Genomic DNA, 288,358 nt, shown 5'->3' with positions numbered 1-288,358 from the left:
ACTGCCCTGTGGTATAGTAAAGTTGTTGCTAGTGGACCTGATGAATGTCTTATCAAGAAGAGGTATGGGAGGGGGGACACGATGTTGGATCGAAGGGATCTGCGCGGCTCATAAAAGGGATGCGATATATCCCAAGTGGCACCAGGCGAGGATGGAGGAGCCACGGTCCGTGATACATTCAAGCGAGATGCTTCAGATAGCTATAACCAGGTCACGCAGATTTCTCTTTGACCATCCCCCTTCCCCCTCCCCGTTTCCAAACTCCGCTATCCGTTCCCATCGCTTCCCTTTCAGACCCCCAGTGAATAGGGCCACCTGCTCGACGCGAAAAAATCTGGCATTTTTTAAATGGCTTTTGTTTGCATGTATCTGATAGCAAGATTAAGTGTTGGCCCGAGCCGGCATCTACATTTAAGGAGAACAAGAAGCATGCTGATGTGGACTCAAGATAGGATACAAAAAAAAAGCAAAGAAATACATTGAGGCTTGTTTACGAATATAAAGCTCCATAATGAGTGAGAATTTGTTTGAAATTAGAGTAAAAGTTGACGCATTTTCTTGCAGACTTTTAAGCATAATTGTATAAGGGCGCTGTCCCGAAGTGATCTGTTACTCTGCTTTCCTTTTTTTGTGAAACATTTAAGATGGGTAACAACTGATTGAAGTTTTGGTGTGCCATAGCTAATTCTGCATACCTAAGGTGTGATAAAAGTAACAGTTGATGAAATGGCTTTTGAAAAGCCCAGAGCATATCTCACGATGATGATTAAGATAAGAATCATGAATGTTTTTTGCCTTTTAGGGAATATAATGCATTTTAAAACGTTTGCCTTCAACTATGAACACTGCAAAGCCATCTGCATAACTCGTTGAAAAGAAAATACTTTATTTAAAACATGAAAAGGTACAAAAGGCATGTGGTAAAAATAATTATATTAACTGTATATTAAATAAAGATGAGTACTGTATATGCTTAGAAACAATTAAATTAAACATTTTAAACTGTGGCACTATACGATTGACACTGCATACTGCAAGTGATATCCGAACCAGTCCTGGCGCCCCACCAAACTCACACTGACACAGAGTGGTTAAGTATTGGTTAAGCATTTGTGAAGTATTGGTTTAACAACCACTATGGTGGACTCTGCTGGAGGGGGTCCTTGATCCAAACGTGGATTGACAAAGGGCTGGAAATTATATTACTGTTACTATAAAATATTAACATCGATATAGTTATGGTACAATTTAACAACAAATCATGAGACAATCCACATGATCACTACTTTTGCACAAATAATAAAATACAGTGTATAATTTATTTCCATTAGCTTTTTAAATAAGCAAAGTGGTACATTTGTTTAATTTAAATCACCTCCATAACGTATAAAAACAAATCTAATTCCAAGTATGCTACGTTTCTTAACGGTCTACAAGTATGCAATATTAATACCACAACGTACATCTTAAGGAATTGTGGTAATTTATCAACCATTAAACAGATAATTGATTGTCAATTTTAAATAATAATCCAGTCGGGCTGCTTTCTTAATAACACAATAACCTCATTCAACATCAAAACATTTGTTCAAATTAACACTAAAATACTAAAGTTTAAAATATTTTGTCTATTTTTTTTTTACAAAGTCTTTGGTATGAAATCTTAAACTTAATTTACAGTTTTTACCCTAAATGGGTTACAGTATTTTGAAATTGTAAACCAATCATGTTTACAGTTTACTGATACGATACTTTGTGCCCGGCTTCATGTCAATGTAACTCAGCGCCACGGGGATCAAGATTGATTATTGTAGCCAACCTTTGCTTGAGCTTCGTTTTTTAAACAGTGCATGAAACATTAAAACCGAAGTGCACATTTGCACGTGGCCCAATATGTTCCAGTGTTCATGCATACATTTAACTACCAAGACCAATGTTCCATCCCAAGAAATACGTCTGTATTTCCAGTGCATGGTGGTGTGAGAGGACATACACAAGACATATATGCGAGGTGTAATACTCATTGTTGCATATATTCAGTCGTTGTGTGGTCATCGCGATCAACAGAATTTCAGTTGCTGTTTTTCAACACGAGCAGAATGTCAAAGTATTACATAGAGTCTAACTCCAACCAATGGCATGTAAATAGTTGGCACAGGGCCCTGGTGCAAGGAATGAAATGGGGCCCCCAGTCCAATATCCTTCTCATTAACTTGGCTCTCTGGCCCCGTGGGCCGCAGTGCAGCAGTCGCACCGCCTGTTCAACTGTAACAGGGGTCTCCCTGCTGTCTTCTCTCAGCATCGAGTAGTTGCAGGGATCGCCTTGCCGAACGTGGAAAAAGTGAGAGGGCCCTGGTGGATGGCGGGCAGGCCCAGCTCTCTCGGCACGGCCACAGCGGCCGGCGAGTGGAGCCCCAGAGGCAGCAGGGTTGGCCTGGTAGTCCCAACAGCCTGGGTGGCCACAAGAAGAGGGGCAGGGCCAGTGTGCGGAAGGCACGAGGAATGTCCCATTGCCGGTAGGTTGCATTCAGTCGTCCAGGGAGGCACTTCTGTAAAGAAGAAGAAAACACAAGAGTGCCATTTGTATAAGGTGTTAATCATTGTCCTGCATTAACCAGTTAAGAGACAACTGCGAGTTATACTGCTGCATATGTTGCGGTATAACTCTCAGTTCAAAGAAGAAACATTCAGTGAAATGTTGGACTTCGTGAGTTAATTCATCTACCATTATGACTTAATTCGAGATTTGAAGTTTTCGTGACTGCAAGGATTCATACTATTTGTTTTTTTTCGGTAAAGTCACGGAGGTAAAAAATAAATAAATGAAAATAAATAAATAAAATCACTGTGAATTCACTGTGAATTTGGCTGTAACGGTTCCACCTGAAGACGGAAGCTTGTGTTGCCTCCGAAACATCGTGATTTAATTTAGTTGTTTTTTTACTTATTTATTTTTTACCTACGTGACTTTACCGAAAAAAAACAGAGAGCATTGTGACTTATTTCACCTTTCACAGTTGCGGCGTGGCATTTTTTGTTACTTATTTAGCTGTGAGTAATTTGGGATTTGCACTATGAAATTGGCGCTGACTGGTTTACACTTACTAATCATTTTATGGGGCCTTTGATGTCCACTTGACAGAGTATGATGCGCTTTTGTAATTCTCCACAGAAATTACCAAGCATCTGTGGGAATCCGACCATGAAAGCTGGCTTAGCGGCATGCATGCTAATAATTAGCCAATTCAGCAGCCAATTCGAAGAGATAAGGATGGCTCCAAACTAGTTTACATGATGCTGAACGATGTGATCAATGCCCACACATATCTGTGTGCTGTGCTTTGAATTTGGAGAGTATGAATATTCTGAGAAGAGGATATTCATTCAGAGAGGTTCACATTTTAACAAAAAATATATAGATAATAATATTAGGGTACTTATTTTGTTCCACAGTAGAAAGTTAAGACTTCAAAGTCAGCCTTTAAGTTAGTGAAACTTTTTAAACATTTCACGAACTCCAAAAGTCTCAAATATTTCCCGTCATGCTTATAAATGCATAGGTTTATACGTGTAGTTATGTGCACTTTTTGAAATGTAGGTCACAACATCTTTGAGAATGAGACCCTAAGAAGGCTTGTTTATCAATCTCACCCAGTGCACTGATCATCGTATATGAATAAGAGGTGTTTTGCTAGAATATACTGTTTTGAAAGAGTGCATATTAAGTTCAGATACGAGCAATCTCAAAAATATTAGCCACGATCATGGCCCATTATTATTGAGATACCCTGGTCCATAGCCCATATACAGTAAACACATATCATGTACTTTAGATGCAAGCATGGATTTGGTTGTGTGGATTGGAGCATGCTTGTGTTTGCCTTTGCATATCATTACATCTCCATCAGGCAACTTATCACCCAGCTCTGTCCCGTGGCCTCCTGCCAGCAAACCTTCGACACTACAACAGATAGCCTCAAAGTGCACCTAGCCTGGCACAAAGCGCCGTGGTGACATCACCGCCACTTAGTGGCATCTGTTTGTTGTTGTTGTTTGTGTCCACACGCAGGCCTCACCTGCATGCTCAGGCCCTGGGAGCGACAGAGTGAGGGAGCCCAGGGGAGAATGGCGACCGGGCTCTGAGTCGCACTCCTCCGTGTCACTGTCGCCTCGTCCGCTGTCTTTCAGGCTCTGTCCGTCCACCTCCGCACACCTGAGTGGTGACACACAAAGCACCGCTCCGCCTGTCAGATCTCTCTCATCCAACGTGCAACGATGATTTTATTTTGCATTTGTACCCGAATCGTTACGTCTCCCCTCGTAAGTGAATGTGCATGCAGTTGATTTACCTAATCCGTCGGGGATACTTGTTTCCTCTGAAGCTTGGTCGTGGACGGTACTTTCCCTGCCTGAGGAGTGTCAAGATTTGCGAGACCTGCAGTACGTCAAAAGACAACCACACAGACAAACATACACACACGCATTAACTTACTGCATCTGTCATGTACCAGCTCACAAACAATATTGTCAAAAATCTTAAAATATTTTTGTTTCAATGAAGTTGCAAATGTAACTCAGTCATTAAGAGCAGCGTGGACATATTTTTGTTTAAAATCGCCTCTTAAAGGGACTGCTCTAGCAGAGACTCGCATGCCACCAGTGGCGTGAGCAAGCAATTGCAGCGCTGCACCTTAACCTTTCAACAGTGTGCATAACGGTGCCTGATTTAATGATTGGCTTTGGGGTTGTACCTCGACGTTGTCTTGTGAAGGGGTCGCTGGCTCAGGTTCAGTGAAGCCCTCTGAAGAGTGCTGAGACGGGGTGAGGCTATCCCTGGGCCGGACCTCTGCGTCGTTCCTCCGGCCCCGAGCAGAGTCCGACACGGTGCCGTGTGACCCAAACACCGTGCTGACGGCCAGGGGCTCTTCGACATCTCCCTCGGCAAGCTGCCCCGCTGCCTCGCTGCTCAGCACCACAATGTCGCGCTTGTTCACGCCCGTCCTCGTCCCCTTCCTCGTGTCCCCATCGCTTGTCCCCTCCTCCACGCGGGCGAGCCGCTGAGAGCCGTGCGACGGTGCCTCCGCCTCCACCGACGTCTCGGACGACGCTGTCGAGTGGCCGCGTCTCCTGTTGTCCTCGTCCTTGCCTTCGTGTGCCGCTGCCCCGCAGGAGCTCGACTTGGTGCTGGCGACAAGCACCACGGCGGCGAGCGTGAGGGCGCAAGCGGCGCCCAGAGCCATCACGGCCAGCATGGATGCGTCCAGCGGTTGCGTCTCGTCGGCCCCGTCGTCGCCGTCCGGAGCGGAGCCGCCAAACGCTTCGTCAAGCCCAGAGAGTTTGTCGTTGTTGTTGTTGTTTTCGCTCGCACCGTGGGCACCCACTCGGATCTCGATGACGGCGGTCGCCGAGAGAGCTGGAGAGCCCCTGTCCCTGACCATCACCATCAGGGTGTGCCGCATCACGTCGGTGACCGAGGCAGCATTGGTGAAGATCTCACCTCCCAGGCGGTTGATGCGGAATAGATTTCGCTCGTTGCCTTGCACGATGCGATAGCTGAGCTCGCCGTTCACTTCAGAGTCCGAATCTCTGGCCCGCACCACCGTGACCAGGTACCCGAGCCCCGCGTCCCTGGGCAGCCGCACAACGCCCGTGCCGTTGAGCAGCGGGGGGTGCGTGACGACCGGCGCGTTGTCGTTCTCGTCCACAATCCTCACTGACACGGTGGCATTGGTGACGAGCGGGGGCACGCCGTCATCCCTGGCCTGCACTTGAAAAGTGAGGCTTGTCATCGCTTCATAGTCGAGGGGCCTCAGCGCGTAGATTGCGCCACTCGACGGGTTGATGGACACGTAGGTGGACACGGACGCTCCCGCCACCTCCGACTCGACCACGTTGTACGCGATCATGCCGTTGTGTTCGGCATCGGCGTCCCACGCCGTCACGGTCGTCACGTAGGCGCCGGGGGTGTTGTTCTCCAGCAGCGACGCCTCGTACGTGGAGCGATGGAAGCGCGGCTCGTTGTCGTTCTCGTCCAGCAGGCGCACGGTGAACTGTCGGGCCGCCACTCGCGGCGGGGTGCCTCCGTCCACCGCCTCCAGCACCAAGAAGTAGTCGGCCATCTCCTCGCGGTCCAGGCTCGTGTTGGTCACCACCACGTAGTCGTCGCGGTAGGGCAGCAGCTTGAAGTGCGGGTGTCCGCGCAGGTGGCATGCCACGAGGCCGTTCTTGGCAGAGTCGATGTCCGAGACAGTCACGAGTCCAACAAAGCTCTCATAAGCCGCAGCCTCGCTCACAAACACAGTGTCCCCCCTGGACTGCATGATGAAGTCCAGCTTGATCTCAGGCTCATTGTCGTTGATGTCCTCCACGTGCACGAGCACTTTGCAGTGAGCTGGAATGGAGCTGGGACCCATGTCGCGCGCCTGGATGGATATTTCGTATTCCGAGTTGAGCTCGTGATCCAGCTGGCCCTTGAGGGACAGCTTTCCCGTCTTGGGGTCCAGTTGGAACAGACGTCGCACCTCGGCCTCCACGGGACTGCTGAAGGAGTACACCACCTCACCGTTCGGTCCTTCGTCCACGTCGGTGGCGTTGAGCGTGAGGAGGACGGTCCCAGGCGTGGCATCTTCCCTCACGGTCACGTTGCACGAAGGCTGTGCGAACACGGGCGAGTTGTCATTGGAGTCGAGCACGGTGATCCGCACGAGGGTCGTCCCTGACCTCGGCGGGTCACCACCGTCCCATGCCGTCAGCTGCAGCGTGTACTCTCCCTCCTGCTCACGGTCCAGCCTGCTCTTCACCATGAGCTCCGCGTACTTGGCGCCGTCGGTGCGTGCCCGCAGCGCCAGTCCGAAGCGCTCGTTCTCGTCAAGGTGATAGGCGCGCAGTGCGTTACCTCCCACGTCCAGGTCTCGGGCGCCTTCCAGGGGAACCCTGGTGCCCACCGAGACGCTCTCGGAGATCTCCACGTGCATCTCCGAGCGGGCGAAGTCAGGCGCGTGGTCGTTGATGTCCAGCACCTCGACCTCCACGTGCACCAGCTGGAAGAGGTCTCGGGGCAGCGTGCAGAGCACGTCGAAGCGGATGACGCAGGAGGGCGCCTGCCCGCACTGCTGCTCCCTGTCGATGACCTCGCGAGCGCTCACCGTCCCCTCGACCTCTTCCACGTGCACCAGGGAGAAGTCGTCTCGCCGCATGAGACGGAAGTGACGGGACGGGTGCTCGGCCACGCGGCCCCGCAGGTCGTCGGAGAGGCGGCCCACGAGGGTGCCCGCGGGCTGCTCCTCGTATAGGGCGTACTTGACGGTGATCGCAGTTGCGCCCAGGCACATGTGGAGCAGCAGCAGCAGCAGCGAGAGGGCCTCTCTGCGCATCGTTGGCTCCATTGTTGTTGGTGGTGGTGGCAGCGGCTGCACACTGATCGCTCCCGGCGTCGCCGCCGCGGCTGCTGAACTTGGGTTATGTTCAACGCCAGCGGGTTCAGCTGCGTCTCCAACTTTGTTGAGGCTAATTATCTACCAGCTCAACTAAAATTATGTTTCATGAAAAACAAAAAAATTGGATGATGATAAAAAAAATGTTTTTAACTTAAAATATTAAAGTCCACTGCAGTCATGTATTTGTTGTATTTTTTGCTTGACTACTGTTATCAAACATTTCCAATAAATGAAGCCGTTTAAAGTACAACTATTACTCGCAGTTCAGAGTGCGGATCTCTTTCTATTGTTGAAAGTTGTTGCGCGATGAATGCATCAAGCGTGCTCCCTCTGCAATGATCATGGTTACGCTATGGGGAGATCCCAGGCAAGGAGCAACTGGAATTCCGCTGCACTATCTCCTCTCCTCCCCTGAGGCTGCCCTGCAAACAGCTCAACCACTTTCACTTTCCCAATCGAGTGAAACAAAAGTGACGCGAGCCAGCGGTGTGGGCTGCAAAGGGGAGCAGCGCCTTGCGTCGGAGTTTGACCACAAATGCCAAAAACACTTCTTTAGCCTTACAACTTTAGACTCTCACTCGGCCAATGCACTGTTGTGTCCCTTAACCAATCACGACGCACCCAACCCCTTCCCCACTTTCTGAGAAGAATTCCTCCCGTCCTGCCACCCCCCCACTCCCCAACTTATTCATCAATGCTTTCCCGCCCACCCGAGCCTGTCTTCTCCCCCCCCCCTCTATACAGACTGGTGAATGGAGGGGTGCCTTTTGTCTGGAACTATTTTCATATTTTAAATGAAATGACACAATGCGGCGACTACCGCTCCTGTGTAACATGTGGAAAGTGTGTCATGTACAGTATTGTTGAAAAAGTTTACAGTGATGTGGAGCCTGAATATGCATACCATGTGCACGGCTCTATGAGTTGTTGTTGTTGTTGTTTTACCTTCAGATGACCCCAAATATTGTGCTGTTGCACCATTGCTGGTTTCGCTTGATGTCAATTCTGAAATGCGTATCTGCATGCACAGGTAAAGACGGAAATATTCCATTACAATTTATAAATGTATTACAATTAAAAAAAAAGTTCACATCTCTTACTTCAATGGAAAGCCGCAACAATCACTAGAAATGTAAGCAAATAAAGTAATGCACGAATTTCTTAAGTAAAATATTTTTTGACTGTTGCCCGTACCTCAATCTGAGTAAGACTCCTGTCCTGGAACTTTCATGTATTCGTAAAAGTGTTTGTGATTTAAAAAAAAAAGCATCCATGTACTCTTGATGTTATTTAGCACTTTTTTTTCTGGGTGTGATATTGCGCTTAGTTTTCGTCGATTTTTGTTTTACACAAAGCGCGGGACAAGCGCGTCGCAAATCAGATGATAAAGTGTCTCATTAATCAACTGCGTCTGGTTGCAGTGCGATGAAGCACAAAGGATAGCTGGCCATGCCATAGTCCTGGACTGCGCCGTTGCTGAGATTCGGGTTTTGGGTGTAGATGGGGTGGAAGGAGGCCAAGAGAAAGGGGGGGGGGGGGGTAAGGCGCACCGTCTGTCTCTAATGGAAGCGTGCCTTTTGCTTAGGCGACACTACTGCACAGGAGCATAGCCATTGAAAGGCAACAGAGCGGGAAAAATTAGTGGCAGGAGGCTGGGCTGGGGGTAGAGGCGTGAATAGAGAAGGGTGTTTGGAGGTAGTGGGGGGTTGGCACACTTCGAACCATCTGCCGCGCGTTGGCTTTTGGTGGAGGGAACGTGCAGAGATTTGCATTAAAATTGGTAGCGTTTGGTGTGTGAATTCACGCATGAACTAAGCCAGTTTACCGAACAATAAACATGCAGGATTTTTTTTTAAACTTTGCGAAAGGGATTAAATCATAAATCTCTAATTTAAAAAAATCTTATTTTCACAAACGTTTTCCTTAAGGCACAACGATAGTGTACTTGATTTGGATCTGGTTCAAAACTCAGCACGAATCTGTGCAACAGATGGCTTTTTTTGTGTACACAAAGCTCATTGGTAAGTGAGGCCAAAACGGCCATATAAAAGCATTGGTTTCAAAAGACCCAGTGTGAAAATAATCATTAAATGGGCATTTTTGGGGGGAAATCCTGCCAGGGCTAATGAAAGCGTGTTTACAGGTAGTTAATGGTTGCTTGAAATTGGTTAGTAAAGTCTTACTAAGTTACACTTAAAACGTGTTCTTGTTTCATTAATTACGCCATTTCAGAATCTTTCAAAGCAAATAAAAAACTTGGAAAGTTTGTTATGCTGCAGGCAACACAAGGGCTTCAGGCCCTAAAGCTGGAAAAAATTACTTTAGGAGCTATTTTTGAAATATATAGCCGTTTTTTCAAATAAATAATTTACATCCCCCTTTGGCAATCTACTGAAAAGTGAAGGCCATGGGGGTTATGTTGGACTATTCCTGACTCCACTGATATGGGTTTAAGGGTTGTTGATCCATGACTAGTTCAGCAGATATCACTCGCCACTGATGGTGGCCCTCAACCGGGAACTGCACTCAGACGGCCGGGTTATTCGCGAACTGCACTAACCACTACGCTACGACTGCCAGCCCTGTTTTTGTGTAACTATTGTTTACATTCACATATTATAGATGCGATTCTCGATTGGGACTTTTTGTATTGACCAGTATATTGAGGCAATAATCCAAAAGAGAAGAACAAAACACGCTATTTTATTTTATTTTATGAGAATTTGGACAATGTTGTAACATGTTTATTGCTTGGTGCTTTTATTACCCCTGTTCCCTGACGTGATCGATGGATATTATGTGCAAGCGTGTTTTCTTGCATTTGACATAACTTTCCTTCATTGCTCGACAGTTACAACCTTCAATACCTCCTTCAACAGATCCAGCGTCTGGAGATGCGGTTCAATTTAGACGCTGTATAAATCCCAATTGTGTTGTATTGTATTTAAAGCATGAACCATAACAAAAATGGATTTGTATTTACCAACTCTGAAAATTGTTTTTGTCACCAAGAGTTCCTCAATTGTACGAATGGGCAGCAACAACTCACGCTGACATGAAGGGACAATACATTTTTTTTTAATGGCCGTAAATATTCCCGCCACCCCATCCTAGATCTCCGTCTCGCTTAGAATGCGCGTTTGTATAGCATGCCATAATCAGTGGCATGTGCACTCTGAAGTCGTGGGCACAGACAAGGAATTGTTAGACACGTGTGACTCCCCAGTCCAGATCAACTCTAACCTAGCCCTATATTCTGCATAGAAATGCACAGCGTGCCTTCTTTGTGTCGGTGACACCAATGCCTGGCGCATCCCCCATCCTTTCTCCTCTGGCATCCCGCACTGACTAGCACATTTTATATATATATTTTAATTCTTTAGAAAAAAAGCTCTTTGTCCTGGGGAGCACCATGTCTACCCGTGTCGTTATCGGAAAGCGGAATGCCAGGAGAATATTAGATCGTGTCAAGAGGCATCTTTGGCAATTGCACGAGTATTTTTTTCGAGACATGCTGCCTCCTGGCTTGGGTAAGATGTTATTTTCCCATTTTTACGTCGCAAAAACAATAGAGAATATGTAATGGCTTTATTTACATTGTTTACTGTTTGTAATAAGTTGGGTTAAGAAACTACAATTATTGTTCAATGGAGACCATAGAGAAAATATAACAGAACATGTATACCCAGGGAAGTGTTTAAGGGTGTACTGGGATGAAAATTATGAAATCATGAAACAAACAGCAGGATGGAGTGTATTTAGAATTCAAATGTGATTATAAAGAAAGTTCCCAATGAGTGCATATTACAAACTGATCAGAAACATTCAGGCTGACATCCTGAAATACGTGTGGAGAGACACATGCCTTGAATGAAATCGAGTTAAAAATAAAGAGAAACCAGACATGTTCAATCTTGATTTGAAGCTTTCGTGACTTTACCGAAAGAACCAAAAACCAGACGAGTTAATAACGTCATATTGGCTGCTGCGAAAAGTTTAACTTAACGAGACACATCGCTGGAAATGTTTCGAGCCAATGAAATTCAACGTAACGATGGAATGGCAGCCACAAGACCGAACACAAAATAGAACAACCACCAAGGGAGATGGAGCGATGGTGGCATCAATAAGCAATGGGGGAAGGGAAATGTGTTGAGGCCTGAATCCAGCAGTGGATAATATAGAAATCTATTGATGACGATTCTGTTAAAAGTATTAAGAACAAAAATTGCACTGAAGATGGTTATTTTACTTTGAAAAGGAAAAGAGATGATTATGTTCATAATGGAAAACGTTAATGAGGATGTAGACGAGTCATTTGTATTGCCAACGAATGGAGAAAATGCTCCCGAATCGCAGAGTTCTTAATAATTTAACGTGGGAATGAATGTTGGAGTGAATAAACAGGTAAATTGATGAACAGAAGTTAATATTGTTCTTGGATTTTTTGTCTTATTCTCTATATTTCATTTACACCCCCAGCACAAGAATGTCTTGATCCATATTTAATGGTCTAATATTTTTTTTTAGGATTTCTCTAATCCATGCCATATGATATTCCACGCTTTAAATTTTTTTTTAATTTATCATTATTTCTTTCATTTTCTGTGCAAACACGGAAAGCAAAGGTTATCAGCAGAGCAAACATTGCACGTTGTAATTCAAAGGCTTGTTCAATAATTTAATACACTCAAAAATGTTGATCCAACCATCTTTCCGAGAATGTTCCCCCCCCCCCCCACTTTCCTTACAGACGTTACAAGCGTTTATGTATGCCAGGTAAGGGACAGCTGGATTAAATTAAAAAAAAAGAGCAATGGTAAAAGAATTAGGATGGCTTAAGGAGATAAAGCTTTTGTTGGCACGCGTGCATCAGGGAACTGTGAAACGCCAACCAATGCCGTGGAAAACCCCGTGACCCTGGCGCACATTTCAACACATGGCAGCGCATAGAGAGAAACTTAGGTCCTTTGTGTGAGAATGCATAGGGAGCCAGACGGGGGTGTGGACAGATGGTGTTGGTGTCGCAATGCCAAGACAGCACCAATGAGATTGCATTGGGGCTTGATTTGGGGGTGGGTTCCCTGTTTTTTTCTCTCTCTCTCAAGAGGCGAGTTGCAGCTGTCGTTTGTAGATTGATCAGCTTACAGCCTAAGAAGAATACAAAAAAAAGCTGTAGACTTACTGATGCTCAATTTCAATTTGAAGCTATACAGCCTAGTTGGGAGCAGTTTGGAAATGGGCAGCTGTGGATTTCATACTGCACAGAGTCCACAACGCTACTTGTTGAGTGATATTGTTGCTGATAATATAGGTAATCTAGTCTTTGGCCAATGTTAAACTTTACCAGAATATTTGTCAGAAACATTTTGTTTAATTTTTTGTGGTCACAATTGTGCTTAAAGGTGCATATTCATAGCTTATTTCATGTTCAAATAATTAAACCACAAACTATAGTATACAGAAACGTTGCTATTGTATTCTGCACGTGTATTTTCCTACCGCATAAAACGACGACTAAATGTAAAACGGTGCAGTCGTTAAAGAAGTTTGAAGTGATTGTAAGGCCAATCGAGAAGGTGATGTTACAATGAGCACTTGCACTCCATTTGGTAACGACCCGTTAGGAGGGGGCTGACGAACGCGTTGTTTTTGTTGTTGTTTTCTCCTGCACATTGTTGGGTAGCTGATCACATTTCTGCGGTGGTTAGCTGTTTGTTGGCCAGGCAAATTAGGTCTCACTCATATGGCGCAGGCGGGTTTCATTCTCTGGAGCAGTTGACCTTTCACAGCCAGTAGGTTTACTCAGTGTTCTGAGGTTGAAATGTCACGTCGGCGTTTGAACAATATTCTACCCTGCTGCCGGAGACTTGAAGTTTCTGTAATTAACATTGTTTAATTACGTGATGAACTTTACAATGTTTTGCAGTAATATACAATGTATCATCTTAAATCAAACAGAAATTGAGGCACAACACAGCTCAATGGGAGAAGGGCAACCTTTAATTTGTAATCAATTTATTCTATACAAAGAAAGATGCATAGTCATAGGCAGAGGAAAAAGAGGATGGTCTGGAGCTGGACTTTAACAGGGGTAAGGAGACAACTGCACGGGTGACTGGTGGTAGGAAGCTCCAGACAATTCGGGCAGCCAAGGAGAGTGACCTCCCGTACCTCCAATTAGCATGGTTGGCTACGTACGGTGCGAAAGAAGTTCAACATACTTCAACAGAGTGAAGGTTGATGGGGGGGCTTTGGTAGAAGGCTTTGGTTTCTGGAGTGGAGAGTGCCTTGATAGGATCAGAATGAGATGAGAGGGGAGAGGTAGGTGGTGGGGAATCAATCGGGGATGTTGAAGCGAGTGTGACCTTGAAATTAATCTGGAACTGGAATAGGGGCCAGTGGAGGGATTTGAGTATTGGAGTGATTTGGTCACATTTACGCGGGTGATTGTGAAACGTCTGCCAGTGGAATTTTAGATATGTGGGATTCAGTAACTGAATCAGGATTTAATTAAGGTATGGATGAGGGCATTAGCAGCAACTGGAGCCAAGAAAACATGGATGCTGAAGATGTTGCACAGATGGAGGTTGGAGGTCACGCAGGGTTGAGATATGGGGAAGATAGCGACGCTGGGTATCAGATTTTACAGTGCAACTCTTTTCCAGTGTAATGTCTGAATCTCGGAAGTGGGCACTCAAATCAAAGATTTGCAGAGAATGGATTTTCTTCAACATTTATCTGGAACAATCCAAAACAAATCCATATTGAGATCTCGTCTAATCAACGTGTAAGCGTGGACAGTGTTGTGGCTGGGTTCATTGACTCAATGGCGGTGCACTTTTCACCTTTTGTTCCATTTTTTTGTGAATGTTAAAATGCCTGCTCCATATGTGTGAGCAGGTATTGTACACACTTTGTAAACTTCATATATAGGCACATTGGTCACGTGCTTTCCATTATTAGGATCATTTTCCAAAATCACTCCAAGCTGTTCTTGCCATTCTTTTATATTTGTTTTCTGTTGGGAGTTTGCGAGTAGCTGCCCCACCCCGTCTTTCTGCCTCCTGCTGCCTTGTTGCTGCTGGTTTCCAGGGCTGCTTGTTAATTGGACAGGAGGGTGAAAGTTCATACCCGCCATAGTACAGCGATGGTGAAGCAACAGTTAAATCAACCTGTTGTTAGATTCTTGATGTTGTAATTTTTACTTCGATACTGAATAATCAGATCATTGTACTCGTATTTAAATGACTGCCGTAATATTGTTGTGCGTGACATTTCCTGATATAATTAATTATTGTTTGAAAAGGACAGTAAATCGTTGTTTTTTTACTCGAATAGCTATCTATACTTGTAATTTTATGCATTCTATCAGCAAAATCAGATATTACCCAGTGTTTACTTGCCTTTAGAGGGGATAAGCAACGTGTATTCTTTGGCACGAGACTTCACATTTTTGCTTGGTGCACGGTATATTTTGCATCGCTCTCACCATCGCTCCGGTATTTTTTGTTACCTGGGAATGTCGCTTATGGTTTTTTTTATTCCTCATAAACGCTGGAGATACTCATTCTGTGGGATGTGGTGTGGCCATTGCCGGCAATCGCCACAAACTTTATATACGCACGGGAAGATCGCATACCGTATGATGGATTGGAAATCCTGTCTTATGTTGTATAGGCCTTTTAAATGAAAGTTATATATATAATAGTGGAAAGGTAAAGATGCAGCCCTGCAATTGCTTGTTCATGCCACTGTTGGCAGAAGGTCTCAACTAAAGGAGCTCTAGAGAGTCCTTCTGGGAAGAGATTTAGCCTACCCTTCCACATTGGCCAAATGTCTTGAAAGAAATGTGGAAGTATCCACACACGACCCCATCATTTTTAAATCTGCTTATTTACGAACTGCATTTGTAATACTTTTTTATTGTCATTCATGACATTGATTTTGTTGGATTTTAGTATCTATATAGACAACTGTGCACCTGGCCTCTGTTAATATAATTTCTTTTATTAATTTAATTTGATTCAACATAACTCAAAACCAACTTAGCTAAAGTCGCATACTTTAGATGTCATTACATTTAGACTTATCTCTCAGTAACCTTTCTCTCATTCCATATATATTTTATTTCAGGTGACATTCTAGTTTTATGACATGGCTACATTCAAATATGCTGCTGTATCAAAAACTGTCGTATTTAGGCCACGTCACATTTCAGGTCCAGTAGAAAACGGTGGGCTCTCATTGTAGTTTGATGAGGCAAGCCACTTAGGGCTGCCAAATTTCCTGGAGACTGAAACAGAACATATGGTGAGCTCGCAGCCCCTCCCTCTATAAGCCCCTCCCTCTATAAGCCCCTCCCTCTATAAGCCCCTCCCTCTATAAGCCCCTCCCTCTATAAGCCCCTCCCTCTATCAGCCCCTCCCTCTATCAGCCCCGCCCACTTATACACAGCCACGCCCAGTCAGTAACAAGCACCGCCCACGGTGTGAGCGGCCTCAATACAGTATTTCTGATGTCGACCCTTGCCTCTTGCTAATAGGCCCCAACGGTCATCTGCCATTACCACTCACTACTCAGGTAGCCCCACTCTTTGCCCATAGATTGAGTCGAGTATAAGGCCAATCACATTTTAACCAAGACAAAATCATGATGTTCACCGAATCTTCAATGGACCAGGAAAGCTATCTTAATGAGAGACGGGCCCAGCCAAGCCAACACCTTTTATAGCTTGAGAGTTACGATTGATAAAACTACCCTATCAAATAGCACCGCTGGTCTACGTTGTCAGCATAGGATAGTCCAGCAGAATCCATTGTTGTACTGCACTACATTTCAACATCTATGCTCCCTACATTAACTAACCCGTACTAACATGGTGAAGGATGGTAATGTCACTCGCATGGATAACAGTGTTTAAAGACCTTCATCTGTCAGTGGATTGGCACAAGGCTGTAAATAATCATTATGTATTTATTTTTAAGTGACTATGGTGCAGGAAAACATGATTTCAGATTGCCATGCTGTTCGTAAAAATAGTAATTGTGCCTCAGAAATGGAATTTAAGTACTGTACATGTGTTAATGTCGTACAGTGGTCCTGCCCAAAATGGAATGCTCTTCCATACTGAAAAAAAGTGAATGGCTATAAAGTGGTTTTTGTGTTTAACTTAATGTTACAAATGGGCAGGGAAAAATATAACCCCATTGTGTGAACTTGCCTAGATTGTTTTTAAATTATCCAAATAAGTTAATGTATGTTGAATTTCTTTCGCACCATTTGTAGCCATCGGTGCTAATCGGAGGTGCGGTGGAAGGACAACAAACTAAACACAACAATCAGTTCTAAAGAATTTAGTTTTCAATCGAGATCATGACCTCATTAACACCAGCAGATGGAGCCAGCATTCAAATTAACACTTTTAATAATGTAGACGGAGCATATGACAAATAATTCACCTAGTGGTCGTATGAATTGTCGTGAATTAGAGTTGCGATTCAACTCAAAAACGTATTATTGTTTTTCGTCTCTTTTTAATCACCTCATTTTCTATTCTCATTCTTTGTCTCGTCTGTGTATGCATTCTCCATCATCGTCAATAAGAATTAAAGTAAGAATGTTTTACTGATCTTTTGAGGCAGCTGGCCAGGATTGGGGCAAGGACATGTCCCACTTCGGTATTTCTTGACTTATCGCGAAAACAACAAACATTTACATATATTTAAGAATGCACAATAACAAATCGACGAATCAATGAATCAATAATTGCATAGTTTATGCGAAGGACTGGCAGAAGTGCAATTATAACCTACAGATCTCAACAAGGTTTGCTAAATATGCATTTTCAAAAGCGATTTGTGGCAATATATCAAAAACATTATTTCCAGGTTAAAGATCAGCTATGATATATGCCATCATTCTTCTCAGCACAAATTTAAGGCATTGAATTTACAAGCGAATAAACGATTGTATGCTAGTTGTATCGATCGATATGTAGTACAACGTCGCATATCCGACTAGGTTCAAATATGTGAACATCGCTATAGAATTGCAGTTACACCATATACAAAAAGGTTATTGGGGAGGAAAATAATCACCAACTGCTTGGGGAAATGCGATACTCCACTTGAGAATTATGCATATGTCCACGAAATACGAACACACTATTGTTTGTGAACAGGTAAGATTTTTGAACATATAGAGAAAATTACTATTCTACCATGCACACATACTGAGTTGGATATGTGTGGTTAATTTGTCAGGGTAAAGATCAGATATGAGATGTGATTCATATACAAATGCTGTAAAGTCGTTTGAAAGACCACTCGAACTACGTGTGTGCCCAGGTCTCCTAGTGTACCACATAATGAGTGTGTTCTTGGAATTGGCAATGTCTGGGATGCTAAATTTTAATAGAGCAATTCAAATGGAAACAAGCAGAAAGACACAAATTGGTTCGGAATCTGTACAACTTAAAGTGAAAAAAAACCCACAAACAAATGAATCCCTCAGTCTTCCCACTTGTAGAGAGACATTTCTTTAAGTGAGCTTGTTAAAGTTTATTTTGTAACAAAATGTTCAAGGACGAATAGATGGAAGTAATATTGTGCTTTACGAGCAAGCTTTTTTCAACAAGTGACGAATCCAGGGGGAGGAGAGCCAGCATTAGACCACATAAATCGGTACGTTATTATTTTTTTTCTTCCAGAGAATGTAACATTGACTGTTCTTTTATATTCCTGTAGGGTCCTTTTTAAAACGTATAAAATTTTGGAACTGCTCACAGTCCCTCATTTTTATGCCTTTGCTCTGATGCTTGTGGAAGTATGGGCAGGCAGTTGGCTACCGTTGTCACTTCTGACTGGGGTATAAAACAAACAAAAAAACCCACGACTTATCATGGGAAGCAGAGTATCTCACAAGAGAGAAGGGGAGAAATACGTGCAAATGCATTGAATTGAGTGCTGTGTTATTGCGTAACCAACTAAAACCGGGAATTTACACGTCTCGGGAAAACTTACAGATTTCCCGGCACACAGCTACCCCTAAAAGCGGTTAAACCTGGGTAATCCAGGACAGGTGGCAACCCTAAAAGTCAAACTCTTAGTTCTTTTGGTAAAGTCGCGTAGGTAAAAAATGAAATTAAAATTAATAAAAAATAATTTTAATTTCATTTTTTACCTACGTGACTTTACCGAAAGAACTAAGAGTATGAATCCTTGCAGTCACGAAAGCTTCAAACCTAAAAGTCAAGCTTGTGTTCTACTCTATTCCTGCGTATGGCAACGTGGTTCAGAAGCTAAACGCCAATGTCGAGGTCTGCTGCTAGCCACGAGAGGGCTTCAGGAGAGAGAGTTGGTGTAGTTTTGCTATTCCTCCTCCAATGAAGAAGGCAGACGACACTTGGATTACTACATGGTGCACGGTTGCATGACCTCAATCGCTTGTCTTGTAACTGGTTTCTGTGTGTGTAGCGGGACAAATGTGCAAAGGGTGATGAGGGCGATAGCGAGGATGGTATGAGGAATGGTGTGAAAGGAAGCGTGTAAATGATAGGGGATGTGACACTGCGTGGAGGTGAATGATGTGCGTCTGTCAGAATGTGGTGTTTGTGGTGTTGTGTAGATGAGGGGTCAGGGAGTCCCCCACAACCAATCAGAACAAGGCATAAAGGTCACGGGCGGGAGCGTGATTGAAGCTCACGAATTGTTTGAGTGAAGTATGCTTGTTAATCCGGGCCCATCGGATATGCAAAATCGCATCAGGTTGCCGTCCCATCGAGATAGAGTAGGTTCCCAAATAATAATTACTGACATACTGGAAAGTTCCAAGAAGCCCCACATTTGAGTTACATTTTTTAGGATCCAACCAGACATCTAAATATAATCGGGAGTAGGTAGGATCCGAAGAGTACCAATGGGTGAAGATCGGACACATGATGAGAGCTAGGATCGCGGGATATTAGGTGTATATTTAACAGAATGCAAGAATTTGCCGATTGTTATCGGACTGAAGATTTCAACAATTCGGGAAGTGGATTGAACGTACGGCTACGACGATACACACTTGCACTTTTGCACACCCCCATGGGTGTGATGGAAGCTGGACATCGCAGGGTGGCATCAGAGGCAGGGGATGTAGGAACCTGCTGTGATGTGAGGGTCGAGAAAGTTGGTGCAAAAGCCTCATTTTTACCCATACATTATCCTGATTTATAATAAGCAAACTATAAAATGGTCGTGTATTACTCCTTGCCAATTTCGATAAGCCTCCTGTACTATTGACAATACTGGCACAACCAGCCTTATAATGTATCTGAGATGGTGTCCCTTTATCGGTGTATGTCCTGTTTTTGTGGGAATATCAAGGTGTGCTTTTCACTTCCACAGGTTTGACGTTAAATGACGAGGTCACATTTAAACAAACTAGACGGATTCCAAACGTGGTTGACTACAAGCCAGAACATCAGAACCCTAATGAGTAGAAGAATGATTGATGTTGAGACAGATTGCTTTTGAACAAGATTAACTGAACTGGGAGAACGTCAAAGCAAACCGAGTCATCATTGGCAGTGAGAAATGGTGTCCAGATGAGGCTGGGGACCCATGCTTAAATCCAGCAGGGTACCCTTTTGTATGTTAATGTAGTGAGCACCTTTCAGATGCTTCCAAAACCTGGCTTCTCCAATTATCTTGATTTGAAGCTTTCGTGACTGCAGGAATCCATACTCTTTGGTTCTTTCGGTAAAGTCACGTAGGTAGAAAAATTAAACTAAAAATAATATATCACGAAGTTTCGATCGCAACACAAGCGGTCGTCCTCAGGCAGAAAAAATAATCCAGCAGTAGAACTGCTGAACCAGCGAGAGAGCTGTTACAACAAGAGGTTATTTATGTAGTGATGGGCAAGCAAGCGGGGTCTGAGCTGGAAAGGAATTCCATCCTCAGACACAAGCACGTCAGTTGTGTTAATGGGGGAGATTAGGGAAAGAGAGATTAGGGAGAGAGATTAGCATGAAATGAGCTTCCGTCCCTGCGTAAGAGTATCATCCCCGCATATGCGCACAACAGCAGTGTTAATGGGAGATTAGCATTATGTTGATGTGAGAGATTAGGGGGATTAGTAAGTTAATGTCATGTCTATGTGTAACACAAGCTGCGGCGCTGCCAACTGCACTATGAGGTAAGCGCGTCCACGCAAGAGAACCACCGCAACGGTGGTCGCGCCTGTGAGACATAAAACCCATTACACAGCCAGAACCATCGGTACCTAACAGGGAAATGTAACTCAGAGAGTTGGAGATAACAGCCAAACGGCAGGGAAGAATGGAAGCACCACAGCAAGTTACGACTTTGCTTGGTTAATAACGTCCTTCCAATGATTGCTCAGCTTATACCCATCTTCTCGGTTGAAATTGTCTCTCTGTTTATATATCTGGATGGCTTCATGGACAAATCTTTGATAGTAGCCCGAAGGTTTGCAGAGTACCTTGGTCTTGGAAAAAACAATATCGTGCGAGCCCACTGTGTTATAACAATGATCAGCCACTGCATACAGTGAGGGAAACAAATATTTGATCCCCTGCTGATTTTGTACGTTTGCCCACTGACAAATAAATGATCAGTCTATAATTTTAATGGTAGGTTTATTTGAACAGTGAGAGACAGAATAACAACCTAAAAATCCAGAAAAACGCATGTCAAAAATGTTATAAATTGATTTGCATTTTAATGAGGGAAATAAGTATTTGACCCCTCTGCAAAACATGACTTAGTACTTGGTGGCAAACCCCTTGTTGGCAATCACAGAGGTCAGACGTTTCTTGTAGTTGGCCACCAGGTTTGCACACATCTCAGGAGGGATTTTGTCCCACTCCTCTTTGCAGATCTTTTCCAAGTCATTAAGGTTTCGAGGCTGACGTTTGGCAACTCGAACCTTCAGCTCCCTACACAGATTTTCTATGGAATTAAGGTCTGGAGACTGGCTAGGCCACTCCAGGACCTTAATGTGCTTCTTCTTGAGCCACTCCTTGGTTGGCTTGGACGTGTGTTTTGGGTCATTGTGTGTCGGATTATGAAATTTTGATAAAAATAATAAAAATTAATAATTTTCCGAAAAATGTGCAAATCGCATTAATTATGTTAATGTGTGTATTAACATGCATAAATTATGATAATGTGTGTAATTATATACATAAATTATGATAATCGCGGAGATAATCGTAGTAATTTATGCGGATGCTTGCGATTATGTTACTGTGAGCAGTTATGATAATTAGGCTTAGCTTCGTTTTTCCATTGTTATATCAATCAGGATAATACGATTATCATCGATTAAACGTTTACCGATTATCTTAGTGTGTGTTATGATATTTTAGGTCTCCATTTTCACATCTCATCGCAGGATACAGTTATCAAGAATAAGATAGTTTTGCATGGACTTGGAAAGAAGCACTCGAACAGTTGGTGTTAAGCAATTTTATTTGAAACAAGCACATGACACTCTCTTATCCGAAAGCAAGTATACGTCAATACATTCATGGACAAGATTATGCAGTAACGAAAATGAATGACTCAAAATACTTCTTCATTGGCGTGATTATGCAGTTAACGAAAATGAATGACTAAAACATTTCTTATTCATGTAACTCGACGACAGCAACTGCTTTGCACGATCAGTTGATATTGAACGCACCACCTCAAAATGGCAACCCTTTTTGAAACGCAAAGACAATTTTTTTTTGTCTTATTCGTGTGCGTGCTGTGTGTGCGTTGTCCCCTTGTAATATTAATTAATTCTTAGAGCCGGGAGTTGTGTCGTTAGCTTGTGTGGGTGTGGGAGGATACAAACAGCGGCCAGAAGTTTTCTCTGGGTTGGGCGTGGCTGCCGCGAGCCCCTGCTGTTCCCTCGCTCGGCGTGTCTCGGCTTGTGCGCTCTCTCTCTCTCCACTGCTGGACGACGAGTTGGCACGACGCTCGGTGACGCCCGGTGACGTCCGAGTCGTGCTGCTCTTGCGCTCTCTCTCCCTCTACTGCTAGATGACGAGTTGGCACGATGCTGTCCTTGAAGATGCTCGGTCGCTCGTGTCGCTCGGTGGCGCTCGGTGGCGCTCGGTGGCGCTCGGTGGCGCTCGGTGGCGCTCGGTGGCGCTCGGTGGCGCAGCTCTGCTGACGCTCGGCGGCGCTCGGCGGCGCTCGGCGGCGCTCGGCGGCGCTCGGTGGCGCTCGGTGGGGCTCGGTGGCGCTCGGTGGCGCTCGGTGGCGCTCGGTGGCGCTCGGTGGCGCGGCTCTGCTGGCGCTCGGTGGCGCTCGGTGGCGCTCGGTGGCGCAGCTCTGCTGGCGCTCGGTGGCGCTCGGTGGCGCTCGGTGGCGCTCGGTGGCGCTCGGTGGCGCTCGTTCGGAAGACTTTGACTCTCTTTCTCCACTGCGGGATGACGAGTCGGTTTTGGTTGATGCTGGTTGATCTGGGTGTGTATTAGACACACGGCGCATTCGATGGCGCTGTCCTCTTCCTCACAGCCGTTTGACCAGGCTTTCTCCACTGCTTCGCGCTCTCTGCTTTGCTCGCTTGGTCGACGCTTGGCGATCTCCGCCCTTTTACAGGTTGATTGCTTGTCGTCGCTCGTCACTCTCTCTGCTCCGTGCTTCCCTTGTTCGTGCAGCTGCCAGCTTCACTCGCACTTAACTTCGTTCTGCGAGAAGCGACACCTGCTATCGGCATCGGTGTTTCGTTTCCTCACGACGCTCCGCCAGCCGGAGCACGGCTGAAACCCAGCCCCGACCCAGGTTGAACTCAGACTTCTGCGACTCGAACGACCCCTCCTCGTTCCATCACTTCTCGAGGCACGATCTGCCCCCGCTCTCTTGCGAGCCCTGTCGCAACGCTGCGTCGCAAGCCGAGTTGCGAGACCGAGCACGACTCGACCCAGACTGACTGTTCGCTGTCTGCGCCCGTGCCTAACTCAAAACGTGACTCCCCTCTACGCATTCCTTGCGAGCGGGCAACAAAAAACACAAACAGAGCGAGAAGAAGCAGACACCCCCGCGACCCCTCCTCGCGACCTTTCCTAACCCTCCAAGCATTCATGGGCCATCTGTTTGTGCAGTTTAATGGCCGTCTCACAGATTCCTGGTGTGCTTGTAGTGGGTTGTTTTCATTATTTAATTTTAAAATATATATATAGATATAAAAAAAAAATTCTTAATTATTCTTAATATTAATAACGGAAAACAGGGCATAGATACAACAATCCACCCTACGTCCTTCCCTGTGGAAGAGATACGTATATGACACTTTAGTCATCTGGCCACATGGTGAGCCAGCACTGAGCCATTTTTCAACCACATCAATTCCATACACCCATTCCGTCTACAGGAAAACCACCCACACGGATTCCTATCTTAAGCCTGACTCCCACCACCATCCGGCCCAGAAGAACTCCCTCATCAAAACACTACACCATAGGGCCCACTGCATCTCTGACCAGCGTCACTTAGCCAGTGAACTATAGCACGTACACCAAGCCCTCAAGATGAATAGATACTCAGACCGCACAATCCGCAAAGCCGTAGCCCCATGGGGAGACAACCATCTGAGGACCCAATCAAAACCATCACCTTGCCATACATAGCAGGTGTTTCCAAAATCTTAAACAAACACAAGATCCAGGTCCGACGATGGAAGCTCATTTCATGCTAATCTCTCTCCCTAATCTCTCTTTTCCTAATCTCCCCCATTAACACAACTGACGTGCTTGCGTCCGGGGATGGAATTCCTTTCCAGCTCAGACCCCGCTTGCTTGCCCATCGCCACATAAATAGCCTCTTGTTGTAACAGCTCTCTCGCTGTGGTTCTTCCTGGTTCAGCAGCTCCACTGCTGGATTATTTTTCCGCCTGAGGACGACTGCTTGTGTTGCGATCGAAACGTCGTGATCTATTATTTTCTCTTTTATTCTCCAATTATGTCACTTTTTCGTTACATAACATGCCCACTCTCTTACATGTGCAGTCAGTCACATTCCTTATGTGCTTGCAGTTTTGTTTCTTTCCAACTCTATTATTGTTTGCTGTATGTGTTTGTTGACTTCTTTGTGAACGTTTTGGGAAAATGTGTGCTGGCATCCGAGTTGCTTGCAGATTGCGACGAGCATCCTTACCAACAATAAACACAATTCCGCCTGTCACATGTGCACGACGAACATCACGTCTGCCAAGTATAATATGTGTTTGGGCTGCTGATGGCAAATGCATAAAATCATAATAAGCCAGGCAATGCCCTTGTACACAATAGTTTTCTCTGTCACAGCTCATTGAAAATGTTATTCTTTCATTTCGATATCTCGAAAACTTCTTTTTTATTTCTAACTACGCTGTTGTCATTAAAGTTGCTTCACGTTTTAACGAGCACTGACTTGCTTGGTGAAGTACGATTATTTCAACCACCCCATGACCAACTCGGCATGGTCGAGAGGTCTCGATCCAACAGTGGATTATTCTTACTACTACATTTTACTGTTTAACAATAAATAATGACGTGATGTAGATTGATAGATTACAGAGAGCGACAAACATTCCATTGTTTTCTGTACCTTTTTTATGAGTGTGGTGAACATTCGATTTAAATTGTGGCATCTTGAATTGCACTTGATGATACGGCTTATGATGTTTCCTAGTCATTTAAAACTTTAATTCTAAATTGTATGTCCTCCATACGCAGCATTGCAGTAACAGCAAGACGGGTGGCCAAGTAGACCACGACAGTAACATTATAATGTAGTTCGTGTCAATTGTGCAGTCTTGTGTGTGTGTGTGTGAGAGGTGATACTGTGTTGTACAGTAATGTGCAGGCTGCGGTGTTAAGCTATTTGACAATTTGTTCCCGAGGGCCAATGAAACTGGCTCCCTTGACGTATTGATTTTGTTGTACACCCAACACTTTTAAGTGGTGTAATGGAAAAAAAATATTGCATCAGCGGTGCACACAAGTTGCGTCATGGCTTCAGTTGACAATTAAGCCTCAGTACTCTTAAATGTCTTCATTTAAAAGCACAACAACTGCATAGTGTACAGATATTCTATAGCCCATTGCAAAGTACTTAACACTATGCTGCGTCTCGTTTATTTAGAATATAATGAATCGTAATAGCCGTTTAGAAGCCACTAGATGTTCAACAGAAAATTACCCCCCCCTACCCATCAAAAGGGATATAATTTAACGTATAAATCCACGCAACGTTGATGGGTTGTCATGTTATACGTTTCCTCATTAACGATAGTACACGATTTCCTGTCTGGACTACGCGTGTTGACTAATGGTTACTCAGCATAAATCTGTGCAAAAAGATGACTCACGGCTATTTTGTCGGCGGCGTTTTTTTTCGTCACAACCAATAAGAAAGTGCTCACTCAACAGCCCGAAGACCGAGAGAGACGCCCAGCGTGTCGAGTCACGGTGCCAACGTTTCATAACAGGGCTGTCGCTTCTTTCGCCGTCAGTCGGAAAAAAGTCACACTCCACCGGCGCTTCGCGTCTTCACTTGCTTATAACTTTAAAAAGTAGCAGAGAGGGCGCGTGTTTAATTTCACGCACACACACGCACGCGCGCGAGTGTTCAATTTCACACACACACACACGCGTCTATCTCTCTACTACTACTTCTTCTTCTTGACACGGTGGCACCCAGCATAGCCTCGGGTGACTTTCAAACGATGAAAAGTAGACCGCTTACGCGGCGCGACGCACGTGAAAATCCGGAGTTGACGAACGCTTTGGAGCGGTTACCCCCCGAGTTGAACGGGGAAGATGCAAACCCTCTGGGGAAAGATGACTCGGACCGAGTGCACCTCAAGAAGAAGATCACCCTCGTGCGTGGCATTTCCATCATCGTGGGCACCATCATCGGCGGTGGGATTTTCATCTCGCCCAAGGGTATCCTGACGAACACCGGCAGTGTGGGCATGTCGCTGGTTGTCTGGGCAGCGTGCGGTGTTCTGTCACTTTTTGGTAAGTGTTACGATTTATCCATTCGTGTGTTTTAGTGTTGCTGTTTTTTGTTTGATTTATCATCTCGTTTAAAGCAAAAGTACAGTTGTTATTTTTTTCGTTGCATTTCACGTTCCTCGTGCATGATTATAATCAAATGCGACTTTCTTAAGATGTGTCTTTATTGGGTAGGTGCATTGTCGTACGCTGAGCTGGGGACTTGCATCAAGAAGTCTGGCGGCCACTACACCTACATCCTTGAAGCATTCGGACCTCTGCCAGCTTTTGTCCGATTGTGGGTCGAACTCATCATCATAAGGTATTGTTGTTTTTCGAAAGGTGCACTTCATCAACCAACCCAGTGGTAAAACGTGGACACATCGACCTTCACTTGTGTTTAATTGCCTCTTCTGTCTCCACAGGCCGGCTGCAACGGCTGTAATAGCGCTCACGTTTGGGCAATATATTCTGCAACCGATGTTTCCTCAGTGCCACGTCCCTCAGTTAGCAGTGAAAATTGTCACTGCCCTCGCTATCTGTAAGTACCAATTCATTGCATTAAATTGTAAATACAGTATTTGCATATAAGCAACATTTGTAGGATATCAATGTTAGTGTACACTTCGCTTGTCACGGAGTATAGTATAAAGCTAAAAACATGTTTTGAAATATAAGGTAATAAGCTAAAATGTGTTAAGCACAACTTTAGTACAACTTAACACAGCACTCTAATCCTGATTGATGTCATAACGTTCCTTAAATATGTATAATATTAAAGTCGCATTGTTAACATTAAATCAAGCATTCGAATCCTTTATGAGATAATAGTGATGATTTGCAACCACAGGACAACTCATTACTCACGACTCCTGTTATCCGCATCAGCGGAAGGGCCCGTAAAAACTATTACCTGTGGCCCTATTCTTCCTATTATCCGCAGGTATCTGGAATTTCCAATTCTGCTTTTTGGATTGGCTTTGTATTCGTTATATCTGCGATTATCCGCAACTCTTTCCCCCACAGATAAGTGGCGTTAACCCGCGGATAACCTGGTGGATGATTGAATCCGTGCCATTGGTGACATTCAATGAAATTAGTTCTCCTATACCAGCATGTAAGGATTGTGATGTTCTATACAGTATCTCTATCTCCCTCCAGCACTGGTGATGTTCATAAACAGCGCAAGCGTCTCGTGGACAGCGAGACTTCAGACTTTTCTCACATTCTCCAAGCTCGCTGCCGTTGGAATCATAATCATACCGGGCATCATACACTTAGCCAAAGGTATGCCGACAAATATACCAAATCGAGCACCGATTTTACTGAGAAGCACCGCGCATTCGTAGCCCGGCATGGTTGTCCACATGATCTTTCTGGCTGACTTTCCATCACGGCCTGTTATGCCCCTGGTGCAATAAACGGACTGACTCAGGAGGCTGCGCAGAGAGAGCTGAGGAGTGCATACAACATGGCTTTTGATGTAATGTAGGCTGCTGAAGTTTGAACAGCTCTGCCCAGTGGTGATCAGTCCGTGGAAATCTACAGGACTGCTCGGGTTCCTAAAGCTCAATATTTACCATTTGTGGATTATCAAAGCACATTTTTAAAGAAAGAAAATAAATAAGCATTCGTGTGTTTTTGTTGCAGTTGTTATCCTAAATAATGTATTAATAGCTCAACAAAAATATTTAAAATGTGTGGCCTTTGCGGGTTTGTGCTGATGCGCTTTTTTTTTGTTATCGAGGTCACTGAGTACAGACCCGAATGCCCCAAATGTCAAGTGGCTACCAACAAACCATCATTATGCATTGTTTCATAGATGAGAGGTTAATACGTTTATTGAATTGAGCAAGGTTATAAGAGCTTTGTAAAAGTGAGGATGAAATGGAATTTCCGAAACGGAGCAAGTATGAGGAAATAAGTGGGAAAGACAAAAAGGTTTTTGTCTCTGTAAATATGGTGGTTAGACATAACATGGAGGAGGCATAAGAGGTCTGTTCAACTGAGTCCTCAACATGGGCAGACCGATCAATGAGTGACGTTCATGGGAACCGGAGTCATGGTCGTGTAGAGTGGCAAAGGAGAGTTGATAAAAGGGTGACTAAACGATGGACCGTTGGGCGAGCAAGTGACTGCATTGATGAGTGTTGAATTCTATCGAGTATAGAGTACTCTGTTACTGGGTGATGAACTCCAGACATAACAATATTCCAATATTTTGTCACATCTGGCCAACGTTGTGCTTTGTATAGTAATAGAATTGTTCAGTTAAAGAAATCTTTGGTGTAGAAAAAAAACCCGCCAAGCTTCTTCCATTCCTCCTTAGCCAGATAACACCTTTAAATTTATGCACACGAGATAAAAATCTGGCATCAGGCGAAATGGAAAAAATGTTAATTGCATTGCTTTTAGCGATTAAGAACACAAGTGGTGTAACTTAATGCGTGTTTCTCAAGCTCGGAAGCATAACCAACGGGAAAAACCTGGCGATGCTGTTCGAAGGCACCTCACGTGAAGCCAGCACCTGCTGTGTTTGCTGAACAATAAATAAAATATCCCCTCTCATTGGGGGGTCAGTGACATGCTGCGTTGTGTGCCCACATGGGGAGCGGTCGTGTAGCTGTTAGGCCAATACCAGTGACGGCTATATGAACCAGTCCTGAGCCTACACTAGGTTGACTCAGCCTTAAATGATTACCTGCTGCGGTGCGTAAACATTGTCACTCGGGAGACAAAGACGTTCGGGCGTGGTGTTGGCCACCCACCCCCTCGTGTGCTACTGGCTAACAGCACTTGCCCCAACTGCCTGTTAAAGGCGATACATGTGATCTTTGCCTCGTGTGTCCACGTGACCACAAACATAATGGCAAATAAACCGATTACTTTAAGAAGGAATACAATCACAAGGCGGCGCGTCTTCACTATCGTGCAAAAAGTAGGTAAATAATTACATTTGAGACAAGTTTACATGCGTTTTGTATTTTCCACGTTTTTAGTTTTATACAGGCCACCCCCTCGACGCGCCCCGCTCCCCACCCATCCCGAGTTATCGAGATTTGTAAAAATAAAAAATCGCACACGCGAAATAATACATCCCCCATACGCAAATGCACGGTGATCGTTGGTGACTGCACAGTCCTTGTGTTGGCGACGCCTACTGAGGACAACACGAGCCCACCATTGCATTTGTCCAGGAACTACTGATGGGATCTTTTCTCTTGTATCGTACACAAAGGCTCAGTGGCGTGGGGTTTTTTCTTCTTCTTTTATTTGTACACGTTTCTGTGTTTGCTTGAACTTGTGGTCTTCCGGCACAACGGCCTTTGTCTCTCCAACACACCGGTGTGCTGTACTAGTAACGAAATGTCGCGTTCTTTTTACGTGACAAACCTTACTAAATGGCTGTGTCGGGTAGTGGCGTGTTTAAGGACACATTTATATATTTATGCAATCTAACCCCCCCCAAAAAACTGTTATTATGGACCTTTGTCTCCATACTGCTGATACTGACCACACAAATTGGACCATTGACTCATTTACCTCAAGGGATGGGGGGGGGGGTAATAAGCGTGGATAAATGTGACCATAGTGAAAGTTTCTGTGTGCCACACACACAGAATTAAAATTCCCCAGCAATGTGTCGCCAATATGTAACAGTCATGTAAGATATAAAATAAAATAAATTATAAATTTTTAAAATAAAAGCAAAAAACCACGACGTTTCGATTGCAACGCAAGCGCTTGTTTTTATTTAAAAAATATATATATCTACGTGACTTTACCGAAAGAATTGAGAATATTAATTTCTGCAGTCACGAAATTTTTAGGTCAAAATATGTAACAGGTGTGGTCATTGCGGTGAGAAGTGGCGCTTATATTGGCGCCAGCTAGTGCCGTGCTCGTCGAAATAACAACAAGATCGTGGGCCCGAGTTACACACATACATACAGGTACTGCAAGAGCAAGTTCCGGTACTTAGCACTCATACCAGTACCTTCATGTTAATTGAATTAACCAGTGGTGTGGTGTTAACCAACTTACTGGTTACCTTAGTCTCTGCAGGACTGATGTTTACACGTTTACACTAGGCAGTCAACTAAAATAGTCCGATAATGGATTATTTAGACACCGCTTGCTTACCACTGACTTTGTCCGTGGCAAGGAATCAAATTCAGATTTGTTGGGAGCGTCAACCACTGCACCCCACCCGCAACAATACACAGCACAACCATTTGTACCATCGGGCAGATCTGAGCAGAATGTGTGATTTTCCTCTGCAGGCAACACAGAACATTTCCAAGATTCCTTTGTCGGAAAGGAGGTGGGGTTGATGGGGCTTCCACTGGCGTTTTACTCTGGCATGTACGCCTACTCTGGCTGGTGAGGCTCACGCATGAACATCGCCAGAGGTCCATATGACCCCACACAATTCGAGTCCAATAACTGCTAAAAGTCTATAGAAGGGAAATAATAAAATTAAAATCAAACATATTATTTTATTATTTCTTTTCTACGTGACTTTACCGAAAGAACCAAAAAAATGAATCCCTGCAGTCACGAAAGCTTTAAATCGAAAGTTTCTTACCTGTTTACCCAGGAAAGCCTCAAGACTTTATTTCACGAGTGTCCTGCCAAAAATATTTGTTTTGCATCAGGGGTGATGTCGCTGTCATGCCATTTGTGTGATTTGCAGATTATGTTTCAGTATTGGGATGTTTGGCCAATACAGGTTGCATTGTTTCTTTTAAGCTACGGGCGCAAACTGGAGAACTCAGATGAATCCCATGCAAAAGAGGGGGGTCGAACATACACAGAAAGGCACCCAATTCTGTAATCTAACCCAGGCCATGTTTTTTTGTGGTGAGGCGCGAGGATTTACCACTGTGCCACACTGCCACCATTGTCCAGACATTGATGTGTGTGTGTGTGTTTTTTAGGTTTTATATGAACTTTGTAACAGAGGAAGTGGACAATCCAGAGAGGTGAGATTGTGTAATGGTCACAACACTCTGCAGTGTGCCATAAGACAGGGAAAAAACTACAGTACACAGCAGTTACTTTGTATATAATGTGTGACCAAATAGAGGAGCGGGCATTTTATTTATTTATTTCATATATCTGTCTTTCTACATAACATATAAGAGTATGTATTTACACTTCAACCTCATCGCCTCGAGAGAGTGCATACTTTCAGCCACATTGGCTCAATACTAGAAAACTCTGGACTAGATTTGATATACCATGCAGAATGCAAGCATGACTGCTGAGTTTGCTTGTGTTGAACCAATGCTGTTGAAATTAAGCACTCCCAGAAGGCCTTGTGGTTGACAGGAAGTGTTGAAAAAAACCTGTTTTCTATCTCGAGCGACAAATATTTTTTTATATATAACCTGCACAACAATGCAAACGGTAATTATATGCTATGCATAATGGAAAGCGTGCAATTTAATAATGTGATCATCAGTTAATTTACTATATAATTGTATTTGTCAGTATACATAAAACAATACTGTTCCCATAGTACATCTTGCTTTGTGTTTCCCTGTTTTTTTGTGTCTGCTATCCTAGTTACATCGTGAATAACAACCAACAACGATGAACTTGCATTGAGTGTATCTGCCAATGTTTTATTAATTGTTGTTGTTTTTCTGGTTCAGGAACATTCCTCTGGCAATTTGCATTTCTATGGGCATTGTGACCGTAGCATACACGTTCATGAACATGGCTTACTTCGCTGTGATGAGTGGTGCCGAGCTTCTGGCGTCAAAAGCTGTGGCTGTGGTAAGATGACGAGCCCTCCTACAGGATACATAAATGCCAGTCATGGTGATCACTCACGTATGCAATGGTGACTCAAATAAAAAAAAACACATTTACGGTATGGACCTTTGCTTTGAATCACACATGGAACGCCCTCCCTGGTTATTTACATCAAGAGCAACGGAGGAATTACCGCAGTCCTGCACCAATGCAGATAACTTTAATCATTAAAGCCGTGGCACATACACAGGTAAAAAAAACATGCGTTTATAAATAAGTATTTTCACTAGAATGCGTGATACAAATGTACCTATTAATTTATCATTAGAAGTGTACACTAGATTTAAAGCCCTTAATTAAATACATATCCAACATAGTTAAGCTTAGTAAGTAGACTGATTTTGCAAATATCACAGATATTTTGTTGAATAAAATTTTTGGATCGTGAATACCCGAAAATCAAGAATTTCCAAACGTATTTCCATTCACCTTGTCTCAAGGAAGGATAACTTAAAATATAAGCGCTGCTCTTAAAACATTTCCTTGAGGACTGCAGCTTAAACTGATTGGCTTTTTAAAATGTAGGGGTTTATTTCCCTCTCAATAACTTTGCGTGCTGTACGTTGTGTCCTCCGTGTAATTGCATGTCATTAGGCAGCACTGTTTGTGTCGGTGTTCTCATCGGGGCCTTTGGAACACAACTCAAAAAAAGTCATTGTTGCCACGTTGCACAATGGCATTTTGCCTTTGTGCAATCCACGTAATAGTCACACACCCTTTGGCCACACAAACGTCCAAGTGATTTCAATTGAATGTAGGTGCGCAAAGTATGCGGTGTTACTTGTTTGAATGCATGGACAGAGTCGTAATATTAGGTCCTGGGCAAATGCACAGTGTCTTTTGACCAACATTACTTGTTCCAACTCGGTTTTAGTCAATGATGCGCAGCAAGTCTTATTGGTTTTATAAGGCGGCCAAGACTTTTTTTTGTTGTGTGGGGAAACAGAAGAGTTACTCTTTTGTAATGTAGTTTAATGGCTGTATTGATTGTGTTTTCACACGGTTCGAGTCTAGAGGAAATGTTCTCAGAATGTTAACTGCTACTGTGTTCGGATTGTCATCGTCATCAGTCATGGCCAATCCACTGCTGGATGATGTCCTCTCAAAGCTGCCTATATACACAGCGATATGGTGCATACATTAAAGCATCACATTAAGTGAAACGAAAGCATCTGAAATCACAGAATCCTACATTGCTGTTAAACAAAGCAAATATTTAATAAAGATGCAATGCTGCACGAATGTCAGCAATGGTGATAAGAGATGTATTTTTCTCTGTATTGCAGACATTTGCGGAACGTCTTCTGGGGAATTTTTCCATCACCGTTCCAGTGTTCGTAGCTTTGTCCTGCCTGGGATCCTTAAATGGAGGAGTCTTTGCAATAGCAAGGTAACATATTTAATAAAATGTGTTCCCCAGTGTACAATAACACTTAAATTATGACTCATGTCACAATGTTGCCGTTGTGTAATAGTTAACAGAATGGACTTACAATACGGAGGTTGCCGGTTCAAGCACGTAAACCACGGTCAGACGATTGTTAAGCCATGTGTAGTGTGGTGGGGTAAAATGTAGGAACTTCCACAAGATCGTCTGGCGAGCTTGGAAGATGAGGCCAAATACCCTTGGTCGTGCTACTTCTGGCAAAAGTAGCACAATCAATCAAATCCAGGACTACGTCTTTAGCTCGATGCCTCGTGTCCTTTTGTACGCCAGCAAAAGCGTATTATTGCCATGTGTTTTTGGCCAACGTTTATACAAACCCCGTCGAATATGAATATGCGGTGCCACAATTTTGCAATACTTTAGCCCAAGTTATTAATCACTACTATGCAATTTGGAAACTTTCAGGATGTTTTTCGTGGCATCACGAGAGGGCCACCTTCCACACATCTTGTCCATGATCCATGTTCGGAAACACACTCCGCTGCCTGCCGTGATCATTCTGGTAAATTCACATTCTCAGGCAAACAGCCACGCCACACAAATTATGTAAGCGCACTTGGCCAGTACATGACATGTTTCCTTAATCTGCACCTGCCAAGGCTTATGTTCATTATGGTTTAAGGGAAATGACCTACTTTATTCTGACCGACATTTTATGTTTTTGCAGTACCCGTTGACGATGCTGATGCTGTTCGTTGGAGACATCTACAGCCTGCTAAATTTCTTCAGCTTTGCACGCTGGCTTTTCATTGCAATGACTGTGAGCGGGCTGGTGTACATGCGCTTCACACGTCCACACATGCATCGTCCATTCAAGGCAAGTGCCGCCCGCTACAGCACGATGATTAGCCGGACAGTGGTGGCGCATTTCTGTAAGCCAGCAATATGGTAGCAGCCAGGGTTGGTGGATCAGACAAATGACAAATATTGCGAATTTCACCTTCCCTTGGGCATCAAGGTGCCATATGCTAGATTGCCAGCAGAATGCAGTCCACCAAAGAGTGGACTAATATCATCTGTCTCTTTTGTATGGGATAGAGTGTTGTCCCTTAGTATGTGTGGGGTTTTTTTTTCCATGTGCTCCGGTCTTCTTCCCACATATGTAACATCTTAATATACTGTATAGAGGACTGCATAGCTTGTCTGTTGTTCCTCTGCAATTGTGAGCTGCAATTTGCATGATGACGTTATATAAAACTAATCATTAAATTGTTTTCTACTAATATTATTATAAGAAGCCTAGGCCTAGTAGGAGTGTTCAGTACACTGGCCACTGGTGATTTAATCTACACAAGCATAGCTTTCTGCAGCTGTGAAGTGAAAATACATTGACATTATTTTCCGCATCAGACCACAACTTGCCAGTGGTATACATGACATTCCACATTTGGAAATCACCGACAACTACATAAAAAAACCCAACTAACTTCTCCGAGCTTCCTCAATAATTATGGCCATCCCAGTCTAACCAAATATGTACATTTAGCTAGAGTGCTTATGTCAGTTAAATTTTATGATTTCTGCACTGATAATTAAGGTGTATATATATATATATATGGCCAGTATGGAAGAGTAGGCCATTGTGCCCTGTACAGTGAGTCTTTCTAGAACCCTCCATTCAAGGCCCTTCCACGTGGAGTGACATGCAGAAGAATGTACGCTGGCACCTTTTCCTTCGTACTTGGAATTCCAAATATGTTCTAAATTTTTTCAGTTTTGCTTTAGTTCTGATTTTTTGTCGTTGATGCAGCAATTCAAATTATTACGTGACATATGAGATGGTGTTAATGACGACTGCTGCGACGTTAATATGAACATGTGATAAATGAAAAATTATGCATTACAGGATGTGATTAATGTGGAATTTCTCATTTGTAGGTGCCCCTGTTCATCCCAGTCTTCTTCTCCCTGTCATGCCTTTTGGTAGTGACTCTGTCTCTATACTCGGACCCGGTTAACAGTGGCATTGGCTGTGCCATTACGCTGAGTGGCGTTCCTGCCTACTACCTCACTGTGGTTTGGGACGGCAAGCCCACTGCAGTCAAGCGTGCCACAGGTCAGCAATTGTTTAGCTCGGGTAACCTCGCTCACTCATTGCGTGCCTCATAAGGTCGTGCTCATTACAACACAAAGTGCTTGCCCCAAGTGAACCACAATACCTTGCTAACCTCGTCAAGGAGCATAAACCATCATGAAAACTCCGGTCACCCTGGCAGTGGCTTTTGGCTAACCGTCGAACAAAAGACGGTCACTGCATCGCGCGCTTTCAGATGCGCTTCTGCGGCGATTTGGAACACTCTTCCTTCCGATTAGGAAGCCTTATTCAGAACTGCTTTTTGTGTTAATGTTGTTTTTCTTTCCCCCATCACCTCCGATTAGCACAGTTCGCTACGAACTTTGCGAAATAAGTTTAACATAGATACATAGTCCCAAATACGATGACGCCACTACCCCCACGATCTCTTTGTTATCCGTGCTAGTGGCTTCTTATGATTACAGGTTTATGTTAAAATAAATTACTACATAAATTGGGGCACTGCGGTGGCAAGACGTTATCTCCCTCGCCTGGTATGTAGGAGATTGTGGGTTCGACCCCGACCCCGACTCTGACGCCTATATATTTGGAGTTTGTATGTTCTCCCGATGGTCGTGTGGATTTTTCTCTGGGTCCACTGGCTTTGCCCTCCACATTTAGAAACATGCGTTTAGATAATTTGGCGACTTTCTATCCCCACATTTAATAAGCCACTTCAGTGAGCTATCAAGTGTGGCCAGATCACCTCTAAAAGAGAGCTAATGGCCCATTTGGCTCATTGGGTTTTGCCATGTTTCCAGTTTAGGTTTACAGATATAACTAGGATGCCCTTTCAGCTTCTTTGAATACCATTATGTAAAATGTTTTCACGCAAAATGTTACGTGTGTCCTGTGCCTTGCAGACAGGGTGACTCGTGTCCTGCAGCTGATCCTGCAGGTGGCACCACAAGAGGTGGCCACTTACTGACCCATTAAGACTCGATAAAAGGGCTACTTCATTGAAACCGTTTAAGGCACATTATCCTCAGCAGCCGTGATATATCCATTGCTGGATGAAGGTCTTCCCAAGCTGTCACATCTCTCACGGTCTCACAATGCACCAGTTCTGCACACAAGCTGATATCATTCCTCCATCTCTACGATGTACATCTTCTTTTGCGTGATTCCTCTGGCTGCCACTGTTATTAGTCCTTCTAATGATGGATCCGCTCCAAGCCCACTTGTCTTTCTTAACAGTCAATATGACGGCTCTAACATGCATTTGTTCTTAATTCATGTCTTCATTTTCTGTCTCTCAGTGTAATTCCAAACTTGTACCTCTCCCCAAGACTTTTGAACACTTTTCAGCTTTTGTTCTCAATGTATTCACCAATGTCCATGTTTCCAGGTCATATGGACTAGAAACATATACGTTAATGTAAGCTAAGTGCCATGAGGGTATAATAAAAAAAAAAGTGAGTTTTACCAAATTGCACAATTAGAAAAATATATATTTATAAACATATATAAGTGTTGACACGTTTGAAACCTTTAGTTTTGTAATAACATATTTAAGATACTTTACATTTAAATAATTGTGTTCACACTCCATGCCACAAAGAAAGCTCATGCAAGTGCATCTTTGAAGAATGCCAGATTTTCAGAAAAAAAACATTCAAGTGACCCACTCGATGTAGAAAAGCTAGACTTTTGGTCGCAGGTTTCTTTGGAAATTACAACATTTTCTACATTTTTTCAATTTAGATCTATCATGATATAATAGCTACATTCTTAATGGATTTCTGAAATGACTAGGTCAAAACTAATGCCATATTTTGAGACTCACGTGGAGTTTTAAAAACCAATTCGTTCGTTTTAGTTGCATTTTGGATGTCATGGGTTAAACATAATTATTAAATGGGTATATAGCTCATGCATTTCTAACTCCAATTTATTTATCTCAAGAAAACCAATGGTCAGGTGTGGTGGGACTTCTGGAATGCAAACCGTCGCTCACAGACGAGCCTGAGGAAAAGAATGAGAAGTGATTGAAGATGTCCCAGCAAATGGGAGTTTGAAAGCAGAAAGGAATTGGCCGATGATTGACAATTCAGATGTGGTACTTCTTCGGGAGAAAGATGGAGCCATAACAAATGATGGGATGTTTAAATTAGTGGATTAATTTTATGCGCATCTTCATATCTAAAGAATCCTGTAACCTAGGACTCGGAGGAAAAGGAAGATCCAGTTTTCACACTTGAAGAAGTACACACTCCCCTTACACAAATGTATTGTGCCAATATTAAAGTCAATTTACCTACAATAATTATGCATGACAGTGTATAAAATATACACATATATGCTTATGTATTGAATAAATCAAGGATGCTTTGCTACCTGAAGTCACAGCAGCTATTGCACTTACTGTTGTTATTTTCCATCGGATTTTTTAAACCATATTTTAGTTCATATATTTAAGCCACTTTGTTTTTAAGTTAAATGTTGCATGATGGTCCCAGTTAAGTACTGTATTCTGTAAAAAAATTGTTCGCATGTAAATGTGTATCTCAAAATTCCCAGTTGAATTTTGGACACAGATGGAAATGAGGATTGCAGAATGATACATGTGGCTACTGGACAAATCACAGTAATATCAGGCCAGTCACATACACATAAATCCGTGCTCATGCTGCACTAAAGATAATTTATTGCAATATTTACATGAGAGTATCTTCCAAAGGATGGATTTATTTGCCCTGAATAAGCATTTGTATGCATAATCACTCCACATTGCCAGTAATTACCAATAAACTGCAATAACATAACATGCAAAACATTACTTTTCATCAACTTTTGTAGTAACGATGTAAAATGTGAGTAAAATTTGGTATAATTCTGTTGTTTTTAAGACTTGTATGTATTAGCTACAATTGCTACTTTAAATAAACTAAAGACTTTTCAAATATGTGCGCGAGTCAAATAAAATATACACATTTCAGATTGTACGCAAAATACATTAGCTTACTATGAACTCAGTGCTCACCCACGTAGCACACATTTGGCACAGTTCTTCGTTGCTCATTACAGAGAGGGGCTACATCTTTTAAAAAAATTGCTTTTTTAAGCCACCATTATGTTGGCATGTGCAAAGCCTTCATAACATCAATTTGCACTTTAATCTGAAATGCACAAATTAAGTTGATGCTAAATACTGCAAGATTTTTTTTTTCCCTAACGGTACTTTTAGGGTTTGCATGCATATATAACTAACTGTAATCCCTCATAATGAGTGATCTTGTGATTTGTTTCTTGCTGCTTCGGTGTTCCAACTGGCCTGCCATTATAACGGAATGTACAGAAATGTGGCAGGCAGAAGGCGTTCCCATGCCTGCATACAGTACACTATTATTAAATGGGTGTGATGGTTTATGAGATTCCTCCACAGATTTGCACAGCATTAGTTTACGGTGCGCTACACTTGAATCGAGCTGTCAGTTCTTGTCTGCCTGTGATAGCTTTACCACAAAAACAGCATGCGGCTCAGATAGACAGTTCGCTCCATAGCTCTGCCTCTGGCGTAAAAGAAGCGAATCCAGGTCTGGGACAGAATCCAAAGATAGGTCCCCAAGGTTCCAATGTTAGCTATCTAACAACTGGGCACCCCAATTCTAGATATGGTTACATTGAAAAAGCACTGTCGGTTTTTGCAGAAATTGGATTAAAATGTCATTCGCTGATTTAAATTTATACCGAAAAATGATGAACGATGCAACACTAATGATGCCATGGTCTAAACATTTGCCCACTGGACATGCAATCCAGAGGTCACCGATTCGATATTCCAGCGCCACAACTGAATGAGCAAGTTTTCAAAATCCCTCCACCTCTGTCCACTCGGCAGCGTGAATGCTGCATGAGGTGGGGTAAAGTGTTTACATTTCCACCTCTTCAAGATGTCTGGCCTGGGTGGACGAGCAGGCCAAAATGTCTTTCAGAGCTCTCTCTCTCTCTCTATCTGATGGATGCCCTTCTAGTAACAGTGATCATGAGCAAACAACTGCACCTTTACATTTAACAGTATTAATGAGGAAGAAAAATGTGAAAAAAATGGTGAAAAAACGTCGTTACATTGGAATAAAATTTAAAAGTAATGTGTCTATGCCAAGTAATGCAATTTAAAATGCGGAGTTGAAGCACTTTTATTTTCGTGAAAATTCAAAACATACCATTGGTGTTTTGCTAAAATTGGTAAAGAAAAATATGGTTTTGGGATAAATCGTACATGCCTTATAAATGATGCAAAATCTATGAAAAAGGTGGAATCATAAAACTTTAACAAGAATAATAATAATAAAACCTATATGCATTGTCATTTTAGCAGAATTCTTTATGCAGTTTATACATTTAAAATAATATATACAGCCACATTATATATAGAGATCAGTAAAGAAAATATAATTTTCAGTCTGGTCAGCAATTTACTTAAATCGCTTTTGATTTATCTTCAAAAGTATACAGCACATCAATACCATGAATCTCATTTTATCTGCACCAATGGTATCCACTTATCTGCACCTTTAACAATCCGTGGAAAGGGTCACCCAGAAGTCGCGACACATTCTTATTATTCGCGCAATCATATGAACTGTGGCAATTACAGGTTCCATGTGGCACTAAAAAAACTTTAAAACATCAGATGCGTTTTAATATTTACGGTATTGTTGATGATCACACTGTGTAACAAAAACATGTTTTGTTCCTGGGTAGTAAGTGTTATTTCGAATTGCTTATGCCTCAAAAGTACAGCAAATGGCTATTATTCCCCACAAACTTTGCTTTTGTGACCAGGACAGTGATATTTTGAAATGTACCTATTTCCAATCAGAAAACGTGGTGTGCATTTGTGTCATTCCTTCACGTAAAGTCCTGGTCACAAAAGCAAAGTTTGTGGGGAATAATAGCCATTTTCTGTACTTTTGAGGCATATGCAAATTAAAAATAACACTTAGTACCCAGGAACAAAAATCGTGTACATGCTGTTGCTGGGGTTTGCTACTCCAGCTGATAAATAAGACATCATACTGTTGGTGCTAATGAGGGGCCGTCCATAAATTACGTCACGCGATTTTGGCCGATTTTTGACCTTTCCCTCCCCCCCTCGTCACACGGGGTCACAAAAAGTCAGACCCCCCTCAAATATGACGTCACAAAGCTCTGCACCCCCCCCCCAACCATATTTCCATTATGAAAATAAAACATGCTTCAAATTACTTTCAACTATTGTCATTGTAGTGCGTATTTAATGTGGCGCTGCACTCTGATGTTGTAGGAGAAAACATGCATTAAAAAGGAGGCGTTGGAAAGCTGAAATTTAACTTGAAAATATTCAACGTCTAACTAAAACTGCAGATGTTCAGAATATTATATTTCAATTCTATTATAATTGTAAAATATAAAAAGTCATTATTACTTAATTATAACTATTAAAAAATACTTGAAACTTCGTAGTAGAACGAAGCAAAATGGAGAGTACAATTATAACAATCACATATTCATTCCACAGAATGAAAAGCCCTGGTAGAATCATTAGAATCAAAATGTTTAATAACAATCATTCAAAACATTTACAAAATGTATGCTTCTCCATTCTCCCATGGAGAAGCAAAATGCTCCTTCATGGAATAAATAAAAGGTGACCTTAGTAAATTTAAATCATAATCAGATCGTTAATAATACAAATTAATCAAATTAGTGTTTTTATAACAATTCTATTCCATTAATATTTATTTAAAGTTGCGCATTTTGATGTGACGTCACATTTCTCAACCCCCCCTCGTCACACATCGTCACAAATGGCTGACCCCCCCCCCCACCTTATAGGTGCGTGACGTCATTTATGGACGGCCCCCTATTGCAACCGTGTTGTTTGTACGTTCGCGTGTGCCAACAAGCACATCTTGTGGTTGTTGTTGTTGTTGTTTGACTTGCATCCCACTGGGATTTTTGCACACAGCGTTGGTGTACGGTGTTTTTTCTGCAATATTTTCCTGTCTTTTCTTGGATTTTCTGTTTGCACTTAGTCACATATTCACTTTAAGATGTTTTCTTGCTCATGTTTTTGTTTTTTGTTTGTTACGGTTCAACCCGATTCAAGAGCCGAATGGCTCACAGGGCTATACCTAATAAATGAACTTGAACTTCCATTCCTAAGATTCGTCGCACTAAGGCACACCCCACGTGCGCTATTTTTGCGAGTATATACAATTTTTCGCGTGATAATGGAACGCACTCAACATGCACAACGGCACATCGGTGATGTCCACGCTCAAGTCTCGCCGCGTGCATCTATCTCGTCGTCCACGCGTGCGAGGAGGTCAGTCGGACGGACGCCTCGGTGGTGAATCATTACTGTGCAAGGTGACGGTGTCACAAGGGGCAAGCGTTGGAGTGATGGAGACGCGGGCGCTTCATGTTGACGTGAAATTGAAAAATAAAGAGTGGACACACACACACACACGCACGCGCGCGACAAATGGATGATCGACTCGGCATTCTTTCGAACAATGACAAGGGCGGAAATGATGTCGAATGAGTTATTTGTCGAACGAGATTTTGCCCGACACGGCAATTTCGTAATCCCTGCGTTCGACGAGGTCTGCCTGTACATATGTCGTGAGTTCTTATGGAGACGTTGTCGTCGAGGTACCACGGTTTATTGTAACTAACAGACAACTTCCTTAACAATCGCTCTCTAGGGAGGTACGGCCTCCAGGTTATCACGGACTTATACTCTGCCAACTTAACTCTTAGCCCTCCGGCTAGCAGTGCCCTAGGGGAGGCTATCTGACCCGTCCCAGCCAAGGTACGGGTCCGACCACTGGTCCAAACTCGACCCGGTCACTATGAGACCTCCTTTACCAGTGGCAAAATATAGTAGTAGGTTTGTACCCTTTAAACTGGTACAAAACTAACACCAATGGAGACTAGGCTCTAAGGAAAGCTGTCTCGGGTGTGGACCAATCAACTTCAAGAACAGTGCATATTATTATCATTATCAGAGTTGTTTCTTTTTCTTGGCATTTTGATTACCTGTGTTGTGGTTATTGCAAACATGATGCCTTGTATAAAGGTGTCTGTATTGCACCAGTTTAAAGGGTAAAACCCTACCACTACTCGACCCGGCCCTTACAAGGGCAGCGGGCTCAAGGTCTAAGGGTCGTAGTCTAGCTGCTCTTCAGTCTTCGTAGCACTGCCCCGAACTGCGCTTGGGGTGCCCATTTTATACACCTCCAGCGGACCCTCCGACCCTGGTACCGCCCCCTTTCTGGAACTTTCCAGAAGATCCTGGAAGGGCCCCCTCCCAGCCCCCCACCTGGGGTAGTGGTGGGGAACCCCGCCTCTCTTTGGTCCGGCTCCATGACTCCATCTCTATCCCCTTTGTACTCGCTGGCACACCCTACCGAGCTCTGGTTGCAACTGCAGGTGAGTGGATACGGCGAACGGCAGGTAAGTGGATACCGGCGGTGTGTGCGTACGCGATCCGACGCTACACATATACAAATCTTGCATTGTCTTTGTCTATGTGACACTTTTAACAAATCTTACACAAACCCACCTGTTTAGTCTCGTTCAAAAGTCCACCTTGCCGAGTTATAGGCACAAAACACGCGCACATACACACACATGTGTATGTAGACTAGAGCGTTACACACCCCTGCATTCAATAGTGCGTACGTGCATTAGAACATCAAATGATTCCCTGATAGCCTCGAGGATCAACAGTGAACCAAGCAAACGGTGCCACGAGCAATATTTGGCCTTGCAGGAAAGTCATAGGTGAGCATCAGGGTACCATGTGATTGAATGAGGTGAGAACGAGTGATTGAATGAAGGAGGGAAATGCGATCTCAAAAACTTTTGAAACATATTTCACAATCAAGCTCATACTTACTGTATTGTGAAGTTAAAAACTCTGTAATGTAAAGCACTTCTGTAAATTGCAAAATCAAATGGTTTGCTGCTGTCCGCCAGACAGCGGTGTGTGCAAATGAGAAAGTGATGAATTAAGTGAGGAAGGAATGAGACTGACAGGGTTGAGTGAAATGAACTAAATTACTAACTGAACGAGGGAGTAATCACATGAATGACGCATGAGTGAGAATGAGAGAATAATGCATAAATGTAAGAGTAAATGAGGGATTAATGAGTGAATGAGATGCATGATCAACTTTGCATTGACCATAATCACCTTACACCCATATTCACCTTTATACTCATCACCAACCTTACACCCCACCATCACCACCATCATCTATTCACCTACCATCACCTCCATCACCTATTCACCCACCATCACCACCATCACCTATACACCCACCATCAACTTACACACATCACCTATTCACCCACCATCACCACCATCACCTATACACCCACCATCACCACCATCACCGACACACCCATCACCATCACCACCATTCACCTATACACACATCACCTATTCACCCACCATCACCTATTCACCCACCATCACCACCATCACCTATACACACATCACCTATTCACCCACCATCACCACCATCACCTATACACACATCACCTATTCACCCATCACCAGCACCATCACCTATTCACCCACCATCACCATCATCACCTATTCACCCACCATCACCACCATCACCTATTCACCCACCATAACGTATACACACATCACCTATTCACCCACCATCACCACCATCACCTATTCACCCACCATCACCACCATCACCTATTCACCCACCATCACCTATTCACCCACCATCACCATCATCACCTATTCACCCACCATAACCTATACACACATCACCTATTCACCCACCATCACCTATACACCCATCACCATCACCACCATCACCGACACACCCATCACCAGCACCACCCCCATCATCACGGCAGCCCCGCCCCGCTCACCGCACTGAGTCACGCTGCGGTCACGTGCCTCGTGCTGCCACCCCCGCTGCTGCTGCTGCCACGGAAGTGACAACTCAGTCGATGTTGTGCGGTTTGTTTCGACTTACTTTACCTGTTTTATTTAAACAAAAATGCCACACGTCACCCGTGTTACACTATACGTCTCGGCACTACAACTTGTGTGTGTGTGTCACGTATGGCAATGCACGAAGCTACGTAACTTAAAACTTCTGCAGTCAAATCGCAAACGCTGGCAATTCGTTGTTGACCGGCACATTCTCAATAGAATAGCGGGGTGATGATGGTGGTGATAATCACAACATCAAAACTCGCCCACAAAGCAATCGTGACCGCGATGGTCACGGACGGAATCCTTTCCATAGGGAGACGGAATGATGAAATCCGCAGCTGGTATTGCCGCTGCTATGTGGTTTATTCATTTACATCGTAGGATCGGAAAAAAAAGTGGCGGGCGAGCGGCTCAAGGAAGATGATCATCCTTCAGTTGATTGACCCTGGCTGGTGACGATGCTTTTTCTCCATGGAAATCGCAATTGCGATGATGATGTTGCTGATTACGACGATCGTGAGAGATGACGAATGCTTGGGAGCGCCTTTCATCCAGCATTGGATTGACCGCAGCAGATGATCATCATTGTGATGATGATGATACCGTTGTGGGCTTAAGAGGGGTCGTGTACGATGTTGTGAGTGGGATGTCAGGATGGCCGAGCGGTCTAAGGCGCCAGACTCAAGGCGAATTGAAGCCTTCCGTGCTCAACGCGGGATATCTGGTCTCCGACTGGAGGCGTGGGTTCAAATCCCACTTCTGACATAATATTTTGATGCTATTTGTTAACATTTAATGGTTGCTCGAAAGGAAAGTTGTTGTTGTTTACGCCGGGGACCGGCTTTTTTTTCCAAACGCTTTCGGCAATGTATATAGTCTGTCATAATTTAGGCAGGTTCACAGAGGCGTTTGTGAAAAAATCACCGCTGCGTAGCAAAGACTTGGGGCGCAAGAATTATTGTCGCGTGTTTGTGGCAGTGCTGCCCTCTGCAGGAGACGGCTTGCGTTGGCGTGCGATGCAATGTAACGAAGCATGGTGGCGAGTTTGAGTATTTACCTAGGGATGTGATTGGCTGGCACATCTAATATTTGATTGTATGGCTACTTAAACATTTCCACAGACGCTGTGTTGGCCCTGAAAATAATAGCTGCACTTTTAAACAATATGCAGCAATAATAATACGCGTGTGGGAGAAGCAGTGGAAAGTGCATGCCGGCATGAAACCCAGGAGTTTAATTGCCATCCATGAAAACAATCAGTGGCGAGTGACATCTGAACTGGAGTTACGGTCAAACGACCCAGGGTGACCAATACTGATGGCTGAAGAACTTCATCCAGCATTGGGTTAACAAAGAAGAGTGTGTAACACTACTGTATTATTAAATAATAGTAACAAAGCTCATTTTATAGAAACAATCTAAAGTGTAAGACAAGGATAATGGAAGATGGTAAATCTGAATGGTTGACATCACTCGAATGTGGATAATTCATCATGTCAGGATTATGTGGATTTACGGAGGTGGTCATAATATGATTCTGCACTGCTTCCTGGATAGCAATTGCTCAAATGCTGGTGCATTGAAATTAAAAAATTAAAAATCCAAAATGATTGGCTTGTGGAGGGAGTGGAAGCTTGGCACGTGAAAGTAGCAGAATGGAAGAGACCTCCAAAAACAATCCTTGTGCCACATGTTTTCTTTTCTATAGAATTGGAAGGTGTAATTCGCTACCCTTCCAAGGACATTTGGAAAAATACCAACAATGGGCCGTATGTCACACATTCCGACAATAACAGACTTTATATTGAATTTAAATTCAGGATATAAAAAAAGCCCAATTGAAGGGATGTTTGCACATTTTTTACTACAACAAGGATAACAAAATGATGATTATCTCTACTGGTACTAAGCAATATCTCGGCTCCATTTCTCTCATTTTCACCTCCCGAATATAGATATACATTGTTATGCAAACCATCTTGAGATACAGTATATTGCATTTGCTTGAAGTACCCAAATGAATACACTAAATTATGTGTGCTTTCCTATGACTCTATGTTCTGTTTATACAGCGAGTGATTAATGAAAAAATAATTACATGTTGGTGTGAAGCACGGTGACAAGTTTGAATATTTACCTTGGGATGTGATTGGCACATCTAATATTTGATTGTATGGTTACTTAAACATTTCCACAGACGCTGTGTTGGCCCTGAAAATAATAGCTGCACTTTTAAACAATATGCAGCAATAATAATATGCGTGTGGGAGAAGCAGTGGAAAGTGCATGACGGCATGAACCCAGGAGTTTACCGTAATTGCCATCCATGAAAACAATCAGTGGCGAGTGATATCTGAACCGGAGTTACGGTCAAACGACCCAGGGTGACCAATACCGATGGCTGAAGAAATGCATCTGGTATTGGATTGACAAGAGTGTGTAACACTACTGTAGTATTGAATAATAGGAACAACGCTCATTTTCTATATACAATCTAAAGTGTAAGACAAAGATAATGGACGATGGTAGTAAATCTGAATGGTTGACATCGCTCGAATGTGGGTAATTAGATCAGAATGATGTGGGTTTACAGAGGTGGTCATAACATGATTCTGCACTGCTTCCTGTATAGCAGTTGCTGAAATGCTGGTGCATTGAAATAAAAATTTTAAAATCCAAAATGATTGACTTGTGGAGGGAGTGGGAGCTTGGCACGTGAAAGTAGCAGAATGGAAGAGACCTCCAAAAACAATCCCTGTGCCACGTGTTTTTTTTCTATAGAATTGGAAGGTGTAATTCGCTACCCTTCCAAGGACATTTGGAAAAATACCAACAATGGGCCGCATGTCACACATTCCAACAATAACAGACTTTATAATGAATTTAAATTCAGAATATAAAATAGCCCAATTGAAGGGATTTTTGCACATTTTTTACTACAATAAGGACAACAAAATGATGATTATCTCTACTGGTACTAAGCAATATCTCGGCTCAATTTCTCTCATTTTCACCTCCCGAATAAAGATATACATTGTTATGCAAACCATCTTGAGATACAGTATATTGCATTTGCTTCAAGTACCCAAATGAATACACTAAATTACGTGTGCTTCCCTATGACTCTATGTTCTGTGTATACAGCGAGTGATTAATGAAAAACTAATTACATGTTGGTGTGAACAGACAAATGGAGATCCAGATTGTCAACACGTGGGACGGTGAGCCAGTAGACCACGATCCCATGGTGATGAGCTTGCGACCTCACCCTGAGGGTCTTGGGTTGCAATTGGGGGTGACAGCACCTTTCTTCAATGACCCTCCTGCACCACACAGCGACCCAGGCCAGCCATGTCATCAACTGTGGGATTATGAAGGTGACCTTACATCTGTGCAGCAGTCCTCCAACCTCCCTGTACCTAATATTGTGATATTGCTATCCTTTTCCAAGCCAGAAATTCCCGTTCATATAAACCTGCTTATATATGGCTTGATATGTCTTGCCATATTTGATTTTCATACGTGGTAAATGAAACCAACATGTTATTCATAATTATCTAACACATTTAAATTTCGATTTAAAGCTTTCGTGACTGCAGGGATTCATCTTCTTGGTTCTTTCGGTAAAGTCACGTAGAAGGGAAGTAATAAAATAATAAAAATTAAACATAATAAAATGAAATAATTCTCACTACGTTTCGGCTACAACGCAAGCAGCCGTCTTCAGGTGAAGAATGAGACACTACCAAGCTAGGAGCTTATATCTAAACTGGGTTGGAGGTGGAAGAGCGCCTTAACAAAAGAATGTGCATATGAAGAGGAATTTTGCATATTCATGGCAAATGCGTAGGAGGTGGGCGGGGGAGGTTTCAAAGTCATATTATGCCCATGCATTATGCAGGATCAACACATATACGAAAATCAGACAGAGCAACAATATGCCTTTCTTATCTGCACGTAATAATTCAATTGCAACAAGGTTAAGGACATGGGTGGTTTATTTTACCTGGGAAATTTAGTGGGAGGGAATGGTGTCGTAAGTGTATTCGATGAAAGGAGGAAAGTTAAATATCTGAAAAGTACAAGTTCTAAAGGTATCAAATATTTATTATATTTTCTTTGCAGTCGTGGAAATGTTTTTCTTAAACGACCAAATGGAGAAGTACCTGGAGGTTGAACTTTGCCCGTGAGTTTCACTTGTTGCCTTTGCTCACTCATGGGTATGATTACAGGGCTGTGTGGGTGTGCAGTTGCATCCCTAGACACAATACCGATTACCTACCCAAGCAGCTGCTTTCATCCAGAAAGTCTTACATTACACCGTGCCTGAATGAACCGCTAATATTTCTGCCTCGCGTATTCAATTTTGCTCTCTAGTAAAATCAAATAATAAAACAACCAGCCATATTTTCGTGAAATGTAATGCTCACTTTTCCTCTTAATGTTGCTCTTGGCACATTTCTCAGCTCATGCTGCTGCATACATCAGTTTGCTTCACAGCAAATTTGGCAAATACGACTCTGCTGTGTTTCAGGCATGGGCAACACCTGGTGCTTCTTCTGGACGGACGACGGAAAATATGGAAGGTGAATATTTAACTCAGAACTGTGGTTCATTGTCTTGGGTATTATTAACAAACAAGTGAGTAATGTCCTTCTCAAATGAGCATTGGGCATCTCTTGTTTGCAGCCCTGTACCAGTACTGGAATTTCTGCACTCCTATGATGAGGGATAGTCTCCATAAGACAGCCACTGCTGAATTCACAAACAGCACTCCAAAGTACTTTTATTCACACCTCTTGTTATTTGCAGGACGACCTTCTGCTGGATTTTGAAGTGATGCCTCTCGAAGATGAGAGCAACGGTGTACTGAGATGGCAGGGCCATGCCCTCGTGCCTTGGAGATATCTGCCTCCCGGGGTGTGCAAATTTAATGCCTACGCCATTCACGGATCAGGGGAGGCCCGTGTGTACGAGGCCTTGTTTCCGGTCCCCAAGCACAAAGTGCAACCCGGCATGCAGCCCGACTTGTGAGTCGTGCACTTTGCCAAAGGCACACTGTTTTTTCGGGAAATGTGACAAATAAATACTGCCCAATTGACAAAAATTTAATTGCAGCTTGTTTTGCCTTTCTGTTGACTTACAGCCACAGGCTGGAGTATTTTGGGGATTTGGATTTGCCAGCTCTTATGGGGAATGACTGGATCCAGCCTGATTCTGAAATTTGGAGCGCTCGACTTGTCGGCAAGCCTTAACGCGAAGAACAACACAGGTGGCAGCTTGCGATGGTTTTTTTTCGCTCAGAAATTTGCATACCATAACAGTGATCCAAAATGTTTAATTACCATATTGTATGTTGGACACTTTCTGCCCTTGTTCCAAGCCGTATTACTGGAGGCGATAATTTGCCCCTCCCACAGCTTGTGGCCAACTCCTTATGGGACCTGACCCAGCTTCCCTTCCACGAGAGTGCCAGTCGCCGGGCGGGGGGTGCCGGCCGAAAGTTGATCCGCCCAGGGACGGAGACCATGCCTCGCTGCGCCAAACAAATGCCATTTTCAACCGTGAAAGATTTGAAATGTATAAAACAGAACAAATATATTTTTTATTACACTTACCAGTAACACTTCTCTTCGTAATTTGTTTTCATATACTGTATATGTAGGTGCATTACCGAGTTAAAAGGCTGTGTTGCAGGTGGGAAGCAAATGTTTGCCATTAATCAAAGGTGTTCTTGAGAAAAACTGAATGGTATTATTCAGGTAGGTGAAGGTGACTGTGGTCAAATAAGCCATGGTGCGGATCATGTTGGCTTTGTTTATATGATGTACCTTTAATTAATGACATATTGAACACGTATGCACATTTTCAAGGTTAATATTTTGTTTTTGTTTTTTACAACTGGAAACTTAAAGCAAAAAACTATTCGGAGTTATAAAAAGTGCAAAGCTCCTTGATAAACCAGTGCCATGTAACATTATCACATGACAATATAAGTCTTAACAAACTTTACACGTACATGATTTGGAGAGTGTGTGCATTTTAAAACAGATCTGATATGCTTGCATTTCAAAATGAATGCTCTCATTGGGCAGTTAAGTGCCTTCCAATAATACGATACAATATGTTTGCAAACATAGAAAACGCTGTGAAATTGTAGCAGCACCACATTGTCATTATTATTCAAATACTGTACAGGAATAACAAATGCCTGCACGTTTATACACACATATAAATGATTTACTCTTTACGTTTGAATGTACACCTTTCTGTAAATGTTTGAAATAAAATGCACTTGACAGAATTCTAACACTGAGTTGAATGCACAACAATTTGCGATGACGATATGTAGAGGAATGTCGTTTGTGCTCACACACTTTAATAGAGATGGAGTAGGTACGTATCTCAAATAAAACAAGTCTATTCGAGGTGATGGCAAATATGGTGACTGATGTGTATAAATACTCCACGAAGCAACTGCTGACTCTTTCTAAATGTGGACAAATGCACTTTTACTGTGAAAGACGTGTATTTTTTTTTAAATAACATGGAGATTTAAAAAAATGGTCCGGTATTGTTTTTTCGTGATGCAGCTTTTGTCCCCGTTACCGCTTCTTTTTTGCTCACCTAGCGGCGAGCTTGAGGGTGCGTTGTTACTTGTCTGCTATTCTTGCACATTTTTTCCCTCCGTTTACTTTGGCACCGCAGCTTGCCCGGCAGAGCTCACGACGGGGCCTCCGTTTTCATCGCCTTTTAATCCAAAACACGACAAACATAACCCCAGCCGCCTGCCATTTTCAATGTACATCATCTGGAAATAGGGCACAAAAAAAACATGACCGCAGAAGCTGACGAAAACAAATTAAACGTGTTTATTTTGGTATGTTTGTGAAACGCCTCGCAAATAAATTAGGTTTTAACAATGTTAGGTTGAACTGTATTGTGTGTTATATATTGGACGGGAAAGTATGTGGTAATGCCTTTTCATATACAGAACATTTACTAAATTTGCACATAACAGTATTCCAGTTTTGACTGTCAATTTGTTGAATTTGCCTCTGTTGCCACAGTTCACTCAAATCAAACCCACCTGATTTTAATTTGAAATTAAAATTTTATAGCATTGACCATCATATTGTGTCATGGCTTAGGTGTGTCGGTCATTGGGGCTATTTGACCATACTTCACCATGTTGGTTAGTTTAGGATGATGAACCAAAGTCCCCCAGTCCCCAGCGGCTCTGCTTCTAAGAGCCACGGCACCAGCTGGGAAGGTGAATGAGCAAATTGTACAATGAATCGCTGGATACGAACAGAACGCCTTTATGGATTTGAACCATTACAATGACATCACAAGACCATGTGGAAATGGCGATGGTGGATAGAGCAGTGTTGATGTTGATGAAGTTTGCAATTTTATTCGATGAAAGGATGCCTCCCGTTGGATAATGCAAAATAATTGTAATAAAAAGCGCTAATCTCAAACAGTTATTACCAGAGGTGTGGACTCGAGTCATGTGACTTGGACTCGAGTCAGACTCGAGTCATGAATTTGATGACTTGCGACTCGACTTGGACTTGCATAACAATGACTTTGTCCCACTTCTGAGATGTGGACTCGAGTCATGTGACTTGGACTCGAGTCAGACTCGAATCATGAATTTGATGACTTGCGACTCGACTTGGACTTGCATAACAATGACTTTGTCCCACCTCTGGTTATTACCTTTAAAATGAAGCTGTGAGAAGCCGAGCACACTGCAAGTCCTCCGAGTGCACATTACAGAAAGATTGTTGAAATGAATGCGTGTTTAGTAATTAATTTCAGCACACATTTTCAAATAAAAAAAATAACTCTATTGGTCTTGGATTCAAGCCAGAAATGCAGCGCCAAACATTCCCATAATGCCCTGATAACAAATGACTGGCACTTAGTTTAACAGTAGGTGGAGCAAGTGATGCGGTTGCACCACATGATCTGGAACCTGCAGGGCCTGTGTGAAATGCTTGGTTGCATTAAAAAGGTCAACTCATGATCGTCGTGAGGGTGGGGGCCCTCATCATAGCATTCCTTATTTCAAGAGTCCATTGGTCAAACCATTAATGGGGCTTCAGTGCTTGCCAAGGACCAATTTCAAAGGGGCCTTGCCTCTTGATCTTGCTCCCGGTCCCACTAAAGGTTCTCTTGAGAGTCCAGTTTTCTTACAAAAAATTGCCACCAATTCCCAATTAACACAGGCAAGTGCTAGGCTGCTAAACGCGGAATATTTCATGGTAATGTTTCTATTGAGCCTACTATATAAATACTATATCACTTACCGACATATCAATTACATGTTTGTATGCTCATGTTCTGAGGGGGAAAAATGTCAGTGGTAGGCATTTGTTAAATCATGCATGGGGGGGGGGGGGATACATGGAAATGTTGACAAACAGCTTTCTTTATTCCTCAATAATCAATATAAAACTGTTTAGCTGCAAGTGGACAAATAAGCATATGAAAAAGAAATAGGTGAATATGATGAATGCAATGTCAATTTCCTTTATTCGGTGCCTGATGTTTTTCAGTAAATGACAATGTGTTCACATTTGGCAAGGTGCATCGCCTAGATTAAATATAATAGTCAGTTATACGATTTAAGGGGTTTGTTTGTGCTGGCAAACATGAACAGCCTAAATCATACGCACGATTGAACTAACGGTTTTATATAATTCCCAACATATAAATGCCCATGAAAATACAAAAGTGAATCCCGTTTTACGAATCATTGAATGCGGTTATGGCCTTCAATCATATCTGTAAATTATAAAACCCATCGCAACATTTAAAAACGATCATTCAGATGTGACCAGCTACTCCTTTGCCTCAGCGGTGGTAGGAAATATACTTTCAAAAGCCGTGCCCTTTTTTTGCTTGAGCTGCATACCAACACAAAGTGACTAAATTTGTCCGTACATTCTTTTTTTGGTTGCCATTCGGGGGTGGCATGACGGAGCGTGCTTGTGACACACTCCAGGCGAACCCAAAAAAAATGAATGAGTCTGACAGCTGCCCATCAAAGCCGCTTGCAACAGCCGCCGCCTTTCCGAGGATTATCGATGGCGAGCTCGGGCGCCGGTTAATGGTGACCGGGTACTTAGACTCCTTTTTGAGACAGAGTTTAATGCCGTCTGGGGCCGTACCTTCTTTGCAACATCGCTGACATTCCCAGAGGCGATAACCAGCGACGTCTGTGTTGCAACCATTGGCATTCACGTTGGCTGCCAACTTTTTATGCTGAGGAGTGGGACCACTGCTTTTGAAACCTTACGCTACCTCTAAAGCGCTTACAATATATGTCATTTGAGATGCCACAGAAGTATACTGGTTAAGGTCAGCTTTGAATTTTACCAGTGGTTAGCTTTATCGGAATCAGCTGCGCCAAAGAGTACCTCATAATGCTACTGATTGCAAAACCGCACTTGTAGCTTTAAGTACACCTTATGTTTATCCATAATAACGCTCTATTATGCTGTGCGAGTAATTACATTGTAGAGTGCCCGTATCCCAACACTATCATTATACATTATTATGACCATTTACAGCCGTGCCAATCAAAATTTGTTGTAATCATTGTCCAGAAACACAGTTGTATTTACGTGTTAAGAATTCGACGTGCTCGCAAAAAGATTTGTTTTGAATGCAGAACAGTCGATGAAACCTCAACTTATTGTAAAAACACGAGTTCTCATTTTGGATCGTGTTTGGGACGAAAGAAATGTGCCTTCGAAAACTGTCTAAATGTGCCCAGTGGGCATCTACTGTGATTCTAAATTGCTTCCATAAAATATCTTGAAATATCTAAAACACTCTCTTAATGTGCCAGACATACGTGCATCATTGTAACATGCAGTAAATTTAAATTGAACACGTTACAATTTTACGACTCTGGTGCTACCACACAAAGCATACATTCCAAGAGAGTCTACTTTCTGTTTCCAACTTTCTAAATCATCTCGCACGTAACGGAGCTGCAGTAATCTGTTGATTTTCTGCCTCACATTGGTACACTTTTCAATGATTGTTCTTAATCCTGTTTCAATACCCCTAACAGCTCATCATTGAATTTCAAAATCCTACCACCCCACTTATTTCTAATCAGACATATAGTGCTCCTGCCAGTAGAGCCTTCTGTGATCTCAGCATGAATGAAGCTGCTTTCATATTGATGGAGTGTCTGTTGCAACGTATAAGCGTGCTGCAGTAACTCCTGCCCTGCATATCTTTAGGTAGTTATTCGCTTTAGAATTTACCAAAAAAAACAACTGCAAATAATTCACCACCATCAGAATTAACCCAACTGTATAATAGAAAACAGTTTGTGTAGTAGCTTCACGCTTTAGGCAATTGTTCTATGTATTGTTCTTTTCTTGAGAAAATTCCACAAACTTTTCAGATTCTATTTTTTTCTCGTACAAATAGTTTGATTTAGAAAATTCACAGATATCCAGTTCTCAGAATCCCTGCAAAACAATTCACATTGGTAATGGCGGGTTTTTTTTAGCCAAAGAATGCATTTGATAAGGGCCCTGATGACTCAGTAATTACCAAAGCTAATGTGGGTGTTTCTGGGTCATGGCCAAATTGCTTTTCATCCGATTGAAGTTATCAAACCCAGAGTGTTCTTGTTAATGGCAATTTGACCGGGCTGCCCTGTAAGCTCTCGAGTTCCCAAAGGTCCCTCATGCCATTCTACGTTAAATGACTAACCAGTCTCAAACAGATAACTTTAAGCGTATACTCTTTACTTGAGACACTCAGAGGAGTGTGTACAAGTAACTTCGTAGTATATTTACAAAATCATACATTGATGTATATTTACTGGTGTTTTATATTTACGAGAGTCGTGAAAACACTTGATAGCCCACGGTCGCCTCATTGCAGCATTTTAAAACTCACTTTTGATATTGCTGATGTTAACATCTGCCCACAACATCTAAATGTCAATGATTAACCACTTTCATCCATTTCGATTTAAAGCTTTCGTGACTGCAGGGATTCATCTTCTTGGTTCTTTCGGTAAAGTCACGTAGAAGGGAAGTAATAAAATAATAAAAATATTATTGTGAGAATTGTTTTATAATGTTTTATTTTTATTATTTTATGTGAGAATTGTTTTATTATGTTTTATTTTTATTATTTTATTACTTCCCTTCTACGTGACTTTACCGAAAGAACCAAGAAGACACTTTCATCCACTTAAGCCACCTTCTCTCAACAAAAGCCTACGACTTTCTGGGCAATGAGATGGTATGCGTCATCGCATTGTTTCCATGGCACCCCTGTCATTCAAGCCTGATATTTTACATGTTACTCCGTAGGCAAAGAGAAGCCTCACTCGGTAGATGAATTCCCATCGTTTTATGTAACACGGTGTACCATTATGTGCCCGCTATTATGTATTTCAATCAGCCGGGTAGTCGGACAGTGGGCGAGCACGCGGCTGGTAAGAAGAGCTTGTGAGTTCATCTCGGTCGGTGGTCGATTCGACTCTTTGGTTGCTGGTGGATAAAAATGGGCACCACTTCATGCGGGGAAGATAATATTGGCCGTGTTCATAAAGACCTCCCCCCCCCCACCCTCCGCCCATCATAGGGGAGTAGAATTCTCAACACTGGTTCGAGGCTTCAATCAGGATTCCTTGCTCGTTTGATTAGGATGGCAACCTTTTCTTTATTCATAACACATTGTTTTGGGGTATATTGCACGACAAATGTTGATCTCGAGCTATCGTGTAAAATCTCAGGTTTTTTACGATGAGCTCAGCTTGTTTTTTGTTTATTCCTGTGGTAATTAACTGATAATTGCTGAATAAAGTAAGTTGTTACAACAGCAATGTCAAGTGAGACGCGATGTATGGCTTCATTCTATTTACTGACGCTGAAATTCCAGCACAGCAGAGTATTGAAGAATTGCTTTGAGCCTTTTTGACGTCAGCCTTTTTGACTGTAATGCCACCTTGCTGTGTGCCCGTCAGGACCATTTCAGATGGGTCTCTAACTTCTGACAAAGATGTTCATTGTGAATTTTCTGCGAAATGCCAAAAAAACACCTGATGGTGTTTGGCACGCCAGTCTAACGGCGAGAGACCACCTGATTTGTGAAAAGCCAGAAACATTATGGTGCGAGTTTTGACTTCATAAAATAACATATCACGTTTCTTTGAAAACAAAATTTTTCTTGTTATTTAGGAATTTAATTGGGGCTCTTTTCGCATTGGCCACAATTCAGATCAATGTAGGCACGTGCCAGGCATGTGCTTTAATGAATAAAATTTTCACACAATTTCAGTGTCTTGGAAATCGGTCATCGAAGTCAAACACGTTTTTGAATGCAATCTTGCAATTCTGTAAAAGGTAAATGGGGGGGGGGGGGGGGGTAGCACAGTGGTTTGTCTACTGAGACCCACGTTTGATTCCTGGTCACAGCTAACATCAGCGACGAGTGATACCCGAACCAGTTTTGGCCTTCCCTGTCACCAACCCGCATTCACCGACGTGGCACGGCCCTGGGGATGCCTTCATTCGCTGTCCTTCCCCCGCACCTGAGATTAGCGTGGTTGGCTGCATACGGTGCGAAGGAAGTTCAACATACATTCATCCAGCGATGGATTTACAAAAGGCTGTGAAATAAAATAAAGATGGAAAATGTTTCCAGTCGTTTTCACGTAAATCCTTCGAAATGTACAATCCATGTTGATGTTTGTAGTCTCATTTCTATTGTGCCTACCGTGGAGATACCGGATAAATTTTCACAAGGAGCTATTTTTACATTTTATGATCCACTCATTTCGGGGCTCCCGACCACATTTCTCTGTCAAGCTAAAAATGTGTTCGGGCCGCATTAACAATTCAGTGGCCTCCTCATGCTCGATGCAGGGCAACCTTTAATGGGACCGTTTTGTTTATATGCAAGCAATTTTCTGACAACACGTGGCATCGAATGTAAACCGCATTTTTCCCGCAGCAGCGCGAACCTGGCGAGCGTTCACAGTTGAAGCTTTTCTGGTAATTGTGGAAAATAGTTTAAAAAAAGGAAGTCTGAATGCTCTTTCCCCTGCCCCGCCCCCTAACAACACGTATAGTGGTACCAGCTGAGGTCTGGTATTAGACAATATACCTTTAATTAAAGTTTTCCCTACAGAAAGCCGTAAGTCATGTCCTTATAAAGGCTGAGCTATTAAAACTCCGTGTGCTTGACAATAAAGTATGGAGTCCCCACCCCCCCCCCCCCCATGTTAGCCCACTTGCTGAGAGACTTATTTAGCCTCTGCTGTATACTCCATCATTGGCTTATAAATGCAGAGAGGGCCCTTTTAAAGTTTGCGTGTGACCTTTACAAGGCTGTCGTTAGTCTTCCCCCTCTCTCGAGCTTGTCCCGTGTTACCCTCCTCCACTCCTGTTCAGATCAACAGTTTACCGCACGACCAAAGAAATGTCCGTGCAGCTCTCTCGCAAGGTTTGTTTTCAATATAAACATCACTGATGCGAGGTTTCTGTTTCTGTTTCTCTCTCTTTTTTTCTTGTTTAACCTGCTGATAGTCTGATTGCACGCACATAGCAAGCGTACTTAGAGCAGTCACCCCTTTCCTGGTTTTGGTGAATTTTTGGTGTGAACTTTCTGGAATTCACTCCTGTATTTTGACATGGTTAAAAGTAGTAACAGTACAGCCTTGCAATTACTGTGCTTGCTTATGCCACTGCTGGTGGAAGTGGCCTCTAATCTGAGGGTATCTCTGGAGGGTATTTGGCCTACTCTTCCATGCTGGTCAGACGTCTCGGAAGAGGTGGAATTAACCACACTTCACCCCACCTCACCCTACCTGCCGATCGACTAAATGTGACTTATCTATATATGTTGCTGGGTGGGCAGAGGTAGGGGGATTTAATAAACTTGCCCATTGTTTCACAACTGCCGTGGCAGGAGATCAAATCGAACTGGCGACCTCTGGGATGTGCACTCACCATTGCAACTGTGACAGCATTTTGCCATGAAATGCACTGAAAAGTAGAAACGGTGCCTGCTTTATTGTAGCCAGGCAGCTCATTCAGCAAAGGTCTGTTTAAAACCCCAGTTCCTGTAAGATGCACAATAATGCTGACAGCAAGCATTAGAAGACATTGCTGAAAGATATCAAGGTTATATGGTGTCTCGGTTTAAATTGAGCTTGTGCATTTACCTCTTTCATAGCCCTAGACAACAAGAACTCTATACAATTACGTTGCTCGCCATAATGTGAGCTTTGTTCTGCATTTCATATACACCTCGATCGCCTAGATGAAATATGACGTGAAGGAATGACCGATGAATGAGTAAACATTTCTCATTACCAATTTTAAGAGAGAAGTCCATTCAAGCTGGCTTTCGATGAGAGAAATTTGACGTGTTTATTTTAGGGTGAAAAAAATATATATCGAGCACAAATGAATAACATGCAGGTGAGAATTGCGTATTCGTAATGTCAGTTTATTAAAAACTAACTTTTTTTCAAAGATGTGGTTTTGGAGTGACTGCCAAGAAAATGTAGCAAACGTGACTACGGATGTCCCCGGCTCTCGCATGAGCACGGAAACAAACGCACGCAGAAAAGACGACACGTTTGAAAAGTGTGCTCGGGCCCCCTTGCGTTTGATGCGCAACTTTGGCGAGGGATCTTGCGCCCCACTAACGAATGGCATTTGGTCGAGAAAAGAGCCCCGCAGGAAAACACAACTTGTGGATTGGCCGGAGTGGTGCGCTAACTCGGAAACAAAAATAAACACGGCAAGCCCAGCAGTGGCGTCTAATGCAATAAGGCTCATTACTCGCAATTTATTCTGTGTGTTTTCACCTACACGAATGTTGGGTTGCTATGTTGTTTTAAATATAATTTTTTTCCCTATGCTACATTTAGATGTATGAGCCGCCCTTTTTTTTGCCTTGCTGACATTTAGAACTTAAATTCTGGGCATGCACATGTTTCTTTATTCTTATAAATGTGCCTGTTTCTCGTTTGGAATTTGGTTTGGAGTTTCATGTTGGTCCAAGTGGAACAAGAGCCTCAATCTCTGGTGTATTACACATCTCCATATAAAACTAGCTCAGAGTTCATTAAAGTATAACATATAGCTGGAATGTGACTAGTCTTTTTTTTGCATGCACCGTTTTTTATAACGTTCATAAATGACACCACAGGCGGTCCATATTCACAATGGTTATTTTTCAAATTTGCGTTATAACGAGAAAATAAACAAGTTGTACTCAATGCGTTCTCAGCCAAATATACTCCTGCTTTATTGTGAGGCCAAACATGTGCATGGACCTTCGAGAATCTGTTTAATGTAAAAAGAGAAGCACAAATTTCTATGAAATGCACATCCTGTAGCATTGAATGCCATGTTGAATACTACATATATCTCTTCCTAAATCATTACTTCCAGTGACTCTGTTATTCCATTGTAGTAAGGTATTCTTAATTATTCATTTGCTATGTAACTTTTGGGATGTTTAAGGATAACATTAATATGGAAATTAAAACATCTTTCTGCCGGTATACTCAACAAGTTGCATTAATAATTAAAATTTAAATGTCCTAAAAAGTGGGAGAACTAATTCATGCGAAGCACTAAAGGTTAATTAATTTCCTCTCGTGGAGTGGCCTTCTCAAGAACCAGAAAACAGAAAGTCATTAATCTCATTTGTTTTTTTAAATAAATCTATTTGAAATTACATAATATCTAAAACAACTGTTTCCATAGAATACCGTAACATTAAGGTAAATTAATGTTTCTGCTATAACACAATACATTATATTTTCATGCTTTTGGACCACGATTCTCCAGTTGAAAAAATAGACACTTTGGTATTGCACAAAAGACGCACACTCTCGTATATCTTCCTTCATGACAGTGACCACCAAGTCTCACGCTCAACATTATTTTTTTTTACCTTTATTTGAATTTTCCACAGGTGCTAAGGATTTTTTTTTCCTTATTCACGTATGCAGACAATTCAAGAGCCTTGGAGCGAATTGACGGTTTTGCTTGGACTGCATTGAACAATGCTCCGGAACACGCAAAACACATATACGTTCCCATATAGACCATTGGAGTAAGTACTTTTACCGAGCGCATATTTATGGCCGACACAGCACAGAATGAAACGGCGTGGCCGGCCCCACACCCATCGAGCTGGCAATGTCTTCTCGGCGGTGATGTGTCCATGACAAACCAGGTACAGTCCTCATTTAAGGCCGGGTGGACCTAAAAGGAGATTTCATCTTCTTGGTTCTTTCGGTAAAGTCACGTAGAAGGGAAATAATTATTATATTAATTTATTTTGATTAATTTTATATTATTTAATGTTTATTAATTTTAATTTCATTTTTTACCTACGTGACTTTACCGAAAGAACTAAGAGTATGAATCCTTGCAGTCACGAAAGCTTCAAATCTAGAATAAAAATAAAACATAATAAAATAATTCTCACGACGTTTCGGCCACAACGCAAGCAGCCGTCCTCAGGTGAAGAACAGGTCTGTCGGAATTTCAGTTTAAAGTTTAAGGCAAGTGCTGAAAAACAACATGTGGCACTGGTGTTAGTTGTGGCCGTGGAACAAAAGTCAAGTTTGCCAGGTTCGTAGCGCTGTGCCAGTGCGCGAACCCCAAACTCAAACGTGGACGTGCACATGAGGGACACACACTCTCTCGGGAGAATTTCAGACGAAAGCCAGAGGAAGGGTCATAGCACGCATTAACAGCACATGCAGCCACGCGTCTAACCCAGCACACGTGGACAGCACACCTCCGCTGCCTTACTTGTGTAAACAGCTGACCGATGATGTTTCGCACTATGTTGCTCGCTCAAGTAAAAAATTTGATCTTCCTGCACAAAAAGGGGGAAAAAGCAGCAATGCTTGGCATATGTGGTGAATTGTTCTCCACTGCGTTTGCCGATTATAAATATTGCTTGCAGATGACAGCAGTTGAGCGGGATAATATTAATGTCGCCCGTCAGTCATGTGGTGCGAGCTTGCCTGGGATTACAAATGTTGCTGCTTTTTTTCATAATCTCAACGGATGGTCGTGCTATGAATAAAATTTGCTATTTAATTTCCCAGTCAATCAAATTGTCAAATTCAGGAATTCTTTTTTTTATTGTCTTCTCACTTTTTTGTTCCAACTGTGATAAGAAAGAAAAAAAATAAGCAGATGAAAAATTAAGATTGGCTGTTTTGTGAGTATATATATTTGGTACAGTAAAACATTCCAAGCAATACAATTTGGCCCATTATGCACAACTTCATGCTTTTTTCACGCGAAACTTCACTAAATCCTGACTTCCCGTTTCATCGTTATCAATCAGTTTTTGCTGGGACATAAACGTGGCTCGTGGGGGCACTGGTGCTGTTCTAGAAATAAGAAAGAAAAAAAAACTTCCCCCTACCCCACTCCTTCCCTTCAAAACACTGTCACTTTTATCACTGGCTCCTTGTCCGTAAGTACCAAAAATAAGCATTTACCGTGGTTCTTGACTCCCCACCCACCCACCCACCCCCACAACAAGGCAGGAGACAACACCGTTACAACGGACGGAGGAGGAGGAATGAGGCGGCTGAGTGGCGGGCCGAGCTTGCCCAGCGAACGTTGCCGTGCGAGGGGAGTGTTTCCCCAACAGGAGGCTAAGCCAATGTGTCGGTCGGCCCTTGCCGGTGCGAGTGGAAAATTTACGATGCATGCCCCATTTGCCACTGAGGCAATTCATATTAATTCAAATTTTTTTTTAGTAAGGTTAGTTCCATGTGCTATCCAGGTTTCTTGGAAATAGAAGTTACAACGGAGTGGTCTTTCCGTGGGGCAGCAGAAGTGATGAGAAACAGAACACTTGGCTAAACCTAAGAGCACACTGATGGTTCAGTGAATTTAGCTTGAAATTAGGTTTAGAACTTTAGATTTTTTTTCATTGCAGTAATTGTGTCTACTTCTTTGCGTCTTTCGGTAAAGTCACGTAGATAGATTCCAACCTATCTCCGTGACTTTACCGAAAGATTTCGATTTAAAGCTTTCGTTACTGCAGGGATTCATCTTCTTGGTTCTTTCGGTAAAGTCACGTAGAAGGCAAATAATAAAATGATACAAATATAACTTTTTGGCCATAACGCAAGCAGCCGTCCTTGGACAGCCCTGTTCTTCACCTGAGGACGGCTGCTTGCGTTGTGGCCGAAACGTCGTGAGAATTGTATTTTATTATGTTTTATTTTTATTATTTTAATATTTTCCTTCTACGTGACTTTACCGAAAAAGCCAAGAAGATTTACCGAAAGACTTAAAGACTATAAATTTCTGCAGTCACGAAAGCTTTAAGTTAATATTTAATTGTGTCTGCTAGGAAGACAAATCTGTCTGATTTTTTTAGATATACGAAGCAGGATTCCGTTAAACTTTTCAGTATTTGTCAAAAATAATAATTTGTCTACCACGTGGACATTTGCAAAGCCGAATCATGCATTTATTTTTCCAATAAATTCTCACTCTGCTAAAGAACTTGTTAAAAATATTGGCCTAATGTTTTGAATAGATTGTTTTGCCTCAACACCAATGTAAACCAAGATGGTCATGTACGATCGGCGTAAATATGGTTTATTTTATCATAATCATCAGCCATGATAAATCTACGGCTGAACGAGGTCCTCCCCAAGGCATCGCCATCGTTCACGGCCGTGTGACGTAACAATCCATCTCGCTCCTCCACGTTGGCCGAGCTCATCGCTCTATCTCCACGGTGGTCATCCTCTTGGGTGTACCTTCCTCAAGCTTCTACTCCATCGTTAGTCTTTCTGAACGATGCTTTGTGTACAGTACGGCATAGGCATCGTATGTATGAGCACACATTTTGAACTGGTTCTGTCTCCCGAACCGCCCTTCAACCCAATCGTGGTGAAATATAGTAAAACATCCCCCTTAATCCTCCAGCTGATTGATAAAAGGCTCTAAATTATTATTATTATTATTATTTTCGCATTCAGGTGCGCTTCTGCGGCCGCCTGGAACACTCTTCCTTCCGATATTAGGAAGCCACTGGGGCTATGCACTTTTAAATATTGATTGATTGAAAACGCATTTCTTTAGATCTGCTTTTTGTGTTTAGTTTGTTGTCCTTCTCCCACACCTCTGATTACTACGGTTGGCTACGTACGGTGAAAAATATAGTTCAACATACAACACATTCCTGCGGAGGGAGCTGGTAGGAACGTTGGGTTGCTCGGTCAATGGCCAGGGTCAACGGCGGCGTGGTGTATTCCGCAAATATGCCCGACTGTGAGGGCGGGCACAAGCCGGCGTGAGTAGGTTAAACGTTGAATTTTATAAGCGCACCACGGGGTGACCAGCCCTCCCCCCACCCAGCCCCACCCTCCCCACCCAGCCCCTCCCCACCCTTCCCACTCAGCCCCTCCCCACCCTTCCCACCCAGCCCCACCCTCCCCACCCAGCCCCTCCCCACCCTCCCCTCCCCATCCAGCCCCTCCCTCTCCACCCAGCCCCTCGCTGCACGACGGACACAATAATCCCCTGTGGGCTGGTGTAACCAGGAGGTTCCTACCAGTATTATTGTTATAATATGCAACTACAAGCCCTGACTATTTGTGTACGTACTGTACTATTGTTTATCATACAAACTGTGTTTATTTACATACATACAAACAGACAGACAGATAATGAACTACATTTAAAACAAATGTATGTCTTTGTAAGCGCATCCTTGCTGGCCAGAACATCGGTTTCTAAGGGATTGCATCGATGTATCCTTGAGTCACAAGCAAATCGTAGCACACGCTTGTGTTTTTGGAACATCCCAGAGGACTTATGACACTAAATATGATGGTGATGATGATGATGCATTAGTGTTACAAAATGTCAGTCGGATAATATATATCTACCATATGCAAGAATCTTTACAAAAAAATCCATCAATATACCTATCCAAGGAATGTGTATTAATTGGATTAGAAAGGTGGCTTACATAACTAACGCTATAAAATGATCGTATAAACATTGACTGTAGAGAAACATAATAAAGACTATTTCACCACCACTAAAAACCATGAGACATTCTCTCAAAGGAAATTACGAGGTTTGAAAGCTACCCACTTTAAAAAAAATCACATGAGATGCATATTCAATTATTGCGGTAACAGCTGCCTAGCATTGCAGACATTTGTAGCGGCTGAAAACTATTTGTTGCCAAATTTCACGTAGAAGAAGAATAATAATGAATTCATGCCTCTCTGAAGATTGATCTTTTTCTCTCCAAAATACTGTACATTTGCATTTACTCGAGGTCACCAGACTGTGAGAACATCTTGTAGATACTGAGCAACAGAATAAACCGTCACAAGGCTCTATAAAACAGCACACTGCCAGAACGTTGGCCCAGAGCGTTTATTTTGCTTTATCTGCCTGTCCAATGCCATCACTCCCCACCTCCCGCCAGCCACCTTAGCCCACTGGTAAGCAGCGAGTCCTCTCTGTGCCAGAAACAATACAACTCACAGCCCTTGCTGCAAACCATTGCTCTCTTTTGGCACTGCTGCTCATTCCCTTTCCAGTAATAACACTGTCATAATTCTGCATTCATTTTTCCTTCAGTAATTTTTTTTTCAAATAAGTTCCTCTACAGACACACACTTTACTTTCCCAACCATAAATTTGCACTTAGGCAGCTAATGTGAGTGAGTGGAATCTTACCAGACCCTTGTAGAATAAATTCTGCATCCCCCAAATACGAAAACAATCCAGAATTTTCAACGGATTAAAATCGTTGACGCTTATTAATCTTTTTTTTTGCTTTCATAACACTTAAAACATTTCTTCGTGATTAGTGAAACATCTTATACTTGGCTTTTGACCTAAATAAACCAGACACACAAAAGCGTATGGAATATTTAGCGCATAGTAACTTGTGTAATCTCATTGGATGATCTTATAAGTAATCAGATTCTCATTCCATGTTGAAGCATTTTTTTCCGAGTATATAAAGCAATGCGGAGGCCTAGTTGGAAAAGCTTAGTAAATACGTTTCCATATTGTTGTATATGGCACGTAATGGTATGTGCGGAACATATCCTAACAGAGTCAACTGCTGAAGATGGCATGGAACGTAAGCATCTATCATGGGCCCCATCCTTAAGTTATGAGGATGACATTAGATAGTGTTATACACCACTTCAATTATTTTATTCAGATTGTATATAATTGTTGTAAATGGACATAATGAGCTCTGCCCTCTTGTAACTCTTTCATTCCGTTGTTTTTAAGTGTGCTTTAGCACTTGATTCCGACATTGTCAACCTCTCAATGGCCCTCAAAGCCTTAATCAGAGGTTCATTTTGTTCGCAACTAGCAAATTACCTCTTCCAAAAGGTCACATTTTCACACTTGGAGCTAAACAGCAGTGAATTTAATTTCGATTTAAAGCGTTCGTGACTGCAGGGATTCATCTTCTTGGTTCTTTCGGTAAAGTCACGTAGAAGGGAAATAATAAAAATAAAACATAATAAAATAATTCTCACGACGTTTCGGCCACAACGCAAACAGCCGTCCTCAGGTGAAGAACAGGACGGCTGCTTGCGTTGTGGCCGAAACGTCGTGAGAATTATTTTATGATGTTTTATTTTTATTATTTTATTATTTCCATTCTACGTGACTTTACCGAAAGAACCAAGAAGATGAGCAGTGAATTATTTGCAACCATCCACTTCATTAATTTTTGTGATTTCGTGCAATTACGACTAGTTGGCAAGGTCTTCATCCAAAAGTGGATTCACCATGGCGAACGATGACGACTGGTCAGTAACTAAACTCACTAAGAATTTGGTTACTTGATGAATAATTTTTCAGTTGCCATGACATTTACTGAAAGAAACAATGAAATCATTGGGAAGTAAATATTAAAAACCTTAAGTAAAATATTCTTCCATTGCGTAAATGTAAACACATATGTCAAATGCACAAGGAAATGCATACATACAGTAATGATAACATCAATACCTAAATGCATAGCATTTATCGTGAGGGGAGGTCTAGATCTAATCGTAGGTACGTCATGATGACATTTTGTAATGCAGTTCATGCAGAAAAAAATATATATTTTGCTTGGCCACAATCAATGTGACGAAGGCAGAGTGATACTTCATGCGACTCTGCTTCCCCAGCATGCAGCTTGGTTTATAACTCGACATTATCTGTCCCATACTACACATATGCTCTATATATTGTTTTTTAATATATATATATAAACACTTCCAGTTGAATATAATATATTGCGACCTTGAGTAATGCATAAAAAAATGTTACATTCTGTAACACCTCTTTTTATTAAAATGTTCTCACGTGGTGAAATTCATGGAGTCATTTTCTCAGCCGCCTTCACCTTTATCCAGCAAATAATAACGCCTGCAGGGATGCATGCAGATCCACAACATAAAGACTTATTCCCATGAAAGTCCAAAGGTTAGGGAAAGTGTCAGCCAGTGGATATTTTTCCTTTATACATTATGAGCCCAGCCCGAACACGATTCAAAACTGAAATATTATACTCGGTTCTTTATTGGGTTGAAAAAACAATGTGCGGCCAAAACACCGGTGAAAAACCGCTGAATCCGTTTGCATTACTTACAATAAATCAAAAAGAAACGTTTGGTCTAAGTTGATATGGTTATTGGGATGCTGCTGTGGTGTTCGGGTGAACACACCAGACTTGCAATTCAGAGGTCGCTCGCTCGATCTTCCGGTGCAGCAGTTGAAACAAAGGCCAAGTTTATTCAATCCCTCGCTAATGTTGTCCCAGCAGTATGAATTGGTACACCGCTATTAGTTGCTCGGCTGATTGCATGTGGTGGGGTTCGAGTGTGGTTCCTTGCACCACTTCCAAGACCTCCAGTCAGTGTGGGAGAGTTGATAGCCAAAATGCCCTCTACCCTCTTGAACTTCCACTGACAGTGGCATGAGCAATCAATTTTAAGGCTGCGTCGTTACCTTTTTCACCTTTACCTATATGGCCATTGAGGTCAAGGTTAATAGGTTAACACTGTCACATCTATCAATGCCACCAGATATCACCCATCACTTCCTTCCTGATGCTAGAATTTCTCAGCTCTTGCACGGTTGCCACTTGACCTCCAAGGTCTGTTCTTTATAGCATCGCTCGGCCAGGCTGATCTTTGTCTTGGTCACAAACACCTCGAGGTGTCAGCTCCAATGGATAGCTCAGTAACGTGCCCCTCGCCAGTCCTGATGGATATTATCGAGAGGGGAAAAAACGTTCTTTAAATTGTTGTAGCCTGCAATTAAATTGTTGATGTAAAAAAAATATTTCCATCCAAAAGGTAACATTTCATGAATTTATAAATTAAGAGATGAGCAATAAGGTGACAGTGGGAACAGTCTCAGACAAGCTGGACAATCGCCGATTCATATGGCTCAGACATGTCACTTCGGGACATCCATTTCTCGAGAGGATATGAAGGAATGTGGAGTGGACGTGGAGATAGGATGTAAATGAGTAGAGACAGAGCATCTGGAAAGTATGCAGAGCCCCAAATGAATGGGTAAATACCAGGAAGGAGATACAAGTTCATAAATAAAAATCAACCATCCATAATAGTAGTCCCGATATTCTTGTAAGATGCACACAGACATTATATTGTCAAAGGAGCAGAGTATTTTTCACCTTGAAAATAATGTCCAGTTCAAGTGGCCAAAATTCGTTCTGTCCACATTCTTAATAATGAAGTCATTTTAATCAGTCATCCCTCTTACTATAAACACGAATAATGGTATGAATACATATATATATAATTACAAGCTGTAATCTAGTATTATTTTGTCATGGTATTGCCATGGAGATCATCTGTTTAAACATAAAAAAACACACAAAGGTTAATTAACGAATTAAACATGTCCCGTAAATTATCATACACTATATACACCAATTCGTTCAATAGCCTTATTTGGCGAGCAACTTCTACATGCAATTTCGAAAAAGAATAGGTGGCATTTGTAGCCCTGTAGTTGTTGATATGGCCACATGTTGTTTTAAATTATAAACAGATTTACGGAGGAACAATTCAATTTTACGTGCATTAATTAGATGTGAAAATCCTGCCTTCACGACGTACTTTTTTCCATTTTAATGTTTACACATTTGGATCTAAACCAAAGCCCATCGCTCGAACACCTGGCACAGCGGGAGCATCGCAGCATTGGGATTCCACATGTTGTGAGCGGCAATCCTGCGGAAGTGCGCCTCAGCGTCTTTAAGAGGCCTGCAGAATTATTAGGTACCATCTGTCCCCTCCAACTTGGCTTGGCACTCACCACAAAAAGAAACAGCCTGGCGAGTTGCCGGTGGCTGACCTGACTAAATGGTCGCTAAGGGGGGGGTGGGGGGGGGAACAATGCTGAAGTCTTTAGTAGCTAATGGTATCTCAAAGGTCCAGTGGTCATAAACCACCAACAAGCGTGGTGCTCACAATTTCAACCTCTTTGTGTGCCCATCATAATTTTATGCCCGAGGGAATAGGGTGGGTGAGGCTAGAGAGATTTATGTAATTAAAACAAGTATAAAATTACTGCAGCCCTGGTCACCTGAGAGCCTGGTCCATAGGTCACCCAGTATAAACAAAAACCAATCTGAACCAATCACACTCACACTCCCCAACCACTCAAAATCCACTCTCCCATGGCAGTACCCCATTGATTGTAAACCCATGTCACCCAAGGATCAAACAGTGATTCTGATGATTAGCACTCCTTCTTAGCATAAAAAAATAATAAGTATGCCTTGTCGTACAAAATAACTCCCTACGCAGATGCTACATATTACAAAAAAACATTATTTTATTATGTTAGCTGATTATATTAACTAAACAAGGCGGTCATGTAGGATGGCTTGTGACTTTTCTCCTGCTACTCTTGGAATCTTCAGTGAGTTTTTTTTAGTTTGACTAATTTGATGTAAATTACATCAGCATTATTTTCTTTATTAAGCTGACAAGACATGAAACTGCATGTACGCAATTTAATGATTTTTTTTATTGACAACTGTATCCCCCATTAACCGTCAACACATTTAAAGAACGTTTTAAGGTAAAACTGCATACATTTAAAAGTGAAACGTTATATTATACCAAATAACAACCTTAGCCTTTAATTTGACACCAAAGTTGCGATGGCAGTGTTTGTGGTTGCGGATAAGATAGGGATACAGAGACATACATATATGTGACCAGATCCAAAATGAGATATTTTAAAACATCGTAGAATGAATGTAAAATAGATTTTTTTTAAAGTGACAATTAAAAACATTAACAGAGCCAACCTTACTTTCCAATTCATTAAAACGTTATTTACAATTGCGTCTATTAATTTTAAATCCTAAGTATCAAATACTCTTGGAAAACGGCTCGATGTAATGTACACATTTAAAGCCACAGGTGTACAAAATGTAAATTGACAACCCTCTAATAGTGCCAAAATGCAAGATTTTAATTTGAAGTGCTGTGCTTTGAATTACCTCTATTCGACCAACATGTATGTGTCTGGAATGCTGCAAATTCCACAAAATCCATAACACCAAGGCACCGAGAGACCACATGTGGCCAGAAAATGCCGATCATCAAGAAAATCAAGACACCACAAGTTATTCCATTTTAGTCACCCGCATGACACCATTGACATTGTTCCGTAATGTTGCACCTGATCACAACACCATTACGCCAGACCGCCCCCTTTGTGTTGGGCGATTTGCTGCAACTCATCAGCGGTGCTTGTGCACATCTTCCGAAGATTCTGAAAGATGCACATCGCGAACGTAAGAAGACGAGTGAAAAAAATTGCTTGTATAAAATACTGATGGAGAAGCCATGCGTTCCTCGCGGATCAAGTTTTTAAGCAAACGTTGGGAGCATTCCATTACCCGTGCATCAACTCAACCAGTAGCCATGCTCAGGAACATTGGCATTTTGGAGGCTGATATATAATGCGTACACAATTTACCAATACAAATATATTATGAAGGCGTTTTCGGATGAATGTGAAATTCTGAAACTCGGGTCTAGGTATGAACTTTCTGATGATCCCGAAAATTATTTTACTGGTAGGAACCTCCTGGTTACATCAGCCCACAGGGGATTATTGTGTTCGTCCGTCCGTCGTGAATCCAAAAATGGAAGGGGTGGGGCTGGGTGGATAGGGGAGGGTGGGGAGGGGCTGGGTGGGGAGGGGAGGGTGGGGAGGGGCTGGGTGGGGAGGGTGGGGCTGGGTGGGGGGTGGGAGGGGTGGGGCTGGGTGGGGAGGGGCTGGTCACCTCGTGGTGCCCTTATAAAACTCAACGTTTAACCTACTCACGCCGGCTTGTGCCCGCCCTCACTGTCGGCCATATTTGCGGAATACACCACGCCGCCGTTGACCCTGGCCATTGACCGAGCAACCCAACGTTCCTACCAGCTCCCTCCGCAGGAATGTGTTTGTTTTGGTTTGATACTAAAAACAGGACGTCGCAGAAAGGGACGTCGCTTCCAAGATGTTACGTCTGAGCCTCGTCCGCCAAGTGCCATCACCTTTCCTAAAATTATTATACTTTTTAACATTTAACATTTAAATTATTGGTTTACTTTTGTAACTTTATGTTAATATATAAAATTAGGTGTTGAATAAAAAAAAGTATGACCTTTAGTGCATAAACAATGAAAGTTATTAAAATGTAATACATTTAAATAAGAAAAACATTTGGAATTTTGGCATGAAAATCCAAAAATCTGACATCCAAAAAAATGAAACCTGAACTCTTCCTCAATACATGTACGCATTGTACATTTATATGGATTGCCAACAAAGTTTGAGAAAGTGTGGGCAAAAGAACATTGGACTAATAATAAAGTAGCATGAGAACATTAATGTTAGGGATTAGTTTTTGTTTAAGTAAGTGTGAGTGCGATTTCAATATCTAATCCCCAAAACTTTTTGACCCATTTTTATACACATTTGCCATGCTGTGCATCATGCGTGCTATTGACACATACATATACACATACAATACGGTGTTTTTTCTGGAAGACTTTGCTGTTTTTTCCTGGATTTTTCTGTTGCGTGTATTCACTTTAAGATGTTTCTTGTTCATGTTTTTGTTTGTTGCGGTTGCACCCGAGTCAAGAGCCGCATGGCTCACAGGGTTATACCTAATAAATTAAATTGAAATTTAAAAATGAAACATAATGAAAACAAATTGCCTTAGCTTTTTCAGCCCATCAAGGCAAACAAATGAACCTAGGAGTATAATTGTTAGACGTGTCGACTTTTCACGACGACTGCGTACATTTTCGCGATAGTGCTGTAGAACTCGTCCATGTGTTCACTGGTTGCCGCACGTGTTGCTTGGCACGACGTCCGATGTCTCACTCCGCACGGTGGGCGAACTGAGCTCAATTCAGTTCTTCAAGACGTCCCTACCTCGTGCAGCGGAATGCCCGCACATCGTGCTGCAACAACACGTGGTAAAACCTGAAAAAACACATCTTAGAGCTCAAATATTCATTATTTATTTCCCTGAAAACAAAAGTCACGAGAGGCTATCCTGGCCTGGCACGCGTTATGAATTGTCCCACAGCCTGATGGGAAATTTGCCGCAATAGAAACACCGAGGGCCTCGTTTACACGACTAGTGGGAACCCTGCTGGCATTGTTCTCACACTCGGCTAGATCCGTGAGCCCTCCTCGTTCCCATGGCAATCATACCAAGGGGAACTCAGGGCCCCCCCCCCCAGGTTCGCTTATTGATCCCTCCCCACACGCTGAGCGCTTTAGAGCTGCGCCAACCCTGGAACCAGATGTGACATCACGGGGTCAATGTGGAACGATGTGCTGTGATGTCTTAACTTATCCGCAGTGTTAGTGTCCAAAATTACATGGAATTACATAAATAATTATGGTGCCACGGTGGCGAGATGTTAACTACCTTGCCTGGTATTCAGCAGGCTGTGCGTTCAATCCCGACCCTGACGCCTGTATATTTGGAATTTTCATGTTCTCCCCGTAGTCGTGTGGATTTTTCTCCGGATCCTCCTCTAGAAACATGCGTTTAGAGTATGTGGCTGCTATAAATGTCCACAGGACAAGCCCCTTCGTTGGGCTTTCACTTGTGGCCTGTTCGCTTCTCAAAAAGAGCTACATATATCAGTGGGCCTTACCTAGTAAAATAAAATGTTTGAAAAAATAGTGACAAATAATATATTTTCCTTCCTGAGACTACCCGATAGCCACAAAGGATGAGGGAGACATTGGGGCGGAGTGAGGGAGATAATGGGCAGCAAGCTTTGAGGCTCAAATGGATTGCCACCTCTGAAGCACAAAAGAAACGGACCATATGACGGGAATCATAATATCTCACAAAACCAGAAAAGGGAAGAACTAAATGCTAATGTATTGCATAGAGTGAGTGGTGCACATGTTTTTTTTTTTCCTGGATAGATATATTTTCAGATTTTCCAACACAGCTACTTAAAAAAGAGGATATTTACTGGTAGGAACCACCTGGTTCCACCAGCACACAGGGGATTAGTGTCCGTCCGTCCATCGTGCATCCAAAAATGGGAGGGGTGGGGCTGGGTGGAGAGGGGAGGGTGGGGCTGGGTGGGGGGTGGGAGGGAGGGGTAGGGCTGGGTGGGGAGGGGAGGGGCTGGTCACCTCGTGGTGCCCTTATAAAACTCAACGTTTAACCTACTCACGCCGGCTTGTGCCCGCCCTCACAGTCGGCCACATTTGCGGAATACACCACGCCGCCGTTCACCCTGGCCATTGACCGAGCAACCCAACGTTCCTACCAGCTCCCTCCGCAGGAATGTGTTCGTGAAAACTGGGGACAGGTGGCAACTGTAGGCTCCGAGAGCAATGGGACATTATCTTGAGCGGTGACGCTGTTCCTGCACCAACACGGGGCTATTTATGGGCTGGCAGAGCCAAATTCTCAGTGGTTGTTAAAAAAAGATGCCAGTTCATCCTCGCTTTGAGGATCATTTGTAAATCTTACATACAGTACAGACAATGATGATTTAGAATTCACGTTCCATTTTCATTTATTGCCAAAATAAACTACAAGAAAGTGTGAAGGGACATACTCTTTAGTTCTTTCGGTAAAGTCACGTAGGTAGAAAAAGAATACCTACGTGACTTTACCGAAGGAACCAAAGAGTATGGATTCCTGCAGTCACGAAAGCTTCAAATCAAGATTGTGAAGGGGAACTTCGTTATAAAAACAAAGCTGGCCTAGAAAACCTGCATTGACTCGGTTTGAAGTCATTATTGCACAACATAAGACAAACGTGGCGTTGGTATTATTATCTTGGGCAGATAATGACACCTTGACAAACAGTAGCTGGACTAGAGATAAGTTCATTAACCCACGCGAAAGGAATAGAAAGTATAATAAACTGTGTCAAGGATGAGAAATACCAACGAATGTTTCTACAGGAAACCAATGTGTTTAAGCCTTTTAAGCTCACTGCTTTTGCAAATAGCTATTATTATTTTATTATTTAACTTCTAAAATAAAAAATCTTTACTGATAGGATCATCCGGAAAAACAAAATCAAAACAAGGTTAAATGACATAGACTATATTTCACATTCTGAAAGTGAAAAACAAATCGATATTTTATGAATCTCTATGCCAGAGATGCTATTGTAAAATGCATTTTGAATCATTGTAATGTTATCTTATCATTTTATTGCTTTACTGGTAGTAAAAAAAAAACAATAATACGTAGTCTATAGATCTATGGGTCACAGGTAGCATAATCACGATTAGTTTATTGGTAATAAAAGCTGCTACTGTAGTGACCATGGGATGTAAGCGGTCTTCTGTCATGCCCCGGTATGGCTTGAAGTCCTTTGACCACAGCATTTGAAACACATTTCCAGTGCATAAATAGGGCAATGTGATCATAAATCTGCCCATTTTCTAAGAAAAAAATTGTCAGCGCATCGATTTCATCTCTTTGCCGGTGTTCAAAAAAGAAAATGTGTAAATTTTACACAAGTCACATCATTAATTTGAAAGTGATACTTAAAATTACTTTTAAGACCAGGCTAGAATGTGAGCATACAGCACAATTGTATCATTTATTAATATTTTATCATCCCCTTTACAGTATTGACCTTTCTAGCAGCATCAATAACTCCTTCAACAGCAACAATAAAAAATATAAACAAATACATACACGGGGCAGTATCATCATGGTTAGCACACTGGAATTGAAATCCAAAAGTCACTGGTTCAATCTCCCAGTGTGATAATTGAAAACATGGCCAATATTCTTAAATCACATTGCCTTCTATCACCCCAGCGGTATACATGCGTACACCAAGTTAGTCGAACGGTAGATCATGCGTGATGGAGTAAAGTGTGGGTATTCACAACCTTTTCAAATATCTCTGGCCAGCCGGGACAAATAGGCCCAATACCACCATTAGTGCCTCATTTGCCAGTAAAAAATATGATAATAGTTTTTTTACCCTTTTATCTGGCAACAAAACTGACACCTTTTTTACGAGGAGTCATGTTTGCATAGACCACAATACCTGCAGTCATAATGCAAACAAAAAACATAACTCTGAGAATGTTGACTTCAAGGACAGTGCATACATTATCAGAGTTATGTTTTTTGTTTGCATTATGACTGCAGGTATTGTGGTCTATGCAAGCATGACTCCTCGAAAAAAGGTGTCAGTTTTGTTGCCAGATAAAAGGGTAAAAAAACTATTATATTTTTACTGGCAAATGAGGTACCAATGGTGTAAATGCTTACTCCGAGCTCTCATACTCTGATGGTGCATTGTCTTTGAGTTGTGCGCCTTTTGGCGTCATCTGGTCCAACCCATGTGAGACTAGGCTCTAAGGAAAGCTGTCTCGGGTGTGGACCCATCAACTTCATGGACAGTGCATACATCATCAGAGTTATGTTTTTTTTTGCATTCCGACCGCAGGTATTGTGATCAATGCAAACATGACTCCTCGTAACAAAGGTGTCAGTTTTGTTGCCAGATAAAAGGGTAAAAAAAGCTATTATCAGGCCCAATACCCTCGAGAACTTCTCTCTAGAACTCTCTCTCTAGTGGAGGCCATTCAGCCAGCAATCGTGTGCCCAAACACTTGCAGAGCTGCGCCTTTACTTAGATACACCCATAAATTACATACATACGTACACAAATGCACACAAGTGCGCAGCCCATACTGGTAACACATGTTGTGCTGCCTCTACTGCCATGAACGAGAGTCGGGTTGAGAGAACGGGGGGAGGGATAGGCAGGGGGGAGGGGGAGGCAGGGTGGAGGGCTGCCATCCCCTTCAGGCAAAAAAAATCAGACGCACTGCATCCCAAGTTTCTCATTTCCGAGTTGTGGCTGACTTACGACTTACAAGGAGAGGTTTGATGGCACCCACCTACGCATGCACGCAGCGCCATGAGAGCAGCTCCTGCACATTTTACAGGACGTTATAAAAATGGAATTTACGCCAATAATGTAAAATGTGTTGCAGGCCGCAGCTGTAGTGTGAACAGCGGGGAGGTTTTTCTCTCTTTATTGAATTAAATATTTATTTTCGTTAGGTTTTTTCCAGTTACGTTTTATACGTTAAGAGCTTTTTTTCCCCCTCTTTCACCAATTGATTTTTAAACAGGAATTACTGTGATCACAAGATTAAAATCAGTAGAGCTGGGACCTTGCTTGGTATTGGTAAATGTGCTCATTTCGGCACAGAATCGCTAAGATAAATTTTGCGATTATTGCACTAATGAGAGCCCCCGTATATGTTCACACATTATCATAGAATGCACATTATATCGTTGAAACATTCCCTTTTCCAAGCAGGAGATGTACGATATGGCTTCGTATTGATGATAACGTCCTCACAAGTAAAAAAACACTTTATTACGCAGCACTTCCACGGTTATGGAATTAGTTGATTTTTAAGATATATTGTAGGTATTTAAGATTCATACCTGGAAGCCTATTTTTTTGCTTTGTTTTAAGCGATAAGTATAGCTTTACTATTTCTACTGTCACACTGCTCGTTTGAGCCAAGCAGTGCGCGTTCCCTGTAGGAGGAGCTAGGTTACATGTATACAGTCTACAAATGCAGGCTTTGTTTTTCCAACGGGGTTTTTTTTTGTGTGTGTGTGTGAAACACTGCCAAAGCGTGCCACAGAAATACGTTCTGTTTTAACGTTTAAGGGTGCATGATGCCTGCAGGCGGCGACTTGAAGTTCTGTAAACACAGAGAAGGCCCTGCGAAGACATCTTGATGAAGCTGTGTTTTAGCAAATAAATTTTGCATGCTCCGTTTATTTTAAATTCTGAGAGGCACTTCCTGCCGTTATTAGGCCGTCATGCAAGCTCCTTTTGACAAAAAATGGCCATTTCACCACACACAGCATGCCTTTCCTAAAGTCCTTCGCATCCAGTACATTCAAGAAAAGTGCTCAGGAAAAATTGTTCTAATTGAGCAGATATCTGGGACTTTAACAAACTTTATAAGTCGTGGAAGAGTACTGGGTTTTGCAAACCACATGGGATAGGGCTTTGGGAACACAGGAGCTGAGAGGAAAGTTCCTCTCCCCAACTTTTTATTTTGTGGAGAGACCTCTGCTTTTACAATTAACACCCTTTAAGGGTCCCCTTGGTTACATAACCCGAGTCTCCATGGGTACTTGCTTCTCCAAGTTAAATTTTCGTCCCACGTGCCCACCCACATGCCCTCCCTTTATCTCCTCTCAGTCTCTTCACAATCAACTCCCCATACATTTCCACGAAAACTCACCCAAGCCATCCATTATTTATATATATCCACATGATGAATGTCACTTTTGACAAGATACTTAATGAGTCCTTTATCCTTCTGTGAAGCAGATGTGGTGTTTAAAAGTGTCATTTTTAGCTCATTTAGAATCGGCCATCAGCTTCAGGTAGCTGAATGAAAGATAAGTAATTGACAGTGCTGGATCAATTGTCCAAGATGTTTAATTTCTACCATGACAATGGATGTCTGCCGTGACATTAAATTGTCATGGGATCAACCAGAAATAGAAAATTATCTATCCCTGGCTGCCACCACTGTCTGAATTTGAATTGTGTGGTTTAAAATAAATCTGACAAATGACAAAGAGTGTCATCATCAGCATCAACAGCAGCCATGACCAATCCACTGCTAGATGAAGGCCTCTCCAAGCCACCACCATTGGCCATTTCAACGGAGTGTAGTTTTGTGAAATCTGAATAGTTGAACACATTGCAATTTGGGGAATTGAATTAATTTCACTGAAACCACTGAAACATGAGATTGTATATTCTACAGTCAAGTCACCCTGATTTATTATTATTATTATAATGATTGTTTACCCAGGAAAGCCTCGCTGGGTCTCATGACTCAGTTTTAGGAGGGTCCTATCAAGTGTATGCAGTGGGGTGTCAATTTTAGCTATGCATATTTTAATTGAGTAGTTTGTGGGTACTATTTAAAATGTACAAATTTAGACCATGATGCCGGCACACAATGGTTTACTCTTGCGAATTACGTCCAGGAATCTTTAACGTCCGCTGTGAAGCAGAGCAGCACTTATTACTATGCGTGGCCAGTATGCCCACAGTAATAACCAGGGCAGCCGATGGATTCGAACTGTTAACCTTTGCAACAAGAGGCGGACGTGCTACATTAGATCTCGGAAGCTAAGCAGGTTAAGTCTGGTTAGTACTTCAATGGGAGTTTACTTGGGAATACCAAGTTTTGTAAGCTTGGGCTGCAAGTTGGCCAGGAGATGGCAGTACAGAAATGGATTCTAGACTCGATATGTGTGCAACTCTGAGTATTGGCTTCTCATATTTTTTCGATGGATACTCCAGTATTCTCCCATATGCCAAACACTAATTTATGGAATTGGCAAAACATGCCAATGCCTGGTCCTCCTGAAAAAACATATTCCGAGGCTTTCCTGGGTAAATAAAAGTGATGGCAGCATATTTCTTTATTACAGTACTTGGCAGTACTTGGCAGTCTAGGGCGGAACAGTGATGCAGTGGTTTGTGCACTATACTATAAACCTGGTGACCTGAGTTCAAGTTCCGGCCATGATTAACATCAGTGGCGAGTGATATATGAACTGACTCTTGGCCCCTTTTTCACAAATGTGCACCGAATAGAGTGGAGAAGTATGGTCAAACAAGCAGGTCTTCATCCAGTCATGGATTGACATAGGATTGAAAATTATATTATTATGATTGTTATTGATGAGTCTGCACCATAAATTCAGTGAAGGAACTCACACAGATGCAATGCATGCACCAATACGTTCAGGATGAGCTGGCTGGCAGAATAGTACAATCATCTCTCTCACTCCTACCCACCTCTGACACGTCCCATTGGATTGGGAGGGCGGTGAGGTTAAGCAAAGAGACCAGACTGAGATTACAAACTGCACATCAAACTATTTAAAAATCAACGTGGGGATACATCATATATTTAAAAAAAAGTTTTTCAAATAATAAATATGAAACATCGTACGAGTAGACTGCAAACGTAGAAATGTTCTAAAAACGCACAACTAACCGCCATAGCAGTAGAATGAAGATAATGTCAAAACGGCCGCATACCTCAAAGGCTCTGCGGTTGAACGGCATAGAACAAATCCCCCTTTGGATCATTTTAAGTACAAATTGGTTGCAATTCAAGTAAAGTATAATATATGCTGCATATCAATGAAGAACGACCAAGTACCCGCGCGCGTATATATGGAACGCCTGTGGAATGAATTATTCGGACCAAATTTGGCTGGGTTTTTTTCATGCGGAAGTGCGCGGCGCACAGAACGCAGCTGTCAAAATGTATTTGACGCCCGGTTGGTACGTGGAGCAAGGAGGGCCACGGCGCAGCAGGCCACCACAGATGCCCCAATATGTGGCGCAGTTGCCAAATTAACTGCAAGCATTTGATTCCATTGTGAGAGAGATGGCGAGAGGTGGGGGCTGGAGGAGGAGGAGGGGGGGGATACGCTTCCCAAACAACATCTTCAACAAGTGTGCGATTCATTTCGACCACACAAAGAGGCCATCGTTATATTTAATTACTTACCAGCACATTTGCGTTTTCCAGTTCATCTGAAGGAATGCTTAAATACAATCTTCACTCACCGAATGAACATTGGCTTATAATTAAATAAATGACTCGGCTTATAGCTCGTTCACTGTTTTCATTACATGGCTGAGGAACTAAAGGGATCAGAGCTGCGAGAAGATCCCAGTGATGTAAAAAAAAGTCGATGTATATAAATTACGAGGCGATCGGGCGTACATGTACTCCCCAGTGTAGCCGTTTAAAAAACAATTCTAAATGTATAGTACTGTAAATCACAGTGGCCGTTGGAAATAATAGACTCCGAGTAGGTAAGAACAGCAGGTCTGAAAATGTATATCGTCTCAGTTTCTGTCTAAATACTATTAAAAGACTGAGAATTCTGGGTGGACAAAAGCACGCCAGTGTTTAGCACTTCAATGGGGCTATAAAAATCAAAAGAATTCTGCTCCTGATTTTTTTCTGCCCCCCTTTTATTTGCGTGCAAGCACTGCCCATTAAAGCGCTTACAGAGACGTTAACGCGATTGAATCGGACATTGTGGGTTGGCAATCTTCCCGCATCCATCCAGGATCCCACAGACGACGCCGCCGCATTTAACTAATTAAACTCATGCCCAAAGTCATATTTCATCAAACAACTATCAAAGGAATAATTATCAGTAATTATCGTGATGGCTAGCCCAAGAGCCTAATATACCCCATATGAGAATACACACGTGGACACATGTGGCTGGTATTTCCATGAGGTGACTCGCAATAGGAATGGCTTTAATGATACACAAAAATAAAGTAACACAAACAGGGTTATACAGCAAAGTATACAAACATAGACGAAATTACAATCATAGAACCAAACATACAATCGGGGGCTTCCACGCGCTCAACGAGCCAATATCCGGCTGCCAAATGACATCCATCGTGACGATTAAATAACCCTACCGTGATTGTAGCACTATAAAAACAATAAACGGGTAACCAGGCGCTAAACACACATCGAACCATTGATTCAACCGATGTCCCTCTTGTCGCCAGGAGAACGACTTCCATGAAAGCGGCGGGGGCAGAGTTGGCTGACAGATAAGCGCTGTAAATGCAGCTCTAACGTCCAGTAACGTGCAACATCGGACCTGTCTCCTGGCGAGACACACCTCCTGGTGCCAGTGGCCGGGCAAGGAGCATCTGTCTGACCCCCAACAACGAGCGATCTCCCCGCATTAGCGCAGCCGCAGTGGCAATGTTGCCTCTTGAGAACGGCGGGGGGGTAAAGTAACGTTGAATGGAAATAATAAAAGAATAAAAATAAAACATAATAAAGTAATTCTCAAGACAGTCTTCTCGACAGACCTGTTCTCCACCTGAGGACGGCTGCTTGCGTTGTGGCCGAAACGTCGTGAGAATTATTTTATTATGTTTGATTTTTATTATTTTATTATTTCCATTCTACGTGACTTTACCGAAAGAACCAAGAAGATGAATCCCTGCAGTCACGAAAGCTTTAAATCGAAATTTAACGGCGTGGGCTTAAGCCGTACGTAGCGGACGCAGCTGCAGGTTTACCCGTTACCGGCATTGATTTGGTTCGGGGACGTCCCTGACCCAGGGTCTGCAAGGTTCGTCGGCAGCAAGTAAATTGTGGCCTTATTAGGCGCTCGCGGTTTGCAAGAGGAGCAGCAGCGGTGATTGGTCGAGGCCGCGGTGATTGATGACTGTGATGACGGCACCCAACAACATTTCAGCGATTTACAAAGAGGCAGATGTTTCCGAGCTATTAAAAAATGTCTTTCACTTAGAAACAACTTAACAAAATATGTAATGTTTACGAGCCTTAGGTACTGTTCTTCTGAAACATATGGTCATGTTAGAATACGATGTCTAGTGGATTGTGATTTAACATAGAAATGCTCCTCCCAACAGGTCATTAATACAAATTATTTTGCAATTTTTAGGATTAACACATTTTAATTGGCCCAATTAGCGGATGATTACAAAGTGAGTCGTGCACAATGAACATTTTCAGAATTGAAATTTGTAAAAAAAAAAGAATCAACGTTTTGTGTGAGTGGCTACACTTCCAATTATTCGTGTTGTTGGAGCAGCTTGTGATTTTGCATTGCGGAGTTTGGCAGCAAATGTGGCTAATCACGGTGACGAGGATGGCGATGAGAAATAGGTTGGTAAAACTAATTCCTTGTGATAAAACCTTGGCAATCTATAACTTTCTGAATTGCAAACTCGGAAACTTGGACTCAAGCTAAGAGATACATGTAAAATATAAATTACATCTTGGACATATTACACCACATGTGTGTAAAAACAACTAAAACTCAAGCAACCCACGTTTGATGTTAATCGCAAACGAAATGACAACCTTTTGCTAAAAATGTTAAGGATGGAGCCTGATTGATGGCAGATTATGCCAAACCAATTTGATGTTTGGGTCCAAATGCAGAGCAGCACTGGCCAATGCCGAGAATATTCAAAGCAAGCAGCGAGGTTATTCAAATAACCTTCCTTGTTCTCATTTTCGGCTTACTTAAACAAAGCTGATTTTTACTTGGAATTTGAATAACTCAATTTTTTTCAAGCATTAAATATTTATATAATCCTGAGAAGTGGCATATTATAAAGAGCACAGTTCCTCGCGTGCACGTTAAGCGACCAAACAACAGGAACCTGCTACACTGCGCACATACACGCGTGTGCAAGTGAATCCGGACATGCAATGATCCGCAAATCTTTTGCGCACTAACGCCGCTGTTAACTCACACCGTGCACCTTCATTTCAGTTATGGATTCAACGCCTCGGGACCCACGAGGCCAAAGCTAAGGTCGAAGCCAAAAGCCACGAGGTCAAAGTGTTGCAGGGTTGAGGCCAGAACCTTGAGGCCAAGGTCAAGAGCTGAGACAACGTCCTCAAGCCAACACGATTATGGCCGTGGCCTGGACTTGATAACCCAAGATTGATGTATATTTAAAGGTTAAGGTGCCACCCGGCAATTGCTTGCTTGGTGGCGAGATGTTAACTACCCCGCCTGGTATACAGGGGGGCATGGATTTGATCCAGACCCTAACGCCTGCTGTATGTTTGGGGTTTACGTGTTCTCTCTCCCCGTGGTTGCGTGGATTTTTGTTCAGGTAGCCCGGTTTATCTCTCCACATATAGAATCCACATCACGCGTTTAGATTTTTTGGCTGCTAAAAAATTCCACATGATGATAAGCCACTTCGTTGAGCTCTCATTTGTAGCCAGGTCGCTTCTAAAAAGAAGAGCTATGTAGCTCAGCCGGCCTTACCTGGTAAAATAAAAAAATTAGTTTAGTTTAGTTAATTCTGCCACTGCTGGTGAAAGGGCCTCCACGAGAAAAAGTTCTAGAGAAGCCCCTCTTAAGTGACGCTTGCTCTCCTATACTCTTTGGTTCTTTCGGTAAAGTCACGTAGGTAGAAAAAAGATTAGATCACGACATCAGGTGAGTCAACTGCAGCAATACAACTCGAGTTGTCTCACCAGGGGCAACTACAGCAAGAAAACTGCTGAAGTAGTTGAGAGTTGAAGTAGTGAGACTTGTTTCACCTGATGACGATTGCTTGTGTTGCGATCGAAACGTCGTGATCTATTATTTTTCTACCTACGTGACTTTACCGAAAGAACCAAAGAGTATGGATTCCTGCAGCCACGAAAGCTTCAAATCAAACTTGCAAGGTTGGAGTACCCACACTTTACCCCACGACCCGCGACCAGCCTTTTCGACTGTGTTGTACCCATTTATACGGCTGGGTGAACAGATGTGTGGGGGGTGGGTTTGGGAGGTTTACAAAACTTTCCCAATGTTTAAATGTCCACACCGGAAGATAAAATCAAACCCAGGAACCTCTGGATTGTAAATCCAGCGTGATAACCCTCATACCACAGCAGCATCCACCGATTCGTACCTTTGTACACGAACATGCAGCTGTTGAATGTCTGTATGCAAATAATGTTTAGATTGCAAATAAACCTTTTCAACATTGTCCTGTGAACATTACCTTTTACGGCATCTGTGAATTCTAAAAAAGAACGCACGCACGCGTCTGCGACACAAAGGACACGTTTCCACTCTACTTACCATTTTGATTGCTGGCAGCGATGATGCCTCTTTACGGGACAGACAAAAAATAAAGCCAATCAACGAAATTGCCCTTTGGCTGCGAACTAGGAGTGACTTCAGCTGCTGTCAACCTGTACACGCCACTCCACACCCCGCCCTCCGGCATGTGTGATGTCTTGTCCGCAAATGCGTTCAGGCACCTCTTAAAGAGAAACACAACGACTTTCAGCGAAAGCTGTAGCAAAAAAGAAAACCTTGATTTGGTTATTTGACTATATGTAATCGAGTGGAAATGCCTAAGGCTCAGAAAGCAAAACTAAAGCACCCTAACCAAACATAATGGAAAGACATGGACCAAAATTTTAAAAGCATGCCACAATACCGCAGCACTCAAGAATGAAACTGCGTCTTTTTTTTCTTTACGTGTAAAAAAAAAGGGAGTGCTCTTTCGGATTTTCTTCGGTGGCAGGTGTCTGCCTATGCCTCTGGATACGGGTTTTTCCACGCAGTTCTTAGCGTGCTCTTAGCTTGCACTCGTGTCGAGTGTGTTTGCTGACAGAGTACTCAAAGGGCTACAGGAGTCTGAACTCAGAGAGAGGGATGGGGGGGGGGACAAGGGGGTGAAAATGGCACACGTGAACATCTTCCCTCCTCGGACTGCCGCTCCGTCAGTGTTCTTGACTATCGGCCATCGTCCCTTCTCGTGATGGTGTCCAACCCAAGGCCACTCACTTTTCTCAACAGTCATTGCGACCTCTCCGCTGTTCTCGAGTCCACGCGCTGCCCGTTTTATGTCGGTGCAATTTCCCTTGCCATCGTGCACATTTCTAATATATCTAATGTCTAATGTATCCCGTTTTCTGCTATCCTTCTGGAAATTTCTCATATTTCTATTGCACTCTAATCGATCAGGCAACCCATCGAATCACCTGCTGCTACGAAACCCCACGTGGAGTTCACGACTCTGGCTGGATTGGATCCACCGATGTTTACGTAAGAGTCAACGAAACATGGCCACATTTAAAGGATGTCATAATTAAATCGTGTTTCCTCCCTCATCAACCGTCATACCTTTCCACGAAATCTATTATCTAAGCTGCTACGAAGCATTAAGCAGGAGGGAAGTCGCCTGGCATATCTCAAGGGGTACATTTAAAGAGCTTGGATTAACTCACCGCATGCAAACGCAGTCTTTTGTCGCTTCATCGGTGGGTTAATTGTGCACGAGGTATAAATAGTTGAATCTTGACTTAAAGCTTTCGTGACTGCAGGCATTTATATTCTTGGGTCTTTCGGTAAAGTCACGTAGATAGGTAAAAAAAAAATAACTAAAAAAACTACGACGTTTTGATCGCAATAAAAAGTTGTTTATTCTTTAACTTAGATATCTAGGGTGCTCTATTGGAGCTGATCATGGGGTGTATTGGTATGTGGCAGAGTTGACAGCGCAGTGACCTATCTCTCTCTTTTTCGAGAGAGAGAGAATGCATTCGCAGGGATTGTTTTTTTTGTTTTTACAAGAACGCCCTTTTTTGCGAGCTGGCAATATGGACAAAATAACTATCCCATCGTAGACTACATAATTCCCTTTCACGTGAAGGGCGACGGGCAAAGGCACCGAGGGAGGACATCCCGGGGAACACGTGGGGATTTGCCAGACCAAACGGCGGAGGCCAAGTCAAGGGCACCGCAGTACAAGTGGGGGAGGATCAAGAGCAGATGTAGGATGGTATGCATGGGTTAGCAGAGCCTTTTACACTCCCTACGTTTTAGAAATTATGCGCAGACCCACCGCGCGCACACGCATGCTTTGGCCGAAAATCACGGCGCTTTTCTGCGTGCACCAAAGGGGCCTGTGTCCATGCAGCAAAACAAGGCAGCAAACCTCAGTCAGATCAGTCGGCAGAGGCTTAAATGCAGACGCCTTGCAACCCTGGTGGTCTGAGCTCATATTTGGCAGAGACAAATAAAAAAACTCGGGTGTGTGTGTGTTTTTTAATGTTTGTTTATTTATATTAAGCTTTAATATGGCCAAAAGTTAAATCTATTAAGTGTGTTTATTAAATTATTTTTTCGTTTTCGTGTTCTGTTTTTGTGTTTCGTAGCCAACTGTCTGAGTAGTCGGCTGAAACCCCACGGTAGGTTTGTGCAATGTCTGGACCACAGGAACCGCATTCGGCTGAAAATTTACATTTTTTTTTATATATACAGGAAAAAAAATCCCTCTTCACCCAATTTACTATTCTGCTTTGGCATTCATTGATGGCAAAAATGTAGAGTTTCAGCTGATGGGACTTCATGAAAGCTTTATGACGCCTCGGTGAAAGTCCATCTGCCAAAACGCAGACTTGCCAACGCACTCAAAGTGCTTATCAGCATCATTTTAATTCCCTAAAATTAGTTTTTTTTTTATTCCACAGCCATCTGAGAGGTTGCTATGCAAGTGGCAGACATAAAAGCATAGGCGTAATTACAGCTACAATTACAATCTACTTGGTAGGGTATACCAGGGTATTTTCACAGAGTGCACAACACAAGTTGAACTGACGGCACAAGTGTAGTGAACTATTCTGTGCATTGCCTTCCTGTACATTCTGACGGCAGACTTTCTGATGTAAAAAAAAACTCGTATTTGTCAACGCCAGCATCATGGAAAAGAACTGCAAAATGTTGCACTTTTATAGCATCTTTTGGGACTATTTGGAATCAATAATTTAAACGTTACAAAATAGAGGGGGAATATGAGCATTCGTGTATTCGCTAATAGAGGCAACAGCTGTATGGTTTCATGAGCCACTATAAAACTGTTATGTTTTATGACTTATGCTTATTAAATCGTTAATAAAAAGCACCCTAACTTGTTTAACGACTGTAAACCTCACACTGGCGCATGACAACAAAAACAAAACAAATCGTTATAAATGCGAAAACTTTATCGATTATGTAATATTAACTGTTTGGCTGTGGTGCATCAATCCCGGTTTTATAGTCGTTTCAACTTAGGCGTACTGTTACGTTCCACAGAGGTGCGACGTAACATACTTTAAGGCATACTGGCAGCGTATAAGGCCAACCTCCAGACAATTGACTGCACTAAAAGTCGGGATCACACATTGTAACACTTGCACGATGGACGTCATCAGTAAAGTATCTGACCGTTCTGAGATCACCAGCGGGCCTGAATTTTAAACAGGAGAGCCTAAAAAATGGTTTTATTCCTTTCTTCTTGCGTGCTGCATGCCGGCCACATTTGGTTACCAAAAGGGTCATTGTATTCACAGAATCCACAGTGATGAGACGCAGATGGATACAAGAAGAAAAAGAACACCCGTCCATTGATGTCATTCTCATCACAGATAGTGCAATGCCGTGCTCAAGGCTGTCTGCAATTTATGGATTTAATTAAGATAAAAAGGTAATTACTTTTACTAAATTGACAATTCTCCAATCGGTTCGAATGTGTAAAATCAATTTAAAAAAGATTTGAAATGGAAATGGTCATGGTAACATTAATTTGATTCCTTGCCACAGATTACATCAGGCTTAAGGGATATCAGAACCGGTCCTGGATCCCTCAATTCACTAACTCGCACTGACCATACTCTTTGTTTTTTTCAGTATACTCACGTAGGTAAAAAATAAAATAAAACAAATGAAAACAACTCAATTAAATCACGACGTTTCGGAGGCAACACAAGCTTGTGTTGCCTCCGAAACGTTGCCTCTAAAACGTCGTGATTTAATTTAGTGGTTTTCATTTGTTTTATTTATTAATTTTTTTACCCACGACCTTTCGGAGGCAACACAAACTTGTGTTGCCTCCGAAACGTCATGATTTAATTTAGTTGTTTTCATTTGTTTTATTTTATTTTTTACCTACGTGACTTTACCTAAAAAAACAAAGAGTATGAATCCTTGCAGTCACGAAAGCTTCAAATCGCACTGACCAGCATAGGGAATTATGGTCAAATACATTCCGTGACCAACAAGACATGGGGAGGCCTTCATTCTGCAGTGCATGAGCAAACAGAGGTAAAGAGTTACGCTGGATATAAATTGTTTAAATATAACTTATAATGAATTGGCATTTCGTTGGATAGCTTCAAACCCTGAAGTTATCTTGGGGATAATTTCACTATCAATCTATTCTAATGAAACTGAAAACTGGAGTTACAAACACTTACTGGGCAAGTGATTGCCTTCTCTATACCTCTCTGATGACTTTTTAGGTTGTACTCATTATTTTATTTTACATGATGTCCAACGTTTTTTTTTCTCTCCGTGTGCTGGCGGCTACCATTCAGTTCCCGACACATGCGGCGAAATGCCAGACCAGACATCGGGCTGAACAACACGGGACACAACCCGAAAGCACACAGGCGGCCTGCACAGCACAACCAACAACACGAACCCAGCGGTGTTACCGTCTATCTCTGCCATAGTCTAAGCGCTGCGAGCGGCAAGAGGATGGCTGCTCCGAGGTGGATTCCATTGCATGCATGATTCATTGAGTACATTTAAAAAGCGCACGTTTCCATAAATGTTGCTGCAAAGCCCAATTCCCAGCACTCCAGTGGGGAATTGAGACAACACCGGGAAAATGTTCTTAGCAGCGTGAAGACATGATGGCCTGCCTCACGGAGTAGTGTCATGGGGTGTTTTACATTCAGGACTATGCTCTTATTGTACATTAATTATACATCGGAAACATATATTTTTTTTAAAGGTTCCACACAAAAGGTCGTTGGTCTTAGATGTGTATGTGCCTCAAATTCAAGACAAGTTACTTCCAGTTTAACACGTAGGCTTTCGCGACCAATATTATTCATAATCAACGTTTTTGGGTTAGATCGCGTTATTCGCCAGAATGGACCATCCAGCATCATCGGGCAATTCGCCAGAATGGACCATTCTGGCGAATTGCCCGATGACGCTGGATGCAATTACCAGCGAAACGTCACAGTACTCAAAACAATTTTGTAAATGTTGTGGTTTCACGCTTCAACACACCGGTGGGCTAAAGCAGTGAACTATTTGTCTTTTGTCAACGTGACACTTTTTTTGCTGATTAGCCGTGTCGGGTGGTGGAGGGTTACGACACATTTATAAGTTACTTCCAACCAGCCTTTCTTTAGCCATTAATCAACAAAGTGAATGCAATGCATTTTCATTGGCTGTTACACAATTGTGTCGTTAAATTGTCACATTTCCATTGGCTGTTACACAATTGTGTCGTTACATTGTCACATTTTCATTGGCTGTTACACAATTGTATCATTCAATTGTCACATTTTCATTGGCTGTTGCACAATTGTGTCGTTAAATTGTCACATTTTCATTGGCTGTTGCACAATTGTGCCGTTCATTACAAACTGTCCCATAGAGAAGGATACCAAACATCTCGATTTTTGGTGTAAAATGGTCTTAATTACTCATGATGTGAACAGAGAGTTTTTGGGGCTAGCCTGCCCAGTAAACATGCAACGTCGGACCAACGTTGGCCCAACGTTGGTCCACGTTTGCTCGATGTGCAGTGGGGTGGGGGTTGCCAGAGGAGAGGACAGGGCCTGTGGGCAGGAGGCCAAGTCAACGCCACTCACCACTAAGGTGTTAGTCGCGGCCAAGAATCAAAACTCAGGTAACCGTGTTTCGTAGCACGATTCACAAACCACCGCACCACCATTCTATTCCCAAAGGGTGCATGTAGGTAGTCCTCAAATATAAGAGGTTTTTATTGGGGTTAGATCGCGTAAATATATAAATGTGTCGTTAAAACCCGCCACCACCCGACACAGTCAACTAGTAAGGGTTGTCACATAAACAGAACGTGGCCAATTCGTCACTAGTACAGCACACCGGTGTGTTGGAGAGCCAAGCCACAACATTTACAATCTGAGTACGACGTTTCGCCAGTAATTACAACTAGCTTCATCAGGCGACACCCAGATTTGTGGAGAAGTCCACCTGTTTCGTTCCTTATATCGAGGTATAAATGTGGTGACCACGCTTCTGCGCTCTTACGCCACGAGGGGGGGGGGGGATTACTGTGTCAACGTACATTATGCGAGCCCTTTGAGCTTGTCCTTCCTGTCTATTGTGTCCTCAAATAGTCTGGCCACACCTGACACAAATGTAGTTCTTGTGTGCATTGTTTTGCAGTAAAGAAAATAAGATCTCATCGAAAGGAGAACACTCGAGCTGTGAGCTGGGCTCCTGTGTGAATTTTACATTACAGCAATGTGGGGTAGTTAAATTCCTTTTATTGGAATGGTTATTGTGCCCAGGTCTGCATTTTTTTTTATTATTTGGGTCTTTCGGTAAAGTCATGTAGATAGGTTCAAAGAAAATAACAAAAAAACTACGACGTTTCAATCGCAACACAAGCAGTTGTCATCAGGAAAAGGGGGTTAGCCTCTCAAGGTAAACTGTTTATAAAGGTTTAAAATGGGCGTAGCCTGAGTGTCAGCAGCATGGGCGGGGTAGCTAGTGTTAATGTAAGGGATTAACATTAATGTAAGGGATTAACATTAATGTAAGGGATTAACATTAATGTAAGGGATTAAAACGGTGTCCCCCAGCAGCATGTCGGGCGGTGCTGCCAGGTAATTACACTCACACCGGTGGCGTTGAAGGTTGCTGCTAGTGGTGATGGTAGTAGTGGGTAGTGATGGTGCTGTGCTTCCACCAATAAAGGGCTACTGCTAGTGGTGATGGAAGTAGTGGGCAGTGATGGTCCTGGTGGTGGGCTTCAACCAATTAATCAGGTCTGCATTGCTAAGTGGATTGATCCTTATCCCCCAAGAACAAATCGTGAAATCGTATCCACTCAATCTCTCTGGCCTCTATTTATTTAGCGAATGGGTTTACACGTGACTGTTACTCTTTGGTTCTTTCGGTAAAGTCACGTATAAAAAATAAAATAATAAATCAAATACTAGCATACGACGTTTCGATTGCAACACAAGCAATCATCATCAGGTATAAATGAAATAGAAACACAAATCTAGTATACTCAGAAATGGAATGTAATACAACAGAGAGTCGGATAACATAACAGTCAACACCCTACCTGGTTGATTACGTTCTTCCTGAGAATGCTAAATTTGAGAGAGAGATAAAACACAAAACCAGAGACATATAGACAGACATATAAGCAGACAGATATCACAGAGATACATAGAGAGAGAACAAACATAGGCACACAGAGAAAGCCACGTCTCTGTGTCGAGGCCTTAAATAGAGAGAGGGGGCGGGGGCGGAGAGAGAGGGAGGGGCTAGAGAAAATTAGCATGTCAATGAAAAGCACGACGCGGTGCGAACGCTTGAAAACTATGATACAGGGAGAGAGACACACTAAATTATACGTGACTTTACCGAAAGAACCAAAGAGTAATTCCTGCAGTCACGAAAGCTCCAAATTAAAGCGTGACTGTTACACAGAGAACCAGATACATATATACATATGATTGTCAATGTTATATTGTGAGTGGACGTCAGCTCCACATAGCCACAGAGTCACGTGACAGTCTCCTCCTCCTCCAGCACGTGCAGGGCGACCAGTCCACCCCGGAACACCCTGAAGAAGGGCAATTATCTGAAACCTCACCCATTATTAATACTTTTAAAGGCAGTGTTATTAAAGAATATGTGTGTGGGGGGGGGATTTTGGTTTGTAGAAGTGGGTTGGGCTGACAGTGGGAGGAGCAGCCATCTCACAATATGTCCAAGTTGAGTCTCAAAGAAGATGTGGTACTGTAGCCTTTACTATGGAGCACACAGTTTAAATACACCAAGGTTTGCTAAAGAATAACAATGCACTTTGTACACAAAAGTTGTATTATATATAAATATTTATTAAGAGGACATCTTTTTTTATTAAGGGTATTACATGAATTCCAGACATGGTACAATACAAATACATTGCAAAACCTATTTACAAAATTAAATAATTATAGTGTTGGTACAAAAGAAAAATAATACTGATTAAGTTCATCGAAATGGCTGAAGTGTTTATTTTGTTGTTATTGTTTTTTTCTCCTAAATGTAACATTTTCTTCTCAATTTATGAAACTGGGCAGGCAATAATGTTGTCGTGGTTTTTCTTCTTCTCCATATTCCTGCTAACAATTATCATCATCGCAAACAACCAAGGCACTCCACAGCCTTTTTCCCAGTGAGCATCCAAAAAGCAGCCGGCTCTCTCGGCGGGAATGAAATCATCGGAAGTACCAAATAGACTCCTGGCAAAAAAATACCACATTTTCAAGAAGCTTTGTAAAAAAATCCCAAACAAAGAATTTAGCAGGCTGTTAAAACACACTATCATACCTGTCAACCCATATTACGGGTAACCCCATATTCTTGTACAGGGAAATTTCGTTTTCATGTTCATACGGCGTACAACCGTTTCAATACGGGCAAAAAATTCAATTTTGTCTATTTGTTTGCGTTTCTCCCTTGTGATGGGACTTTGTAGGATGAACGTTGAGATTTAAACGGGGCACGGGGTGACCAATAAGGTCTGACTTGGTCTGTAATAAGGTAGGGCACTGATAAAGGGTTGACAGGTATGCCCTATATTAGTCTCATGCCATCATTTAAAAATATAAAAAAATGTATATGTTTTCAAATCTTGCAATTGATATGTTGCTGTATAAGAACAGGAAGCCAGTTTGATGGACAAGAGAGGGCAGTTTCGGTAACACTACGTGCAGTACGGGGTGTCACCGCACTGCCTTCACCAAACCGCGCTGACGAGACTGGTGATGTTCACATGGCTCCTTGTGAACCTGCAGGGCATCCTGCTGTTGATTGACAATTGGGCCCTACACTAGGGCTGAACGATTAATCGATTTCAAATCGAAATCGCAATTTGAAACAATGCGATTAGCAAATCGCCAAGGCTGCGATTTTTTGCGATTTGAAAAGTCCTATTACTTTCTTATTGGAATTTTTTTTATTTTATTTTTATAAATTTCTTTATTTAACTTAACAATTGTTCTATGTTTGATTGTTCTATTTCAATTAAAGCATTTTAATAAATACATGTTGGAAGCAATTCATATATTTTAAGTTCTCATCCTTGCATTAGAATATTTTTATTTTGATGGTATCATGTGATAATGCTCCATCACATGTTTTAAATATATTACACAGCGAATATTGAACTTTACTTACATTTTTTTATCGTAAATCAAATCGAAATATCTGTCAGAAAAATCGCAACTAGATATTTTCCACAAATCGTTCAGCCCTACTCTACACGCACATTTATTATGGAAATTAAAGAAGGGATACTTCAGGTCCCCCCTCTGCCTACAGACACTTAGGCAGTGATAAACAACTGCCACATTGCCACACTTTACCAAAATGCCGTCTCCAAGGCAGTTACGGGAAGAAGAATAAAAAAGACCATTATATAAATATAGCACAGAACAGCTACTTTAGAAACTAACAGCCATCTTTGAAACCTAGGGGACGATACTTATTCTGAATGAACATACAAAATACCAATTGCATCATATGCTACAGATTGTTCCTCTGACTTGTGCTTGTAAATTACCTCGTTCGCTGTTGCGTGAAAGCGACAGCATTTATGTGAACGGAATGTGTCATGAACGCACGTATATGAACATGTCCAATGCCGTGTCCTTAATTTGTTTACAGGTAAATAGCGTACGGTGCCCTCGGTTGGATATTAAAATGGAGCCCAGTTGTTGTTTGCTACGTTGCCTGCATGCTAACATGTCAGAATGTTGTCATTACCATCCTCCGGTAATGTCAGGCTAATGTGGGCGATGTTCCCTGCCACCGTTGTTCACAGCTTCACATATGTTGTTTTGAGCACCGACACACCAAACCCTATCTCTAGAGCAAGATATGGTTGGAATCCTCTACCTCTCCCACCCCTGTCACAAACCTAACCTGGATCCTCAACAAATAATGCATCGTGAAATTGTAAAACATGAGGTTCTGGGGGAGTGCACGGCGGAGCACACAGGTTGGCCAGGCTGCCCAGTTGGATAGGCGCAAGCAATTTACAAGCCTTCAAAATCTGCAAAGTGAAAAGAAAACCCCATTACAACAGAATAAGTAATGCAGGTTGGAAGGAAATAGGTTTAACAACACACAAATGTGTGCATTGCACGTACACAATCTCCCAGCCTTATTCAAAGAGTTGTGAAATTGTGGCTATCCCAACATTGATGATTGTACCAAACCAACGAGCCCCTAATGAGAATGAAACCGGTCAACAGTTGTGTTTTTGTTTCACCGCTGCCTGTTGGGATGGCCACATTTTCTGAACGCTTTGAGTTGGTGATCTAATTGACAAAATGGCTGAATATTCAGTTCCATTGGGCTGGTGGTTTGGATAAAGCAGAGAGCTTTTGTCCGTGCAATGCACATCTATCCGCATTGTTAACCCTTTCCATGCCTGCAGCACGCTTTGCACAGCAAGGCAAAGCATAGCCGCCACTGAACAATGTACCTCGGGTCCAAAACGACAGCCTGCGATTCAGTAAACACTGTACACACCGTGGTGGTGGAGTTCACATCAACAACAAACAACCAAGCACAGCACAACTTCTACAAAGTCTCTAGTTTATGCGCCTGTCGTAAACAGTAAACGGTACAACTTCAGGGTATAAAGCAGTAAGGATATAACTTCTGGGTTTCATGCTATCCAGGCATCTGGAAGGACAACTGGCGCTGTATTAGCACATTTCGAGTCAGTGGACAATGTGGTCAGGGCTTGAACGTAACAATGTTCCATCACCTCTGCGCTGTCTCCCGGCAGACATTTCGCATGGCTTGTAGCACCCTGCCAGACTGCAAAGCGCCATGTTCATCTTTTGTTTATTAGTTTGGTCCTACCATTGCGTTAAATGGATATGATGTCCCATTACAAATGCTCTTGAGTATGTTTTTTGTAAGTCCCTGCCAAGCGGTAATTAGTTTCGTTTAATGGGCACACTTACAGCTTAATGAACGACGAACGGATTCAGCCCCCAAGACAATGATCTCATGTAACCAACGTATATCAAGCAGATTATTTGCGCACAAAATTGGTGTTTTTTTTCGTGTTTCTTTTAATTCGACATGACGCATTGGTAGTGTGTATTGCGATGGAGGAGTTGTAACCGTTCATCGGCCATTGCATTTATCTCGTCAAGAGCGTACACGTTGAATGTTGCCGGTCGAACAACGCGACGGGGCAATGCCTCATGCGCGACGTGTCCCATAAAGTCTGCACTCCGGAACGAGCACCGTCCTCTCTGTGATGTCGCCAACACGATAGCGGATTGCTTGTCAAATTTGCTAGTTCTCCCTTTATTGAGCAAATAAATAAGAATTCTGACCTTAGACGTCCTGGGATTTAGCACAAACGTTATAAAAGTGTTCCACATACAAGAAGCTGCTTAGTTCAGAGACTGGTCCCTAGGTCGTACTTTGATGGCCGCTGTGCTACATATGTTGGGTCACCAATGCGGAACAATAAATTACGGTAGGAAAACTTGAAAATATGCTTATTGCTTTATTGTTTAACACTGTAAGTGGTATTTGTTAAATACGTGCAATCGTTATTGCTTTTGAATTGTGAACCCTTCAAGCTTTGGAATTTGTTTGAATATGCCTTAAACACTTCTCTTGATCCATTTACACAGCTACCTAGATACACCTGATGCACACCAATTCGTATACAAATATGCAAATAACTTCCCAACGCTTAAAAATTCCCGTTGTCATTGTTTAAAAAAAAAAAGAACGCTCTACACACCTGCATAGAAACACCATTAAAAACCGCTTTTTATACCAGAAATTCACGGACACGTCATGCTTGCCAGGCAGCTGATGGTCTTTCTTGAAAAGCAGAAAACCGTCAGCAGCAGCAGCTTTCAGTTTGGCACAAACTTCATACGAAAACAAAAAATTTAAACACGAGTGACACACGTTAAAACGTCAAATATACTCCTCTTGGTCTACATTTTTATTTTGCGTGTCTTCATTCGACGCATCATTGACAGCGTCTCCATTGCCCTGGTTCTCTACGGCCGAGAGGCTTGCCAGGTCCACAAACACCTCCATGTAGTGGTCAAGATTAGGCCCGAGGTTAAGCACGGCCTCCCAGTTGAAGGCCGGCGGCACGGCCAACGGCTTGGCGCCCTTCCCCTTGCCGGCGCCGTCAGGCTGGCGCTGCCGGCGGGACCTCAGCAAGGTGGCCGCGTTCTTGTTCTCGTCTTCCTCCTCCTCTCCTTCCGCATCCTCGCCGTCATCCCCTTCGCCGACGTCCCCCCCGAAGTTGTACTCGGAGAGCTGCCCCAGGCGCAGCGGGCGCGGGGCGAACGTCATCGGCTTCTCCCGCTCGCCTTCAAATTCGGAGCACGTGAACGAGTCGTGCGACTCGCTCTCCGATGACGAGCTGTCCCCCGCTGAGGGCGGCGGGAAGTCGGACGCTCCCTGGTGGTGACCCCGGAGAGTCCGGGACAGCGGGCGCGCCCGGAAGCGACAGCCCCCGCCCACGAGGCCTCCCCCGCCGTTGTTGTCGTCGGACGACGAGCAGGCCTCGGCCGTGCTGGCCAGGCTGGCCGTGTTCCGCGGCCTCCGCACTTCCGACACGGACGACGCGTTCAGCCGCTCCACCTCCTCCAATGAGAGCCCGACGGGGGGACCCGCCATCTCGCCCACTCCCGGCGATTCCAGCCGCATGCGGCTGGGTGGACGGCCTGCGCAGGCCGAGAGAGGGCTCTTGCTCCGCCTCCCCGTGTAGCCCACGGGGAAGGCCGCCATCCCGCTCGCGTTGGCGCCGTCCCAGCCTGCAAGGGGATAGTCTCGCGGTGCCGGGCTGCCGCGCAGCGAGCTCCCGGCTTTGAGGAACGAGGGGGCGGATATTGGGCTTTGACGCACCGGCGTTTGCCTGCCACCGACCGTGTTGAGAGGGAGAGGCCGCGACGAGCCGTACAGCCCGGATGAGTGCAGGGGCAAGAGCGGCTGCAGTGGGCAGGTAGCTGTTGGGTGCCGGGAGGACAGGGAAAAGCGGGAGGGTGCGGCGGGTGCAGGATTGTTACCGTAGCTGTGAGGCCGGAACTGGCGGTAATGCTGCACCACGTCGGCGTCCGACGGCGCGATGCTGCTGGCGTTTTCGATGTCGTAATGTTCCAGCTCATTGTCGGGTGTGGTGCTGATGGATCGGAGGCGCATCCCTCTCTCCTCATCCTCGCCCTCGCCAATGTCCGTCTCGTCAGCCATCAGGTACGGAGTTTCCCCTTCGATTATGTCCGGCTTCGCCACGTGAGTCTCATGGCCCAGCTTGCGCTCGGGGCTGTCGGCGCCGTACGGTGGCAGATTGTCTCCCGAGTTGAAAGCCTCATTCTCGCTGCCTTTGTTTTTCTTTTTCTTCTGCTGCTGGTGCTGCTGCTGCTGCTGTTGCTGTTGCTTCGCCTGGCCACTGTCCTCCTTCTCCTTCATCCTCCCGGCCTTGCGACGGCGGCACGTGAGCAGCACGACGAGGAGCACCGTCAGCAGCAGGAAGAGCGCGCCGACGGCGGCGATCACCATCGCCGCCCAGAACGGGAAGGCGGCCCTCTCGACGAGCTCGCAGCGGCGCCCGGCGCCATCGGCGCGGCACACGTGCTCCGCGGGGCAGCTGGCCGCGACGCAAACGGCAGGCACCTCGCAGTCCCTCCCGGCGTACTCCGCCGGGCAGTGGCAACCGTAGCCGCGCGCACCCCCCGTGGCGGGAAGCGGCGAGCAGCGCCCGCCGTTCTGGCAGGGCTCCCTGGAGCACTCGCCCGGCGGGACGCAGGCGTGGGCGTGCCAGCGGTCGACGCACAGCAGGCCGGGCGGACACCGCGCCTCTGCGCACACGTCCGGGCCCCGGCAGCCGATGCGCAGGGCCCCTCCGCTGTCACTGGGGACCGCGTCCGCCACGGGGCTGCCGCCCGAGAACGGCATGCTCATCCCGTTGTACTTGAATTCCAGCACGCAGCCGCTCAAGCCTACGCGTATTAAGAATAAATAGAAACGGTGAGAGGTTACGATGCAATCCTGAAGTTGAAACTGAAAACCTAAACTATCTTTTTTATTTGGTAAAATAAAGGCCCACTGAGCTATGTGGCTCTTTTTCAGAAGTGACCTGGCTAACACAAATGGTAGCTCAATGAAGTGGCTTATCATGTGGGGACCTATAGCAGCCAAATACTAAATATGGAGGAAAAAAACGGAGGACCCGGATAAAAATCCATGCAACCCCGGGGAGAGCATGCAAACTCCAAATATACAGCAGGCGTCAGGGTCGGGTTCGAACCCACGACCTCCTGTATACCAGGTGAGGTAGTTGATGTCTCGCCACCGTTACTTGCCATGCCACTAGAGGGAGCTCTATGAAGCCATCTCTACAGAGGGTATTGTGGCCTACTCTACGACAATGGCTCGATGTCGTGGAAGAGGTGGGAAGCATAAAGACTTTACTTCATCACACACTATCTGCACTTCATCTAACTCCGATTACCATGATTGGCTATATACGGTGCGAAAGAAGTTCAGCAAACATAGATAGATATTGTAGCGTGTCCATTTAGACTGCTGGATGGGCAGAGGCTCGGTGGAGTTAAGAAACTCGTGCCATCGTTTCATCTGTCGGGCCAGGAGATCGAATCAGTGACCATTATACTGCGGTGGCATGCCCAGTATACTCTTTTTGAACAGAATGTTTTCTAAATATTATAATAATAAACATGTAAGAACTTAAAAAGTGTCTCAATGTTCAAATGACCCTTTGGCGGTGGCAACTTTGCTGCCAGTTCTTTCTCACGTGCGCCCCATCAGCAAGCCTAAACTTAAACGTCGACCGCTAATTCAGTTGCAACAAACAATTTTCTATCTTCTTGCAAGAAACCTTCACTGACCTGGCTCTTTCCCGCGCGCTAACGGTGACGACGAGGGCTGGTACGGCAGGCCCCCGAGCGAGAAGGAAGCCACGGCCGGGCTACTGAAGTCATGCGTGGGCTGCGTGACGTCCCTGGGCGCCCGGCTGTCGAGCACGAGCTGAACGAGTGACGGCCCGCGCCGCATCGCCCGAACCACGTGCCACTCGCCGTCGTCCACCGTCTCCTCCGAGAAGCGCCGCTCCACGCGGCCCGTGGCCCCCGCGTCCGACACGTAAACCAGCCGCCCCTCCACGAGCTGCAATTGGGGGGGCGGGTCACAGAGCGTAGTGCCGGCCGTCAAAACTTTCAACATCCTCTCGCTCGCCAGCCGAACGCTGAAAATGTTCATTAATCTTCTTGGTTCTTTCGGTAAAGTCACGTAGAAGGGAAGTAATAAAATAATAAAAATAAAACATAATAAAACATAATAAATCGAAATGTTCATTAAGCCAGCCAAATCGCTTGCAATGAACATTAAAGAGTGCACAATTAGAACAATTACATAACGCGGTAATTCCTTATCCTCAGTGTCATGAATACTGAAGAAAACTTTTTTCCCCCACAATTAAGAGTGGAGGGGGGGGGGGGTGAGACTTTCTCACCTTGATCGTGGTGTGATTGCCAGTCTCGCGAACTTGCAGCAGCACACCCTCGGGTCGCCGCGTCCGGAACGTGACCTCCAAGCTGGCCTCCGCCTCGTCGCTCGCCGTCTCCACCTTGCCGGGACGCCCGCCCCTTTTGGCGGCCGCGCCACGCTCGTCGCCGCCGCCGCCTGAGGCGCGCCTGGCCCGCCCGCCATTCGAGGAAGGGGCGAGCAGGCGGTCGCGACGGTAGCTCTCTCGAACCACGTAGTCCAGACGGCCGGTGCCATCCAACCCCAGCGCCGTGTCCTCCGAAATGCCTGCATCAAGCCGATTCACGGAGAGCCGCGATGTCACCAGCGAAGTTTGAGGATTGTCGTCGTCATAATTGGTTTTTTACCCTTCTATCTGGCAGCAAAACTGACACCTTTTTACAAGGAGTCATGTTTGCATAGACCGCAATACCTGCAGTCATAATACAAACAAAAGAACATAACTCTGATAATGTGCACTGTCCTTGAAGTTGATTGGTCCACACCCGAGATAGCTTTCCTTAGAGCCTAGTCTCACATGGGTTGGACCAGATGACGCCAAAAGGCGCACAACTCAAAGATAATGCACCATCAGAGTATGAGAGCTCGGGTTAAGCATCTACACTATGGGAACCTCATTTGCCAGTAAAAATATGATAACTGTTTTTTTACCCTTCTATCTGGCAACTTCAAGGACAGTGCACATTATCAGAGTTATGTTCTTTTTTTGAATTATGACTGCAGGTATTGCGGTCTATGCAAACATGACTCCTTGTAAAAAGGTGTCAGTTTTGTTGCCAGATAGAAGGGTAAAAAACCAATTATCATATTTTTACTGGCAAATGAGGTTCCCATAGTGATTGTCGTCGTCGTCGTCGTTTGTTTGTCGTGGCTTTGCTTTGATTTTCTGTGGGCCGTTGGTATTGATTGGGCATGAGGCGTTGCATTGAATTTCGTGCTCACAAGGACGAATTGCTCATGTGTGGTTTGTGCAAATGATATGCTCATCTTGCGTTTAGGATAATGGTGTGTAAACCATGATATAAATAGAAACATATAGAGACAATTAAAAATAGATGGTAAAAACAAGGAAAAATGTAATAAATCCTAAATTAACACATGCGCCTTAATGAGGACAATAATCAAATAACTGGGGTGTGTGTATTTGGTGCTGATTTGATTGATTGATTTATGTGAATACAATTTTTATGTTTCACTGCTAATCCACCTTTGAAACTTTCCCACTTATCCAAGAAGAAAACAAATGTTAAAAATCTCCCCACAGCAATAGATGGAGGCTGTTTGGTTCGTCTATTATAGGGGAAACTCCTGTTGATTCACTTTCATAGCAAGACGTGCCATGACACGCTGAAAATACGGGTAGAGTCAGTCACGGTTTCCGAGCCGCACCATTTCTGCAAGACACTGCGAGGCGGCAGCTCCCATGGCTTCTCAAGTTCGCAGGAAATAAGCATGACGGGCCAACGTTTGACTGGATGCCAGCGAAAGCCACACCACTCTACGCTGTGGGCTCCAGCTGTGATCTCTTTCACTGGTTGATTACGTAACGGCAACCATTGCAGAGCTGACTAAATGTTTGTGACATTCCCATTTTGTTTTTATCCTCCTCCCTTGGAAAGGGACGCAATGCCTCGCTTCAGAAACGAACAAAATGTTTGGACAGCCAGCATTAATTTTCTCATTACTTGGTACGGTAGCGAGTACAACGTCTGCTCAGCTTGGCTTTGACGCACGTGAAGTTAAGGGCCCGCTGCATCTCTAGGCACCTGCTTGAAAGGCGGCAAAGCAATTAAGCTGCTAAAATGGTTTTCCGTTTGGAGGGCAAATAAGACACCTGTGACAAGTTCAGGACTCCGTGCTCCCCGTGCCAAGCACAAATGAATTGGCTCCTTGTGTAGCTGCGAATGTGCTAGCACACACAGATGGCAAGTGTGGGCGGAAGTCTGCAAGACCTCTAAAATAAACAATTTGTCACCCTGTGGCTCAAAACGTGTATTGGATATGGCCTTCAAATGTGACTGAAATAGTGACCAGGTACAACTCGTGATTTCCTCCCTTGATTGTTACAAACACCGCAGCGTATTGCTGAATTTCCAAAAAATTGTCATAATTAGCCGTTTAATACATAGGCTTTCGTGACCAATATAAACCGTAAAAAAGTTTTTTTTTTTTTGGGTTAGATCGCGTAAATATAGAAATGCGTCGTTAAAACCCGCCACCACCCAACACAGCATACTAGTAAGGGTTGTCATGTAAACAGAACATGCCAATTCGTCACAAGTACACCACACCGGTGTGTTATTACCGCAAAAAGAATGAGAAATATGGAAGGAATTTAGTTCGATCCCATTGTCGCTAATGACATTGCTGAAGCGGACGGGGGATGATGACGGTGGTGAGGTTTTGCCAATATAATTTAACTCACGTTTCTCGCACAGGTCTCCCGTGAAGCCATCGGGGCAGACGCACAACTGGGAGGACCACATGTCGAGGCAGGTGGCCCCACTGAGGCAAGGACGTGCTCGGCAGGCCCCCTCCAGCCGCGGGCACCTGGAGGGAGGCATTCACACAGGATTCATAACGAGCAGATATCACGCGTTAAAGTAAATAAACAAGCAAATGCATTCTCTCACGTGTTACCGGGTTTTACCGCTTGTGGTTAGTACATTTGGGGGGGGGGAAATGTCGGACAATACGTGGCAGGAACACAAAAAAACACATCGCTGAGCTAGACAGCACAACCAAGGTACGCAATAACTTGTCAATCTACTTCTGGATGAAGGCCTCCCAACACTGTGTCTGTCGTGTGGGCGTTGTCTGACCATCACTTCAGCGTGGGTTGGTGGAGGTTCAGGCTACCGACCGGTTCAGATAGCATTTGCCAATGGCAGTAGCCATGGCTGGAAATCTAAATTTAGGTCGCTGGGTTCGTAGTGCAGTGAACTAACCACTTCGCTGACCCACAAATGACCGGGTTGTCGACGTTAATGGCGAAACGGTGTCCCTGACCGACACAGCATAGGGTGGTCTTCAGCCAGCAGTAGATTGAAAAAGGGCTGAAAATCTTTTTTGTGAACGTGACCGTATGTGGCACTTAACCAAATAAATAAATTACCAGCGGTAAAGTGACACTGAGAACACATTAGAAAATGAATACCAAGAAACAGCCTCTTGTTTTCAGAATGGATTCTTCATCTCATAACAAAACGCCAATAGCACGATTGGAATTATATGGGGGGGGGGTAGACTGAAAAAAATTGGGTTTGTTTACTTTACATTACATGGCAGATATTGCATTTGTAAAGACAGTTGGTGGAGGCTCATTTATTGTTTTGGTCTTAATCTCCATCCCATACAGACCAAACTTTCCTAGTCCTGTGCTGTTGTTTGTGTAATGGATCTATCAATTTGGCTTTGTGGGTGTTTGAAGTAAGTAATGGATATATACACAAGTACTACATTAAACTTTTTTTTTCCACTGCAAGTTTAGGATAATTTATAGCAGCTGCTTAGGATTAAAGTACCATGTATTGTTGGATTTGCCATGTCTCAAATGCTCTTAAAACATCTCTGTTGTACACAGTGTGCATTATAGTATTCGTTCATTTGGCCAACACCCAGGGCAAGTATTATTGGGCACCAAAGCTCTGGAAAGCCACAAAGAGCTAATTTACCACAAACGTGATATTCTGTGTTGATTTTCAACATGTGTTCTTTTTACACTGTTCCAGAAAAGCTATGTTATTTTAGAAATAGACTCGGTTTTTTTCACTTGTAAAAGGATTTTGCTGTTTTTATAATGAAGACACACCAATTTTTCCATGAAGACTTTGCCAGTGCGTTTTAAAGTATATTGACTTTACGCAAATTTACTGTTGCTCATCCACCAAAGTAAATTCAGGGGGTATTAGCTTATAGCCAAGCTTTGGGTGAGAGTTTTTTAGAATAGCAATGAATGCATGAATACATTTTACCATCTACAGAAAAAAGAAATATGTAATTAAATTACTGAAATATTAATGGCAGCCTTTCATTTTTCATCAACGGTACAATTCTTTAATGTCATGTAATGCAGCATGTCTGGTTTCTGTTCTTAATATGAATCACCTCCATTAAATATGTTTCATTGAAAAGCCATGCAAAATGATCTCATATGGGCAAGTACAAATCTTGTATGACATCAATCGTCTGGCCCAAAACATACCCCAAATTCGCAGCGTGTGGCTTGTACCACACGGTGTTAAGTTGGCGGTGTACATTCCGTGATCCCACAGGCCGAAGGACCTTTTTGTATATTTTTGCAGCTCGTGCCACGGTGTGCTACTCGGCGCGTGACGTGGAAGCGGTTTGCCACTGGAAGATGAACGTGGCATCAATGGCCCACTCTTCCCGCAGGGACGGCAAAGCTGATGTAAGCCGATTGAACAAGAAAAGGTGCGCTCAAGAAGTTTACAAACTTGGCAATATCGCCCCCTTCAATTTTGTTACAATGTGCACTGAACTTGGGCATTAACTAGGATATACCAATCTTGATTTGAGGCTTTCGTGACTGCAGGAATCCATACTCTTTGGTTCTTTCGGTAAAGTCACGTAGGTATAAAATAAAGTAGTCTGCAGACTATGCTTTCCCACCTGATGACGGACGCTTGTGTTGCGCCCGAAACGTCGTGATTTCTTTTATTTTATACCTACGTGACTTGAGTAGGATATACCATCTCATAGCAAAACTTTCCATTATTGCAATGTTTTCCTTGATGCCCTTTCCAAAATCACACATCTCCAAACTCCAAATGCTGCTGCCAGACTACTCGTAAATGAGACTGCATTACCCCAATGCTCTGATCGCTCCACTGGTTCCCAAATCAATGCCGGATCAGCTTCAAGATCCCACTAATTGTCTTCAATATCCTCCATGGACATGCTCCTGCCTACCTCTTCCCATCTTCTTCTACTTCTTCATATGCCTGGTGTTGATGTAATGCAACAACTATCATTTTACATTGAGGTGCTTGAGCCAGATAATTAATTGAATTTCGGAGTGTACCGCTGTGAACCTCTCCCCTGTCATCTCATCAAACCGTACCACCCTCCAAGCACTCTCTACCCCAGAAACCAAGGACTTCTGTTGAAGCCTCTAATCAACCCTCAGTCGGTGGGAGGTCACTGTTCCTCCTCCGCTGACCGCATGGGCTGGCACACCCTTCCCCCCTGCCACCGAAGCTGCCGACTCATTACCACTGTTTCTGGTCGAGTCTCAAGACCGCCCTCTACTCTCCTCCACGCTGCTGCGCTCTCCTACGACTGCTTCGAACACGACCCCTGGCGAGCGCACGTACGTGTCCAGGACTCCGCTGGCGGCGAGCGCCTGGCTCGGCTGCAGCGGGGCGCCGTTGATGCTGAACTCGCGCACGCAGCCGACAAAGTCGTGCGATATTCCGCTGCGGCGGATCAACGGCAGCAGGGGCAGGAGCGAGGCCACCCCGCCAGCCCACGCGCGGCCACCGTGCACGTCCAGCGTCCTTGGGGGAAGGGCGTCGGGATGTCAAAGTGGCAGCCTTTCAGGGCACATCACGAATGATGCATTGCACTCACCTTTCAAAGACACCCTTTAAGTGCTGCTATTGTATCATCCGGTTTAACAACATGTCACATTTCAGGGCTTCCGATAAGCGCAGTCTACTCACATGCCATGGTTAGGGTCAGTGAGTGGATGGCTTTCGGTGTGTATCCGTCCTCTCATCGGTGTGCTAGGTGACACGTGCCAATTTTATCATGCTTGTACGACGAATATGTTGAAACCTGCTGGGATTCGACGGATTGTCATGTTTTGGAGCAATGATTTAATTCAAGAATGTACTATTTTTCCGTCTTGAAGTTATTGTTTGTGATTTTTGTTTTGCTCGCATTCATCCTGAACCCAACTTTGCAACCTTTGTTATTTGGTCTTTCTAAGATTTCCTGCAGTGCATTGCATTCCCATTGGACACGAGGAGGACTCAATCGTCTGCAAATCTGAGATTAATCAGTTTCACCATTAATATGTATGCGTTTATTTCGATGATAATATACTACACAACTGCATGGTTTTAACAACTACACGAATGGCCATTGTCGAATCTCTGTACACTTATTTACCATTTACCTGATCAGTAATCTCTGCACCGAGTATACAAGAAAACCCTTGAAACGCGGGGAGTCAAACAGAAGACCTTGACTTCACGGCAAACATTCATCATGTCTGGCAGTGCGCAGACTAAAAAGTGCTCGGGCGACAGGTAAATGGACGTCACTCACTGCGCTGACCCAGTGCCAGGGCTGCTGGTCGAGCAGTAACCGGCCACCGAATTCTCCGGGCAGTCGTCCACAGCGAGTGACCCGGCCTGCAAAGTGACGACAACGCAGCCAAAACAAACAAAAGGCAAACGGGTCAAGACGCCGGCACGCGTGGCGGCTCGCAACGCGTTGCTTCTCGCGCTGAATTTTCCCGTTTGCCGCAAGCGATTGCGCTCTCATGAAGGGCGGTTATAGAATTACGTCACGATCCAAAGCATGGAAGAGTAGGCCAAAACCGCTTTCGAGAGGGGGGGGGGGGGTTTGAGCCTACTCTAAGCGAAGGCCCTGCACAGCGTGGCGAGATCCTCATCCAGCAGTGGATTGACAAAAGGATTGTACATGTATACTGTTAAGGAGCTATGTCAACCATATAAATCAGTTAAATTATCTGACAGAGTCCTGATCAATGTGTGGTGTGAACTCGTACATGATACCATGTTTATCAGCAGTGATTGTTATATTTACTCATTTTCACCAGCTAGGCTGTGCCTTCAGTAACAGACAAAAGGCTACACAATGTTATTTCATTCTCATGTCTACACAGCAATTATAGCTTATTCACGGAGATGTCCGGCAAACACGACGGAAGTGTTTTAAAAAAAAAATTAGTTCCCGGTCGGTAATTTACAAGCGAAATAAATTTGGACTGCAACATTGGTGCATGTGTGCATGCCAGTTACAACAACAACTACGTGACAAGACCTTTATGGTCCACTTTACAGCAGGATGGTAAGGCTTCTGGTGATAACTCCACTACTTTAAAGGGCAGGTAAATTATTCGTATCGTTGCCCACTTACGGACGCGGTGAGCGTGCTCTGGGCAATTTTCCGCCATTTACGTAAATCTTTAAAAAATGTTTTGACAACAGAGATTTCGCGTGCAACACAGCAGGCGATTTCGCAGGTTGTATTCGCCAAACGAATCAGCGAGGAAATACGTTTTTCGGAAAAAAACACCGACAGAAACAAATTGTTGGTTGTCCTTCAAGACATATATATGTGTGTGTGTATATATATACTTGCTGAAATATATGACAAATGTGGGGTGCTTTCCATGAGTTGGAATGGTTGGAACAGTGGAATTACGATCTAAAGAAGTTCAGTTCGATTCCATTTCCCAGCATTGTAGTTGAAAGATTTGTGCAAGTTGCTTGATTACACCCTCCATCTTATCCCTCCCCCTGCCTCCCCCCCCACCTCCTTCACCTCTTCACCATGGTTAGTCGATCGGCAACTCAAGCGCGGTGGCGTAACACGTGGGGACACCCCTCTCTTCCAAGATGTATGTAAGCACGTACGTTGAACTTCGTCCGCACCGTACGTAGCCGACCGTGCTAATCGAAGGTGCGGGGGAAAAGGACAAAGATGTCCAGCCGGTGTGGAAGAGTAGGCCAAGGTAACCTCTATAGAGCCAGTCAGTGGCGTAAAAAAGCGATAGCGGCGATGCAGCCTTTGCATTTACTTGTTATACGAGAATTCAAAATGTGGAGACAAGAACGGCGCAATGAGAACCGAGGCATACATGCACAGCATGTGCTAGGATTGGCCAACACTGGCAAAAAAAACCTGCGGGGGGAAAAAATGTCCTTCCGCCAGGTCGCCTTGATGAATTCAATGCTAGAGTTTCCCCCAGATAACACTCAGGCGCAGCAGAGCCTCGCCTGAGCCCGCTGTCGCCAACAAATCATTTGACGAGGCACACGCACACGGATCCTAAGCAAACACAGCCTCGTAATATTGCAACCCGCACACAGCTGGCGGGGGCTACTGGATCAACTTAGGCAACAAGCCACCAGGCAATCCTTACCCGGTTCTCTCAGCCAAGGCCTGTTATGAACTAATATGGACTCATACCTAGTTAGTGTTTCCAGCTTAATGACTCTGAAAACAGTTCGGGGGAATTACAATTTTTTTCAACTTATTCGACTAAAAGTCGTTTCAATTACCCGGGGATGGATGAGGTGTGCGCATTCATGGTTGCGAGCCTCATCAGGCCCACGCCATAAGTAAACCTCTCTGAGCCAATTTGACTATTTCTAGTGGTTTTAAGAAAGTGCCTTCCAACATTTCCCTGGCTCTTGCATACGTCTCCGTCTAAAAGCTTCCATGCGTATGCCGCTGTGAGAGTTTAACAGCCCCTGGTGAGCATTGCAAGTATTAAACAGGCACGCGGCGGTACGGATAACCGAGCTATTAGCCTTCTCTTTACCGTCCCTGCAAACCTGCAACCCGCCAGAAAAACCTTCGCCGTTTTGCGCAGCAACTGTTGTTTCTTTTGGTTAGAATTCCTGCGTCGATTTGTAGGCAGCTGAGAAGCTTGCCTCTCTTGGCCACAACTCTGGCTGGTTAGCCGACGGAACGGTTGGCTTTCTTTTATTTTTGCCCGACGGAAGACGCAGGCAAAAGTTGTGGTGCCGAGTCCCGGTGTAACAGGCTAAAATAACCCCTGCCCCGATTAAACCCGGGTATAGTTTGGCCCAGGCCAGAGTATACCCGGGGGCATAAAGTGTCCTAGGCTAAACTATACCCGGGGGTTTAAACTAGACTGGGCCAGACCATATCCCTCCAGGCCAGAAGATGCCCCATGTGAAAGTTCAAACGAACTTCAATCGATATCTAAAAAGCGTATAAATGGAAGTAAGAATCTCAATTTGATCAATTGAAGCATTTTTAGGGTTAGGGTTAGGTATAGGGTTATTATTATAAACATTTTTCTGGTTGAAGCAATCAAAGCCTATGTGTTGACAGTTTTTAAAAAAATGTTGGAAAAAATTAGCAATTCATGTATATATCGCTCAACACTATTACTATCATGGGGGTATGATTTGGCCAAGAGGGGTATAATTTGGCCTAGGCCATAATATACCCGGGTATAATCTAGCCTAGGCCGTTTTAACCCCGAGTATACTACGGCCTGGGGGTATACTACGGCCTGTTACACCGGGTAGGACTGCTTCGAATATAAAAAGGTCACTCACGCTACACGCGTGCGTACGCGTGTTTGTTTACACTGCTCAAAGCGGGGGGGGGGGGGGTACTGGAGGCAAGGCCACGAAGCCTCTTTGGAAGCCGCACGCCTGCAATTTAAATGGTCACTAATTGGATAACTGAATGATTTAATAACCTCGGCTAATGAAATAAGCTCATTCTGGTATTGCTGTTTTTATTGGACGAACTTAAATGCTTAAGTTTCAATTATGAAATACTTTTGCATGCAGTAATGTTATTAAACAGAATGAGTGTGTCATTCTATGAGGGGTATTGTTATTTCAGAGCTAACTCAATTCTACCACCTCAAACATATTTATATTCTATGTCCTGTAGTGTTGTTGTATTTTAAAAAAACAAGATTCGTTGCAAATTATTTGAGATAAACAAATGTTCGGGGTAGAACAATAGCGCGGTGGCTAGTGAGCAGTTGCGCAAGTGGTTAGTGCACAGCACGAATAATCAATAGGCCTGTGTATATTATCCTCAGCCACGGCTAACAACAATGGCGAGTGTTATCCGAAATGGTCCTGAGCTCCGTCTCTTCACCGACCCTGCTGCAGTGACCAACATGGAGTATCGCTTTGCTTGCGTTTTTACCCAGGATCGCCTCACCGAGTCTCAACACTTTTTTCTCAGGAGGCGCCTGCCAACTTACACATCGGGGTGGTGGGGGGCCGATGTTCACATGCGTAACCCTAATTGAGCAATTTGCAGGTAACTTTTTTCAGAATTGGGAGGCTTTGGCAATACCAGTTACATTGTATTGGGTGGTTTTTTTGTTTTACTATGGGAGGAAACCAGAGATGCTGGAGGAAACCCGTGAAGAACGGGGTGGGGGGGGGGACATTCCAAACGGCACGCAGAGAGGTGCTCGGGTCGAGAATCGAACCCAGACACGTGTTGATGTGAGGCACGAGTGCTGCCACTGTGCCACCCACTAAATGGTAAAACAACCCCAATGACGAGTATAGAGTGGGCAGAACTTCATTCAGTAGAAGATTGACAAGAGGGCTTCTTTTTTCAAGTCCTCTGCTCAAAGGCAGGTCATTGACAAAGGATAGTAAATCATTATTATTAATTTTCAATATTAAAAAAGTGTTGCAGCCTCAAGTGATACATTTCAAGCAATTATGTATGGGGTATCTTATTTAAAACACACACACACAGTGGGAACATTTGTTATTTTTCCAATAAATCATTGAATATATAAACGGTAATATTCAATAACAAGAAATATATAATTTGAGTCGGTCTAAGGTCTAGCGAGGCACAGCGTGGTCTCAAACTGAGTAATATGAACAAGCTTGCTGCTTCTGTAAGGGGTGTTCGGAGGAATGCACAAAGCCAACGTGAGTCAACAAACACCTATTTGAAGGCTGGCCGGAATGCGCACTATTCAATGCTTGGCAAAATGTAATATAAAAAAAACACCACAATTTATTTTATTTCACTCGGTCAATCAAAGACCACCACAAACGCGTGACTGTGTGCCATAATCCTCTGATCTAATGTACATGTTTAATGAAGCGAGCCAACTGCAAAATAAACATTTCATATATTTAGTACATATATTGTGTGTGTGTATATATATGTCATTATGAGTCGTATACATGGGTGGGAGGAGAAGGGGATCGATTTTACAGTAATGTTGCTTGAGGTTCATGGGTTCTCATCAATAGAGGCCACGGGGGATGGCCCCACTATTGAAAAACGAAATCCTAAACAATAATTACCTGCTTATTATGAAGATTACAAACTGTATATACCCCCCTCCCTCGACCTCCCTCCTCCCTCGCTCCCCTATGACTATGAGCTCCCATTGCTCACCATCAATATCTCTCTATTATATATATATACACCCGCAGGCCGCCACTGCTCGAGGTGGACTCACCGCTCCAAAGCGCTTGGCTATAACCGTGTGGAAATGTCCATCGGCCACCGGCTGGGCTGTCTCCATGTGCACCGCGCCCTGGCCCAGGTTGTAGGAGAAGCGCACGCGTCCGTCGCGCACCTCCAGAGCCAGGAACTCGGCATCGGGAGCGACGGCCGTGCCCGGCGAGAGCGCGCCGTGAGTGAGGAGCAGCAGGCCGTGGCGCCGCGTCGTGGCAAACTCCACGGCGAGTACGTTGCTGCGGCCGTCGAGCGCCGGGACCTCGAGGAAGGAGAGCTCCGAGAAACCGTAGCTGGTCAGCTCGCAGCGCGCCCCGCTCATGCCTGGGGACACGCGCGCACAACGCGCGCACGCAGACGCGTGTCGCTTGAGCTGGAGCACTTTCCTCGTAACGAGAGGCACACGCGGCCTGCATTGTGCTCTGACTCGCGAAAAAAGGGGGATTGTAATTGTGCATTCTCGCGCGGTTTGGGTTATTTCCACATCGAGACCATTGCCAAGTTAGCTCGCGACGGTCTACGATTTCACACGAATTAAATTTAACGAAATGTCAGGAGCGCCACAGCCAATTATAGCCGCGGTTGGCTTTTTGTCGCTCTGCCTTGACAGTGCTGATGGAGAGTCACTCACCAAACGGGCATCGGCATGAGTATCCAGTGGCGGTGTTGACGCAAGAGCCGTTGTTATAGCACGGAGACGAAGCGCAGTTGTCCACCGTCACATCACAGATTTTGCCTGCGAGTCGACAGAATCGAAGGTTCGACGCGCAAGGAGTTTATTTAACCGTCAATGCTGTTTCTACACTTTACTAACTAAAAATGTTAGTAAAACTAATTTCGAGCGATGAAAAGTATTGGATTTTGTAAAAAAAAAACATGCGTGTACACGGTGCATTTACAATAATTAACGGCTTGCTCGTTTTAAAACAATTACATGAAAACGCCATACCTGAAAATCCCGCAGAACAGTCGCAGGCGAAGCCTCCCTGTGTATTGTGGCACAGGCCCCCATTCTGGCATGGTCCCTCCAGGCACTCGTCCACGTCCGTCTCACAAGCTGTCCCGGAAAACCCTGGCAGGCAGCGGCACGCAAAACCACCTGGCAGGTTTTGACAGGAGCCACCGTGCCGGCAGGGCGTTGACAGACACTCGTCAATGTCGGCCTCGCACCAGGTCCCAGCGTAGCCTGCGGTGCAGGTGCAAACCGCCGGTTCGAGGACCTCGTGCGACACCAAAATGACCGAGGCGCTCTCTACGACCGTCGCCGTGGGCCCCACGGCCAGGCGCTTGGCGCAGTGGCCGCCGTTGGCGCAGGGAGACGGCGCGGCGCAGGGGTCGACGTTCGCCGCGTCCACGACGACCCCGCTCTGCCGCTGGATGGCGTCCGAGTTGGAGGCGAAGAAAGCAGCGAGGACGTCGGAGCTCAGGTACCTTCCGCCCGTGTGCCGCCCCGACAGCAGCAGGTGAGTGGCGTTCCCGTAAACGAAGGCGGCGTACAGCTGCACGCTCGCCGCCTGACTGCCCAGGCGAGCGTCCGACGCCTGCACGAAATCCCGCAGGTACTGCCCGATGAACTCCCTGGGCGTCTTGGGCCTGGACAGCCGAAGCAGCACGCTGCTCTCCAGCGTGGCGTTGGAGAACGAGCCGAAATTGACACGGGCGGTGGTGGTGGCCGGCGAGTGTTTGCCGTCGCTGCCGCGCACGCTCAGCTCGAAGCGCCCCTCGGCCGAGCGCGGCTGCGAGATGAGACGGCAGGTGTTGGGCTGGAAGCTGAAGACGTTGAATGGGCCGGACGTCAGATCGCAGTTGAATCTGTCGGAGATGTCCGGGTCCCTGGGTCGGACGTCGCCGATAAAGCCGCCCGGGAAGGGGCTGCCGAAGTAATTGACGTGCACGCGAACGTCGCGGGCCTCCGACGGGTTGTCGTTTTGGTCAAGCACGGACAGGTGAAGCGTGACAGTGGAGGTTAGTGACGGCGAACCGGCATCAGCGATCGCAACCGGCAGGTGAAATTCCGGTTTCTGTTCTCGGTCAATTGGACGCGCCGTCTTGAGCAGCCCACTAGAGCTCAGGCTAAAGTAGCCACGCCAGGCTGGGTCGGAACCGAGGAGCTGGAAGGTGTACGGTCCCTTGTTGGGCGGAAGATCCGGGTCACCTGCTTCCAAGTTGAGAACCGTCATCCCCGCCGGCTGGTTCTCCGTCACCTTGGCTGACGAGGTCAACAGGAAGGGCCCGTTGTCATTGACGTCCTCCAGCGCCACAACGACCACCGTGGTGCCAGTCGCCGGGGGTTCGCCCATGTCCACCGCGACCACGGTGAGGTTGTACAGCGGCACGGATTCGCGGTCCAACGGGGAAGCCACGGCGATGAGGCCGGTGTGCGCGTTGATCGAAAACGCCCGTCCCGCATTCCCGCTCTGGATCAGGAAGGAGAAGGTCCTCCAGCCAGGCGGCGAGTCGAAGTCGTGGGCGCTGACGCCGACCACGTGGGTGCCGACGCTCGCCGCCTCGCTCACGCGCCCGTGGTAGAGCGCCGACGAAAACACGGGTGGGTCGTTGGCATCGGTGATGGCCACGTTCACGAGAACCTCGTCCACGTCGAAGCCGCGGATGCTCCCCGCATTTTTGGCGATGACCCGGAGCGTCGCCGAGGCTTCCCTCTCGCGATCCAGCTGGGACGAGACGATGATCTCCCCCGTCCGCTCGTTGACGGAGAAGCCCTTGCTCCGGCTTTCGCCGAACAGCATGTAGAACACCGTGCCGTCGACCCCGGCGTCACGGTCCGTGGCGAACACCGAGCCCACCGGCGCGCCCACCGGGGCCGACTCGGAGACAACAAAGTTGTACTCCCGCTGCACGAACCTTGGAAAATACTCGTTCACACCTGTGATCTGCACGTGCACCTGTGCCGTGCTGTAGTGGAATGTATCCGGATAATTGTAAGCCCGAACTGTCAGTTCGTACGTCTGCTTTGTCTCGTAGTCGAGGAAGCCCTGGGTGGTGAGAACACCTGTTTTCTGATTGAGAACAAATAAATCTGCTTCCCCATCATCCAGGCTGTACATTGTCACAGCGTTGCTCGGCGAGTCGGCATCGACGGCGTCCAGGACGAGAACTGTCGTTCCACTCGGTGCATTTTCTGGAATGACCGGGTAGTAGTCCGACGCGTTCAGCATTGGCGGGTTGTCGTTGACGTCCGTGACCGAGATGCTCACCCCGCTGCACTCGGTCTTCGCTTGCCAACCACCGTCCGCGGCGCAGACGCTGAGGTTGTAGAGCTTCTCCGTCTCGTAATCCAGTTCGCCCACGAGCAGGATGTCCCCGCTCTCCCGGCCGACGTCAAACAGGCCGCTGCCGCCCCCGCTTGCGATCGAGTAGACGATCGCCCCGTTCACTCCGGCGTCCGTGTCCGTCGCGGTGACCCGCGCGAGCGACGACCCCGCCGGGTGGTTCTCCGGGAGGCTGAGTTCCAGCGGCGGGTGGGCAAAGCGCGGCGCGTACTGGTTTTCCTCCGTCACGCGGACAATCGCCGTGGCCCGTGAGGAGAGTGGCGGACGGCCCCTGTCCCTGGCTTCCACGGTGACGCTGAAGGTGGACCCCGAGTCGCCGTTGAGCGAGGCGCGCAGCTGCAGGAATCCGCCGGCGTCCACATCGAAGCGGCGCGACGCGTTCCCTCCCACGATGGAGTAGGCGACTTGACCGTTGACGTCCCTGTCCGGGTCGACCGCGCTCATGTTGAGAATCCTCGTGCCCACGCGGACGGTGGCGGCGACGGGCGCGGAGTAGCGCTCGCGTAGGAACCGGGGCGCGTTGGCGTTCGGCACGACGACGTTGATGGTCACCGTGGCGTCGCTGGAGAGGGGGGGCCTGCCCCGGTCCATCGCGGTCACCACGAAGCTGTACTTGTTGAGGTTCGCTCCGCTGCCGCCGCCCGCCGGGTCTCTGTAGCGGAGCGGGCGCACGCTGTGGATCTCTCCCGAATCGCGGCCCACGCGAAAGTTCTCCGTCTGCGACCTCATGAAGAAAAAGACCTGTCCGTTGGCGCCGTCGTCCGCGTCGGAGGCCGAGACTCGAGCGACGAGGGCCTCGCCATCGGACGGCTCCGGGAACTCGACATAGTAGGCCGTCTGGCCGAAGCGCGGCGCATTGTCGTTGACGTCGTCGACAACGATGGTGACGTCCGTGCTGACCGTCCAGGCCGGGTCGCTCGCGCGGACTTTGACGGCGTAGCCGGAGCGGTCCTCGCGATTCAGCCGCCGGCTGACGGTGATCTCCCCCGTGCTTGGGTGGATGGAGAACGGGAGGCTGGGGTCGAGCAGCGAGAATGTGATGGCGGCGTTGGGTCCCTCGTCCGCGTCCAACGTGCTCACGCGCAGCACGGGGAAGCCGACCGCCGCGTCTTCTCGCACGTGGGCGCTGAAGATTTGCGTGAAGCGGGGCGAGTTGTCGTTTTCGTCGGTGACGGATATCAGCACTTTCACGGTGCTATGTTGAGTTGGAGATCCTCTGTCGGTGGCCCTTACGGTGAGCTCATAGCTTGCTACGTTCTCCCGGTCCAGCGTAGAAACTGACCTTATCTCGCCGGAGTTGGGGTTGATGCGAAACACGTTTCCAATGTTGCCATCGATAATGCTGTAATCGACCTGCCCATTTATTCCCGAGTCCTTGTCCACCGCTGTGAGGACGACGATGGTTCTGGGGGGCGTGTTTTCCGGCACCTTGGCCCAAAATCTCGATGAGGAGAACTCGGGAGCATTGTCGTTGATGTCCAAGACGTCCACCTCCAGCTTGAGGTAGGCGGAAAACGGGGGGAACCCCGAGTCCCTCGCCTCTACCACAAGCTCGTAGTGATGCTGGTACTCGTGATCAAGAGCGCGGTGAACGGACACTTCCCCGGACTGCGGATCGACAGCGAAAACGTCGCCGAGGTTCCCCCCGCTGGCCAGGTGATAGGACACGGGTCCCGAACGCTGGCTTGACCTGGCCGCCACCACCGTGATGGTTGTGCCGGGGGGCTGGTCCTCGCGGAACGAGAAGGATCTCGGACCGGGCGAGAAGCGCGGGAACTCGCCGGCGTCGCGGAAGCGGACGGTGACGGTGGTGACGGCGGACCTGGGTGGTGCGCCGCCGTCCGACACGCGCACCGTCAGCGTAAGGTCATCCCGGGGGCCCTGCAGGGCCCTGGCGGCGTGGATGACGCCCCGCCGGGGGTCCACGGAGAAGCCGGCCGAGGCCGAGCCGCTCAGCGAGAAGCGGAGATCCCCGTTGGGGCCGGCGTCGGCGTCGCGGGCGGTGACGGCGAACACCGCGGTTCCTGCCAAGTGCCGGGCGAGCGAGAGGGGTTCAAGTGGCATGCAAAAACGGCGGTCTATTGCGAGTGAGGCGGAAGCCTGTTACGTGATTCAATCCAGGGTGCGAGAACGGCGAGTAAGAATAATGCTTGCCCGGGACAAATTACGTAAATATCCCAATTGTCGAACGAAATTGCAGTAATTATCGTTAATTATTCATTTGCATGCTCGAAAAAATTTACTTTAGGCTTAATTGCGCCTAATAAAGGCCTAACTGGTGAAACATTAACTAAATTTTTTTTTCACTTTTTGCAAAGAGCGATCATACAGCTTATGAATGTGGAGAAAGTGAGAAAACGTAATTAGATTCAATGCCCTTTGTTACACTTAACAAGAACCCATTAAGGGTTATTATTTCCTGCATTATGTAGCCAAAGGTACATGGGAAAAAAATTTTTTTGTTAAAATGTGAGATGTGCAATAGTACATAATGGCCTTCTTTTAAGACCGATGATGCAGGAATTTTAACAAGTGGATGGCATGCTTTGATAGTTCTCAGAAAATACAACGGTGGAATGTTATGAGTCCAACCATAAACTCAAATTCACCCAGTGACAAGCAAGCCAATTATCAGCCCATCCAACAAATGTAAAATGCAGCATCATACTCAGCCTTCCCCCGCACCTCCCGATTAGCACGGTTGGCTACGTACGGTGCGAAAGAAGTTCAACATACATGCGTGCAGCAAATTTTGTCTCCCCACAGTGCTGATATTTATACAGAGCTGGAATTTACTCATTTATACTAATTCAAAGTTCAGTTTACCTCGAGCAGACTGAGAACCAGTTCAAATATTTCTAGATTTGAAGCTTTCGTGACTGCAAGGATTCATACTCTTAGATATTTCGGTAAAGTGACGTAGGTAAAAAATGAAATTAAAATTAATAAAAATAAAATAAAAATCATTTTATTTTTATTAATTTAAAAAATGAAATTAAAATTATAAAAATAAAATAAAATCTTTTTTTTTATATTAATTTTAATTTCATTTTTTACCTACGTGACTTTACCGAAAGAACTAAGAGTACAGTTCAAATATCACTTGCGTAGCTTCAATAGATCATAGGGAGAACGAGCACCCATTAACGCTTGCACCGTGGAATTCTACACGGGGCGGCACACACACGCGTGCGTGCCTGCGCGCACCGCAAAGTGACCCTCACCGGCCGGAGCGGACGAGGGCGCGTAGGCCACGTAGGGGGCGTTGAGAAACCGCGGCGTGTGGTCATTGACGTCGGTGATGGCGACGACGAGCGTGGCGGAGCTGGAGAGACCCGGGGCGGGGCCCCCGTCCAGCGCCGTCACCTCCAGCACGTAGCTCTCGCGGCCCTCTCGATCCAGGCTGGCCGTCGTGATGATCTGCCCCGTGGATGGGTTCACGGAGAAGTGCCCGTCGCCGCCCCTCAGTCGGTAGCTGCTCTCCACGCACGCACCAAAAAAACGAACGAACGCTTCAGCACCGATTGCTAATTCTCGGTTATTGGGCGGTGACTTTATACTATCGGTTCTGTTCCATGATCATCATCATGATGATCAGCAGCAGCGGCAGCAGTAGACGTCACCTGTCCACTGCATGTATGTATGTTGAGCTTCTTTCGCACCATGAGTAGCCAACCATGCTAACCAGAGGTGCGGGGGAATGTAGGCCTCCTATATGGATGTAGGTCTCCCCTAGCCGTCGCCATCTCTCGTGGTTTGGCGATGCAACAATCCAGCTGTCTTGTGCACAATGGATGATCGCGTAATTCCACCGCGGTGGATATCCGCTCAGGCGTGTTCAATCCTTTGGCTGCCACTCTATCGTTAGTGCCGACCACATCCATTCTAGTGGCGTATCCTGTACAAGCCCGCTTGCTTTTCTTAGCAGTTAATAAGATAATTATGTTATGTCCTCAAAATTACATTCGAGAGGCGGCAAGTGGAACACATGGATCATAATGCAAACAAAGGTTCTTTTGAAATATATACCTTAATGGAGTACAGCAAAACAGTACATTTTCAAGCAATACACACTTTAGTAACGTGGAATCGTGCCACTTAGGATGTGGTGGAGCAGGGAAATTTATCTAGTCCTTTGGAGAGAAGCTTTGCGTATCACACAGATTGAGTCCTGTGTGGGACATTCCCACCCATGGGTAAATAGGCAAACGACAGCGAAGGAGCGCGCCTAGGGTCCCCGACGAAGGTCACGGCAGCGGTGCTGCCGGAAGGCACCTGATGATGGCGTTAGGTCCGGCGTCGGCGTCCGTGGCGTTGACGAGCGCGACGTCGGAGCCGATGGGCGCGTCCTCCGGTACAGCGGCTCGGAGCTCGGCGGCGCCGAACCGCGGCAGGTTGTCGTTCTCATCCTCCACCAGCACGGTCACCGTGCCGGTGCCCGTGAGTCGGGGCTCGCCTGCGCACCGCAACAATCGCACCCTCAGTAAAATGCTCCGCCACGCCGTGTGCCGATCAATGCCTTTGTAGTAGAAAAAAGCGGTACGACGTCGGATTGATTACAGACCTTGGCTTGCTACTCAAACACATAATTGAAATCATTCAGTTGCAATATACATGGCAGTTATCGTCCCACGACAACCCCCCCCCCCCACCCACAGCAAAAACTTGACGGGATCCATTCTAGATTAGAAGTGTTCGTGGCTGCAAGGATCCATACTCGGTAAAGTCACATAGGTAAAAACTAAATAAAATAAAAATAAAACAACTAAATTAAATCACGACGTTTCGGAAGCAACACAAGCATCCGTCATCAGGTGTGACTGCTCCAGCGAAATTACTGTAGCGTATGAACAGCCTGACGGGATCCTCCTACGAAGGAGTCATGAGACTCAGCGTGGCTTTGCCGGCTCAAGAAGCAACCTATTAATAGAAGCAAGGAGTAAAAACACACATTGGCACACTCCGTAATGCAGAAAAATTTGCATTCACGTGGCATTGAAATGTAATTACATCTCTAGACGCCGGATGAAATGAAAAATGGGGTTATGGACTGGAAGCCGGGGGCCTCTCTGGCTTGTGCGCCCCAACTCAGTTGCACCGCCTGCACACTCGATGTCTCTACCACCGGGTGAAGTGGACAATGGTGAGGTTGTCCGTGAAAGTATCGTCCATTATTAGGAAATTCTAATTCGATAACTTGTTGTGCTCGTGTGATAAAACTATAGGCACGCACTTGGTAGTCTGAAAATATGTTAGTACGAGTCGTCGTTAACTCACCGCACTACAAATCCGGAAATTTTAGTTTGAAACCTTATCATGGCTAAACATCAATGATTAGTGATATTCAGGGGTGGCCCGTCACTATCGGCGAACTAGGCAGTTGCCTAGGGTGCCAAGTTTAAGTGGGGCACCAACAATTCGAGAATAAAAAAATAGAAATATTTTTTTTTTTAATAAAATAGCAAAGATATCATTATTTCAATTCCCGTGCACGTGCAGAGGGAATATGAATTATAATTTATTTCTCAACATTTCTGAGAATTTATTGGTTGGACAGACGACCAGGATGGTCCAACCGAATAATTAATGCCGCTGTTTAAAAAAATACGCTTTAAAAAACGTGAAACGGAAAATAGCGGCAATGTGTTCTGCCCTTGGGGTTTGTGGGTGGGGGGGCCGATTGCACGATTCACCTAAGGGACGCCAGCCCCTGCCAGCTAGTCTAGAGCCGCCCCTAGTGATATCTGAACCAGTTCTGCCCACCACTTTCACCAACCTGCACTGACCAGCGTGGTGAATTATAACGAGACAACCCCGATGAATGCCATGGCATGGCGCGACCGTCATTCAGCGGCGGGATGACAGACGGCTGAAATTCCCTCATGTAAAATCTCACATTTGTGGTACACGTCGTATCGATATTTAAGAGAGTCCCAAGTGCCTGCCAACGTCTCGGCTGCGATAGTTTACAATGCCTCTGCTCTGCACTATTGACGCTCACTCAAGTGTTTTGTATTTTTGACTTAACCACTGAACCTGTTACATAAGCCCCAACATTCAACCATGCAGTTCAAACGGCTGTCTAATTCCAATTCTTTAATGATAGACAATGGTCCTCATGAACACCCTGTAAATATTCTGCAGAATAATGATTGATTTCTCACAGAACACCTTTAAATGCATCCGTTTATTGATGTGTATTCCCCCATAAGTGAGAACTTAAGCTGAATCAGAGCACGGCATATACACGCACAATGTATACAACTGAGGCTCGCGAACATAAATGGCGAGATAATCTGGAGTTCATCTCTTTCCATTGCCCACCCCATGAGTTTGGCAAAGATCCTGATATTATTTGAGCGCTATCCCATTTTGGCAATTACGCAAGATCTGAACAATGCACCGTTGGAATGGCACCGTCCATGCGGAGCACTTTCACTGGCAGGTCTCGTTTCTCCGCATGCATTTTAAATCAGGCGTAAGGTTGTCAGGAATGCAAGATCTACACCCGTCGACTCCATGGCCCGTGGGACTATTACCACCTCCAGCCGTGTTGCACTCCAGAGATTGCGTTTTCACATTCTTTAACCATACAGGTAAAGGTGCAGCCTTGTAATGTCTTGCTCAAGCCACTGCTGGAGGAAGGGCTTCCACTAGAGGGGGAAGACTCGAGGGTATTTGGCCTACTCTTCCATACTGGCCAAACATCTTGGAAGAGGTGGGAGCACCGCGTACTTTACCCCACCGCATGTGACCATCGACTGACCGTGGTTTGGTGTCCGTGTGCATTGCCGAACGGGCACTGAGGCAGACGGAGTTAAGAAACTCGCACCGTCGTTTCATCTGCCACGCCGGGAGATCGAACCCGGCGCGGCCTGTGAACTGCAAGTCCAGTGCGCCAACGCGTTGCACCGTGGCAGCCATCCCTTGCGATCATCAAGATCAGCTGAGAATCCCCTATCCCTTCCAAGGGAGTAACACCAGGTGTGGTCAAAAATAGTCAACGGCGTGATGGACAGTTCTCCATGCATTTCAGATTATATGGATTGCCCACACCTGACATGGCTCATTCGGTCTCTTGGGCGTTCGATATGAGTCAACCCTTTGATTTGCCCTGCATCACGTGTTTATACGGGTGGGGGTAGGGGGAGGGGAAAGTTGTCTATATCATGGGGATTTGGTGCTGGGAAAAAAAGTATTTGAGGAATGCTGAAGCCGCCAGAAAACTTGGGCGAAGTATCGAGCTCAGCCTTGCTTTATGTTTTGTTTATTGGTATACATTCCAATGATTTCGATGTCGTGAGTTTTATGACCACGCTGTTCGTTCAACAGAGGGCGCTCTTAATTTTAATTGTGAACAGGTTGAGTTAAACATTCATTGACAACTGCCATCGCTGAGTCCAATACAGTATACGAAAATGCTTATTTTCAAATCAGCAAAGTGTATTTGTTCACTGCAGCAATTTTACGTTATTTTAAAACTCAAAGGCATGCCATGTTGGTCATGTTATTTTTTGTTGTTGTCATACATCACCACATTGGTCAACGCAGGTTGGGATTCCAGTTCACATCACAACTGTACCACCGCTGCATCATTCTGTTCTTTACCGTTGCAAAAATGTCACGTTGCACATTGATACATGCCGCTAAGTAGCTCATAGACACGGTACGGGGCAAAAGCGCCAGGTGGTAGCTGCCCTTTAATGTGCCCATGCTCCGTACCGCCCCAAGAATCTGCGGAGAAAGTAAATCCAGATCCTAAAATTACGGGAATGTGAATAATTATACCGTTTATTGCATTTCTCTTTTGGTTTCGTGATTTATTGGGACTCGCTAATCAAGTAGAGATATTTCATTTCGTTTTTCCATGAGCCACCAAGCATCGGTTTCCTGTCGCTGAAGCGCACATCGGGAAGAACACTCGCTGCTTTCAGTGCCAGTCAAGGGAGCTTGAAGAGAGACCGCTATTCCATGGCTAACGTTATTACAATTCGTGTCCAAGACATCGCCGTTGCCTGGTGTTTGTGTTGTTGATATACCGAATAAATGTTTTATTACGGTGACCACGGGATCAATTTATGTGTTAGCCTTTTGCCAACATTTTACACATTCTTTGGGCAAGACTGTGGGGCCCTGTCAAAATTAAAAAAAAACCCAAAAAATTTAAAGTTTAAATAAATAATTGCAACAAAATATTGGGTCAACCCAAGGCAAAGCTCTGGCCAGGCTCAGTTTTACAAAAAAAATGTATACGGTATTTTGCATGCACGTGTGAAAGTTTTTTTTTTAAGTTTTGAAAAAAATGGAAAGATAAACCGCTTCATCAATTGTTGCCAACAACGTATTACTATTTATTTTATTTCTTAATTCTTCTTGGAGTTAAGGTACAAATTTCTTTTACAAATTTCGCCAAAAAAAAAGTTTTCATTATTTAAGAGAGCACAATAACATGCGGCCAAGGTCAATTCCGATATTGTGCTTTTGGTGGAGAGCTCTAACCACAGCGGTCTTCCTAGGGGGTAAAACAATGCAGAGGGCCCACACAGCTGCAGCAGTACGAGTTGAAAAGCCATTAACGAACAGTTTGAATCGTACCTCCACCCACTCACTCCAGTGTCCAATTGCCCCCCCCTCCCTCCTATGCCCCTGGCTCCTGCCACCCATGCCTTCATTACTGACGGAACTGGCTCTTGGGATCATATAAATGCATTCCAGTAACTGACGTTGGTATTCAACCGAATAAAATCAATGTGGGACCACACCCAGACGTCGATTTTTTTTTGTGTGTGGCAGGAATAAATTGCGCTCGTGCATGCAATTAAGAATGAGGAATTAAAGCGCGCATCCGTCAAGTTTAATTCAAACTGAAAATCACAACTAACATCGCAAGCACAAAAACTGGGAAAATAAGGCACACACACACACACAAGCTCAATTCACAAACAATTAAATATACCACAATACTGGTAGAGCTTCCTGAGATTCGGTTACTTATACGCACGATACTTATTCGACACTGATTCCAGTCATCCTCAATTCACCATTGGATGAAATCCTCCTCACCTCATGTCGGTCACGGTGCAGTTTTAATCACAATTCACCACGCTGGTCAGGGCCCGGTTTGTGAAGGGTGGAGGAAGGACAGGACTGGTTCGTTTGTCACTCGCCATTGATGTTCGCCGTAGCTGGGAATCGAGCGTGGGTCACCAAGTTCAAAGTACAGCGAGCTAAAAAGCAATGTAACAAGGAGCCTCAGATTGAGGAGAAAAATAATATCAGCCGTAGCTTTTGTCAGCACACAAGAACGATGGCTGCCTTGCGAAGGTGATTCGCTGAATCGTCTTGATTTAGATTCGCAGCCACTAGACCCTGCAGGGGTCACACGAATGGCTTGCACACAAACATACACAAAATATAAAATCTTACACGTGCAATTTGACAGATTTACCGTGAGTTTAATAACTAGCATTGACGAATGGTTAGACACACCGTTACACTTCTACAACTGCAAAGTTAGAAGATGATATCCTTTACGGATATAAATGGTATTATATAAGAAAAAGTAGTTAATTGCTGAATTAAAATGACTCGACAAAACTAGGTGGTTGCATAACCCGGAGGCCAAATCACTGCTAAAATCCGAGATTCAATTCCAAACAGCCACTGTTGATTAAACTTTTCTCTCAAACGCAGTGAATTCATTGTCTCAGCGTTGTCAACAACGACCGCACACCAAAAAAAAATATCTCCTTGTTTTTAACCATAATTTGGAATAATGTCAACAGTCAAAATTATAAATAGTGGTTTGTCTGGTCAGACGATAAGCAGTCTCATAACACACTTTCTGGGAAATTGTGACCCTTAGTGTGTAAAAGATAAGAAGCTCAATTGACGGATTTTCTAGAAAAAAAAACATCAAAATCACTTCTGCGAGGATTCTCTGCCAAACAGGGTGCACCGCTCTGCGAGATTTCCTAAATAATTATTTCATAGCACAACCGTAATAAAGCGGCGTGACGAGAGTCCCGGACATTTCTTTGCAAAAAATATTTCAATCTGTGATAGATTTTCAAATGCTAAAAGATTGCAATAAAAATGGAATTATTCCAAGGCTAAATAATAATAATACCAGTGTGACAAGTGGCAACGTATTTCTACAGGTGCCTCTTTACAAATGTACACATGCCGCATTGTAACTGGCTGCGTGTCATAACTAGCTGGGCAGCACGCGTGGGTGTGATTTGTGTATTTATTCAGGTGAGTGTTGGGTGTTTCGTGCGGGCATGGTGCGCACATGCTGGCTTGAGTGTGTGCCCGTGTGTATAGAAAGCCATGGAAATATTGGGGGGGTGGTAAAGAACTAGAAAGGCTGAGAAAACTGCAAGGCTACTTAAAATGCATTAGACCTTGTCAGTGGACTCCACCTGTTGTGGGTGGTCATCTTAATCACCGTTACAAAAGCCCAAACATCTCCTTCACATGCTGCAGGCACCTGCGGAAAGGCACGGCGGACAAAATGCCGAATGTTCCTCGATGCGTTTGTGCATCCTTTGCCGTCTGCTTCGCTCTACATTTATTTCTTCGCTTGATTCCAACTGACGCGATCGGCCTCGCGTCACCGAGATGAGGAATCGATTGTACGAGTCTCGCGGGGCAATGCTCCTCCGTTGGTGTATCAAGGGGAAAGGCTGCAGGGGAGATTTCTTCGCAGAACTTCTTGCCAAAAAAAATCTTAGCGTGGCATTGTTACCCGCTGCACAGCAGGGGGCGCACGTTCACACACTCTGCTATGAGATTGTCATTCACAGGGCTGGATATTAGCCAATTTAAGTGTAAAAAACGCAATTTTGTCTGCCAGTTCTTTTTGGTGCAGTTATTGGTGACTCCCTTCACTTGAGAAATCGGTTTTAATCATGGGTGGCTGCCCGGATTCGAAACCCAGGAACTGAGCGGTGCTTGCTCAGCGGTCTGACCTCTAAACCACCAGCCACACGCACAAGTGTGTACCTTAATCATGCTGTTCCAAGTCATTGTTAGTACAAGCATTTAGTGAGCTTCTGACAACTACACAAGTGTGATTGTGTTATTTCAGTTGGTGCCGTTTAGGCTTCAAATTTCAGTTTAAGTGTATTTTAACTACCATTAAAATGTACTTTAAATTCCATGTCATATCTTGATAGGCATTTGGGTTTTTTTTCTGTTCAATACTCGTCAAAGAAACTCAGATTGGGTTTCCTAAGCGCGCGTTTTATCTTTAACGCTGCGATCAAAATGTTTTTTTGCGCGTCAAGTTAAAGTCCTTAAAATTGTATCTGGCCATCTACTCACCCTCCAGACACACCGCGATGTGGAAGCGTGACGAACGAATGCTGAAATTACACAAAACTTGCCCGGGGAGCGCCGCAGCATACGCTTCCCATCTGCACTCAAATTGCTCGTTGCATTGTATACCTCCGCACAAACGGCGTGGAACCCCTCATTAGTGAGGCTGCCGACGACACAAGGGCCCCATTGTTGCAATGGAGGAGGGGGTGGGTGGGTGGATGGGGGGCAAGTCAGGCTCACTCCTGCCTCCCGCTGAAAAACACCAAACTCCCCCCCCGCAACTCCATCCTGTCTCCCACACGCTTGCGTATTCCTCTCCGGGCCGAAAACGTGGATGGCCACCGCGCGAGATGCACATACTTTCGGCAAAGCTGTCCCAATTGCGTTTGGATCATTATTGTAGCGTCAACGAGTACAAATACACAGGCATGCAAGCAAAAAAAGACTAAGATCCCAACCTCCCCCAACACCGTATAGCTTTTAGCAGACTGTAGGAGCAAGTGCCATTAGCGAGCACCCATGAAGGCCGGCACGGCATTCGAGAGGGTGGGTGGCCAGCACCACGCCCGGCCGCCTTTGTCTACCTTGCACCAGGTACTCGTTTGAGGCCGAGTCGACCATTGGTGTTGGCCGTGAGCGGGAATCGAACTCGGGTGGCCGGGTTCGAAGCGCAGCGGGATAACCGCTGCACCACCGCTCCCCACACACATACAAGACACACGCACACAACAGTACCCTGCGACGTGCAATGGTATCCGACCACTCATCACCCATCGAGCAGGGCCTCGTTCCACCGAACACTCCGGCACTCGCCTCATGCAATTTCTCTGCCAGAATAAACACCACCTCTCAGCAGGCTTTGGTGGCTGAACATTGGTAAGTCTGATTCTTATAGATATATAAAAACACATGGGGTCGGTAGCATAGCTAAAGCACTGCACTATATATGTACGTTGAACTTCTTTCGCACCGTACGGAGCCAACCGTGCTAATCGGAGATGCGGGGGAAGGACAACAAACTAAACACAAAAAGCAGTTCTGAGCAACATGAACTCGGCGACCTGAGTTCGATGCCCGGCCAAGACTGACCTCAGTGGCAAGTGAATTCTGAACCATTCCTGCACCTTTCCCATTCACCAATCTGCACAGACCACCATCCTGAAGAGTGATCAAACAGCCCACACGACTGACACGGCACGGGGAAGCCTTCATCCAGCAGTGGATTGACAAAGGGCTGTGGATATATTATGATGGACAAAAACACATACGGGTGCCTATGACCAAAGCACCCAGAATGCACCTCAGCTCATGAAATCTAGGAATCTAGAAGAAGGGCTGAGCCCTATGCTAATGCTTGGATGGGTGACCATCATGCTTAACAGGTGCTATAGACTGTGGGACAAAATAGTGGGTAGCACAGGAGTTCTGTACTGCATCACGCATGCTCGCTGCCTTCACCAACCTGCAGTGACCACTGTGGTGATGTATGGTCGAAACACATTCCTGCGGAGGGAGCTGGTAGGAACGTTGGGTTGCTTGGTCAATGGCCAGGGTCAACGGCGGCGTGGTGTATTCCGCAAATATACCCGACTGTGAGGGCGGGCACAAGCTGGCGTGAGTAGGTTAAACGTTGAGTTTTATAAGGGCACCACGGGGTGACCAGCCCCTCCCCACCCACCCCACCCCTCCCACTCCCCACCCAGCCCCACCCTCCCCACCCAGCCCCTCCCCACCCTCCCCACCCAGCCCTTCCCCAACATCCCCACCCAGCCCCTCCCCTCCCCACCCAGCCCCTCCCTGCACGACGGACGGACACAATAATCCTCTGTGGGCTGGTGTAACCAGGAGGTTCCTACCAGTATAAACCTAACATGCAGCACAGAATGGGAATGCCCTTAACCAACTGTGGATTCTTAATTTTAGAACTTTCGTGACTGCAGGAATTATTATTTGGTTCTTTCGGTTAAGTCACGTCTAAAGATAAAATAATAAATTAAATTAAATAATAGAATACGACGTTTCGATTACCTGATGATGATTGCTTGTGTTGCAATCGAAACGTCGTATTCTATTATTTAATTTAATTTATTATTTTATCTTTAGACGTGACTTAACCGAAAGAACCAAATAACAACTGTGGATTGGCAAAGGGCTGGGACATCTACATATATATGTGTGCAGAGGGTGAGTGTGAGAGAGGATGCACATAGGATACATAATACTTTGGTAAATTTGGTAATTTGAAGGCGCTTTGTTTGACAAGAGCTTCACAGAGGGGGGCGACATTGTTGCTGTGCATTACCAAATTAAGTAATTTGCGAGTAATGTTTCTCGTTTACAAATTTGGACCATGATGCCGGCACACAATCGCCTACACTTTTGTTCCAATAACATCAATGGGATCTTGAAAGTCCGCTCTGAGGAGGACGGCAATGTGTGTTGTTGCGGCGAATAGACCCCGCGGTGATAGCCAGGGGTGGGCCAGCCTGAATCGCTGGGCCACGTCAACTGCCCCAAAGTAATCGCAATGAAGGTTGAGATATCTCTTAGCACATTAAAGGCAATGTACGCGGAGTCAGGTTTTAACGCAGGAATAAATGTGGTGCGTATAGCATCGTCGGGTGCCCCAGTAGTAAATGTGACCACATGGGGTTCGCCAAGCCGTGAGTTAAAGCGTCTCGTGTTTGCCTACGTAGAGGTCTACGAGCCATTTTTTTTTTCTGTTGCTGGGAATTTGTGGCCTCTCCTGCATAGCGGATGGAGTCCGGCACAAATATTTTAGCTTGGGCTGATGCCTGCATCACTTGGTCTGGTCTAGCCGACCCAACTTCTCGGGGGGTAAAAAACACACGCACAGACGCACGCACGCACGCGTTCAAGCAATGTCTACAAACTGCTGCATTGTTGTCTGCAGCTGCAGGGTCTGCCTTACCTGTCAGCCAAGAGCTATGCCCACAGGGTGTCCCCGTGGCTGTGGGGAGCCCCCGAATGGAGTCAACGGATAGATTAACAAATCGGCGATTCATTTGGCAATTGTAAAAACGTAAGTCGTCAACAAGAGGAACGACACACCACAGGTATAGTAAATGCAGTATGCGATAACAAAAAGCTCAGAGGTATTTGCAGTAGGTTAAAGGATACTGATTGATGTGTGTATATGTTACACACACATGTATGCTCTGTGTGCGTGCGTGCGTGCGCGTGTGTCGTGTCCGTATTGGAGAGCGGCAGCGCAGCGGTTAGCGCACTGCGCTACAAACCCGGCGACTTGGGTTCAATTCCCGCTCACGGCCACCACCAGTGACGATTATCTGAACCGGTACTGGGCCTTTCTCTAGGTTGACTCAGCCTCAAATGAGTACCTGGTGCGGTGTGTAAACATCGCCACTGGGGAGACAAAGGCGGCCGGGCGTGGTGCCGGCCACCCACCCCCTCGTGTACCGTGCCGGTCTTCATAGGTGCTCGCTAACAGCACCTGCCCCAACAGTCTGTTAAGGCTGCACGGGGGATCTTTGCATTTTTTGTCGTGTCCGTATACAAGGTGCGGTGGCTTGGGGCCCCAAGCGGCATTTCCTGCTGGAGGCCACCAAAAACCTCTACGCCGCCTGTGGTCTTCCGTCGAGCAAACGAGGGCATGAGAAACGATACACCTAATTGCGAATATAAAATGCAAAAATGCTTTAACTTCATGAAATCCTTTGCAAATTTTTTTTTTTACGAAACATGCACTGGAAACTTGTCCTACAAATGTAAGCCACACTCAATCTGAAAGCTCCGTAACCAATCACATATGGATTAATGGTTAACAGCCCGACTTTCCAGAACCTCTGTTCACGCAGCAGAGGCACCTCCGAGAGAGGCACCAGAGGCACCGCGCGCCACCTCCTGATTTATATCCTGACCTCTGCTGCACCTGGGATGAAATTTGCCCGAGTCGCTCAGGTGGATGAACACAATCGTAATTTGTCTCACGTCTCGGGCGGCCGGACTGATGTTTGCTTTGCGGCTGATTGAACAATCAAAAGTTAATCTAGCATCGTTAATCTTCGGATTTTTTTTTTTTGGGGAAATTCCAAAACAAAAATCTCAAGATTTGCTGGAGCGATTTGATTTATTTGCCCAATAATAAAGGTGCACGTGCGTTATCTCCTAAAGTAGAGTTGTCCCTCGACATCTAAGCACTCTACTCTCCTTGGAATGTCCCACAACAGCATCAACAACAACAAAAATGTACATATAAAAAAGTTAACAAGTGCGCTTCGCGATGCCAAGATTTTTGTTCAATTTAAAAAAATTATCTGCGAAACACTTCAAACGGAGAATGTGCACCATCCACGTTACACGACACAGCACAATCGCGGCTCTCTGAAGGCCAGCCAGGTCTTGATTGAAACAGTCTGTGAGCTCGCACTCTCTCCGCATAGCACCAACCGCTATTGACAAAGGAGCCGCTCTTATTTTGGGTCTCTCTTTAATTATTTTTTTATTCTTCTTTAATTTGCCTGACGGCTCATGGGCATTCTCATCAGTCCGGGGGTGTTAACAAAACAAAAAAATAGAATTCCTAAATTCTGCTGCGCCTAATCTGAGATCTCAAAGCTTCCTGCGCTTGAGTGGTGCTGTCAGTTTATCCACAGCAACGGGTGTCCCCTTTCTGTTGCTGTTGTTGTTGAAAAGACTGAATGTTTCAGGTGCCTCCCATCGTCCAATGTAGAGTACCGGCATCGGTTGCCAGCCTCAGAGCAATGTTCCCCCCCCCCCCGCGCGGGTAAGGCATTGGGTATGCAAACCGTGATTTTTGGCCGAGTTCAGTGCCGATCAAACAAAAGCATTCTTTGTATCCAATTATGAAACATTTTCATGCCTCATATAAGAAAAGAAAAACATAAGGTGGTGGGGGGGGAAGTGGGCGATTGTGGGGGGGGGGGGGTGTAGGGGGAGGGCTGAAGAGTAACGACATGAGCCTGTTAAAATTCAGACCCAAACTGTGAACGGGCTTTTCAGCACTTCCAATGGGTTTTGGGGGGGGGGGGGTAGGACGGGGGGGGGGGCAGCTAATTAATTTAAAAGCGCTTCTATTTGTTTTCCTTTGATAAGTGCTGACGAGTGATGCTCAGAAGCAGCGCCACAAACGGAAGGGGGCCGGCGTTTGGAACGGCGGGAGGGACACGGACGGTTGTGTGACAGCAAGGGGGCTGCTCTGTCCTCGTGGGGTTTCTGGGGGGGGGGGGGCAACTTGCCCCCCACCCCACTTCTCTTCTCTCTCTCAGCGGAGCGGAAACTGCGTGGCATCAGAAAATAGCGGCATCACCTTGCTCACCGAAATAAGTGGCCGGGGTTTAGGTTTCAGCCAACGGCATTCTTGGGCCCCCCTCTCTTGTTTCTTACCACCGCCCGAATGCTGAGGGGTGGTCCGTGTCAATCTCGTATTTACAAGGCGCGTTTCATTATTTCACTACAGAATCATTTGCTGCACTAATTTATGCACTTAAATTTCCACTCGGTTCCATTCAATGCGACTGTGTTTTCTAATTACCGTCATGGCACGAGAATGTACAAATTTTTAAAACGTGAACGCCGGTTGTAAATACGCAGACTTGGTGTGGATGTGAGTGCATATGTATACACACACAACGATGTACGTACAGCCCATTCAAATCTACTTTGCTTAAATAACTAAATAATACGTGCGCCTTTTCTATTATTAAATTATTTTTAAAAACATAAAAGGTTTAATGTTTTTTCGGTCAATTCATTGTTGCCAGAATAATGTCGCTGTGTCCACTACAGTATAAGTAGATATTTTTTATATATATATCATAAAATAAATGCTTTGTACAACAAAACAAAACTTTTCAAGATATCCGATAATACAAGTGTCGTGTTGTTTTTCATCGCCATCAATTTACATCTCCCGCACAATTTAACAATGTTAGGATTGTTTTGCCACTGAGATTCCTGCACGCGTCGCATTCAAATGACAAGCTAGAAGCGAATGGAAATGTGCGCAAGGTCAGACCGCGATGAAATTAAACAAATCGGTTTAAAAGAAATATAAATGGAATCGTATTGCTAACATAATACGATATGTTTTTAAAACCAAATGTGCTTATGTGAGAGATGGTATTTCCCAAGCTAAGGTGGTTATGGGAGTGTATATTTACTCAGTCGACAAAACCAGCTTTAACGGAGTTTGCAATGCTCCACAACCACACTCGGATCTGTAAAAGTAATGGCTCTGCACTTAATTCACACGAATTTTCAGACCTTTGTCAATCCATTGACACACACGTATGTTGCGAATGCCTCCCCATGCTACGTCGGCCGCGGGGTTTGGTTGACCATACATGCTTCATATGTCTCCCACCAACGCTATTAGCCATGGTTGGGAATTTAACTCAGGTCGAGACCACTGCACGATATGCTTACCGCTCAGCCACAACTCTCTGCCCGCTTCACACACCGAACGATCGCTGTGCTTATTGCAGCAAAGTGAAAGGGGAGTTTATTTTGCGGCTTCTTATTTTTTTCCACGAAAATTGAGTCACTGTTTCGTCAAGGGATCGCTAAATGCAATTCCACTGAGGCTGGCCAGAATAGAACGTGCTCAGCATCAACGTGATTGTATCTGGGCAAGGTGTCGCTCTCTCTCGCTCTGTCGTGTGCTGGTGACACATGAATCAGACAATAGTTGCACGATAGTTGCATGATATTTCGAGTGTAACTTACTCTTTCCTCAGGTCCATAAATTAGCGTTTCTCGGTATATCTGTTCACAGGATTCTCTAGCCCTATCGCATTACCCACCCCAACTGCTGATTAATGAAAACCCTTCATTATTATTCCCCTCTGTGCCTGAAAGCGAATCCCCATTCATGAGCCCTCTCGCTCTAATGCAAGTAAATTACCTGCAGCTCCATAATCGGGATACCCTTTGAGATTAAGTGTTTCCACACTTTCTCACTGTACTTGCGTTATCGCATCTGCGAAGGAATGGCCACAGAGAGGAAAGATGACGTGAAGGTTTGGCGTCGGGGTTTTGCCGACGATGCAGAAATTGCTTCCAGCTGTGGGACCTGGGTCCGGGCATGTGCTCTCTGCAAAGTGAGCCTCCTACTGAAATGTGTTGGCAATTTAAATCGATACGCGCGGTGTGCGCGCACACACGCGCGCGCGTGGTGTTCATTTAGCAACCACCAGACCACTTATTTCATTCAGCACTGTCAATGGCTAAGTATAATTTTTTTTAATTATGGTCAGACTCACACACACACATATGTATCGATATGCATGTCCTTTTTGCGCCAAAGTAAAATATCCGGCACACACAAATACACGCTCGTTTCGACCAAGTACATCCAGCTTCACTGCGAAGGGCCCCGGGCAAGATTGAAATCACCCACTGGCAAGTAGCCACCAGACACTGCAGAGTGAAACCATGGCAAAGCAAACAGCAACCAGCCTTGCAAACGGAATGGGGAAGCGTGAACAAGGGGGAGGGTCATGAAAGCGTTATACAACTCAGGTCAGGTTTGGCAGACTCGATCACATAATGATCCTGATGAGGTCAGCCAAGGGCGCCGCAGTGGCTAGATGTTAACTACCTCGCCTGGTATACAGGAGGTTGTGGGTTCCATCCCGACCCTGACGCCTGTGGTATGTTTGGAGTTTGCATGTCTTTGTCTCTCTGCTCGTGTTCGTGTGGATTTTTCCCCGGGTCCTCTGGTTTTTCCCTCCACATTTAGAATCAGGCGTTTAGAGTATTTGGCTGCTGTCAATTTCCACGTGATGATAGCCACTTCGTTGAGCTATCATTTGTCATTGCCAGGTTGCTTCTGAAAAAGAGCTACACAGCTCAGTGGGCCTTACCTGATAAAATAGTCATAAAAAGGTAACCCAGACCTGGATTCTCCCTCTCAGGCGTGCCGAGCTAGCTCGTGAGACGGTGTACGCCAGAGCACCCGGTGCTGGGAAAGAAAGGCTCGCGACGCAGACCTTCCCACTCAAGGGCCGCTGACGGAAGTCACCTAGAGACACCGATGGCCACTTGGGGAGCGAGGAAATTGAAGGGGGCCCCCGAAAGTGTTGCGAAAATTAAGAAAAACAACGTCTTTGTTTATTTATATTTGTAAATGAGAATCTGACAGGGCCAGAGAGGCCTGGAATTTTGTTGTCACTGGGGACCTTTAAAAATCCCTCGTGTCGTTCCTGTTTCTGCTCATGGGTTTCAACTGAACCGTGTGCTCAAGGAGAGCGAGGAAACCCATCAATTGCCGACAAATGTTTGTGACTTGAACACGCAGCCACAGCCGGGCGAGCCGAACCAGCCACAATTGCAGTTCGTCCGGTTCAATTCTCTTTCTAAACGTGAACGTTTTACGGGCTCTTCCAATAAACTGGCAGGCCGGCCTGACGTTTGTGTTAAATTACAGATTTCAGTCAACATTGCTCACGTGTGCCTCGTTCAAGCCTTATATCAGCGTGGGCACGAAGCTGAAAAAAAGCCCCCCGAGACCTGGCAAGATTCAGTTCACCCACAGCTCGTTTAGCCCAGCCGTACAATGGGGCTCTTTTATTCGACACCTCAGGGTGTAGGAATCCGAAATCGCCAAAGAATGCACCGACACAAACGGTGTTCACCAAACGTTCAGGCTAGCGCTCGTACTTGCTGACCCGTGCCCCTTACTGGACATCTGGTAAACAAGAGCTTCATAGCTCATCGTATTCCCAAAGGCTGAAGAGAAATTCTGATTATGCGTGATAGAAATGAAGAGAGTTTGAATTTTTCTTGATATAAAAGAGAAATGTTTACCCCGATTGAAAATGACCTTTAAAACACGGGGTGCCCGTAAAAGTAGCATACACTGTGAATGAAATTGTAATTACACGGTAATTTTAGCAAGGCCAAAACAACTATTGCACATCCACTGTTGGCTAGCCATTGAACAAAGACGGTTACCACATCGTGCTCTTAAATATGCCCTTCTGTGGCCATCCGGAATGCTCTTCCTTCCAACATTAGGAAGCCACTGGAGCTATGCACTTTCAAATCATCTAGATTGAAAACTAATTTCTTTTGCGTTTAGTTTGTTGTTCTTCCCTGCACCTCCGATTAGCACGGTTGACTAGGTGCGGTGCGAAAGAAGTTCAACACGCATACATAGTATAAAGAGTTGAGCGCGTGAGTTTCATTCCTCTAGACCTCCGCATGTTTTCCACGGTGGTTAGCACAAACTTTTTGTCCAGATTTGGGGGAGTCGCGAGTGTTCGCCAACATCTCGTGTGTGATTATTTTGAATTCTTTCTGTCACATGCTGCCGAAGATCAACAAAGCTTTTCGGTTAAAAAAAAAAAAAACTTAAGTACACAAGGAATATGTTTCCAACATTTCAATCACAGTTGAAGCTGCTGTCTAATTATAATTCTTCAATAATGGATTATACCTTCATGGACATCCTGTAATTTTCGAATGCACGCGACTCCTCGGTTTATAGTAGCTTCGCTCAGAAACAAACAATTGCGCGTTGTGCGCACGTTACGGTAGGACACCGCTAAAGGTTACAACTTCCCAATGAAACCCGTTCCCGAGCACAAACACTTTCAATCATAAATCAAATCACGAACATTCCGAAAGCTAAATTGCTCCACTCCCAGAAGAATCGGGGGCATGAGTGCAGGACCATTTTAAAGTGACTCGATGTCTATTTGCGCTAAAGCCGCGCCCGCGAGCGCTTAACGAAGGGGCGGCATGCACGAGAGACCTCCGTAGAATCGAGCGGTTTCGTGGGCGCCTAAGCGTGCGCGTCTTTGGACGCGGCCTGTAGGTTCAGAGGTCAAAGCGCAGTGAAACCAGTTCCTAGCGCCAAAAAAAAAAAACTTTCAATCGTAAATCAAATCGCAAACATTCCGAAAACGCCAAAATTACTCCACTCCACACCGAGATCTAGCCAGCTGCCTGAGATTAAACTGGGTTCTCAGATATAGCGAGTGGATGGTTTCAGCGCCCGTCATCAAATGGCCGAAAAAAAATTGGCTATGCACTTAATTTGGCTACATTCCAGCTCTGGAAAATGTTTAATATCGGTCTGACCATCAAGTGATGAACATTACTTCCACGTGCAACTCAAATAAATCTGAACTAAACTGAAGTGCTGCCTTCTATTGTGTGGAACAGAGGTCACTTAATGGGATCTCAGAGGTAGTTCTGTGGTATATGCTTCCGTGGGTCATTATCTAACACGAGTCGCACTGCTCTGCGAGAGATTCAAATGTATGCATCACGTATGTGTGTATATTGAACTTCGTTCACACCGTACATAGCCAACCATGCTGATCAGAGGTGTGGAGAGAGGAGAACAACAAACTAAACACAAAAAACGATAATCTCATGACGTGATGATGATGATGATGATGGAGCAATCGGAATAAAATTCTGTGAGCAGGGGGTGGCGGTGAAAGAAATCAAGAATCCGTTCTTACCACCGTCAGCGGCAGTGATGATGAGCATGTGCTGCGGCTGAGCCTCCCGGTCAAGGCTGCGCAGGAGGTGGACGCGCCCGTCGGGCGACACCGAGAACGCTCCGCCGTCGTTGCCCCCGGCAGCTGCGTACGTCACCTGGCCACTGGATCCCAGGTCGTCGTCCCTGGCAACCACCTGCAAAAGAAAAAAGAGAGTTGAAGCGGGTTGGAAAAAGGTCACTTGGGCACTCGCCGCACTCGAGAACCCGGTTTCGTCGCAGGATGCTGAAGCCCGGATTCGAATACAGGATCCCGGCAGTGCGAGCTCATCGCTCTGTGTTGTGAGCCACCTGAGTGACCCCTCGAATTCGAGAAGTAATTCCCAAGGATTTTGGATCCTTTTCTGACTAATAAACAATCACGTAAAAATGCCTCGCATGGCAACTGGCGAAATAAAAATCATCGCAGAGAGATGGCGACGACTTTCATCCAGCAGTGGATCGATCATGGCTGATGATGATTACGATGACGAACGTACATTGAACTTCTTTTGCACCGTATGTAGCCAACCGTGCTAATCTAAGGTGCGGGGGAAAGGACAACAAACTAAACACGCACAAAAAACTATAATAACAATGATAATAAAGCAAAAAAACAAATCTCTCAAGCTTGTCACGTGGCGAACTTTGCACGCGCCCTCACCTGCAGGATGAGCACCGGCGGTCCCTGCGTGTTCTCGCGCGCGTGCACCGTGTACGGCGACAACTGGAAGGCGGGCGAGCAGTCGTTGACGTCGCTGAGCGTCACGCGGACGGAGGCCGTGTCGGAGCGCGCCGGGCCGCCCCCGTCCCGGGCGCGAACCGCCAGCTCGTAGGAAGCGGTGCGCTCACGGTCGAGCGGCCGCGCGACCGCCAGGGTGCCCAGCACGGGGTCGAGGCGGAAGTCGCCTGTGGGGTCGCCCGACGCGATGTCGTACCGCAGCTCGCCGTTGGCCCCCTCGTCCGGGTCCCACGCCGACACCCGCAGGACCTGAGGAGAGGCCGGCGGCAACGGCAAAAGGTCAGATTCACGGCGGGGGGGGGTTTAAATGCGAGGCCCGTTAAACTGGTCCACGCTGAAATGAGCGCCACGCGGAGTTTTTTGTGTGGTTCCAAAACGGCTTTGGCCATGGACGCACGACGTTGTTCAGATTGTCATTGCTAGTTCACTGAGTACACCATTTGGCGTTTCCGTGAAATACATTTTGTAAACATTCGTCGACTAAAAAAATATATAAATGTATTTTTGTCACAGAGACAGTGTGACAATACTCATTTTATTCACTAACTCCCGGCAATACAGATAAGCCAATGCAGAACCAACTAATGAGAATGCATGCGTTTAGACTATTCAGATTATCTGCTGCTATAAATGTCCAAATGATAAGCCACTTTGTTGAGCTATCATTTGTGGCCAGGTCGCTTTTGAAAATACCTCAGTGGGCTTTGTCTGGTAGGATGGGGATGGTTTAGTTTGCGTTTGTTTGTGTTTGGGTGATTTGTTTACCTTTCTTGTACTTTGCACTCCTATCGTGTTTTTTGCGTTGTTTGTTGTGGCAACGTTATTACCCGCCCCGACTGGACATGTGTGAAAAAGAGCTTTTCAGCTCATTGGATTCCTCCTCCAGTATAAAGCTTCTGACTCTGACTCAGCAAACCCGATGACCTGGTATCCTTTTCACCAAACACCTCTCACATTGGCGCACGCCGCTTCCGACGGCGCGCTCGCCCGCTCACCTCCGTGCCGGGCGGCTCGTCCTCCGCGATGCCCGCCTCGTACTCGCGTCTCGGGAAGCGCGGCGCGTTGTCGTTGGCGTCGCCCACGGTCACCGTGAGCGTCGCCGTGCTCGTCAGCGGCGGCCGGCCCTTGTCGACGGCGAGCACCGTCAGCGCGTACGACTGCCGCGCCTCTCGGTCCAGCTCGCGGACGAGCCGCAGCTCGCCCGTCACCGTGTTCAGCGCGAAAGGGCCCGGCCCCGCGCCCGCCCCCCCGCCGCCCTCCTCTCCGTCGGTCGCCAGGGCGTACTCCACGTAGCTATTGCGGCCGCTGTCCGGGTCGACGGCCTGCACCGTGGCGACGACGGCGCCCACGGGGCTGTCCTCGGGCGCGAGAGCCGAGCGGGGCGACGTGAAGGCGGGCGCGTTGTCGTTGACGTCGGTGAGGATGAGCGAGACGCGGACCGTGGAGGAGAGGCGGGCGGGCGGGTGGCGCGCCCTGTCGCCGACTTGCACCACCAGGTTGTAGAAGGACTGGCGCTCCCGGTCGAGCGCGCGGGCGACGCTCAGCTGCCCGTCGTTGCCCACGGCGAAGTGTCCCTCGGGGTCGCCGGATGAGATGGAGAACTCCAACTCGGCGTTGACGCCTGGGGGAGAAGCGGCGAAGGGGACCGCTCGTCGTCAGGCGCGACACAGAACCGACCCATTGCCGAACATTTGTGCCAAAAATAAAATCCATCAATACAAATATTCAAATTCCTATTAACTTTCAAATTCCGAATGAGAGAAAACAACGTTTCTAATGAGATAACACAGATCCCTGTTACAATGTTTTATAACTCTCAAAGCTGTATATTTTCTTTGCGTTTTTTTTCCTTGTGAGCAAAGTAAATAATTGCACGGAGCTACAGCCACAGAGCAATGCTGATGTGTGCACAATGGAGTCTGGATGCAAGGCGGGGACCCGCAAGGCCAAGTCTGAGGTCGAGATCAAGGGTCACAAGGCTAAGCTGAGGTCAAGGCCACTGTCAAGGGCAGTCAAGGCTAGATTCTCTATGCTGAGGTCAGTGTCAAGACTAGGGCCACTTAAGTAAAGTCCTCAGACCAAGGCCACACCCTTGAGACCAAGGCCAAGGATGAGACCCGAGACATCGCTCTCAGACTGACGTCAAGGCCAGAAGAACTCATCTCGAGGACTCGAGACTGGCCTAATGTCCGTTTGAAAGCGCCGTGTATGGATGTGTACGACACTTTGCGGATAGGAAAAGGTGAAAATTCAGTCGTTCGAATGCATGTGCAACATAATATGCGTGGAGAGGTTTTAATGGGTTGGTTCTGCCCCTTGTATAACATAATTACAGTCCGAACATTTTACAACAAACCGCATGTGATCCCGAGCAAGCTTTTAAATTCCATATCGAGTTTCTCCGTAAACTGCCACAACCCTCCAGCTATGCATAACCTCACGGAAGACAAGCAACTGGATGCTCAGCCGAGCCTTCAGTAACGACCAAATACATCAGTGGTGATTTATCATAGGCCTCGTTTTCCAGCGTTAGGGTTAACACGTTACTGGGAAGTGAAATATGGCCTGAGATGGGGGGGGGGGGGTGTGCAGGGGTTGGGGGCATTAAAGTGCAGAGGCGAGGACTTTTGTACTCTTCCACATTTGCAGTCCTGAAAAGCACTCGCAATGCGAGACCTCGCACCTCCGACACGATCGTGCTTCAGTGCATTCCCTGAACTGATGTGCAATTCGTAACAGTGCCAGGAGCCTTGTACATCAGCCGGGCTAAGGCGGATGAATGACTGGGTGCAACGTGATGGAAAGACAAAGAGTTTGCAGCAACAAAAAACGAAACAAGCTGATTTGCCATCCTTTTAACGCAATCGATGATTGACAATAATAATTTTAGAAACGTTATCATGAGAACTAAAAATTGCACAAATGGGTGGGGTTTTTATGCATAGGATTATGGTTATGGATAAAGAAAGGATTTGGCTTATAATGTCCGTTTAAATGTGTTACTACCTTCCATTGTGTCATGTCTAAAGCATAGTAGTTTAGAGTGAGTCTTTATTTTTATTATTCCATTCTCAAGACTTTACTATGCACCCTTATATACATTCCAATCTGCTTTATTTTTTATTTTACAAAATTAAATAACCCTGCTAAATTTTTTACGGCAACACCACTCTCAGGTTTATTCATTCACGAGGTCTCAGCCCAATCATCCACTTCCACGGAACGTTAAAAGCAACATTCTACGGTAAATAAACAGCTTGAATTGGAAAGCAGCTGCATGCAATTTTTGTTTAAATGTCCGAACCTCTTCAGAAAAAAAAAATACACATTTTGCTCTGCCGGCACAATCTGGCTGATGCGATTCCTCAAATGCCATGTAAACCTATTTTTCTGTTCTTTTTCTGGACAGGATGTGGTCTCGCTTGAGCGGTGTGAATAATTGTTCGCAGAATACTTCTCTCGGACCTGTACAACAATTTGTTCTTCCCCCCCCCCCTTCTTCCCTCCTCAGCTCAAACCAATTTCTGCCTGGTGTCAACAAAGTGGACTATCGTTGTAAATGCCGTGGGGGCTGCTCTCTAACGCGCTGGTGGTGCTGAAGCACTAACTAATTGGCACGTTCTGTTCACGTCACAAACCTTGGCTGTGTGGGGAGCAGGTGGGTGTACGACAAATTTAATTTACGCGATCTAACCCAAAAAACTTTATAATGAATAGTGCATTTTCTTCTTTAGCAGAAGGCATCAATTACCTTCTTCTGCTAACTGATATTTAAAAAAAATAACTCTTTGCTTTTATAATGTGTACGCATTTGCAGAAAGGCCAAAGTGTGCATATATACATTAATATTTTTTATTCAAAGAATGTCTCGGGTTACCTTTATAACAGAAGAAAATGTGTACTCATGTAATTAAATATTGATTTAATTTATACAGAATCCACACAATCTTTGGTGACATATAGGTGGATATTAATAGACATAACATTGGCTCTTTGCTTTTATTGGGTGGAATTGTGAACAAGAGCCACATCAGACGTGAGCACGTCCAATTGGCATTATCGTTGGTTCACTGCAGCTCAAAGACTCAGTCCCTAAAGGCGTGTGGTAAAGTTAGGAGATGTTCATGAGCGCGGCATTTGAAGGCCTGAAGGCCAGAATCGGTGATTTCACCGACAATGTGTTCAGGGAAGCAGCTCCATATCCGGACAGCCGAGTGAAGGGAGCTTGTATCCAGGGAGCAGCGTTCTGACAACTATGTATTCAAACTAAGTTCACAGAGTGATAATACAATCGCACATACATTATTTATCTCATGTAATATTGATTCTATGCAGCATATGTACAGAATGGACATAATATAATACAATCCCTACGTGGCTATTTTTATTCCAAATTTAGCCAAATATTTTAATTGACGTAAAATCATGAATAAAAAAAACGGGGTGGAGCGGTGGCACAGTTGTTAGCACAGACACTGTGAACCCAGACATCTCAGCTTGAATCCCAGCCATGGTTAACATCAGTCGCAAGTGATATCTGAACCGATCCTGGCCCCCTATTCACCAACCTCATGTTGGCCAACAGGTAGTGCACGGCCAAAAAATCCCATGAGCGACATTGCGTGGGGAGGCCTTCATCCAGCAGTGGATGGAGAAAGTGTTGTATATTTCTATGTAAACAAGATATGCTTTGGTGGGAACAAAGTTGCTACCAATTGCGGCATACATTTGATTCATTATTCACACTTGTTCATTGACCTCATTGCCATAGCAAGTTCATAATTGTAAATACTTACTGCAAGTCTACTTTTAGGTACCACAAATTATGAGATGGAGCGTACAAATTATTGTAAAAAATATATTTAAAATGTTGCACGAAACCTAACATTGAATACACTTCATAATAGGTTTTTTTGGGTTAGATCGCATAAATAAAATGTGTCATTAAACCCGCCACCACGACACATAACAAAAGATGTATATCTACGCGATCTAACCCCCCAAAAAAACTCTGCTATGGTTAATATTGGTCGCAAAAGCCTAGGTGTTAAACTGATTAAATACGCTTAATACCGACCTTATATGCTGATCTGTCAATGAGTTATGGAATAAGGGCCAACGTACCGAGAACATAAATTTCCATAATAAACGCGGGCCTGTGAGGGCATTCAATGTACTATTATTGGAATATTTTAACTGCTCCTGAAAGTAGGCGGACCGCCAAAACAAGGCCTTTGACAGCTTGACGTACGGGCCACATTAGAGCGAATGGGACACCGTGGATAACGCGCTGACCCCCTGCCGCACGGGGAGTGGCAGGAGAGCTTGGGTCGAGGGGCTCACCCGGCCCTTTCTTCACTGAGGGTCAATCAAGCCCAAGTGACTCAGTTACGTGGACATCATTATCATCAGCCACGCATCTATCCACTGCTGGAAGATGGCCTCCCCAACGCCCTGGCTATTTCACACGTTCTTTCGATGCAATGGGTCAGTGGAGCTGCTGCACGTGTGCTGATTTATGACTAAATTTCCGCAGTCGATGTCCTCTCGGATGTGTTCCCTCATTATGAAATAGCAAAACGAATCGTATAATTGAGCATTTTTTTTGTTTGGCAACACGCTGCTGAAAAGTGTAACGTGGCACAAATGCTGCTGTGTAGACATACTGTATGTGAACAGTCTGTATTCATAGAACACTCTTAATATTTCCCCCAATGTTTCAAATCACCAGAAGACAGTTTCAAGAATCGCCTAAAATAACCTCCTTAACCTACTAGACTTATTGGCAACATTTTTGAATCGTACATCAAAAAAAAATCACTGATTTATGAACTGCGGAAACAGTCATACTTTAAGCGCTAACATGAAAAAATATATAAATGAAAATAAAATACTCCGATACAAGGTAGCAATCTATCTTGAAATGAGTGGGTTCCACGGCATTCCAAATAATTTGTCTTGCGCTCGCTCTCCCTCTCGCGCTCTCTCCTTGTGTCCAGGAGACTAATATCGCTGAACAATGAGGCCGGAGTCCTTTGGGGTGGTGGGGTGGGGGTGGGGGGCTCTGGAGTCATGATAAGACAATTTGTCACGGAATAAAAAAAAAGAGCGGAAGGAAAAACCAAAACTTCACGTGCGCAGCTCCAACGGCGCGCATCCACGAGTACCGAGACCGCCGCCCGTGCTGAAGCCCTTCTCCGTCAGGTGACTTATCGCCAAACCGGTGGCTGCCTGCCAGAGGGTAATGGCACACCTCCCACCCGCCTCCGGCTTATAGCACAGACAAAGTTGCGCTAAGCTCGGTGAGAGCGCGCTCTCTATCCATACATGGTAAAATAAGATAAACGATTCGATGGTCCCGAAATGAACACTGCACGTGGGGAAAGGTCGTGTGTTTCACTTTTAGCGTTCCCGTATATTTTTTTTTTCAGCTCCAACTTTGCAACAACAAAAGCCTCAATTCGTAATACGAGAGACTTTATGCTACAGTGAGGGTACAGTATTTCATTTTTCAGGTTTCTTGGAGGTGCTTTTTTTTCCTTTTGCTGCAAAGCTGTAGCCATTAAAGAGATTGGAACAATCGTGTTACTTTCATTGCCCTTTAATACCTTCGACCTCCAATGCCAACTGTTATACGTCACGCTACAAGGAACCTGCCAAGAATTCTGGCTTAAAATCCACCAGATCCCGAACCCAAACAACCAGATATCATCCCTTTGAAGTTTTTATTGCAAGGGGTAATGACGGTAATGATGAAGCCGGTGAATATTATTTCTATTATAAAATTCCACTTGCAATTAAAACAATTACAAGCGCCTGACAAATGCCCACTGGCGTGACATTCGGAGCCACATCCACTCACCATTGCTGCAACTATTTTATGTAAAAAAATCCGAATGGCCACAGGGGGCATGTGACATTTGGCGCTATTCACACTCGACGGTGTCGCTCCACTCAGGTAAAAACAAGGGCTCACAAGCGGCCACGTTGTTAAAAGCAATCGTTAGCAATGTCTCACCGTTTTTTTTTTTTCACGGTTGCTGAGTACAGGTCCAAAGGCCCAAAACGCTTCGTAGGCAACACACAGCGAAGGATTAATAGATAAGTGTTAACATGTTTCTTGAATTTATTGAGAGTTATGAGAACTTGGTATGTCAGAAGATGCACTTCAAAAGGCTGTTAGGAGTAAGTCGAAGAGACGGGTAAAGGAAAGAAGACATACGTGAAAGAAGAGGGGTAACAGACACTGTCTTTAAAGCAAAAACATTCAAGTGGAAATGGGCAGCACCTGTCATGAGAACTACTGATGGGAGACAAAGGACAGACTCAACTACAGAGTGGACACTGAGAGATGGCAAAAGAAGCAGAGGAGCGGAGTTTAGAGGTCACCACTGCACAGGAGCAGCTGGGAAAAGGAATGGAAGAGAGTTGAGGATGCCCTCGTCCAGCAGTACGAAGTTAAAGGCCGACAACAAACAACATCTGAACTTGCGAAAATCTTCCTGGCATCAAAAATAAAACAACAATTCCAGCTGACCACCACCGGGACGCACGGCAAGGCTCTCCCCCGCTCGCTCTACCTTCATCGTCGTCCGTGGCGCTGATGCGCAGTAAGCTCGTGCCGGGCGACGCATCCTCCGGCACCTCGGCCGCGAGCGAGTCGCTCTGCACGGAGGGCGCGTTGTCGTTGGCGTCCAGGACGTTGACGTAGAGGCGCGCCGTCGCCACGAGGCCGCCGCCGTCCGTGGCTCGGGCGCGCAGCACGTAGCATGCGCGGCTCTCGCGGTCCAGCGGCCGGGTCACGTTGAGCGCGCCCGTCACGGGGTGCAGGCCGAAGGCCCCGTCGGCCCAGTCGCTGTCCTCCGAGGACGCCAGTGCGTAGGTCACCTCGCCGAAGGGGCCCGAGTCGGCGTCGCCGGCGAGGACGGCGCCGATCACCGCGCCTGCGCCGGGCAGCACGGGGCGCCCGACAGATGAACGACACAAATCCACTGTTGGTGTTTTGTGCGTGGTGGTGTAATAGTGCCCGCCAATAGATGTTCACTAATTCAACACTTATTCACATATCTGGCTATACCACAGTCCACAACGAGTGGGGGCGCCGTGGTGGCGAGATGTTAACTTCCTCGTCTGGTTTACAGGAGGTTGTGGGTTCGATCCTGATGCCTGCTGTATATTTGGAGTTTGCGTGTCTCTCTCCTCGCGGTCGTGCGGATTTTTCTCCGGGTCCTCCGGTTTTTCCCTCCACATTTAGAAATACATTTCCACATGATAAGCCACTTCGTTGGGCTATCATTTGTGGCCAGGTCTCTTCTAAAAAAGAGCTCTATAGCTCAGTAGGCCTTATTTAGTAAACAAAAAAAAATAGTTTCATGCTTGTTTAGTTTATATGCTACGTTGTTGTGTAATAGCACCTGGGACTTTTTCCTAGAGCCGTCAATTGACCCCGCTCGATCGGTGCCAGTGACGTAACAATCTGCCTTGCTGTGCACCTCATATTTGATTTGTTTTTGTTGCTTCCCCTTCCCTGTTACTTTGTCCCCTGGTCACTACCCTACTCACCCTCTATGCGTTTCGTGTTGATTAAATAAATACGTTTAAAAAAGAAAAGAAAGTAGCAACCCGCAGACTGCTGGGTGAAAATTTGGCAGCCAAAAATCTCCCGACGGTGGAGATTTCTCCCCGCTGAGATGCAACCGCGTGGAAAACCGCATCCATGAAGACACCCCTATAGTTATTCACAACCTCACACCCGCCGAGCACTGCGAACCTAGTCGTTGTGATAATAATCAAACAAGACTTGATGTTGATTTAAATCATGGGTGGTATATGGTATGCACGAATGGTGGAAGCCACATTTCTGTCAGCGTTATTTACGTTCGGGTCATCGTGCAATAAGCTACGTGAGCTATTCAGGGTTCGGAAGGCTGATGGATAGGGAAGGCACAAGGAAGAATATTACAATTGAGAATCTGCACATTTTGCTCCTCCGCAAGGCCAAGCAACAGCGTGAGTTCTAATCTGCACCAGCCGTTCAAGCCGACTGATAGAAGACTGCCACCAAGCAGCATGATGGACATGGCCTTAACTATAATCGTCAGCTAATCATGGAGGAATATCATCACAGTGAAGTAAGATTGAATGCATTCATTACCAGGCTTTGGTTTGTGTTCTGCAAATAGCGTAATTTTTTTTTAAAGCCAAGATGGGTTTGTTTTTTTACTTACACTCAAATGGAAAACAGCCCGTTTGAGACATGGGTTGCATATTTGGGAGCTGGACGCTTGCCACTTGCTGATGATATTCACATGGTGCCCGTACTTTTTTTCTCTGAGCAGGAATAACATCAACCTCAATTTGGACCATCTCCAGCAAAGAGGGCTCCGTCAACAGGGTTTAGGGTCAACCGTTGGTGACAAATATTGCATCATGTTAATTGCGTTGTGCTGACAATAAACAAATCTGACAAAAGAAGTAAATAAAGTTAATAGCAAGTATATCGAGGATTCTATCACTCTGCTTCAACACTTCTCCTCATGTACACTTTTAAAACGTCATTACAGTTTGTATTAAACCATGGCCAATGCGTGTCCATGGCATTCAAAAGGCAATCTGTGCAATGCATATACTTGATCTCAAAATACATGCGTTTGACAGCATTCCATAAATGCTCTGGAAACATAATGAAAGCTACAAAAAGCCTCACATTAGCTTAATGACCTTTTTGAACATCTTAACTGACATTATTTCCTCATAAGTGGCTTTGAGGTTTGTGGTGAATGGATCTTTAATATAGGTCTGTGCTTAGAGTAGCAAACATTAAAGAACAGAGAGGACACAAACAAGATGAGGAGTTATGGAACACGGACTTGAACCGTGGATTGCAGTTTTGATGTTTGATTGCATAGGATTAATCTGAAACAGGTGGATTAAAATGCCTAACAGGTTAGAGGATAAGCTAAAATAAATAACGTTATGGAAATACTAACTTACCAGAAAGAAATAAAGAAACAACGCCTATAGATATATATGAAGTAGAAATAAAAAAAATAATGTTAAAAACAGCCACGTTTCTGAGAAAAGTTCCCCAGGTGGCTCAGAGGTCAGGAAATTGAGCCGGCCCCACCAAGACCGTGAGTCTGAATTCACTCAGCCACCCATGCTCACACTAGATTTCCAAAGCATAGTGAGTTGATGGTATCAGCTGGGTCACCAACGGCCACACAAAAAAAGCAATTGCTTTAAAATTGTTTTTTTTTACTTTATTTTGACAGCGAACATTTTTCCATAGCAGGGCATGTGAGAAAATGTGCCCTTAGGTACACTTACCCATTTCTAAGATCAATTTAATGTCACTTGAACTGATCTCAGTTGTATCTTTCTAAGGGATCTTCTCTACCATAATGTTGTCCTTCCCCTACTCCTCTGATTAGCATGGTTGGCTACGTACGGTGCAAAATAAGTTCAGCATACGTAGACACATACAAGCGATGCACTACTCTGCAATAGTTCTGACAAGAACACGCAAGGCTCAGATTTTCCTTGGTACTTCCCCAGCTACTCACCGACAGCGGGAGTTTATGCAGAATGGGGGCCTTCAGCCATTCCACACATCGAATCGTGCCAAAAACTGGTTGATGAATTATGCTCAATAATTGTTGTTGAATGTCTGCATAACTCTAGAGTTAAGAAAACGTGCAGAATCAAAACTCTACATCAATCAGGCCCTTTGTCTCATCGCATGATTGATCCCTGGTAATAGAACTGGAAGAAAAACATTTTGGGGGAAAAAGTTAAATTATAAAACCGATCACATTTGCAGGTTTCTGCATACGTATTAATGCATGTATGTTGACCTTCTTTCGCACCGTACATAGCCAACCATGATAATCGGAATTGCGGGAAAGGACAACAAACTAAACACAAAAAATACTTTTCAATAAAGACTTAAAAGTGCATAGCTCCAGTGGCTTCCTAATGTCGGAAGAGCATTCCAGACGGCCGCAGAAGAGCATCTGAAAGCGCGCGATCCAGTAACTGTCTTTGTTCGATGGTTAGCCAAAAAACCGCAGCGAGGATTACCGAAGTTTGTGTGACGGTGCAAGGATCGACGGCCACGTAGGTCGTATTTATGTCAGGAGACGCACGTGCGGCCGTTGCAGTGGGAGTGGGACGCAATGATTACCTGGGGCTGCATCCTCGGCCACGTCGAAGGAGTACGCGTGGCGGGAGAAGCGTGGGCTGTTGTCGTTGGCGTCGCGAACGGCGACTGAGAGCCGCGCGTCTGTGGCGTGAGTGCCGTCGCTGGCGCGCACCATCAGCACGTAGGAGGCCCTCTCCTCGCGGTCCAGCCGACGGGATGCCCGCAGGACGCCCGACGCGGCGTCCACCACGAACGCGCCCTCCGACCCGCTCAAAACGCTGTAGGTCACTAGCGCATTCTGGCCCTGCCGGTGCGGGATGACCCACAGAAACAGGTTGCATTTGTAACGCCACCGGTAATGTTGCGAGTGTCAACAAATAAACAGAATTGGGCCATTGGCATGCAGTTCATCGCAAAGAAAAATTAATTTTCGGGCAATGTCCCTTCTTCATCGTACAGAGATGTATAGATGGGCCAGGGAAATCGAGCGAGTTTTAGTTTGAAACTGCACTATACACTATGGGGACTGTTTCCCAAAAACATCACTCGTTATATATTGCTTCTTTCCCTTTGTGGGAGTGTTACAGACCAATTTGTTCAGTTTTTGTCATTATGTTTGTGTAACACTGCCAACGCAATATCACGCATTTTTCTTTTACCAGGAAAAGAGCCAGGAGGCTGTTGATCAGGGCCCAGACTGCTTGTGCTCATTTTTAGGGCATCACATGTTCTTCTACAGCAATACACATTAATCCTCAGTGGGGGAGAAAGGTAACACAATGCTACCACATGGCGGCACAAGCTGTGGGTGTTATCAATAAAAAAATATATATTTAATTCTCCTGACATTGTGAATAAGACACTTTTAAGTTTAGTATACATTTGGAAAAAACAAGGTATAGCGTGCCAAAAATGCTTCCTCACAGTGTCCAAATTCCAGCGGAGGAAACATTTTGGCAGTTGCATGCACCTGGTCAATATTGGCAATATCAACAATGATCGGCTTCGGTTTAAGCGACTGCATTATAGCTGCACCTGAGAAAACGGGTTCCCGTGAGATTGTCTTTTCCGAGACCAAGGTGCTCTGCAAACCTCCTGGCTACCATCAAAGGTTTGTACACGAAGCCATCCAGATATACAAACACAGACATAACTTCAACCGTGATGATGGGTACAAACTGAGTAATCATTGGAAAGATGTTATTAACCATGTAAAAAAGTTTTAACTACACATATTTGTACCATCTTATTTGACAGGTACTTTTCTACTTTACCGAGTGTTGACATCCCCAGCGTTTAACAGCACTGCTTTTTTGTATTTGGATTTTCAGCCAACACCTGCTTAGGTCGAGGTACACCGATTGTTCTCTAGCAGCCCCGCCCACCCCATCCACGTTCCAATCCCTGGCTACCACATTCAGATAAGCCCCTCCCCCCCTTAAATTGTATTTAAGAGCTTGACTCTTGGAATTTTGCCTCACTTGAGACAGCAAACCTAGCTGTGACGGTCCCACCTGATGACGGAGACTTGTGTTGCCTCCGAAACGTCGTGGTTTATTATTTTATTTATATTATTTTTCAATTATATTATTTATTATTTATTTTTTACCTATGTGACTTTACCGAAAAACATAAGAGTAGGAACGTGTTTTGTTGGTTGGGCCCACCTGGTCGGCGTCAGTGGCGCTCAGGGTGAAGATGACCTCCCCTTCTCCGGTGTTCTCCTCCACTTCCAGCTCCATCTCCGGCACGGCAAATACCGGCGGGTTGTCATTGACGTCCTCCACTGATATTTCCACCTGGCGATGGAAGCGCGCGTCGCAAGGGCACGTAAACAAACGGCCCACACTCTTCTCCCTCGTGATGTGCGTCGCCGAAGCACCGGGCTGCTTCCGACACCAGTGTGCGCGCGTGTGTGAGATATGCTTCTTTTATCAATTTGAGTTTCCTTTGAGAAACAAATCCACTGGCCCCACTTGCACACGGGCGATAGCAAGACCGCCCGCCCCCCGCCTAAAGTGTGCGGTTTGCAGAGCTGTCCCTGTCGGCGATGTGGGGAGATTGCTTTACACTTCAAACATGCGTGACAAAATAAATGTTTTTTTTTTACAAAAATTACCCACTCTCTATTGATTATAATCTCGCTTAAAAAATTTGCCACAAATGGGTAAATGCCTGCCTAATTTGAAAGGGAGTCTCAGAATAACAAAGCTGATTGAAATAACGAAGCTAAAATAAGTAACACCTTCCAGTCACCGGGGCAGAATGTTTGATGTTCTTCATAGAATATATTCAGCTGTACATCTTGCAATCATTCCATTCGTGGGTTTTCCCTGATGAGATAAACTTAAAATAATTTGGTTTCACAAAATGGAGGGATAAAAAGCTTCCAAAATCAACATTCTTACCAATTCTGTCGCCTAAATTTTCTCCAGATTCAAGTCTGACTATTCACTTCAGAGGTCAGTCACACACTCACTCACATACTGCCATCAGATTGAAATTTTAAAGAAACTTTAAACTTTGAAAGAGGTAGCCAATGAATAAGAATCTTACCTACATGTTAACGGTTTGTAAAGTGAGGTATATATTTTCCCAATATTTTAAATAAAACAAACTTTGCAGAATTCCAGGCGGTGAGTGGAGCTGCCTTTAGTGCATATTTTCTTTTCAAATGGCTTGAAAGAAACCGTTAACATAGAGTGCTCCCCTCTCATGTGTTTACATTTAAAATAAAACAGCAAAAAATTCAAAATGAAACATTCGGTATCAGCCAAAGTCATGGGCATACCAACACATTTTTACTGTACTTTCTATTTATATACCACAGAACTGTATCTTTAAACATTGCACTTGGTATGTTGAGCAGTATCTTATTGTAAGCAGTTTTTTTCCCAAGAATGAGTGGTCTCATACAGATTAAGGCACTCAAGTGCAAGTGCATGGAGTGTCAATGCAGCACGTTCGCTTGAAGTCAGTGTGAGTGGTTGGGCTACTGAGATGAAATTTCGATTTAAAGCTTTCGTGACTGCGGAGATTCATCTTCTTGGTTCTTTCGGGAAAGTCACGTAGAAGGGAAATAATAAAATAATAAAAATGAAACATAATAAAATACAATTCTCACGACGTTTCGGCCACAATGCAAGCAGCCGTCCTCAGGTGAAGAACAGGTCTGTCGGAAAGACAGCTGTCTTTCCGAGAATTGTATTTTATTATGTTTAATTTTTATTATTTTATTATTTCCCTTCTACGTGACTTTACCGAAAGAACCAAGAAGATACTGAGATGAAGTGCAGTAGTTTGTCGGCGATGCCAGTGTGGTGGAAAGAGAGAGCGTACTCTTTCCTTGCCGCCGCAGAGCCAAAAGCCACAGCCGAAAGAAGAAAAGCAGAAGAAACACAAAAAAAGCTCATTGCAAAGAGTGGCAACGATGACACGAACCCCCGCCCCCCCCTTCACTAAATTGTTTCAGACGCGTAACAACAAGCGGGGGCCTTGGCGAGCCCCCCTCGCGCGTCCGTGATTCACGGCTGGCGAGAGCGAAGGCATACTTGACGGGGACGAGACCCCTCCGCCCGACCTCGAGGCTCACGCCGTGAACAATTTCCTCCTCCATCCCCCTTTGTGCCGCCTAATAGAAACGGTCCCATTGTTCCGGAGTCGTTACAACGTTCTAGGATTTCTGACCCCCTTCGCCGCCCGGCGTGAGTCCGCATCGGCACGACATGCGCGCTCGTTTAATATCCGTCAGCACCGGCAATTAAGGCTTACTCTCTCTCGAGAGAGAGAGAGTCGCCTTTTAATGGGAGTAATACGTATTTTCCATAAGGAACATGCAGATGTTTTATGGTAAAGCTGTTTTAGAGCCTTTATTTTTCAATTCCCCTGGCAGCGATGAGACTCTTCGGAATGCGTGTTAATAGTACAGTGCGTTAACACTGAACTCGAACTTGACGTTCATTTAACGAACTGACATCAAACGAAGTGTCGTCGTCGTCGTGTGAGCAACAAATGAGCGATGCCCGCACGCAACGGGCACTACAAAACACGTTGCACGCTCATCTTTTGGCGACGGGCTTCCCCGATCTCGCAATTTTACAAATTGCACTTGCACCGAGAAACTAAATAATGACAGTCGCTTGCGCAGCGACAGAGGAAGTAAGTCACACCGCACAAGCAATCCCAGAGGTGCCAAGAAGAGATTTATAGCTGCATGCTGTTGTTGCTGCTGGAGGGGGGGGGAGTAGGATTTTTGTTCATTCTTTTTGAAAGGATAAAGGGCCTGCCTTGGAGGGCCAGCGTCTGGCTAAGGGAAGGGCTTTGTGTCACCGCTTCCCGTCCTGTTTTCCTGCCACCGCTAGCGCCGTTTTCCGCCACTACGACTGCGGGCGGAGGATAAGCCCCGTGTGGAAATCAGGCGTGCGTGCCGCCCGCCCCTCTCGCACAAGCCAGTGCCTCTGCGTGGGAACCGGGGCCGGTCCTTGCGTTTTACCGCAAGGCCTAATTATAGGCACCGCTGTTTCCTGCAGGAGGAATGGGGCCCTGGTGATGAGAGGGTACACATTCCCTCGTTTATCGCGTCTTAGTCCACAGGTGCTTTTCATCGCACCAAGCCAACCTTTGAAGACAAACTCATTGTGAGCTTGTATACAATATTGATTTTATATATGTTTTTGCGTTGCATGGGGCACGGGGCTCTTCGTAAAAACATCTGACAACCAAGCAGCATTTGTTTAATAAGAGCGACTCTGCTGATGTGACTCAGAAGGTTGACACCGGCCCAGAGTTTGGTTGCTTAAACAAATACTGTGGGATATTATTGGTCTGGAAAACCAATAGACTGAAGGACTAAAACATATTGTATTTGGAGACGCTGAACAGTCTGTATACACAAATTGCAACTTTTGAATGAGCTATGTGGACCAATAAGGCCAGGCAAATTTGAGACACAAATACCAACGTTTATTTTGTATACATTTTAAATTGAGGATGTTGTGACTTTTCATGTATATTGAATGCAATCGTCTATAGCATCTTAAAATCTGCATATCACTCCCCCACCCCCAAACTCCACCTCAGTCAAAGTAAATGTGATGTTTTAAAAGCCAATTTCATTTCCGAGAAATAATTTTGGAATTGCTTTGTCGAGGACAGTCAATGAGAATAGAGCAGTTAAGTGCGATATTTAAATTATATATTTTACGTGCCACATTCATTTTATAGAGCCTTACATTTTTACATTTCATCAGAACAAGGTGATCATCACATTTACCTTGATTAAAAAATAATAATCATGGAAGTGCTTAGCAGCCCCCTTTTCTCGCGAGAGAATGTTTTAAGGAAACATGTTTAAAATATTTGTTTCTCAAGATTGGAAGCTAACGGTACATGGAAGTAAAATGTTGGGAAGGGCTGTTTCCTTGCTTCCAAAAATGGGCACAAGTCAAAAAGAAGGTTTGTCCAATTAAGGGTGTAGATAATGGGATTTTTTTGGGGTGCAGGCCACATAAAAACAACAGCTGCAAGTGCTGAAGCTAACTCTGCTTGTGAAAGTGGAACGCAAACCGAAACTGCCCCAGAGCAAAAAAAAAGCAGCATTTTTTTTAATTGAGTGCAGTGCAAGACCAAGTGCCACCTGCAACCCTCCTGTGGAATGACCGTCTCCAGAAAGAAAAAAAAGGTTCTCCCAATAACTGAAACCACCCGTCCTCTGAAAATCCTAAAGCGCACGCTCAAATCACCACCAAACCCCAAGGCATGGCCTGCACAGTTAACCTGCAGCCTATAACCCAAATTTCAGTTTTAACTTTCCCATCGTGAGCGGCGTGCAGTATTGCATACATTTCGACGGGATCAACTTGCCGCATTCATTCGTCTCATTAAAACTATTTGAAAACATTCACTACTTTCATAAATATTTGTGTGACTATATCCTGCAATAAAACATGATTTATGTTCATTCAAAAACACAAACATTGTGTCCAGATGCTACACACGTAAATAATGTATCTCTATTTCTTACCACAGGGCACAATAATATACTGTGCACCAGAATAAGCTTATAAAAAAAACTATTCCTGGAATGTATATGACACGTAATTGGACTGCATTTACTTCCGAGCAACCCATTATGTAAATAAAGTGCATTCAGCCCTAAATTCTTCCAGCGGCCTTGCATTCATTACCCTGTCAAGATCATACCCGCAAACTCCACCAATTCCTTAGAAGAAATGTGTGTGGGACTGCTCGCACATGAGTTCGTTATCTGCGAGACGTGAGCACATTCGTGACAAACGACGATTGCTATTCAGATTAGAAAACACGAACAAATAGCATGTAGTGCACATTGGAACCCAAAGCAAGTCACACTCATTTGTCTTATTCATTGAGTTAGTAGGGCATACAGTGGTGTATGAAAAAGTACTGGATAAGCCACTGACTTGTGTTTAGAGATGGGATATCCGATTATTTAAATCATAGATCAATCTACACACTATTAGATTGATTACTCAGCCAATCGAATAACAAGAAAAACATTTGGCAATTAAAAGGTAGCAGCGCCCTCCGTTCCCATGAATGGGAGGTGATGGGCCGGACTTAGGGACGCTACAGGGAGCATCAACGGTGTCTCACTGGGTATAGTTTGTTGGGGGGGGGGGGGTTTCCTGCCTTCGGAAGGCAGAATGTGGAAGTGGTCGCCATCTTGAAAGGGGTCCAAGTAATGGACCACAAAAAGCTGTCGACTAGAATCTTTTTTGTCAATGAATGGACTTCATCGACTTATTTATTGCACCAACTAGAAATAACCACAACTACTACCAATGAGGACCTGCTTCAGGTCAATTCAAGAGGCAATAGGAAAAAACTACACGCCAAAAAGTTGCTTCTCCAACTCCTAAAATTCTTACGGCATTTTTCAGTTGATTAATGGGTGTTTTTTTTAGAACTGGAATCATCAAATGCCTCATGACATCAGCCTGCAGGTGTCTTTGGTGCTTTTTTTTGTTGAGGGGAGGGGGGGATAAAAAAAAGGTTACTGGCAAAAAAAAACAAGAAAAAATCGGTCGTACAAATTACGCAGCTAATTACATTAAATCCAATTTAAAGCTGCAAACGGAAATTTCAACACGTAAACAAAATATTTTCAATGTATAACAAAAATAAGGGTCGGGTTAAAAATGCACTTTTAACGTTAATTCGTGATGGCACCGCACTGTACTGAATGAGCTCACAGGAGGGCGAATGAAGGAGCTGTCAGAAAACCAAAAAAAAATTCCAGAGCCCCCTTCCAACAAAGCGGCCTGTAAATCGCTTATCTGCTCACTGCCGCCTGCTGCCGGGATCCAGCGAAGATGAGTGTGGGAGTACTGGGAGGGATCGGGAGCTCAGGGCACCAAACATGCTTTTAGTCTTCGGCATTTTGACCTCTTCACCTCCGCTATGCTGCAAGTAGGCTGTGCGGTTGACGCGGCAGAAAATCGCCATTTCTAACTCCCTTTCTCTAGGTCCCTCCCGTAAGGCTTGTATATGAATTTGAGTTTATTAACTAGCGCTTGATTTCCCGTACAAAGAAGTGCCATAACCTTCCTCTTAAATTAGCGTTATTTGCTACACTTAACTGCAAAAATATGGTGTCACAGTTGACGGAAATCCACGGTAAAAACGTTGGCTGCTATTGAGCATACGCAGCACCCAAAGTAGAGGACTCTTTACTCGCCAGAAGTGCACATGGTCTGATTGCTTTCTTGGCTCAAGGCTCAGCCTCGCACCTGCTCTTGTGCACGCGGATCTCTGCATTTAATAGACGTTCAGCATACATTTGACATCTGCCCACTGATGCTTTTTATATGGGGGCACCAAGCTTGAGAACCGACTGGTGTATCCGAAACAAGCAAGATCGTCGTATGCATGAAAAGGTTCAGCGATCCAGAATGAAAATGTGCCAAGTGAAACCAGGTGGTCTTACCCAGAGGCTTTCAGAGCTTATTAATAGGCATTCAACCATGCATAGATTTATTTACAGAAGCTGATTCTGACTATCGTGAAACTTTCGACAAATAACGAGTGCCATCATAATAATTACGATTTGTGAAAGTTGTGAATATTACGCGGTTTGTTACAATCGTGTTAATCGCGGTGAACAAAAATTATGGAGAATAACACAACTAGAGCATGGAAATTGAGATCGAAAAAGACCAATTCTTGAATTGAATCACGACTCTGAATCAACACAATTCATCGAATCATTGCGGGTGAATTGACAGATGTCCGGCTATTAATCACGACCATGACGTGAATTTTGACAAAATCCAAGCCTTGTTAAGATCACTGACCAATTCCGTACGTACGGACGTTAAACATTCTAACGTGAGATAATACGGTCATTGAACAAAGGGCACTGTGACTTGAACTATGAAGTATGTCATTTAGGACATTCATTAAAAAAATCTATTCCCAAATATATTTAAATGCCCTTCTTAGCGGAGCCTAAAGGATGGAAATTACAGATAGGAATATGGCAATGTTTAATATTAAGCACACACGTACAAAAAAGAAATGCAGTGTCAACAGAAAACATATTTATGCAGCCTCCAGTTTAATTTACAAGAAGCACGTAAAAATACTCCCGTTCGGTATCTGTTTAGGACTTTAGGAGATACATGCTGCCAAGCTATGAAGAGCAAACTGTTAATACAATCTTCTTAAGTTTTTTCGGTAGCTGTACAGCTAATCTGGCTGTGACGGTCCCACCTGATGACGGAGACTTGTGTTGCCTCCGAAACGTCGTGATTTTTGTTTTTATTTTATTTTACTTTCTACGTGACTTTACCGAAAAAACTTAAGAAGATGATTCCTTGCAGTCACGAAAGCTTCAAATCTAGTGTTAATACAATAACGCTGTTTTCGACCCCTTTCCACTGGAACTTTCACAGTTTAAATATATAAATATCACCTGCCCAACGCAGCACTTGTAATGCAGCACACAGCTTGTGCTGCGTGTTTACAGGAAAAGATATGTTTTATTAATATTTCGGAGGTTAAAAAAAAACAATCTTTAAAGTGCTCCTCCCTAAATTTGAACTACAGCCTGTGGTCCTGTCTTAAAATGACACAGACTCTGGTCTGCTACCTCTCTATGGATTACTTCTCATAAAAAAACAAACCTGACTGTAGTTCACTGCAGCCCAGGAGGCAATGCAGCCATGCCGAAGGCATCCTTGCTTATAATAAATTAAACGCTTTAAGAGTGTTTATCAAGTAAAAATACGTCGTGTCAAAGCATGCTTTTTTTCATGAAGATACTTTTTTTTATTTGTTTTAAAACCAAATCCTCCAATTCTTCCTTAGGGAGTCTAAATGTATCCCGTGTGTTCTTATAAAATATGAGTCGTCTTAGCTTGTCCAATACAATTTTATCCCGATGTAATTTCAGCCAAATATCGCTCGTTCGCCTCCGACAACTCCCACTCGCATCATACGTTTCTCCTCACCTCACGCCATAGTACCCCACCACTTCGTAAAATGTCCACAACGAAAACCCAGTCTGTTCAATCCTCGTGTGTGTTTCGTGGCTTTGCATGTTTATGATAAATCTGCATATCCTGACCCCTACTGGCACCTCACATAATGCACTTCCATTTATGTTGGACCAAAGCAGTACTCTATTGGATATTTCCTCAAATGAAAAACATATTCTTCGGATAGTAAGGTGCACTTTTCTTCCTCTTGTATTTCAAAGCAAAAGTTGGTGGGGGATATTATAATCTGGAAGATATGTGTGTATGTATGTGTTGCCGTATTGCCAGATAGAAGGGTAAAAAAACAATAATCATATTTTTACTGGCAAATGAGGTTCCCATAGTGTAGATGCTTGCCCCGAGCTCTCATACTCTGATGATGCATTGTCTTTGAGTTGTGCGCCGTTTGGCGTCATCTGGTCCAACCCATGTGAGACTAGGCTCTAAGGAAAGCTGTCTCGGGTGTGGACCAATCAACTTCAAGGACAGTGCACATTATCAGAGTTATGTTCTTTTGTTTGTATTATGACTGCAGGTATTGCGGTCTATGCAAACATGACTCCTTGTAAAAAGGTGTCAGTTTTGGTGCAAGATAGAAGGGTAAAAAACCAATTATCATATTTGAACAACTTTATTGACACCGAGCACAGGTTTGAGGTGCGTCTTATTTCTGGAGTGTGTTAAAATCCGGAGAATGCTGTCCTGTAATATATCTTTCAAAGTGTAAATTATTTAATTTAACAAGTCATTCAACCATCAAATGTTTTTTAACATATATATATTTCATATATATTATTTTATACACATATTTAAAAAAACGGTTGAGTAGGAATATTTATGTTTCTATTAGCGGTTTGGCACAGAGCATTCAACACAGCTACTTTTGTTTCCTGGTTAATATCCAACAACAAAACCCTTTGAAGATGTGAGCTCTCGTAACGTGAATTAATGTAATATCTTTTTGCCATGTATGTCTTCTTACAACTCAAAGGTATGTTTGCATGTTCTACAATAAACAAGCCGAGACGTGTAATGCACCGGCATGAAATTAATTGTTGTTGTTATAATGAGTGCCTGTATCCAAAAAAAGGCCTTCAAAGTAATTGTCTAAGCCCAGTTTCCAGACTGCCTCCGTATAGGTTACTACTTTGAAGCACGGTTGCCACCTCTGATGTACAAAATACTGTGGACAAATTATAGATTAAAATTATACATCCAAATCAAGATAGGATAAAAACTTACAACGCTGAGAGAAAGGAGAAGTTAAATCTGTAAATGATGATGATAAAACCCATCACCACACAAACACGTACGCAGGTTGTAATCACGCAACCTGCATTAAACCGGTCTACAGTTGTTTTCGTAGTTTCACTGCCACCTGTTGGGATTGATATATTTTGTCAAATATTCGATGGTGTTGACAATGATGCATAAATGACATTATGGCCGCACAATGCAGTTCGACTGACTTGGTGGTCTGCAGTGGTCTGGGGAGCTGATGTACATGCGACGCTGCACACCTTCTGGAGTTGTAAAGTCGGGAGGGGAAAACATGTGCATGCATTGTCTTGACTTTTAATGTGCCAGGAAGAATTACACGTTTCCCGGGACAGCTACCTCAAAAATGAAAATAATATTGGATAGGTGGCAATCCTACTTTATAATAATACGTTATAGATAGCCAGGGTGATGATGGTGATAATGATTACTTGTGACGCATGATGATGAATGTTCCGTTGGAATAAATCACACAGCAGAGCTATGCTACCTGTATTGCCAGAACAGTAGCCACGATTGTAAAAATTAATCTGAGGCATGTGTTCAATCGACATACAACAGAGCCTTAGTTTCTCACAGTCAGTCCCATGCCGTAATGCTGATAATGATCGCCATGATGGGCCTGCAGTTGGCCCTTCTGAAAAAGCTTACAAAGCAGCCAACGCCGTCAATTACGGCAATTTTAAAGATGTTGGAAAACATTCAATTTTCTAAATTCTGCCACAATTTTCATCTACTCTGCAATCGCGCAAATTGAATGGTTGACGTCCCCTTGTGAGCGCGTAGCCAATTTAACTGTTTTGCTCGCCTTCTGCCCACACGCTTTTTTGCACCAACTGTGCTTGCACTCCGCCAACTGGGGAACAACAAACACGCGTCAAAGTGAGTAACAAAAATATCTGTTATCGTCAAAAGCCGTAACCCGTCCCATTGACAACCACACGGAAACGACCACGTGAGTGTTTTCGAGTGCTGACGCTTGTTGCAGATCAGCACGATGTCTGCCGTTATTCACCCACGTGCCAGGAGGTTCGTTCAGGCACCGAATGGAGCACCTGACATTCTTCCTCAAGAACGCGAATGCCAAACGATAATGCCATACCACCCGTAAATACATCAGAAGGTCAACCATGTAAATATATAAAACTGCAGAAAACAAGGCTGCACTGGCTTCCATACTGTACAATGAATAGCCAGCTAATCCAACAAAATCAATTGTTGGGCTGTCCGCTTGATCGAAAAGATAAATTATTTAAATAAAATGTTGGGCAGCTATGAAAGCTTGAGTAAATTACACCATCCTCAATGTATTGGTTGTGCACGAAAAAAACGTTCGTTTCAGAGCTTGTTTTGTATGGAGCACCAATAAAAGATATTGAGTAAGGAAATGCCACCGTAAGTGCTGTCCTACAAATTAAACCCGAATCTGCTCTTAGCTCTTTGCACAAAGACTCGTGCATTGCCGTGACTTTGTTTGGAGAAATGCAATTGATTTGACTTAAGGTTGATGCACCGTCCACTGCTGAATTTCAAGAGAATAGCCGGGTGTCAGAACTTTCAACAGCTGCAGAAAGAGAGTGGCACACAAAGCCCCCCTAAATATATCCATCAAAAATAGGAGGGCAAATGATGTCGACAGCTGTGCCGGGAGCCACAGGAAAGAAAAGTGTCTGAGAAACTGGCTATAAAAAGAGAAAGCTAAAATTATTTAGTGAAGGAAACCCCTAAATGATTCGTACATTTATCTTCAAAAATAATATGAGGAAGTCATACAATGCCAACAGAGAGAAAGACGTGCATTTGGCTACATTGAAGGGGAAATTTAGAAGCACAATGTAAATTGTCGTATCTTCAAATCAATTAGAGAGCACGCACCCATTAATCAAACCAATCAAAACATTCTTACGCTAAAGTAAACACTCATATTAAAATAAGTACACCACAAATTCAACTGTCATGAAGCTTTTTCATACAGACTTGTAAGCAGAGCCAAAAGACAATACTAATTTATGACCGTTGAAATTTTTAATTTGCGATGGGAGACTTGTACCAAGAAAAAAACCCCAGTTAATTCATTGGCTGAGCACATGTGCTTTGGATCTTGTGTCATTAACAAAGGGCTTTATCATAAGCTTTGACATGATGGTCCGATAATGGCATGGGCCAGGCTGGTACCGAGCTGTGTCATCCTAGTACCTGGAGCTTATGCACAGCATATGTTTTCCTAAACAAAAAGCCACTTATCACCGTGGGATGCAGTCACACACTCAATCATGCAGGCAGACCAGGCATTCCACTCTTGTGGATGTGACCTAAATCATGGAACATTATAAAGTCCAAAGCTCTCTTCTCTTTTGTGGCCAGAGCATCCGATCAGTGGAGTCATAATATAACGGTGGCAAATATTTATTTGTTTAAAGTGGGAATGGGGAGTAATAGGTACTATACACGTGTTGGATTCATTTCCCATGGAAGTGCACATTGCTTAGGACAACAGAAGTTCGAAACCGGATATGTTTTTATACATTACTGCCTTAAAAGCTACTCGTGGATTTGTTTTCTTTACTGTTTTTTTTGTTAATTAGTTGCAGACCATGTACTTTGCTATTCTTATTTGCTTGAGTACCTGACAACATGAAGCTGTACACTCTATTCATGACTTTCATTCCGTTAATAGACACAATAAAAAAAGTTATATGGGACGTAAAAGTCAAGCCAAGTCAATGTCAAACGGACTCCCTGCTAAAATGAGGAAAGTAGATTTAAAAACTAATTTTGTTTCAATGCTTAGCAATGCCCAAGCAAAAATCTGAATTATAACAACATTCTCCCCTTAAGCATGTCACTCAAAGGTCCATTACTATTTAAGTGTAAGAAATTAACTTGAAACAACATTGTTTAATGCTAAAATGCATTGATTCATGTGTGGTGCTTTCCCTTACTCTTAATAAATTCACTGCAAAGTTCCATTCAAAAGCAGGGGCTAACTGGCCGCACATAGCACAGGCAAGAATGCAAGAAGCCTGTGCTATGCAACTTGTATCTGGGAATAAAACCAAACTTCAAAGCAGTCCGTTCATTGTGCACTTTAACACAACCCTTGTGTAAGACCACGGGGAGACTTTAGTATGCATTCTCTGGCTTTAACAATTGGAGGATAGGTATTTGTCTCAAAGATCATTAGGAGGCAGGGAATGCCATCACGTAGCAAAAACACCCATATCAGTAATGTACTTTAACAGGCTAGAATAGATAGATATATACTGGATCAAATTACATACTTATTTACAATGTGAATGGGATGCTGCTGCAGTGTAATGATGGTAAAAACGATGGACTTTGCAATTCCAAGAACACTGGTTTTATTTTCTGGCGCGGTGATAGAAAAAAATAGCCAAAGGTTGTATTAAATCATTTAGCGGTTAAAATGGTAATCAATTGCCAAGTAGTGTGTGGTGGGGTCGAGTGTGAGTATTTCCACCTCTTCCAAGATGTCTGGCCAACATGGATGAGTAGGCCAAACACCCTCGAGGGAGGAGAGATCTCTTAGAGCTCCCTCTTGCGGAGGTCTTTTCACCGGCAGTGGCATAAACAAGAAATTGCAGGGCTGCAGTTTTACCCTGACAATGTTAATACCAAATTTCAGTTGCGCAATGCAAACCCCAGGAAATATGACCATGAAAACATTTGTAAACATTCATTCAGCTAAGCTAAAACACTCAGGTCATGAGCTTATTATTAAATCATGAATAAAATATGGTTCACTTACAACGTTGTCTACTGTACTTTGAAATCAACAAACATTGGAGGTTGCTGTGCCATATCTGGATTGAACGTCGCTGTTTATTTTTTGACTCCACGTGGTTTTTTCTAATTCTCATGTTGAATATATTGTATTTCTCTGGTATATTTTGTTTGTGTTTAATTTGTTGTCCTTCCCCCCTCCCCCCCTGCACCACCACACCTCCAATGAGCACGGTTTGCTACGAATGGTGAAAAATAAGTTCACAACATCCAGGCCAGACATCTTAGAGGAGGTAACAGGTAGCCACACTTTACCCCCCACTACATACGACCTGCAGATCAACTAACTGTGGTGAACCCATTTATACTGCTGGGTGTACAGAGGCAGGGGAAGTGGGGGGTGGGTTTAAGAATTCTGCCCCATTGTTTCGACTGCCACGCGATGGGATTGAATGAAACCGGGAGCCGTCTGGATTGCAAGTCCAGTGTGCCTAACCATTACACCGTGGCATCCGTGTATATATTGTTATTGATATTAATGACTCAATGTGCGGATGAAATTGGTCACCCACACATATGCCCACGAATACAATGCACAACCATTCATTGAGTGTAACACTCATGTTGTAACCATGTCTAAGACAAATACACGAAAAGTAACCAAAATCCTTTTAAAGAGGGCATGCTTTTTGGGGTCTGTGCACCAATGAGGTAATTTTTGTACATTGCGCATAGAGGCCCCAATTGAAAGCAATTACAGTTAAAGTTACCAGATGCACACAGAGGAAAAGCGAGCCTGCGTGGTGTCGGTTCAACTCGGTCACTTTCCATCGATGCTCAGTGCCCCCGTGTGTTGCCAAACGTTACTTACAGGTCCTAATACGTAGCGGCGTTGCGTGGTTATGGACCCTGGCGCGAGGAATTAAATTGGGCCCCCTCTCCAATTACTCCCCTTATTCCTAGCCCGGCGCCTGGGACCCCCACCCGGCCGGTTGGCCCCCGGTTGCAGCTGCACCGCCTGCACACTAGAAAAGCTTCTCCACTAACCGCGTACCAAATCAGACCAATGTTATTAGCTTGTGCCTGCGTCCCACTAACGATTTGACCTTTGCCACTAATTGCTTCTCTCCACAACCAAGGACATAATGGCAGAAATGCGAGAAGTCGAAAGAGTGTATATGGTGGAATAGCAATAAAAAGGACCACGTGAACTTTGAAATATGTAATATGGAAACAATTAAAATGCTCTTATTTGCTGTCATATTTTAATCAACATCAAGTGGCATTGTGAAAATTAATATACGAGTTAAGTTATAGGGTTTCCCAACCCCCCCCCTCCCCCCCTTAAACATTAAAATGTCAACATTATTTTCATGAATTGTATATATGAGTGGCATATTCATAAGGTGGCTCAGCGGTAGATCGAGCGGCTCACAATCGGAAGATTGCGACTTCAAATCCTGGTCGGGGACTGATTCAGCCTTTCAATTCCTGCAAAGAGAATGCAGTGAACGCCACTTGGTGTGAAAGCCAATAGCCGGTCGTCTTGCGGATTAGACTGGCCGAATTCTCACCGCAGGGCTCAACCTGAGAATCACTTCGACTTTGCTCATTTGGACAATCCATGCACGGTGAGAAACAAAAAAGGGCAACTCCCATGCCCGCACGTGCAGTCGCCGTGACACCCCTCCCCTTCCTGCACGTCACCACCGAAGAAAGAAAAAAAAAACTTATAACGCGATGACCAATTTTCCTTCCGATATAAATTAAAATGGCCTATCGAGCGACCGCAATCCGAGCAGTCTTCCCTGAAATTACATCATGCCCTCCAGACGTGGCCGTAAGCTATTTTGTTTGGCCAGGAGCGCAGCACCAAACATTACCAGTATCGAATAACGACGTCACTCCACTCCAAGAGTCATGGGCGACCTTTGCGTTACTTTGGTGTTCCGCCAGAAGGGAGGGTTTAGTTTCTTTATTTTTCTGTTATTTTGAAAATATATTCACTGGAAACGCTTTTTGGTTGTTTTGTGATTTATTATTGTGTGTGTGTTTTTTCTCTCAAAAGCGTTCTTTAAAGAAATAAATGTTCGCTGTCCTATAAAATGTATTATATATTTCTTTTGGACCCCCCCCAACCCCTCCTTCACTCCCTCAGCAAACAAGAGAAAGAGCAACGCAGTGAGTCCCCTTGTATGTGTATTTATTCAGGAACAGCCATAACCAGTGTGAGAGCAAGTGAACATGTGTCGGACATATTATCGAATGCTTGAATAACGGTTACTGTGAATGCAGCTAATACCAGGGATGACTTTGGATTGCTTGTTATTTTTATTTATTTGGATGATTATTTAATCCGTGGGGGCTTCAAGAGTAAACATTTCTAATGTACATCATGCCATTGGCATCACCTAAGGACTTGATCTTTATGAATGCTAAAGACTTGTGTGCAGAAGTCAGCCGATGGCCTGTGATATGTTAACAGCTGTGATCATTTGGGGTCTTGTTGTGTTAGCAGATGTTGTGGTGAACCCCTGCCAACCCCAAAGGCACCCCCTCAATCCCACCCCAACCCCCTTGGAATCAGTGTACACTTTGCCAGGACAAAAGCCACAGTCTGACTGGGCTGGCAACACAGGGGATTGGTCACGTGCAGATTTACAAGGAATGGGTCATCAACCAGCCTGGAAAATCCTTAGGCTGTAACTTGGTTTTTTAGAAGAATCCCCACATGGCCACACACAAGGCAGCCTGGGCTTTGAGTGTGTGCCTTGTGTCTGCTGTGTGACTTTATGAATTCCACCTTTTTTTCTGCAGACGGCAAAAATATTACCATTGCAGTTGGATAAAAAGGTAAAGAGGTAATGGCATTGCCCTGCACTTGCTAGCTCACCCCACCGATGATGCATAGGGCCTGCACCAGAAGGAACTCTAGAGAGACACTAGAGAGAATATGTCGCGACAATGGCCAGATGTCTTGAAAGAGGGTACCCACAGAGTTTTACCCACCGTACGCGACTTGCCAATCGGCTGCTGGGTAGACACAGGCATCGGAGGGAATTTAAGAATCTTGCCCAAATTTCAACTGTCCGCAACAGGAAAACTTACCAGTGACCACTGCTTTGCACGTCTATATTGTACTCAACAGAACACCACGATAAGCCTGTAGAAAATGAAGTTGGTCAGATCTGTAATATAGATATTTTTTATTTAAAAAAATATATATCGCAATGCTTACTTTGAGACATATTCCAGCGTTGGGACCATTTGTAGCTCACTAACGTGTTCTGTAAGCTACTCTCACAATGAAATGACCGACACTGCAAGAGAGATGAACATCTACCTACATAAAGCTTGTACAAACTATTTTTTGGGTTATCATGCTGCACATTGTAGGGAAACACGTAGGCTTTCGCGACCAATACGAATGCGGTGTCGTACTCGAATGGTAAATGTTGTGGCTTTACTCTACAACACACCAGTGGACTGAACGCGTGACGAATTGGCACGTATTGTTTACGTGGCAAACCTTATTAAATAAGCTGTGTCGGGTGGCGACGGGTTTAAAGACCTATTTACGTGATCTAACCCCATAAAAAATCTGTATTATGGACCCTGTAGGGAAGTTTTTCCCCTGGGTAAAAACATTCTTTTCACCTGATTAAAATTCACCTCAAAAGTTTCGGTAAAACACATCATTAAAATTCCTTCAATCCCCCCCCCCACCACCTCACCTGTATCTGGCCATCCGGCAATATTAATGGGTAGACCACAGTTAGTCGATCGGCAAGTCGCACGTGGTGGGGTAAAGTGTGGGTACGACCATCCTTTTCCGAGATGTCTGGCCAGCGTGAAAAATACAATCTAGCTCCTTACCACCAGAAGTAGGAATGATCAAGAAATTTCAGGGCTGCACCTTTACCTCTTTAAAAAATCATCTAAGTTACTCAACCGTATTCAAAGTGGACAAGCTAATTCAAGATGGGGCCAAAATCATATATTATCGTTATTTTATTCAGTCATGTAATATTTATAGGCTGCTATCAGTAAAATTACATCTTTTGGTCCTGTTTTAGAGTTTGCGGCCTGTGCGTGCCATGAAATCAATGTGGTACTCATAACACGAGCTTATATGGTAGCCGCTGGCCACAAATGATTCGGCCAATCACATCAAAACGCAGGGTGTTTCTTTAGCATAACTAAATCTGCAAACTCGTACGTTTTTTTCCTCTCAGCTTACTACAATGGAGGCCCCTGTAAATCATGGCCTGCCAATGTAGCATATTATGTAATACAATTCATATTTGAAAGGTTGCAACGCTTTCTGAACATTTGTTTATAATTTAACAAGAAAGCAAACGCAAACAAATTAAGAAATTTGCTTTTTTTTCTCTCCCTTAAAAAACGCAAAACAATGAACCCAAACAAAACTACACTTACAGAGAAAAAAACTTAACAAGTACCATATTCTTTGAAAAAATAAATTGCGTTAAATGTTGCATTGGGTCGATGGAGCTCCGTTTCGAGTCCTCTAAGGTTCCAGATAGAGTCGTGTAGAATGTCTATACAGAAATCTTTCCTTTGCTGTAGTCTTGACCGAACGTTTACAAAAAATGTAAACATTTTACCACACTGCGGGTGGACATCTACGGAGTTACCACTGCTCATGCCAGCCTTATACTTTTGTGTCTCGGCAACAACATCTGGCTTTCAGATTAATTGCACGGTCGGCTACGTACGGTGCGAAAGAAGTTCAACGTACATACTGAATTTTGAATTAGATCATTTATAGCCCTTTACCAATACACTGCCAGATGGAGGCCTCTTCACTCAAGTCAAGGTGGTTGTTTGTCCACAATTCACCAGGCTGGTCAGTGCAGGCTGGTGAAGGGGGGCTACCCAAGACAGGTTAGGTATGATGTGCCACCCGTGTCAGCTGTGGCCAAAAATCGAATCCCGGTACCAGAGTGTTTAATGCAAGTCTTCTAAGCACTGGGCCACCACTCCACTCCACCCCGACACTATTGCTGACCCTACCGAACATAATACGCTCGGCATTAAACAATGTTTATTCATCTTCTCAAGATGTTTAATGCAAAGCGTTTTTTTGTACTTACCAAAAAAAGGCGTATTAAATGGGTCCCACCGCGGTTGTAGTCTGAAATGCTACAACTCAACACAAATGTGGCATTGGGATTTAGATCGTGCGTTTGATTTTCGATTATCTACGGGGCCCACAGGCATGGAGGATAAGGCTCGCTTTTCCCCATGCATGGTAAACAAAAACAGGTGTGCATTTTTTCGTTCCAACTACTGGGCAAAGTTAAACACGTTCCTTGAAAACAAATAGACCACGCGGGAAAACATTTCTTGCTACTCGTAATAGGTTTTAAAGAAAGAAACCGTGGGTTTCTTTATTTCTGGGGAGTCTGGAAGATCGCACGCTGCATAAAAACCCCCCCAAAAAAAGAGGAACGCTTCTGTGAAAGGAGGGAAAAGGCACGGCTATCACGGGGGATTCGACAACATCTGCTGGCTTTCCGATGACATCATCCCAAAAAATAAAAAGGACCACCCCTCCTCTGCACCCCTACCTTACTTCCCTCCCCTTTTATTCTGCATCCATGGCCATAGCGTGATGACGGGGTCCATCGGGAGTATCCTCGGGTTTACTGTAGCAAAGCCGTGGCAGGAATTCGACCAAATATCAAGCCAACCATCGGGCACTGATCTCGCGGGGGCTTACACCGGCGATGACTCAAGACCCCACCCGCCCAGTTCCTCTCCATCCCAACCACCCCACCCCACACAGCTAATCCACCTCCCTCCATCCCAACAAACCTACAGCAGCCAGACACAGAGGAGGCTCCGTAAACACAGTCTACGAGAAGGTTGATTGATGAATCCCAATGCTCCGTTATGCCTGGAAGTTCTTTTTTGTTGCAGGTTTTGCCAAACGGCCCTCTTCCCAATCCCCGCCTCCCCACCCACCCACCCATCCCCCTTTTCTTTTTTTTCTGCTCCGTTTAACCTCTGCCCTGCACTCGTGCACGAGGAAGTCAAAGTTGAGGCATTCAGATTCGGACTGGACCCATACTACTGCCGCACGCCACTCTTTTAAGTATCCAAACTGCAACGGCCTTGGGGCGGAGGGTGAAACGACGCGTGACAAAAAAGACGTGAGAAAAGAGATGTCGTGATTGGTTAGTGGACGATTTGGCAGTAAGCGGGCAGAAATGTCCACGCGCTGGACGCAGATGTTTACGCAGTGAGGGACATTTCCGTAAGTAACTTTGCATGTAACGTATGAATTGTGTTTTCTATTCTTAGGTTTTTTCGGTAAAGTCACGTAGGTAAAAAATTAAAATTAATTAAAGTAAAATAAAAAATAACATAAAAATCACGACGTTTCGTGATTTTTATTTTATTTTACTTTTATTAATTTTAATTTTTTACCTACGTGACTTTACCGAAAAAACCTAAGAATATGAATCCTTGCAGTCACGAAAGCTTCAAATCTAGAATTGTGTTTTCTAGTTTGTAAAATACTCTTTGGGCTTAATTGCCACACATGTTTTCCTAATTTCACTCTTGAAACTTTTGCTGGAATAATCAGTGTTTTTAGGCCCTTTATTCCTACATATAATAATAATAATAATAATCAAAATGATTGTTAAGATTACTGAGACTCCACAACATGATGTGATGTCAGGTGTAATATAGTTTTGCAGGCAGGTATTATTTCTGTTGAAGTTGCTCTTTGAAATTTAGCAAGAGGTAAATCTCGTTGAAATGAAACTACAATGCCTTTGAGATCAGTGGGTTATTTTAATGATAATTCACATTGTCTTGGTATGTATTTCTTGCTGTTTAAAAATTACAACTTGATGCGAAACCGTTCATAAGGAAGCATTAAAGTTATTCGCAGGTCAACTCCTTTAACTTATTTTCGTCGTGTAACCTTGCGATAAGAGTGATTGAATCGTGCATTTAAGGTCATAAATAAAAACTCTACAATAGAAAATAAAAAGAGACCCACCAAACTTTAGCGACGTTGCTATCTAAAGGTCTGCGGTAGGTACGAGCTGGCTATCACTTTTAACGGCTCGAGAATTGAAGCAATGAGGCCATCGCGCTCGCGTGACCCAAATCAAATTAACCTCTGAAATTAAAAAATACACGGTTACACACGTGAAACTAAAGTCCACACAGGTGGACAGCGCTGTACTGCCCAGAGGCCAAACAGGCACCTCCCCCCTTCCTTACATGCTGGGGGAGATTGGAAGCGACACCGAGTAAAGTGATACGGGGGGAGGGGGCGGGAGGGGGTGGAAGAGTTACGTGCCACGCGTGCGGCACTTGGGCAGCCGAAGCTAATCCCCACTCGTGTCCCCACGGCCTCCGGAGTGGCTCAATATTTCCCCGTGAACCGCGCGGGATCAACTTTGGCTCGTAACAGCTGCACGGACGCCCGGCCGTGACGTGGGTGGTATTCCGCTGGGGCGTCATCGTCGTGGTGCCGTTGCTGTGCGTGGTGCATCATTAAATGTGCCCCGCATCCTAACTTGGAGGTTAAGTTGGGGGGGGAGTGGGGGTGTGTAGTCGGTCAGCATTACAAACAAGGGTTGAGCTTATTTAGATTTTTTTTGCTGCTTTAAATTTCCAAGCGGTGAGCCACTTTGTTGAGCTCTTTCTTGAGGCCAGGTGGCTTCTAAAAAGAATACGTTAATACCTCAGTGGGCTTTCCCTGGTAAGATGAAAAAATATATATATTTGTATATTTTAAGTGATTTGTTTACCTTTGCAGTCCTATCGTGTTTTTGTACCGTTTGTTGTTTTAACGTTCTGACCCACCCCGACTCTGCATCTGTGGAAAAAAAGCTTCATAGCTCATCGGATTCCTCCAGCATCAATAAATATTTTGATCTGAGCGCGAGACGAACCAGCAACTGCGGAGTTGCTGCCGAGAGAAGAGGAGCAGCGGGGGAAGGCAGCGGAAGAAGAGGTGGCTGAGAGACCAACATCATCAAGCCTGGAGGCCACGGCTGGACAAGAGCAAGTGAGAAAAAGAAGAAATGGAAGAGAATGGCAGAGGCCTTTGCCCAACAGCGTGAAGGGACAGGATGCGAACAACAACAACATCAATGCGTATCAAACACACTGTGCTATGCTCATAGCAACCGAGGTTTTGATTCCTGGCTATTCGCAGAATTGGTTGGTGGCATGTGGATGCTGTTCCGTGGCCTAGACCTCTGTTTGGTCACCTAGGACTACAATGAGTGCATTCCCAGGTTCCCATAGCGAGGACCTGATCTCTGAGCACCTCTTACGCACCCCGCTTTGAAAAGCTCTCTTTCTTTATTCGCAAAAGGTTGCTTCATTTTCAGTCGAAAATGTGTTTCAGCTGGGAAAACATACTGATTAGACTGAGACAGCGAGGGCTTTGGACAAAAGTAAACAATATATGTAATAGTTGCTTCCATACATGTCTGTACCGAATGTTGGTTCGACTTTGAATATAATGTTTGTGTATGAAATCGTCTCTGCACATGTTCCAATAATAGTAAGCCAACCCCTTATTTTATAGCCAGGTTTAAACGGGAGGCCTTATGGTCGGGTATTGGTTTGGTTGAGAAGACAGTCTGCTATGCAAACATTTAAAATATTTGGCCTAATAAAAAAGTTTTGTTTTCAAATTGAATCAATAACCTATCAATGGAATTAATAAACTTAAATTGGTTGTTAAAATACATAATTTGAATTCACATTTCATCGGACTAAATCTTTCTTAAATAACCTTACCAAGAAAATAAACACTTCTGGCACGTGATTTTATTGCATTTATTTCAATTTAAGTTTCATATTTACAAGCATTCCATCTGTCACAATGCCATTTTTTGTTCTCTTTCCGTACTTATGGCTATCAGCGCTTAAGTGACCCTAAAACATTGCAGGCCAGTTCGTAAATCTGACTTTACTTTAAAAGGTGCCTGCCGTGACACGGAACACACACTGACTTACAGCGATTTATTGCCTGCGTGTCCACGGAGGACTTGTGCCCGGGCAAAAGTACCCACTCGCTGGTCCTCTTAGCTGGACCCTCCCCGTCACTCCGCCACATATGAAAATCATTCAGCTTTAGCGATGCACAGATCACGTTGGTGCATCGTTTGCCATGTGCAAAATATTAATGCGCACTCAGCCTCACGACATCTTCATTACCACTCACGCTCAACTGCTGCCAAAGGGAACCTGAACCCGAGGAAGCTTCCAGTATCTGGCTCCTTCGTTAACGACAACAACAAAAACGGGGCAATACAGATTGTTTAACTTTTGCAGCACGTTGTGCGCACATTCGTTATGTTATCCGTTCGCAAGTGGTCGCTCCAACGAGAAGAAATGGAATAACATTAGGACTTCGAGAGATTTCGCTCAGCAAGCACTGGGATGTCCCAGTAGCATCTGTTGGACCTCAGCCTTTGTCAGACCTTGCCTTTTGATCTACCCCTGCGTTAATTACTTTGGGAACGTGAAATTTCCAAATAAATAAAATTGGGGGGGGGGGGGGGACACTACCGACCACATGCTCGGAGCCAAAAAAAAGCCCAGTCCACCTTTACCAGAAACAATGCAGTGAGAGTTTGAGCAGGTTCATCACGTTGGGGCCGCGCAAATAAGAAGATAGAACACAACGTTTGACAAAAAGCAAGGGGGCTGAACACTGGTCCGTCTGTTGTGGAGTGTTTTCTCACATCAAAACAGGCTGTGAAATTGTACACCTTCTCCACCTCCACTGGGGTTCAGGCAGCAGAGGAAGAATGCATCACGCAAGGAACGGCCGCCACACATCCGCCCACCCCATGTACAGCCCTGGCAGGAACCCAGCATTTAAACCTCCTGAGCCATACCCGTCACTTCAACTCCGAGGGCTTCATCAGACCCTGAACGGAATCCAAATAAACAAATGACAGATTTGATTGAAAACAAAGAAGCTATAGTCCGTCTGTAATAAACCATTATGGGGAGGCCATTACATCATGACCGGGGGGTTATTCAGCACTGCCAATAAAAACTACGCATTAAATAAGGTAAACTCATTTAATGCAGCTCTGGCATGAGTTCACGCCGCTCGGTTGTATAACACTTCTAAGGCAAGTCTGTAACTGTAACAAGGCGACCATGCGAGTATAGCGTGGAAAGAGTTCTACCGCTGCGCTTAGGAATCTTCAACATTTACACTAAACTGAACTGAACAAATCCTAGCTATAGTACGATAACAAACAAAAAAAACTCGGCACACTCATCAACAACACTGCCTTAGAAACATATCTTCAGCGACGTTTTGTGCAACGGTCCGTTTCCATAGCCCATTAACAGTGGCACTTATGAAGACTTGGGCCAAAATGTCAATCTTCCAAGGCAGTCTTGTTGACAAAGCGTGTTGAGTTTCGAGTTTATTTTTCTTGTGCACCTTTGTCCACACAGCATCACCAACTAGAATATGGTGAGACTCAGGCAACTTGCAGTGATCCGGAGTTCTTAATTGGTTTTGTTTCTAAAAGATGTAAACAAAGAGCACGACTCCACAGAGATGCATTTTGTTTTTTTCATTCCAATCTCCGGAATTCTCTTTCTCATATTGGCACGAAATAATTTGCATTTTTGTTGCTGAGGCACAGGACCAAGATGTACGCACACACTCCAGACAAGGCCCCTTAGACCACCAAGCCACCTAATCGAGTCCTAATCAAATCACACGTTCTCCAGCCAAAAAAGCCAAGGAAAGAGAGGCCAAAAAGATACCGGCGATTGAGCTCGCGGCGTCGCGACAGGGAACCCCAAGCGACGCCAAACTCAGACGCCAGACGGATAAATGAAACCCAATTTTGTGTGGAGCCTCGTTGCCTGTCTGTCTGCATTGCTCGCCAAACCGACACTGCCACCAAAGGTTAATGCGAACGCTTTGATCGTGTTTTTTTTGCCTTGAGAATTAGAGAACCAATTACGGGTCCAAAATGAAAATCTGCCACATGTCCCCTTTTAATGTCAGATAAAATGTGAGCCCAAAAGACGTGTGTATCTAAAAAGATGTAATCTAGAATTGACGACAACGGTGTATGAAAAAATATATAATGGGCAATGCAATATTACATACTTCTGGGTGGTGCTGCTTTTTAAACGGATCAAATTTTTAAATGGACATTTAAAGAGATTTAATATCTACTTTCTACATAACGTATTAATATCAAGTCAGCACAGCCCGCATTGAAGGCATTGCTTTTAATATGTACATCAAGCACACAATGGTTATAATCGAGCGTGTTTTTTTCTTGTGTTTTTTTCGCTTGCAAAATATTTTCAATGCGTGTAGTTTTTTTTCCCTGTGACAAAAAAACGCTTTAGTTAGCGCTCCCCTTCCCCCCCCCTTGTTGTAACATAAAAAAAACTCTCACGAAGGAAAACATTTTACAAAGGGGAAAGGATGGTGTGTAGACTATGTTGTTTCAAACCATATGTGACTGGCTGGAACACAAAACAATATAAACTGGCCTGGTTATTTTTATATATATGTGTGCAGTATTTTTGATGTTTTCTTGCCATGAAATATGATGTGAAATGCTTGAGGTTTTAATGTTTATTTGACCGATTTCACAAAAAAAAAAGCTAAATGCCATTTGTGCAATGCATAAACCCAAAGTCACCGTGAAAAATGTATTTTTAAAGCTGTATTTTGTTTAACTTGGTTTCTTTGATGTCACAAAAGTAAGGGTGTAGATTTGTTCCATATTTAAACAAAGAAAAATAAATATTGGGGGTTTTTTTTAGCAACACTGCTGTACGCATCAGAGCTTTCGGATTACATCACGAATCATGTTAAATGGTGATTTCTTTTTTTTTAAATCCACCGATCTGGGAGAAAAACTTCGGAGCGCGACGCGTCTTAGTTTAACCGCACTCCACGGACACTACCAGTTTTAACAACGGAACAGCGTAAAAAAATGTTTCCAGCTGTCCTGCCTTTAGCACCGATTACCCGCTCTTGAACCAAGGACAACGAAGCGGTTTTGACAGTTCCAAAACGCTTTCGCTCACGTCCTCTTCCAAATCCCATCACCCACAGAACCTCTCACCCCAACACCTTTGTCCTCAACTGGTCTCTGTTTTTCGTTGAAACACGACCGCTTTCCCATGCAGAGATGCGTGAAACAGCTAATTCTGACACTAACGCACTGCACCACTGACAACCGCCACCAACAGAAGTCCATTTTAAACTCGTAACATCACCAGCGGTGCTATCATGATATGTGCTATACTGCGGTCAATCACGAGGGGATGTTAAGACAGGATGACCACAGGAAAAGAAAGTTAGATGAATTGTTGGGTACAGTACGAGCTAGATAAGCTGCTGAATGATGACGTAAATAGCATCTGCAGATTACCCAGAGGCACAAATGACTCCGATAAGCGATTGGAAAAGGGTAGAATATAGCACACTTATTATTTCCACATAGAGTGTGCCAATGGCTATAGAGCATCTTCTTGGTTGATATAGGACAGCTGGAAATTTTGGATAAGAATTTTTTTTTTATCTGCTGGAATATGAAAAGGACTGACAAATAAAAAAAATAGCAACTGCAGAAATGAGCTCACTGAGATGAACACTGAGAGTGTGTAGACTCCAGAAAATACAAAATAAAGCAATTGGAGAACGACTGGGACGAGATGTGACATTGACGGAGAAGATTCAAGAGAGACAACTTCGGTGGATTGGACAAAGAGGTCGTGGAAACCTGCGGCTCTTTAATAATAATAGTTCAATTTGTAACGCGCGCAAATTTGCAGACGTAGTGGCCGCAACTCAGAGGCGCGGAGCCAAGCTCAGAGTCGCTCAAAAGCATGATTATAGAGGTGAGTTTTTAAGTCTCTCTTGAAGGAGGCGATTGAGGTGATGCTGCGAATGTGCAGAGGGGTGATGGCGTTCCAGACTGTTGGGGCTGCCACCGAGAAGCGGCGCATAGACGTGACCATCCTGGATCTTGGTATCAAGAGGAGGTCGTGAGTCGCGCTGCGCAGGCATCTGCTGTGTGCTGAGCTGCAAGTTGTCAATAATGAAGAAAGGTACGGCGGGCAGGCGGATATGAAGGCATTGTGGCAGAGACAGGCGGTCTTGTGTGTGACCCTACTGGCGATTTGTTCTGGTCACAATCTCGTATTCACACGGCATTGCGGCTCTTTAAATATTGAGTTGGTTTTTTTACCAAATTCGAAAAAAATGGCTCTTCTTGTTATTTTGGTTTGCCGACCCCTGGGCTTAGACCAGAGGTCGCAAACGGGTTTTGATTCCTTACCCGTACCCGTACCCGGCCGCACCAGGGTCGCAAACGGGTACCCGTACCCGGCCGGGTACGGGTAGCCGGGTATCAGGTAGGGTACGGGTATCGGGTACCCGGTTGCGACCTCTGGTTTAGACGGATGTCTATTGAATGGATCCGGGAAGAGTCCCGAACGTGACGTTGCGCACAAAAGTACACAGAGCAAGAAAGAGAGGAAGCAGCAAATGGAAGTGCTGGCGAAGAACGATCTTGAACAAAACTGCTGACGAGTAAAGGAAGCTGTGAAGCTGGTGCAACAACACGGAGGTGGAAAGCCTTCACCCAGCCCCGTTGTCTCTCAATGAAGACAGAAGGGAACTAACGACTATAAACCTACATCGAGAGGTTAAATCTTGAAATCAATCAAAATGTACAGCCCTTTGTCAATCAAAACCTGGATGAAGACCTCCCCACACCGTGTCAGCCATGGCGGTTGTTTCACCATACTTCACCATTGCAGACTGTCTTCTTGGTTCTTTCGGTAAAGTCACGTAGAATGGAAATAATAAAATAATACAAATAAAACATAATAAAATAATTCTCACGACGTTTCGGCCAAAACGCAAGCAGTCGTCCTCAGGTGGAGAGCAGGTCTGTCTACTATTATTTCCATTCTACGTGACTTTACCGAAAGAACCAAGAAGATGAATCCCTGCAGTCACGAAAGCTTTAAATCGAAATTCATTGCAGACTGGTGAAGAAGGGACCCAGCACTGGTTCCAGTTATCACTCGCCACCGGTGTTAGTCATGGTCAGAAATCGAACTCAGTTTGCCGATGCTCATAGCACAAGCGTTAACATGCGTAAAATGTTAGTACGTAAGACGCAAGCATGTATGCACGTAGGTATTCTAAGCCTTGCTCTCTCTGCAACATTATATACAACACTGATAAGAAAGCTAAACTCTTTTTAAATGACAATCAAAGTTGACCACAACAGAATAACTTTTCAAATCTCATTTATTTAGTTTTTTTTATTGAGATGGGCCAAAAAAAAAAAACTGCCAAGTGCACTTCGTTCACTTCTGAAGAAAATTTGAGAAGTTTCATTTTGAAACTGAGAGTTATTAAAATTGATGTAAAAAATATCCAATTATCTCCAGACACAAAGCAAATGTAATAAGATGGTGCTCAGTCAGATGCCTTGGCGAAGAGACTGAGGTACAACTTTTGTTTCCCATGGAACATTTGCAAGTGTTCGGCAGACATTGGATGAGGGTCAATTGTGCACAACAATAAACTCGACATTTGATAAAAGCTTCTGCGATGCGTTTTTAGGTCATGCCGAGTGCTGTTTGGCACGATGTCCAACATTTTGTGCCACGTGCTGGCAGATCTTTTTCGGAAGTGAATAGATGCTCCCCACCATGTGGAAAGAAACATCGTTTTGAACAACACGAGGGAAAACTCGGACGCACCTCCGATTACCATGGTTGGCTACGTACGGCGCGAAAGAAGTTCAACACACATACATCCAAGAGCTTGTTGGATAAGCTTGTTGGATAAGCTGTCAGCGAGTAAAAATTGATCAGTGATAGTCCTGAGCATCTAAGGTATATGCAACATCACTTCTGTAATGGCACTGGCTCGGGCAATATCGGGGTAAAAATGTAAATATAAATGCGAATAAAAAATATGTTCGGCCACATGCAAAAGCTGAGGTACTGACAGATACAGATTCATAGAATCGCGTAGAATAAAAAACGATATCGATTAAACAGCAGACGCATATTGTCTTGCTGTAATGGGTTTACATGCAATTGGTGACGAACATCAAATCTGTCGCGACAAATGAATGATGAAAACTGACGGTACACATTTACAGTGTTTTGTACAGAGTCCATTAACTTTGTGATAACTTATACCAGATATTAGTTCGGATGTATGTTGCACTTCTTTTGCGCTGCACGTAGCCAACCATGCTAATCGGAGATGCGTGGGGGGGGGGACAGCAAACGTTTGAGAACACCGCTCTGTTTTCTGGCCTTGGCTAGTGCACAGAAGAGACCAACCAGAAATTCACGGGAGACTTCCTGGGCATCCTTAGCCCAAGGTCTGTTTCTGGTATTTAGCAGCCATAAGCAGATATACAAGCTGTTCACACAGTTTTTTAAAAAATGTATGTGTACAGTATAGGGGGCAAAAAACATGCTTACACAGCACGGGTCTCATAACTCGCATCACCTATTACGTTGCCTCAATAGGAAGACATTTGTACTCGTTGCAATGCATAAGAAGTACAATGGAAAGGCGCGGCCCTGCAATGTATGGCTCCCTCGACTGCTGAGAGAAGGCCTCCCATCAGACGAGTTCTAGAGTGCCCCACGAGCAGGTGTCTTTGGCCTACTCTTCCACACTGGCCAGTCGTTTTGGAAGAGCCGGGAGTAATCGCCACACTTTACCCCCCACCATGTGACCTTCATATCGACTGTGGATGTACCCATTTATACTAGTAGGAACCTCCTGGTTACACCAGCCCACAGGGGATTATTGTGTCCGTCGTGCAGGGAGGGGCTGGGTGGGGGGGGGGGGCTGGGTGGGGAGGGGCTGGGTGGGGAGGGGCTGGTCACCCCGTGGTGCCCTTATAAAACTCAACGTTTAACCTACTCACGCCGGCTTGTGCCCGCCCTCACAGTCGGGCATATTTGCGGAATACACCACGCTGCCGTTGACCCTGGCCATTGACCGAGCAACCCAAAGTTCCTACCAGCTCCCTCCGCAGGAATGTGTTTATGGGTAGACAGAGGCAGGGCTGGAGGGGTGAGTGAGGGTTTAAGAAACGTGCCCATTCTTTCAACTGACACGCCATTGCTACAGTCTACATTTTTGACTGCCAGTACACTTACCAAACGTAATAACCAGGCTACAGTCTACATTATAGACTGCCAGTACACTCACTCCGATTTAGAACCAGGCTATAACCTACATTAGTGTTTATTTTTTTATTTTATTTTTTTCTACGTGACTTTACCGAAAGAACCAAAGAATAGTGTGTTAACCGTTACACCACGTCACCATCCAAGTTACATCGCATAATGTCTCTTAAATCAATGTAGTCTCTGATATGCTGGATTAGTACAAGGCCACACGATGTAGTATTTCTCTATGCATGAGCGCATGCCACAGTGAAGGCCACCAAGCCAAATGTAGCCCTGCGTTTCAGATTTCCCTTCACATGTTCCACATATTTCTTTTAAGGATACAACACATATGCACTGTAAAGTAGCTTAAATGCTTCAGTCTGTGCAAAAGTTTTATATTAGCTTGGGCCGTCTGACTTGTTGTAAACAGTGTAGCCAGATTTATTATTATTATCTGGCTTTATACTTGAAGAACATGTGCTGATTTGTGGCGAATTCTGTGAAACTGTGGGAATATTCAGCTTCTTACTAAAAACGAAATGAAAAAAAGAAGCTAAAGTGACTGAAAATATGCAATTGTTATCAGCGTGCATGACTCACTCCCAGTGTTGGACAATCCCAAAGTTATACCGAGGTTATGTTTACATTATATTACTTTATTTACAGCCCCTTGTCATTCCCGTACCGGATGAAAGCCTCCCCACACTATATTGTTGAAGTGGTCATTTTAAGATATTTTTTACCACGTCACTCAGTGAGGATTGGTGAAGGGGTGGGGGTGGTGTCAACACTGGTTCAGATATCACTCGCTACTGATCTCAGCCGTTAGCCGGTAAGCGAACTCAGGTCCGCCGGATTCAACGAGTGGTGTGCTAACCACTGCGCCAACGCTCCCCGTAATAATTTACTTTGAATTCCATTGAAATGACGGCACAGTGGCCTGCGTCACTATAGTAATAAAACACGAAAAAAAGCCCCTGCATCTGCATCCAGTGAGAGTCCACGACAAACCCACTGAGACCTAGGAGGGACTTTACAAACGTTGTAGCGGAAGGGGAAAAAGTGGCTGGCTGGGTGTGTCCGCTAACCACATGGCCCCATTGTGCACCCAAGCCCAACACTTTCCTCCCTCTTCCTTCTCCTCCATCTCAGCCTTCCTGTGGTCCTCAAGGAATTTAAATAAAGCGCGAAAACTCATCACCAAAGTTACATTACTACATGGGAGACAGTTGGGATAATTAAAGATCTTCCGACGTAAGTTTCAAGAAATCCCACTTGGGCCTCCCAGCTTGCAATCACAGGAAGGAGAGAGGAAGTCTGACATCTGCCAAACATCCTCCTGGTGAGTCCAAGGTTCATTGTTCTGCTGCTCGACATGGCTAAACTGAACACGTGTTATGGGAATAACGTCTGAAAATCCAACGTGTAGGAACAACTATACGCTAATTTAGGTTTAATGTCGTAATAATGTACAGCCCATCATTAATCCACCGCCATATGAAGGCTTCTTCCACGCTCCTTTGATCATGGGGTTCTATGACCATGCTTCATCGTGCTATTTCAGCGCAGATTGATGAAGTGGGAGCAGGGCCAGGAGCGCTTCCATATATAATGCACCACTGATGTTAGCCGTGGCTGATATCCAGGGGTTCGTGTGCAGGGACGACTGCACAGTTGCTGAAACCAGAATATGAACTCGCCTACAAACTAAAACTAAAGTAAACTATTTTTAAATTTTTCCAGGTAAGGCCCACTGAACTTTACAGCTCTTTCTCAGAAGCGACCAGGATTATCGTATGGAAATGCATAGCAGCCAAAATGCTCTCGAGCGCATGTTTTTAAATGTGGAGGGGAAAAACTCGGAGGACCCGAACACAAATTCACGCGACCACGGGGAGAACATGCAAACTCCAAATATACAGCAGGCGTCAGGGTTGGTGTTGAACCCGCGACGTCTTGTCTACCAGGCGAAGTCGTTAACATCTCGCCACAGCGGCACCCCAAGGGTTTATAACACAGTGCGCTAAACCAATGTACCACCCTCTTTGGTTCTTTCGGTGAAGTCACGTAGATAGAAAATTAATAGATCACGACGTTTCGATCGCAACACAAGCAACCGTCATCAGGTGAAACAAACACAGCAGGAGAACTGTGATCGAAACGTCGTGATCTATTCATTTTCTACCTACGTAACTTCACCGAAAGAACCAAAGAGTATGGATTCCTGCAGTCACGAAAGCTTCAAATCAAGATTCAATATACCACCATTCCCTCCACTCAAAATACATACATGACCCAAAATATTGGTGATTTCATGACATATATATTTGCAATTGACATGAACAAGAACAGTGCTGTTCTCACCACATATATAGTCGACACATATAAGCGACACCATGCATCTGTTGGGATTAATTTCGGTGAGACACGAAGAGCAATCTGTTTTCATTGAGTTGCTCTTGCCCCTCTTGTCATTCAGCAGCGTGTGTCGTGCGAGACTTTTACAAGCATGTGGCTAATGGTTTTAGCGGCAGGCATGCTGCAAGGTGCTGGAGGTTCACTCCCAGTCTGGTCAGTGGTCGGAGTGGCAGACAGCTGGAATAAGCTCTGGAAGCCTTCCCAGCCGACAGCTGAGCCAACACGAGGGGGCTTAGGGACTGACGATGCCCTGGCTTGTGACAAAATTTAGACGTTTTCAAAAGATAGCGTCAGGGGTGGGGTGCCGGGTACCACAATTGCAGTTCCTGTAAGCAGAAATAGCCCTGTTTAATGGCCTGTGCAGTTGCATGGGACGCATGTGTCTAACCACAACCACCAGAAACGGAGTTTACATTTGTCAAATCCTGCACAGCTGCAGGGTGGTGACAATTTGAGACTTTTTTTTTAAACATAACTCGGGATTAGCAAAAGATTTAAAAATAATGCTAACAATAGAATTCTAATTTTGCCGTACATCGGGGCCATACGATCTATTGGCTAAACGTGCCCCTGACATTGTGGCATCCGAGTGGGAAAGGAAGAGCCCTCCAGATGCAATGCTGTGCCCCCTTGTGAAAACTTGTGATGTGATTTCATATCATCGTGTCAATGTGGCACGTTATAGCACATTACACAGGGGCACGTTAAAACTGAGAAAAATAAATCAACGCCCTGCGGCTCATGTGGATTGCTTTGCTCGTCCATTGCGTGTGGACACACGAGTGCGTGTCATACACATGTACGATGCCACGTTGGCTGTGGCCACTGAAATCGCTGTTTGAAAGATGATTTTGCATGCAATTTTTTGCAGTCCTTTATCAGTCCAGTGCTGAATTAAGGCCTCTCCATGCTGTAAACAACGGGAGGATTTTTGCCATGCTTCAGCATACGGATCAGTACAGGGGCGAATCCATCAGCAATGTTGGCCTTGGCTGGGATTCGAACTCAGGTGACCAGGTTTGCAGTGAAGTATGCTACACGTTGCACCACTGCTCCTCCCCATTCGATACATGAGTACATTATTTATTTAATTGCTAGATTTTATCCTCGGATATTAATTATTGATACGCAATTACCAACCACATTACCAACCATGGTGATCTTTAGTTTGATTCTTGCCATGGCGAACACAAGTGGTGAGCGTTATCCGAAGCGATCCTGGGCCACTCCTACCTAAATTATCCCACATTGACCAGCGGAGTGAAGTATGGTCACACAAACCTCATGACCGACACAGCATCGAGAAGCCTTCGTCCAGGGGTGCAAGTCATCATCGCTATTATATAATTTATCATGCTTTTTTTATACACTTGACTTTTATGGAAGATTTCTGGTCTCAGGGTAAAAATATTTAAACATATCAAGTGTAACTTTTGAATGATAGAAATGCATTTTATACAGTAATTTTGTATGTATCAGTATGCCAATATTTAGGTGCACAGCTCTGCATTTCATACAAAGACAAAGATCCCCTATATAGCCTTAACAGATGGTTGGGACAAGTGCTGTTATGGAGCACCTATGAAGGCCAGCACAGCACACGAGGGGATGGGTGTCCAACACCATACTCAGCCACCTTTGTCTCCCCAGTGGCGACGTTTACACACCACACCAGGTACTCATTTGAGGCTGAGTCGACGTAGGGGAGGCCCAGGACCGATTCAGACAATCGTCACTGGTGTTGGCCGTGAGCGGGAATCGAACTCAGGTCGCTGGGTTCGTGGCGCAGTGCGCTAACCAATGCACTGCAGTTACCCACATGCATACACATGAAGACACAACAAAGCTATTTACATTTTAATCTAAAGCCCGAGAAATGTTTTTCTACCTACAGTTAATTACTGCTGGCACGTAACAGCTTTACTCATTTACCTCCCAAAAAAAAGTGTGGCGATAGTAGCACAGCGAGCGCTCAACACTTCTCGGGGGCAAATTGGCTCAAAGAACTTAGTGCAATTACGGGTCCTGCTTGACATGGTGATCAGCAGGCCTCCCACAAGCAGGCAAGCTGCTGCTCAGCCCCGACCCCAGCCCTCTTCCACCACAGGGCAGATGGCCAAGCAGGGGCAGCACAAGCTCTCAGAGCCTGGGTGGGCACTGGCTGTGTGTGTGGGCTTATCTCTGTAAATCAAACACAAAGCAAATCACAAGCACCGCAACAAAATCCTGCAATTTTTACGAATGTCAAAACAAAGAGATCATGTTTTTTTATTTGTTGCTCCCATATTTTTTTTCTGAAATGCTCTGTCTAGACTGCAGCCTAGTACGTTTGTCGCATTGTTAGTTTAGAAATTTCGGCTGCTGCTTGCATTGGTGCCGAGAGTTTTTCCACTGCATTTTTCTCGTAAAAAAAACCTTTCGGTTTGAAGCTTTACAAGTGGAATTCTTTTGCCTTACAGGCTGATGTTTACCCATCGTGGCATTCTGGTAAAATGTTATTACCGCTGATGAAACTTTTATGGCTGGCGGGGAGGGGGGTTATGGGTCAGAGGTCAGAGGCCATGCCACATGCTTGTCAGCAGCTGACAAGGTAGAAAGGTGCCACACACGAACCCCGGAACTTCACACGCAAGAGCAAAGCGAACGCACCCAACACCGACGTAGCACCAAGGGTGAACACCAAATTCCACAACAAAAGAGTGCAAACGCCGCTCGTGTTATCTTGTTTGTTTTCGTTTGATATTTTGTCATCCGGGGCGATCACTTAAGTCAATAAATAAGTAATTAAAACTGACAGCAAACTGTTGGAAGTAGCTTGTAATTACCGCATGTCAAGCCTCTCTCAACTGTAAGCAGCGACAAAATTATTAAAAAGGCACGGTGCGTGCATCATTATCCCTTCATCTCCGTTGTGCCTGTCAAAGCTTCCTTTTTTAGGCCTAACAGCAACCCTTTACCCCAACACGCACCTAACAGAAACCGTTACCCAATTCGAATTTGATAAGCAAGATAGAACCCCACCAACTACTATTTACATCAGCAACAACAACAGCAGCAGCAGCAGCAGCAAAACCCCGTTGGTGGTCTTTGCAATTCTGGCTTTGCAATTACCATGCATGGACCCCCACGTGCAGAGTTGACCTATACATTTTGTTTGAGCATGCTTCATTTCACACAAATGCCTTCAAATGTTCTATTATTCTGCTTGACAGAGAGGTAATCCACATTTGCTTATACAGGGTGTTCTTTTTTCATGCAAAAGTTAATTTTGTTTGGGTTAAACATTGTTACCCTTCAACTGAGGCAAAGCCACAAAAATAAGAAAACTTTCACTCATTTTTCCACGATGCTTCATTATTTGTATAACTGTTAAGCGAGTTGCGCAACTAGCTTGTGACCCCTAAGAGGAGTGTATAGGAAACCAACTGACCTTCAGGCTCCAAGTCCAAATGATGCCATAAATAACAGTGTCAATTATTGAACCCTGGAAAGCTTCACCCAAGTCTCAAGACTCTTTGTCAAGAGGGTCCTGCAACATCGGGATGTTTGGCACTTACCAATAATGAGTGTTTGGTTTCACGTAAGAAGAAACCTGAGCACCAAGTCGGCTAATGAGGCATTCAGGATTCAGAGATTGGATGGGAGTTGGTTTTGGGTTACTCAATTATTTGGTTCATCAAGATGGAAATGTGCTTAGACAATGTCCCAAGAAAGCCGTGTCCTGATGACAAAAGTTTCACTCACAATGTATCGATGTGGCATAATTGTCCACATCACATCTCTGTAGAAGAAAGAAAGATCTGCAAAGTTGCTCTGTCCCCTTGGAATACGTTCTCGTGTTTACAAAGCGATTCATCACAAAAACCAATGTATATTTTAAACATAAAGCTTTGCATGTGATCTTCATGAAGTGTTTCATCTGCGATGTTTACGCAACAATCTGCCAACAAGAAATGTAAAAATAATAATTTGTGAAAATGGGTGGATCGGGGTGGGTGGGGTGCACGAAATATTTAGTGGACCAGCAGGAGTTGGCGGGGCAATAAATAACGAACTTGCCAAGTCCGATTGATAAAAATCAGCCTAATTTTGCAAGTCACAAAAATTGACCTTGGGGACCTTAGACTTTAGTAAGCGGGGTAGGTTATTTATTCTACACACTTTGCAAATCATGCCCATAAAATACCCGTATGCTCGCAAAGGAAAGCACAACACTATTTATTTGAGCGGTTGCATTTTCTGCATGGGCTGCGGATAGATTTATTTGTCTAAACAAATCAAACCAAAAGGCCGGAAAAGCCCCGAAAGAGGCTGCGTGCCTAAACAAGAAACCGTTAGTCAGATGAGAGCCTCACGTCAGGAAGCGCTAATGGAGCAGGTGCCATGCGTTGCGTGACAGGGCTTGTTTTGGACCAATGCCCCATTGCAGCAGATGCAGCCACGCCAACCCTCAATGTAACCTTGAGTCCTACTGTCAATCCACCACTGGATGCGGGCCCCCCTTACGTGCACACCGGTCGTGGGGGTTTTATTTGATCCTATTTAACCGCGCTGGTCAATGCGGGTTCGTGAAGGCAGGGAATGCAGACGCGGGATCATAGAAGTACAGTGCAATAATGGATTTTGCCACATGCCCCCTCTGCTACCCACCACATAGCCCCCGCAGCCCTATGACAACGCTTTTATTCTCAGTGGTATCCCAATGAAAGCCACATCCAAGCTCAAAACTGCTAAGCTTCCAAGATCTAATGTCGTTTGACCATACTGCACCATGCAGGTCAGTCCTCCTGTCGCTGATGTCTTTGTTTGGGTGGGAAGGACTACATCAACAGAACATGAATCCGTGTTTAATTGTAGCTCTCACAACGTTGAGGTATTTTTTGTAAATAATTGAACGTTGGGTTGTTACACCTCTGACCACCCAGCTGTATAACTGGGTTCATCATAGTCACGTCGATCGGCAGATCTTGTGTGGCGGGGTAAAACGTTGGTACTCATACCTCTTCCAAGTTGCCTGGCCAGCATGGAGGAGTAGGCCAAAAATATGCTACAGCGGCTGTCTGGAGACTGCCGGTGAAAACCCTTCTGCCAGCAGCGCTGTGATCAAGCAATTTGTATGGCTGCATCTCTACGTAGCTTGGTGTACAGAATCAAATAATTAACAACCACATTGCTACTGAAACCTTAGCGATGTCTCGTAAAAAGAAAATGTACATACAATTATAATAAAAGGAACAAATACTGTCGCTTCTCATTAAAATATCCTTGCTGTTTTTGTTCGAAGGAAAATAAATTAGAAAATTTGGAATTTCATGGGTTTTTTTTATTACTCGTCCAAATTTTTTTTACATTATCATCAATAAAGCGAATAGTCTTTGAAGCATGTGGTTTCCACACAGATATGCCACAGCTACGCAATAATTGGTACCAACGCATTGGACCTGCCTGAAGCAAAATATCACAACCCGGTCGGTTGTGATAAAACTATGTTTTTTTTTACATTCATTCGCTCGTACCCGAGGACACATCAGAATTTCATTTCTCTGCTGAACATCACAGCAGGACGGCATAAATCCCCCCCCCCCTACAAACGCCCAGCAATTTATTTCGAGCGCTCAAAATAAGCCGATCGGAACTAATCCCGCTTTGGGTAAAACTATCCGTTAAAAGGCGGGCACAGCCAATCCACCTTGTAATTATTTGTATCAGTGAGGGGGCCCCAAAAGCCTTTCTCAAGGCAAGACAAAATCCATTGGCCTTCTTTAAAAATGCACATATATAACCGATTCTGGACCTGCAAAACGTAGATAAACGGAGAGCATTGCCTATTGATCTCACAAAAAATGGACCTGTGCGGATGCTGCACACGCCAGGGTACACACAAAGCATGCATTACATTAGTTTTGGCAACCACAGAGGTTTCATAAGAAGGGGAAAGGCACAGCGGTGAGCGACGGCGACTTTCACCATCGTGCAATGATACATACAACTGGCTAGAACGGAGCGTAGTTTTGGTTGTTACTGGAAAACACAACCTATTTTGGAAAGGTCAATCTTTCAAAAATACCATTCAAGGCAACCAAAGTTTCTGGACAACAACGGAGGACGTTCAGAGAGTGTTCCTTCTAGTCGGTTTCGTGTCTCCAACTGTCACGATGTGCATCGACCAGAATTGGGCGTTCCTATTTTCTCACGAAAAATCTTTATTGCTCAATGCATGAAATGCAAAAATTATAGGGATGTTTAGGACAAGACGGTAATGTGTAAATAAATCTGGAATAACTTAGGGCAGCAGTTAACTGATCTAAGCTGAGGTGTAGGTTACTCTGCTCGACGGATACATAATTTCCCTTTGGCCTCCGTGGCAAAGGACTGATGAAATAAAGAGAAGAAATCAAACGTTCACATATTACATTTTCAACCCGTATCATATATTGTGAATGCAGCGCGTATACATGTAAAGCTGTTTTCTTTCTATTAAAGCTCCTCTTGCCTGAGCGGCTTTCAACCATAAATTAATCAACAAGGACACGTTAAAACACTATAACGAAAGAGTAATTACGCATTGAAAGAGATTTTATCTTTTTTTAAGTTAGTTCCAATTATTGATGAAGACAAAGCACCAGTAGAGCAATTTAACTTGCTGCTTTTTGCCCAATTATTCATGCAACTAACACGAATTAATACATTTAAAAAAAAACTTGGGATAATAATAATGATGTTCCAATAAACTGCAACTAAATGACGTGTTGCAGTGAATAAATAAAAAAGCTTCAGTTTGCTCGCAAATGTTTGTTCTGGCAGCACGCTGCCAAAACATCGTGATCTGGCAGACATCATCGCTAGTCTGGAGGAGGTGAAATAGGATGCTGACTGTCTACTACATCCGCGGACTGGCAACTTCTTTGCACATCTTTTATCGAGCAAATAAAGTAGTTTTTTTTACCACACTACCCCCCTCTCCCCACCCCTTCAGCGAGAGATTTAAAACGTCTGACACGGTTAGCATCACAAGCTTAAGGTCTTCCCCCCCACCCTGCATCCCCCCCCCTCCACACATGCTGCAAAAAGAAAGAGACGGGTGGCCGAGCGGTTGGGGGATTTTTTTTTCTCATCGTGATTTTTTTTAAGAGAAAAAAAAAATCACGAAAATTAATGCCTGCCCGAAAAGTCTCGTTTTGCTTAATTCATGAGCAAAAATTAAATGAAATTAGTCTCATGAGCATAATTGGTCTCAGAGCATGGCCTTCTTGCCTTAGGGCAGAGAGAGAGTAAGAGAGGCTTTCATAAAACGGATGTGCACTATGAAGGAGGAAGTATGAAATATGGACGCAAACATTTCCCCAGTCATTAGGGGCCTGTATTTATTTTCAAGCTAAGTATTTTGTGCAGTATAAGTTACTTGGGCCAACTTGAATGATGTACCACACACGTTCATTTTGTTTCTTGTTGAATTTGATCAACCTATTTTCTTCTTACCTCAAAAATAGGTAACTGATATCAATATAGTAATTCCTGCAGTCACGAAAGCTTCCATCCTAGATGATATCAATATTACAAGTAGACAGGATTTCTCGTCTTACATTCAGACATTAAACGTTAGTTCGAAATTTATTTATTTCAATGTCGTCAATGAAATTATACTCCCAGTGAAGGAGATACGTTAATCCATTTAACAAGTCAGATGTCGTTCCAACCCAAGGAAAGACAAGCAAAGAGTAACTTTTAAAACCATGGCATGTTTAAACCAAAAGTATGACCTCTCAAAAGTAAGCAAGGCAAGTGTTAACGGCATGATTTTCCCCCACCATTGTATGATCAGTCCACTAATCCAATTGTGTTGTGATAACAGAGAATAATGAGCTTTGGGTCCTTGCTCACAACTTCATTTCGAACTCCGCCTCCGTGTTTCCAAGCGCGTCGAGAAGAGCGTGATGAGCACAGAGTCCTCAACTGAGCTCTATCTATTCATCGTCGCCACATTTAATAAGCAGGAGACACACATTGATTTCTCACACGAAACTCGGAATTTATTTTTCTTTCGCACAAAGAAATCTGGCCGACATGGGAAATCCTCCTCCAAGCTGATTTGCATGAGGCACCACGACGTTTTCAAAAGCGAAACGGCGCATCCCACTAAAATAAAGAGGGCTCTTATCTTTTTTTGTCTTCTCTCCTCCCTTTACTTTATTGTGTTCTTTTTTTTTTACGGTCACCGCTCAAGCTCTGGATGTTAAATGTACCGTGCAAAACTTGCATTGTCCGGGGGAAGTTCGCAGTGCCGGAGCACAGAACAAAACCAAAAAAACCTCCTCCAAATCCCGTTCCCTGCGTAAAGCGGGGGCCCCTCCTCGGCTTGTCGACTTTGGGAGTGAAACGCGTAAATGTTTGAATTACTGTTCAGCTCTGTTTATCGCTTTAATTCGGTTCGACACGCTCTGGGCTCCGATGGGCTTTCCACGCTCAGTTGCCCCAATTCCGTTTTGTTAATTTATCTTTAACGAGAAAAAATATGTGCCCCTTTTTTTCGGTGGCGTTAAAAGAGAGAGCTTTGTCTGTTTTGTTAACACTCTCTTTTATATCTTACCACAATTTGTGTGTTTAGATGTTACCTTACTCATGCCGTTAATCAGACTGTGATAATCTCATTCAGAGATTGTAATCAATGTTTAATTTCTTCTTACCAGGCCATACTCACGACAAAATCACAATTCCAGAGTAAGTTGAAATTGTTAATTTCTCTAATACTGATCAAGTAGATCCAATTCATATCGAGACATTCAACTAAAAACTAAAACACTGATTCTTACCATCACATAAATGTCAAGGTACCGACGACGTTAAACTATCATAATTTCGAGCGTATTACATTACCCAAATGAACCTCAAGTTCTGATCATCACCCGCGAAAATGCCAAAATGCCCAATGTACTTTTCATTAAGTTGGCCCCGACCCCACGGGGCACAACAGGAGGGCCTTTCAAATTTTGTCACAATCTGCATGGATCCTGACTGACGCGTTACCCCAGACCATTTCACACTGTGGCTACCTTTTCATGTGAAGGAAGGGATAACCACATTGTGTCAGTGACCGCTGTGCTGTGGACGCATGAATTAGTGAAAGCTCCATCCGATGAAGGTGTTGAGCTGGGCTTTTTTTTCAATCGTGTTCTGAAGCCTTCAGCTCATTCGTGTTGCTGTAGTTTGTGATTATGAAAATGGCGCATTTAAAATGAAAGTGTAAGCGGTGTATTTCGAGCCACCTTACTTTGTTTCTAGCCCACTGAAGTATTGACATTAATTTTAACAGGCGCCTACACAAGCATCTACGTGCTTTTATGTTCCATCTGTCTTTATGAATAGATATCTAAAATGTATGTAAATTATATAACTAGGCACCCATTCGTCTTGAGCCTCAAAGAAACTGGAGAGGGCTTTGCATAGCTTTTAATTGCAAAACAAGCTGCTCAGCCAAATGTTTTGCTTAATTTAATCTCAATAATCTCAGGAGTCCTAATAGTTTGTGAGTATGTTTGGTGCTTCAACACACAGCTTCTTAATTTATGGAAAGACAATCGTTAATTAAAATATTAATTATCTTAACGCGGTCAGTAAGAAAATAAATTGGCACTTGAATTGATAGGCTGTCATTATTATCTGAGAGTATTCATCTGAGGACACTTCTATGAAAGGGATATTAAAAAAATGGCATGTGGCTACCATTTAATAAGAAGTAAAACATCTCTCTTTTAATTTTTTAAATACATTGAACAGCCTAAAACACCTATTCAAAGCAGCCCACAGCATGTAATTTAAATGCAAATATACTACATCGTTAAACATATTCTGAACCTTATTCAAATCAATACACTTCTTGTATATAAATTAAGCAATGCAGTTATAGGTATGACAGAATAAATACGGCCTTGCATTCATATATGCATATTAAGGCTATGCACCTAGCATTTGATTACAAAAAAAAGTTCAAACTTATTTTCTATATCTTCTGTGAAACAATATAATTGTCTCTTAGACCTCAGATGGCTTTACATTTGCAATTAAATTCAATGCATTCCAAATAAAAATTGCATATCGTTGCAGAGCATTTTATCTGACACTCAAAACGCATCTGCTCCACTCAGACCACGATACCTGCTCATTACCAAAATTAGTGACATTGTACAGTTGACATTAATATTGCTATTGCATTTTCAAATGACAAGTCACCAGCTGCCCTTAGTCACGGGCCTTTGTTGACCACGCTGCTCAGCACGGGCTTGGTGGAGGATGGCCGATAGACGAGACTGGTGCCGGAATGCCAACCAATGGGAGGGAATGCGTCCAAAGGAATGAGAACGCGTCCGAGAGGAATGACATTCATGGAGATGGAAAGATGACATCAGTTCATGTGAAGGAGCGTGATGATGGTTGGGAGGTTGATGATGCCATCGGGATGACTTGTCCTTGCAGCAAACTTATAAAATAGGAAGAATGCTCCAACGTGTGTTATTGGGACTATTAAACATACACACACACAGAGCAACAAGCATGTGTTGTCTATTTGAGAGGGAACTAATATTGTTTTAGCCGAAACATGTCATGTCCGTCCGCGTGAGAACGCTTCACATTTTTGTTACAAGAACGACAAGATCCATAAAACGATCGCCATGAAACTTATCACGTAGCTCACCGAGATTGAAAATAAAATACCGTCATAAAAATCAACATCATGCTGCGCACTGAAGCAAAAATAGCATGTGAGCATTAGAACGCAAGCGCTTTGGTGTAAGCTGGCGTGCCACATGCAGAATCCCAGAACAGTAGCACAATTGGTCATTTGTAACACTATGGTAATGTTTTTTTTTTCAAGTTGAATTTGTGTATGCGTCTATTTGTTTGTGCTTTTGCAGGTTTCAGTGTGAACATTTCTTTGTACGCTCCACACCACCCGTGACGATATTCGCGGGATTGCCGTGCAATAGCATTGTAAGTGTAAATCCTTATATCTGAAGTTCTAAGGATGCAAGGACAGAGCCAATGAATCCCCTAACTTTATTGGAGGCTCCTTTAATAGGCTCGCTTGATAGCTTCTATATATATTAGGCCAATGCTGCTAAGAAATCAATATTTGTTAACTATTATCTTGCATTACATCGATACAATGAAATGCATTGTGCTAAATATTAATGGGTGAACAATGGCACGCAAAATGATACCAGTGCCTGTGTGCTTAAATACGAAAATAGTGATCCAGTGAGTAAATTATTGCATTACATTAATAAACCTCACCTCCAATGCAAAATAACTTAAAGTTAGCAAAGTCAATTTAGCATAGAAATTACATATTTATGAAATTAAGCACGTAGAGGTGCATGCTTATAATTACTGCTGAGAATCAGTATGAAGAGTGTGTGGATTAGAATGCAAGTGAACGTTTCAGACGTCCTATTGCCTGTTAAGGAAAGCGAGTGGGCTAGGGCAGGTCGTGCCACGAGAAAAGATGTTGGCCAGGGTGGTCAGCGTGACATCCAAAGGAGGGAACACACACGACAGCATGTCCGACAGATCAGCTCGTGTGCAGGAGAGCTAGGCAGACTGTTGCATCACGTGACTGCAAGGAATGGCTTGGGCAGGCCTTCACGCAGCAGTGGATCGATCACGGATGGTTATACGCACATGCTGTACGCATTTATGGCTCCAAATAAGAAAAACATTCCGTGCAACAAAAAAAATTACTTCTGGCTCCATTGTAGTTCTACTAAAACCCAACCCTCCGTCTCCCTCCCGAGTGTGCCTTCACAGCTTCTGCCAACTGTCGATTGCTCTGGAGTCCTCCATCCATCAGTGCTTGGCTTTGTGATACAGCTGAACCCAATCCCCCACCATCCTCAATGGACCCCACCCCGTCAACTCCAAATCCCACCGCCTCCCCAAGTACACCGCCTCAAGGGCCCTTTATAAATCTTGGCCCCGAAAGCACAATGCCCACCGGTGCGTGTACATGTCCCTTCCAGACACTCAAGAGCAAAATAGCATCACAAATTGCTGCTGCAAGAAAATGATCCCCAACAATCCTTGCGAAGGTCTGTTAAAAGAGTTTTCATTTTCATAACCCTCCCCGTGTCATTGTTTCTCAAGGGCTTTAGGTCTGTCTGATGCATAGTTTTGTCTCTGTTTGGTGCCGGGATGATGCTGCATTGCCCGTGCCAATTTCCGACACATCGACGCTCTTATTTTGTGGCATAAGAAACATACGTTGGTCTCGCGCAACCAATCACTGCCAGTCGGTCGGCAGATCACGTGTGTGTTGGGGTAAAGTTTGGATGCTCCTGCTGTATCGGTTCTGCCCGATGACGGTTGCTTGTGTTGCGATTGAAACGTCGTGATTTTTTTTATTTTGTTTCTACCTAACTGACTTTGCCGAAAGAACCAAAGAGTTTGTCTGGCCATTCTAGGAGAGTTGGCTAAACCACCCTATAGAGGGGCTCTCTCTAGAGTGCTGGCTATTCCGCCAGCAGCGGAGTGAGCATTTGCGGGGGCTGCACCGTTACCTCGAAACATCCAATACACATCATTTAAAGAACGGTAGTGTAAAATATTATCGTTATTTTTTTTTCTTCTATAGCCAGCTGACACGGAGAGCATCACCTGAAGGGAATGCAGAGATTGTAGTCTTCCGTGCGTCGGTCCACATACGAGAAAACTTCAGAACTTAAATGCCCCGTATATTGTTTTCATGATACAAATCAAGAGACAAACAGCGCCACTAAATGTTTATGTCTTTGCACTATTAAGGGACAGTTGTTTTCACAGTGCACACTGTCAGATGGCCCTTATTATGTACGTGTGTGTACCACCGTAAAAGGCTTCTCTTTGAACAATGACTAAGATGTATCTAACTCGTTGTTACCAAGCGTAATTATAATCATTCTCAAGTTACTCTGGCAACACAGGTTTCAGCATACTGACCAATTGGACACATATACAGACCAACATGTGGACAGACTAAACAGTCCAGCAAACGATACATTATCAAGCCCCTTTGGCCTTTCTGGCAAAGATATAAGATGAACGTTAATGGAGGCTGGCAATAAGAATTGCCAAAATATATAATAGTGGCCTTATTATAAAAATGAGAAAAAAAACTATCGTAATCTATGGAAAATTTGTTACAATGAGTCACAAAAAATGCAGGTTTGTTTACAATTTGGAACAAACTTAGTGAGAATATTTTTCTGGCCCTATTTCATGGTCTGAGGGTTTAATAGTTTAATATTTATTTAATCAAAGGTAAAACCTCTGCCAAAACATTTTAAATAATCGTCATTTCGCATACTGACATCGCGTAGCTTTAGCCAGCGACTTTACAACCGCCTTCTCTGCTCAGAATCATTAAATATGAAGGGACGACCCTCATCAAAAAATGCCTCCACGAAACACAACGAATGGCCTCGATACTCTCTCATCACTTGCCTCGACGGTTTGTAAATTGGTCCACGATCGCCCGTGCTGCGACGAGCACGGAGGCAGCTCCACACACCAGTAATTCTCACCCCACGCACCGCTGAGCACCAAGTGCGTGCAATTCCAGAGGCCGTTTGCTGTCCGCTACCTAATTCAGGTGCCAACGCAACGACAATTCTACGAAGATCAGAAACCCAATTAGGTGCCCTTCGAATGTGGCCCCTCCCGAACCTCTCCCCCCGTTCTCTTAAGAGCCCGAGACGCGTTACCGCTGCACAGATCTTTGCGGTTGTGCCGTTTCATTCCACCACATGCTCGGAGCGCAAACGTCGGACATCGTAAGAAAAACTTCTCAAGAATGTATTATTGAAACCTGCCCTCCTCCCCCCTCCCCCTCCCAATTATTTTCTAGTTGCGCTGTCGACATCTTGTCATGAGATAAGGCATTTTGTTTTGGAACTCAGGAGCCAGCGGTACATGAACCTTGTGTCAGAGAATAGCCGAGGAAGATTAGGTCATTAAACTACTTCTGAAGTCACTTTCAACAGCCCTCCTCATTGACACCGAGGGCACACCTTTTAACGCGCAGGAAAGTATTCATCACATGTCAATCAAGACGACAGGTTTCCTAATCTCAAAGCTGCGATGAGTCAAATTTAGTAGAACATTTAAGAATGTTTTGCTACATGTCTGCTGTTATTGGTGACCAGACCGAGACCATCCAGTCACTTCACTTGCAAACTCAGTTAAATCATTGCTCGGATTCGAACTCGGGCCTTGAGTGGTGCCAGCCGTTTGCTCTGATCCCTGAGCCACCCAATCACCTCTCGCATTCCGAATTACCTGCTCACGTAAACCTAGGCCCCAAGTCCCATCGTGATTGCTTCGTATACCTACAACTTATGACCGAACACAAATTCAGGGACCAAGACCTTTCTTATAAAAACACATCTGGCTACCAGGACCATGCTTTTGGGTTAATCTACTGCAGCATCCTTGAAGTTGGAAAATGTTTGGTAAGAAAATAAAAGTGTACGGCGCTGACTGCAGACTAAGATGGTAAGCACATGTTCATGCAAGTGTAGGGAAATAAGTGTCCCAAGGTACGCAAGAGAGTCAAATATCTGAGAGGCAAGAGAATGTAAAAAAAATCTAACAATACTTAGGGAAGCTGGGGATAAAAGGCAACCCACGGCGACTTTAGCTACGAACGTGGAGCAGATATGCACAGTAATGCACAGTCATGTACAGGAAATGCATATCAGCTGCGATTCAACTTTGCTGCTTGATTCAAGATGTAAATTATTGTAATCCGATTGGTTCTAATAATTTGTGCAAGCTATATACGTGCAACTCTTCACGGTGTATTAAATAGGACAAGAACAACAAAAGCATTTTGGGAAAATGTTTAAAATATGACATGTATTGCCAAAAAAAAGAACTTCTCCCACTTCCAACCACTATGAGAAAAACGTGAGTGAAAGAGTGACAATTCTTTTAATGCCTACGCATTGTGAATTGGTTGAATGAAGTGCAGAATTGGTGATTGAATTCGCACCGTTCCTTAGCTGTCATGGACATTGTTAGCCATCTCGGCAAATTAGCCACAAACGCTGGGAAGATCAGCAGGCGACTGCCACGTTTGCCCAGTTTCTGTCAAGACTTTAATCGCCACAAATCCGTCCGATCTGCGTTGGCGGGGGGCTTGAAGCTCACACCAACACATCCAGAGGTTCAAATCCCACGTCTAAACAACCAAAAAAAAACATTACTTCTGAGACCTCGCATCTGCCATAAAATATGCGTAAAATAGTTTAGGTCGTCATTAACTTATCGTCGTCCAAATGTATTCACAGCAAGGGTACCGGTTTTGAAAGTGTTCTTCAAACGATGTTGGCAAATGTCAGAGGTAGATTTATCCAGAACATGGACCACAGATCCAGGCACAAAATGTCCCCGAGAGCTCATCGCACCCGTCCGCCTGCCCTGCCAGTAGATTCGGGATGTTAATGTCCTGTGTGTCTGTGATTATAATGAGTGCCAAACGAAGCATGGGGTTCTTTCACAAAGTCATTCAATGCGAGGAATAAATCTTGAAGCAGAAAGTTCATTCTTTAGCATTCTAAACAGCACTGGATTAAAAAATCGAATCATGTTTTCAATTGACTGAACATTACAGTATATTCCCACTATACACACTACCGGATAATTTTCTGTAACAAATATGCTCCCATTTTTATATAAGCATGTCGATCAGTCGAGAATTCACAAAATGTTAATAAAAAGTATTGTTTTATGACAAGCAACTCTGTAGCAATGTAGATTACTTCTTAAACAACAAAATGGAAATGGAATTAATTCCATTAAAGTGTAAAAAAGTTGCTATGAAGCAATTCATCAAAAGAAAACTGTTGAATCAAATACAGTATTGCAGTTCTAACTTTACTCCTAAGCCGTTCTTAGCAAAAGAGAGGCATTACGGATAAATAGAACCCTAAGATTAAAAAAAGGGCATCTTGCTATTGCTCCTCACTGAATGCAACGGAGAGGCGCGTTTCACGATCAGAGCTGAAACCTTCCCCGCCAGCGACCGTTTTGTTAGGCAAATGGAGTGGGGGGGGGGCCCTTACACAAGAGAGGGCGGGGATTAAAGGTTCCAACCTGGAACGCACCCCCACCCACCCCTAAAGCATGCATCCGCCCAGATTTTCCTGCCAACGCTCTGAATTCATTCATCACGCACAAAGCTGTGAACGGGAATAAGGAGAAGGGGGAAAAAAAAGCGCCACGATTCATCTTTGCCGCGAAGCTTCGCGCTTTGGAAGAAAAAGAAATGCGTACGCGAAAAAGGGGGTGGGGGGTGCTCCGACAGAACGACGGTCTCGAAAAACGGCAGCTTCATCAACTTAAAGTTATGTACGCATGTTCCTCCAGCGGAGTCAACTTTGTGAGTTGAGTGTGTGCAAAACTAAAATGTGTTCTTCAGCGTTTGAGGGGGGGGTGGGGGAAGTTTCAACGTGGACAACTTATGACCTCAGACTTGGGAATTGAGCAGGATACAGTTACAAAGGACCAATTTAAGCGTGCACGATTGGAACGGTTTTGATCAATGAAAAGATTCAAAGAAAATAAGTCTTGGGCCAGCACTGCTCATCCTAGAGACCGGGGGATGATGTAAAAAAAAGATATACAGCCGTGCAAACTCTGGTCCACCTAATTTGGACCTCAGAGGGTCAAGTAGCTATGTTTTAGCCATTCAAACACTTTAGTTTGAACCATCACCTAAAACAAGAGCCATTTGGAATAGACGCTGCTAATCCTTCCACCATTATAAACAGAGTTTGGAGAATGAACACACAGATTTACTAGCCTAATCAGGTCATGAATTTACATGGGAAGACCTAAACATGTGTTTTTTAATACTATCTCTAAGCTGTTTATATAACAGGGTATATGTTATATACAGACCATTGTTAATCCACTTCTGAATGGGGGTTGTTAGTCCATACTTCCCCATGCTGATCAGAGTGTCTGCTGGTGCAAGGATGAAGAGGCCAGATTTGACCCACCGCTGATGTTAGCCATAGCTGGGAATCCAACTAGGGTTTTCAGGTGCACAGCACAATGCAACAGAGCATATACGGTTGAATAAAGGTATATAAATATTGCATATATTTCGGAAAGTGGACGTACAAAAAAAGTAATGCTGGTTTCATATTCTTAGGTTTTTTTTTCGGTAAAGTCACGTAGGTAAAACATTAAAAAAGTAAAATAAAATAAAATAAAAATAAAAATCACGACATTTCGGAGGCAACACAAGCTTCCGTCTTCAGGTGGGTACCGTCACAGCCACGACAGCTGTATCAAGTAAATGAAAAAAACCTAAGAATATGAATCCTTGCAGTCACGAAAGCTTCAAATCTAGAATTAATGCTGGTTTATTTCCTTAACGTGCATTTCCTTATCACTTGGATTGCACTCGTGGCATGAACCTCAGGGCAACAGAGTGAAGTTGTCATTCATCAATGGAGCCCGAGCGGACAGCAAAGCACCACGTCATGCTGGGGAGCAATCCCGGGAGAAAAGCCGCGGAACCACGTCCGCCTCTCTCTCTCCTACGGGAACTTTGTGACCGCAATCGCCGAGACCGCACTCCTTCAGCTGCTGCGCGTGATTCCGTCACCGCCTCCCCCCGTCCTCCTGCATGCCGACATATTTTAAGCCCGCTGCCAAAAGGGATATACCAAGTTGGGTGCTAAAAAAATGTATTTCCGTGGTGCCCACTAATGTTGAGGTTTTCGTGGCTCAGCTATACAGCTCTCTGATGTGTTCTAGATTTGAAGCTTTCGTGACTGCAAGGATTCATACTCTGAGGTTTTTTCGGTAAAGTCACGTAGGTAAAAAAATAAAATGAAAATTTATAAAAGTAAAATTAAAAATCACGACGTTTCGGAGGCAACACAAGCTTCCGTCTTCAGGTGGAACCATCACAGCACGATTGTCACAGCACGATTGCTGTATCAAGTAATACTTGATACAGCAATCGTGCTGTGACGGTTCCACCTGACGACGGAAGCTTGTGTTGCCTCCGAAACGTCGTGATATTTTATCTTACTTTTATTAATTTTAATTTTGACTTTACCGAAAAAAAACCTAAGAGTATGAATCTCTGATGTGTCTTCGGGTTATATCGCGGTGGTGTTGCTTGGCATGGTGTCCGATGTTTCGCCGAACGTGCTGGAAGCATTTTCAGGAATTGAATGGAGCAGCTTATGATCTGGTACGCATGGTGTGTGCACGTTGTCTGGATTCACCACACACGCATACAAGTGATGAAATCAAAGAATGGCATCGGCAGTAAGCAGCAGCAGCAGCCAGCAACGCTTTATAATCGAGAGAGAACGTGAGCTTGCTCCATTCAATGCCTGAAAAAGGTCCCAAGAAAGTAGAGTGAACCGTCGGCCGTCGTGCCGGTACAACTAGGAAAGGGAATGAGACAACTGAATATGGTCACCATTTGTTTTTGCGCAATGTTCACGGTAGGTACACGCCAGATGAGAAGTGACATTTATTTTACCGTGGAACCTAACACGTGGCATGCGTCCCTCAATTGATACAATGCTGATATTATAGCTGTGTAGAATGAACAGCTGGAAGGGGTAATTTAAGAACAATAATTAATTGAAACTTTTTTTTCACTCGCTGCCAGTGATGTTGGCAAATGGTGTTGGCAGTTGTAATGTGTGTAAGACCATATGACTAACACTATTGTAAATTAACCTGCCAAGGCTTGTGTATTAAAAATGTTCACTTGAAATAGCCTTCAGTATTTTTATTGTTATTGGATATAATTTTCTCCACAGTACAAAAAGCAAAAGACATTAGAATTAAAAGTGCATTAGTTTTAAATTTCCATTAAACATGAATGAACAAATAAAGGTTTGTGGCCATTCGGTGTCAGTGCGAAAATGTAACAGCTTCGACATGTTCAAGTAGTCCTGTGGAAACCTTGGAAGGGGGGGGGTGATTAAAGGTCATTTCTGCAAAAAATCTAATTTCCACACAATGTTATAGAAACGCTTCCTAACTTTTGTATAAACAGCGTCTCTATTTAACCATAGCTGACAAGGGGTTTCCTTGACCTTTACAAACCAAACAATGTTCTTTCCTTTCTTTACCTCCGATAAAGAGTCATCGTCAAAAAATATGCGTTTGATTTTTGTTGTTGCTGCGTACGTTTACATTACGGGGAGTACCTTAAATGTATTTTTTAAATAATCCATAAGAGGAGTTGCGTGATCACAATGGAAAAATTATAGATGGCGTGAACAGACAGTTCTGTACAATTAGCACGATGCTTGTTTACCCAGGAAAGGACTAAATGGTTCTCAGAACTCCTTTTCCGGAGGGTTCTGCCAAGTTTTCTACCCCGCCTGGAATACAGGAGGTCGTGGGTTCGATTCCAACCCTGACACCTGCTGTACATTTGGAGTTTGCATGCACTCCATGTGGTCTTGTGGATTCTTCTGCGGGCCCTCCACATTTAGAATCAACGTGCGTTTAGAGTATTTGGCTGCTATAATTTTCCACGTGATAAGCCACTTTGTTCAGCTATCATTTGTGGCCATGTCGCTTCTGAAAAACGGCTATATAGCTCAGTGGACCTTACCTGATAAAAGAATACTTAAAAAATAATTTACTTTAGTTTTAGGCACTATCCGTGCTCCATCCTGATTGGCTTTCAAGATCAAACAAGATTGTCTGCATTACGAGCGATGCAGTAAAAGATATATTGTTATTACGTGTAATGTTTATTATGTGTAGTCCCAATAATTATGTGTAGTCCCAATAATACGGTATATGTAAGTTTTTAACATTGGGATGTTTAGCCAATACGTTGATGGGTTGTTGATATATGGGAGGAAATCTCAAGACTCAAAGGGAACCCCATGCAGAACAAGAGGAGAATATACAAATTCCTTACAGGAAAGGCACCCAAGTCAAGAATCGAACCCAGGGCCTTCTGGCTGTGAGGCGCACGTATCACAACTGCGCCACTCTGCCGCCAACAGATGGACGGATGTGTGGGAGAACACAGAGCACTGTGACGTGATCCCCTGGCTCACACAATGAGGGGAGAGGTTGTCATCCGCTACATGTGAAAATAGCTATTTTTTGCAGCACTTCTCCATCGAAAAAAGGCCCATGAAAGGCCACTCGTGTTTCTGCATTATGTCAGCCGTGCTTCCGCGGATAAGCTGTACATCATGCAAGAACGGCGCCAAACTTGATTAAAAATGCGATATTTGGCAGGTCTTTTGTCAACTTCAAGATATGTTCTTACTTATGATCTCATAAAAAGAACGGTTAGAAATGATCAGATTATTTTAAAAGTCATAATCATTAAAGTAAATTCCCGAAATGCACTTAGTAAAAGAGTTGTTATGATTGTGTCAACTACAAAGGAGATTGTGATGGAAAATATTTTCAAACTCTATTTTTATTTGAAAATAAATCTACCTTTTTTTTTGTCAAATTGCGAATTTGTAAAAACATGAACAAAGGCAGTTTAATATGCAGAAGAGCCCACTGCGTTTCCACAAAGAATAGATCAAAACGGCTGTTCATAAAGAGGGATATCTGAGTAACCAAAAAGCTTTAAGTCCTGCCATTTAAATGGTAAGGAGCCTCATAGAGCCAGCAGAAAGGGTTCCCTGGCTCATCGGAATGTGTTATTCTTTTAATAGTCATTCAGTCTAGCGCTGCCGAGATCCCGGCAGTCTTTGCAGCTGGTCACACTCGTGACAAAAAATGAGTTTCACATTTGAGCAGCTGGATATTTTGCACTTATGCATTGCACAATACGATATTGGATATTAAAATAAACTATCCACAATACAAATGTCAAGAATTATATCCAAATGGTGCTGTGAACAACTTTGCTAAAGGTGTGTCCCTCCATGCCTGACTCGCAAGTGAATATATTTTAAAATTTCCTTCATGCAATCTAAGTGTCGACATTCCATACTTGGAAACGGACTACGTTTTCATTTCAATTTGGCCTGAGAGACTGTGAGAGAAGCTAAAGGTTTCCCGGAGACCATCCCCAGCATGGCTGATGCTAATAATGATGAATCAAATCTAACTGGGATGAACAGCACATGATACCCTAATCTAAATAGGTGGTCAACATTCTGCAGTGCTTAATTAGGTAAATGCTTCTGCAAGGTGCAGCTGTGAGTAGCAATTATGGGTTATTCCAAAATCCTCAAATTCCCCGCCACACGCCGCCCTCCCATGCCTCCTGAAACGAGGACCTGATGCGGTGTATCCACGTGCCCTCCTGGGTCTTTGTTGCACAGCCCTAGGGGACTACAGGATGTGGGCTGGCAACTTCTGTGGTGGTGGGGGGGGGGCTGTTATTTTTTTTCAAAAGAGTGTTTCCATGAATAAGAGTGGGTGTCACTCAGGAGCTATCTCAGTAGCCACGCTGCTCTGCTGGCAACTTTGCTTCAAATTCGCGACACTTTCAAGCTGCCGCGGGAGTGCAGCTTCGTTTAAGATGCATTCGCCCCCAAGTGCAGACCCTCCCCTTTATCCCGTGGGCCACAGGGTAAATACGGTTTACCCATTCAAAAAGGCGAACCACGTGCACTCGTGAAATTTGCAAGATCTCATGTAAATTAGAAGTGCTGGTCTGAACTAATCGTTGTACAGCGCTCGGGCAACATTCGTTCTAGGATAGGAATACGGGGGGGGGGGGACGACACACAATTTGGAAAGAGGAGCAGCTTTCTGTCACTCATCAAAAACAATTCTTCACCACAGACTTGTTTATACAAGGCCACTAATGATGGAACCCTTTGGGGATGCGGGTGTGTTGATGGGCTTTCTACAGGCGAGCGGCGGACAGCTCTTTTAGAACAACCCTCTAAGAGTAGCCCTGCGAATCAGTAAAAACAACTGTCCCCTTTAACGAGTGCTGCCAGCTGCCACCGCCTTGTGCAACTGCCCCTGAATGCATTTCCCGAGGTCACAACCCACACCAAGCGGTCAGAGGTCAACAATAACGGTTCTACAAGACACAGTGGACGATTGCGGGACACAACTAAACAATCGGTGTGGAATTCGTTTCAGCGGCTCCTCGTGGACACTCCTTAACCACACGATAATGTGGCACAAGTGTGCAAAAGATGTTCGGTGCAATATAAAGTTACATCCTATTAACACACTGTATGTAAACAAAATATTTTTCTGAGTTCTTAAAATATATTTAGCTCTATGATGGAGACTTATGTCTTATTTTTTGTTAAACCATCACCATACCAAACATTCCCAATTATTTTATTGTTTATGGAATGAATTCCAATCCTGAAAAAAGATAGCGATAGCGGCATTGTGGAAAATTATACATTATACAGTGTATAGTATTACGCTAGCAGATGGTAGGCCGATTTAATAGCCGGTGGGCAGGAAAGAACATTCCCCAAAGGTTTATTTGTAAAGGGTCAACTTCACGCCCAAAATTTCAAGCGCCCGAGTCCCATGAACTTTTGCACGTCTTGTGGAATATTTTCTTCTTCGTCTCGGCAGCAGCGATTAGGTACTGTAAGCATGGACAGGGGGCCCCTGCCACATTCTTCCGCGCGCAGAAGACGCACGAAACCCATCGGTGCACAGGAACAGCAGCCAAGCAAAACAGCCGTAAGATGCACCGAAACAATGGGCCCCGCGCATGTTGTGATGCAAAATAAAAGTACAATGCTTCGTGCGGAAAAAGGCTTTCCTCATTGCCAAGAAAAATGCAGAATTCCCCTCTGATGCTTGTGTGGGTCTCACTATCAATTTTGAGAGCTGAGATTTTGCAGCCATTTTAAGTAAATGCCACTAGATACAGTATTTCAAACAAAAAACCTTCCATACCAAATGGGAATGTAGACATGTTAACTGCTTTGTTTTGTATAATAAATGAATAATTGCAGCAACACTCGATAAGAGTATCGTGAAGTTCCGTCAATGCGCCTCATTACTCCTCCGCACGTAACTGAAATTGATTATTAGTTAAGGCGCGTGGACAGACGTGCCAATAATGTTCACGGACAAAGAGCGGTGTTAAAACAAAAGCTACCTCTGACAACAAGGGGGGTGGTCGCACACCCTGCCTGGGAACGCGAGCAGGTGAACAGCACTAATGAGAGCCCCTTGGCCGAGACAACATAACATTCCGTTTGCCGCTTGAATACAGAAACAAACTCTTCTTCTCAGCCACAAAAAAAAAACAATATTGTTATAATGTAGCAGTGGAGAACACGCGTTCCCAGCTCAAAGCATGCACATGTTTTGTACTCTTTTTGAAATGTCTACGATGACAAGCACACATTGAAACGCACGCACGTAAAACATTAATCCCATCCCCTCCCCGTCAATTCTTCCCGCATGCAGCCCCGACATGCACGGGGTAATAAAGCATTGGAGTTTCAACAATATCTCTGAGTCACCACTTGGATTCACTTAATGGGGGCCGATCTTTGCCAACGCGGTGCTGGAAATGTTGGCCCATTGGACAAGCCCCGCTGTTGCATGCTGGGATTTGCAAAGGATATGAACATGCAGAGAATGAGAAGCTCAGTTAGCTTCCCCCAAACACTGTGTTCCAGGAAAGCAGGCTTTAGTGGCCTATGATTGCTTTGCTTTCCCCTGGTGTACGAATTGCTGGCCAAACTAATCCCGAGCCAATGATACAGCAGGTTCAAAATTCACCACATGGGCTCACAACGAAGGCATGCCACTTGAAAAATAAAAGTGCAATGCTGTGCTACAAAGTTACGTAACTCGTGCAATTGATAGACAATTTCAGTTGCTAAACTGTTTTGTGTGACAAAGAAAATATATCTTCTTGGTTCTTTCGGTAAAGTCACGTAGAAGGGAAATAATAAAAATAAAACATAATAACGCTGCCAAGCCTGGTGGTGTTCATTCAGACGCTGTCTTTCCGACAGACCTGTTCTTCACCTGAGGACGGCTGCTTGCGTTGTGGCCGAAACGTCGTGAGAATTATTTTATTATGTTTTATTTTTATTATTTCCCTTCTACGTGACTTTACCGAAAGAACCAAGAAGATGAATCCCTGCAGTCACGAAAGCTTTAAATGGAAATTTAAAGAAAATATACTGAATATTCAGGGTTGTTCATAAATGTTTTGTCCATTTTTAAAGGATTATAATTATACAACAGTTCATGGTTGAACTGTTGGCAACGTATTCCTGAATTACTTAAAACGGCTTTTTTCACGGAAACGCTTGCGTGCTCTTGAACAGCACACAACACAAGCATTTAAAACTATCGCACCAGAGATGTTTGCGGTGTTGCCTCTCTCAAAACTTGATATGATGAGGGTACACGAAGCTCCTCATTCCCAAGCATCCAAGAATGCATGTTCGTGTGTGTAGTGTAATGAATATAACTAAAATGGCTGTCTAATTGTAGCTTTTGAACAATATACGAAACCTTTTACAAACAACCTAGATTTGAACTTGTCGTGACTGCAGGGATCCATACTTTGGCAATCACCACGCATTCATGAGTGGCATCATCGCCATTCACATGCTGACGATCATTGCAGAAGTACGACGTTTTAGTGAGAAGACTGTCCAGGAACGTGCATGCGTACTCCCTCATTACAGAGCTCAATTGAACCTCAGTTACACACTCCATTTGCAAAAAAAACAAATGATGAGCGTGGAATGATGGTTCCCTGGCTGCGTGGCAAAAATCTCTGGGCGGATGGACTCACTAATGATGGCAGATAACTCCTGTGCACAATGGAGAGCCTTCTGTTCGAGAAAAATTCCATTTTGTTTTCTGAGCCCATTTACATCACACGGTTGAGAGCGTGCGATATCGTGCACAAGCCCGGCAACGGTTTTTATAAATAAAAGTTCCGTCACTTTGATGAACCCAGTGATGCGGAAACTTTTCGTGAAAGTACTGCTTTCAACAACACGAACATTTCTTGCTCCAAGGGCCTTATTGTACTTGTCAAATGCAGCCTGCAGCCTTGCCACGTAACGTACGTATACTTCAAGCAGTCTGCCTTGATCCACTGCCACGGATTATTATAATCAATACATCATTGTGTTTGCTCGACGTTTATCCCATTAATGTGAAGAACTGCCTCACGTGCCGCCAAATGCCGTAAATCGATACGTCAGTGGAGAGCGCGCTGAAGCTCGTTGTCCTCCCTGCACATGGGCCATAGTCGCTGAAGGAAGTTGACTAAGATCCCAATACCGTATGTAATCGTGCACGGGTATATTCGTGAAATCCCCAAACCTGCCGAGGCCGTGATGTGACCAGGACATGGCAGCGTGGCAAGTGGGGCTCGTGAGCCGTTACACGTGAGGACCCATTGAGCGTTATATTCGCGTGAGTTTTTCCCCAGTAAAGTCACGTAGAAGGGAAATAATAAAATAATAAAAATACAACATAATAAAATAGAAATGTATTATTATAATATTTATTATTTTATTTTTATTTCCCTTCTACGTGACTTTACCGAAAAAAGCAAGATAGATGAATCCCTGCAGTCACGAAAGCTTTAAATCGAAAATTTTCCCCAGTGTTTCGGTTTCCTACCATAACCGAAACACGTCGTAAGAAGAGATTTTCCCAAAATTTGCAAACGCAGGACCATCCATGGAATAACGCCGATGAACAAATTAACCGTAAAGCACCTGATCTCATATTGGAAGCGAATTGAGAGTGATCCTGGATAGTACTTGAACGGGTGACCAATATGCGTCATGGTGGGTGTTATAGGAAGCCTCTGGAGCAATGCACTTTCAAACCTACATTGAAAACTCATTTCTTATAGAACTGTTTTTTTTGTGTTTAGTTTGTTGTCCATCCCCAGTGCCTCCGATTGGCACGGTTGGCTATGTACGGTGCAAAAGAAGTTCAACATACATGCATACATATAGATTGTGGAGCTGTGGGCAACAGAGATATTTGAGCAAAACCCATTGTTTCACTGTACTGCTTTTATCACATTTCCAAGCTCGCCGTCTTTGCTAACCCGCACTGAACCGCACACTTCAGTGCGTTAACATCAACCCCAATGTCCCACATGGCATGGGGAGGTATTCATCCGGCAACAGATTCACAAGAGCGCTGTACATGAACAAACATGACTGCAACACAGCTTAAGCTGTAAGTGCACCACGTTACGTGTGCAACAGGCCACCTTAATGCTGTACCCCTTACAGCAATGCAGACCTTCGATGATTAAGCAGCTTGTCAGCAAGGGCTCAGTGCCGTGTAATGACCGTAGGTGTAGGCAAGCCCTCCAGCCGAAATGCGGCAAACATGAGCGCCTGTGTGTGTGCGTGCAACTCTGTGTGTTTGTGCGCAACTCTGTGGGGAGCGGTGACGCAAAAGTTGGCACTCTCCGCTTCGGACCCAGTGACACAAGTTCAATTCCCGCTCACGGACACCAACACCAGTGAATTATCTGAATCGGTTCTGGGCCTCCCTTAGGTGAACTCAGCCTCAAATGAGTAGCCGGTGTGATGTGTAAATGTCGCCCACTGGGGAGACAAAGGTGGCCCGGCATGATTCTGGACACCCACGTCCTTTCGTGTGCTGCGCCGTCCTTCATAAGTGCTCGCTTAACAGCACTTGCCCCCACCAGTCTGTCAAGGTTATACGGGGGATCTTTGTCTTGTGCAACTCTCCGTGTGCGGTTATTGTCGCTCTCACACAATACACAGCTGTGCCCTAAGACCGCTGCTTAATGTGGGCTACTGCGTTCACAAGTGACGCTGCCTGGGACACGCCGCCTCTGCAAGTGCTGTGCAGTTTCCAGAATTTCCTGCTGAATTTGTTTAAATGTGAAAGGAGAAAAAAGTTTTCTTGACCTGCGGCCAATTTGGGATGAGAGCCGCTTTCCGGCCTAAAATGGTGCTTAGCGTAGCACACAAAGCACAAAAAAGGAAATTCCAAAAGCAAAATCCTATACCTGCTAATGCGAATAAGTCCTTAAAACATTTCTCTGTATTTTCATTGGAAGTGATTTTCCCTTCAATTTCGATGAAAATTTGTAAAGCAAACTAAAGCCATTACGTTACTGCAACAATAAATAGAGCTCACGGTAGCGGCAATTTTTTAAGTTGCTTTTTTTTTAAGTTTGATGCGCGAAAGAATGAAAAATTCATGCCTCGCAAGCATGCCAGGGCGGGTTTCCTAATCCATAAAAAATATATATACAAAGTTCCCTTTCATTTAGAGATGAATTTATCAAAATGAATGTCAAATACATATTTGTAAAAAAAAAATAACTCGGGGTAGACCGGTGGGTGTGGTGGTTGGAGCACTTTGAGCACTGAATCCCGCCGCCTGAGTTTGATTCCTGGCTGTGACTATCGTCAGCGGCAGATGACGTCTGACCCAGCCTTCACCGACTCTCACCGACCAGCATGGTGAAGTATGCTCAAATAAACTGCCATGACTGACACGGTGGGGTGGGAAGGCCTTCATCCAGCAATGGATTTGCAAAGATGTGATAAATTACTATGAAGAATAATTCAATTGTAAAGAAGTCAAACGAAAAAAAATCCGATGGCTTGGAAGGAGCACTAAGTCTGAACAAATAAGTGATGACCACATACTATGAAAATAATTGGTCAATAAAGAAAATATAAATTATTTAAATAAGTTACACATAATGAGAAATTAAAACAAGAAAGAGTATTATAAAAATATATTTCTCTCAGTTGGTGATAAATGAAATGATAGTGTATTAAATGGCAGAATAAAATTAATAAATACATTCACATTAACACTGCAGTATAAAAATGTATTCATACTTCAAGCTCATTACATGATGGTGTTCTGGTGAGAATGTATTATTTATAATAATATTTACAAGTAAGAATGCAGGTACTGAGGGTCAAATTAGTCCCGCACAATTTTGACATTCCCGTGCATAAACTCATTTAATGTACAACTCCAACCGTTCTCCATCCACTGTGGGATAAAGGCATCCCCACATGATGCCGGTGATGGTGTTCTGTCTTGTTCACACCGTACTTTACCATGCTGGTTAGTGTAGGTTGGTGAAGGGGGTGGAGGAGGTCAGGTCTGGTTCAAATATCACCTGCCAATGATGTTAGCCATAGCTGTAAATCTAACTCACTGGGTTCATAGCAGAGAGCACTAAACACTGTACCACCTTTCCAGCCCCAGGATGACCAACGTGTCCTGCTTTTCCCAGGATATCCTCATTTTGAGATGGCTATCCTGGGAAATCCGGAGAATTAAAAGTCCCCGTTTTTGTCACATGCGTAACAACGCACAACTCAACACAATGCATTTCCGTGGAGTTCTCCCCTCCTCCGCTATTGTGAGATATTATTTTTCCCATTATGTATTCTGGTTATTGTACCTCAAGGGTGGAAACCCTGCTTTTAATATATATATTTTTTTCTCCGACAAAACTTTAAGAAAGCCACCGCGAGATACCTTTCAGACGACACAACGATCCCACCGAACCCACCTCTGCTCGCTGCGTTCTAGGAGACGCAGCCTTGGCCTCGACGGCAACCACCTCCAGCGTGAAGGCGCCGTGCCCGCTCTCCCGATCCAGCTCCGTTGACGTCTCTATGACGCCCGTGCGACGGTCCAGCCGGAACAAGCTCGCCGCGGGGCTACCGTCGTCCGCTCGCGCCGACACCACGAAGTACTCCACGCTCTGCTTGTCTCCCCTGACGGTGGGCGTCTTCACCTCCACCTTGACGACCTCCGTGCCTGCCGGCTCGCCCTCGCGCACCACCGCCCGGTACTTGGGCTGCGAGAAGCCCGGCGCGTCGTTGGAGTTCCTCGCGCCGCCGCCGTCGCTGCCGTCGCCGCCTCCCACGATGATGACAAATTTGCCGGCCGTCGACTTGCTAACGGCGCCGCGATCGGAGGCCGCCACGTCGAGCGAGTACACGAGGCGCGACGGGGTGAGGGAGGCCGTCAGCCTCAGCTCGCCCTTGATCGGGTCCACCGCGAACATGGCGGCGTCGCCACCCGTCACCGCGTAGCGCACGGCGGCATTTTCAGCCTCGTCCGGGTCGGAGGCCTGCAGCGTTCCCACCACGGACCCTGCAGCCGCCCTCAAGCCGTCCACCAATATGGCTGTTGGCGTGACGAAGCGCGGGGCGTTGTCGTTCTCGTCCGTCACGAGCACGGTGACGTTCTTGAGCGCGGATCGCCGGGTGTGGACGGGGATGGCCTTGTCCGTGGCCTTGACCGTGACTTCAAAGAGGCCTCCCGTCACCTCTCGGTCGATCTCGGCCGCCGTGCAGATTTCGCCACTTTCCGGGTCGATGGTGAAATGAGCGCCCGGAGGGAACTGACGTGCGATAGAGTAGTGGAGCTCGCCGTTCACGTCTGCGTCCGGGTCCCTGGCCGTTACGGTGATGACCCGTGTACCTGTGGGCAGCAACATGGAAATGAGATTATTTGAGAGAAGAGGCAGCCCAACAATTCTTAACAGCTCGCCTCCGATTAGCACGGATGGCTACGTACGGTGCAAAATAATTTCGAAGTTCAACGTAAAAAAAGTTTGTTTCTATCAACAGCCTATTTGCGGAATAAGAAAAAAATACGCCTTTCTAATTTCAGAGAGAAAATGCAGTTTTTGCGCCATTTATACATTAATTTAATGAAAACACAGGCGAAAACCCACTTACCAATCGGGATGTTTTCCATGATGGAAGCGAAGACATCCCCCGGCAGGAAGGCGGGAGGGTTGTCGTTGAAGTCCCGGACGTGCACGACCAGGATCGTGGCGGAGGAGCGCGGTGGTCTCCCGCCGTCCTCGGCGCTCACGTTCAGCCGATAGAGCCTCTGCGTTTCAAAGTCCAGCCGGCGCGCCAGAAACACGCTGCCCGTGCTGCGGTCGATGGCGAACGTGGCGTGCGTGTTGCCGGCCACGATGGCGTACCGCACGTCGCCGCTGGGCCCCGTGTCCTCGTCACTGGCCGTCAAGGTGATGAGAAGCTCGCCCACCCGCGTGCTCTCCAACGCGTCCACCGACAGGAGCGATTCCGTGAAACGTGGAGGGTTGTCGTTCTCGTCCAGAACTTGAACGGCGACGGTGCAGCTGGCGGCGAGGGGAGATGTCCCAGAATCGGTGGCGCTCACCACCAGGGTGTAGGAGGCAGTCTCTTCCCGGTCCAGTGACCCCAGGAGGGTGATCTGACCCGTCGAGGCGTCAACCGTGAATTTCCCGCCCTCGTTGCCCTCGTTGATGGCGTAGCGCAGAGCCCCGTTGACACCTTCGTCAACGTCAGAAGCCGTCACTCGGAGCAGCTGCGTGAGATTGGACGCCGACTCTGACACCGAGGCCTGATAGACGCTTTTGGCGAACTGCGGCGGGTTGTCGTTGACGTCCTGGACGAACACCTGAACGGTGGCGCGGTCTTGCAGCGGCTTTGGGCGGCCACCGTCTGTGGCCACCATGCTGAAGCTGAAGGAGGCAGCACCGCCTTGCCTTATGAGCGCCTCTCGGTCAAACACTCGGAGGCTTGCTATTCTGCCAGTCTCGCTGTCCAGCTCGAAGTTCACCTGCGGCTTCTCGAAGGAGTACGTTACGCCGCCGTTGCTGCCAGCATCTGCATCCGTGGCTTGCACAGCTCCTACCAAGGAGCCAACCTCCTGCTCTTCGCTGAAATGGAAAACATAGCTGCTGCTGTTAAAAAGGGGCTTGTTGTCATTCACGTCAAGCACCGTGACGTTCACGGTGACCGAGGAGCTCAGTGGCTCCACCCCCGCGTCCATGGCTAAGACTGTGAGGGAATACTCTTCTCTCGTCTCGCGGTCGAGCTCGTATCTGACGTAGAGCTGCCCGTCGGGAAATATCCCGAATTTCTCCCCGCCGTTCCCCTCGCCGATTTCGTATTTCACCTCGCCGTTTTTCCCAGAGTCCTTGTCCGTCGCGCGCACCGAAAAGAACCTCGAATTGACGGGCTCGTCCTCGGCGATGGAGACCTCGTAGGAGGCCCGGTCGAACACGGGCGCGTGGTTGTTGACGTCGTGTACCTGCACCGTGAGGACGACGCTCGAGTGTTGCCGTGGCATCCCCATGTCTTGGGCCAGAATTTCCACCTGGTAGGAGTCGGCCGAGGCATCGACCGCGGCGCTCAGCGTGACATGCCCGCTCTCGCCGTCAATGTGGAAAACGTCGTGGGGATTCCTCTTCAGGGAGTAGGAGACCTGACCGTTGACGCCCTCGTCCGGGTCCGACGCCGATGCCCGGTACACGGAGTGGCCCACCTCCCAGTTCTCCACCACATTGATGTACTCGACCGCCTGCTGGAAGCGTGGTGGGTTGTCATTGAGGTCCTTCACCAGGACGGAGACGGAGGCCTCTCCGGCCACCCCTCCGCTGTTGGCGACGACGCGCAGCTGATAGGAGGCCTGCTCCTCCCGGTCTATGGCGTTGGCCGTGAAGATGCGCCCGCCGGACCGCTCGATGGAAAACGAGCCTCGCTGGTCCCCCGACACGATCAGGTATGTGACGTTGGCGTTCAGGTCGAGCGTCGATGCCGACACGCTTCCCACCAGGGTGCCCGGCGCCACGTTCTCGAACACGACGAAGCTGTAGTCGTCCCGCGCGAACGTTGGCGGCGTGTCCTGCGCGTCCGCCACGGTTATCGTGACGATGGCCGGGCTCCGTGCCCGCAGGTGACCCCCGTCGAGCGCCGTCACCTGCAGCTGGTAGACGGCGCGCTCCTCCCGGTCCAGGCTTACCCGGGTGCTCACTGCCCCGGTGACGGCGTTCACCTGGAAGCGCGCCGCGTCGCCGGCGGTGAGCTGGTAGCGCACCGTGCCGTTGGCGCCGCGGTCAGGGTCCGTCGCCGTCACCGTCGTCACGGCCGTGCCGCCAGGCTCGTTTTCAAGAATGCTGGCGAAGTACTGCACCGGGTAGAACACCGGGTGGTTGTCGTTGAGGTCGCCGACCACCACGGTGACCTTCGTGGTGGAGACGAGCGGTGGCGAGCCGCGGTCCTGCGCCTGGACGACCAGGGGGTACTCCTCCAGCTCCTCCCGGTCGAGCGACTTGAGTGTCGTCACCTTGCCCGTGACGCTATCCAGGCGGAACATCTCCCGGTACTGGGCTGGCATGTCCGGGTCGAAGTTATACCGCACGGTGCCGTTCTCTCCCAAGTCACCGTCGGCCGCCGACACGGAGACGACAAACAGTCCCGGCAACGAATTCTCAACCGCCGTGGCCGCGTATTTTGTCTGCGTAAACAATGGCGGTTCGTCATTGACATCCAGCAGGGTGACAGTTAGGGAGGTGTACGCGGTCTTGGGCTGCGCTCCTTGGTCTTGAGCGCTGATGTTGAGCACGACGGCGGACGCCACCTCTCGGTCCACCTTGCCATCCGTGGTCACCAGGCCCGTGCTCTCGTCCACCGAAAACCATCCCAGGTCGTTGCCCGAGACGATCGAGTAGCGGAGCTTGGCGTTGAGGCCGGAGTCGGCGTCCGTTGCCGTCACGTCCTTGACGTAGCTCCCGGCGGGCGCTCCCTCACTCAGCGCGGCCACGTACGCGCTCAGGGCGAAGCGCGGCGCGTGGTCGTTGACGTCGTTGACGTAGACGACGAGGCTTGCCGTGGCACTACGGGCCACGGGCTTCCCATTGTCCGATGCCAGGATGGTGAGGTTGTACATTGGGATGCGCTCCCTGTCCAGTTGGCTTGCGACTGCGGCACACACAACCAAACGGCGCATTCTTGGTTAAGGTCGGCAACGGAGCAGCCCCCCCCTCCCCCGTAATTGCTGCTCGCGCCTCTGCTGGCGGAAGGCCTACTCTTCCTCGCTGGTCTTGGGGCAAGTAGGGGTACCCACAGTTTACCCCACCACACATGACCTATCGATCACCTAGCCGCGGTGCACCCATTTATGCTGCTGTAGAGAGACGCTTGCCCCATTGTGTTTAACTGTGCCACCGGGCGATCTATCATCCAAATTATTGTTGATTATCTAAATAATATAATTGTCGTGCCTTCATCAATCAACTGCAGGATAAAGCTCTCCGCATGCCAAGCATTTCACCACGCCTCTCAATGAGGGTTCGCATAAAATAAATACGTAATAATGAATTGATTTGTAAAATGATGACCAATTATTTTATTAATTGCAAGTGCTATCAATTCCAACTCATCAGGTATTTTTTATGACGTCATGCAGTCATCCAGTCGCAATAAACTACAAGCAATGCAGCATCTTTACAGTCAACATTACACTATAAATTAATACAATGTCAAGACTATGGGAGGTGACATGACATTCACTAAGAAGTGCAGCTGGTAAGCATTTAGAATGCATTTATTTCTAAAATTAGCCTTTCCATTAGGGACCTCCTGTAATTTTGAGTTCCATGACAAAACGTGGTTTAATATCATTTACGTTTTAAATTACAAAAAAACACACGCGTATAAAAATTTACCACGTACTGTGATTTGGGCACAAGTCTCTAGCTATTTTTCTTTCTGTCTCGTTTTTTTCTTTAAACTTGTGCTCCTTGCACTGGGACATTGTTAACCAAGAATGCGTATTAAAAAAAACTCAATGCAATCCCCACGGCACCACATGGTTGTCTGGACATCATAAAAGCGTAATCCATCCAGCGATCTCAAGCCTGTTCCTGCGGCCAAGCGGTGAGCGCGGATAACACCCGCTGAAAAAGGCATTGCCCCACTAGCGTATTGCTCCCAATTCCAAGCAGATGGGACAGTTGATACCGAGCTAATGCACGTGCCTGACTGCAGAGCGCACTTCTCCTGCCGTTCCCACCCACAAAATCCCCCAGACCATGGGTGGGCCCACACTCCCCCCCCCCCACGTAAGGTTACCGTCGCTATTTAGAAGCCTTACTGATTTTAACTGGTGATGTGGGAGACAGAGAGATACGCGCGTGCGTGTGTGTTGTGTGTGTTGGTGTGGTCTCTTTTTTTTCACGTGAAGAATGTGACGTATAAGACACACGCGGCCTCTCATAAAATCAGAGCTTTCTAGAGGTGAAAAAGAAAAAGTTACACTTTGCATACGTTTTAAATGTCAAAATTATTCATGTTAACCGCCGTGAAAGTGCAGTAATTCTCGTCGTGCGCGCGAGTTCATCGAATGCGCCTGAATGCTGAATCTAACACTCGGCTATCCCTGGAGAAGCATTTTTTTTTTATAACCATTTTAATTATTTTATGGCCAATGGAATGTACGGCAGCGAATTCACCGTGTGAATGAGAAAAAAAAGGTAAAGGATGGCAAAGGGCTTCCGCGAGGGGGAGCGGTAGAGGCCCCTCTTGTGGGTATTTTGGCCTCCTCTTCAACACCGGCCGGACCTCTTGGAAGCAGTGAGAGTAGCCACACATTACCACATCGCACGTGACCTGCCGAATGACGAACTGCGGTGTACTCATTTATACTGCCTCGGTGGCCAGAAGCGGGGTGGGGGGGGGGATTTAAGACAACGTCACGCTGGAACGTCAAAACCGACGACCTCGCGATGTCAGTGTGCCAACCGCTACACCACGGCAGCGTCCCGTAAACAAGAGAGCATGGGTTATAACACCATCACCTGCATAAGCGCTAAGCATAGGAGCCGCGATGTACAAGCACCCAGATGAGGGATGCACACGTGGGCACCAACTCCTCCTTCCCCCGTTCTCATGCGAGTGCCAAACACTTATCTGCTGCACATGGCTGCAACATTCTGCAGCGGTTTTAAGAATTTTTTTTTTCTTTCGGCCAAAAAAAGTAAGTGCCAACTCTACCTGGTTTTATTTCGTGCAACCATTTTCTGGACATCTATAAATCTTATCTCCTGTTTGGGCCCTTCATGCCGGTCCTTGATTTCCAAGACAGCAGCAGAACTTCAGCAGCGAGCGTTGATCACCTGGAGAAAGCTGCTACACTGTGCATGTCTCCTAGCAGCAGCAGCAGCAGCTAGTGATGTAACAATTCACCTTTCCAAAAAACTAAAGAACGTTTACGATTCACGATCATGATTTGGATCATGCAATGATTATTTTTAGTATTTTTTTTCCGTCTCATTTGTCTAGTTTTTTTGGCTCTATGAGCTCGAAAGTAATGCAACATGAGCACATCACTACCATACACATCGCATAGCTAAAACATCTTTGATTCCATGGTTGTAATGGTTGGCACACTGGACTTGCAATCCAGAAGTCCGCCGGTTTAATTCAACCCCTTGGCGTGGCAGTTGAAACAATGGTGACGTTTCTTAAATTCTCCTAACATCTGTGCGCCCAGCATTATAAATGGGTTCACCACAGTTGGTTGATGGGCATGTTGCAGCACGTGGTGGGGTGAAGTGTGGGTACTACCACCTCTCCCAAGACACGTGTCCAGGATGGCAGAGTAGGTTAAATGCCCCCCACAGGGGGCTGTCTATAGTTCATTTTTGCCAATCATGGCATGAACGAGGAATTTGCAGGGCTGCTCCTTTACCGAACCTATTTGATTGTTAAAAATCAAATTGATGAATGCATCCTGAGCGTCTTAAAAACAAAAACATTACACTTGATGAACCGTTGCATTGTTACGTGTCTTCTCTAAAGTAATACACAGCTTCAGACAAGTGAATTTAACAATGTAAGTGTAATGATACTGGCAGCCGTGTACAAGACTATGTTCGCTCCACACACGTACTTAATCACAACTCTACAAGCGAGACGCACACGCTTGTGCAATCACACCACCAAGACTTGCGTCCAGACGAGCATTCGTAAACTCGCGTTAGTGTCAACCGACATGTCAACTCAATGTTTGCTTACAGATGTCAAAAGCTCTCCATTAACATCACAGAGTCAAGGGTTCAATATCAGATGCGTGTATTCTATAAGGACTTAAAGAATGCTTTAAGCGAGCAAAAAAAAACCGTTAGCTTCAAATGCTTGCTTTTTTGTGGTATTTTATGCTAGCCGTGCTAACGTGGTTCTTTGCAGTCGTTTGTTTTGTAGGAATGTCTTTGTTTCATTATTTTTTTAGGCTTAAGACTTTTCCACTGACCTTTGTGAATCGTAAGAATCAGACGCTCTTACTGGTAATGCCTTAAAAGTCTGTAACATATGAGTTCACTTACTGCATAGACGGGATATGTTCTTGGAATTTAGCATTGCCATGTTGGTTTTTTATCCAAAAAAAACAAAGATGCTCTTTTGTATAAAATAACGGTTCGTGTTATTTAAATATTCAACTCCCGTGAACTGCTCCGATGCAATGATTTAGGAACAAAAGTTAGCGGTTGTCCCATAACACACACATGGGTGGTGGAACATGTGGCTTTTAATGATTATTATTATTAATAACGGCGTACAGTAACATCCATCACTCAAATCGTTGGGAGTATTCTTAGCTGGCTCTGGCTACCTGCCACGTGAAATCAATTTAGGGAAGCAGAAAAGAAACGGGGAGTGGCAAAGACCACTGACCCTTAACGGTCTTCGATTGTTTTGGATGGGAGGAGGGCCGTATACTGTTCGTCCCGTAACCATACACCGTGCGTTTATATTGCAAAACACCTCGGGTCAATTACGGATTTGAAAAGGTTTCAAATGCAATTGTGAATGTAAAACATATGCTCTGAGGCTCCAGCACCATATACGGCGTTTTGTCATTGTTGTGAAACTTACCGGTGAACGAATACCAACTTTTCAACTTTGGGATGGTTTAATTTTGAGACGCTATTCTGCGCCGAGCCAAGCTGACAATCGTGCGCAAGCGCAGATCAAGCTAGCAAACGGATTCATTGAAATGTAAAGAACAGAATGTGTGTTGTTAAAGGACCGCATGAGCGCTGGCAGAAAATCCATGTGCACACACAACAAAGAGCGCTCGCAGAGTAGAGCGAACTCGCTGCTCTCCGAGGCTGATGGAGTAGCCAATTGACGTCCTGGCATGATCCATCTCTCTCTAATCGCGCCTATGTGGTCGTGCTCGACTGACCTCCCCACCCTCTAAGCAGATTTCAAGCCCCTGCATAATCCGTCACGTTGGACAGATAATGAATGATCGTATTCGGACTGTGAGCGCACCCCTATCAGTTCCGAGCAATATGCCACATATTCTATATTTATTTACTTACTTAATGCAACATTTGACCTCTTTACCTTCACATCAATGGGTTTCTCAAACTTCAGCCCTTGGGTGCCCGACACACAACCTACCGTATCCCCCATGCCGTTTTAATACAGAGTGCAAATGGCAACAAACACACGATATTTTTCAACACGTCAAAAGTACGAGTCGCGAGCATGACTGCCGTCACGATGGTGATTGGATGCAAGCCCTACAATTTCTCTCTCTCACGCCACCGCTGGCAGAAGGGTCTCCACTCGAGGGAGCTCTTAGAAAGCCCCCTCTGGAGGGTACTTGGCCTACTCTTCGATACTGGCCAGACACTGTGGAAGAGGTGGGGGGGGGACCGGCAATTTAGCCAACCATACGGGACCTGCCGACCTGATGTGGCTGTGCCCATTAATAACTGCTGGGTGGACAGGGGCGGGTGTTATTTAGCTAACTCACAACATTGTTTGCACATGATACATTTCCACGTGATAAGCCGCTTCGTTGAGCTATCATTCTGAGAAAGAAACTGATCGCTCAGTGGGGCTTTACCTGGAAAAATGAACATAGATCTCTCTTTCCCAGTGATTTGCTTACCTTTGCTATACTTTGCACTCACATCATATTTTCGTATTTGTTTGTTTTTCGATTTAAAGCTTTCGTGACTGCAGGGATTCATCTTCTTGGTTCTTTCGGTAAAGTCACGTAGAAGGGAAATAATAAAAGAATAAAAATAAAACACAATAAAATAATTCTCACGACGTTTCGGCCACAATGCAAGCAGCCGTCCTCAGGTGAAAACCAGGTCCGTCGAGGCGACAGAGTGACTTTACCGAAAGAACCAAGAAGATATTTGTTTGTTGTTGTAACTTTCTGACCCGCACCCCTACTGGACATCCGTAAAAAAAGAGCTTCGTAGCTCATCGGATTCCTCGAGTATAAATAAAGATTCTGACTCCGATTGCTGCAACCACCGCTCTGGAATACTGAATGAAACCGACGACCGCTGGATCTCAAGTGCGAACGCATCCTCTGAACGAGCAGTTAAAACGGAAGAGATCGCACCTTTGAGCACCCGGAGTCCCGGCACGCCGGGTGCGTGCAGCACGAAATGCCCGCGCTCGTTGCCCCCGACGATGGACACGCTGAGCTCCCCGTTTGCCGTGGGCGAGTCGGCGTCCGTCACCGTCACCAGGGCGGCCACGGTGCCCGGCGCCGCGCTCTCGTCCACCGAGGCCGAGCGGGCCGCGGGCGGAAGGTACACGAAGCGGATCGCCGGGTCGTTGTCGTTGACGTCCAGAAGTTGGATGACGGCCGTGGCGCGCCCGCTCAGCGGTGGGTTACCCCCGTCGGCAGCGCGCAGGCTCAGCGTGTACTGCCGGCGCGCCTCGAAGTCCAGCGGCTGGCGGGTGCTCACCTGCGAGAGGGAGGATGTGGCGACACACGTCACGCACGGAGGGCGTGACTCACGCGTGGAAATTTGTGCCAACTTTTTGGGGCAGAAAACAGCCAAATTTTAGCAGATTGCAGCAATTTGTCTGGTTTTTTTTTTCTGCCAGATATTTCCTCTCAGCCAACACACGAATTAGGTCCTTCAAGTGCCTTTGGCACAAGGGCAGCACTTGAATTTGAAGATCCCATGAAGCCTTGCTAACACTAACCACATTCCTAAACATCAACCCCTAATCCCAATCGCATGCTTTCACTGAATGGTGATGCAGGAGAACACTTGTGTTATTCAAGTCTTCCTTATGGACGACTGTTTCACTGGCCACTCTTGACCATCGTGGCGTCAATTAATTGAAGTGTGGCACTTTTGCCAGTGGGTGAATTCGTATATGGCTTTGTCAGTCATCGGACCACTTGCCTACCCTGTCGTGTGACCCTGCTTAAGGGGGGGGGGGTCATACACAACCTCATGGGGGCATGAAGTCAATGTAAAAAAATAACAAATATTAAAAGGTGAGCAGAATTAATCATGATACAATCTGCCTTTGTCAATCATGCATTCTGTTCTAACTCTCACCCCCCCCTCCCTGAGTGCATAAACAGGTGACAACGGCCATCACATCCCAAGACCCCCCACCTCCGGTCACCCCCCCGACGCACCCAACCCCCCCCCACCCGCACCACGACTACCTCACGACACTCACCATGCCCGTCTTGGGGTGCACGCGAAACGGCGAGCGGTCCTCGTCCTCGATGGAGTAGGTCACCTCGCCGTTGGCTCCCGCGTCGCGGTCTGCGGCCGAGACGGCGAGCAGCGCGGCACCGACGGGCGAGTCCTCAGCGACGCTGGCGCGGTACGCCGGCTTCTCGAAGGCCGGCGGGTTGTCGTTGGCGTCCTGCACCGTCACGTTGACCTGGAGGCGGCCGTAGCGCCTCGGGCTGCCACCGTCCTCGGCCTGCACGGCCAGTGCGTACGAGGGATTTGCCTCCCGGTCCAGGGGGCCCGTCGTGGCCAGGTGCAGGAAGGCCCGCTCGCCGCTCGGATTCACGGTTACCACCAGGCGGAACCTGCGCTCGCACACGCCAACGCCGCGTTCGGAGGATGTACAGCGGCATTTTCGATCTCAGAGAAACGTGTGTGTGTGTGTGTTGAACTTCTTTCGCACCGTATGCAGCCAACCGTGCTAATCGGATGCTCGGAGTTTTTGTTGCGCTCTTTTGTTTACATTCAGTTGTGGGTGTTGTCGTTTTATTTTTAATACCAGAAGGCATTTTGGAGGCTTTTCTAAACAGCTGGAAAAATGGTTGCAAACTCTGGCTTGTTTGCTATGCTGGCTGGGTGCGCACGAGCCTGCAGTTGATTATGGCTGTCTGAGGTGCTGAGAATTTTTTTTTAATTATAGAGAAAAAAAAATATTTAATCAGAATTAAAGTCATGTAAGCTTATGATTTATGTTTAAAGTTAAAAAGTAACTTAAAACATAATGTTTATTCTAATTTAAATATGTGTTGGTATCTTTGTTGTTTCATTTGGTGAAATGTTTCCGTTTTTTTCATTTTCAATCATATATTTTTTTTACAAAATGAGAGGTGACTGCGTTCTTGTGTTTTTTTCAGTAGACACCTATAGGACCATAATTACGGAGGACATATTATAAAATGTGCTATTCAGTGCCAGTTATGTTTGGTCGCATTTTGCAAATTAACACAACAGTCTCCTGTCGCAAAAAAAGCACAATCTCGCATTGTCCGCAACGTTCACTTGACTGACACGTGTTGAGTTATTTCCCTGCAGAAAAACCAGAGCGCCTCTGGGAAATGAATCACCGCTTGGCACATTGTTCCACCAGGCCCGGTGTACTGTTCGTGCATTTAGGTTTATTTCTCAACAGCGCAACATTCCCAGCACACACGGAACTTCTCCAGACGGCACGCTACATGCACCAAACCGACCGAGAGTTTTGAACGCCTCGCGGGGAAAAGCACAAATTTTCATCGACTTGGAAAAACCGTCCACTGTAAGTGATAAAGAAGAATGTGTTGCTGGGCAGTGTTTTGGGCGAGCGGTTCATTTTAGTTTTTTTTTTGGGGGGGGTGTCTGCTCACAGCGATAAGGCAAAATTTGGAAAAATATAAAGGGATTTATTTTCTCATAACGTACAGGGTGGGTTACAAGTCCCTCCGATTTTTTTTGTCCCCAAAACCTGCTCGCACTGATAAACTGCAGTCATAAAGGTACTGGGCACGTGACTGACCATATTTTGGAGCAAAAGCAAATATAATCATAGCTCCGTCCCGTGCCTCTACAAATACGTCCCAAACTGTCTTTAATGCATCGGCCAAATAGCTTTCAAGACAATTTTTATCCAGCAGACATACAATTAAGTGAGCAAACTCTGGACCAGGTTCTGGGTCTCATCAGCAAAGTTTGGCTTTTTGAACAAATGCTGCTGGGCTAGCAGACGTTATTGGCAAGAGCACTCCATTTGAACGATGGGGGCAACTGTTCAACATAACAAAGCAACAGAAGCACATTTTAGAGCTTAATTCCCCTCTCTATGTTGAACTTCTTTCGCACCGCACGTAGCCAACCGTGCTAACCGGAGGTGTGTTTTTCACTGGCCGTGGTGGCACTGACCTGCCCTCCTCGTTGCCAGACACGATCTTGTAGGCATGGTGGTTGACTCCGTTGGCACCCACGTCGCGGTCCATGGCCGTGTCAAGGAGCACCTGGCGCCCGACCGCGGCGTCCTCTTTGAAGGCCACCTCCATCACGCCGGGCTCGGGGAAGGAGGGCGCGTTGTCGTTCACGTCGCCCACCACGACGCGCACCTCAGTCGGGTAGGTGGGCTGGCTGGAGAGCACCACCAGGTCGAAGACGTCGCTGGGCAGCGCCTCCCTGTCGATCGTCGCCGCCGTGCTGATGACGCCCGTGCTGGCGTTGATGGAGAAGAGCGCCTGCGGCTCGCTGAAGCGGTAGGTGAAGCGGGCCCTTGTCGCGACGGTGCCCACGTACGTGCCCGGTGGGTGCTCCTCCAGGACTCGGAACACCTGACGACCCTGGCCGGCGCCGCCGACCCCGAGTGTCGCGCTCAGCAGCGCCAAGGCGAAGGGGGTCAGGAATGTGGAGCAAGCCTGGCCACCACGCCGAACCGGGCGAATTTTGGACATCGTCCCAGCAGCGGGCGAAGGTCCCGGGGAGCGCAGAAGTTTCCTCCCACCGAGGAGTGGCGTGGACGGCATCGCCGAGGTCGGAGCGGAATGACGACGGAGGATGGAGGCAGAGCTGCGTATCCCTCCGGAGACTCCCGTGAAGGACATTAAGAGGGCACTGCCGTGCCAGGCTTGGCATCACCGCAGCCCGTCATCGCAGCCTCCGCTAGCTTTCGAGAGCGACTCCCCGGCTGGTGCGCAGATCAAATCCAGAAAGAAGGAGAAAAAAAAATAGCCCCTGCCGCTATTGTTGCCTTGCACTTATAAGTCAAGACGTCTTGCAAGCAGCAAGTTAAATGAAAGTGACAAACTAAGTAAAGTTTCCCAAACTTTGCTGGAAAGTTGTCCAAGCACGTAGAAGATGCGCTCAGCCCACTGCAGTGTCTTTTTTTTGTTGGGTTATTTTCGTCGAGATTGTTGTTATGTGTTGAAAGTCATTGGAAGTATACAGCTCCCGGGGCTGTGATGAGACGAAGGAAAGTCCGCATATACAGAGCCCCACTGAACAACGCGCAAGTCAGCGGAGCCGGCACGGCCGAGTGAGCAACGCCCCGCCCACCGCCACCGTGACCACGCCCACAACGCATCTAACCCCGCCCACCGCCACCGTGACCACGCCCACGACTACTCTAACCACGCCCACAACGCATCAAACCCCGTCCACCTCCACCGGGACCACGCCCACAACGCATCTAACCCCGCCCGCCGCCACCTTGACCACGCCTACAACGATTCCGACCCCGCCCACCACAATTATGATCTCCCCTCTCTCCAACTCACCACCGCTGTTGACCCCCCCCCACCTATCCCAGTGAGAAGAGGGTTCCCACCACATGGGTGGGTTTTTTGACCCTGCCCACTGATACCACCCCCCTCCATTGCCACGCCCATACGAGATGGTTGTGACTCCACCCACGAGGGTTTTTTTTAACTCCCTTCCATCAGAAATGTAGCTCCACCCACAAGTGGTGCAGACTCTTCCCACAATAGGAGCTGATAACTTTTTAACCTGGCTGGGCAGGTGTGTATCATCCTAATCGTGGCAAAGTTCACGACGATAAGAGCGGTTTGCGCGCGTGTGTGTGTGTGGCGTGTGTGTGTGGCGTGTGCTTGTGTCTCCCACGTGTCTCCCTGGATATGTATCGTTGCTGTAGTATAAAAGTTACCGGAGGTTTGAATGCAAAAACTTCAGTAAAAAGAAATGTACAAACATCTGAACCACCAAAATTTTGCACATTTCACGATTTCATTATGGGCTGTTGAGAAATTTTATTTTTATGCATTGTTAGTGCCCCTTTTTGTACTTTCACATTTTTCTATTAGTTCAACATGTTTTTGTTTTACCTTAAAATATGCGTGAGCTTAATTAATCTTAATCAATGTATGTCAAACACAGCAAACTTTGCAGTGGACATCTGTTTTTTTCATCTGTTTTTTTGCATTTAATCCAATGATGTGGTCTTTGACCATAGCGTGTGCATACACACAATCGCGTAAATACAGATCGTGTACCTTCAAGTACAGCTGATTGTACCTGTTGTGAAACTGTTTACGTCTGGGTCCAAACACTACTGTGTCTCGCATCCTGAGAGCTCATTGGCTGCAACTCAAGAACTGTTTGCCATAAAATGAATGAATGAACTCACTCAGCCATGGCTGAAGATGCAAATGTGGCTCATGGAAGAAGAAAAAAACGTATTCCCCCTTTGTCCCCGTCTACTGACGGCTGACTGTTCTCTCAAGATAAAATATATATTTTTTAAACAGAACGAAGCAAGTATACAACATAAACCCACGTTACACGAATAAATAAAAAGATAACACTTCAACAGGCGCGTTTAAATACACTTGCTAGACAAAGTCTTTCCCCTATACTGCGGCAGCTGTGGTGGTTGTTTGAACAATACTTCACCAAACTAATGAGTGAGAGATTGGTCACAGGAGGGCCAGAACTCGTTCAGATAGTACTCGCCACTCGTGTTACCCATGGCTGGGAATCGAACTCGGGTCTCAGAGTTCATAGCCAAGTATGACAACCACCGCACCACTACTCCGCACCCCCAATAAACGTCGGGGTTAATTCGTTGCATACTTTTGTTAGATATAATATGAACGTTTACTTATTGCAATTGTAATTAAGATTTGAGTGTATTAAGTAGTGTAGAGCAATTTGTCAGCATGTCCTTGTTTGGTTGCTGTTAATAATGCTGATCATGCAACATTAACCTTGTTTTTTACTGCAATGGTCTAAGCTGTGGTTTATCCTTCACATGTGTAGAATGTGCCTGCCCAATCCCTTTTGACGTAAGCCCTCTAGTGACCATATGGTGCACCATATGGGCTGACGTTTACTTTGGTCCACATTCACTTATTAGAGAATGAATTTAATCGCGTTTCTGTATTTTAATTTTCTCGTCGCACACTAATTGAGTTTCAATTAATTTAACACACGCGGTGCATTATACGCACAGTTGGGTATTTTCTGCCCAAAAAGAGATGTCGACTGATGATGATCGATGTGAATGGTTAAGATACCGGTAATAATGAATCTTAGTAAGCTTGCAACAGGGGGGCAAATTGAATGAGTTATGAATGAGCGTGGTTAAAGGAGTCTGCAATAAGAGCATGAAATACAGTGGGGTGCCCTTCAGCGTAGACCGGGTCACAAATGTATTGTATGGACAACACACTTTTGAAATCCAAACCTCCCATGGGAGTTCAGCCAGGTTTTCCTGCTGACTGCTATGCGGCTAGGGCAGTTCCTATTTCAACAAAAAAAATGTCTTGACCAAGATTTGGAGACGTAGAGTCAAGACCCTTTTGCAATTCATTTGAAAAAGTGGACATTCCTTAAAGTGGCCCGTACCTTTCATAGATCGTTAGCTGGTACTGTACATCGCAAATTTACCCGCACGTTAATTGTACGATACGGAAATGTACATTGTAACCCTAGAGCTGTTTTGTCAATCACGTTCGCCAGCTGGATGAGGGCCTCCCCACGCCGTGCAGGATTGTGGGGGTTCCTTGACCATACTTCCCCGCGCTTGTCAATCTAGCTTAGCGAAGATGGAGAGACGAGATGTGTAAAGGTTTAAGGCAGTGGTCGCAACCGGGTACCCGATACCCGTACCCTACCTGATACCCGGCTACCCGTACCCAGCCGGGTACGGGTACCCGTTTGCGACCCTGGTGCGGCCGGGTACGGGTACGGGTAGGCCGTGAGTCACCGGTGAGTAACCATTTGTCACTCATTTCGGGTAGGGTACGGCCGGGTACGGGTACTGGGTACGGGTACCCATTTGCGACCCTGGTGCGGCCGGGTACGGGTAAGGAATCAAAACCCGTTTGCGACCTCTGGTGTAAGGGTACAAGTGGAGTGCAGCAATGGATTTTGCCGCACTGACTTCTGCTGCCGACCACGTATCCACATGGATCTTCTTACAACCGGTGTACGGATTGCAGTCACCCATCCAGGCGCCACGATGGATTGGGGCACCACGGTAGCGAGATATTAACGACCTCGCCTGTTGTTCGATCCCATCCTTGACGCCTGCTGTATATTTGGAGTTTCCGTGTTCTCCCCGTGGTCACGTGGATTTTTCTCCGGGTCCTTCGGCTTTTCCCCCTCAACATTTTGAAATATTGTGATTGTAATTATATTACATATTAGTAATCAGTTAATTAGTATGTGATTCCTCTATAAGGAATTGTAATATATATTGTGTATTGCTTAATAATACGCTTCCAGGCTGCGCTAAGTTTGTAGCTATCAGAGCGGTTACAATTATTTGTATTCTCAATTTCGATGGATTCTCTAATTAGTATTGGCCAGTAATAATTAGTTTTGCACATACTAATTAACTGATTACTAATCTATTATATAAGTACAATACCCCCCCACCTCCGCCTCTGATCTCGAAACCTGATGGGGTTCAATGATGACGTCGTCCTGCACTATTTAAGACCGGAAGCAGGTGGATGGCTTCACTATTCTTGCAAATCGCCCGAAGATGCTGGATGTAATTACCAGCGAAACGTCGTACTACTCAAATTCTAAATGTTGGAGATTAACTCTTCAAACACACGGGTGGGCTGAAAAAGTAACTAATTGGCGTTTTGTTAACGTGACACATTTTTTACTGATTAGCTGTGTCGGGTGGTGGAGGGTTGCGACACATTTATACTTATGTGATCTCACCCAAAAACCTTTATTATGAATAATACTGGTCGCGAAAGCCTACGTGTTAAACAAACCTGTAAACCTATTGCAAAAGTAAATCTTGACTTAAAGCTTTCGTGACTGCAGGAATTCATATCCTTGGAGTCTTTAGGTAAAGTCACGTAGATAGGTTAAAATAAAATAACAAAACAACGACGTTTAGATCACATCACATCAAATCACTTGTGATGTGTTGTGCTGATGCAGTTCTCCTGCTGTGTTTGTCTCACCTGATGACGGTTGCTTCTGTTGCGATCGAAACGTCGTGATCTATAAATTTTCTATCTACGTGACTTTACCAAAAGAACCAAAGGGTATGGATTCCTTTCCTGCTTGATGTTTTACACGTTATTCAGTCCTATTCCAATAATCTTCATCACCAGCCATAATCTATCCACTTCATAATTCATAATAAACGTTTTTGGGTTAGATCGCGTTATTTAAAAATGTGTCGTAACCCTCCACCACCCGACACGGCCAATCAGCAAAAAAGTGTCACGTTGACAAAAGACAAATAGTTCACTGCTTTAGCCCACCGGTGTGTTGAAGAGTGAAACCACAACATTTACAATTTTTGAGTACGACGTTTCGCTGGTAATTACATCCAGCATCCTCGGGCAATTCACCAGAATGGTGGTCGCGAAAGCCTACGTGTTAAAATACTCTATCCACTGCTGGACCAGACTTCTATCTATTGTCCATGAGCTGATCTCGTTGCTGTATTTCTGTGGTGGATATCCTCGGAGGTGCACTCACTCCTTTAGCTGCCATTCCATTGTCAGCCTCATCCATCGACCATCAACCCTTCTAGCGATGTACGTACACACGTCCGTATGATGTTGAACTTAGTTCGCACCGACACGCAGCCAACCGTGCCAATCGGAGGTGCGGAGGCGGAAAAACAAACTAAACACAAAAAAGCAGTTCTAAAGAAAAGAGTTTTTAATCGAGAATCATGAAAAAGCGCGTCGCTCCAGTGGCTTCCGAATATCGGAGGGAAGAACGTTCCAGACGGCCACAGGAGTGCGTCTGAAAGCGATGGCGAGCCAAAAGGCACTGCTGCGAGGATGACTGGAAATCGCGTGCTCAGGCCCACTTGATTTTCTCAACAGTCGACGTGATGTCTGTCATGTTTGTTTGTTCACTGATCCATGAGTTCGTCCGCTGCATCACAGTTTCAATTGAAGCGTGCACCCGTTTTGTTTTTGCTATTTCAATGTTTTGTTCTATTTTCTTTGCCAGTGTCCATGTTTCTGATCCACGTGTCAGAGCAGCCAACGTTCATTGAATTAAAAACGTTCTAAGTTAGTCACATTGGCACGTTACGTTTAATTATCATGTAAAACAATTTTAAATCACTCCCAATGTGCTGTTATCCTACCTTTTTATTTCATCAAGTAAACCACCGATCCACCTTCAATAAGTGCGCTAAGCGTACGAGCTCTGATTGTTTTTCCCGGTTGTTACCCTCCAACGGATATCGTCAATTGTGTAGTGAACTTGTTATACGTGAAAATTGAGATGTCAGCGAAGCACACGCACACGCCAGGTTCAGGGAGAAATGGCTCTACCATAAATCACATATCTTCACTCTGAATCAGTTTCTGAAAAAGATAAAATGAGAATATCATACATTGTACATATTTTAGTAAGATCACCACTGATTCTAAATTCCTTATAATCTCGACACCATAACCGAACAACAAGAGGTTAACAATCACAGTACTCTAAGGGCTAGATGTTCGTGAAAATGGTTATGACCTATGGGCCATGATACAGCTTAGTTTATAAAACAGCAGGGCTACAAATGTTCAGTGCAGTGAAATCACATCACATTCAGAGTCAGCTCAATCCGTCAATACTTGGCTGATGTCGTCAAGCAGAATAAATCGTGGCACGAACTCTGGTCATCCTCGCAGCCGTCACTGCATCGTGCGCTTTCAGGTGCCCTTCTGCGGCCGTCTGGAACGCTCTTTCGTCCGATATTAGGAAGCCATTGAAGCTATGCACTTTTAAATTTAGATTGAAAACTCATTTCTTTAGAACTGCTTTGCGTGTTTAGTTTGTTGTCCTTCCCCTGCACCTCCAATTTGCACGGTTGGCTACGTACGGTGCGAAAGAAGTTGAACATAGATACATGTATGATGTATATATACATACATACGCTTCCGTCTGCGATGCTCATCCACCATTCGATATTAGGAAGCCACTGAAGCTATGCACCTCGGGTCGTTACATTACATTGACAAGATGTCAAAGTGGATGTCATCACATCGACTGAGGCTGAATCCGACAAAGACGGAAATACTTTGTTGCAACCCACGAGCCGAAGACAACCATCTCATTGAACCGAGGCTCCATTTCCATCTCTGGTACAGGCACCCGCGCCATCGACCTGTGCCAGATTGCTCAGCGTCCACATCGCCGGAAGGCCTGTCGCTGACGTCTCAGATCAGCGAGATTGTCAACCTCCACCTGTTTTCCATCTGGGGCAGATCAAAGTCGCTAACATGAGTCGACCATCGGAGATTTGCGGCGTCACTTGTGAACAACCTTCGTTGTTTCACGAAGCCGGCGACCGAGTTGGATTCCCGCCCACGACCAACACCGGTGGCGACTATCCGAATCGGTCCCCTCGGGGCGGCTCAGCCTCAAATGAGTACCTGGTGCGATGTGTAACCATCGCCACCGGGGAGACGAAGGCGGACGGGCGTGGTGCTGGCCACCCACCCCCCTCGCACGCTGTGCCGGCCTTCATAGGTGCTCGCTAACAGCACCTGCCTGGCATTGCTGTGCCGAGAAGAACCACGGTGCACGCGGCGCGCACGTGGTTCTCTCGGGGCACCGAATGGGGACGGCACCGGCGATTATTGCCGAGCTTGGCATTTGATGCAGCTGGCACGAAGGGGACGCGAGCCACGCTGCGACGGGCCTCATCAGATCGGTTGAGGTCGGCAGACTGACCGAGCCGAAACGTCCGCCCAAGCGCCAAGTTGAGGACGACGGGTTGCTCCCCGTGTCGCTGGTCCTGCGGCGTGGAGCGGTCGAGCGCCTCCGATTAGCACGGTTGTCGACGTACGGACGCACAGATGAAGTTCAACATACATGCGTACATACACAGCCAGCGACAAAAGCCTCGTGCTGGCACCGGAGTCTCGCGAGAGACAATTAAAGACGCGCAAGTTTTGCCATCTCTCGCTCTTCAGTCGTTTGCCCGGCGCTCTTTAAGATGTAGCGCTCACAGTGCGGCCTGATAGAAGTCGTCCAACTCACCATTATCGTCATCATCATCATCATCGTTCCTCTGAAATGAAATCAAATGAGTTCCACTTAGCGAGTCTGTAAGAACTTGAGGGAAATCGACAGCGGTTGTCCTCCGGAGAGAGATTGGTCCTTGGCATAGAAATGCGGAATTTTCACTCCTGGCTCACGACCACGAACAGAGATGAGTGCCACGTAATGTGCATTGTAACACAGGGAACATATGGACTCTGAATTTATTGCATCTATGGTAAAACAATCGAATTTCGTTTTTTTTTTCCCCCCAACCAGAATAGCCACGTTCAAGGCCTGTTTCGGACAGTTGTCCCAGACGTAGGTTGCGATGGTGGAAACGTGGTGTATTTATGGTCAACTTTACATCTAGCATTTAACACAAGCTTTCGGCGGCCAATGGCCAGAGGCCGGGCAAGCTCGCGAGATGCCGAAAAGAAAGCGGACCCCCACCGTGAGGCTGCTTGCTGAAGATCTTTTTCACGTCGCTATTTTCTTTCCTTGCTTCTCCGCTACCATGCCCGACGCACAGGAAAGGGGGGTTTGTCTCGTCAGAGCGGAGTTAAAATAAAACCTCACAGGAAGCTGGCACGGCGTTTACTGTGCACAAGTACCCCATTAACTGCGGCTAACTCACCCAGCTGCTGAAACTCTTGACATCCTTTCGGCATTAAGAACCCAGGGTTCACTTAACGAAGCTTTTCAGCGAACCTTGTTATATATTGCGGCACAATGGGAACAAATGCGCGCACTTGAGCGTGCAAACAAAGGGTCCTAGTCTCTGAATGACTATTCTTCTCAAGTGTGTCTTTTCTACCGCGCGTGACTGTAAAAACGTCACGAAAACTATTGCAAAATAGTGCGGCTGCATTAGATTTTTTTTTATGGTAAGAGACACAGCCCTGAAATTGCTCGCTAATGCCACTGCTTGCAGAAGGAGCCTTTCAATACGGAGGTTCCAAGACAGACCCTCGTCCATGCTGGCCATGCGTCTTGGAAGAGGTGCGAGTGACCTGACAGCCAAGTCACACACCTTGGTTACGGTGTATACAATTTTTTCTATATATAACTATCATGATACTACAGTGTGCTGGGTGTTTATTTATTGATATATTTTGATTGATCAACTCTGCAACAATCGCATGCATATACGCGCACACTACATTGCAAACAAGCTTCCAACACTCTTTGGTTCTTTCGGTAAAGTCACATAGGTGAAAATAAAAAATGAAAATAAAAATAAAAAATAAGAATAAAAATAAAGAATTAAATAGAAATAACTAATTTAGTTATTTCTATTTATTTCTATTTTATTCCTTATTTTTATTCTTATTGTTTCTTTTTAATGAAATTAAAGATAAAAATAAAAAATAAAATAGAAATGACTAATTTAGTTATTTCTATTTATTTCTATTTTATTCTTTATTTTTATTCTTATTGTTTCTTTTTAATGAAAATTTAAGATAAAAATAAAAAATAAAATAGAAATGACTAATTTAGTTATTTCTATTTTATTCTTTATTTTTATTCGTATTGTTTCTTTTTAATAAAAAAAAGAATAAAATAGAAATAACTAATTTAGTTATTTCTATTTATTTCTATTTTATTCTTTATTTTTATTCTTATTGTTTCTTTTTAATGAAAATTAAAGATACAATAAAAAATAAAATAGAAATGACTAATTTAGTTATTTCTATTTATTTCTATTTTATTCTTTATTTTTATTCTTATTGTTTCTTTTTAATAAAAAAAAGAATAGAAATAACTAATTTAGTTTCGGTAAAGTCACGTAGGTGAAAATAAAAAAATAAAAAATAACAATAAAAATTAAGAATAAAATAGAAATAAATAGAAATAACTAATTTAGTTACGTTAACTTCAAATCTAGAATTAAGCTTCCAACATACGGAGCGACGAGCGAAACGTCAGACGCCATAACGACGAACAGGACTCGCAGTACAACCCGAAAACACATCGCAGAGACTAACTACACGTGCGTCATAATTGCCGCGTGACCGTTTATTTAGCAGTTGTTTCATTTACACGTGCAATCAAATTATACTCAAGGTAGTGTGCCCTTTGTAGAATTCTTTCAAATGTAAGTTAATGTAATTGCGAGCGCTCTGACAATTACAGCAATTGAGGCAAATGATTTACTCATTGCTGGGGTATTAAATATCAAGCTCTATAAGTGACAAATTGCTTGACCTCGGGAAACTTTTGGCACATTTTTTGTAATGATTCAATCAGAGTCAACAATTAAATGGCACTTGCTTATACAGTGTATTTATTTTCAGTAGCCCCCCGTACGAGACAGAAAAAACCCGTCAAATTTATGGTGGGAATGCCGATGCTGTTCGGTGAAAACCAACACACGGGGTCAGAGGTGAAATTCGGGGTCACTTAAACAGACACCGGAGAGGGGGTGGGGGGAGCACTAAATAGTAAATTTACCTTCCCAATTGACTCCTCAAACACCGCCTGGGCCTGTGACGAGGATGGATGCGTTACGTCGGTCGAGCCAATATTTTTGGAAGACAAAAGTTTCTCAAAATGTTTTCTCAGACCGAACGTCTTACCTAAAAAAAAAATCATCTCGGCTTATTAATGACCTGAAAATGTGTACTTTGAATTTCGCCGTGCGCGGCAGTGCCGTGATGAAATACGATAAAATTTAAAACCTCTGTGAGGGCCACGACATCGTGCGGGGCCTTCACCCAGCAGTGGATTGGCAAACGGCCGCAAGTTTACGCATTTTATTTTAAATAAATGTGCAGATGGTAGCTTTCGTCCGCAAAGTGGCCATGCCCAAATCCTGTGCGCTTTACTTTTTTACAGCGTGAATTCACCGGCCACTTTTCCACTTAAGTAACACATTTAGTTGATTCAATCTCTTTTCTTTTGAATGGCAAGGTGATTTTGCAACAGTACACGTGTGTCTGTGTATATATATTGAGGTTATTAATTCATGCAATGGCTTCTGTGGAGACTATGGTGGATGCAGGTGATATTGCACCGCGAATTGGTGGCATGGGCAATGTTGGATCACGTGATTGATGGTCAGGCTCTGGTTACCGGCATTCATATTATGGACCCGATCAGTTGCTTCAATAAGAATGTCAAATGCCACCTCAATGGTCCAATTAAAGCGTGAATCGTTTTACACACGCAACGAAGCATCTGTGATTATTGCGTTTCTGTATTTAAATAATGTTTACGTCTTACATATAGTAACACAGCATAGAAGAGAAGGCAAGAAACATCCTCTGGAGCTCTTTCAAGTGGAGGTCCTTCTGGCAGTCGTGGCATGAAGAAGCAATTACAGAGCTACACCTTAACATCCGTTCTACACCACTGATGTTCTACACATTAAAGAAACTAGATCTGAAAATCTACACTTTATTGAATTTAATATAGTTGATAAACATGATAATAGTTTTTTTACCCTTTTATCTGGCAACAAAACTGACACCTTTTTTTACAAGGAGTCATGTTTGCATAGACCACAATACCTGCAGTCGTAATGCAAACAAAAAAATTTGTTATGTTTTTTGTTTGCAAAAAACATTGTTATGTTTTTGTTTGCATTACAACTGCAGGTATTGTGGTCTATGTGGTCTATTGTGGTCTATGCAAACATGACTCCTTGTAAAAAAAGTGTCAGTTTTGTTGCCAGATAAAAGGGTAAAAAACAAATTATCATATTTTACTACTGGGAAATTAGGTTCCAATGGTGATATACATATGTTAAGAGTAACAGAATCGTTGGTGTGCTGTTTTTTATTCCAGCACAAACTGAATGCATCCGAAAAAAGCGGATACAAATTCAGCACCAACAAAAGTAGCAGCAGCAGCAGCAGAAATATCAACAGCTGCAATTACCCTTAAGGAGGAGGCAATATCACCACAACATTTCACGACACTGCCAAGGTCAAACACACACATGGATGCGCACACCCATGCAGATGCTTGCACACGCAGGCAAAGACAAACACACACACGCGCGCGCTGCACAGTGACAAATAAACGTCGGGGTCGTGACCCGGACACCTCAAAGCGCAGCCCTCCCCCAGTACAGGGATGAGGGTTGGTCGTTGTTTCCCCACAACAGTGGTCTCCATGGACACACCGATACACAAGTAGGCAATGCACAATCATCTTTACCGTTTGAACCTACGGAGAAGTGAGCTGGGTAGGGGAACCGTGATGGGGTTTGGGGAAAGGGGTAGAGGGTGGGGGGAGGGATTAAACTATCTGAATACATGAGAAAACAGTGACATCACCAAGTCAGCAGTCTAAACATCTGGTTTGACACTCAATGCCAAATTTTAGTGCCGTTGATGCATTGCAGAAATAAAACATGGAAAACATGCATATCGCCACAGGGCACCAAACCTGAAATCTCATCACACGTTGTGCTCTCAATTTTTTTTCCGCTGGCTCACCACCACTGCGCACCCCTTGGGGGGAAAACAAATTATTCCTAAAGATTGTGAAATCACTTGTGATGCCTTTTATTTAATTTATTTTTAGAAAAGAACATTAGGAAAGCAATGATGACAAATATTCTATAGATGCCCTGTTTTTATTTACTACTACTACATGCTTGGAAACTTGCTTTTGCGCATTCACACTTTTAAACCTTAGACTAGTTTTAACCCGAGCCACGTTGTAAACAGCACATTTTTACGGGTCGAACAAAAGATTTTAAAAAAGAGCAAAATCGTAATTCGACTGGTGCAGCGCCTCCCAATAATTGCGCAGGAAAGATAGGAGGTGAGAACGAATCGTGGAGTGACAGGAGAGTGCTTAGCCAAGTCCTTGGCAGCGCCTGAGGTTGTATTTATCAGAACCCAAATGTCAGAAACATTTCCAGCAGATTTCAACTTGCAGCTGGCATGTTCCCACAAGCACCCCCCCCCTTCCCATCTACAATTCTCTCCCAAACCGACACCCTCATCACACCAACCCCCTCAAATCCCACTGATTCTATTATTTATATTTCGTGGAATGGGCTTACTCAGTGTGGCAAATATATACACACAACCACCTCTGATATCCCAAGCGTTAGTTTCCAATTCATGCCTCTTTTGGAAATTTAAGTTGCAACAGATTGTATTTAAGTGTGCGCGGGTGAGCGTGTTTTTATCAAAGTGTCTGGTTTGGTTTATGTTAAACAATGAGAGGATCCAGAGGTGAGCAGATCCGAAGAAGAGGGTGGACACATGCAAGAAGCCTTTACCGGTGCACATGGAAATTGGCAAACATGGTGTGTGCAGATGTACTCGGGCCCTCGTGTTACTTGCCAACAGTGAGATGCTCTTTGGAACTAATTGTCCTTTCATGGCTCCAGGTTGAGGAGCCACAGACTCATATGGAGACCCATAAACTCACATGCAGGCCTACTGAGACACTTGAATGTACTGGCAGTTGCTTCCTCATCAGCGATTTCTAACGTAGAGATGTAAACTCCCTTGACTGGTATACAGGAGGTCATGGGTTTAATCTCGACCCTGACGCCTGTATATTTGGAGTTTGCATGTTCTCCCCGTGGTCGCGTGGATTTTTCTCCAGGTCCTCCTGTTTTTCACTCAACATTATTTAGAAACATGCATTGAGAGTATTTGGCTGCTATACATGTCCAAATGATAAGCCACTTCGTTGAGCTATCATTTGTGGCCAGGTCACTTTTGTAAACGAGCTAAATAGTTCAGTGGGCCTTACCTGGTAAAATAAAAATAACTTATAGTTTTTTTTTTATATGACTCACAGTGACTCATATGAAGATCCGAGAGACTCACGCAAAGACAAGTTGACTCACATAGAGACCCATAGACGCACATAGACACACAGATAAACAAAAAAAATTGCACTGAAACTGGCTGCAATATCAGTGCTCACAGCTCCCGTAGTTTCCCAGCAGAACCGGTCTGTTGGGAGCCCAGCACTGGGGCAGCAGCAGCAGCAGCATCATCATCATTTTGTTACCGACTCTAACCTGGAGGCACCCAAGTGCTACTGCTGCAGTGTTTTTGTTCGGTTGCTGTAAAAAAAACAGTGTTATTAGAACCTTTGTGATCGGTGTTAAACCAGGAGAAGCAGAAGCGTAATGATGAATGACGAAGACATTACGATGCAATTAGGCTTCTCAGAAAAATCGAGCTCAGGATAGACCGAGTGAATATGAAGATGTGTTTATAGACAATAGTATAAAATGCAAGAACGAAGGCTTACAGGGGCAGGTTACAAGGGTCATAGATGTTAGGAAATTGGCCAAGAGGGAAAGCCAGCGAAAGATGGATAGAGGAAGTTAGCAAAGCTTTTAAAAACAGGGGAGGGTGCATATAGTCAACTTAGCAGCTAACTCAAAACAGATTGGCTTAGAGGAAATTAATCAACAAAAACAAACAAAGAATTTACCAGTACGCATCGATCATGGTCTGAGTAACAAAGCGAAGAGAAAAAAAATGTCCAGATTGTTTTACCACTTTTTTTTTATTGTACATACATACATACTAGCGTGCAATACCATGAAACAAAATGCCTACTATGTTCATAAATTTTGCATTGTGTCTTTCGTTACTATGTAAAACTATTTTTACGCATATACATCGCCAAGTCCTTAAAAAAATCCCCCCAATATATTGCAGACAAGATATCACGTGTCACTGCTATAGCGTGTGTTTAGAACTAAATTCAGTGACATTTGGACAGCCAAAATTAATAATTTGGAGAAACACTTGGTGTGGAGCCTATGTTTGGAGTGTAATCGAATGTAATGTGATGGGAATAGAATGACAAGGTTATATGCCGAAAAGTTATAATGATCAACATCATCAGCCACATGTAGTCACCATCCCTCATGGGACCCAAAGCTGCTACCATTCATGACTTGTGCTCACGAACAGAAAGTTACTTCTGGCAAATGTTGTCACGTTGAAAGACAACAGGAACATTGTGTGGGTCAGAAGGTGCAAGTGATGCAAGCGGAAGGAAAGAGATCAAGAGGAAGGCAGCAGAAGAAGAATAGGTGGGGGGGGGGAGACGTGGTGCGATTGGACATGGTGGCCCGAGGAGCTGATGGAGCAGGACAGGGCAGCGTGGAAAGGGCGCGATATGAATCTGAAATAGAATAGAATGGAAAAGGTCGGCAATGACAACGGACCCCACACGAGTGGGACTATCACGTGGCAGAAGAAGAAGAAGACGTGCTCTTGGTGTCAGGTCATGAGATAAAGAATCCATTCAGAGCTCTCACAGAACGCTGCCTCATTCACCCGCTGTGACGAGACGGTGGGTGGACGAAGATAGAATCGATCTGCTCCTGAAATATTTTCGAAGTGATCTCTAATCAACACCAGGGTGTGGCTCCTTCCCGCCCTGCTAGAGAGAAAGAGAGTGAAGCCAGTCTTTTTAATGCTCGCATAAGAAATGTATCAAAATTAAGTACTAAAAAAAACAAATTTAACGTGATGGATTTGTTTTTACTGATTCATGACCAACGACACTTCATCACTGAATTTAATCACAGGTTGCTGATACTCGGATTCGAACCCAGGACCTCAAAGCAGATGCTTGGCTCAGCGCTTTGACCTCTGAAACACACCGACCACCTCGATTCAATTTCATTTTTAATCTTCAAGTCCAGAGCGTGGCACACTGCTGACAAGAAAAGGGCCAGTGTTTTCATTTTTTTCGGGCATACGCTGAAAGCTGAACGTGTACCGGAACTGCATTTTGCGGGCCAAAGAAATTGCTTGTGTTATTGTTTCCATGCTAATGCCACTAATGTATGGCGGTGCATATTGTTTTGCAGTGAGCTCATGGGCTCTTGGGCCCTCCGTACGCCGGCTTCAATCATTTTGAATAAAGTAAGCCAACATCATCACGTGACCGGCTACACAGTCACATTGCGAGAAACGCCGAGCACATCATTTTAGCGGTCCTTTCTGCCCGACCAAAACAAAATTATCGCAGCCTTTGAAAATTATCGCAGTAACCTCCTACTAGCCAAGGACAACCCAAAGGGTTCCTTCTTATTGGACACGGGATGGTGTCTGCACACAGCAGGCAGACAGCGCGCGTAACAACGTGCAACATAGAGTTGCCGAGGATAGATGTGTGCGTACGATATTTTAGTCTATGCAGTATATGTACTTTCCAATTTAACCAGCCACTGCTTTCTGTCATCGTTGGCTCTTTTGGGAGCAATCACAATGCAGTGTCAGGTCCCTGCGATGCATTTCTCATAAATGTATGCATCAGTTATACAAGAAAACGTCCTATTTTATGTCTTCAAATAGTCGAAATGGAAACTGCCAACACACAAAAGCCACTATCTAGCAAAAGAATGCGCTGAAAGCATTGTAACAAAAATTGTGGAAAATTATTGGTGACTCGCCTGGAAAAAAGTAATGGCCTATGTAAAATGTAGGAAATATACGTTTATTATTATTAGGCATTTTTTTCAGCAGACGATGCCAAATCCTGGTTTCCATCACTGTTCGGCTGGATATAACATATTTTAATTTCAAAGTGCTGTCACGAGAATGGCAAGTTTATAAAAATTGTGGTGGAGCTTCATGAAGGGCAACTCCACCAAAAACTTCCCATAATTTACAACTCATGACAAAACACAACAAGATTAACGACGGTCATGCACGGGAGGGGGGGGGGGTGAAATTGCTCAACCATAAATCAATTTACCTTCAGGCATTTCATCAGCATTGTGACATTTTGCACGGAATTCTGACTTTTTTTTTTGCACAGCTTTTCCCAACCGTTTGTTTCAACAACAAGAAAAAAACCAAAGTCAATTGTTCCTTTGCCGTTTTTCTCCATTTTCACTGTGGCGTCGCTGCACGCATCCACTATACACCTGCTTCGCCATTCATGGTAACAAATCCCTTCGTGAGAAACAAGACACTCGCTTACATTCACAAACGAGCACCTTTTCCAATAATTACGTAACAAAATGGAAACTAACAGTTTGCAGCACCGTTGTCAATTCAAAGCTGGACAAAGGTTTGCCCCACGCGTTGAGTCCGCCACGGGGGGTTGTTTGACCATACTTCACCATAGTGCTCAGTGTGCGTTGGCGAAGGTGGGGGGGGGGGGGTGTCAGAACCGGTCCATATATCACTCGCTATCAACCATGTTCACTAACCATGGCTTTGAGAATCGTACTCGTATTGCTGGGTTCATCGTGCAGTGATATAACCATTACACCACCCTTGTCAAAGCCATCTCTTCGGCAAACCTCAGCAACTGTTTTCGCTGTGGTGGTCCTCACCTGATGAAGGACGCTTGTGTTGCGCCCGAAACGTCGTGATTTAATTTAGTTGCTTTCACTTTTTCAATTTTTTATTTTATTATTATTTTCACCTACGTGACTTTATCGAAAGAACCAAAGAGCATTACGCAACCACTCATCACGGTTCGCAATGGGTTCGGGCAATCAGATTTCAGAACGACATTATCATTGCGAGACCGCTAAATATTAATTTTAATTTTCTCCCGAAAAAAAATTAGATTATCCCTCGTGTAGCAAAGAGTGTTTGATGTTGATTATGTACATATGTACATCTTTTCTGCTTATGTATGATGATATATATATGGTGTAAAACGATTATATTTGGGTAAGGCAAGGCACACATGTATAACCAGGGGATGATTTCAGAAGCACAGGAAGTATATCCTAACATCCCTCCAGCATGAATCTGTTAAACTTGTCAGAACATTGGCCCAAACGTAGAATGAATTTCAGCCAAATATTTGACCAACAAATGCTTTAGACGTCGACAATATATATAGATCCTACCCTGTGAGGCTTTACATTTCGGTGTTTTTTCCCAAGCTGCTCTCTCAAACATTAGTAAGTTGCATAAATCAAACAGCAGATGAAGATCCGTGCGTATCTAATGATTCTGGTGGCATGTACGTTTTACGTCGTTACTTGATCTGGTGCGATGACGTGTGGATACACCCCCGCCCCCACCTTTTCCTCGAAAAATGCCTGGCCAGAGTGGAAGAGTAGGCCAAATACCCTCTAGGGGCGCTCTCTCCCAGAGCTCAGTCGAGCGGTGGCCTCTCTGCAGGAGTAGCGTGACCAAGCAATTGGAGGCCTGCACCGTCCCCTGCCAACTACCGTGTACACAAAAACGTCTCCCGTGTATACAAACATCTATCAGCCTCAAGCGTGTATGCAAAACCACCACTTCCTGACGAACTGCATTGTTGACATCTTGTCTTGTGTGACCATTTTATAAATTCATTAAATGCGGCTCAACCAACGATGAGGCAGCAGTGAGACAAAGAGACAACTGTTTGAACCGCATACATGTCTTTATTCTTGGACGTTAAATGTAACATTGTACAGTTTAATACTCGAAGATTTTACGGGCAAAATCGCATTCAAAACTTTTTATTTTCATTGCAATCATGAAGTATCTGGTGTGCTCACATGCAACGGAGAAGAGCCAGAAACAACCGTTTTGCAAGTTGTATTATTATTGTTGCTACCACTAACCATCTTGGGCATCTAATTAAAGCACTTAATCTTAATTAAGCTGGTTTTTCCTGAAAGGTCACGTAACAGTCCCCCCACAATCCAAGCTGCAATAACAGTTGCAGCCGTGGTTAAATAACGGACGACACGCACGCCGCTGAACCTCGCCTCGCCGTGACCTCCAGCGGGCTCCGACGCAGCAGCAGCAGCTGCGGCGGAGGGGAGAGAGGAGCGGCGGCGGTGCTCAGCGACGAGCCAGGCACCCGGGGCTCCCCCAGGGCTCCCCAGGGCTCCCCCATGACTCCCCCAGGGCTCCCCCAGGGTTCACCCCCAGGGCTCACCAAAAAACCGAGCACTAAGAATCCCAAGCGGCGCCAAAGACAAAAAAATGCCACCCCCCTCCCATCTCCCCACTCCGCCCTCGAACCAAGTGTGGCCTGAAACAGACTGTTGGGGCTAGCACCGTGGTGCACGAGAGAGGTGGTGGGTAGAGGCAGCGCCACGCCCGGCTGCCTTTGTCTCCCCAGTGGCGATGTTTAGGCTGAGTCGACCTCAGGAGAGTCCGGGACCGGCTCAAATAATCATCATTGGTGTTGGCCGTGAGCGAGAATCGAACTCGGACAGGCAGGCAGACGCGGGGCCGGCAAATGCACCACTTGACTCCGAGCCAGTTTTTTGTCAAGAGTTGTTTTTATATTCCTACGCAATTATTTCGTGAAAATAAATGCATCACATTCGCGCGGTTGGTCCATATCATTGTACATCGTGGTCTGAAGGAAAGGGGGGGGGGGAGGAGAAAGGCTGTACCTGTAGACGTTGCACGTGTAAAACATATGAACGCACACGTGTAGCCATTCGTCAGTCCACTGCTGGATGGAGACCTCTCCATGCGCTGCGGCTTATGGGTTCAGTGACATTCCAGACACGGGCTCCTGGCACGCCAAGCAGCGAGAATGCCAAAAGAGGCACCAGCGACACACACCGGGCCGGAAAGCTCGCCGCTTGACTCTGTGCCAGATTTTTTTTATGTTTTATTTTCTACGCGGTTTTCATATTTATATATTTTTTTTCATGAAAATGTATCACGCAAGCGGCGGTGTGCTTTTTTTTAGTTGCACGAGCCTGTGTGTGTGTTGTGCTTTTCTGAACCAGTGGCGTTTTATCATCCACACAACAAGGCTTCAAACTTTCCACTTTTAACTCCCACAAATCAACCACTTTGTAGTCGCTCTTTCCCTACACCTGCCACCCTTCCTCTAATCTCAAACTCTTTCATCTGTCAGCCTCCAAAGCCAACCCCCCACGTGTACAATTGTACAATGTATGTACGTCTACAATTATTATAATTGTACACGTACGTACATGTACAACACTTGTTGTAAATGGACTGCTGGACGAGGGCTTCCTCCACACACCGTTCGGGTTGTACATGTTACTCGACCGTACTGCTCACCACACGGCCAGTGCAGGTTGGTGAACGTAGGCAGGCAGCATCGATGGTCATGAATAGTTTTACACAAACTTCACGACAGGCGTGTTCGTGAAGAGGGGAAGGTGAACCTCGGACTGGTGTTAGACGTGTCCGGCAATCAAACTCGGACCCTGGAGTTCATGGTGCGGCCCACTGACAGACACATTCCCACTACACACCAAATAAACGATAAAACTGCAATTAAATCACGGGTGCTTTTCTTAATGTTCATCTTCTTGGTTCTTTCGGTAAAGTCACGTAGAATGGAAATAATAAAATAATAAAAATAAAACATTATAAAATAATTCTCACGACGTTTCGGCCACATTCAGACTCTGTCTTCTCGACAGACCTGTTCTTCACCTGAGGACGGCTGCTTGCGTTGTGGCCAAAACGTCGTGAGAATTATTTTATTATGTTTTATTTTTATTATTTTATTATTTCCATTCTACGTGACTTTACCGAAAGAACCAAGAAGATGAATCCCTGCAGTCACGAAAGCTTTAAATCGAAATTTCTTAATGTTGTTTCGGGTATGGTTCAAATGGCAAAAAAAAATGTTCCACGTAATCCTACAGCCGTTAAATTAACTCTCAGTGGTCTAAATCTGCAACCATTTCAAAAGGGCAGCACTTCAGGTGTACCGTGCAATATCAATAAAAAGCTATTAACAAGCCCCCTGCACTGGCCTGATTATGGTACTGTAGCAGTATGGCACAGAGCCATGCATACCATCCGGCCTTCCAGGAGAATAAATGTTTACCTTTGCCGTCTATAACCTTAATTTAAATTCAACAAAACCTATTTTATGTTCCCGTTCCATGTTCGTGACCTCAAATATTTTCGTACAAGAAGATCACGTCTCGCACAAACATCGATGCATTATTAATCTACACGGTAATGTATATCATTCACACACACGCACACACGGCTCTGACCAAATTAAAACCTGTACGAATCAATAGCGCCACTCCCTTCGGTCAGGTGACCTCACATTAATAGGAGACAGCTTCGATAACGTCGTTGAAATATTACAAACGTTCTCTTCTACCTCCTGGTATGACCGAAAATTCACGACTCTCAGCTCTAAGTAAGCTCGTGAGATGTGTCTCCTCTCCGCGAATGTTGTTTTTCGATTCTTGTTTTAAGCTACAAACGTTACACTTCTTAGTCCGTCCCCCCCTCACATATGCCACCCGCGGTGTAATCAAACTTCATGCGGGGAGCCGGTAAAGAAGATTTGTCTGAGCTAAATCTAAACCAGAACTCTAAAACCCTAACCCCCCCCCACCCCGCGACACGCCAGCCATAACTCATCTGTTGCTTGATTAATCAACGCGCTAACACGGACGTGCTGAAACACTGGCCAGAAGGCAAGGCCAATGTCGCGCTGCGTCCTTGACAGACCGCGCACAAATGCACAAAGATGACAGACAGAGCAATGCATCACGCAATTTCTCCTTTTGAAGGGGACGTTTCTTTCAAGCTATACTGTTTCACTTCTAATGATTCCGCCTTTTGATTCATCGCAGAAAGCTTTCCGGAGTCGCTCCCTGCAGTTGCCCCCATTGGTAAGTGCGCGGTGGAATCCTGCTAAGTGAACGGAGGACCCAAGGATTGACAATGAGAGAGAGTTTAAAAAAAAATGGCCAACGAGAGAGCAGGTGGATGAGGTCTCATGATACCCACACGGCCTCAAAAGGGAGTGACACAATGGGCGCTGCCGACGACTGCCGGCAGTAACGGGGATGAGAACGCGACACGCAAAGAGCAGGACGGAGGGGACATTGACGACAGGAAGATTCATCTGCATAGACACCACCGTGCGATATTCGTCACTCCGCACGTCACGGTACAAAGGCCACGGTGGAACCCGACCACGTGTTCTCATGCTACTGGCAGCAGTGTACCATGTGCCTTTGTGCACGCTGGTATTCCCTGCACAAAGACCACACTTGTATCATGCTGGATCTTACTCTGCTGATGATCGTCATGGTGACGATGATGATGATAATGATGATCACCATCATGATGACGATGATCACTGCCATGACACAGGAACCTTCGTGTGCTGTATCGACGTCCTCACCTCGGTCTAAGCGATCATTACCTACCGAACATTGTCAAACCACTGATGGATGAAGGCATGTTTCTTTTTCGTGTCAGCCATGAGGGTTGTTTGACCATACTTCATCAACCGGGTCGGTTTGAGATGATGGATAGCAGCATGGTTCAGGCGACACTCGCCAATTTTGCTCGCCATGGCCAGGAATCAAACTCATGTTGACGGGTTCAGAGTGCAGTCAGCTTCATCACTGCGCCACCACTCCACACACTTCGTGTTTAATCGAGCGTATATTGCGTGACCATCCTACAGTCACTCATCCCTGGAGGATATTCTCCACAACTGCATTTGCGGACTTTTAAAACAGGATATAACGCTTTGCATAACCTTTCCGAATCCTCGTGTAGAAACAACTTTGATGTTTTAATTTTTATTATTGTATTGCTATTATTTTTTCTATCTACGTGACTTTACCGAAAGAACCATAGAATATGGTTGGATTGAAGATAAGGTCAGATCGCGGAAACAACCGTCAAAAGCAAATACTTTTTTTCATTACAAATGGCTGTCAAGCGCCTTCTTATCTCTTCGGATATGTGTATTTACCAAAAAAATAAACTTCAGTAGCTCGGACGCGATGTTGCCATAATGGTTTGCACACTCGACTTGCAAACCAGAGGTCGCCGGATTGATCTCCCAGTGCGGTACTGGAAACCACTCTCCTAAATCCACCCCCACCGCGATCCACTCGGAAGTGGAATCGGGTATAGCGCTGTCGATCAGCAAGCAGGTCACGTGTGACGGGGCAAAGTGCGATTACCTGCAAGCTCTTCCAAGACATTTGGCTACTGTGGAAAAGTAGGCAAAATACCCTTTAGAGGGGCTCACTAGAGCTCCCTTCGAGTGGGTCGCCTCTTCAGAACCGGAATATTTACTTACACTGGAGGAATCCGATGAGCTATTGAGCTTTTTGTTCACAGATGTCCAGTTAGGGGCGGGTCAGAACGTTTGCAACAACAAACAATACAAAAACACGATAAGATTGCAAAGTATCGGGAAGGTAAGCAAATCACTAAAACTAAACAATTTATATTTTACCAGGTGAAGCCCACTGAGCTATTCGCTTTTTTTCCAGAAGCCCCTGGCCACAAATGACAGCTCAACGAAGTGGCTTATCATGTGGAACTTTATACCAGCCAAATAATCTAAACGCAGGTTCTAAGCGGTGGTGTGAGCAAGCCATTTCAGGGCTTCACCGAACGAAGAAGAATAAGATGGGGTAGAGAGGGCAGGGGGGGAGGACGTAAAATGTCACTCCGTTCCAGATTAAGTTGACACTTCTATGCAGCCTGGCATATACACTGGGAAGTGCTATGGCAAGTGTGTTTATTCTGAGCGACAGGGCATTGATTGTGTTAGTTGAATAGTGTTAGCCGTACTTGTGAAAGCAAATAGCAAGACTCTTGGTTTTACCTTTGATTTAACCGGAAGCACAGGATAAATTTTTCCATCAGTAAAACGTACTGATGAATAGGATCTCCAGATGGAAGCTAACATGTTATACAGCTGATTCGTATGTGGAAGGTTAGTTAGTTTACCATAATTTTCTGGAAACGTTTTTTCGACATCTCAAATGAATAATAGCAATGAAAATGTTATGCAGCATGTGTCCTCCCATCACCTTATAATTGTAATCATACTGAGATTACAATCATATCACCCTGAATGTGCTCGATATCACCAAATGTCCGAAGCTAAGCAGGCTTGGGCCAAGTTTCCACTTGGATTGCTACAGTGGAGCACATATGGGCTGCGAAATGGTCAGCTAATGTTATTAAATCAATGGATTATTGAATCAATCTGTAAAGAACCATGAGTGTTAACCCTTAATACGTTTGTGCTTTTTTTCTGCTCGTACCTTTGGTTCTCTTCCACATGGCAAACACTCCTTGAATGGGAATTTGGCCAAACATTCCAAAGTAGGAGGACCCCTACGGAGAAGAGTGTCCTGAGACTCGGAGAGGCTTTCCCATAATCACCAACGTTGTTGTCATCACGCATTGTCGGCCCCAATCATCACTTTAGGTTCTGCTTACCGGGTACACGACATTGTTGGAGCGAACAAATGAGCGAGATGAGCAATATTCAATGGGGGCTTCATTTTCATTCCGGAGGAAGTCTGGTGACATATTGATTGCACAGGGCCAGGCTTACAGGGTTTTCTATCCTAAAATGGCCGGGGAGCAGACAACATATGGTTCACAGTCTTTTCAGAAATAGCATGGGCGCGAAAGAAACTTTCGTTATCCTGCCTCGGGGGGTATGAAAATCATTCAAACACTGACACGGTGTTGTTTCGTGTGCCACATGCTTGTCATTCAGTCTCATTAGCCAGCCTGGCGTCTAACGCGCAACTCGAAGGCAGTTCCACCAAAGCTCGCAAATTCTAAAAGGAAGAAACCTTATCTTCCATTTGCTGCCTGGCTTCCCTCCGTGTTGTTAATCCATACCCCAGGAGCCATGATGCACTGCACGAGAGCGGATTGATCGGAGGAGCCGGTGCGTACACGTAGCGATTTAAAGGAACCTTTTGGAAATTTGTAACGAAAGCTGTGGAGACCTCTTGCTGCTTTCGCGCGACGATGAGGTTTGTCGAATGGAATCGAGAGCGTGTCTGGTTTTGGTCTCGCGTCGGAGCAGACAGACGCAATAGTCGCTTGAAATTAAATGGACGCATTCGAAAACCGTTATCGACTTTAAAGGAGGTCTTCTCTCCGATTACAAAACACAGGATACTTCTCTGGCAAGAAATGCGTGTCCCTCCGCGGAAAACAGACGTGTTGTTTTGTAAACAGTGGGAAATAAAATTTTAAATTCAAAGAAAGCATATGTTTTTCAGACAGTGCACATTCAGCATTGTGCCAAGTATGCATATAATTTGGTCCAGACGAAATATGTGCCGTTAACAAGGCCATGCAATTAGGTGACCTGCTGGAATGCCATTGGGATCAACACACAGCTGGTGTTTAGCCCAGGCAGCTTAAAATAATTGGGTGTCCACTATCCTCTTGCTTGGCGCTTCGCGGAAGGCTTTGCGAGTCAACCTTGAATGTCCCCTCCATTATCCAAAGTCCTGCTTTCAAACACATTTTCATTCGTCCGAATAATATCCCTCCATGTGCCAGGACCGTACGAACATTTTTCTGCGGCTTGCTAGCCGCCGGGCTCGGCGGTTAACGCCTCAACCCTCAATGCAGTGGCCGCATCACCAGCCGTCGATGGCTACTGTGGTGATGGTGGTGGTGCAACAGCTGCAGAAAGTTGGAAGCCGGTAAAACCCACGGCACTTGAATTCAACGTCTACGCCGAGGAACGAGCTCCAGGTGCCGGATTGGCTTCCCTTTCGAACCGAAACCTCTGTTCCTCGAGCCAGTGATTTTGGCAATACAAGAATATTCGCAAATTGTACGTCGCACAGATTTTTACTTGAAAATTTATGACACTAACCTACAACTGGATACGCAGCCCCTGGGGATGTAGCACAATCTAGATTTTGAAACCGAGAAATGCAATAAAAAACACATTGGTTATTAAACGTTGCGAGAACAGCACGCAATGCCATCCAGTGTGCAAAGTGTTACGTGAAGTGTGCTACGATTAGGGTGGGCGAGAGAACATCTTTCTGGAAATGAGTCACTCTGCACTCTCAACGGCAAAAAAACGTGCCTCTTAAACAAGGCCAGAGTGGTGTTGTAATCCCCCCCTCCCCGCCCCACCGGTCTAGTAATTGTGCCTTTCGTGATAATTAAGAAGTGTATTTTCAATTGTTAAACAACCGTGAGAATATTTGTATCGCTCATATTGCCCACACAAATTACTCGAGGAAATAAACAGTCGCGTTGAATAGCCCATAAAAACATTCGGTAAAGATGCAGCCCTGCAGTTGCTTGCTCACACCTCTGCCGGGGGAAGAGAACTCCACTCGAATGAGCTCTAGACACATTGGACAAGGTTGGAATACCCCTCCACTTTATTCCACCGCACATGACCAGCCAATCAACTGATCGTGGAGCCGTTTATACCGATGGGTGCCCAGAGGTGGGTCATTTTAATAAGCTTGCACATTGTTTATACTGCCGTGCCAGGAGATCAAATCGAACCAGCAACCCCCGGTTTGCAATTCCAGTGTGCTAAGAAATGTCACCATGACATCACACGGCCGAGAACAATGCACTTGTTTTGGAAACGTGCGCGGTGCTCAAGACGGTTACTTTGTGCAAACGGGTCTCAGCGAATTGAAGTCGAAAAATATATATATATCAGAGCGGCCTCTTTTATAAATGGACCAAAATAAAGTGGAGCAATCATCTTAAAAGACAATTTACGTTCATGCCTCTCCAGTTCCTAGCGAGCCAGAAGGGTCGAGTTAGTTGCTGTTCGGCCGGAGGACGGTCACCTGCTGCTCAGATCAAGTTATCAATAATAGCCCCTGACAATCTGGGGGTTACATTTTAAGTGTGGGACCGTCGTAAAATCGCCTGTAATTTTGGAGACACCCAATCTAAATTGAGCGCACCTGGCATGAGTTTGTCAGTGAGACCAGGTGTACCACATTACGGCCACAATTTAACCCCCTCGATCCCCCAACCTCCCCAAACCCCCAACTCTGTTAACGTTTCCAAAAGGGGGCTGAAAGGCTGTACACAAGGTTGCCGTGTTTTTACACTTCAGGGCAACTCTAATGCAAAGCTTGAAACAATGACCTGCGTGGGTAATGAGGAGGGGCATGTGAACACAGCTCCCGAGCAGCCTTAACGAAGTCAACCTCTGCCCGACGAACACGGAGCAAACGCTACACGACAGCCTTCACTGCCATCGGCCCTACGATTTAATAAAATTGCTCCTGAATTTCTGCTGATAATTGGTCATCGAATACCGGAGCCTTTAACAAGCATGGGCTAAGTGCTCCAGCGATTAATAGTTCCCACTTGGTAGCAGTTGGTTGATTAGTTTGAATATCTGTTTGACGTCTTTTTTTTTTCTTCCGGGGCATAAGATCTTTTGCAAACCAATTCTAGCACTTTCCGTACGATGGAAAAACAACCCACGTGGGAACAAGTGCGTGCAGGCTGTCAATAAATAAGGTTAATAATGGAAAGTGTGCACGCACAAAGGCTGTTCCGTGGAGTAGAAAAGGTGCGAAGTTGACCATGGCATGGCTCCTATCCGTCATGCATTGCGTGTCACGTGATATCGCAAAACTGTGTGCAGAAACTGCGATGTTTTTTGTGTGTTGCACGTAATAACAGCAATGCGTAGCTTCTCCCGTGCGTTCGAGAGTAGCGCCGAGTTTTGTTCAGCGTGACGTCCGACGTTTTGCTCCGCATGCTGGAAGCTTGAGAATTTCAGGGCCTGAAGAAGCTCCGAGCGCATGGAACGGTAAACCAGGGCAAAGTGGAGCAGCGAGCTCAACAGCACAACCGCGAAATCACGCTCAGTGGTAGTAGCGGCAGTATGACATCAATACATACTTGGCAATGTGACATATAAACAACGAGTTCTCAATTCATATTGTGTTTTAAACAGAAGCATAAAACAAATATACTGTCACGGCACTCACCACCAGGCCAGGCTGGTCTGCAAAAACATACTTCACAGTGCCTTGTCTCTTTTTTTAGGTTTTTTCACACAGGGAAAGGGTTAAGCTATCTCGGGTTTGGCAAGAGGATTTTTTTTTCCTGCGTAGATTGCAGTTAAAAAAAAGAAAGAATGGATGGTGCACAGCCAAAAGGTGTGACGTTCACATTTTGGCAGGATTTCTCTCCAGACCCAAGCCCCTAATTAGTGCATGTCCGCTCCAGCGGGGTCAAACCTTTCCGTTACGCGGTCCCGGCTGTTGTGAGTGTTAGCGTGCGCGCACGTGCGTAACCGTGCCATCCCGACATTTGCCCGTGGGCACGTGTATGGAGTTAGTTGACGACGTCGGGTTAAGTTTTGAAGAAATAAGCAAATAGAATCGGGGGGTCACCGACGCTGCTGTCAAAGTATATATTAGAGAAAGAAAAAAAAGAAGGCAAATGGGAACGGGGCAGGATGCGTCCCGAGAACAAGTGACGAGAGATGAAGTTGAACTGTCGAGTGGAGACCGAGAAGAAGGCAAGCGGCGGAAGACAGCGGGGGCAGGAGACGGCAGTGAGACAGCATCACAGAGTTTTGGAGGCCACTGCTGGACAGGAGGCAACGGGCGAAAGGCAGAAATGGGAGGAGGAAGAAAAACAAAATTATGTGGAGGCCTTTGCCTTGCGATGTGAGGTTACTGGGTGAACAAACCAAAAACAACAGCAACAGCAGCGTGACCACCTGCGCATGAGCGCGACGTCGCACCGAGGGGTACCACGCTTCGTCTTGCCAGCCGATCGCGGATTGGAGGTGACGGGAGAATGTGCGACTGTTTCTCACGAGAGTTGCGGCGCGTGAGAGCATCTGAAACTGATTAAAAACGTTTGCACCCCTGCCTATGTCTGCCCCTCGCCCTCTCTCTCTCTCTTTCCTAACTTCTAAAGGGAGGGTAAACGAAGCTGCTGGGATTCCGTTCCCACAGTGCGCTCACAAGTCAACTCCTTTCCAAGGTGTACGAGGTGGAAAAAGAAAACTTCCATGAAATATATCGCAAAAATATTTACACGATACTTTGTTTGAAGATATTTGTGTTTGCCGTAAATATAACCGTATGTTGTCGTGTTCATTTATAACTACATAACATGCTGGGCTATTTCTGAAACAATGTATTACAACTGGCAGAGACTACAAGAGACACAAACCTTCAAGGACGGATATACAATGTCCACAATTTCTTGAAAATCAATCGAAGAAAAAATAACTCGTGGAAGATCCCTACAATAGCTTGCTCAGGCAGCTGCTGGCGGAAAAGCCTCTACTGAAGCAAGCCACACAGTTATATTTACAGATGGTAATTTAGTCTACTATTGCATGCTGGCCAGACGCCTTGGAGAAGGTGAGGGTACCCACAGTTTACCCCACCGCATGCAACCCACAAATCGACTGCTGTGTATCCGTTTATACAGCTGGATGAACAGAGGCGGGCAGATTGAAGGCAACGAGCTCGTTAATTCACTTGCCACGCCAGGAGACCGAATCTTACCGGCGACCTCTGGATCGCAACTCCAGCGTGCTACCGTTACAGCCCCGGCAGCACGCCGGCCGGCAGTAATTGTACACTATTCGTTCAAAGGCAATATCATAACCCAAGCAGACATCAAAAGGACACGAGGAGACCCCCTGCGGCGGCAGCGGCTTCCAATAGGCAGTCGGCTAAAGTTGCCCGAGAGACACCGTCTGCCCTGGCGACGCCGACCCCGAGCCTAACGGCGTGCCCCCCAAGATGAGGCACCCTGGCCGAGGTGGGTCCGCCTCCGGGGAGTCAGAGCTCTAAGGGGGCTCGCAGCACCCGGCAGGCAACGACGCTCGGCTGGCCCCTTCTGGTTCCGACAAAGGCTCCTATTTACAGGCCGGCTCGCCGCCGCGGGTAATTAGGGCCCCCGAAATTGCGTGTGATGACAGATGGGAAACACACCACAATTTGGGTAACGGCGTCGGGTCGTTTTGTGAGAGTGTGAGAAACTCTGTTCGGCGAACAAATCACAGTGTGGAATTCTCAATTGCGATCCGGATGTTATGCAATCCCATACTCGACATTTGTCCTCTGCGAGTCATCACCTATTTGGCGTTGTTGTTTTTTTTTACGTCAGATGCCTTTTCTGTGACATTTTGAAAGAAAGTTGACACCGTTGATATTCCCATGATGCAGTTCTACATTGACATGTTAACATTTGAATAAAAAACGAGTCAATGCGAGAATTTTAGAATGTCAACGGGTGTATTTGTTACTCAAAGTCTATTAATTAAAAACTGCTCACATGCCAAATCGATTCTGTTGATTTGTCAATTTCGTTCATATTTCCCTGGGCCCCACAGTGTAAAATAAAGATGAAGTCAGTCAATCTATCTCTACTCCCTCCCTCTCACTTCTCTGAAGGACCATTACCCAAAACAGCTTGCCGACTACATATAAATTTCTCTTAGAAATAAGTAAAGCTAAATATGCAGCATATTCTTAGGTTTTTTCGGTAAAGTCACGTAGGTAAAAAAATTTAAATTAATGAAAGATACTTTTATTAATTTTTAATTTTTACCTACGTTTTAATAAAATGTACTTTTATTAATTTTAAATTTTTTACCTACGTGACTTTACCGAAAAAACCTAAGAATATGAATCCTTGCAGTCACGAAAGCTTCAAATCTAGAACTAAATGTGCAGCCCCCGTAATTGCTCGCTCACACTAGGGCTGGCGGAATGACCTCCACTCTACAGAGCTTTAAAGAGCCTCTTCTCCGGTAAGTCCCGCCAGCCCAACGTTTCTCAAACTTTTTTGGGGGCCTGCGAACCACTCAGCCGATGCAAACGTTTCCACAGACCACCCAGCCACCCACCCCTGGTGACAAAATGCATTCACGTGTCTCTGTAAATGGAAATAATACAGAATGATTCATATTACCGGAATGTATTTTTTTAACACAGCTATAAGTTGTTTTTTTAATATATAAAAGTGCATTTAGATTTAGGGTTAGTGGAGTTTAATCAGGTTAGTTTACCTAACTTCATTTATTTTTCATTATGAAACAACATCAGTAAAATATGAATTCATGTCCGGAACAAAAGCTATAAAGAGTGTGATTATTCTTCTTGGTTCTTTCGGTAAAGTCACGTAGAATGGAAATAATAAAATAATAAAAATATAATCTATAATATAATTAAATAATGCTTATTTACATTCTACGTGACTTTACCGAAAGTACCAAGAAGATGAATCCCTGCAGTCACGAAAGCTTTAAATCGAAATTTAAAGTGTGATTATTATTCATATTCTTTGGGTCTTTCGCTTGTGCTGCGATCGAAACGTCGTAGTTTTTTTGGTTATTTTGTTATTTCCTTTGAACCTATCTACGTGACTTCACTGAAAGCCCCAAAGAATATGAATTCCTGCAGTCACGAAAGCTTTAAGTCAAAATTCCGTGTGATTATTGTCCGGATCAACCTGCGTTTACATCACTGCCCCGTCGCCCACGTGGGACCACACTTTGAGATCCACTGCTCGAGTGGGTGTGCTTTGGACGACTCTTCTCCACTGGCCAACACACCTTGAGAGAGTTCTAGATTTAAAGCTTTCGTGACTGCAGGGATTCATCTTCTTGGTTCTTTCGGTAAAGTCACGTAGAAGGGAAGTAATAAAATAATAAAAATAAAACATAATAAAATCATTCTCACGACGTTTTGGCCACAACGCAAGCAACCGTCCTCAGGTGAAGAACATGTCTGTCATTCAGACTGTCTTATCGACAGACATGTTCTTCACCTGAGGACGGCTGCTTGCGTTGTGGCCGAAACGTCGTGAGAATTATTTTATTATTTTTTATTTTTATTATTTTATTACTTCCCTTCTACGTGACTTTACCGAAAGAACCAAGAAGACACCTTGAGAGAGTTCTAGATTTGAAGCTTTCGTGACTGCAAGGATTCATACTCTCAGTTCTTTCGGTAAAGTCACGTAGGTAAATCTGGCTGTGACGGTCCCACCTGATGACGGAGACTTGTGTTGCCTCGTCGTGATTTTTATTTTATTTTTTATTAATTTTAATTTCATTTTTTACCTATGTAGTGACTTTACCGAAATAACTAAGAGTATGAAACCTTGAGACAGGTATTACGACCAGCACTTATCTCCACCGAATTGCACACTGCCAATCGCTTCACTAATGTCCCGATGTGTGAATAGAGGTAGAGTGGGGGGGGCAGGGCGGGGGGGGGCAGGGCGAGGGGGGGGTTAAAAAAACGCGCCCCATTGTCTCAACTGCCGCGCCAGGAGACCACACTGGCGACCCGTAGGTGACAAGTTCAGTGTTCTCAACATTATTTACACCGTACCTGCATATCACTTTTTTTCATACTTTTCATCTCACGCTTCTCTTGCAAGGCTCCATTAGTGACGAATGTGGCGAGTTTTTTTTTATTTGATTCACGTTTGCGCGGCAAGTAATTATGCCAAGTGGCTAATGTGGTTTCTACCAAAATCAAATGGAAACAAATGTGAATCTGCGTGTACAAATTGAAATGATTAGAAAACGCCTAGAGTACCGCAACGAATAACAAGAGTTCCCTCTCGAGCAGCTGCCTTGCGCGAGATCTTTTCTGGCAATAATCATTTTCAAGAATTTATCCTAAACTATCAAGAACGCCGCAATGGGACTCAACATTCTGGGACAAAAAGAAAATTTGCTCTGTAACCCCACCGAACGCTGCAAGCATGTGCAGCTGCACTAACGTGCTGTTATCCCGTGGGGTATTGTGCACACAGCAACATATCTAATAACTGGTGACCTCAAAATATACTTCCTACATTTTGTTGTGTTTCAAAAGTGGATTTCAAGGATATTTGGCCCCGCAGATGTATTTTTAAACAGGTGGTGATCCATAATCGTTGATTTACACTAAATTCCATGGTAGTGCAGTTCACTTTGATTGATGCCCCCGTGTTCGCTGATACACTCTACTCTCAGTCGTCCGGCCATCCTTATCCATCTTTTATCCCTTTACTATCACAGTTATTATTCACACGAACGCCGGGTCTTGATATGGGCGCCTATGTCAAGGACTCAATCGATTCGACTCATCATTTAGCTCTCATCCTTGCTGTGGACGCAACGTTGTCTCTTCCTTTTGCTCTTCCTCACGCTGCTCGACTTTGGAATACTCCCTCCTGTCGTTATTTTTCCCAAGTTCCTATAGACTCGTTCACTTCAGTAAACTGGTGTTTAAAAAAAAATATGCTGCACTATTATTCATGTTACGATCACTTCAATAAACGGGTAAACACACAATTATGCTGCACTACAACTCATGCTCCGTTCACTTCATTAAACTGGTTTAAAAACTGAATCATGATGCACTATCATTCGTGTTCCGTTTACTTCAGTAAACTGGTAAGAGCAATGATGCTGCACAATCACTCGTGCTCTCTGTTGCTGCTTGCTTTAAGTTCTCAGACTTCGGGCCTCACACTCAGCAAACTGCGGCCCAAAAAAAAATCTCCCTCGGTGACATCAGAGCACTTTACCAAACGACGCACTTAAATTAATCGTTATGGCTTTCGAATATATCCTCATTTAATGGGGTAAAAGTGCACGCACTCCCATCTCTTCCAAGACGTCTGGCCAACGTGGATAAATAATCCATAAAACAGGGGGTTTTTTTTAGTGGATTATATTGGTCGTGAAAGCCTACGTGTTAAACTAGATAAATAAATTTGCCAAAATCTCTTCTTGGAAGTCATTCGAGTGGACACCCTATCCACGGGCACTGGCGTAAGAGATGTGCTGGCCTGTCCCTGAAGCCCCTTTTTGTGCATATTATTTGCTCAACAGGTATCCATGACCAGTGGTCGCACGGGCGTATGAACCTGCACTCCCATGATGCCACGCAGAGGTGCCAAAAACAGAGGTGTGGACTCGAGTCATGTGACTTGGACTCGAGTCAGACTCGAGTCATGAATTTGATGACTTGCGACTCGACTTGGACTTGCATAACAATGACTTTGTCCCACCTATGAGATGTGGACTCGAGTCATGTGACTTGGACTCGAGTCAGACTCGAGTCATGAATTTGATGACTTGCGACTCGACTTGGACTTGCATAACAATGACTTTGTCCCACCTCTGCCAAAAAATAAAGGAGGTTGGGGGGGGTGGATACCGGTTGAGACGGCACCTTGCTAAACAAAGCAACAGCTGAGTCGGCAATTCTCACCGACTTCAACCCCCCCCCCCCCCCACTGCATGAACGGCAGCTCTGTTCTCCTCTCTCTTGTTGCCCAATCCCTCCTGACACAGTGCAGGAGCCGCCAAACTCACGCCTTGAGCCGCGGTCCACGCAACCCCGCGCGCAGGGCCGCGCGCGCGAGTTTGAACGTCAATCTGCAACCTCGCTCGCAACACTTGACCAGCGCCGGTAGAGCCCCTCGCGAGTTTTGCGTCCATCCATTCGTTGTGCCACACGTGTGCAAAGTTCAAATTTGCGGTGGCCACGTTTTTTCTCTTCTCTTCTCTCCCTGGGTGTTTATTTTTTTTTTTCTCCTCGAAGGCAAATCGTCGCCGACGCTTCATCGCTCGCATCTCTGTCTGCGGAAATCGATGGAGCGCGAAGCAGCACCTCTTCGAATTCACTTACTTGTGTCCGCACCGTAATGGATTATGAGCTTACGTGTCGCAGAATATTATGAAACAGAGGCAAAGATCCCCTCCACCCCACCCTGTCCCGTAGAGCCGAAATACATTTTTGGGGGCACAGTGAGCACCTATGAAGGCCGGTACGGCACACGAGGAGATGGGTGGCCAGCACCGCGCCCGGCCGCCTTTGTCTCCCCTAGTGGCGATGTTTACACACCAAACCAGGTAGTCATTTGAGGCTGCGTCGACCTCGAGGAGATCCAGATAACCGTCACTGGTGTTGGCCGGGTCGCCGGGTTCGTAGCACAGTGCGCTCACCCCTGCACTACAGCTCGCTACATTCTAAAATGCACACACGCGGCCTGTGTGAGTGAGGGTCTTTCTTGAATGCCAACTTGTAGGGGAAGAAGGTCATCTACTGGCTAAATAGTGTTAATCGTTCACGTGATAAAAAAGACACTTGGTAAACACATGGGTAAAATGTAAAGCTAGGGAGATGACCAGGGTGAATTTTTCATGAAAATCAGGATGAAAAACATCTGTTTTCAGGCCATGTAATAAAATTTTACCCCCTGAGCATATCGACAGTCAAATTCAGGCATGTATCTTGACTCGAACTGTTTTTGAGCCGAGAGACAGTCGGAGGCACCTTCATTGTTTTAATCGCCCCGCGACGCCCGAGCTGAAAGCCAGTGGCGGGCGGACTGGGGACCTCTTCGGTGTCTGCAAAGAAATCCTCACGCTAAACAACTCTGCGGCACAGAATTGCAGCTTTGTACGTGGGGGTCGGTCTCTTAGCGCTCGAAGCGTCCCGCAGAGCTGGCACGTTACATCCAGGGTTTGTGACCCGACAACTGTTGCAAACTGCCCGGCAGATTTACGCAACGAATTCCAAAGTGGACCTTACTCCCCAGAACCCCTCAGCACCCAATCTCCAGCCTTTTTTCCCCCCCTCTCATCTCAGCCCCTCCGGCCCATGCCCCCACATCCCGATCCATTCTTCCATCGCCACCCCATTGCACACATCTTTCCCCAGCGCCCCTCTCTCCTCTCTTCCATGTTCAACACACCCGCCGTCCCGTCCCCCCCACCCCCCGCCACACTCATCAACCACCTTCCCCCACCCACCCACCCACGCTACCCTCTGAACTCCACAAACCTCCCGCCTAATGTAGAAAGCCCATAGCAGTGAGAGAAGGAGTTGGTCAGATAAGTTTGTTTGTACAATGGCCAGACGCGTGAAGCACGTGTGGGGTCACAGTGGTGTGCTCGCATGTGTGGTCCGATGCCACTGACACAGACCATATCACGATACATCTCCAGTTACCCACTGACCTGTATACAAGACTCCGAGCGTTCGCAAGAGCGGGTCCGGCTTGAAGATGTTGTTTAGCGAAGCCACTCCGCAGTGTAAACAATTGTCCTCGCCAGCAAACGTGCTGTCTGAACGAAAACCATCAATGCTGCGTTTATTTAATTCTCGTAAGCGTAATGCCAAGCCACTTGTGCTGATGTCATTAAAAGAGGGGGAAGAATTACGCTACTGTAAACGTATCTGGAGTTTGTAAAACACAGCACAAATCAATGACAAACTATTTAAAAACTCACAAAAAGAAGACTAAACACGTTGACTTGAAAAACAAAATGCCGTTTGATGGATAGCTGCTTGCTAGATAAACATATTTATTTATGCGAGTCAAGACCTCGAGGCCTTGGGAGTACTGGATGCTCCCAGTGGTGCCAGAAATAAGAGCAGTTGGCATGCAGTTAGCCACACTTACTGGGGGCATTGTTGATGCAGGGAGCTATCCTTACAGATGCCCTAGCCAGCATTCCCTGCCATGTTCCAGATGTGGTCTGCCAAGGCAGCGGCACCACTGTGTTGGGGTTCGCGGTTGCGCTGTATGCCGCTGCAAGCTTGTGTTTTCCATCAGCTTGTACCGCACGTTGTTCGGCACGATGCGCAACGCTTAGGTCCTGAAGAAGCACCCAGGGAGCGAAGCGAAACGTCGGACATCGTGCAGTACAACGAGCGGCGCAACCCAGGGAGCACGATCAATGAGCTGCCAATGCAACGGCAGTTCAACATCGGCATTGGCGGCAGCAATGGCGTCCTCTTTTGCCCCCATCTCAGCACCCCAAACCTTTGCCCTTCGGAGCTTCCACTACCCCGAAGAAAATGTGGCTAAGTCTGTCCAAAAAAATACCCAAAGCGTTTCTAACTCAGGCGGTGGTGCTCATCTTCCCTTCAAACAGCCCAGAGCCAGTGGTGGAAATTCCATGTTCCTATGACAGGGGCGAGTCCATTCAAAGGATGGTCACTTATGACTTCTCCACAAAGTGATACTTGTTTTATTGACCGCTGGAGGGATGGTCGGATGAGTCAATCGTCAACCAGCATTTGAAGGCGCAAACCCTTCCGATCGCAAGCAGCTCTCTCTACCACGAAACCACTTGGCCATAGTAGCAATATTTTATTTTATCGAGATGTAGTACTTGAGTGATGATTTTTTGATGAGTGAGGGATTGATTGATGATGGGCTTTAGTTCACCAGATAAAACCCCAGAGAGAACAAGTGTCTTTTGCAAACATTACAGAAAAAATGACAGAAAAAATTATTATACATTTTTAGGATAGCAACATTATGGGTTTTCGACAAAGGCGAGGTCTTTGTTCAAACTCCAGATGTCTAATATTTTAACAGAGAAAGGCTACTCAATCAAAAGAAGATCGAGTTTAAAATGCCTGCTCCGTCTCACCACAGCTGCTGCACAGTAACGCAGCTTTCCAAGATCTGCCCTAACGGTACTCCCCATCTGGGCTGCGATCTTCCTCTTAGTCGCTGGACTCACGGCAACCATTCAATAAATCATAAATATCACAAAATTTGGAAATTCCAAAAAAATTACAACTTAAAAGTCTAGACTTTTTTCTCTCTCTCTCTCTCTCAGAACAAAGAGAAAGATAAATCTTACCAACTCCATGCTGAGAGTGAGTCATTTGCACTGCATGCACTTTTACTCAGATGACCTAACAGGTTTTGCAAATGTCTGTTGCAGACATTTTGCTGGGGAAAAAACACATTTGGAACATTGAGAGGGCTTGAAAGAAAACGCAGCATGATCTGGAAGCACTGCAACTTGGGGGCAAGCGGTTGTTTGCCAGGCCAATCGGTAGAGAGAACATCTCGTTTTTTTATCTAAGAAATCGTATACTGTTTGAATTTTACCCAACCCCCAGACCCCACACAACCGGTTATTTTATCTTTCTTAGCAGCCAACAAACACACACAATTGTATTAATGTTACAATTGCACTGGTCAGAAAAAAAACATAATTTTGTTTACTGTAATTTGAAAACTAGAAAATCAACGCAAATAGGCTCTATGAGCATTAACCATTAACCTTGCATCCTGTGTTTACGATCAAAACTAAATGGTTGTTGGGTTTTGGATTTCAGATATATTTTTTTCTCAGTTATATGCACAGTTTACGTGGATAAATTTAATGAATGCACATTTTAAGAATATTCACCATTAATGGGATGTCCTGGAAGATTACCCAAGCTTGCATGGGTAATCTTAATATCGAGTATTAAGGGAACATTTTTGCTCATAAGCTCTCGAAAGTTTGTATTGCAGTCATCTGCCTTGCAAAACCTGTTTGGTCATAAACTTGGTAGACTAAAACTGAACTCTAAAACTAATATTTTTTAATTTTACTAGGTAAGGCTCACTGAGCTATTACACTATTTTTTAGAAACGACCTTGCCACAAATGATAGCTCCACGAAGTGGCTTATCGCGTGGAAATGTATAGCAGCCAAATACTCTCAATGCGTGACGTAGATTCTAAATGTGAAGGGAAAAAGCCGGAGGACCCGGAGATAAATCCATGCGACCACGGGAGGAACGTGCAAACTCCAAATATACAGGCATCATCAGGGTCGGGATCGAACCCACAACCAGGCGAGGTAGTTGACATATTGCCACCTTGGAACCGCTCATCAATAAGCCCCCCACCCCACCCCCCAGTACCTTCTAGGCACAAACAGAAGGTGTCTACTGCTATAATGCTGCTGCAGGAGTTAAACATTTTCAATTCAACAATGACACAAGATGTACAAATATACACACACACAATTTTAAATATATATAATTACACGTGCATCCTATGGGGAGGAACTAACAAGCTACAGGGAAAAATCAAGATGTGGATTTACTGTGTATGGATGCCAACTGGGACATGTGCTCTGCAAGTATGTAAATAAAATTAAAGGGGACACTACCTCTATTTTAAACTTTCCCAAAGGCCTGCAATAGTGTGTACAACTCACAGATGAAGTCCCCAAACACTACAAAAAAAATGTTTTTAAATAAATGTTACAATTTTCATGGCCAGGTGCCACCATGGAGGCGAGTGCCTTTGTCAGCATTAACAAAGCGCGAGAAGTCGTGCAGTCAGAAGCCGCGACACGCTTTGGCTGTCAGCTACGCGGAAATATTGAAACTAATTGGACGCTACAGGAATGTCACCGCTAACCGCGTGGCACATCAGCACGTGAACTGCAGTCAATACGCAGGACCTGATCACGAGCCGATGGAGAGGTGCAGGCCACATTGACGCTCGTCGGACATATCGCAATTTGTACGATGCATTGCATGATGTAAGATCCAAAATAATCGTATATCGTCATATCATTATTGTCGTTGCTGATTGCATTTATTTATTTATTTCACTTTCAGACAAAATACACAAACGCAACGTTGAAAGATGTAAACAACTATTGCCTATTAAATGAGTGATTTGTTTAAAAATATATATTATATCATTGATGGAACAGTCATTATTTGATGTCATACGTTTCATAATTAACTTAATTATGCATTGTATGTTTGCTACGTGGAGTATAGATTGTAAAGTTGCAATGATTGTAAGGCCTGTTGAGTGGACCTTAAATGAAGGCATTTTTATTTAACTTTATTCGTGCTGGAGAAACAGCAAAGAATAAAAACACAGCAATAAACATTAAAAACACAAATATAAAGTTATGGGGAAATGCAATCACGACAATCATGACAATTGATGTCAGAATATATTTTTTTCATGATGGAATAAGCCGATGAGCAATAAAGCTCTTTTTCACAGATGTCCAGTAGGACATATTGCAGCAAACCCACGGCGCACCACCACGAAGAAACTCAGAGCTGAATTCATTCTTCAACAAGAGGCACAGCCTTAGCGGTGCCCTGTGGGTAGGAAGACGAGAGTCAGCGGGGATATAATGCGAGCCGTGTCTGATAGAGGAGTTCATCACGCCCGTGCGCGATCGATCTAACAGGACACAGCGACACCTCAAATATGTTTCTGAGAGGCAGCATACGGAGCACCAGGCAGCGCGCGTGATAATTATCACTCCCGTTATTAACGCTCCTGCCAAAGTTTGATGCCTACTCCACAATATTGACGACCCCTTCACCTCCAGGGCCATGGCCACGTCAAAATTGTCAGCGTGAACCTCGTGTCAGCAGCTGTGTTCTCCGAGACCAGCGCAGCACGACTTCGCTCCGTGTGCCCACACGCAAGCGAGCGAACCGCCACCTCCCCGCGCCGCGCCGTAAAGATGTGAGAGGTGGTTTGATTGGCGTGCCGTAATTTACCGCCACCCATTAAATGGGACCCAGCGGTGACTTCTCATTTGACAGCGTTGCGCTGCAGACGAAGCCGCGCCTGATAATAATTACGCGGTGCTTGCGAAGCGGTCCGTCGTGACACACTCTGCCCTACGCTGCCGTAACCGTAGCCCGTTTACCTTTAAGGGCGAATTAGACGAGGAGATACTTAGAGGAAATGAGGCAGGCAGGGAGATGTGTGTGGAGGGGGGCGGGCGTGGGAGAATGAAGAAAGGCAGAGGGAGAGAGCACAGTGTGGAGGAAGAGAATTGGAGTCGCAGAACTTGCCAGCCGTCATCCTGTCCACCCAATGTCAGCCAATTCCATGTTCTCTCCCTCTTAACCCTTTCCAATTCCGATGAAGTACGTGTACGTATGTGTACATCATCGGTTTTTCTTCCGGTGGCAATAATTGTCGCCAGCTATTGTACAATGCGGTCGTGTCGCTACAGTTCTCTGCGGTTTGTACAGTGTCTTTAAAAACAACGACGCTACGCCTCTCCAAATAAAACTAGCGCCAAACGTACGAGCGTTCCGAGATTCAGCGGTGAACGGGACGCCCACCCTGCAACTTGCAGACGTCGCGGAACGGGAAAGGGGGTTAAAACTTCCACCACCTTTTAGCCTTAACACAACAACAGCCTGGCTCTCTCTCCCTCCCTTTTAACCTTCCCTTCCTCCCCAACCACGGTCCAGATTTAATGCACAAGAATCGCACTAACGTGACTCGACGTGATATTTCCTTCTGGCAACCGTTGTTATGCCTTATTAAAAGCAAAAGGGGAGAGAGTAAAAAAAATGTATGCTAAATCGGTCCAACTCTCCATCAAACTTTGCTCGCAAGCGAAGTGGGACAGGCCTCCGTTGCCCTGAGCCACGGCGGAGAGCTCCGGATCGGCAATTACACAGCTACCCGAGCACTGAAGGGGAGAACTTGAGAAATTATTAGGAAGGCTATTTGGAGGCTGTCGTAAGTGCATTAGTCAAGGAGCAAAAACAACAACCATGGCGACGTAAAACGGAGCGTGAATGAAATAGACGATGCGGCCTCTGAACGTACGACAACCGGTGGCCATTACTGCGTAAAATAGGGGCTCGCCACCGCCTCGCTGTGCATTTGGGGGCAGTGAGGTGGCCCAGTCAGAGTGCATTCGCAGAGCTTCGTGGTTCGAATCAGGCAGGCCGGCTTGGTTATTACTGCAGATTTATTAACGGTAAAAACGATGTGCTATCTGCTTTCAAAGCGGACGTGTAAAAAAAAACACAATGATGTCATTTCAACGGAGTGGTTGACTGTGTGCTGGCGTCACGGTTAAAACTTGCCAAAAAAATACAAGTAAATGTACTCAATTTAGACAACACGTAGGAATCATCACCCCCTACTGTCTGCGAAACACAGCGACTTCGTGACAGCCTCGCGTGATGAGAACGGTGCGAATACCAAATGTGCCGAATTATCATCGAGTTTTTGCGACTGAAGGCAGAGCAGAATTCACCTCCCCAACGCCCCCGCATGTCCCCACATGTTCCTGTTCTTCTTCTTCTAAGCAGTGTCTGTGTTCATGAAGTGAACAAAATTAGTGCCGAAATTATACGTTTATTCGAAACGATGACTTCGACAGCTGCCGACAAAAAGGCCAAACAATTACGGATGACAAAGGAGACAGAATTAATGAGTCAGAATGAAGACTTGGACTAAGGTAATTTAAGTAGTGAGTTTTTTTATGGTACAGCAGTGTACTTAGAATAAACCGATTACATCGTTGATTAACACTATTTATTGGGAGTGCAGAATTGCACACGACTCACACCAACATTTCATAACCAAGAGTGAAATTCGTGACTGACTGGCTTAGTCGATCAGACTGAGAGAACGACAAAAACCATAGACTGACGCTTGACGAAATTTTCTCAAATTTTCCTTTGACTAGATTCAAGACTACCACTAAAGTTAAAAGTGCCTTGCTAAATTAGCACCGTTCCAAATCAAAAAGTCCCATTGCTGCGTGGGGTCAGTTCGCTGCATGTTTCTAAGACCTCTATGTAATTCCTGTCTTTAATCGATGTGATGCAAACATGAGTCTCTACAGGAATTACACGGCATGAAACTCACGCATCACATGACAGGAACCCAGGCATGACGAAACACAGACAGAGTTTGTCCTGGGAGATCGAGCAGGTGTTGTTGACATAACACATGCATGAGAAACTCTACATATGATTCGGATAAAAAAAAAGGGTCCATTCAGATTTATATAATTCTTGTTCTAAATGTCACTCATGGTTTAACAAAAACATCTATACATAATGCATTCAAAGGAGGTACAGGGGACGGACTAATGGATGGATTTACAAGCACTATTTAATTGCATTATATATTATTTACAAATATATATTGAATTTAAACTTGTTGTCATCCAAGTGCTGGATGAAGGCTTCCATCTCAATTACCATGTTGGGTCAGTGTGGGTTGGTGAAGGGGTATTCCCAGAAGCAGTTGGGATATCACTCACCACGAAGGTTATTCAAAGATAACGAGACTCTTGGTACATGTTGAGTGTTACATGGATGGTTATATATGATCGGATGCAAAGATGGAGTTTAACACGGAGGCTTTCGCGACCAAGGAATGAAACGGAAGGATTTCTCCATAAATCTGGCTGTCGCCTGATGAAGCTAGTTGTAATTACAGTCGTACTCGGATTGTAAATGTTGTGGCTTGGCTCTCCAACACACCGATGTGCTGTACTTGTGACGAATTGACACGTTCTGTTTAGGTGACAACCCTTCCTAATTGGCTGTGTCGGGTGGTGGCGGGTTTAACGACACATTTGAAGGAGCACTGCGCTGAAAATCACTGCAGTAAATATTGAAAGCAAATGGGAAAACACAAATATTATTTACATGTCGATTTGAAGCTTTCGTGACTGCAGGGATTCATCTTCATGGTTCTTTCGGTAAAGTCACGTAGAAGTGAAGTAATAAAATATGTTTTATTTTTATTATTGTATTACTTCCCTTCTACGTGACTTTACCGAAAGAACCAAGCATATTATTTACGTGATTATCAATATGGATATTAAACGGCGACCATCAATCGACTGTTAACAATACATTATCAATCAGAAATAATGTAGCGTAAATTATTTTAAATGTGTAAGTTTTATTTCCACGAAGAATAGATTTTAGCTCTGCAAGATGGTATAGTTCTCAATTAATTATATCCATGATAACCGTGCAATAAATATAATTTTACGTTAAAACATTGATGGAATATCTCTTAAGCATGAGGGAGAAGCAATGTTAGACGAGATTATATTTTTCATATTTCAAACTTAAACCTTTTTAGTTTCTTTAAGGGCTAGCAAAACAGACAAAGACAGAATGCAATGCTCAGGACCATTAATTCTTATTGGCTCAGCTTTCTTATAAAAAAATATATATACTCACACGTATGGAATTAATTTGGGCCATTTCGGGGTGGGAAAAAAATTGCTGTCAAATTATTTTTCCATGCACAGCCCTTTTTTTCGTGCCAACAACCTGCTGGTGTAGTTAAGCCGCAGTGCTCGCGTGTTCTAATTACTTCCTAATGGTATCAGCGAGGGCGGCTTAGCTGCTGGGGTTCACAGCCGTTCCACTTGTCCGGAGTGAGCTCATTGTCGAAACTTTGGAACATGAGAGCGACCGGGGTGTGTCATTTTCGCCGGCTTTTCCTGCAATTGACTTCCCACTGCGGATATCTGAGGTCCACATGGACAAGTGACCATGCTTTGCTGTGTGTTCAGGTGGTCCCAAGAACGAGACAGGAAAGTAAATCCTCTTGCACTTTTTCCCGCACCGCACGCCGCTCGTGTCGCGTGAACTCGGCGATGAATTGCGCGCACGTGATCGCGCAAGCGCTACAATTGTACACCCGCCCCCCCCCCCACAGGTGGTTCAGTGACACAATGAGCGGCTCTCCAACTACCACTGCTATCTTCTTCTTCTTGGTTCTTTCGGTAAAGTCACGTAGAAGGGAAATAATAAAATAATAAAAATAAAACATAATAAAATAATTCTCACGACGTTTCGGCCACAACGCAAGCAGCCGTCCTCAGGTGAAGAACAGGTCTGTCGTCATTCAGACGCTGTCTTTCCGACAAACCTGTTCTTCACCTGAGGACGGCTGCTTGCGTTGTGGCCGAAACGTCGTGATAATTATTTTATTATGTTTTATTTTTATTATTTTATTATTTCCCTTCTACTTTACTTTACCGAAAGAACCAAGAAGATGAATCCCTGCAGTCACGAAAGCTTTAAATCGACACTGCTATCTTTTTTTTTACCAGCTAATGCCTGGCTATAGCTCAACGGAGTGGCTTATCATGTGGAAATTTACAGCAGTCAAACACTGCGAACGCATGCTAATTCTAAATGTGGAGAGGAAAATCAGAGGACTAGAAGAAAAATCTATCGACCACTGAGAGAAGATGCAAACTCCAAATATGCAGCTCGTGTCAGGGTCGGGATCGGGATCGAACTCACGACCTCCTTGCATACCAGGCGAGGTAGTTAACATCTTGCCACCGTGGCTCGCAGTCAGGAGATTGGGATTAAAAATCCTAGTTGGTGTTCGCTCAGCGCACCGTCGTTCTTTTGTGGGGATGCCAACAATGGTTATCCGATGGATAAACTCACCCCCACACGATAAATGTGGAATTTCCATCAGTGGCTCAGAGCTGAAAACACGAGATGAGCATCCCCTTAATGCTCACCGAGCAAAAACACAATCAACAATCGGCGAACAACACCGAACATTAATATCACCCGAGTTGTAAACGAGGACACTTTTATTAATAAATGCAGGGACATTCTGAAAACTAATTTAAATGCAAATTAATCATTATAATTTTAATTTACAAAGCATCTAAATGCAACGGTATCTAAAGACACGTTACACGAGTAGGGGACACGCTGACTTTGTATTTGGTTGTCTTGACAATGTGCAAACTTGATTTAGCATGAAACAACAGGGAATTTTCTGTTTTCTTATATTAAACATCAAGAACCGTGACTAATGTCTGGTTGAACGACTCCTCCCTACGTGGCTTTCTCGCTGAAATTATACAAATGTGTTGGCATCCAAAGTTGAACTCGTGATTATAATTGCGCTTTGCTTGGAAGTACACACACGCATAACAATTACTCTCGTGTAAAAAAAAACATAATAAAGCTGCAAAAATGGTCTACATGATCACTAAAATGAAAATGTATTAATGTGTCTTGATTGCCAGGAAGAAGACAAAAAAAGCCACATTAATTTAGCAAGTTGTAATGCATCCATTAACTTCAGACAGACCGTGAAGATGCATGAAATCAGTGCCTTCATTTGGCCTAATGAGCTACTGTTGCTGCTATTTGGGGGAGGGGGGAGGGCGATGGGGAACTACCATGACAGCAACGCAAAAAAACTGAAAACGTGTACATGTGTGGATCGCAAAACAGGTCAATTATATTGTACTTTCTCACATGATTTGTCTGCGAAGACTTTTTTTCCTCTTTCCTATAATTCACAGCGGGGGGCGGTGTGTGCGGGGGGGGGGGGGAGATTTTCTTCTTTTAAATAGCAGCTTACACCAATGAGTGGAACAAAAATTATGGTATGGAGCAGGCAGCTGTTTGTGGACCCTTGGGGCAGCCTTTCGGGGGGGGGGGGGGGGGGGTCCTTCTGGGACGTGCGGTGGACACGCGATCTCACGCGCAGCACAGACGAGGCCACGGCTCTGTCCTGCAGCTGCAAGGAACTCGAGTCCGGTGCCAAGAAATATGCTACATTAATTGTCATTAAAATTATGACAACTCCCATTCAAGTCCAGGGATGTGTTTCATTATGAGGCTCCTTAACACACGCAAAGAACAAAAAACCTCAGCTTACGTGGGGCGAAGGCACGTTTGCAAGAGCGCGCCGTCGTTGGAACGCTTCGGCAGACCAACAGCTACGCACATCCATCCACGGCTGGCGGGGTTCTACTACCATGCACGGGAAGGGAGAAACATATGAAAAATTAATGTCTTTATTCCACATGGACAGGGGGGAGGGGGGGTGGAAAAAATTGAGGGTTGTAGGGTGCCTTGTAGAGTAATCTTGTCTGTTTCAGCTTTTGCAGGCAATGCCCCTTACGAAGCAAGTTCAACGCAGACATCCCAGGCTGAGAATGGGTATCCGCGGCGATCAGGTCTGTTGCGGCGGGAGGTAATAAGAAGAGGGCATCCGGGAAACGGCTTCTCGGACCACCACGAGTGCCAGGGGAGCCCGTAGGATCCGCAACAACGTCAGGAATGGAAGGTGCGCGCGGTGTCGACACGCACTCAAGTTGCCCGGAGACAAGGGCAGTGCTGGCACCAGATCAGAGGTCGCAAACGGGTTTTGATTCATCTTCTTGGTTCTTTCGGTAAAGTCACGTAGAATGGAAATAATAAAATAATAAAAATACAACATAATAAAATACAATTCTCACGACGTTTCGGCCACAACGCAAGCAGCCGTCCTCAGGTGGAGAACAGGTCTGTCGAGAAGACATAGTCTGAATGACACACCCCAGGCTTGGAGCGTCTATTTAAGCTGGGATGGAGGGGGGAAGAGCGCCTTGACAAAAGATTCCTTACCCGTACCCGGCCGCACCAGGGTCGCAATCGGGTACCCGTACCCGGCCGTACCCGTACCCTACCCGTACCCGGCCGGGTACGGGTAGGGTGGTTAAGTTAGGATGGTTGAGTAAAGAATTAAATTAGCAGTTTAGAGACAATTTTCACATATATGGTTTCAGGAGGCTCCTTAAGTATAAGGTAGAGGCAGCTTAATCTCCATTGTAAAGTGTAATGTAATGTGTTATATTATCCAGCGCCATTCATGCAAATTGCATCTCTCAACCCGAGCTTGTGGTCGCTGGCCCGACTCACTATGCCATTCATTATGCCCCCTTTCGGGGATGTTTTGGCTGTAAGGTGATGGCGTTGCTTGGCGATAACAAAGACAACAACCTACAATGCACTGGGCCAAATAAGTGAAGGAAAAGTGGAAATGTGCAGCTACCCGGCTTCATTTGCTACTGCTGCATTGCAGTGAAATGCATTGCACAAGGCACCTAGCGTTGGTGTTTTGTGAGCTGTGCAAACATCTCACATGTTTACACTATGAGACATCTCCTTTACCAGTGGCAAAATATAATAATAGGTTTTTACCCTTTCAACTGGTACAAAAACTGACACCTTTATACAAGGGATCATGTTTGCAATAACCACAACACAAGCAGTCAAAATGCAAACAAAATGAAACAACTCTGATAATGATGATATGCACTGTCCTTGAAGTTGATTGGTCCACACCCGAGACAGCTTTTCTTAGAGCCTAGTCTCCATTGGTGTTGGACCAGATGACGCCAAAAGGTGTACAACTCAAAAACATTTTGACTGCTTGTGTTGTGGTTATTGCAAACATGATCCCTTGTATAAAGGCGTCAGTTTTTGTACCAGTTGAAAGGGTAAAAACCTATTACTATATCTCACGTGTTGTTGTACGTCCATGCAGACAAAGCCTGCTTTTTGCTGCTGATGCTATGGACTTGGGAATAGAAACGTGATTTTCTGCAGATAAGGTATCGCTTAGAAAAGGGGCCAAGCAGTAGCGTAATGGTTCACGCACTGTGCTCTGAAATGGGTGACCTCAGTTCAATTCCTGGCCACAGCCACGTGATTGACAGAATCAGCATATTTATACTGGATGAATCCGATGAGCTATGAAGCTCTTTATCACATATATCCAGTGAGGGGCGGGTAAGAACGTTACAACAACAAACAGTACAAAAACACGAGAGTATTGCATAGTTCAAGAAAGGGGTAAACAAATCACCCAAACACATACATACAAAGCCCACTGAGGTATTCAGCTATTTTTCAGAAGCAACCTGGCCACAAATGATAGCTCACCAAAGTGTCACATCATTTGGACATGTATAGCAGAAAAATGTATCAAAATAATCTCAATGCATGTTTCTGAATGTGGAGGGGAAACCCGGAGGATCCTTAGAACAAAAATCCACCCGGCCACAGGGAGAACATTCAAACTCCATATGTACAGCAGGCGTCAGGGTCGGGATCGAACCCCCGACCACCTGCATACCAGGCGAGAAAGATAACATCTCGCCACCGTGGCGACATCCGAGTGGGTCTTGGGCCCTCTGTTCCACCAATCCGAGATGGACCATCGTGGTGACTTTTGGCCAAACTTCTCCCTCGGCCAACACGTGTATATGTATGTTGAACTTCTTTTGCGCCGTACGTAGCCAACCATGCTAATGGCAAGGGGCGTCCTTCGGCGAGCAGTGGATTGAAAAAAAATTGATGTCAATTATTTGTACAAAAAATGTCATCAATGATATTATTTCGAAATCGATGCCAGAGACGCGAAATAATGTGCATGCCTGCCATGTATACATGCATGCCGTATAATCAACGGCAGTGTGCACACTGGGTTCAATCATACTGATCTTTGCACATTCCTTCACAAAACCTACTTGTGCTGTTTCACACACGCCGCCCTCAATGATTGCAGCTGCACTTTTTGAGTCCTTGGCCGTGCCCTGCAAACATCAAACCCAACCACTGCCCACTCAACATAAGTCCCCGATGGCAATATCAAAATTAGGACCGCATACTAAACAATAAAGTGCACTGCCTGGGCATGCATGTGTTACAAGAATGTCTGCACTCTCCCTTGAGAAAGTTTCGTTTGTTTTGTTCTGGCGAGAGGGGGGGGCGGGAGAGAGGAGGGGGGGGTGCTGGTTGCAGTTTCGTGCAGCAGATGTGTGGAGTGGCACAGATTACTACCGCAGTGTTTTGAAAAGTCAAACTGTTCATAATGCCCAAAGTAAGTCGCGCTGTAGAATAACAAGCTCAACTCTTAGTCTTGAGTCATCTACTGTTGGTCTTTAGCCGTCCACTATATTAGCCTTTAGTCCACTATGTCCTCGAGCATAATTTAACTCAGAGTGAAGTTACATTCTCTATATCGCACATCGGCATATCACCCCCTGCAAACATTCACTGCCACGTCTATTACAAGTGCTGAGAAATGTGCCCTAAAGCTGGGCTTTTCTTCTCACAAGGTTCGATCCCGCTGTGCATTACGTCACGATGAAAACCGGTGTTACTTGTAACGGGTACGCGATTGCAGGCAAGGCAAAAATGAACCTTCAAATATCTGCGGTTGGTGCATGCACTCGATCCTAAAAGCTGTAATCCATAACAACAGAGGCAAAGAACGAAGAGAGAGAGAGAAAGAGATGTGGCTTAAATTTGTATTGAATTGCAGCTCTTGAAACGTGTACAGCTCAAAGAGCCACTTAAAATGGGCTTGTGCACAGCCAACGCAGAGTCTGACTGCAAGCTGCATTGTAATTCAAGACAGGCCTCCGAACTGAAAGTTTATTCAAATTGGTCCAACAATCTGAACGCAGTCTCGTGTTGCATCAGATATTGCAGCTTGCAGGAAAGTGGTTTAAACTGGACATGGTCCACCATTGTTCAATTCTCCGCTTTCATGGATTTTTCTCAATTTAAATAAGGTGCACCTGGAATGCAGACCGAGAGGTATGATAAAAAAAAATGCTAAAGGCACAAGCCTGGATAGAGCCTTGGATGGGTGGCCACCATGCATAAAACATATTGTTTTAGGCTGCTATGGTGTGGGCAAAGGAGGGAAAGTATGTTACAGCTCTATTATTGTTGTACTGTACTTCTTTGCTCCATTATACATGCTTCCTGCTTCACCCACTCACACCGACCAGCGTGGTGAAGTATGGTCAAATAACCCCCACGACTTGCAGAAGAGGATTACAAAAGGACTGTACATGCCGACATTGCTATACATGTACAGTACATATATACATCTACATAAGCACCTTTGAGCAGTTGGGTAACTGATAATACAGTTGTACTGTACTATCTCCAACTTCACTACTGCCTGTCGGCTTAATTGTTCTGCGATCTCCCGTTAACATGCTAATCTCTCACATTAACATAGCCACCTCAGCGCGCTCGCCGTGGAGGCCGATCTCCGATCTTACATCATCAACATGCAAATTGTTTTACCTGGCAGCCCTTTGATTGGTGGAAAACCCACCACCGTCACGGTCACTGCCAACCACTCACATTAACATTAGCTGCCCCGCCCATGCTGCTGACATTTGGGCTACGCCCATTTCAAACCTTTATACACAGTTTGCCTTTAGAGGCTAACCCCCTCTTCCTGATGATGACCGCTGGTGTTGCGATCGAAACGTCGTAGTTTTTTGTTGTTATTTTTTTTTACCTATCTACGTGGCTTTACCGAAAGACCCAAATAATATTAATTCCTGCAGTCACGAAAGCTTTAAGTCAAGATTCACGTAACAAAGGGTTCAGTTTTGAAACTAAATATTCTGGCGCGGTGGAGAGATATTATCTCCCTCACCGGGTATGCAGGAGGTCGTGGGTTTGAGTCCAACCTTGATGCATGTATATTTGGAGTTTCCATGTTCTCCCCGTGGTCGTGTAGATTGTTCTCCGGGTCCTCCGGTTTTTAGCTCCACATTTAAAATCAACATGCGTTTAGAGTATTTGACTACAATAAATTTCCACGTGATAAGCCACTTCATTAAGCTATCATTTTGACCAGGTCGCTTCTGAAAAAGAGCTATATAGCCTTACCTGGTAAAAGAAAAAAAAATTGTAAAAAATTGTTTTTCCAAACTCATTGATTGAATTTCTCCAAATAGCAAGATAGCTAGGTTTAACATTGTGCATGTACTAATGAGTTTGCATCTGGGAATTTGACGGTAAGGAGTTACCAATGAGATGCAATGTTTTGCAGGGTTAATAATTAAAACTGGTGCTTTTGTTGATAATTGCATGAGACTACAATGTCTCGCAGGGTGATCATAATACCATACGATGTATAATTGCAAATCTCTCGTACTTGTAACACGATGTCCTACACAATGTGGATGATTTGCTCTCATGGTTTTGTACAGAATTAACCTATAACCAGTTATAGTAGTAAGTAAATAATTGTAACGATTCATCCCCCAAGTGAGTTGATGAATTGCCACGATTCAGCCTTGGGATTCCAGAATAAAACTTTAATTTGTAAAAAAATTAGAATTATTTTTCTTGTCATCTCTCTATTGTCTCACTTTTCAGTTTCGTTCAAACTATGTGGGTTTTGCTGGACGAGCCCTAATGTAACAAAAAGGGACAATTTGCATAAACCTTGCCTACATTGCACAGTATAAACTGTTATATAAACGCAATTCATGCATTTTAAGCAAATTAATCAAAATTGACCGTTGTGCTATGTAGTAACCAGAGCACATTCAATTGCGTGCATTTTTTGGACATATAGGTGTCTTTGTTGACCTTGCAAAACTGTGTTCCAAGCTCTCATCAGCAGACAACTGAAAAAGGAAGACTGCCACATTGGTCTGGTCCACTTTTCCAAAAATGTCAAAGCACATTATTGCCGTGTAGGTTTTTGCAGTTGTGCTTTACAGCTCTCCTCTGATGTCCTTCCAGGGTTGCACCGCGTGTTGCTCTGCACGATGTCCAACGTTTTGCTCCACGTTCTGGGAGCTTCTTCAGGAACGTCAGGGTCGACCCCGACCGTGACGCCTGCTGCTGTATTTTTGGAGTTTGCATGTCTCTCTCCCCATGGTCGCGTGGATTTTTCTCCAGGTCCTCCGGTTTTGCCTTCCACATTTATAAACATGGGGTCAGCAACCAACGCAACAAGAAGAGCTATTTTTGTAGAATTCGGTAAAAAAAAACGCAATATTCAAAAAGCCATAATGCACGTGATTACGAGACGGTGATTCTTGATAAATAACGTCACAAAGCGGTCCTTCAAGAGCTGCACGCAGCTCCTGAACCGCAGTTTGCCAACTCATGTTCACAGTATTTGGCTGCTGCTATCAATTTCCACTTGATAAACCACTTCATTGAGCTATCATTTGTGGCCAGGTCGCTTCTGAAAAAAAGAGCTAGATAGCTCAGTGGTCCTTACCAGATGAAATAAAAAAAATTGTTTAATAGTTTCGTTTCAGCAGCAGCTCCCAGCACGTGTCGCAAAACACTGACCATCATACCGAACAGCACTGCTTTACAATCCAAAAAACCCATCGGAGAGCTAAACCACATAATTGGTTATGGCTGAGTAAATGGGCAGGAAACGCAAATGGCACCAGGCAGCCATTACCTCTACTGGGCACTCCTCGCATGAGAAATGCACAGACCCTGGGCCCATTTCATGAACAAAAGTGTGTGTTCAACTTGCACACCTGTGATCCAGCAGGGCTGGGTGGTTCGCTCATATTTGTTAAATTCGCACCGGGCTGAAAAGTGACCAGGAGATCGCAGTAGAGCAAGTGGGTTTGTGAAATTGTCTGCGCTGACCTTTGTGCACTGTCTCCTCGTATGCGTGGTGGGTTTTCTCCGAGGCACGTAAAAAAAGCACTCCTGAAAATGAAATGGACCAAACATCCCAATAAAAGACCTCCCAAAAAAAGTCTTGAACCTCATTCAATAAGGCTTTCGTGCATACATCATCACATTGTTATTGTTGTTATTATCATCCTGCAGGAGCATAACCGTCTGAGCAACTGCATTGTCGTCACCGATGGTGGGTTTGCGGGACTCTATTTCATGCTCGGAGATAATGTGGGTTCGCGAGTTCATAGTCCGGGTTCGTGGATCTGTAGTTCTGCGTTTGTGGTCTCGTGGTGCGGGTTTGTTGGGTTGCGAGTTCAGATTTGTGGGTTCATAGCTGAGGTTTGCGGGTAACTGAAAAAGTTTGATGATCCTCGGTCTCGTATTGTGGGGCACGTGTCTCTGCGTGTAGGGTGTTAATTTATGGTCGACCTTTGTTGATGTAGAGTGCACATTGAACACCATCTGATAAGGAAGGTGTTGTGATTATTTATTTTAATCAGGCTAAAGATGTATTTTATAATCGCTTTGATATATTTTGAACTAAGGTTTGTAATTTGTATTTTTTGTGTAACTTAAATAGCATTTTCTTTGGCTCTTTCGGTGCTGCCAGGTAATTACTTACATTGGTAGCAGTGGAGGTTGCTTCTAGAGGTGATGGTCGTAGTGGGTAGTGATGGTGCTGGTGGTGCTGGTGGTGGGGCTTCCACCAATAAAGGGCTACCCGCCCATGCTGCTGAAAGCGAGGTGCAATAATTACCTGGCAGCTCTTAAATTGGTGGAAACCCACCACCAGCACCGCCCTACATACTGCTGAGTCAGTTTTTTAACACTTAGCCTAAGCCCATTTTAAACCGTTATAAACAGCTTGCCTTGAGAGGCTAACCCCCTTTTGCTGATGACGACCGCTTGTGTTGCGATCAAAACCCCGTGGTTTTTTTTTCTTTTTTAATCTTTTATTTGTATAATTTTCTCTATCTACGTGACTTTACCGAAAGAACCAAAGAATATGAATTCCTGCAGACACGAAAGTTAAGTGAAAATTTTAATAGCATTGATATTGTGAAGGGTGCTTTATTAAAATTTGATTGGAAAGGGGCTGTTTCAGCAGTTTCTTCTGAGCTTGTGCCCAATTTTACCAGGACTGACCATTGTGGTGAAGTTTTGTCAAAGAACCCCCGCGACCTGCACGGCACGAGCAGTATGCTCTAATGCAGCACTGGATTAACAACATAGCTGCACATGTACAGATGAACCTGTACATGTGCAGGAATACATCAATTCCATGTGTATGCATACATAATATATATCCCATATCGCCACATATCCAAGCCAGTACAGATCCCAAGTGCCAAACGCAGTGAATTTGCAAAAACAACGGAGAAATCTTCGGTAGATGGGCAGGAGTTGACTCCGCACCTCCAAATGTAGAGAAACGCACGACTATAAGACGAAAGCGTGAAATTGCTTTGCTTTTGTATTTGTACTTCTTCGTCACCTCTGCGTTCTTTTTGAGTGCAGGCCAGCAAGCCTGTATATTTGTTTAGGAAAGCTCCTGTGCGTGAGAGCAGCCGTGGCGCCAGCGTTTACCAGGATCTCCTGCGAGATTTACTGCTCAAAATGTGCCTCTGGTTTAGCTCCATTTATAAAGGCAACTCGTGAATAAAAAAAAAGTTACTTTTCTTTAATTTAGGAGAAACAGATCATTGTGGATTACACCCACGTAAAATCGTGCGCGCGTAGGGACATTTAACTACCGAGTGAGCATCTTGCAAGAAAGACGCCTTGCAAGAGAGTGCTTGAGAGAAGGAAACTTTGTCTTGCAGCCCGCTATAAAATATCCATTAAATATTCATTGTTATTTTATCTCTTATGCTCTCTAAATTGTTACTACAATTGTCACGTTAATTGTACAGCTCGGGCCTAAATTAACAACTTTCTTTAATGCTGGCCATTCTCACACGCTCGGGCTCATAACAGGCTTCGGGCCTGACAACAGCATGTACTATTTCTCAACGCAAAAAGAAAAGGAAGGAATTTTACACAAACAAAAATCCAACGTGAAAATAAACGCACTGTCGCAGGGTTTTTTCCCCCCCATGAGACCCGCTGTATGTTCTGGCTTCTCCTCATGCCAGGAGACCCAAAAGATTGGAAGATTATGGCCCTTGTGAAAGTGTGCACAAGAGGCAAAGCCATTCTATACTATGGACTGCCATAATATTTTGGCATGCGACCGAGGAACACAATCCATCTGCCAAATGCGTTTCGGTTCGAATACTATTTTCATATCCACCGAGGCCAGTTAAGCCACGCGAAGCTGCTGGTCAGATCCCACAGAGTGATTGATTATTGATTATTGTAATAATGATCCCCCAACTTTATTACAGTATCTATTTTTCAATGACTAAAACACAAATTTCATCGATATCAAATCACATTACACGTAGTGACCGTATGTTTTATTGCCTGTAAGCTAAACTAAATATGCATTTGCAGTACAAAAGCATTTTAATAAAACTAGCCTTCCTCAACATTTTGCACTTTGCGGCAGAATGTCCTGATATTTTATTATTGTTACTTGCACGCTTTTCCTTGGTCTCTCGTGTTTGATTTCCCTCTCCGAACTTTGGTTAGGTATGTGCACTTAATATTCCTGAAAAGTCTGGCAATCCCTGCTCATATACTCTTTTTGAACTTATTGAGAGAAAAAATACAAAACCTTAAAACATAAATCCTTACGCTCGGAGGTCCACCTTGCCAAGTTATGCAAGGCTAGCAGGATAACAAAGTGATTTAAAAACGATTTCTTTTTTCAATGTCAAAAGCGAGCAAAACTAGATGAAGCTATAATTTCATCCACTTTTAAAAGAAGTGCATTTTAGTAAAAAAAAATGCCCCACTATTAAAGCATATTTGGAAAATTACAGATAAACCGCATGTAGCATTTCAGTCGACTGTAAATTAATGCAGTACAGTGCATACAATTAAACCTCAAAGCCGCTTCTGCATGAAGTAAACATTGCATTGCTATGGTACATTGGATTTCGACTCATTCTAAATTGGACAAATCGAAAAAAAACACACAAAATAGGTCTGGAAAGATCAACAAATATCTAGCGGCTCAGTGAGGTGGGGAAAAACCATACGTCTTTTTTTCAGAACTTTGGCAGAATCACTCCAGATCTAGAACGCACTAAATGTCGCCACGGGCAGATCTGTAATGAGACATTCCGCCAAACTAGAGGTGCTTAGCAAGCAATGCCTCCTCCTTGCTGCTGGCACACATGCTGGGAACAGGAGAGGTGAATTTGGGAGGAAAAAGGGCTGCATTCTTATAATCATGTACTTAAGCTTCCTATGTGTTTCTGTATATAATTGTACAAAATAGAACCTAACATGGGCATGTGTTTCTGTCTGAATTCCCCGTTCATGTGCAGGAGTTTATTTTGTTTCTGCGGAATAAAGCAGCAGTTCCGAATGAAAGTGAGCAGTGGTGCACGCACATATAAAATCTGAGGGTGGTCTTCCATCCAGAGGTCCGAAGGTGGGATCCGAGGAGGGGTGAAAAGATGAAACAAGTGTGGTGCCGGTTAACCGAGGGCAGCTGAGGAGACCTGGGGTATGGTACAGAACGTCTCACATGCATTTGTATGGCAGAAAAGCCAAGCTCATATCCATGGTCTAGGTCGAGCCATTAGTTTACCACACGTTGACTGTATGGTTGTACCGTTATAGGCGGGCAGTAATGATCGCAAGTGATGGATGTGCACCATGAATGTTGGAGGCCAAAAAGTAGAGGATATTATTAATTTTTTGTAAGTCCCATTCTCAGTTTTTGTTTAGCTTGGAGGGCCCACCAGACCAGCGTTTTGGCTACCATTACGGGCGCAGGTACAAAGAGTGGAAAAATAAATTGCGCTCTTGGCCTTAAGGTTATTGTGAATATATTGTACATCTTTGTGTTGTTGTCTTTTAATATATAAATTGACTGTCACGATTGAGCTAAAGCTTATTACAGCTTGAGTTTAAGAATTGCGGAATTTGGTGGATACATTAAACATGAAACAAAACTTGGGCCTTCTTGGTTCTCATTTGTCATGAGTCAGTTTCGTAGTCTCAGCCAAGTCACAAAATATTCCACGACACAAATAGCGTCTTAAAAATGTTGAACTTGCATCAGCAGTACATATATAAAAACTAAAAACAGATACAGACTGGAGTAACGGTTATTCGACTAGAAATGAGCACCCTTTGGGGGGCTGTGTTAAGCTAAAGAGCTCATCGGGTAGATATTGTAAATCCTGTAATGCCTTTATCACAGCTTGACCTGCTTTTACGCGGAAGTTTATCCCGTAGAGATTTGAGTGGAATTCTCAGGAGAAGTAAATATCAAAGGAGAACCTGAAACCGTTTGGCACAATTTGCCAAGAATAAAATAATCGTAAAAAAACGAGGAAGAAACATTTTCGACTACATTTTGTTGGGAATGTATTCGCTGGCATGGGGGGGAGGGTATGGTTTACCCGGTTACCACACTGAACTTGCAGTAGATTGAGAGGGGGTCACCGGTTCGATCCGATCTTCCTGCGTGAAAGCTCCCACCTCTGTCCAGCCACCATTACACATGGGTACACGTCGATTGGCAGCAGGTGACGTGTGCTGGGATAAATTGTGTGGGTGCTTCCCACCTCTTCACAGATGTATGACCAACGTGAGAAAAGTAGGCCAAATACTATTTTAGAGGGACTGTCCAAAGCTCCTTCGAACGGAGGAGGGTCCTTCCCCATTGGCGTTAGTGAGAACTTGCGGAGAAATCTTTCATCTGCTTCGACTAATCACACAGCCACTGACTACACTCATTACATGCCTCTCAGTGGCTTGTATTGACCTTTTTTTTCATTTCTTTACACAACAAACAGTCATTACAGTTAATCAACTAATGTCTTTGGTTTCACAAACGCGACAACTTAGCAACAGAGTAAATCTGTGTGAAAGTTTGCCAAACTTCAGAGCCGATGAAATACAGAAAACAACCCCTTTGCGATATCTCTTTTTAATGCCATTAGTCTTTGTTTGGTTTCTCAAACTGCACACATATTTCTTGTCTGGAGGCTCGCAGCAGCTGGGAACGCTTATATTCTTCCAGTCTCTTGCTGCAAATACTGCAACCCTTTCAAGTTTAATCCACACAAATCCAAACCTATTAATCAGGCACAAGTGCAGAACACACACAGCATTAGGCCTTTGATGACAGTGGGTGTTTACCACTTTCCTCGGCGTTCCCTGGCTAATTGTGGCCTCGGAATGCACAACTAAGGCTAAGTGTTTTGTTTTACTGCCTCATTGTTTTGGATGCTGTTACATGCTTAATTACGATCAATTAAAAGTGTGCATTGCATGTTCTAGGCTTGCAGAGCATTACGGACATAAAAAAAAATCCAGTTTATCCAGAGAATCAATTCATTAATTGCAATGTGCATCGCAGAAAAAAGATCAAGGTTTTTAAGTTGTTCATGTGCATATTGCCATTTATTGCAGTGCTGTGGGGAAAGGGATCCTAACTTTCATTAACTTAGAGGCGACATGCACTTGAAACTCGGGAAATGGCCGTGCAGCAGTCTGTACACTTTGCTCAGATCCTGGCAACCCGAGTGAATTTCCCGGCCACAGCTAATTTCAGTGGCAAGTCATATCTCAATTGGCCCAGGGACCCCTTTTACCAACCCACACTGACCAGCGTGGTGATGTATGGTCAAACAACCCCATGACCAATCCAGTTTTGGGAAGCTTTCCTCTGAGCAGTGGATTGACGACAAAGTGGCCGTTAATTACGATTGTTACAACACGAACGGTTTTATTTTATTTTGATAATTTGTACGGCCACACACACAAAAAAAAGAGTTGAAACAATGGTTTTCAACCTTGGCTTTAAGGGAAGCTTGTTTATAGGCACGGTTATCGCGACACAATAATTGATGCGGTGGAGATCTTTCGAGGCGATGCGATGGGCTCTGAGCCAGTTTTATAATAAAGTCGGCGAGAACATTGCAGGGAGCGTAGAAAGTGTCCTATATATACTCTACATGCAAAACTCACATTTGTGATGTTATCGCTCCCAATTATCAGAAAGTGGGCCACTATCGTGTTTTTTTCCAACCACGTATTGAGAGCCCCTCCCCCCGCTGCCACTGCCCCCAAGAGAAAAAAAAAACCCTTTTAAGTGGTGCTCAAATGAAGCCAAAAGAACTAGTGTTTTCTAATAACCACTCTTAATGGGACAACTCACAAAATAGGCCTTATTCTAATCAGCAATTTAAGTGTCTGGTTGGGATCGCTATGACCTTGAGTATTTAATTATTGACCTACATGTATTGTAATTTTACAAGTATATAGTCGTTACTGTACTAAACAAATCGCAAGGAATCCGGTCAATATTGTCAGAACTCGGAAGCTAGTCAGGGTTGAGTCTGAATAGTGATCGGGTTAGGTGAACAGCAGGGGGTGAAGTATGGTCACAAACAATCCCACGACCAACAGCGGTGTAGGGAGGCCCTCATCCAGCAGTGAATTTACAAAAGAGCGGTAACGTGTATAGTATTCCCTCATTATTCACGAACTTACTGTCCGCGATTTTGGCTATTTGCAAAACGGGTCTGGAACTCTACACGACTGCACCGAGAGAAAGAGATAAATTAATGAGAGAGAAAGTGATGAGATTTATTATTTACGTATTTATTTAAGGTAATTCATGACAAAGATGTTTTTTTCTTCTTGGTTCTTTCGGTAAAGTCACGTAGAATGTAAATAATAAAATAATAATAATAAAACATTATAATATAATTCTCACGACGTTTCGGCCACAACGCAAGCAGCCGTCCTCAGGTGAAGAACAGGTCTGTCAAAAAGACAGCGTCTTCTACGTGACTTTACCGAAAGAACCAAGAAGATGAATCTCTGCAGTCACGAAAGCTTTAAATCGAAATTTAAAGATAGTTTTCCGTAGGCCAATATCATTTCCCACGAAATTTGCTATTAACGAGCATCACTGGAACGTATCCCTTGCGAATAATCAGAGAATACTGGACATATGCAAGTCATATATTTTTACGTGCTTTTTGGAGCCATTAATACATTAAAACATATTACAAACACACGCCATTCTATGTTAATCGTTTAAAGTATTATTTAGAAGTTGACGTGAAACGTTAATGCGTTTAGATTGGCCACACAATAATATGACGTATCACTTTGTGACAATTCTTTTCCTCGGGTAAATCTAACATCGAGATGTATACACGGGTCTGGTCTTTGTATTTAACTTTTTTTTTTTACAACTTGGGTTTCAATAAACGGCATCATAAATTGTATTACTGCACAACGAAGTAGTCCCATTTTACTGCTAACACGCAAGTGCATGCCGCGCACTTTCCGTACTATATGAAACTCCAACTCTGCCACGATTCGGGAATAATTTAGGGCCAGGTAATTTGACCCATGTGCTGTAAACAGGGATTAATTAGTCAGAGGGGGTCACACGTTCGAAAGGCTAAGGCAATTCTTCTCTGTGGCGATTTGGGGGTGTGCAAAGCACACATTAAATTGTGTAATGGGTCGACAAGTAAACTCAAAACAGACCTGGCTGCTTTAAGAAATTTCCCAGAAATGGTACAAGCGGAAAGAGCGGGGGGGGGAGCTTGCAATTTTCTATACACTGGTTAAGCAGTGAAATAAGAGGAGCTGGTTGATAAAGCCATTCTGAAATGAATTTTGCACAAATGGAATCTGTTAATTTAAGTCATACGTTCAGATTAAGTGCAGGGGGGGGGGGAGTGAAAAGTTTGCTTGGGCAAAATCAGTCCAATACTATATGACTGTATCTATTTGAACTGATGTAAGGTAAAGATGCAGCCATGAAGTTACTTTCTCATGCCACTGCTGGCAGCAGAAGGGCCTCCTCTACAGCTCTCGAGTACCACCACTCGAGGGCGTTTTGGCCTACTCTTCCACACTGACCAGAGATCATGAACGTGATGGGAGAACCCACACTTTACGCCCATCACACACATGCTGCCAATCAGAATCAGAAATCAGAAATTAGAAAGGGTTTTATTCGCCATGAAAGTTCGCACAGACAAGGAATTTACTATGGCAGGAAGGTGCATACATTCAACATGTAGGAATCTTAAAACTTAAATAAGTGGTATACAGTCTAACTATACTAAAGTTACAAAGTCTAACTAATACTAAGGGGCTAAAGTATGTAAAATTTTGAATAAATATAAAATATAAAATGTGAATTAGCCGTAATATACAATCTTAAAATGCAAAAATACAAATAGGGTAACATGTTGTAAATATGGCAAGGTGTAATATTGTAAATAAAATGTTATAGTAAGTGTAAAAGTCATTTTAAGTGTAAAAGTAATTTTAAGCCCTTGGCCTTGTTGAAGAGGCCAACAGCGGATGGGAAGAAACTGTTTTTATGACGTGAGGTTTTGGTCCTGATGGACCGCAGCCTTCTGCCGGAGGGGAGTAGCTGGAACAGAGAGTGTCCAGGGTGAGAGGAATCGGCCACAATCTTCCTTGCTCACCTCAGGGTCCTCGTGGTGTTTACCATGTATACAGCTGGTTAGACAGAGCGGTGGGGGCGAGGGGGGGTTGTTAATAAATTTGACCATCGTTTGAACTGCCGTGCCAGGAGATCGGACGAGCGACCTCTGGATTGCAAGTCCGGTCCTCGTGAACAGCCTGTAACTGATGGTTAAGCCATTAGGGCGCGATATCTTTACTTGGGAGTAAAATAAATGAAACTGGCTCGGGCATGTATTATAGTCACACGCCAAGGGTTTCCGCTTGGAATGCAAACAATTATGTTTGTGAGCATAAATCCAAATGCAGTCTGTTATTAACCAACGTAGTCAGCTAAATTGCTTGAGCATTCTTTCCCTGCTCAGACACATTTGACATCTTGAAACAGAGTCCGTGAGAGCTTGAGCCACAGATGTTGTCTGACATAAGTTCTCACGCACAAGGAATCAACAATTTTCGTTTGCATCGGCCAACAATGGCGCATTTGAACGTATCCAAACATGTGGCAAATATGCCGCGCTTGTTTAACATCCTGCCACAGTCGAGGCGTATTTGACAGTGCTGAGCAGGCCTTGTGTCATGTAAGAGCTCAGCTAAATGGAACAATCACCCACGTGTGCACAATATGCCCTTTTTCCTATTTGCTTCAACCCCATGCACGTGCCACATGGAAAACTACGGACGCGACAACTCAGAACTCTCTCCAAATAGGCAGGTACAATTTGTGAACCTTGCTACGTTGTGTCAAATATAGGAATAAGGTTTTTTTTCCACCCTGTCTGGCAACAGAACAGGAAGTGTTGAGATTTTCAATCACCCAAATAGATACGTTTTCGCAAGGAATCAGTCTGCATTAACCGCACGTACTTGGTAGCAAAGCATGCAAACAAACATGCTCTGACAATATAAGCATTGTCTTTGAAACTGATTGACCTACACCAGAGGACAGCCCTCAATCCGGCCTTGCCTCATCAGTGTCAGAACGCCAAAAAGGCAAACAGCACAAAGACGATGCACGTATCAGAACATTTATAGCTCGGGTTGAGCAGCAATATCATGGGACCTTTACGTTGCCGACATACTGTGGCGACTGTTTTTAGATACCCTGCACGAAGTTGCGTGAAGAAAAAAAAAATTGCTCTCTTTGACCTTCCCATAAACTAAATTTTGACATTTTCACCCCATGCCACATGTCCTCAAGAACGCACGCCCTGAGCTGTTGAAGTGGCAACAGGATGCTTGTGACCCCTTTATAACGGGTGACCTCGGAGAGGCCCTTGCGTGCTTCACTAGAACGTCTGAAACATAATTTTCGGCGCAAAGTTAGACTTGGCCGTCTTTGTCTTTCCCCCTAACCACCCAGCCAACAATGTTTGTGGAGGGGTTTGTTGTTTGTGTAGCAGTGCACGCTCTATTGGCCTGTCTGTTTATTTGTTTGCCAATTTGTCCATGTGTCTCTCCAACCTCCCTGAAAATCAGGGGGAGAGGGGGGGGGGGAATGCGCCGACCATCTGTTTTTTACACAATTCCAGCAGTACGTCAATGTTTTTCTGAACGATTTCGGTGGTATTATTAATTAGGGGACCATTATGCGTCATGGCCTTCGACCAAATCGGCCGGAATATTTGGCCGATATCACCAGATCTCAGAAGCAAAGCGGAATATAGCCCGGCTAGAACGTGGAGGAGTAAGCCACTGTGCCCAACGCGTTGTACGCGGTATGGATGCCAGTGCAAGCTAAATCCGACATTGTTCCCTACTCCCCCCACTTCCACCAAACCCACACTAACCAGCATGGTCAAGTACGGTCAAATATCCAGCGAGGCCTGCAGTGTGGGAATCCAGTAATCAGCTGTGGGCCAAGTCGCTCCTGATAAAGAGCTGTATAGCTCAGTGGGCCTTACCTGGTAAAAATAAAGAAAAAATGGTTTGTTAAACGTACGACGTCAGACCCAATTTTGGCTTTGTGGTTGAAACTGTGGAGGAGGGGCACTTGCTCAGCAGTGGCTTAGTAAGCTGGCCCGTACGTGTGCCCCTACATATTACGTTTCACGGCAACGTTCCTCTTGCATCATACGTACGTTGCACCAAAACACCGTTTGCCAACAAAAAAAGGCTGCAGCATCATGGGTGTCATTATGTATGTGGATAACACCGGCTATGCACCACCTCCTTTGTGGAATCGTTCTTTCCACGCCACTAAGCTCGTAATTAGTGCAATAGACAAGATTAAAGCGAGTCGTCTGCACCGATTACGAGGTGTAAGATGTCTCAAAGTCCGGGTCCAAACATTTTTTAATTGGGCATAAAAACAATCCAAAGCCTGCTGGCTTATCAAAGTGAAATGGATGCCCCTGGCAGCTACTGCACTGGCGCGCGCCAGGCCACCGCTTTACTGGATGGACCTCCTCCCCCATCCCCGTCCCAGCGTATTGGTCGGTCAGTGACTGGTGGGCAAGAGAAGTGGCCGTGCATTTGATTTAATCCACACAATTACCGCACCAGCAATGCTCGGTAGCGCGGTGTCGGTCTCGGGGTGTTCACAGTTTGCACTCCAGCCATGATTTATAGAAACCCTTTCAGAGCTGAGCTTTAAGCCCACACGCAAAATATGATATTTTTTTTTACTGGTAGGAACCTCCTGGTTACACCAGCCCACAGGGGATTATTGCGTCCGTCCGTCGTGCAGGGAGGGGCTGGGTGGGGAGGGAGGGGCTGGGTGGGGAGGGGAGGGTGGGGAGGGGCTGGGTGGGGAGGGGCTGGGTGTGGAGGGGCTGGTCACCCCGTGGTGCCCTTATAAAACTCAACGTTTAACCTACTCACGCCGGCTTGTGGCCGCCCTAATAGTCGGGCATATTTGCGGAATACACCACGCCGCCATTGACCCTGGCCATTGACCGAGCAACCCAACGTTCCTACCAGCTCCCTCCGCAGGAATGTGTTTAGTCTGTGACTTTGTGTTGATACGGTTATACCATGAGTAAAAAAAAGAACTTTTTGAATAAAATCTACTAAAGAAACCATTTATTATAACTTAATAGCTACACGTAATTCCAGTTCTTATGTCTCCTCGTACAGCAATGCCATTCAATAACTCCTGTTTGATTGAATCATACAGTCGGCTATGCAAAGCAATATTTGTAATCAACGCAGAATGTTTCGTTTTGTTAACATGACATTTTAATTAGAACAATTTAAAATTAAGTGCAGGACATTGTCTGCGTATGTGTGCATGTGCGAGACTATTCTTAAAATCACAACAGTTTGCCAGGCGGTTGTTGGCTGTGCACGTGGGCCTGGCTAATCCAGCACTGTCGAGGCTAAGGTTGGTGGTGGATTACCGCACGAATGTTGTCCCGTGGGCTTCGAGGAGGAGCCGTACCCTGGCTCTGCCAGGAGAAGGCAGTACAGCAAATAGATGGACTCCACCTGTTCCATCTGTGTGGGATGGAGTGTGTTTCCACCCATCCCTCACACATTTTGGTTTTCTCCGGGCGCTCCCGGGTTTCCTCGCACACACATAAACACTCACGAATTGGCCGATAACGCCTTCATATACAGAGGACCGCAGAGCTTGGGAAATTGTTGGCGCAAGCTCGCCGCGTGGCCCGTCGCCTTCCTGCGTGTCTGTGGTTCCTCCTCGCGCGTCATTTGAGAGGGAGCGTAAATTTCGATTTAAAGCTTTCGTGACTGCAGGGATTCATCTTCTTGGTTGTTTCGGTAAAGTCACGTAGAATGGAAATAATAAAATAATAAAAATAAAACAATAAAATAATTCTCACGACGTTTCGGCCACAACGCAAGTAGCCGTCCTCATGTGGAGAACAGGTCTGTCGAGGAGACAGTGTCTGAATGACTCTGAATGACTCCTCGACAGACCTGTTCTCCACCTGAGGACGGCTACTTGCGTTGTGGCCGAAACGTCGTGAAAATTATTTTATTATGTTTTATTTTTATTATTTTATTATTTCCATTCTACGTGACTTTACCGAAAGAACCAAGAAGGAGCGTGAATTGTCACTTTCTATTATTATTAGTATCAGTTATACAGCCAACGCGTCGTTATTGCGCGGAGAAATCGTTTTCCGTCTCCGAATGAGAAAACGTTACATTTAGTCATAATTTGTATTGGTTTTCTCAAATCAACTCGCGCACATGTGGCGATTGGCCTCTGCACACACCGCCCCCATCCCCACTTCCACCGGCAAATTGAGATCGGCGTGCACACTTTAAACGGGCTTGAGAACGCATGCAAACTTGGCCGGCTCAGCTAATTGCCCAGAGAAACAATTGTTTGCGAGAAGACTTTCCGAGTCAACAAACAAAACATGGGGGAGGGTGGGGTGGAGGGAAACGACTCAAGATCGGACTGACGGACCCGCAGTGTGCCCGGGGGCCCATGAGAGCACCCCCCCCCCCCCGATTCTCTCCCCGCATCGCACGACAATCCTCGTAATTACGCGAACACCACGAGATGAGCCAGATGGGAATAACACGACGCCAATTGGGCCAATGACACGAGAGTCGGCGGAGGCATCGGGTAAAATGCATCGCAGTCGAGCATGAGTTGGGAAGCAGCTCTTTCCTCCTGAAGACGATCACTCGTGTTGTGATCGAAACGTCGTGGGTTTTATTTATTTATTTTACTGCCAGTACGCTCACTCAGGTTAAGAACCATGCTACAGTCTACATTATAGACTGCCAGTACACTCACTCAGTTTAAACACATTCCTGCGGAGGGAGCTGGTAGGAACGTTGGGTTGCTCGGTCAATGGCCAGGGTCAACGGCGGCGTGGGGTATTCCGCAAATATGGCCGACTGTGAGGGCGGGCACAAGCCGGCGTGAGTAGGTTAAACGTTGAGTTTTATAAGGGCACCACGGGGTGACCAGCCCCTCCCCACCCAGCCCCACCCTCCCCACCCAGCCCCTCCCCACCCTCCCCTCTCACCCAGCCCCACCCTCCCCTCTCCACCCAGCCCCACCCCTCCCATTTTTGGATGCACGACGGATGGACGGACACAATAATCCCCT

General features: G+C 44.8%; 4 protein-coding genes and 1 non-coding gene across 5 annotated transcripts; 3 read left to right on the top strand and 2 right to left on the bottom strand.

Annotated features, from left to right (window-relative positions):
- Positions 1-2,175: 2,175 nt before the first annotated feature.
- LOC144936315 (protocadherin-18-like) lies at positions 2,176-7,524 on the bottom strand. Its single transcript, XM_078863413.1, has 4 exons — positions 4,752-7,524; positions 4,350-4,435; positions 4,077-4,213; positions 2,176-2,549 (listed from the first exon to the last, which is right to left on the bottom strand). The coding sequence occupies exons 1-4, from the start codon at positions 7,383-7,385 to the stop codon at positions 2,296-2,298; spliced, it is 3,111 nt and encodes a 1,036-aa protein (XP_078719539.1). The 5' UTR covers positions 7,386-7,524; the 3' UTR covers positions 2,176-2,295.
- Positions 7,525-25,920: 18,396 nt separating this feature from the next.
- On the top strand, positions 25,921-38,665 carry SLC7A11 (solute carrier family 7 member 11). Its single transcript, XM_078863229.1, has 12 exons — positions 25,921-26,442; positions 26,614-26,740; positions 26,844-26,959; positions 27,580-27,705; positions 30,702-30,801; positions 31,359-31,403; positions 32,079-32,202; positions 33,528-33,631; positions 34,094-34,190; positions 34,356-34,505; positions 35,567-35,744; positions 36,626-38,665. The coding sequence occupies exons 1-12, from the start codon at positions 26,148-26,150 to the stop codon at positions 36,688-36,690; spliced, it is 1,527 nt and encodes a 508-aa protein (XP_078719355.1). The 5' UTR covers positions 25,921-26,147; the 3' UTR covers positions 36,691-38,665.
- A 6,043-nt stretch (positions 38,666-44,708) lies between these two features.
- On the top strand, positions 44,709-51,190 carry C15H4orf33 (chromosome 15 C4orf33 homolog). The gene is made up of 6 exons (XM_078863228.1): positions 44,709-44,742; positions 47,908-48,098; positions 48,847-48,907; positions 49,256-49,307; positions 49,534-49,751; positions 49,868-51,190. The coding sequence occupies exons 2-6, from the start codon at positions 47,912-47,914 to the stop codon at positions 49,974-49,976; spliced, it is 627 nt and encodes a 208-aa protein (XP_078719354.1). The 5' UTR covers positions 44,709-44,742; positions 47,908-47,911; the 3' UTR covers positions 49,977-51,190.
- Positions 45,370-45,486, top strand: TRNAL-CAA (transfer RNA leucine (anticodon CAA)). The gene is made up of 2 exons: positions 45,370-45,407; positions 45,441-45,486. It is a non-coding gene; the product is annotated as a tRNA-Leu (tRNA).
- Positions 51,191-91,838: 40,648 nt separating the features above from the next.
- Positions 91,839-223,313, bottom strand: FAT4 (FAT atypical cadherin 4). The gene is made up of 22 exons (XM_078863227.1): positions 222,153-223,313; positions 220,219-220,582; positions 219,131-219,482; positions 210,658-213,678; positions 209,478-210,397; positions 149,438-149,569; positions 147,813-148,074; positions 144,208-144,570; positions 137,623-138,248; positions 136,550-136,876; positions 135,869-136,043; positions 118,341-118,521; positions 117,290-117,540; positions 111,725-116,089; positions 111,407-111,511; positions 110,777-111,099; positions 105,856-105,941; positions 104,898-105,080; positions 101,987-102,111; positions 99,530-99,828; positions 98,907-99,183; positions 91,839-97,997 (listed from the first exon to the last, which is right to left on the bottom strand). Exons 1-22 carry the CDS (start codon positions 222,833-222,835, stop codon positions 95,962-95,964), a joined length of 15,456 nt encoding a protein of 5,151 aa, XP_078719353.1. The 5' UTR covers positions 222,836-223,313; the 3' UTR covers positions 91,839-95,961.
- Between the last annotated feature and the right edge of the window lie 65,045 nt (positions 223,314-288,358).

Source organism: Lampetra fluviatilis, chromosome 15 (assembly GCF_964198595.1).
Source record: "Lampetra fluviatilis chromosome 15, kcLamFluv1.1, whole genome shotgun sequence".
NCBI lineage: Eukaryota > Metazoa > Chordata > Hyperoartia > Petromyzontiformes > Petromyzontidae > Lampetra > Lampetra fluviatilis.
This window is presented reverse-complemented; position numbering and strand designations above follow the sequence as displayed.

What these genes read in the sequence shown, in the direction of transcription:
- LOC144936315 (XM_078863413.1), bottom strand. Translation starts at nt 7,385, where the DNA reads ATGGAGCCAACGATGCGCAGAGAGGCCCTCTCGCTGCTGCTGCTGCTG. An exon ending in AAGTATCCCCGACGGATTAG is followed by an intron (nt 4,214 to 4,349) that starts GTAAATCAACTG and finishes GTCACCACTCAG; the next exon opens with GTGTGCGGAGGTGGACGGAC. An exon ending in CCCAGGGCCTGAGCATGCAG is followed by an intron (nt 2,550 to 4,076) that starts GTGAGGCCTGCG and finishes TCTTCTTTACAG; the next exon opens with AAGTGCCTCCCTGGACGACT.
- FAT4 (XM_078863227.1), bottom strand. Translation starts at nt 222,835, where the DNA reads ATGTCCTTCACGGGAGTCTCCGGAGGGATACGCAGCTCTGCCTCCATC. An exon ending in GCCAGCGGAGTCCTGGACAC is followed by an intron (nt 102,112 to 104,897) that starts GTACGTGCGCTC and finishes GCCTCCCTCCAG; the next exon opens with GTGCCCGCGGCTGGAGGGGG. An exon ending in GGGAGACCTGTGCGAGAAAC is followed by an intron (nt 99,829 to 101,986) that starts GTGAGTTAAATT and finishes GGCTTGATGCAG; the next exon opens with GCATTTCGGAGGACACGGCG.
- C15H4orf33 (XM_078863228.1), top strand. Translation starts at nt 47,912, where the DNA reads ATGGAGATCCAGATTGTCAACACGTGGGACGGTGAGCCAGTAGACCAC. An exon ending in CTGGAGGTTGAACTTTGCCC is followed by an intron (nt 48,908 to 49,255) that starts GTGAGTTTCACT and finishes GCTGTGTTTCAG; the next exon opens with GCATGGGCAACACCTGGTGC. An exon ending in GACGACGGAAAATATGGAAG is followed by an intron (nt 49,308 to 49,533) that starts GTGAATATTTAA and finishes TGTTATTTGCAG; the next exon opens with GACGACCTTCTGCTGGATTT.
- SLC7A11 (XM_078863229.1), top strand. Translation starts at nt 26,148, where the DNA reads ATGAAAAGTAGACCGCTTACGCGGCGCGACGCACGTGAAAATCCGGAG. An exon ending in GTCGAACTCATCATCATAAG is followed by an intron (nt 26,741 to 26,843) that starts GTATTGTTGTTT and finishes CTGTCTCCACAG; the next exon opens with GCCGGCTGCAACGGCTGTAA. An exon ending in TGCAGTCAAGCGTGCCACAG is followed by an intron (nt 35,745 to 36,625) that starts GTCAGCAATTGT and finishes TGTGCCTTGCAG; the next exon opens with ACAGGGTGACTCGTGTCCTG.